At 42.6% G+C, this 288358-nt stretch overlaps 4 protein-coding genes, 1 non-coding gene and 1 pseudogene across 6 annotated transcripts; 5 read left to right on the top strand and 1 right to left on the bottom strand.

Annotated features, from left to right (window-relative positions):
* Window positions 1-813: 813 nt before the first annotated feature.
* On the top strand, window positions 814-21928 carry CLEC19A (C-type lectin domain containing 19A). The gene is made up of 5 exons (XM_025855541.1): window positions 814-905; window positions 9189-9353; window positions 15361-15453; window positions 18457-18590; window positions 21915-21928. Exons 1-5 carry the CDS (start codon window positions 814-816, stop codon window positions 21926-21928), a joined length of 498 nt encoding a protein of 165 aa, XP_025711326.1.
* LOC112811532 (U2 spliceosomal RNA) lies at window positions 17009-17208 on the top strand. The gene has a single exon (XR_003205086.1). It is a non-coding gene; the product is annotated as a U2 spliceosomal RNA (small nuclear RNA).
* A 5594-nt stretch (window positions 21929-27522) lies between the features above and the next one.
* Window positions 27523-30056, bottom strand: LOC112811461 (induced myeloid leukemia cell differentiation protein Mcl-1 homolog pseudogene; annotated as a pseudogene).
* Window positions 30057-122540: 92484 nt separating this feature from the next.
* Window positions 122541-227351, top strand: SMG1 (SMG1 nonsense mediated mRNA decay associated PI3K related kinase). Its single transcript, XM_025855600.2, is given in 64 exon segments — window positions 122541-123024; window positions 151630-151793; window positions 152320-152475; window positions 154697-154833; window positions 155820-155878; window positions 156901-157114; window positions 159846-159971; window positions 160376-160448; window positions 161808-161905; window positions 164110-164283; window positions 165963-166187; window positions 167850-167951; window positions 168637-168906; window positions 170652-170782; window positions 170958-171119; window positions 171773-171891; window positions 172551-172638; window positions 172727-172828; window positions 173515-173655; window positions 174204-174403; window positions 174813-175009; window positions 175167-175328; window positions 176322-176476; window positions 179006-179148; window positions 179289-179490; window positions 182764-182873; window positions 183549-183696; window positions 184070-184229; window positions 185259-185379; window positions 188996-189244; window positions 189540-189824; window positions 190918-191062; window positions 191195-191333; window positions 192284-192514; window positions 192617-192794; window positions 193321-193482; window positions 194030-194247; window positions 194559-194713; window positions 196332-196554; window positions 198809-199055; window positions 199450-199679; window positions 201036-201284; window positions 201784-201922; window positions 202009-202118; window positions 202233-202451; window positions 202894-203084; window positions 203803-203975; window positions 204124-204403; window positions 205262-205534; window positions 205768-206002; window positions 206266-206492; window positions 209230-209380; window positions 209483-209672; window positions 209846-210315; window positions 212084-212134; window positions 212136-212222; window positions 214936-215088; window positions 216167-216346; window positions 217662-217889; window positions 218568-218779; window positions 218948-219054; window positions 220061-220240; window positions 220322-220428; window positions 222877-227351. Coding segments are annotated over 64 exon segments (10983 nt in total). The 5' UTR covers window positions 122541-122932; the 3' UTR covers window positions 222955-227351.
* Window positions 227352-230100: 2749 nt separating this feature from the next.
* Window positions 230101-238378, top strand: ARL6IP1 (ARL6 interacting reticulophagy regulator 1). Of its 2 annotated transcripts, XM_073899454.1 has the most exons (7): window positions 230142-230257; window positions 231738-231799; window positions 232456-232589; window positions 233069-233188; window positions 235414-235531; window positions 236136-236220; window positions 236635-238378. In XM_073899454.1, the coding sequence occupies exons 3-7, from the start codon at window positions 232507-232509 to the stop codon at window positions 236751-236753; spliced, it is 525 nt and encodes a 174-aa protein (XP_073755555.1). In that variant the 5' UTR covers window positions 230142-230257; window positions 231738-231799; window positions 232456-232506; the 3' UTR covers window positions 236754-238378. The 2 variants fall into 2 exon arrangements, with proteins under 2 accessions (XP_025711372.1, XP_073755555.1); XM_025855587.2 differs by lacking the exon at window positions 231738-231799 and having other exon boundaries at window positions 230101-230257.
* Window positions 238379-244748: 6370 nt separating this feature from the next.
* On the top strand, window positions 244749-251767 carry RPS15A (ribosomal protein S15a). The gene is made up of 5 exons (XM_025855561.2): window positions 244749-244770; window positions 245824-245961; window positions 246598-246677; window positions 250325-250410; window positions 251634-251767. The coding sequence occupies exons 2-5, from the start codon at window positions 245829-245831 to the stop codon at window positions 251725-251727; spliced, it is 393 nt and encodes a 130-aa protein (XP_025711346.1). The 5' UTR covers window positions 244749-244770; window positions 245824-245828; the 3' UTR covers window positions 251728-251767.
* The last annotated feature ends 36591 nt before the right edge of the window (window positions 251768-288358 follow it).

Here is a 288358-nt window from a genome sequence, read left to right on the forward strand (position 1 = left end):
TCCTGGGCCAAGAACCTTCTACTGGCACCTCCTTTAACCCCTAAGAAACCTTGAAAGGTAGAGGGAAAGGGTGGAGGGTAACCCACCTAGGCCTTCCTTGCTGCTTCCTAGGCAAGAGGTGTTCTAGGGCCTTCAAGGCCAGGGTGGGGTGGGGACGAGCTAAGGCCAAGCACACAGGCCCCATACACTTCTTTATTTTTTAAAGATTTTATTTATTTATTTAACAGAGAGAGGCACAGCGAGAGAGGGAACACAAGCAGGGGGATGGGGGAAGGAGAAGCAGGCTTCCCCACAGAGGAGGGAGCCCGATGCGGGGCTCGATCCCAGGACGCTGGGATCATGACCTGAGCGTAAGGCAGACGCCCAACGACTGAGCCGCCCAGGCGCCCCCCCCCCCATCCACTTCTGCACCAGCCTCTGACTTCTATTTTTACCTTCTGGTATGTATTTCCTCTGAGGGGGCCCGAGGTGCTTTTATCTCCTGTGACAGGCCCAGATGCAAGCTCTGTTACTATCCCATCTCACAGAGGAGAAAATGGAGTCTCAGAGAAGCCTGCACATGCCCAAGGCCACACAGTGGCTCAGAAGCAGGGCGGTGGTTTCTCTTAGTTCCCTGAAGGGGGCTGACCGGGGTCAGCTTTCAGGCTGTCACTCAGAGCTGTCTCCGGTGCAGAGGGGACAGAGGAGGAGGAGACTGGAGGCTCTCCAGTGTGTCCTGAGCTCCCAGCAGCACTCGCCTGCCCCCAAGAGAGCTCCAGTGGAAGGGCCTCTCTCCTCCACTCAGGCCTGAAGGTGGCTTCCTCGGGCCTCGGGATGCAAAGGTGGGGGTGGTGGGCCACGGTGGCCTTCCCGACCCTCCTGTCTGCACAGGCCTTTCCACAGACGGACATCAGTATCAGCCCAGCTGAGCACCGGGGCCAGGGCCGGAGCAAGAGGAGAGGAGAACACCTCACAGACACTTGAGGTTCTGTCAGTGAGGCCTGGTTAGCCTGGGCTGCAGGCCCGCCCGACCCGAGGAGTGGTGGGAGCTGAGCTGAGCCTCCCGACAGCCCTCCTGGCTCCCCTTCCCGCACCCCAGCCAGGGGCATTGTCCCTGGCTCAGACCCAAAGAGTCCTGATTTTTAAATCCCAGCTTAGCATCTTAAAAACGGTGTGACCTCGCCCAAATTTCTTAACCTCTCTGAGCTCAGCTTCCTTCGGAAAATGGGGGTCAGAGTAGCACCCTCTGGGGTGACTCTGCAAGGGAAGTAAGGTAAAGTGGGGAAGTGCTTTGTTCTTGGTGTCTGGCACCACAGCAAGGTCTGAAAATGGGATTTCTGTTGGGATTTGGCGTCAGGGGTGCGGGGGCCACCCCCACTTTGACTGTGACGTCTGTTCCCAGGGACCTTTCAGACCTGCTGCTTGCCACCACAGGTTAGGCATGCAAGGGGACACAGTTGTCCGTCTCATGACCTCCCTGGAGGCCACTGCTCGGTGGCCCACTTCTCTGGGTTTTCTGTGTCCCCGGCAATTAGGACAGCAATTACCAGCCTCTGGCATGTGGCCTCCCCGTGTCCCACGTGAAAGTCTCAGGGCTTCAAAGGAGCTCCGTTTCTTCCTCTTTGCAATGGGGAGACCAGGGTGCTCACTGTGAGGGAACCCCGTCTGGGCGGGAAGATTCCTGAATCCTGCCGTCTGCTCTGGGCTGAGGATCTTGCCTGTCACCTCCACTGTGAGGGTTCTTTCCAAAGACTGTTTATAATATTTAAAATAATAATAATACCTACAACCAGTTAAGATTTACATAGCCCTCTCTATGTGCCAGGCATTGTTTTAAGCACTTTCTGTGTATGGATTTATTTAACCTCTGCAGTAAGCCTGTGACAGACATGCTATTTTGATCCCCGTTAAAGTACAACTCATAATGAAAGTGTAGAATTCCCATGAGACCCCATTTTGGGGCTGTTACGGTGCTGGGGTGAATTGAAACAGTGGGGTGATAGGGTTGCCAGATAAAATACCTGATGCCCAGGTACGTTTGAATTTCAGATAAACAGTCACCTTTTAGTATAAGCATGTCTCAAAGATTGAGTGGGACATAGACTTAAAGTGATTTGTTGTTTAGCTGAAATTCAGATGTACCTGGGCATCCCCCTTAAACCAAGGCGAGTGGTGGTCTTTGTTTATCTAGGCAAGCATTAGGGGCTCCGATCTATCATAAACTCTGTCTTTGTCGGCTCAGGCTGCAACAGGAAGTTATTGCTCACAGCTCCGGGGGCTGGGAAGTCGAGGTGCTGCCTGATTCCGTTCCCTGGTGAGGGCTCTCTTCCTGGTTTATAGATGGCCACCTTTCTTGTTGAGTCCTCATGTGGCAGAGAGAGAAAGAGTATGTGCACATGCTGGTTTCTCTTCCTCTTCTTGTAAGGACATTAATCCCATCATGGCCCCCCTCCCCCATGACCTCATCTAACTCTAATTACCTCCCTAAGACCCCACTTCCAAACACCATCACACTGGGGCTTAATGCTCCAACATATGAATGGGGGGGGGGCACAAAAATTCAGTCCATAACCGGGACTTTGCATCCTTGCTCTTAGGCCTCAGTCTTCTCATCCATGCAGTAGGCGAGCAGGAGAGAAGTTGGACAAAATATCCTTGAGGTCTCCCTTTGTATATCGCATGGTCCTGCCTTTCCGTCCCATGTGTGTGGGAAGGGCCCGAGGCTAAGTTTGCAAGTGGGAGCAACTGGGGAGTCTTCTCTCCCACTCACTTGTACCTGTGGCACCTCTTTGTGAGCATCAAGTTTCCTCCCCTGGAGAATGGGGATAATAATCGTGCCTACTAAATGTTTTGGGGATCTCCAATGAGATCGTGCAGATGAAGCGCTTAGCACATGTTAAGTGCTTAAAGAATGAGAGTTATTACTGTTAGTTCTTCTGCTACTGCAGTTGTTGGTGATATGATAGAAGTGGTCAGGAGACACAGCTTTCTGTTGTGACAAAGGCCTCCCTTGGAGAAAGGACTTTCCAGAGGTCTCTCCCCCAGCTCACCCTCATTCTGCCGGTAGGGGGAACTGAGATCACTTCAAAGCCAGCAGTCTTGGAGAGCTCAGAACTGGAGTTGGCAGGAAGGGTCGGGGAAATCCATTCAGCCCAACATGTTACAGTTGGGGAAACTGAGACCTACAGAGGCCAGTGACCCTGCCAACGGGTAGTTCTCTGGCTCTCCAGGTTCCCAGCCCAGCAGAAAGCCTAGTTCGAGCCTGAGCAGACAGATCTTCTAGAGGAAAGTGACTTCAACCCAGATGAGAATGTGTGTGTGTGTGTGTGTGTGTGTGTGTGTGTGAGCAAGAGTGTGAGCAAGAGTGTGCACGTTGATGCGTGACTAAGAAGGGCTCCTCTAGGGTCCTGGTGGGCCTTTGCAGGCCACGAAGGTGAGTGCACATCCAAGAGCCCTCTTTGTTGAGAATGCGCCCTGTCTGCCTTTCTCCTCTGGATCGCAGCCTTCCCGTGCAAAGCAGAACAGAGCATCTGTCATCTCTTCACTCACCCCAAGTCTCCTGACCTTCCATGAACATGCAAATATACGCACAGAGTGCACCTCAGCCACACCTCGAGATTTGCGCTGGGAAAAAAAAAAAACCCAAAAAACCCTTTAGACACGTCTGAGAGACTTGGGAGGGTTTAGCCAGACTAGAGCCTTTTCCCAAAACCTTTTCTGCGAACTTGGCTTTGATCACATTGTACAAGGGGATTAATGAGTGTAAAGTGCTTTAGAAGAGACCTGGCACCTAGTAAAAGCTGCATAAATATTTGCTGTTATGGTTCTTCAACCATTACCATCAAGTTTCCTTTCCTGGCTCCTGAGGCCAAGAACTCTCCACAGCACAGGCAATTCCAGCAAGGCGTTTGAAGCTGGGGGGTGGGGGTGGGGTGCTGCTTCTGCAGGGCTTCAGGGGTGGGCAGGGGAATCAGGCTGGCACCGCAATCCCAGCTCCAGGCGGGTTCCGGGGCCCAGGCTGTCTCTGCTGCAGTAATACCTAATGCTTACTAGAATGCCAAGTATGAGCCAGGCCATGGCTTCCTTGTGAAGTAGGCATTATCATCATGTCCATTTTATAGATGTGAAAATGGAGGCACGAAGAGCTGGGTGTCCAACAGGGGCCGTTGGACTCCAGAGTTCAAGCTGGAGCCTAGAGGTCTGAGCAACTGGATGTCCGCACTTCCTAGAATACCCCTTGGAGTCTGAATCATAGAGTCAGATCCCAGAGTGCCCCGTGAACACGCTGGCCCGATTCCCCACCCCACCTCTATGGGCACAGAGCACTCTGCATATTTCTGGACTGTATCTTAGTATATGATGACTCATTGTCCTGAGTGTGTTCCTCTCCCCAGACTGTGAGCAACTTGAGGGCACAGACCTCAAAGCCAAATAGGCACCCAGGAGACATGGACTTATTGGCTTGATTAACTTTTAGTCTTAACGCAGGCTGCTATAACCTATGGTAAAAAACAAAAAAACAAACAACAACAACAACAAAAAACATAGATTGGGAGGCTTAAACAATCGGAATTGATTTCTCACAGTTCTGGAGTGGTGGGAAGTCCGAAATCAAGATCCTGAGCAATTTGGTTCCTGGTGAGGACTCTTGCTGGGTCCAAGAGGCCACCTTGGCTGTGTCCTCACAGGTAGAGAGAAACGTGGCGGGGGGGGGGGGGCAGGAGCACTGGTCTCTCTTTCTCTTCTTATAAGGGCACTAATCCTATTATGGGCACCCCCCAATAACCCCATCTAACCCTACTCCACTCCCAAATGCCCCCCTTCCAAAGACATTGGGGATTAGGGCTTCCACATATGAATTTGAGGAGGGGGAGATGCAAACATTCAATCCATGACGTGGTTAAATTTGGTGTTTAATATATTTGTCTTACAAATGGGAAAACCAAGGGCAGAAAAAAGATGTTTTCCGGAGGTGCTTAGTGTTTAGGGAATTCTGAGTTCATCCCAATACCACCACTTGCTAGCTGTGGGAATAAGTGACTTAACCTCTTCGAGACTCAGTTTCCTCAGCTGTAAAATGGGGATGATACTGACACCCTCTGAGGCTGGTCTCAGCAGTTACATACTCACCACCGAATGAATGAATGGCCGCTGTTTGGGCAATAGAAGAAAGGTTGCAGTGCTTTTTTCCTCTGTATCATGTGGCCACAAGTGTGGCCCAGAGAAGGAAAAGCAGAGCTCAGACACGAGAGGCCCAGGACCACCAGCTCTGGAAACCAGAGCCAGGACTCACTGGTGAGGAAGATGGTCTGATGGTGGGACATGTGAACCAGGGAGACAGCGGGAAGGAAAGGCAGTGAGGGTGATGGAAGCCCTCCCAGTCGCCACCTTCCAGGACACTGAGAGACTCTTCCTCCTGTCTCCTGGGACATCTGGGGCCCAGTAGTGGGAGTGGGGTGGGGGTTGGGATGTGGACCCCGGAGCCTTCCTCACCTCCTCTCCTGGCTGGCTCTCAAGGCTGATCTGGGCAGGAGGCAGCGGGGTAGTGCATTTGTAGGCGGCTGGATTGGGGCCAGAGGAGCAGGCAGCCAGATTGAGTGGGAAGGTGACAATTTATTCTTTTAAAAAAGAGAGAGAGAGAAAAAAATGAGCCCTGAACTCCACTGGTGTGTTCTTTTTTCTTCACAAGCTCGGAGCTCCCAAAGACTTTGACTCCCACCCCAGCTGGGAAATCTTGGTGACCTTTAGTGCTGGTAATTGAGGTAAAAAGACCCTACCATTTGGCCTCCTGGTTTCCAGAGCAACAAGCTCCTTTGTGCATGCCTTCCTGTCTCTTCCCCCCCCCGCCCCCCCCCCCCCCCCCCCCCCCCCCCCCCCGTCACCTCTGGCCTCATCTCTTGCCTCCCCCTGCCCCACCCTCAGATTCCCAGCTTGGCTGAACCATTTGCAAATGTTCTCCAAATGTTCCATTCTCTCATACCTCAGGGCCTTTGCACCTGCTGTGTCCACACAGCACCTGAAACGTTTTCTCTGACTCTTACCTTTCAGGTGTCAGATGAGACATCATCCCGTCCAGGAAGCCTCCCAGATCTCCACATCCTTGTATGACATGTTTCGGTGCTCCTATGGCAACTCCCTGAAATTCCCCCATCTGGGAAGGGGACTCTGGTGCTCTGTCTTAATCACCCCCCAGGCTCCTTGAAGAGAGGGTTGGGGCGGCCACCAGTTCACCTAAGGAGACAGAGGGGGCAAACAAATAACCAGCTTCCAAAAATAATTTGGGGGCTGCTCCCTCAAGTTTTTGCCTGCATGACAAACATCCACAAATGGCACATTAATGACATTTTATATCTGTGCTTATTTTTCTTAATATCGGTCTCCATTAGACTGTAAGACCCAAGAGGTCAGAGGCCACCTCTGTGTAGTTGGCCACAGTATCTCCAGCATTTAGCCAACTAACTGCCTGAGCCCAGGTAGTGCTCACATAGGACTTGTTGAAGGAAAAGGAGTGAGTGAAGGACCAGGCCATCAAGACTGAGACAAAAGGAAATGGGCATTTAAGCAGCAGGAATCCCTAAATTAGGTCTGGAGCCATAGAGCCTGTCTTTAAAAACTACCTCTGCCGCTTAGGAGCTGTGTGATCTTGGGCAAGTTACTCAACCTCTCTGTCTTTTAGGTTTCTTCCTCTGTAAAGTGGCAGTGATTGTGGTACCTACCTACCTTGTAGGATGTGTGAATGCTAAATGAATTGTTATGTACAAAGAACTTGACACAATGCCTGGCTCAGATGAAAGCTCAGTAGTGTTGATATTGCCATCATTATCTGACTTGTAAAGCTATAAACCTAGAGAAATCCCTTCACAAGGGAGACACGGACTAGCGAAGGCTATTTCGGGGTTCAGGCGGATGAATGGCCCCTGAGATCCTTCAGTTCTCAGTTTCTCAAATCCCAGAGGCAAAGGGGGTGCGGGATACCAGGCAGGATGGAGTTCATTATCATCCCAGTGCAAACACGTGGCTTTTTGCCTCCCAGATCCTTACAATTAAAGGCCTCTGCCTGCCCAGGTGGAAAAGGGAGTAATTGAGCAGTGACCTGTCACAGCCCCATTTTCTGGTATGTTTCACTCCAGGCATGTTTGTTCAGTGGAGAAAATCAAAGGAACCAGCAGTGTGGAGGAGGGAGCTTGTTTTCCACAGGGAGACTTGATTTCAAATATCCACCATGCTTTAGGACCCAGGAGAAGCCTTTGGGCCTTGGGGAGAGGGGAGTGAGGACCCTTGCCCCCTCCTTTCCCCTTCCAGCCCCCTTCATTTAATTATTGCTTTCTCTCTCTACGTAAAATGTAGTGCCACAAAATCCCTACAAAGAGCTCAGCAACACCCAGAAGGGACAAGCCAGGACTGCCGAGCACAGCTGCCTGGGTGGGGGAAGGGCTGGTTCTGGTCAAACAAGAAAGACCAGTGGCTCTGGTCAGTGACGGGAGGCATGGAACCTGTCTGCTTAGCAGAGCTCTCGATTAAAACAACTGACTCTTCCTTTCCCCCAAATAAATGCACAGTTACACGCATGTGCACATGCACACATACACACTTTTGATTTTGCATTTAATTTGAGGGGATTCGCTAGATCCCCGAAGCCCCAACAGCCCTGGTTATGAACCCCTGAGCTAATCATAATAATCATACCATCACAGAGCAGTCCATACATGCCACGCATTCCGCGAATTGATCTGGCCCAATTAGTTGGCCTACCAACCTCATGAAGTAAGTGCTAAAAGACTATTAACCATTCTCAGCCCTGTTGATTTCCCTTGATGAAACATCCTGCGGACTTTAAGATCAAAGGCTATGGTGTCGGGAGGCTGAGTTCAAATCCCTATCTGCCACTGACTAGCAGGATGACGTTGGGCAAGTCTCTTGACCTAAGCCTCGGTTTCCCTGTTTGTGTTTGGCACATCACAAATGCTCCGTGAATGTTGTCCACTACTTAATTATTCAAGAGCTCAGCCAGCTATTACAGTGGCTGGAAAGGCAAAGATCCCACATCCTTGGGTGGCTGCAAAAGGGACCCCAAATATCAGCCAGTTTGACAGCTGAGAGGGAGGGAATGTGCCACTGCTGGTGGCTGGGACCCCGGCCTCCAGATCCCAGTCCAGCAGATCTCACCACTGCCCACTGCCACAGATGAGCCACCTAACATTGTTCAAAGAAGGTTCTCAGCATGCCTTCCTCCCCGCAGCCAGTCATCTTGAGTCGTTTCCAAAAAGAGTATCTCCTAAGAAGTCTTCAGGGGGGGCTGACGCTTGGGAGAACTTTATTGTCTCGATCATGGGTTTTTCATGTGTGCTTTTTTTTTTTTTCAGACTTAAGAGCACATCCTGAACCCCAGCAGTTCGATGGGCTTACAGATATAAATAGTTCGGTGGGCTATCGTTTGTCAGTAAACACGTGGAAAAATCTCCGCCCTCACCAGAGAGCTCAGAATTGCAAATTGAAACAAGATGCCCTTTTTTTGCTTATAAAATTTGCAAAGATTGCCATGAAAGTGATAACACTCAGCGGTGGCAAGGGCACTGTGAGATGGGCACTCTCAGGCATTACCGTGGGAGTATAAATTGCTTTCAGGAGGCAATTTAGCAAAATTGTATCAAAGCCTTAAAAATCTCTCCTCGGAAAATCACCAGAAATGCTGAAAAAGCTTGATGCACAAGGGCTGTTCATCTCAGCACTGGGTGTAATTGTTTTTAAAAAAGGGAATCAGTCTAATTATCCACAAATAGGGGAATGATTAAATCAACTCTAGGGGGGCCACTCAGTGGAGGATTCGAGAGCTATTTAAAACAATGTTTACAAAAATTTATAATGACGTGGGGGAAATATGTTCTCATTTTTGGAACTCGGAATACTGACAGGTATGTATAGTACAGTATAACAATTGAATTTCTACAAATCACTGCATTCGAGCGTGACATGAAGAAAAATACACCAGAGCAGTAACATTTTCCAAGTGTTCTATAATGAGCGTATATTACTCTTGTCATTTGGTAAATGTTAGGTATGCACGTGTTCTTTGGACCTCAAGCGTAGAATTTTACTAATCATAATGTAAAATGTTTTATGTTCACTCTTGAAAAGATGTCACAAGCTATAGGAACAATGTCTGCACACTGCCCACCCTCCTGCCATTCTGTTTTCTTTCTGCCCACGCGCATGCCGGAGCTGCCCCGGGCTTCCCTGTGCCCACTGTTCTGGATGGAGTTCAAAGGCCACTGCTATAGATTTTTCCTTCTCAATAAGACTTGGGCCGAGGCCGACTTCTACTGCTCTGAGTTGTGCATTGGCAGGAAATCCGCCAAACTGGCCTCCATCCACAGGTGAGTGGACATCCATCCCCCATGGCCCAACCAAGCACCCCCTTTGGAAAGGGGAGTGAAAAATGGCATTTCTCACTGGTGTTTCTCTTGGGTAATTCTAACTAGCTTTGATCGAGCCCGAATTCTCTTTGAAATTGGTCCAGCCCAATTTCTCATTGAAAAGGTAGAAGGCAAAACATTTATCCTGGGTGGCAAATAGCAAGCTTGAAGATTCGTCTTTACGTCTTTATAAGTGCTGATTTTGTGCAGAGGGCTTGACCCTGTGATAACAACTCACATAACATACATACAAAGACTATAATGTGAGGAATAATAACTGACATTTATTTGCTTGGCGTTTATATACATCATCATATTGAAGCTCCCTCAGACCATATTAGGTAGGTATCTTCATCGCACAGACACAGAACCTGATCCTCCAGAAAAGTAACTTGCTTAAAGTTAGCTAGCTAGAAAGTGGTGGAGCTGGGATTTGAACCTGAACAGTTGAATTCCATAGCCCACCCACCAAGGCCTCCTTCCACATTCCTCTGTGTCTCCCAAGCCCCAGCCACACGGACCGTCTCAAACTTCTCCAGTCTGGTCCAGCCCTTTTGCTCCCCCATACCTTTGCACATTCTGTTCCCTCTGCAGGGAATTCCTATCCCCCTCTTCTCCTCCAGATAAATACCTCCTTAACCTTCAGGCTCATCTCTTCACTGAAGTCACCCTGACTCCATGGCACCCTACTTGCACTCATCGACCACCTCTCCTAGAGCATTTTTTTCATCACCCTATTATGACTTGTTTTCACCTCAGACATCCTGGACGATGTGTGGGTTCCTTGGAGCCAACTATGCTATGTTCCATTGGCACCCAAACTACAACTTCACAATCCTGCTTCTGTTTTTCAAGAATCTCAAAGACTTGAAGCCGGAAAGACAGTTGGTTCTTTATGCTTTAGAGTGCCCGAATTTTGGTAAGAATGGAGAAGGGGTCCTCTATCTTAGTGTGTAAGCGAATCCTCCATGTTTTCCAACCAATATGGAGAGCCCCCACTGTATTCTCAGTGGTGCTGAGGAATATAGCGTGGCAGTCAGGTCTATGAGGAGAACACGAACCACTGCAAATATTCAAAACAGAGAATTTAATACACACGGGTGATGGAATCTAAGAACTTAAAGAGGCAGTAGTGAGGCAGTCCAGAGATTCACAACGGCAGGAAGCCAATCCCACCCCTAACGGGAGGGCAAACCAGCCTTAGAGGATCTGGAGCCACCGGGGTGAGGCAGCCCCTGCCAGCGACTCCCAAGGCAGAGAGGGAGACAAATACCCTGGCTTCTCCCTCCCTCCCACCCTCATCTGTGCCTCCCACCACAGGCAGGGCAGCTGACAAGAAAACCGGCGAGAAATGGTCTTCAGGGCAAATTCCCTGTGATAGAGAACAGAGCGCAGGATTGGCACTGACAAGGATGGATCAAAGAAGTTCTCAAAAACTGTGAGCCTATAGAGGAAAATGAGATCCATGTGATAAAGAGTATATTTTAAAAATGATTCCAGGGGTTGGGGCACCTGGGCGGCTCAGTCGGTTAAGCGTCTGCCTTCGGCTCAGGTCGTGATCCCAGGGTCCTGGGATCGAGCCCCGCATTGGGCTCCCCGCTCAGCAGGAGCCTGCTTCTCTCTCTCCTCCCTGCTCATGCTCTCTTCTCACTATCTCTGTCTGTCTCTGTCTCTCAAATAAATAAATAAAATCTTTAAAAAAAATAAAATGATTCCAGGGGTGCCTGGGTGGCTCAGTCGGTTAAGTGTCCGACTCTTGATTTCAGCTCAGGTCATGATCTCAGGGTCGTGAGATCAAGTCTCACACTCAGTGTGGAGCCTGCTTAAGATTCTATCTCTCCCCCCTCCGCCCCCCCCCAGCCCCCGCTCTCTCTCCTCTCCTTTTAAAAAAAAAAAATTCCAAATGAAGCTTTCCGTTTAGCCAGCCCACAGGAAGGGCAGCTCAGCCTGCTCATGGTGCTTGTAACCTCAACCTTGGTTAGCTGGGCATCAGAAAGGATTCCAGGCAAATTGGGGGACTTCCGGCAATCCCTGACCCAATTCCCGTTCTTTTCTGCCTCGACTTACCTTCTTCCTGTCTTCTCAACTCCTACTGCTCCTCCTTGCCTTTCTTACACTAACAGTCTCTCCCTTTCCTCTCCTTTACAGGTAGTTTTCCATGTTGGCATATAATACTTTCCTGAAAGCATGTAGGAAAGTTAAACCTGAACAATTCATTCATCAATTATACATGAAATTCAGTTTGCATAAAGCTGAACACCATTATAAAATCCTTAATTACATCTTGTCTTTGAGACACAGCCCGAGTCTGTATTTCTGGTGGTTTTTTTCATGCTTTTTCAATTTTTTTCTTTCATAATTACACACACAATCAGTTTATGTCTGCGGAGCATCTGATTGAAGCTTAAGATCCTCATACTTTCTGCTTACCTAATAATTTCCATCTTTGTTTCGAGCGATAGTTGAATTAAGTTCATCTGATCCATGCTTCTTATTACTTGCAGTAGCACCTTGGGCTTCTCTCTCTGTTCCTGTTATTTTTGACAGATATGGGGGAAATGCAATAAATTATTGAAATAGTTTCCCGAGCAGGTGTTGTTGAGCAAAGATGGCAAAATCGCTAAAAGTGACGGCAGCCACTCCACCAAAATGTATGTTCAGCAGTCAGTGTAGCCAAATTGTGCATGAGAGAGGCATCGGGGGATGCCAGTGCTTACCCAGCTGGGTAGGACCAAGGTCAGCGATCCACTGGGCTGAAGAACACTTTGTCCCCAGAAATTGGATCATTCCCATGTCAGACCACACACTCTTGGAACATCGATATTGAATAGAGCCTGCTGATGGCATGAGAGAAGATGTCAAACAGAAATAAGACTCGATATTGGTCTGCGTGGTCCTTGTGGCCCATTTGGGGAGACCAGACCTTGAGAAATAGAGAACTAAACCAACCAGCTTACCCCCAAGAGGTCAGAAATGGGTGTTCCAGGTGGTCCAGGAGTGGATAGGGGGTGTTCATGGAAGGCTTCCTGGAAAAACTGGTCCTGGGTCAGGACCTTGAAGAATTTAGGAAGCTTAAGGAGTGGGAACAGCAGATGTTCCAGATGGAGAAGCCCACGGGAGGAGATGTGATGTGCCTTAAGGGCACTAGAGTCATATAGTGTTGGACCAGTCCCAGCTCCATCACTTCCTCCGTGCACGATGTGACCAAGGAGACCAAGCACCTGAAGTTCTTCCACAGTTAGCTTGGCTGAGTCCTCAACAGTGGGAGCTGTTAACGGTTTCATTTATTATCACCCTAGGCATCTCAGGGGCTCAGTTCTTCCTTAGTGTTCTCATGTCAGCTCATCTTTCCCAGGGCATGCAAGCCCTGCCTCGCTCACCCTCTTTCCCGTCCATTTCTTCCGATGGTATCGGTGTTAGTCTCTTCAGGCTGCTATTGCAACAACACTACAGATGGGGGTGCTGATGAACCACAGAAATGTATTTCTCCCAGTTCTGGAGGCTGGAAGTCCAAGATCAGGGTGCCAGCCATGGTTGGGTTCTTGGTGAGAGCCTGCTCCCTGGTTCACAAATGGCCCATCTTTGTGCTGTGTCCTCACATGGCAGAAGGGGTGAGAGGGCTCTCCAGCATCTCTTTTATCAGGGCACCTCCCAAATGTCCCACCTCCTAATATGATCACATTGGGCGTTAGGATTTCAACATAGGAACTTTGGGGGGACACAAATATTCAAACCATAGCAGAAGGCATTGGTGTCTTCTGGGGGATTCTCACCTCCTATTTCAAAGAGCTTATAAAATAATTCACCTAACAAAAAAAATCAGTGAAGGACGCTGAAGGCTGTCTGCTGCTAAAAACAACAAAGAAATGGAGATGGATGGATAGATAGAGAGATAGACACATGGACATTTCCATTTGATCATTAACATGTTCCCTGAGCACTGTGTTGTGTGTTTGGCACCAATGAACTCATTGAATCCTCACATCAAAATGGCACTGGGGCAGACCCTTCTAGTAGCTTACTCCACAGCCACGACTAATCCCTTTGCCTGCTGCCTGTGTAAGAAGTTAAGAAAGCTAGATTTCACTTTCCAGCCCCCTTTGCAGCTCCCACTGGCCGTAAAACCCAGTTCGGCCAATTGGATATGAGGGGAAGTTTGTAAGGGGCATCTTGGAAATACTCTCCTCCCTGATAAATGGACACAGGCACATGGAGAAGGCCCAGTTTCCAACACTGCCTTTCCTTCTTGGGTTGTAGTCCTGTGGGGACATCGTCCTTGGAGCTGCGGGAAGACCCTGGAGGAAGGTAATGGCTTACCCAGTGCCCGGACATCGGCGAGCCTGGAAAATGCCATTGGCCAAGCTCAGAAGGGTGGGCAAGGGAGGTGAGAGCCAATGGAACAACAGGCACACTCCACTCAAGTAGTTCCCAAACCCTGAGGAACGGATTCCCTGGACAAGGGATTCCCATTTTTGGCTTCCACATGGCATTAAAAGGTAAACGTTAGTGGGTTGAAGAAGTTATGATAAAGTAATAATTACCAGCCTCGGGACTAATACCTAACGAATAACTCATTTCAAAACAGGACTATGTTGGCATGCATACCCTTTATGTTGCCATAAAGCATATCTGCTCTTGTTGGCTTTGTCTGAATGGCCGCTGTCCAAAGGCTGCTGCCTTGTCCAAAATGCCCACTCTTAAATTTCATTTGTCTTGAGCCATTGGTAGCAAATCAAAGCAGACATGTTTATTCTTCTTAATTTTGTGTTTGTGGAAAAAAATCCGTTCCAGAAGCACTCAGACTTCTGGCACTCTGACTCGTTCTTGACACGGTTCTCCAGGCAGTCTTATTCAGGGAGCTGCTTAATAGATACCATTTGAACTAAATCTTTGCGTCTTTCCCAAATTCATATGTTGAAACCTAACCCCCAATGTGATGGTATTGGGAGGTGGGGCCTTTGGGAGGTGATTAGTTCATGAGGGTGAAGCCCTCATGAATGGGATTAGTGCCCTTCTGCAAGAGGCCCCCCAGAGCTCCCTACCCCCTTCCCCCATATGAGGATACAGTGAGAAGTCTGTGACCCCAAAGCTGGCCCTCCCCTGACTATGCTGGCCCCCTGATCTTGGACTTCCAGCCTCCAGAACTGTGAAAAATAGATTTCTGTTGTTGGAAAGCCACCCGGTGTATGGTATTTAGTTAACAGCAGCCAGAAAAGACTAAGACACTTTCTAAAGGAGAGTGGACTGTTCACTGGAGGGCTTTGGTTTGCGGAATGGGCTCTGTAAGTTCAAACCCAGAGCTGAATTTTCCAGGAAAGCAAAAGATTTTGGAGATGGCATGCAAGAAAAAAAATTAGTAGGGTAAGTAAGGACTGGCAGCATAAGGAGGGCTTTCGAGAGAAAACAAAAATGTCTAGTGGAGATTTTCATTAAGTTGTTTCACGGGCACAATGCAGTATAAACCTCTTTCTTTTTTTTTTAAAGATTTTATTTATTTAGTTGGGAGAGAGAGAGAGGAAGCACAAGCAGGGGGAGTGGCAGGCAGAGGGAGAAGCAGGCTCCTCGCCGAGCAGGGAGCCCGATGTGGGACTCAATCCCAGGACCCTGAGATCATGACCTGAGCCGAAGGCAGACGCTTAACCGACTGAGCCACCCAGGCATCCCAACCTCTTTCTTTTTCTTCGTGATACTGTCAATCGAATCCACCTTGTTTGCTCATGTTTCTGAGGCAGATTTAAATCTTTAGGTTGAGATCTGCCTTGAACCGGCATGAATCCAATCCAGAGGTGCCTATGGTAGGGCAGTCACATATGGGTGATGTAACTAAAGAAGGAAAAAGCAGGGTTGCATCAAGACCCTCAATTTACTGTGGTCCAGGAAGGTTAACAAGGATTGCTTTCAGTTTGCAACTCTGTCCTATGAAAAGAGGCAAGGAGTAACCCGCTTACTGTGTTCCTTATGTTTGCAGCTGGGAAGAGAATGTCTTTGTATATGACCTTGTCAACAGCTGTGTGCCTGGGATCCCAGCTGACGTCTGGACAGGGCTTCATGATCACAGACAGGTAAGGAAGCCGTGACTACCAGGTCCTCCTGGAACTTCCCAGCCAAGACGCCATTTCGATTTAGCCAACCTTGTGCATGGAACCTATATGCCAGGTCACTGCTGCGTGCCCAGCAAACGGAGAGAAATCAGACACCGAGATGCCCCAGTTAGAATACAGTGGTGTGATGGGCGCCTGGGTGGCTCAGTTGGTTAAGCGACTGCCTTCGGCTCAGGTCATGATCCTGGAGTCCCGGGATCGAGTCCCACATCGGGCTCCCTGCTCAGCGGGGAGTCTGCTTCTCCCTCTGACCCTCTTCCCTCTCGTGCTCTCTGTCTCTCTGTCTCTCTCTCTCAAATAAATAAATAAAATCTTTAAAAAAAAAAAAAGAATACAGAATGAGCCTATGACGGGAACATAGTATGGTCAGGGAAGGCCTCTGTTTGGGTCAGAGTTCTCGAAAAAGCAGACACAAAAAATGTGATCAGATGTGCAAGAGATTAATGAGGGGGAAAAGCTGTGAAGAAAAAATGAGGAGGGGGCATAAGGAGGCAGGGAAGGTCTCCAGACAGCGAGGTGGGTCTGAGACCTGGGAGGGGTGCAGGGGGAAGGAAGACCAGGGAGGAGGAGCCTCTGATTATAGCAGAGTTCTGAGAAAGACTTGGCTAGGCCTGTGGGGAGTCTGCAGGCAAAGGAGGGCCAGGAGAGGAAGCCCGCATGGGGCAGGAATGGACCAGCACTAGCACCCCTGAGTTCTTGCTGAATCACTGATGGGGCACGGCCTGGAGGAAGCCCGGTCTCACTGTGAATGCTGGGACGCATCCCAAGGGGCAGGGGAGCTGAGGCGGTCAGCCAGCCATGTTCCCTGTAGCCGGTCCTCCTAAAGGAGCTCCAAGCAGTGTCCTTCCATGGCTGCCACTGCCTCCCTTAGGTTAGAGACATTTAAGCTACTATCTAATGGATAAATAGTCAGAGGAAGAAGCATTCCAGGGAGAGGAAAGGGCATGGGCAAAAGGTCTGAGGTGTGAGCGCTTCTGATCCATTCGAGGGCGTTAAAGACAAATGGGTCTGGGATGCAGAGTGGGGCAGGGGTCGATGGATTCATGGTGAAGGGTTAGGCCAAAAAGGAGAGCTGACGCCAGATCTTACACCTGGTGATATCACCGCAGACTCCACCTGGAAATTTTATCCCTAGACTTTCCCCGGGTGAGCTGAATACTGTCTCTGTTCTGAGAGGCGTATGCTACCAGCCCTGCCCCAGGGTACTGTGGGGGACCGGGCTCCGGTTCCAGCTCCCGTCCTGCGGCTGACTGGGTGGTAGGTGACTTCGGGCATTTTTTTTTTTAACCTCTCTGAGCTTCAGTTTCTTCATAGTGCCTTGTTGTAGAAAGTCAGTGAGCTTAGCCTGGTGCTTGGTGCACGATCACGGCTCGTTTAGGCCGGCCGGAGCTCCTATCACGGTGGCAGAGGTAACCATAGTGGCCAGGCTCGACAGAGATAACATCTTTTAAATCCATAGAGTTCAGCTGGCAAGAAACTATATAGAAGTTGTCATTAAAAAAAAACAAACAAACAATCGTTTCTCGGCCTTTTGGCTAAGATCAAGTGTAGTATTCGTTCTTACCAGTTTTAAAAAAAAAAACAACCCACATTTCTATTTGTAATAGTAACTTTAAAATGGGACCATGGTGAGGGGGGAGGGGCACCTGGGCGGCTCAGTCGGTTAAGCGTCTGACTCTTGGTTTTTCGCTCAGGTCATGATGTCAGGGTCGTGAGATCGAGCCCCAGGTCAGGCTCTGTGCTCATCGGGGAGTCTGCTTGAGGATTTTCTCTCTCCCTCCGCCCCTCCCCCCTCTTGTGCACATGGGCTTTCTCTCTCTCTCAAATAAATAAATAAATATTAAAATAAAATGGGGTTATAGGGGTGCCTGGCTGGCTCAGTCAGAAGAGCATGCAATTCTTGGTCTTGAGGTTGTGAGTTCAAGCCCCTCATTGGGCGTAGAAAGAACTTAAATAAATAAGTTTAAAACATATATATATATACATATACATATAAAATAAAATGGGATGATGAACACACGTAATTGGGGTTTAAGGAACTTGTATTACAAGATTTAAGAATAATAATAACAAACAGTACAGTCAAAGGGCTTGTTTTTTAAACTTTTCTTTTCAGGGCCGCACACTGTGAGCCCTTTGCACGCTTTACTTCGTCAGCCCTCACAGTAGCTTTCTGGGGGAGATATTAGCCCCATTGTAAAGGTGCAGAAACAGACCCGAGAGGTTAAGCCCCTCGTCCAGCCTGCAGGGAAGAAGTGGGTAGAGCTGGACCGGCAAGCTCCAGAACTCTCTCGTAGAGGCGGCATGGTATTTCCATTATCTGACGCCCCCTCCGTAATCATCAGTGCTTCGGGGGAGACTTTTCTACGAACTTGAATAAATGCAGAAATGGCTTGTGTTCCAGAACATTGCAAAGATGTAGTTCTCCCCACAGTTAATTTGCACATTTATTTTAACACCAATCACATTCCCAACAGGCGTTTTCTTGTAATGGGACAGAGCGGTCCCACCTCGGGCAAGAAAAATACACAATATGTTGGACAAAAGGAAAGAAATGAAGGGTGACCCCTGTCTGCTGGTAAATTAAAAAAAAAAAAAAAAGTGGAGTAGTAGGTATGGTCTTGGGTACTGCAGTCACAGACGTGGATTTGAATCCCAGCACGAAGGCTCTATGAGCAGTATGAATTTGGCTAGACCAGTCCGAGTCTCGGTTTCCTCATCTCTGAAAGGGAGATGCGGATGCCCACTCGGAGGACAGTGAGGCTAAAGCGTGGCGTGGCACCTTAAATAAGGCTTCACCAAACTGTTGTGAGGTGCTAATGACAGCGTCTCACATCCACGTGAGGACTTCTGTTCTGCTCCGCATGGAGATGTTACAATGTCTTCCCTGAGCTGGGGCTGGCGCTAATGCCAGATCTTTCTCTCGCCAGCTTGCCTCCTTGGATTCCAGATGGGGCTGCCTGGGAAGGGCAGTTTGAATGGACCGACGGCCCCTCCTATGACTACAGCTACTGGGACGGGAGCCAGGCAGATGATGGCGTACACGCGGACCCAGAAGAGGAGGATTGCGTGCAGATATGGTACTGGCCCACCAGCGGTGGGTGCCCCTGAGACCAGGGCTCTTGCAGAAGTGCCACGGATGGCAGGGAGACTGGCGAATTAGGTGGCTGGGGGCGTCCTTCTTCACAGCAGATAGTTTATTTTTTTTTAAGATTTTATTTATGTGTTTGACGGAGAGAGACACAGCGAGAGAGGGAACACAAGCAGGGGGAGTGGGAGAGGGAGAAGCAGGCTTCCCGTGGAGCAGGGTGCCCGATGTGGGGCTTGATCCCAGGACCCTGGAATCATGACCTGAGCCGAAGGCAGACGCCTAACGACTGAGCCACCCAGGCACCCTGTTGTGTTTTCAATATGGCTTCCATCAGCTCTTTTTTTGACAAAACACACTTCCAGTTCCTTTTGGAATGACGGGTGTCTTCAGCTCTTGATTGCATGGACCCTGATTGACTTAAGCAATCAATGTTTTATCCTCCTGGCCACGATGATGGTTCGAATTGGCCAAATAACCCAGATACAGCCAATGATATGAGAGGAGATGTTTGCCGGGGCTTCTGAGAAAGAGTAACCCCTCCTTCTCTTGAAGGATGGAAGATGTGGACTTATACTGGCCATTTTTGTTTTCTCAAGTGGAGAGACTGGAGCCTCAGGATCAAGCCAACACCATGGAGGCAGAACACGGAGATAACTATCTTTGGCAATATCATTTAAGCCTCTGGATCAAACTGAGCCTGAAGCTAGATATGTCTGGACTGTCCAGCTCAACGAGTAAATCAAAGTCTTTTTGTGTTTAAGGCAGTTTGGGTTGGGTTTTCTGTCACTAGCAATCAAAACAGTCGCAATGATGCACTTGCCTCTGAGGACTGCCAAGGGAGCAGAAGGAGTAGCCACCTGCTCATTGGGGGCTCAGTCTGAAGGCAGGGACCAATGTGTTGGCAAAAGGACAGGTGAAGAGGGGCTCTCATATACTGTAGGTCTGAGTATAAATTAGTATGGGCTTTTGGAGGGGTGTCTCGTTATACTGTAGGTGTTTACGTGTTAATCTGGGTCCTCTGAGAAGCAGGCACAGGGATGGATTATGTGTGCAAGGATTTTATTAGAGGAAATGCCTTTGTGAAAGAAAATGTGGAGGGAACCAGGGAAAGCTGGGAGAGGTGTCAGTCTGTGATGCAAGTCCGGCCCTCCAGTGAAGGACAGAAGGTGGAGGCTTCCTAGACTGGCCTGTAGTCTAAAGCAAGTTCAGCAAGGCCATCGGGGTGTCCCTGAGCCAAAGTCCACCACCAAGGGAATGCCGCCCCCCAGGAACAAGGCTGCCTCACTTAGTCATTGCTTGGGAGCAGCCTATGGGAAGTAAGGCCTCCAAGTAAACAAAATGATGGATTTCACCCACAAAAGCCAGGACCCTCAGTCAATTTTGTCCCTGGGAGTAGGAGGCCCTTGAGGTGCATTCTCACGGTGCTCACAGTACACATGCCCAGAAAACACTATTGAAAGGTCGATAGTGGCTAACTCTGGCTGGTGGGATTATGGGAGATACATACAGGACACTTTATATGTGTTTTTGCAATCCACATGCATATTTTTGTAATAGATAAGTAATCCTATTTTTAAAATGTGCTTACACTTTGAACTGATAATTCCACTTCTAGGAATATATCCCCAAGAAAATAATTGAATATATATATACAGATGATTATCACTGTGTTATCTGTAATCATGAAGAATTAGATGGCACCAAAAAGACTAACAATAGAAGGATTGTTAAATACATGTTGATAGGTCCACATGCTGAGATCGTATGCTTCATTTGTGATGATCGTATGGGTGATGTATATTTATTGTCATGAGTACCAGCTTCCCTGTCTGTATGTCCATCTATCATCCAGGTCTCTCTAAATATATCTCTTGATTGTTTTTACCCCTTCCTTCAACCATCTATGCATCCATCCGTCTATGCATCTGTCTATCTACCCATGCATGCATGCATGCATCCATCCATGCATGCATATATCCATCCATCCATCTATTCATCTATCCATGCATTATCTATCCAATCATCCATCCATCCATCTACCAATGCATGCATGCATCCATCCGTCTATCCATCCATCCATGCATCATCCATCCATCCATACATACATCCATGCATCATTCATCCATCCACACATCATCCATCCATCTAGATCCAACCATCCATGCATCATCCATCCATCCATCCACGCATCACCCATCCATCCATCCATGCATCATCCATCCATCCATCCATCCACGCATCATCTGTCCATCCATGACTCCATGCATCTATGCATCCATGCATCCATCCGTCATCGATCTATCTCCCCCGCTCTCCCCTACCCTCTCTCTCCCTCTCTCTTTCACGGATTATTCTCAGGCTTGGTTGCCTGGCTTCCCTGCCCACAGCATCTCAATAGCAACAGTCTAGAAAAGATGGGAGATTCTGTGGGCTGTCAGAGACTGGCACAGTGACACCCAGATATGATGACAGGCGACAAAAATACCTGAAGCAGATGAAGCGCACATGACCCTGAGTCATCGAGAAAAGACTAATCTTGTTGAATATCATCTGTTTAGGGAAGCAGGGAAATGTATACGTGGTTTAAAAAGATTGCCATCCAAAGTAGAAAAAATAGAGGTAGTTGTGATGCTTGGGGAATGAGTTTTCATTTTCAGGAAAAGTTCCCTATGCAGAGCTCCTTGTTCCCCAGAGCTGCCTGATAAATCAGTCAGAGCTGGAGGGGAATGCATCTCCATTTTACAAATGAGAAAACTGAAACTCAGAGAGAGGTTAAGCCACTTTGATGAGGTCACATGGTAAGCAGAAGTGGTGGGATTTGAACCTTTTTTTTTTTAAGATTTATTATTGGGGGCGGTTGGGAAGGGGCAGAGGGAGGGGAGAGAGAGAAATCTTAAGCAGGCTCCACGCTCATGCAGAGCCTGACTCGGGGCTCGATCCCACGACCCTGAGATCAGGACCTGAGCCGAAACCGAGTTGGCTGCTTAACCGACTGAGCCACCCAGGCAGCCCCAACCTATGTCTTTTTGATTCCAGCTGTAGTAACATGGAGATGCACCACCCAGATCCGCCTTCGAGCAAGAGGGCAGAGAGCTTTCAGCTGTCAGCTCCTTCAGTGTCGGCATCAGCTGCGGAGAAGTCACATCCTTTCTGGGGAAGCCTGCATCGCCGCCGACTGAGTCAAGTTCGGGTCTGAAGTCCTGGCCCTTTCCACCCCATGTGGTCCACTCTGGTGGCAATATTTATTTCTCCTGGATCTCCCTGCCAGGTTGGCTGATAATTTGCCGGGTCACACCCAGTTCCACTTTTTCCTCCGCTTTTCCTTCACAGGTATTGATCCCTAAGCGATCTCTGCGCCAAACTCTGTCTCAGCGACTGCTACGGGAACACCCAGTCTAGAACCACAGATACTGGGAGAGGTCTGAAGAAGCAGGCAACAAGGCAGGGCTGAGGAGCTGGATGGCTTCCCTCTAGGCAGGCAATCAGTTGTGGTGGGTGGAGCACCCTCAGTCCCTGGCACAAGGTGGTTCAAACTTTCATTGAGTGAGCTGGGAGGGTGTCCCAGGGGCAGGGAATGCACCAGCAGAAGCCATGTATCAGGTAATGATACAATCATTACCAATACAATCGGGAACAGAGGAAATAGCGTGATAAGCATAACTAGATTGGATGGCTGTTGCTACAAGGCTTTGATGCTCTACAGAAGGATACTTATCAGCCAAGGACGAGTCACGGGCCCTTGCTCTAGGAGTGAAAGCCAAAGAGGTTCTCTGGCTCCCTCCTCAGCAGGAAGCCTGCTTCTCCCTCTCCCACTCTCCCCCACTGGTGTTCCCTCTCTCACTGTGTCTCTCTCTGTCAAATAAATAAATAAAATCTTAAAAAAAGAAAAAAAGAAAACAAAACAATATATGTCTAGTACAAGAAGGCAGCGAGGAACCAGCTCTAAATTTCAAACTGGGAAGAAGGACGTTGAAAACACAAAAAGCTAACTGCAGCCTCAGGCAGTCTTCCAGAGAAGGGCAAGACCACATCTCACCCCCGTGAAGAGTCTTTTTGGAGGGAGTTTTTTTTTTTTTTCCCATGTTCTCAGCTCCTAAGAAGTAGGATATTCTCTGTAGAGCTGCAAAAGAGAATCAGGAGCTGTATCAGCTGTCAAAATAAACACATGGGGCATAGTTAAGTGATTTGCCCAATTCGAAGGATAATAATAATAATATTAAAAAAAAGAGAAAAAAGAGAAATCAGACCTCTGTTATTTTGAAGTGAATTTCGGATCCAACAGCCCGGCCTCCATCTTTTTAAGGAGGCTCTCACCAGCTGGGGAATTCTCCTGAGGAAGCCAGTCCTCACAAATATGCCATGTTAGAAGGATCCAGGGCTTTCTTTTCCATCCAGGTTTGGCTGCACAGCATACCTCCTAACATCTACCGACTGTCAGGGACCTTAGCCATGGAAGCCAATGCAGTCCTCTCCACGGTCCCACACCAGGGGCCCGGCTGAGCCTCCAGGTGAGGATTGTGGGCTTGGAGTCAAAATCATGGCTCAGACCCCAGCTGCAACGCTTGCAAGGTGTAACCCTGGGCAAGCTGCTTCACCTTGCCAGGCTCCCATTTGGAAATGCAAATGGGAATGCCAGTATTCCTCTGAGGCTGTGAGGACGGGGTGAGATACTGCCCGAGAAGGACTTAGGCAGTGGCTGGCACATAGCAGACCCTCAGTAAACATTCGCCATCGTTATGGTGATTGGGACCCCTGCTTTGTCAGCTAGGACAAGGACCGGACACCGCCCATTTGGTATTCAACCTGGGTGACCTTGCACCTCTTGTGAGTACTTGAGAATGTCTTTGTTGCCACAGATCCTTCCTTCTGTGACACTTCGTGATCCCTAGGGGATGTTCATTATGTAGCTACTTCTAAAATAGGATGAATTCAGCCCATTCTCTCTCATAACCCCTAAGGCTAGGTTTGACTTGGCCAAGGACCCAGGACCAACTGCAACGATCAAGGCAAAACACTGATATGTTTAACGTATTTATTGCCAAATGCCTTCAAGAAGGTACTACCAATTTCCACCCTAACCTAGGCAAAGATGACAAAAATAATAAGATTTCGTTGCCAGTACTGATTTTAAACAATAATTCTTTGATTTCCACTGAGGGTGCGCATTTGTTTATGGTGGTTGTGGCCATCTTGAATTGGGAGGAGAGGGGCCAGTTTTTCCAGTCCTCCTCAGCTGGGAAATGCCCCCCTCCCGCCCCCCAGGGACTATTTAATTAACACCTACCCCCCATGGAGCCAAATAACAACCAGGCATCCAGTGAGCTTCCGCTCGGCAGGAGCCTTGGCTTCTCCCCACGCCCACTGGAGTCGTTGCTGTTCGTCTTACAATAGAAAGTCTCCAGCAGTAACTTGGCCTGTTAGAGCCAAGTCTTCTCGGGAGCACTGGTCCCTGTTAATGATACCACAGGAATGAGTGCGCAGCTGTGCCGCAAGCATGGGTGCAGGGGGGAGATGGGGCGAAGCCGTGCAGGAGCCCTCAGAGGCTCCACGCACCCTGCTCTCCTCCACGTGGGCCCTGGTAACCCGTTGCCAAGCCCCGCTGTGCATTTGCCACTATCAGTGTCATTAATTCATTACCTTTCATCCATGCAGGCCAGCCCATTGCCAGCCCCAGCAGTTGGCCCCTTCAAGGAGGGTATTGTTGCACAAAGGGCCTCTTCGTAATAGTAGAGGGGTGGGGGAAATCATAGGCATCAGAATTTCTCTAAGGGACAGACCTGACTTTAATTAGGAAAACGTCTTGATAAAGCACTTGGTGGAGAGGGGAGGAGCCCAGGGAACAAAAGAGATAGCCAGACTATTCCACATTCAATTGGAAATACATGGTGAACATGTGTCAAAGATGTATTTAATTCATGAATGAAGGAACCGGCTAGATCGCAAAACTTCTTCAGAGGATAGAAGAAACTAATACATCCAAACTGCCACCACATACACACCCACATACGGTTCATAAGAAAAAAGAATGTCAGGTGTCTGGCTAGCTCAGCTGGTGGAGTGTGCAGACTCTTGATCCTGGGGTTGTGAGTTTGAGCCCCGCGTTGGGTGTAGAGATTACTTAAAAAAATAAAATCTTGGGTGCCTGGGTGGCTCAGCTGGTTAAGTGACTGCCTTCGGCTCAGGTCATGATCCTAGAGTCCCTGGATGGAGTCCTGCATCGGGCTCCCTGCTCGGCAGGGAGTCTGCTTCTCCCTCTGACCCTCCCCCCCCCCCATGTGCTTTCTCTCTCTCTCATTCTCTCTCTCTCTCAAATAAATAAATAAATTCTTTAAAAAAAATAAAAAATAAAAAATAAAAATCTTGGGGGCACCTGGGTGGCTCAGTCGGTTAAGCATCTGCCTCAGCTCAGCTCGGGTCATGATCCCGGGGTCCTGGGATCGAGCCCCACATGGGGCTCCCAGATCAGCAGGGAGTCTGCTTCTCTAAGAACTCTCCTTCTGCCCCTTCCCTCTGTTTGTGCTCTCTCTCTCAAATAAAGAAAAATAAAGAAAAATAAAAATCTTTAAAAAAAAAGATGTTGGAATAAATTTCCAAGTTAAATATGAAACTAGTTAATGACCTACAGGACAATAAAATCTTTAGGCCAAGAATTAGCAGATATGACCTGGTGATCAAACCCACCACCTATTTTTGTATATTTTTTTTTACATTTTTGCACAGCTGGAAAAAGAAAGAATATTCTATAAAATGAAAATAACATACAATTCAAATTTTAATGTCTGTAAATAAGGTTTTATTGGAACACAGCCATGCTCATTCACAGCAGTCCGTGGTGGCTTTCATACAACAACAGCTGAGTGGAATAGTTGCAACAGAGAATGTATGGCCCATAAAACCTGAAATATTTATCATCTGGCCCTTTATGGAAGAAGTTTGCTGACCCCTGCTCTAAGATAATGACATGTCAATAATCTTTGAGGTTACCTTCTCTACTAGGCAAAAATCAGCTGCATCTCCACAGGACAAAAATCGTTTGCAACTTATCAATTTTCTACAAGTTAACACCTATCTTTATAGAATTGGGGCCCAGTCAATAGCAAAGTCAAACAGTTATATCCCCTCGAAAATCAGATAACCTTTAAGCAGATAGTGTTCTAATTTAATTTTGAGAAGTTATACAGCTGTCTTTTTCCTTTTTTTCAAACTTCTGGATAATTGTTCTTAACACTTGGAACCAAAAGATCATTAAGCAATAGAGACTCAGTAATCTATAATGATCTACAATTCATGGTCTAGAAAGTCACTTCCTTCTCAGGAGTTCTCAGAATTGAAGATTGGAGAGCCCTTTCATTAAACTCAGGGAATGAAGCAGCCTCTCCCTCTGAGCAGAAAGAAGACAACCAGACCTAGGTGAAGATACGAGGAACTGGGGAAAAGCTGGCCTGCTGGTCTACCTTAAGAGTTGTTCTATGTCGGCGTAGGTGGAATGGGGTGGAGAGGGGCGAATCCCAAAGTGGCAGCCGAGATGGCTTGGGGGTATGTTGGGAATTGGGTATCATTTTGATCATTATTGGTATAAGGGACTTCCCAAGATTCAGTAGCCATTCTCCAATAAACTGGGGAGAGATTGCCCTCCCTACCATTTACTCCCGGCTGCTAACCCCATCCATTCAAGTGGCCCACACTGCACACCAGCGCTGCTATCACCACGGGAGGGTGCCAGAAATGTCTGGGTGGGTTTCTTTTTCAAAAAGCTTTGAGATATAATTCACACGCTGTCTTCATGCTGCTCTAACAGTAACATTAGAGCAGAGAGTAACGTTAGAGACTGGATAGTTTATAAACAAAAGAAGTTTCTTCCTCACACTGCTGGGGGTGAAATCTAAGATCAAGGCACCAGCAGATTTAGTGTCTCGTGAGAAACTGATTCCTCGTTCACAAACGACACCAACTTCCCACTATGTCTTTACCTGGTGGAAAGCCAAGAAAGGCGAAGGAACTCTCAGCGGTCTCTTTTATATATGTTCTAATTCCATTCATGAGGGTTCCACCTTATGACCTAATCACCTCCCAAAGACCCCACCTCTGATTACCATGACACTGGAGATAAATTTCAACCTATGAGTGGGGGTGGTAGGTGAGGGAACAAAACATTCAGTCTAGAGCACACACCATAAAATTCATTCCTTTAAAGTGTATCATTTTTTTTTAAAGATTTTATTTATTTCTTGGACAGAGAGAGACACAGCGAGAGAGGGAACACAAGCAGGGGGAGTGGGAGAGGGAGAAGCAGGCTTCCCGTGGAGCAGGGAGCCTGATGCGGGGCTTGATCCCAGGACCCTGGGACCATGACCCGAGCCAAAGGCAGACGCTTAACGACTGAGCCACCCAGGCGCCCCTAAAGTGTATCATTTCATGGCTTTTAGAACATTCACAGATGTGTTCACCCATCAGTCATCCCTTTTAGAATATTTTAATTACCCGCAGAAGGAGACACACACCCTCCTTAGCCATCAGCCCCAAGCCCCTACCCCAGGCCAAGTAGGGTGGGGTTTTTTTTGGTTTTCTTTTAACTATGGGTGAGTCAGGGACTTAAACATATTAATACATCACAGAGGTACTGCCCACCTATTTCACAATTTGCTCCCAGCAGGCAGGACCCAAAGTCTAAGTCCCAACATCAGCATTTCATTGCATTGAATATTCATGCAAGTCCACGATATTTCTCCCATTCCAGCATCCCCCTCATGCTCTTAGATACATTTCTAGGGTGAGGGGTAGGGGATGACACAACTATATGGTGCCATAACACTCCTCACTTTGTTTCCCTTTTTTTTCCCCCAAGCCATCATTTTACAATTTATTGACCAAACAAGGGATCGAGTATCTCTCATCCACTGATGGGATCTTTGTATATACACACTATAAGTCCCATTTGGAACAGCTGAAAATCTTTTAGCAAAAGTTTTGAAGATGACCTCATAAACTCAATTTAAATTTTACCAGTTAAATTAGGTCAAGTGTTAGGAACTCAAATGAGTAGCTACTCATCAATCAGAGCCCATTATTTTGTAAGGTATCAGCCCACATGCGCCCCCTGCCCAAAACTTAAGCTCCACCTTGACTCAATTATTGAAAACCCACATGTAAGGCGGTGAAAGGATGAATTCCCATCCCTCAGTTTCTCAATCCCAGGTTTAAAAAAATAAAAACAAAAACTAAGGAACACTTACCAACCAGATAGGAAAATTAAAGTCTGCATAGTTATGAATCAGAATTGTTCCATTACAACCAAGTTGTGTACAATTACACCAATTGGTTCTGTGTACAATCTAGAAGACCAGAACAATATTTAGAATACAAAAGCTGTAAGAAATAGGTTCCTAACTACTCAAGTTCAAATGGGTATGCAAAAACTGATGTCTATGGAGACTCTTCATACCTTTACATTTCAAAGAAATAGACTTTCTGTAAAAATATATACAATTTTTACAGACAAATACATTTACAAGATGTTTTTACCTTAAAAATTGAGGCTAGTCTCATATTTGCAACTCTAAGTATCGAGCCTTAAGTCGAGTATTCTTGGCCATCACCAGGCTATTAAAACTAAACCACTCAAACCAAGCCAGCCAAAGCAGAACAGGTAGAAAAGTCCTGAGCACTTGGACTTTCTATTCAGGAAGTATACCTGGGAAAGCTAATTACAGAGCAAAAGCTTCCCTTCACACTCTGTTGTACAGTACTCAGGCTTCTAGTCATAGTTCTATTAGCTGTAGCTTCAATCCATTTTATACAGATCAATGCCATTGCCACTGCTTCTCTTGTAACACTATGAGAAGTTAATGAATTCAGTGGACATATTTAATGGACTCTAGGACTAGCCTGGCTACTGGCCACTCTCCTGTTCTAGACGAGGAAATTAAGTCTCTTCAACCCCACCATCTTCACTAAATCGAAAAGTCCTCCTCCACGGCCTCCCAAAGTTTGCCTGTGGCTCAACTGACCTCTGCTTCTTTTAGACAGTGACTCTTCAAGGGGGACTACTTTTCCCATGTATTTATTCCTGTTAGCCATAATCCTCTTGCCACCTGCTGTTGTACGTTGCTAGCCTCGAACTCTTGGAGGTTACTGCCTGGACAGCTCAAAGTCCAGCTTCATAAATACCTTTGATTTCACAGGAGTCCTAGGTGGTTTTGGTGCGGGTTGGTTAAAAGTCAATCATTGCACTTAAAAGGCTATCTTATTAGATATGCCAAACCAGCTCCTACTCCAACAACACCTGCAAGAGCCAGCAACACATTTCTGATGCCACCTTCTAGGTCCTCTACGTGGAAGGACTCCACAAACCCATCCCAGGCTCTTTGTTTCACTAGCCAGTCTCGTTTTGTCCTCACGAGAACATCTGTGATGCTTTCTGCTAAGGGTTCGATGCAGCTTTCTTGGTTTATCCTCTTCAAGTGTTTGGCCACAAAGGCACCAAAAGAAATAAGAGTCACAATCCTGCCCCAGTTTGTTACTCCGTCACTGAAAACGTGGACCATCACTGGACACAAAGATCTGACATCGTCTTCGTTTTTGATGTCCAGTTTCCGAAGCATACCTCGGAAGGCCGTCTCGTGGTTGCGCTGTAGCCGGTCCCCGACCCGTCGGAGGGCCTCTAACGCCTTCGGGCCGGCCGCCCCAGACCCGGCCAGTGGTCTCGCGTCCTTGGCGCCTGTTGCCTGCTCCCGAAGGTACCGAGAGATAATGTCCAGCGACTGCCGGTACAACTCGTCTTCCTCCTCCTCTGCTGGGGGTGGCGTCGAGGGCAGTGAGCCGTCCCTGCAAGGGCCACTGCTGGCCTCCCCGACCGACTCCAGCAAGGGCAGGACAGCCGGCCGCTTCCCCAGAGGTTCCGGCTCGTACCCGTCCAGCTCCTCTTCGGGCGACACGATGGCGTCGGCGGCTGGGCCTTCCATCTCTCCAGGCGGCGGCGACGCGCGGCGAGTGGGCTCGAAGAACAGCAGCCTCGGGGCGCGGGGGGTGTCGCGGTGACGTCGGGGCCCTCGGCGCTAACGGGCGAGGGCCGCGCGACCCTCCGGGCGTCCGGCGCAAGAGTGGCCGGGGCACTGGCGCCGGCGCTTCCGCCAAGCCCCGCACCGGCCTCCCCTCCCCCTCCCTCCCGCCGGGCCGTGGCCTCCTTCCCCGAAGCCAAAAGCCGCCCTCCGGAAGAGGAGGCCCCGCCGCTGCCGGCCCCCAGCCCGGCCGCCCCGCAGTGGAGGTTGAGTCCAGTTACTGCTGCCGCCTGCTGTGGGGCAGGCCCTGATTCCTCCGTGTAAGGAAGCCTGTTTCCCTTTTTCCCCCCTGTACCTTATCAGTATCTTAAGGGTCTTGGAGACATTTGGGATTTATGAAACGGACCTGCAGGCGTTTGGCATTTGGGAAACACAATCCCTGGTCCCCAAAGAGGTAGGTGAGGGCTGTTATCATCTGGTCTTTTCGGGAACCCCAGACCAGCATTTAGGAGGTACACATTCCATGCATCCGGGAATCTGTGCTCTCTTAGGTCACATTTCCAAGCAGCAGAGCCTAAGACAAGGACATATGTGCAAGTGACTTATTGAGGAAGTGTTCACAGGAGGAATTCGTATGGGAAAATGCATAATTAATCCTTTCATCTGGTGATTCATACATTTCCAGTTTATTCTTTGTTGTTTATTTTCAAATTTGGGAAGTATATCCATATGCTTTGTTACAGTTTTCCATTCATTGAGCATACTTTCCAACAGATTCGATATAATCTGAATCTTTCCCCTGGCCTAGGGTGATCAGCTGCTGGGAAAGCAAAAGAAAGGACCCAAGCACACCACAAGAACAACAGCAGCAAAAACCTAGGCTAATCGCTATTGCATGGACAGCAACATGGCTGCCACTCCATTTCCCACTTCCAAATCTTGCACAGATATGTCTGCAGCTCCTGCTGACGGGGAACCCTAGAAGGAAGGGAGTTCTGAGAAAGGCATTTCCATTGTAGCTGAGGTGATATAATACAAATTCGACACAGTTTGTCAGCTCCAAATGACCAGCCCAGTGAAAGCTGGGGTTGGGGAGGAAACCCAAGTAACTTCTTTCCAACAGAACTAATTCAAACAGAAGCATATTAAAGCCATGAAACAGCTTGGTTAGGGACAGTTCTTTGTACGGTGGAGGTGATATCACCATCATGACGACGATACACAAGTGACTACTATTTTCCCCCATGTAGTTGTGGAAGCATTAAAAAAACAAAAACAAATCCAAAAAAAAAACCAAGAACAAAAATCCAGGACCTACTTCCTTTATTTCTTCTACTATGAATAATTGAGAGTATTACTGAGCCATTAAAAGAAACAAAGTACTGACGCTACAGTGCAGATGAACTTTGAAAATATTAGGCTTGCTCTACATCAGATGTCGTGAGGACGATGCAAATCAGAACAACAGTGAGACGGCACCACATACCTATTAGAATTGCCAAAATCCCGAAGACTGACGTTAATAAACGCCGACGAGGATGTGGAGCAACGGGAACGCGCCTTAATTGCTGGTGGGAATGAATGCAAAACGGTACAGATACTTTGGAAGCCAGTTCGGTAGTTTCTTATAGAACTAAGCATACTTATGCCATGTGCAGTGACATGGATAACGCTAGAGAGTGGAATGCTAAGTGAAGTAAGTCTGTGAAAGACAAATACCAAATGATTTCACTCACATGTGGAATTTAAGAAACAAATGGAACAAAGAGGGTAAAAAGAGAGACAGAGACAAACCAAGAAACAGACGCTTAACTACAGAGAACACAGGGATGAAGGAGCGCACTTGTCGTGATGAACACTGGGTGATGTATGGGAGTGTTCTATCAATATATAACCCTGTATGTGAACTATCTGGAATTTAAATAAAAACTTTAAGGGGCGCCCGGATGGCTCAGTCGGTTAAGTGTCCTACTCTTGATTTCAGCTCAGGTCTCAATCTCAGGGTCATGAGTTCAAACCCCGCATTGGGCTCCACATTGGGTATGGAGGAGCCTCCTTTAAAAATAAAGAGAGAGAATTCCATAAAAACTTTTTAAAAACCCACAAGACTACACATATTCTTACCATACAACCTAGCAATCATGCCTTTTGGTATTTACCCAAAGGGTTTGAAAACTTATGTCCACACAGAAACCTGCACATGAATGTTTCTAACAACTTGATTCACAGTTGGAAGCAACTGAGAGGTTAAGTAACTGGCCCAAGGTCACACAGTCGATAAATAGGAGATCTGGGATTTGGATCCCTCTTCGTCTGACTCCAGAACCTGCGCTCAGAATTGCTAAGTATGGCCTTGCATGACCAAGGTGGACTGTGACTTTCAGAAAGAAATACACTTGACAGAGGGACCCCAGACATACCCACACGCACACACATGCACACACGAGACAAAAACCAAAATCTCACAAAGTCAAAATTTACCCTTATTTTTTTTTTAAAGATTTTATTTATTTCTTGGACAGAGAGAGACACAGTGAAAGAGGGAACACAAGCAGGGGGAGTGGGAGAGGGAGAAGTAGGCTCCCCGCAGAGCAGGGAGCCCGATGTGGGGTTCCATCCCAGGACCCTGGGACCATGACCCAAGCTGAAGGCAGACGCTTAAGGATGAACCACCCAGGCACCTCAAAACTTACCCTTATTACATGGGATGCACTTTGATGTTTTCTAATCTCTTCTATTTTAATTTGTATTTATTTATTTATATGTTACATAATCTCCATGTCGAACCTGGGGCTTGAACTCACAACCCCAAAGAGTCACATGCTCTACTTACTGAGCCACCCAGGCGCCCCCTAATTATTTTTCTATATGGTTACACCCCACTAAGTTTATTTCCACACCTACTAATGGATTGCCGCCTGCAATTGGGCAGATCGCTATACTAAGCTATGCTAAGTCTTCAGCACTTAAACACTTACCGAGGATGACGAGGAGCCAGGTGGTAAACTTGACTAGAGATCTCAAGAGAAATGAGACATGGCCCCTAGCTTCAGAGATTTTGCATTCTAGGGCAGAAGGGTCAGAGAAAGAAATGACTCATGTTATTTGCACATCTGTAATGTACCAAGCTCTTTGCCAGGCACGTACATACCTGATGTCACTGACTTTCAGGACAAGTGTATGAATTAGGCCAGTGCTTCTCAAATTCGAAGGTGCATGTGAATCACCTGAGGGTCTTGTTACAGTGCACATCCTGTTTCAGGTCTGGAGCAGGGCCCCGAGATGCTGTATATCTCACAAGCTCCCAGCCAATGCCTTTGCTATTAATCCAGGGATCCTACTTTGAGTGGTAAGGAGTCATTTATTTTTTAAGCTGATAATTGAGTTCTTATATACCAGGCATCATGCTCAGCACTCAGGATGTGAATGCAGAGGTCTGTGGTTGCAAACTTTGTGCTCACAGCCAAGGAAGTGGGAGCACTTGTGCTCAAGATGCAGGGAATGGAAATAATAGTAGATGGGACCGGGGTGGGGGAAGGGAGCCAGAACAAGGCCAGGCTCCAGGGCCAGTTTCCAGGGCCAGAGGGCCAGGCTCAGGGACAAGTGGGTAATTTTATGGGCAATTTGGCTGTCATGAAGGGCATGATGTGGCGAGCTGGTGGTCAGGGTAGGCTCACGTTTGTCCCTCCAGATTCCTTGCAGCCAAGAAGCCTCTGACTCAGGGCAGGTCACATCCAACACATGCCCTGTGAGGCAGCGCTTCCTGCAATAGCCTTGGACTCTTCACTGGGTAGCTTCCAAATGAATCTTTGGGGACAGACTTGGCAAATAGCACAGTGGGTCTGGGCCCCAAAGGGCTCCACAGCCTGTGATCTGTCTATCCGGACACCTGCCCCTCAGCAAGACACTCAGCTTAACAATCAAAGCCACCATGGCTCTGAAATGCTCAGATATTTATTCCACTCACTCTCTGCAATTTGTTTTTGTATGATTTCTAGAGCTGGAGGGTTTCCAACCCCAGGGAACAGCTTAGTTAGACATTGCTGACTGCAAAAAGATTCAGTGCCCTTCAACAGACACAAATGAAAGCCAGCCTTGTCCCATACCCTGTGGTAGGCATTGGGAGCACAGAAATTTGAAAATATGAAAAAGAGGTCCCAATGTGGTCATCCAAGCTACGTGGCCCCTACTGCTGAAAGGTGTCTCATAGGAAACCACATGGCCAGTAACCATAGGAAATAACGCTCAGACTCCATAATGAAGTAAAGTCTAGGACCCAGATGGGTCCATCCTTCAGATAGGCAAAAAGCTAAAAAACAGAAAAGATTTGTTGTTGTAGATATTCTGGTGAAATGGACACCCTCATACACTGTTGGGTCGTTTAAGTTGTAACGCTTTTGTGGAGGTAATTTGGAGGTTTCTAGCGAGAGGTGGGAATGTGTTCCATGGCCTTTGACTCCGTCATTTCCTTCCAAGAGCCCATCACTGAAGAAAGAGGCAAACGGAGGAAGTGGCATAAAAGTCAAGAGGTCTGTGTTGTGAGCACATGTGCCTTGGGACTCCCATTGCAAGTCATGAAGGAATTGATAATCTGAACGTTCTGTAGGACAAGAGGGGACAGATCTAAAGAAATGTTGCTTGCTAACTGTTTTCTCACCCTACTCTTGTGCTAACTGTTTCTCACCCTACTCTTGTGCCTCTGAAAACCCTGGATTATATCCAGCCTCCACCCTTGAGGGGCTTATAACCTAGTATGGGAGACAAGTGCTTACATAAAAATAATGAACTCGCAGCTGAGTGGGATGCATTCTGTAATGGGGGGACAATACCAGGAGCCAGTGCTTATCAAGGTCCCGCTGTGTGCCAGGCATTCCATTTGCATGATCTCGACTGAGCCTTTCTAAGAACTCAGTGGGCTAAATGATAGTATTCCCATTTTACTGATATGAAAACAGAGCTATGAAGAACTTAAGTAGTTTGGCCAAAGTCTCACGACTAGTAATTGGCCGAACGAGTCAAGATCTGGCTCCAAGTTGGCTGATTCCAAAACCAGCACCCTCCCCATGATAATATCGCGGTCCTCCTGGGCTTTCTCACGGAGGTGCCCAAATTCAGATAACTTCCTGAGAGCCACCATGAGAAGCCACTGCCCTGGGGGCAGGGCTGTCTCTATTTTTTTTTCTTTAAATTTTTTATTGTTATGTTAATCACCATACATTACATCATTAGTTTTTGGTGTAGTGTTCCATGATTCATTGTTTGTGCATAACACCCAGTGCTCCACGCAGAACGTGAGGGCTGTCTCTATTTTATATGTTTAGCCAGGACCCTTAACTGGATTCCTGACTTAATTTGTATATCACTCAAAACGCAAAGGCACCTTAAGAGAGCAAATCTTGTGCGTACAGTGGGCACACGAGGAATCCCTACTTATTTATTCCTTCAGAATGATGGAAAGAGAGATGACATAGTGGTTAAGCATATAGGCTCTAGACCCAGACCACCAGGGTTTGAATCTCAGCTCCCATTTACTAGCTGGGTGACCTTGGGCATGTTACTTAATCTCTCTGTGCTTCAGTTACCAACAAACACCAAGTTTTGGTGAACTAAATGAGTTAATATCTGTGAAGCCCTTAGAACGGTGTCTGGCATCGAGGGGATGCTATTCGTTAATGCTTCAGTAGCTGGTGGGAAATTTCATCTTTATTTTCCTATATTTATATAGGAAATAGATTAATTTGGATAAAATTCAACTACATTTGTTTAGATAAAAATACATTGATGTTTTGGGATGAGACCACACTGTGCCCTTCCCTCAAAGGTCATGCTCAAACAACGAAACATGCCCCACTAAGATACCTTTCAAAGCGAGGGGTTTTATCTACCAAAGAGCCTCTGTTTTGTTTAGTATCATCATGGATGTTTGGATGTGGATTTGGACAGAGAAGGTGAATTGCTCCTCACACTAAAGGGATAAAGAGTTGAATAGGAATCCAAGCAAGGCCAGACACTCAGGTTGGGTGCTAGATATGAGATGCAGTCAGAGCGTGGGCTCTGTGGTGTCCCAGCTGAAGAACTTGGGAGAACAGAAACACCCAGACAGACAACCAGGGGGATGACACGACCAGCTTAATGTGCCCCCTCTGTCCTGTGACCCCACAACTCCTCAGTGAAGTCAATCATTTCTCCCACATTCTTGGTGTGATCAGATCTCTGCAGAAATTGGTGTAGGGCATGGGTTCCGACTTAGGGTCTGGGTGGCGGGAGCACAGAGAGGCTGGGGGAACTGACATCTGGGTCTTAGCCAGGTAAGGTGCTCACTGGTGGCTTGCCATGTGGGAAAGCTGCAGCTCCCCGTGGTGACTGCTATGAGAACATCACATGGTTGGTGCTCACCTGCTGGGGCTGATGAGGTAGCCTCTTGGCCACAGGGATGGGAGCCCCACTCTGTTCCTGATGTCGCAGTGGTAGCCCTTCACTAGAGGAACTCCTGGGCTGGGTAACTAATTTGCTTAAAGTAGGTGAGCAGACACCCAAAATGAGTGTTCCTTTTGCCTTGGGCTGAGTTGAGAATGGGTGCAGGCAGTGGGAAGGAAAACAGGATTGGGAGGAGGGAAAAAAGGAACATATACTCTGTATTCCTGTATAAGCTAAGTTGGGTAACAAAGAGATCCCAAAATATGGTCATTTCTGGTTTGTTTGTTTTTGTTATTTATATTTTATTATGTTTATTGATTTATTGTTGCTCGCTTTTGTAAGAGTTCAGAGGTGAGTAGTCTAGGCTGGTGGAGCAACTCTGATCCACACAGTCATTCAGGAAAGAAACTTCCTTCCATTTTGTTCTGTGTAATGGTGTTGCCACACCCATCCAACATTCACCCATGAGAAAAGGAAAGAGGAAAGGTACTTGGCAAGAAATCTCCTTTGAAGCAAGTAATGCAGAGGTCCCCATGGCAACTGCCCACCAGAGGGCCCCTGGTGCCCTCCAACCACCGCTGACTCAGACCAAAGCCATCCAACTTGCCACAGACTCCCCCATGCTTCCCAGACAATCTCCTATTACTGTCCACTCATAAAACCGGTGACCTATATCACAAATACCCCAGACAGGGCTCCAGCCTAATTCAGAAGCCTCGAAATTCTCCAGCAGGCATTCCAAGACTTCCAAGGTCAAAAAGCCCAAGGTAACTTCACAGAAGAGCCAGGACTCCTCCAGGAATCTGGCCAAGCAGCCCCTGGAAAAGCCCCACGCCCAGCACTTTTGAGCTTAGCACCTCCTGCCACTTTGACCTCTGCCCCCTCCCACCAAAGTGGCTACAGGATCCAGAGCTTCAGTACCCTTACCCATCCCCAAGGCCACAGCATCTCCATCCCTGAGAACTGCCCAGCTGAGCTCAAGTTGCTGGGTCAGTTATGTATACCCAGGAAGAGCCTGAACCTGACCAAGTTTCCTCCCATGCAGCTAGCCTCCCCAGTAGCCAAAGGCAAAAGGGCAAGACCCAGCATAGGAGTGGGAAGCCCGCTTCTGCATTGGCCTGTTTCTCCTCAACCCAGACCCAGCAGCTCCTGGGAGTGATACTTCCTTTTCAGAATTTGACTCAGCAATGATTTCTCTCTCCTTTTTCTCTCTTTCTCTCACTCCTTCCTACTCCACCCCCCCCCAACCCCATCATCCTCTCCTTTGGACACTCACAGATTCTTCCCACCTTGGAAGGTAAGGCAGAAACTTCTAGTTGCCTATACATCAATTCACCTTTTATTCCTTCCAAAAGAATTCATATGCCTGGCTAGAAAAACTGTATTTCCCAGATTCCCTTTCAGGGAGAATTCTGGCCAATGAGATATGGAAATAGAAGTTGTTGGATAAGGTTTCTGGGAAAGCTCTCTGAAAGGGGGCTGACTCAGATGATAGTCATGCTTTTGCTCCTATCCCTTCCTTCCTGCCACTTGGATGGGAGAGCAGTGGCTGCAGCAACCACTTGTGACCATGAGATGACCTTGACATTGAAAGGCACATGCTAACGATGGTGTGGGGCAGAAAGCCAGAGGAACCTGGATCTCTGCTGACAATGCCGAACTGTCTTTCCGACTCTGGACACCTGCCTCCGGATTTTTTTCATGTGAGAGACAATGCTTTATCTTATAAAGCACCAATCAAGCAGGGACAGTTTTGTCTCCGAGGGGACATTGGGCGATGTCTGGAGATACATTATTGTTGTCACAACGTGGAGGAGGAGTACTACCGGCATCTGGTGGGTAGAGGCCAGGGATATTGCTAATCACCCTATAACATACAGGATAGCCCTCCTTTCGCCCTCCCCCCCCAACACACAGAATTATCTGGCTCAAAATATCAATGGCGCCAAGGCTGGGAACAGAGCTCTATAGGTACAGAAGCCCAATTTTTAGCTGGGCACAGGGCTGCCTGGAATAATGACCACATGTGACCAAGATCTGGCCAATGCAAGATGAGTGACTTCTATATCATGCCCTTAAAGGAAGAAGTGTGCCAGGAGGACCCCACACCCACTATGATGTCACAGAATGAGTCTCCACACTAGCTGGGACTTTTGCCTGAGAGAGAAAGGCAAACTTTCATCTTGTTAGAGCTGACATTATTTTGAGTTTTGGTTACAGCTGTCAAACCCTTGTACCAACCAACACAAGGTAATATCTCCCTCACTCTTGCACATTCAGAGAACTTCTGGGCTCTGGCTGAAACTCTCTGGAGCGGCTGAGTATCTGCTTTGTTTTGGTAGCAGACCCTGAGGGATGGGAAAGCGCTTTTTAATGGCAATGGCGTCACCACCCCATGGCATTTGCTCTGTTAGTTTATGCCCACAAGTCATCTCTATTCGAGGATGTCAGTTCATCACATTCCCAGACTTTGACTCAGCTCCATTAAGTCTTTGCTTACAGGGCCTCAGGCGGTCTCTTTATGCACAAAAACAATCTCCAGAATACAGAACAGGTGCACATTTCTGGAATTTTAATCTGTCATCCTGGGGAGACTGAAATGAAGGAGTAGGTGCCCAGTCTCTGCTGATGGGTTTGCTGTCCCAGCTGAGCACATCTCGGTTCCCTTGTTCTCTCGTCAAGCTTTGACGGGAGGCTGTGGCTGATCACCTGGATGTCATTATGATCTCCACGGAGTCATGTCGTCCACCCTGTTTCTCGCAGTCCGGGGCCACGTGGCACGTGTCTGGGACACACTGAACACAGTCAGAGGGGCAGTGGAAAAAAAGACTGGCCTGCATATTAAGATTATGTTGTTTCTTACTCCCAAACCTGCCTTCAACTAGCTGCGTGATTCTTTCTGTTTGCAAGTGACAACACGTCAAAGGGCTTCAGGAGAAGAATAGGGAATTTAGTGGCTCCTGTGACTAAGTCTAAAATCAAGGTATGGCTGGATCCAGGGACAATATTCACTGTGTTTCTGTATCCTGGACACTTGTTTCTTTACCATCTGCACGGCATGCATATGCTTCACACACCTTGTTCGAGACAACCCGATAATATGCCTCAGCTCCGAGTCACCTTGCCTTGGCCTGCTGCTTCCTTTGTCACCCTCACTCCTCAGGAGAACTTCTCCAGATGCGCTTTTCAGGTACAAACTGCCCATCCAGAGTCTACACCCCTCATCCCCTCCCTTATTGGGCTCTCGCCCCCCGGGGCCACCATACACCTGCTCTAATCACCCCAGGACCAGGTAACAAACAATCAGGGACAGCCCCAATGCCCCAGAGTCTATTGAAATTATTCAAACCTGCCTCACCTGTTCCTTCCCACGGAAACCACAATAAAGACTCCTAACCGGGCACCTGGGTGGCTCCGTCGGTTAAGCGTCTGCCTTCTGCTCAGTTCTTAATCCCAGGGTCTTGGGATCGAGCCCCATGTCTGGCTCCCTGATCCGTCGGGAGGCTTCTTCTCCCTCTTTCTCTGCCTGCCACTCCTCCTGCTTGTGTTCACACGCTCTCTCTCTGTGTGTCAAATAAATAAAATCTTTTTTAACAAAATTAAGGCTCTTACCCACAGACCCTCCTCCCGGCCCTGCCTGGTGACTGCCCCTTGCATGCTGTCCCCCAGCATGTGACATGTACTCTCTCTCTCCATATCTGTGAGCATAACAAGTTATCTTTTTAATGGCAATTATCTCATCCGTTGACGTTGCCATACCTAAATAATAATAAAGCCTCTAAAACGGGGATGCAGACAGTGTCATCAGGAAGTCTCTCTCTCTCTCTCTCTCAGCACTGTCTTCCTTGGAGCTGGCTTCATTCGTAGATAAGCTTCCCCTAAGAGGTGACAGAGGTCAGCTGGCAGTCCCACTGCCCTTCATGGAGTTCAGTGGCCCCCACGGAAGGAGGGCTTTTTTTTTTTTTTTTAAGATTTTATTTATTTATTTGACAGAGAGACACAGCGAGAGAGGGAACACAAGCAGGGGGAGTGGGAGACGGAGAAGCAGGCCTCCCGCGGAGCAGGGAGCCTGATGCGGGGCTCGACCCCAGGACCCTGGGATCATGACCTGAGCCGAAGGCAGACGCTTAAGGACTGAGCCACCCAGGCGCCCCCCCAACCAGGAGTCTTATACTTGATTTCTATGAGCCTGACTTTGAGTGACACTCTAAGATTCGATCACCAACTACAGTTCTGGCCAATTCTGACACCGTCTACCTGGAGATAGCATAGACAGATCCTACAGGTGTAGGGCTCAGTCCTGCAAGACTGACCCCCACCCCCCACCTGGCTTCAGATGCCAATTGCAAGTCCAGGTTGTCACCTGTACTTCTGACCAATCAGCCATAAATTGCAGGTTTCCATGACCCCCTCCGTGGGTTTGATGAATTTGCTAGAGACAGTCACTGAATTCAGGAAAACATGTATTTACTAGATCGCTGGTTTATGATAAAAGGATATAATTCAGGAACAGCCAGATGAAAGAGATACCTAGGGCAAGGTATGTAGGAAGGGGCATGGAGCTTCCATGCTCTCTGAGTGGCCCCCCAGCCCCCCTCTCCCCAAATCTCCACATGTTCACCAACCTGGAAGCTCTCTGAAACCCATCCTTTTAGGTTTGTATGGAAGCTTTGTTACATAGGCAGGATTGATGAAGTCATTGGCCTTGGTCATTGAGCTCAGTCCCCAGACTGTCTCTCCCCTCCCCAGAGATGGGAGTGGGAGAGGTGTGGGACTGAAAGTTCCAACCCTCTCTCTATTCACAAGGTTAGCTCCACTGACAGCCTGCCCCCATCCTTAGATGATTAGCATAACAATTGATCCCATCACAGGAAAGTCTAAGGGTTTTAGGAGCTATGAGCCAGGAGCCTGTGGATGAAGAACAAATATTTATTTCTTGTTATAAATCACAATATCACATAGACCCATCCTTGAACCAATCCCTGTGGTCAGACAGATGGGGTACTCTGTATGATATAGCTCCCTTGGAGCTGGGGAGTGGGAGGGATCTATCCCACCCAAGCCATGGACTGAGAGTGGGAAGGCTGCTTCCCAGAACAAAAAGAAGGTATAGGACAAGAGAAACCCCTGAGTGGTCCCTACCTTAGTTTGGGTTCTCTAGAAGCAGATCCCAGAAACAAGAATTTGACATAAGTAGCTTATTTGTGAGATGACCCCAGAAAGCACCAGTAGGGCACGGGAAAGTGAGACAGGGAAGGGAAGGAAGCCAATACAGGGCGCATTCGTGAGTGGGTTACTGCTTAGGGCAGTTGGGACGCAATCCAGCTGGGGACCTCCGGGAGACTGTATAAAACTCATCTAAGGGATGAGGGAGTTGGGGCATTTATCCACCAGCTTCTATCTGTAACCGCTTGAAGCTACTTAGCTGGAGTGATTCGTGAGCAGACTCTTAGGGCCACCAAGTGGCCCACACAGAAAATCACAGGTGCATGGCAGTAAGAAGCTGTGGGTCTGTACGGAATGATGAGAGCCCGCGGCCCCACCAGCATCTGCTACAGTCAGAGGTAAGACATTTCCTCATGCAGCACCTCCTAAAGCATTCTCATTTGTGAAAGGAGATAATTAGACTAGAGGCTCTCTCATCTCCCTCTCCAAGGGGAATCCTAAAGCTTCCTCTCTGGGTTGAGGCACTGTAAGGTGGCGGCTGAGCGTTCAGGCTCTGAGATGGGATTACCTGGTGGCTCAGCCAGAAAAACATAGGGCACCTGCTACAGTGTTTATTTTAAAAGAATTTAACGAGGAGGTGGTACAACAGGCAGGACTAGCAGAAGCAGGGAGCTGGACCACCCCGGTCAGTACAGGAAGAGAGGATGTGTCCCCAGAGCCAGAGGAGAGCCAGAATGGGGGAGGAAGGGCCACTAGACAGAGCCTTGGCAGAGCAGAACTGCGGCCAGGAGGGGGGCGGGGGCAGGAAGGTGAGAAACAGTCAGCTCTCTTCCTGTCCTCCAAGCCTCCCCCTGGCTGACCCCAACTGGAAACCAGAGAACGAGGGAACCGGTCATGGAGGTCAGAGTGCTGGAGCACAGTGGGGCAGAGAAGGGCAGCCACTGGATCTAAGGGGACAAAAGGAGGAAAAATCTGCCCGCCTGGATTCAACACCCAGTTCCTCTATTGACTAGCTGTGCAACTTTGGGCCAGTTGCTTTGCCTGTCTGTGCCTCAGTTTCCTCACCTATAGATTGATATCAGTATTAGTATCTACCACCTGGGGTGTTGTGAAGATTAACACCTATTGGGGCGCCTGGGTGGCTCCGTTGGTTAAGGGTCCTACTCTTGGTTTCGGCTCAGGTCATGATCTCAGGGTCATAGGATCGAGCCCTGTGTCAGGCTCCGTGCTCAGTGGGGAGTCTGCTTGGTGATTCTCTCCCTCTGCCCCTCCCCCCACTCATGAGCACGCACGCTCTCTCCCTCTCAAATAAATCTTAAAAAAAAAAAAAGATTAACACCCATAAAAGCACTTAAAACAGTGCCAGGCATTTTGTAAATGATCAACAAACATTAGCCATTATTAATATTATCATATAATTATATCATTTATCATAAATATTATCCTGTCAGCTATTAGCATGTGATAGCCCTGTGCTAAGTGCTAAATTGCTGTGAAGTTAAAACGTGATAAGATATGAAGAGACTTGAAAATTTAAGTGTACTCCCAGACGCTAAAGAGTATTATTATTTAGCCTAAAAAGATTTAATGAAGAAAGAGACTGCAGGCAGAGACAAAAGAAAAAAGAAAGGCAACAGGGGTGGGGTGGGGAGAGCTCTTGATTTTCCTTTCTCTGAGACTTTCCTTCCACATCCTGGGAAAAACCATCTGTCTGGACTTCACCAAGAGCAGATGTTAAAGGAGCAAAATATCCTCTTCACTGTAGGTAAGTCAAGATAGATCTTTCCAGATGAATAGATAGTTATCTCTGGGAAGCGACTGAGAGGAGTCTGGCTCTCATGAAGTTCTACCGAAAGCTTTTCAGACCGTGGGATCCCTTCCGGGTTATTACGGAGAGCGAGGTGCATGACAAGCACACCAGACTGGGCGGGGGAGGGGGCTGTGGTTGGGGATCAGACCCCCTTCCCTGAATGCTTGCTAAGGGCCGGGCACTGTGCTGAGCACATACAAGCATTAACTCATTAATCCTTCCTGCAAGGTGTTACTAGATTCCCCCATTTTACGGATGAGAACACCGAGGCTCAGAGGGCTCTAGGAATTTTCCCAGATCACGAAGCTGGTGCGTGGCTGGAACTCCAAAGCTCATGCTCTTTCCGGGACGCCTGGATCTAATTCCAGCTCAACCATGAACTTACTCTGTAAATTTATTCCTCTGTAATCCCAGGGAAGGCACTCCCCTCTCCGTGCAAACAGTAGAGTGATGGAGCCGGTCTAGGTGGTAATCTCTCCTTCCAGCTCCAAGTTCAAGGGAGGGGCCACAGTGTAAGTTCCACTGAAGCTCTTACCCAGGTAGAACCAAACCATAGCATGAACACCGTGTGTCAGGATTTCTCACAGCCAGCCTGCTTTATATTGGCCCTGTTATTTGAAAAATAATAAAAAATAAAAATAAAAAAGTTTGCAAAGTAAAAGTATCAACTGGAATGGAAAACAATCCGAACATCTATTATCTGTAGAATGGGTAAATAGCTTAATACCATAATGGCTCTGGGTCTCACCTGGCTGAGTCAAGATGCCAGCTGGGGCGAGGTCTCCTCTGAGGCTGGGGTCCTCTTCCAGACTTCACTGGTTGTTGCCTGAGCTCAGTTCCTCCCCTCTGAGGGACTGAGGTTTCAGCTCCTGGAGGCTTCCCGCTCTTCCCTGCCACAGGGCCCTCTCCACACAGGGCTGTTTGCTTTTCCAAGGCCAACTGGAGAGCACCGAGGAGGCTTTGCATTTCTTCATTTCTTCTGTCTCTGACCTCTAGACCCAGATTCTAAGGGTTCGTGTGATTAAATCAGGCTCACTCAGGATAATCTCTCTTTTGGTAAACTGAACTACTAGGGACCTTAATTACATCTGCAACGTCCTTTGACTTCGCCGAATAATGTAACCTTATCAGCAGAGTGGTGCCTCACCATATTCCCACATCCCACCCACACTGCAGGGGAGGGGACTGTACAGGGAGTGGACACCGGGGCGCCATCTTGGACTCCTGCCTGTCACGACTGAGCAGTTACTATGTAGCAGGCTCTCTACTAATAGCTTTATATGGACTCATTTAATCTTCCCACCAGCCCTACAGAGCAGGGGCTGTTACTGTCCCTGTTGTACTGACCAGCAAGGTGAGGCCCCAAGAAGTTGAGTGACTGTGAAGACACAGCTAGTGAGTGGGTGGCAGAGCCAGGGTTTGGACCCCCCGCCCGCGTCTCTCTCTCTCTCTCTTTCTCTGTGTCTCTCTTGTCTTGCACGTACACACACACACACACGCACACACACAAAACACCTCCTCCGGTCCTTTCCTTCTCCACCCTTTTGGTGAATGTTTGCCTTCCGAGAGTCCTTCTGAAGGGTCCAAGGGGATGGGAATGTTTGAAGAAAGGAAGAGACAGGGAGCACCCTCAGGGATTGGTGTGATGACTGCGCACTTACTGTGTGCTATGCTGAGCCCTACTCTTCACACCCGAGACCTCACCCATCCTCCCAGCAACCCCAATTACTATTGTTATACCTGCTTGACTGACAAGGAGATGGGGGCTCAGAGAGGTTAAGCTACTTGCCAAAGTCACACAGTAAGCAACCAGGATGGAGGCCCGCTGACATGAGTCCAACCAACTGCTAGCTTTCCCCTGTACCCCAGGGCCTCTCCTCGGAGCCCTCTGGCTTCTCTACCATCTCATAGTGAGCTGACAAGGGAGCCCTGCTGCCCAAAACCTCAGCTCACCTAGAAGGGAGACCAAGAAGCAAACAGAAGGCCCTGGCTCTCCCTGTCTCCTAGCCTCCCAGCCTCCCGGCCTCCCAGCAACCTTGCCCTGCTTTGCATTCATGACAACATCAATCTTGTTCAAACCCCAGAGCCCATGAGCCCCACCACGCTGGCAGCCTCTGAGTCACCGCACCCCGGCAGACGGTGCTAAACTAATTTCCTCAGCATCTTTGGGAAGGATTTGGTTTCTGTCTCCCCAGCTAAGGGCCGTGCAGACAGTGGCAGGAGGCCAGCAGGACCCAGGGGGTCCCTTCCTTGTCTGGGAGAGCCCAGATTGAGATGTGATAAGATCCTGATTAGCAAAGTGGCTGGGGCTGGGAGAGGGTCCAGAGGGTCCAAGCTGAACTGAGGGATGGGACAGTAGGTGCCGAGTCACAGGGATGGTGCTACAACATCCCTGGAAATGCAACCACATAGAGAAAATTGTCATTGCCTTTTACAGTGACTTCCTGTGTATAAAGATGACTTTGTTACAACCCTACGAGGTAGGTACAATTTATTGTTGCCATTTTACAGATGAGGAAGCTGAGGCACAGAGCTCCAGTAACTTGCTCAAGGTCACAAACCTAGTAGGTGATAGAGCCAGATTTTTAACCGTGACCACCTGACTCAACAGGACACCACATCATTTGCCCATCCGGGTGCCCACGCGTCTGGGTCGGTCCAACCCAGAAGATAAAACAGTAAGTCGGTTAACTTCTTTCGCTCTCTGGAATTGGTTTTGAATTGGTTCCCAACTGGGTAGTAATGCTAGGCTTCAAACCAGGTCCACCCATCTTCTGGCTTCCCTTATAGGGCTCAAGGTGCTACTCCCCACTTGCTAATTCCATCACCAGAGGCAGCATAGAGTAACAGAAAAAGCCGGAGCAGAGGAGCCAAGTTCAAATTCTGGCTTTGCCACTGCCTACGATCTTGGGCACTTCTCTCTCTCTCTCTCTCTCCACACACACACACACCACACACCACACACCACACACACACACACACACACACACACACACACACACACACGTAAGTATAAAGGCACACACTGAGGGGCACCTGGGTGGCTCAGTCGGTTAAGCGTCTGCCTTTGGCTCAGGTCCTGATCCCAGGGATCGAGCCCTGCAATGGGCTCCTTGCTCGGCAGGGAGTCTGCTTCTCCCTCTCCCTCTACCCCTCTCCCCTGCTTGTGAGCATGCATGCTTTCTCTCTCTCTCTCTCTCTCAAATAAAGTGTTTTTTAAAAATAAAATAAAATTGTAGTAGCAGAGAGGCTGCATGTCTATTTCAACCTTGACCTTGGCTTTGGCAGATGGAAATTAAGATTCTGCCAGATGAACTACTTTTAACCAAATCTTATTACAACAAAGCAATTAGTAATACAGTGGATATTTTGAGTACAATTCAGTGGCATTTAGTATAAAATGGCAAATTCTATGCTGTGTGATTTGCTGCAATAGAAAAGTATTCATTTGTTCATCCTAACAGTGTCACAAAGTCTGGGCTATTTTGGACAGATGATACGTGATCTGGGAGTTTCATATTATTATTTTATTCAAAGGATATTGCTGTCCATACGGAGATATTTGGACAAGCAGAAGAGAGCAGTTTTCCCAGCCTGCAGTCTTGTGAACGTGCCCTACTGACTGACAGCGGAACTGTACGTAAATACAGCCAGCAGGCTCAGCTCTGCTCAGAACCAGGGCAAACCAAAAACGGTGACTGATTGTTCATAACCCCCACCCAAGCACCATCAACGACCTCTGTCAGAGCTGTGGGAGTGGCCCTGTAGAAGCAGCCTGAATACATTCTTGAAATGACTTCTCCATGGTTCATGATGCATCATAAATTTATAAAGTTAGACACGCCTCCTCCAAAATGTCAGGCTGGAAAGAATATGACAGGCACCAGCATTTTAAAACCCAGTTATCCCAAACGACCAAAAATAAAGGCTTTGGAAGAACGCCACTTATCCCATTTGCCTTCCCTCCAGGTCAAGAACTGCCGTATGGCTTTTGGAACTGAAAAACCTCAAAGCCTCTGGTATTAGAAAGGTGGCCACTGCAGGTGAAAGCCAAGCGCCCTCTGTTCATCTTACTTGACATCATGATATTTTGGCCAGGCTTCTGAGTGACTGCTCAGAAAGGCACTGGCAGTCCATGGGTCTGGGCATTCATGTGGTAGCAGGTGGGGATCAAACGTGCCTACTGGCGCCACCTGACATTCCCAAAGCCCTTGCTGGAGCACATGATATGTGCAGGTGCTTTGAACGTGATGTTGGGCTTCAGCATAAAAGCTGGAGTCAAAATCCGCACGGGAGAATCTTAACATTTGTTTAATTTTTTTTTTTTCAAGCTCATAGATAGCAAAGAACTGTGTCTGTGATCGCCTGAGATTTTGTTTAGTTTTCATTTTCAGAGCCAACCAAAGATTTTTATTCCTTCCACTTGGAGAAGGCCAAATCTCCGCTGAGCCCTGTTGATCCTTATCTGGCTTCTGGATCACATCCTCTTTGGATAATTGGCATCAGTGAACTCAACTTCCAGCCTTCCTTCTAGGAGACTGGGAGCCCATCACAGAAATATGGAGCCGTATTTGTACTTTCTTGACTCTGTAGGGAATGCAGGCAGGCTTCTGCATGAGACATAGATCTTGGCCTGATCGGGTCACCCCATCTCAAATCCAGTTCTCAACATCACTGGGAACAGCAGGGTTCCCCAGGAGCAAAGAAGCTATATTTTCAAATGGAACCCAACAGATTTGCAGTTAGAAGTAAATTGAGATGTATTATTTTAACCTTACCACTGGTAACTCCAACCTACATATAACCAAGTCTTCTGGGATCAATCTTTCCTTTAATAATAGTGTCAGCTACAATGCTTTCAGCTGGAAGCATTAAAGCTTGCAGAAAACCCAGTTTAACTGGCTTAAGCAATGATAAATGTATAATCTCATATAATAGGATGAAATAATAAATAAGGCAAGAATGCTTATTCTCATCACTTCTTTTCAACGTTGTACTGGCAGTTCTTGCCATTGCAATAAAGCAAGAAAAAGAAATAAAGGAATAAAGATCAGAAGGGAAGAAGTAAAACAGTCTCTATTTGTAGATGATATAATTTACATAGAAGAGCCTAAAGAATCCACACAACAACCACTAGAACAAATGAGTTTAACAAGGTTGCAGAATAGGATCAATATATAAAACAATCATATAGGAAGGTAACTGAGGGGCAGGGATGTCCCTAATTGTTCAACAATATCATCAGGTACCTAAGTTCTTTAGAGCTTTCCACATTGCCAAATATAATGTTGTTTCTTATGGGTGCACAATGACTGACATGGTCCAAAAATCACATCTCCATGAAGCAACATCCAAAGGTGAGAGCAAGAAAAGAGGACATACTTCCTCCTTGTGTCCATTTATAAGACATGGAAATTTTCACAGAGGCCCGCCCCCGCCAGGCTTTCCTTCATCGGCCAGAATGGTATCAAATGCCAATTTATGAACCAGTCACTGGCCAAGGAAGCAGAATTACTAAGATTGGCTTGAAATATTCAGGATTTACCAACCCCCCCCGCCATTCAGTGGGGCTGGGGAAGTAATTCTTTAAAGCTCATGACCACAGAATATCTGAACAAAACCAGAATATGGTTGATATGTAAGCAACTAACAGTATCTGTCATGATATCCTACACACAATTTGCCATGATATCCTACACACAGTTTCCACTAATCAAGCCATTGGGAGACCCCAAGCTGGTCATGAATAGGATCTTAGCTTCCGTCAACATCGATGTCTGCTGCCTCTGGGTAGCCTCCAGAACCCTGGCTTTCAATGCAACCAGCAAAATCCCTTCAGCTCCTTATTTATATATTCTTGAATGATTAAAAAAACAAACTTCTGTTGGGTGCCCGGATTAAAAAAACAAACTTCTGTTGGGTGCCCGGGGGGTTCAGTTGGTTAAGCTATTAAGCATCTGCCTTCTGCTCAGGTCATGATCCCAGGATCCTGGGATTGAGTGCTACATTGGATTCCCTGCTCAGCAGGGAGTCTGCTTCTCCCTCTGCCCCTTCCACGCCCCCTCCCTGCTTATGTTCTCTCTCTCTTGCATGCATGCACACAAAAATAAATAAATAAAATCTTTAAAAAACAAAAAACCCTTCTGTTAAAAAAACAAAACAAAACTGGGGCACCTGGGTGGCTCAGTCAGTTAAGTGTCTGCCTTCGGCTCAGGCCATGATCCCAGGGTCCTGGGATCGAGCCCCATGTCAAGCTCCCTGCTCAGCGGGGAGCCTGCTTCTCCCTCTCCCTCTGCTCCCCTCCTGCTTGTGCTTGTTCTCTCCCTCTCTAATAAATAAATAAAATCTAAAAAAAAATTCTGTTTATAAGTACATTTTTAACTTTTCAAGGTGATTTCCCATCCTTTATATCATTCTCTCCACAGAACCAACTTCAGAAGCCCCAAGAGATTGAATGATGTCCCTAAAGTCACCAGGAACAGAGAAACCATGGTGTGTTGATGGCCTCGTATGCCCCAGAATGTGTACTAGGCATTCTATATGCATTGTTTCATCTAATTCTTACTACAACCCAACAAGGTAGATTTTAGTACTATTCCCATTTTGTAAAGGAGTCCTGAGGCACAGAGAAGTTATGTAACTTGTCTATGGTCACACAGCTAGTGAACAGAAGACCCAGGATAGACCTCAGGTCTATCTGACCCCCAGTGCCATGCTCTTTAGCCTCTAAATTAGATTTTTAAATCATCTGGTCCCAAATACCTATGCTCAGCTTGACTTATTTAGAGGTTAACTCATCTAATATTTCCCTTAATGTTTCTATCCATGTCAGCACATGGATATCATAGTCTTGGAAGGCAGAAACAATGGAATGGGGGAAAGGGAGGCTATCTTTCATTTCTTTAATCTGGCAAATCTTTCTCTCACCAACTCTCCCTTCTCCCAGCCCCTCACCCCTACCCGGCCACCACCGCCACCCTGCCACCACCCCACAACCTGCAATTCACTCACAGCCCTCCCATATCCACACATCCTACACAGTCTTGGTCCTATACCAGTTGTCCTCCAACCTGTCTTCCATTCACAGGGAATAAATTCTAGGCCTCCCTACATTTTCTTTTTTCCAGCCACATGTCACACCTTTAACCCAGTTCTTGGTGCTCTTTTTCTGGTCCAGCACTCTGGGAACCTTGTTGCGTGTGGCCAAGGATCCTGCTCAGTCAGTCAGGTCTGCCAAACCCCTAAGATCCCAGTTCCAATAAGAATTCCTTCCCTGGGCGCCTGGGTGGCTCAGTTGGTTAAGCAACTGCCTTCGGCTCAGGTCATGATCCTGGAGTCCCAGGATCGAGTCCCGCATCGGGCTCCCCGCTCAGCGGGGAGTCTGCTTCTCCCCCTGACCCTCCCCCCTCTCATGTGCTCTCTCTGTCTCAAATAAATAAATAAAATCTTTAAAAAAAAAAAAAAAGAATTCCTTCCCTGTCAGAGTGGAAAAGCCAGCTGTATTATATCCCATCCTTTCGCATTCCCTGCTTAAACCTTTAGCCTGGGGCTCAGACCGTCCAGCACATCTATGAAAGAAGGCAGAAGGGGCTGCAGTTTTCAGGTAATGGAAGATTGCCCAGTCAAAATGTCTCTCCCTCTCCCCATGTGAAACCTTACTGCGTCCCTCCTCCTTTTTGAACTCCTCTCCCATCCCTGACTCTCCCTTAGCCAGTCACACATAACCATCCCCACTCCCCCAAGCACACCAGAGGCCAGGCCCTTGTAGCACCCACTTTTTACAGAACACTTCCTATCCTCAATTTCATTTAAAAAGACAATATAAAAATATCATTCCATGTGACCATCTCCTATCTCTCCAAGGACAATTTGAATTTAATTTTTCGAGGAGATGAGGAGGAACTCTTAATATCCCTCTTTTACTCTCTGATTTCATTATAAATTGTGAGAATTAAAGCAACATAATTATATCATTTAGGGAAGGTTTTCAGGAAATTGACATTACAAGGAAATTGAAGAAAAAGAAAAAACCTGATCTTTTTTTATCTCTTCAGTAAAAATTTGGAAAGAATAATACTGTACCTACACCTGCCTGTTCTCTCCAGTAGATGCTTTCCAACACCATTTTGAAAGTAGATGACATCAATATGAAAAGTGGAAATGTGTATCATGCAAACACTCTCACGATTCTAATCAAAAGAAATGTAGTTCAGCAAGAAGTTTAAAGCAGTAAAGGCAAATCGGTGGCTCTCAGGAGGGATTTGGTCCATAGATACTGTATGTGGTGGGACTTTTTCAAAAATAGTTGCCATAGATTTCTACCCCAACGGCTATTCCCAACTCCCTTCTTTCTTGCCATCCACTCTAGAGATTGAAAAAAGCCAGATACTTGTATTAATGTATCATCTCCTGAATTTGATTACTCTGCTGTGGTTATGTGTAAGAAGAAACTTGTACTTGGGAAATACACGCTGGAATGTGTAGAGATGAAGGGCATTCTGTTTGCAACTTATTTTTATTGTTTTTTTATTTTTATTTTTTTAAGTGAGCTCTAGGCTCAACATGGGGCTTGAGCTCATGACCTCGAGATCAAGAGTCACATGGTCTACCAACTGAGCCAGCCAGACACCCCTGTATCTTATTTTTAAATAATTCAGAAAAAGTTGATACGAAAGAAATACAGAATTATAAAGCAAACATGGCAAAAAAAAGTTAATTGGGCAATGTGGGTAAAAGATATTTGGAAGCTGTTTATATTATTCTTGCCACTTTGCTGTAGGTTTGAAATTATTTCAAAATAAATTTACCAAAATTAATGAAAATAAGGGAAAATTTTTTAAAAATAAAAGAAAAAAGTCAGATACCATGTTATTCTATCTTGAAGCTAAAGGTGGTCGTGTGACCAAACCCTGATAAAAGGCACAGCCTCGGGGCGCCTGGGTGGCTCAGTCATTAAGTGTCTGCCTTCGGCTCAGGTCATGATCCCAGGGTCCTGTGTTCGAGCCCCGCATCAGGCTCCCTGCTCAGCAGGAAGCCTGCCTTTCCCTCTCCCACTCCCCCTGCTTGTGTTCCCTTTCTCACTGTGTCTCTCTCTGTCAAATAAATAAAATCTTAAAAAAAAAAAGGCACAGCTTCATGAGGAGCACGTAGGGATGCCATCCCATCCTCTTATTCACAACTGGAATGGAGACGTGATGCTGGAGCCGTGGTGGCCATTTCATGGTCATGAGACAAGACGAAGGGCAAAAAAAGCCAGTATGGGAAGGATAACTGCAGAGAGAAAAAGCCTGGTCCTTGATGACACTGCAATTACTGGGTCAGCTCTGTGACTACAGGTCTTTGGTTTCTTGTGTCTTTATGTTTTAAGCTGTTCGCGGTAACTTGTAGCCTAAAGCATTCCTAATATGGTTGCTGTGCTCAGTTTTTTGTTTAACTTCCCAGCATTTAAAGTCTAAAAATAAGAATCCCCAGTAGGTCCTTCTCCCATTTCAAGGAAGTCAAAGGGGAAGATATTCCCTCTTTCTCAGTTCCTGGGACATGGGAGCCAGGTGTTGCCACTTGAAGGGCACACCTAGCATTATGAATGGAGGGGGCAGCTGGAAGGCAGTGGGGCTGATGGCCCGGGGGTGGGGGGCAGCATTGCCCAACGTCCCACGGCAGTGGTACCAACGTTATCTTTTTACCAGGTACCTCCCTTGGCACAATCTTGCTATGTTCCCAGCTGCTGGGCCTCTCGTGGTTCTTTTTTTTTTTTTTTTTAAGATTTTATTTATTTATTTGACAGAGAGAGACACAGCGAGAGCAGGAACACAAGCAGGGGGAGTGGGAGAGGGAGAAGCAGGCTTCCCGCGGAGCAGGGAGCCCGATGTGGGACTCCATCCCAGGACCCTGGGATCATGACCTGAGCCGAAGGCAGACGCTTAACTTAACGACTGAGCCACCCAGGCGCCCCCTCTCGTGGTTCTTGCCCATTTCCTGAGTCCAGCTCTATACCTTAAGGTCATTTTTTTGAGTTGTTATGCCTTTCTATTAACCCTTCTGCTTAAGCCAACCACAGAGAATTCTGTTAGCAGTGGATAACCCTGACTGGTATAATTGTACACATCTAAAAATCAGAAAATTCACATCAAATCCCAAATTTCTGACTTGTTTTGAAAAGTCAGAAGATGATTCAATAGTGGGGCTTACTTCCCAGGCAGGAACAATAGACTGGGGCTGATAGCAGCCACCAACCCCCTTTAAATGGTGCATTTTGGCTAGCTGCCAGGCATTTGGGCTTGTGTCTTCTAGTCATAGCTATCCATATTAAATGTGTTCTTTCCTTCCTTTAAATTTTATCAGAAATACTCAAAACTATAACATCCAGTTAACCCATCTTAACTCTCTGTCAAAATTTTTGGAGATAGTCAAGTTCAGTGACTGGATGTAGTAAGCACCAATAAAAGTGGGTGAGTAAATGAATGTAAAGAATGACTGTAGCGCCTGGAGGTATCCAGCCCGGACAAAAGGACACTAAGTCTGTAAATAACCAAAAAGATAAGAGGTGAAAGAAGACTATGTGTGTTTTGGATTGACCCAAAAGTCAGAGCTAGAATCATAGTGTGGAATTTATACAAAAGCGAATTTCCATTTAGACTAAGAAAAACCGCAAATAATTTGAGCTGCTCTTCATGGAAGTGTCTGGCTGCTAAGTACAGAGTCAGACCTGTGGCTGGAGGCATTCATGCAAAGACTGAATCGGGACAGGGAAAGGATGTAGGAATCTCTGAGCTCTGTGGAGGGCAAGGTAGGACTTCTCGAAGTTGAATGTGCAGAAAAACCACCTGGGAATCCTGTTAATGTGCAGCCTGTAATTCAATAGGTCTGGAATGCAGCCAGAGGATTTGCATTTTTTTTTTATTTGAAGAATAGTTGACACACAACTGCATTAGTTTGAAGTGTAAGAGGTTCTGCATTTTTTTTAAAGGAAGTTGAGGATTTTATTTTATTTTATTTTATTTATTTATTTGAGAGAGAGAGAATGAGAGAGAGAGAGAGCACATGAGAGGGGGAAGGGTCAGAAGGAGAAGCAGACTCCCTGCTGAGCAGGGAGCCTGATGTGGGACTGGATCCTGAGACTCCAGGATCATGACCTGAGCCAAAAGCAGTCGCTTAACCAACTGAGCCACCCAGGCGCCTGAGGTTCTGCATTTTTTAAAAATTTTATTTATTTATTTGAGAGAGAGAGAGAGAGCATGAGATGGGGGAGGGTCTGAGGGAGAAGCGGACTCACCGCTGAGCAGGGAGCCCGATGCGGGACTCGATCCCGGGACTCCAGGATCATGACCTGAGCCGAAGGCAGTTGCTTAACCAACTGAGCCACCCAGGCGCCCGGTTCTGCATTTTTTTAAAATGATTTATTTATTTATCTGAATGGGGAGGGGCAGAGGGAGCAGGAAAGAAAATCTGAAGCAGATTCCAGGCTCAGCATAGAGACCTCAACAACCCTGAGATCACCACCTGAGACGAAACCAAGAGCCAGACGTTAACCAACCGCGCCACCCTGGCGTCCCAGGAGGTTCTGCGTTTTTAACAAGTCCTCAGGGAATGCTGATGTTCCTGGTCCAAGACCACACTTGGAATAGCTGAGAGATTATCTCTGGGCCCCCTTAGCACTCTGATGTGCTATGAACCTACTTGAGGATGTCTGCAAGCTCCAAACGAATAGGGACCAAAGCTGTCCTGACTTCTGTTATAGCCCCAATACCTAGCACAGAGCATGACACATAGTAGGTGCTCAAAAAAAACCAACACAAAAACCTCACACATAACAATGTTATTGAGGAATACTACTCAGCAAAATAATGATGATGATGATGATGATGATGATGATGATGATTGACAGAAACCAGTCTCAAAATATTATCTAACATGTATGCTCACATCTATATGACATTCTTGAGAAAGTAAAGCTATCAGTGTTTGCCAGGAGTTAGGGATGGGGGGTAGAATGTAATTATAAAGGGAAAAAAACACAGCAGCGTTTTCTGGGGTGATGGAACTGTTCTGTATTCGGATTGTGGTGGCAGCTATAGACGTCTATACATACGTTAAAATCCATTGATCTGGGGTGCCTGGGTGGCTCAGTGGGTGAAGCGTCCACCTTCAGCTCAGGTCAGGATCCTGGGTCTTGGGATCAAGCCCCGCATCGGGCTCCTTGCTCAGCGGAGAGCCTGCTTCTCCCTCTCCCTCTGCTGCTCCCCCTGCTTGTGCTCTCTCTCTGTGTCAAATAAATAAATAAAATAAAATAAAAAAAATCCATTGATCTTCACACCAAACAAGGTCAGTTTTACTGTATGATAATTTTTTAAATTAAAGAGATATTTTTCAAAAATGATTTTTATTATTGAAAACGACATTTTCGGGGTGCCCTGGGTGGTTTAGTCTTTAGGCATCTGCCTTTGGCTCAGGTCATGATCCCAGGGTCCTGGGATAGAGCCCCGCATCGGGCTCCCCGCTTTGCGGGAAGCCTGCTTCTCCCTCTCCCACTTCCCCTGCTTGTGTTCCCCCTCTCACTGTGTCTCTCTCTGTCAAATAAATAAATAAATAATCTTATTTAAAAAAAAGGCGTCTGCCTTTGCCTCAGGTCATGATCCCAGGGTCCTGGGATAGAGCCCCGCATCGGGCTCCCCGCTCCGCGGGAAGCCTGCTTCTCCCTCTCCCACTCCCCCTGCTTGTGTTCCCTCTCTCGCTGTCTCTCTCTGTCAAATAAATCAAATAAATAAATAAATAAATAAATCTTTCCCAAAAAACGACATTTTCAGAATCATATTAATGGAATACCTACCCTGGGCCAACCCGGAGCCAGGGTAGGTATTGAGGATTCAAAGATGAAGAAAACAACCCCCCCCCAACCTAGTTCTTCATTGTTGCTAAAACTACTCCAGGAAAATAATGATCCAAGAGCCATAAGTGACAAGTGGAGATGGAGAAACCATTTAAGTTTCCATCAGTTTGTTATCATCATTGTTGACACTGGGAATGAAGATGAGTGCTAATGACATCCTGCACTTTTGATGGGCTTGGAAAAAATTCCAGGAATGCTGCTCAAATTGCCTTATTTATTAGCCTGTCCCCACTTAACAAGTCCACATGTTTGCCTCCAGACTTAACCTTGTAGATTGTCAAATCCATCCAAGGGGAAAGCCAATTTGCATAATCCAGCCTAGCTGCCAACTGACAGATGAAACAGATTCAGCCCAGAGCACAGGGAATCTTGACTCAGAACTTGTCAAAATTCAAATACAGAAATCTAAAATGTAGAGACAACTGCTGCTGAGAGTTTGGTATATATTCCTCCGGAGGTTTTTTTTTTTCCCCATGCACATACTAACATCGGTACATAAATTATTTGTTTTACAACATGGGATCATACTGAGCGCACTGTCCCACAACTTGCTTGTTTTCGCACTGACAACAATGTGGACAGTTTCCCATCTCAGTGATAGAGACAGACTTTTGTTTGTTTTGGCAAGAGCTGCACTAGTAAACTATTATTGAAATATACCATCATTTTAAAAAAAAGGAAACATACCATCCTTTATTAACTGAGTCCCCTGTTGACAGATATTCGCATTTCTTGCGGTTTTCACTGTTACAAACTCTGTCGGTCAGGATGCTGCTGTAATTAATGCTACTGAAGACAAGAAAAGTTTATTTCTTGCTCATGATGTATTTCCATTATTTCTGCCCTGTGTCATCTCTGCTCCAGGAGCCAGCCTGATGGAGCAGCCATTATCTGAAATTTGCAGGATGGTGTAGGGGAGAGAAAAGAGGCGACAAGACACACCCCGGCTTAAAGCTTCTGACGGGAAGTGACGCATGTGACCTGCTCACCTTGGGGGGGCAGGCGCAAAACCAAGTCACATGACCAAGTCTGGGTTCAAATGGCAAGGAAGTATAATCCTCCCGCAGGGAAGGGAGCCAGATAGTGGTGAAAATCAGTTTACCAGTGAGCATCCTCCTTCATGTATCTGTATATTCTTGGGTAGTTTTTCAGTTGACTTGTTGGTCAAAACAAAGGAAACACCAGAATATTGTTTACTTGAACAGTTAAGTAAATGGATAGCAATGGTGGAAACCAAGGCTCTCATTGTTGGAGTGGGAGATTATAAATAAGCAAGCAGAGGGATACTTGGGTGGCATGGTGGACGAGAGACCGACTCTTGGTTTCAGCTCAGGTCTGATCTCAGGGTCGTGAGATCGAGCCCTGCATCCGGCTCCGTGCTCAGCATGGAGTCTGCTTGTGTTTCTCTTCCCCTCTCCCTCTGCCCCTTCCCGTTCTTCCTCGTTCTAAAACAAATAAAATAAATATTAATAATTAAACAAGCAGAGAAGGCTAGAATGACCCATGTAGAACGGTTTACAGAAAGAGCAGTGTGAACTCATGTCAAGCTTAATATACATTCAGATGGTTCCATGTAGAAATATTTACAGTTCTCCCATCCAAGTACTAACCAGGCCCGACCCTGCTTAGCTTCCGAGATCAGACGAGGAAATATTTACAGTTCTAACAGTATACACACAGGTTAGTATACAGATACTTTGCTCTGCGCGGTCTTCTGAGAGGACCAAGCAGCAAGAACACCTCGGTAGCAACAAGCACATTTAGCTCTCAGATCTAGGTTTGTAAAACCATTCTCCAATAAAAGGAGGGATGGCTGATTCTAGGACGGGGCCACGAAATACACAAGCTGAACCTGGAGCATCTTGTAGTGCCAGGAAGTAAGGAAATGTTCAAACACAAAATCACCATGACGGGGTATGTCAAAGGGACACAGGAGCTAACTGGAAGAGTTCCAGTGGCCAAAGCTGGAATAACTTGAGATTCAAAATAAATAAAATAACATTGGAATAGAACCTAAAGTAAAAGAAGAAAAAAAGAAAAGGAAAGAAAGAACAGAAAAAAAAAAAAAGACTCACGAGTGCATACTGATACAAATAAATAATTTAATAAATAAATAAATGGGGAGATGGACAAGAGATTCTCCTGCACGAGAGAATTCTAAATAATTTAGATACTTTGCCTGAAAGGAGGCAGAACAGAATGTTGTACTCTTCCAGGATGAATTGCGCATACCGACTTCCTTCCAGAGAGCACAGCGTGAAAAGGGGAGCAGGCGCAGGAACAGCCATTCTGATGATCGTCTTTTACTAAATGAACCCCTTCTTGCACTCAGCTTCCTTGGGGGGAAGAAAGTGCAGATCAGACATTTACCCACTGTGTGACCCTGAGCAAATGCTTTATTTCTCTGAGCCTAAGCATGCATGTACAGTACCGGGCACGAAGTTCAGTAAGTGCTCCATTCGATTGTGGCTGAGTAGACACATCCCAGCGCATCGCAAGAGTGGGGATCTGCAGTTTACACAATCAGTGCCATTCTGGTCTGGAGACAAACTATAACCAAAGGGAAAAACAAAGACTGCAACTACTATGTAAGAATTGGTTGTGGGTCCTCCATCTGCAGATGAAAGACCAGCTTGCCAGTGGCTTAAAAGATAAGAGTTCTGGCAGCGGAGAGCATCCAGGGCCCATCAGTTCGGTGGCGCAACAAAATCATCCAGTCCTCCATCTTCCTGCTCCGCCAGCCCCGCGTCTCCTCCTCTGATTGACCCGTGTGGTCACAAGCCGGGTGCCTCGGTTCCAAGCATCATGTGTAGCAGGAACACGTCCAGGCGGAGGAACAGGAACCTTTTCTTCTTTGTGCAACTGTTTTGAAAAACAAAGACCCTCTTTCCCAGGAGCTCCCAGAAGACGCCCCTCGTGCACCACTGTCCAGACCATTAGGTTTAGACGGATCAGGATTGACTCCGAGGAAGGCTGGGCGCGGGGTGAAAACTAGCACTCAGGAGGCGGGACAGAGAATGTAGTCTTCTCTCCTGGAGCCTTCTGAATACAAGTGAGAATGACGAGAATGCTTCCTTCCTTCTGTCATTAGAAAACAAAGTTAAGGGGCGCCTGGGTGGATTAGTCAGTTAAGCACTGGCCTCTTGACCTCAGCTCAGGTCTTGATCTCAGGGTCCTGAGTTCAAGCCCAGGGTTAAGCCTACATTAAAAAAACAAAAACAGGGCACCTGCGTGGCTCAGATGGTTGAGCGTCTGCCTTCGGCTCAGGTCATGATCTCAGGGTCCTGGGATCGAGTCCCGCATCGGGTTCCCTGCTCCGTGGAAGACTGCTTCTCCCTCTGCCTCTCTCTCTCACTCTGTCTCTCATGAATAAATAAATAAAATCTTAAAAAAAATAAAAATAAAAAAACAAAAACCAAGTTAATAACCATGTTCCCGTGACCACCACATATACCCCCAAAGCTAGATTTTCTCTGTAAGTCAGGCTATATAAGGTCCTACCCAATGCAGAGAGATGAAAAGGATGATCATTTGAAGACCCTTCTAATCTAAAAAGACTAAGGTTCTAAAACCTCTGTCTCTGTGACCTTGGACAAATACCTGCCATCCCTCTGAACTCCAATGTCTTTGATTATAAGATAAACGTGGTGCTATGTCTAATTAATTCCCCACTTCTTGAACCCAGCGCTTACAGATATTCCTTTTCAATGTACAAGCATAATCTTCTAATTAATATTTTGTCATCGACATGATTACATGTATTAAACAGGCAGATAGCCAATTGATTAAGCATGCAGACTGTATGAATATAAATCCCAAATTTGCAGCAAATCCACTGTTAGTGGCAGCGTGATATTGAATAGGTTCTTCAGTCACTTTAAACTTCCATTTCCTCGGCTGTAAAATAATAACATTTACCTCCTAGAAGAATTATATGAGACGAGGCCTATGAGGTGCTTGAAATGTGTCTGGCACATAATAAACACTCGATAAATGTGAATCCTTCTATTCAGGGTAGAATCCATACTGGCGTCCATTCTCCCATTTGTACTTTCTCTTCTGCCATTGTGTGGACACAAATTAGAATGATCAGGTAAGGGCTGCAGGGGGCCCATGGTGGGCAGAATAATGGCCACCCCAAATATGCCCACGTCCTCATTCTCCAGAACACATGACTCTGTTACCGTACAGAAGGAAAGGGCCTTTGCAGAGTAGCCTGGATCATCCAGGTGGGCCTAATCTAATCCCACGAGCCCTTAAAGATGGCGGAGGAGGAAGAAGGAGAGTCAGTCAGAGGGATTAGACAGGAGAGACTCAACTCACCGACACTGGCTCTGAAGACAGAGGGAGGGAACCGAGGAAGTTGACAGCTTCTAGAAGCTGAGAGCAGCCCTCAGCTGACAATCCAGAAGAAAACAGGGGCTTTGGTCTTATAATCACAAGGAACTGAATTCTGCCAAGTCGAACGAGCAGGGCAGTGAATCTCCCTCAGAGCCATCACAGAGAACACAGCCCTGCTGTTGCCTTGATTTGAGCCCAGTGAGACCCATCTGGGGACTTCTGACCTACAGACCGGTAACATAATAAATTTGTGGGAGCTTTTTAAAATCACTATTGTGGTAAAACAAAACAAAACAAAATAACACAATTTATCATCTGAAATTTTTTTAATTTATTTTTTAAAAATTTTTTAATTAATTAATTCATTTATTTGAGAGAGAGAGAGAGCGCATACAAGCAGGGGCAGAGGCAGAGGGAGAGGCAGGCTCCCCGCTGAGCAGGGAGCCCAATGGGGGACTCAATCCCAGGACCCTGGTGTCATGACCTGAGCTGGAAGCAGACCCCTAACCGACTGAGCCACCCAGGCACCCCCATCTTAGCCATTTTTAAGTGTATAGTAGTGTTAGCTACGTATCCACTGTTGTGCAACAGATCTCTAGAACTTTTTTATTTCCTGAAACTGAAGCTCTACTCTTTGAACAACAACAACCGCCCCCCCCCCCAGCTTCTGGCAACAACCATTGCTACTTTCTGTAAAAAGGTGACTTTTTTAGGGGCGCCTGTCAAGAGCATGCAGCTCTTGATTTGGGGTTGTGAGTTCAAGCCCCATGTTGGGTGTAGAGATTAAAATCTTCAAAAGTAGGGGCACCTGGGTGGCTCAGTCGTTAAGCGCTGCCTTCGGCTCAGGTCATGATCCCGGGGTCCTGAGATCGAGCCCCGCATCGGGCTCCCTGCTCCATGGGAAGCCTGCTTCTCCCTCTCCCACTCCCCCTGCTTGTGTTCCCTCTCTCGCTGTGTCTCTCTCTGTCAAATAAATAAAAAAAAAAAAATCTAAAATCTTCAAAAGTAAAAAATAAGGGGCGCCTGGGTGGCTCAGTTGGTTAAGCCTCCGATTCTTGATTTCTGCTCGTGTCCTGTTCTCAGAGTCCTGGGATCAAGCCCGGTGTTGGGCTCCCTGCTCAGCAGGGAGTCTGCCTGAGGATTCTGTCTCTCCTTCTCTTTCTGCCCTTCCCCCTGCTCCCACCTTCTCTCTCTCCAATAGTTAAAAAAAATAAATAAATAAGTAAAATAAATAAATAAATAATAAATAAAAAGGTAACTACTTTAGATACCTCCTATTAAGTGGAATCACACAGTATTTGTCCTTTTGTAACTGATTTATTTCACTTAGCGTGAGGTCCCCAAGGTTCATGGCTGTTGCAGCATATGATGGGATCACTTTCCTTTTTAAGACTAAATAATCTTCCACTGCATGTCTACGCCACATTTTGATTAACCATTCATCAGTTGGTGGACATTTAGGTTGCTTCTGCCCTCTAGCTGTTGTGACTAATGCTGCAATGAACTTGGGTGTGCAGATACCTCTTCAAGATCCTGTTTTCAATTATTTTGAATACCTATCCACAATTGGTTGGTTGCTGGATCGTACGGTAATACTATTTATAATTTTTTAAGGCACCTACATACTGTTTTCCATAGCAACTATACCATAAATTTGCGTTATTTTAAGCCACTAAATTTGGATTATCTGTTATGGTGGTGATAGGAAACTAATACTGAGCCTTTTTTTTTTTTTTTTGATTTTTCCTTTGGTTTTTATTTTTTTAAAGATTTTTTTTTTTTTGACACAGAGAGCACAAGCAGAGGGAGAAAGAGGGAGAAGCAGGCTCCCTGCTGAGCAAGGAGCCTGATGTGGGACTCGATCCCAGGACCCTGAGATCATGACCCGGGTCGAAGGCAGCCGCTCAACCGACTGAGCCACCCAGGCGTCCCTTTCCTTTTGTTTTTAACCTCTCGATGTACAACATACACGCAGAAAAGTGCACCTACTGGAAACATACAGCTTTATAAGTGTTCACAATCTGAGCACACTTGTATAACCAGACCAGGAATGAGAATTTTTCAACCTTCTCCCCTCCACCCAGGACCTCTCTCATGCCTGGAAGGAGTCTGGAAATCATCTTTTCTGACTCCATTTTACAGAAGGAAAAACCAAAGGCCCAGGAAGGGTGCAGGGAGTACCACCATGTATTTATTTTTACACTTGATCTTGGCCAAAAGACCGAGAATTGATATTTTTTAAAATATGTGCGTTTCATGGAGCACCTGGCTGGCTTAGTCAGTAGAGCATATGACTCTTGATCTCGGGGTTATAAGTTCAAGCCCTAGGCTAGGTGTAGTGATTACTTAAAAATGAAGTCTTTGGGATGCCTGGGTGGCTCAGCTGGTTAGGTGTCTACCTTTGACTCAGGTCATGATCCCAGGGTCCTGGGATTGAGTCCTGCATCAGGCTTCTCACTCAGTGGAGAGCCTGCTTTTCTCTCTGCCTCTGCCTGCCACTACCCCTGCTTGTGCTCTCTCTCTCTCTCTCTGACAAATAAATAAATAAAATCTTAAGAAGAATAAACTGCCTAAAAAATTCTTTTTAAAAAATAAAAAATAAAAAAATAAAATAAAAAATAAAATCTTAAAAATAATAAAATAAAATTAAAATATGCACATTTCAAATACCAAATACTCTTCAAAAATATTTAATAGATGAGATTGGTGGGGGCACGTGGGTGGTTCAGTCGGTTAAGCATCCAACTCGGCTTCAGCTCAGGTCGTGATCTCAGGGTCATGAGATCAAGCCCCACTACAGGCTCTGCACTCAGCATGGAGTCCGCTTAAGATTCTCTCTCACTCTCCCTCGGCCCCTCCCTCTCTCTCTTTCTCAAATAAATAAATAAACCGTTAAAAGAAAATAGATGGGGGCGCCTGGGTGGCTCAGTTGGTTGGGCGGCTGCCTTCGGCTCAGGTCATGATCCTGGAGTCCCTGGATCGAGTCCCGCATCGGGCTCCCTGCTCGGTGGGGAGTCTGCTTCTCCCTCTGACCCTTCCCCCCCTCATGTGCTTTCTCTCTCTCTCATTCTCTCTCTCTCAAATAAATAAATAAAATCTTTAAAAAAAAAAAAGAAAAAAGAAAATAGATGGGATTGTTGGAGGAAAGAGAATCTTTCCTTTTCCAGGGAAATTCATTTTTAAATGAGTTTTAAAAGATCCCCTAGAGGATTTTTAATGTGTCACAAACAGAAATTGTTCCATAAATTTGTGGAATTGTTTGTATAAACCATTTTTATTTAAAAAAAAAGTTTTTTTAAAGATTTTATTTATTTATTTATTTGACAGAGAGAGACAGCGAGAACACAAACGGGGAGTGGGAGAGAGAGAGCAGGTTTTCTCCTAAGCAGGGAGCCCGATGCGGGGCTCGATCCCAGGAGTCTGGGATCATGACCTGAGCTGAAGGCAGATGCTTAACGACTGAGCCACCCAGGCGCCCGTCTGTAAACCATAAATGCAGACCCACCCATGATCTAAATGAATGAGAACAGAAGGGTTTTTTTTGTTGTTGTTTTTTGTTTTTTTTTTTTTACTTTTCAACTATGGCCTAGCCTCTTGCGCCACCTGCTGGTTTATTGTGGGAACCTCGTCACCGCATCCTGTTGTAGGCAGTGGTTCGTTTTTTCAATGTATTGAACACACAAGTATCTTGCAGAGGAGACATTCATACACATATAATCAATGCAAAATTACGAGTTTAGTAAATTCAATGATGGCAAGTGATTCTCTAACCTAGCTGTTCATCAGATTCCCTGTAAAAATGCTGTTAGAATAACCTTCAGCAAAAAACCCACACCCAGAGGTTTGTGCCCATTGGCCTGGAGTAGAGTCCAGGAAGTCGGTATTTTCTACTGACACCCAGTAAGACTTTTGATGCACAGACAAGAGTGGACAGAGTAGCTTGGTTTTGGAAGGGTTAGGCATAAAAGGAACTTTGAGAGTTGAATTTGATTATAAATACACTAAGTAAAACTCTGAGTACAGGGGCGCCTGGGTGGCTCAGCCGGTTGGGCATCTGCCTTCCGCACAGGTCACGGTCCCAGGGTCCTGGAATGGAGTCCTGCATGGGGCTCCTTGCTCAGCGGGGAGCCTGCTTCTCCCTCTCCCTCTGCCTGCTGTGATCCTTGCTTGTGCACGTGTTCTCTCTGACAAAATCTTTTTTAAAAAGCTGAGTAAAACAAAGATGTTAGTAGTGGAAATCATCAGGGTAGAAGGGCAGTTATAATTGGAGAAAGCTGTAGAGTGTTTTGAGGGAGACAGAGCCAGAGAAGTAGACAGAGAGAATACAGAGAATAGAGTTTTATGTGGGGAAGAGGAGGAAGAGAAAAAGCAAGGGGGGAAGATCAGGTCTTCCCAAACAGTCCCTCGCTACCAGAAAGCCACAGCAGGCTACCCAACCCCTACCACTGTACATCACTGCATCACATTTAAGGGCTCAAAAGGATGGAGACAGTAGCCATGCATCCCTGGGACATAGGGTCATGATAGGACCTGAGCTCCTGTCATGCGGCACAATATACCAAATACCGGCAAGTTCCCCAAGAGCGCTGTAAACCCCACCAGGGCAAGGACCCACCTGCCATTTTCACCACTGCCTGCTCCCTGTAGGTACTTACAGAAAAGACCCATTGAGGGGCTGTAGACCATACAGCACCGAGCTCTGAGGTCAGGTTGTACTGCCTCCCCACTCTCCCCGCTTGGCAGGGACAGGCACCTGAGCCCGCTGGAGCCAAACCGCTCTACTTCTACTTTCTGACACACTGATTGGTCCAAGGTGGGGTCATGTGACCCAAAATGAGCCAATCAGCATCCGTCCTTAGCCTTTTGGAACCTCAAGCTGGGAGACGTTTATTGAGTGCCTCCTAAGAGGAACTTACCCTTGAAGATTTACTTCCAGCTTCGGTCATCTGTGAAACTATAAAAACAAGTCCGTTTTGAATTTCCCCATTTGAGAACAATTATTTGTTAAGCACTTAAAAAAAAGATTTATTTATTTATTTGAGAGAGAGAGAGAGAGAGAGATTGAGAGAGAGCCTCAGCAGGGGGAGGGGCAGAGGAAGAGAGAGAGTCCCAATCAGACTCCCCACTGAGTGTGGAGCCTGACACAGAGCTTGATTCCAGGACTCTGAGATCATGACCTTAGCTGAAGTCAAGAGTGGACCACCTAACCCAGCAAGCCACCCACATGCCCCTGTTAAGCGCTTTTTTTATACCAAGGAATATGCTGTATGTAGTATCATGCCTCAAAAATCTTACAAGAGAGGTAATTTCTCATCTCCACTTTTCAAATGAAAAAAAACTGAGATTTACCAGAAATGAAGCAATTTGCCCAAAGTCAAACAGCCAGGAAGTGCCCAAGTTTCGAATCAAGCTGAGATTTGGCTCCAGAGTTCAAGCTCTTAATTAATGGCTAAACTGATCTCATCTACATGATTCTGCTCTAAACATATCCCTAGTTCATTATGATTTCTTTGAAAACACCATTTCTAATGACTAGATCATTTTCACCTGAGGGATGTAGTATAGTTTGATTCCCAATTGTTGAATATTTCAGATCTTCTCAATATATGCCATTATAAGTGACATTTTGTTCTAAATGTAAATCAGCAAACTATAGCTTTGTGAGCCAAATCTGGTCCACCATCTATTTTTTTTAAGATTTTATTTATTTATTTAAGAGAGAGAAAGAGCCCAAGCAGAGCAGAGGGAGAGGGAGAAGTGGGCCATGGGGCTCAATCCCAGGACCCCAGGATCATGACCTGAGTCGAAGGCAGCCACTTACCAGGCGCCCCCCCACACCATCTATTTTTGTAAATAAAGTTTTATTGGAACACAGCCACATGCATTTATTTACATATTGCCTATGGCTACTCTGTGCAGGTTGAGCAGTTGTGACAGAGACTCTATGTCCTACAAAGCCTCAACTCTGTACGATCTGGCTCCTTACAGAAAAGGTTTGCTGGCCCATATTCTAAATATGTGGGGTCACTGATTATATTTTTAGGATAAACATATAGAATAAGAGTCAAGCTAAATTGCTTTCCAGAAAATTGGTCCTTGAACCACATTGCCACTAGCAGTTTATCTGAAGGGTCCATTGCCCATACCTTCCACCTTTACCAGCACTGGCCATTAGGCAAGTAGATGTAAGGTCGTCCACTGTTCTGGGTAGCGGCAAGACAGCAGTGACCAGAATATGCGAGTCGTTGCCCTCAGGGAGCTTGCAATCTACTAAAGGGGTGAGGACATAAAAAAACAAAAAAACAAAAAAACAAAAAAAACCCACCTGCCAAGTAAACCTTTTATTTGTCAGGTGGTAGGAAGGTGCTGTGATAAAGACAAAAGAGGCAAAGGGAATAGTGACTATGAGCAGAGTGGAGTGGAAAGGCTCAAAGGGTGACCACCACTTGTCACTGGGAAGATGATATTGGCGCAGAGACCTGAAGGTAGAGCATCCCCAGGAGAGGAAAAGGCAAATATAATGAACATGGTGTTTGCAGAATTCAGAGTGGTTATTTTTAACTCCACAGTAGCATTGTGCTGCGGCATACCTTCTTGGAGCCTGTAAGTGAGAAGTCGTTTCTATTCGACTCCTGAAGTCCCTCGTTCTCCTGCAATGGCAGCAGCAGCCGATTTGCTTCGAGATTAGGTTGTGCTAAAGCTAACACCAAAATTAGTTTTCATTTCCTAAGTCAACAGTGGCTGGCAGGACATTTGGGGGTGGAAAGCAGCCCAAATGAGCTGGGTAGAGGAGAAGAATCATCAGGGATTTCGTATTTTCTGGGGGAAGGAGAGGCATGCATCAGTGGCTGAGGGGAAATACTTGTACAAAAGGTGTTTTCGTAAAGCATTAGCAAGTAAAATCTCACTGTCATCTAAGATCCATCCCTTTTTCTCATCCCCCTCATTCATTCAGTTGCCAAATCCTGTTCTGTCTCCCTCAAACGAGAACAGTTGATTTAGGAGTCTCATCTCACTGACCCTGACCTTTGTGGCTGCTGAACAGAGAGGGCTAGTTGTCCCTGATAACTAATCTCGCCTTCCTTCTTCCTTCCTGAGCACACGGCCATCCAAAATAAAGACTACATTTCCCAGGCTCCTCTGCTGCCAGTGAGGTCATGTGACTATGTCCTGACCTATCATATGTGATCAGAAACGATTGTGTGCAGTTTCCAGGTTGCGCCCTGAAAGGTGGGGAGCATGCTCTGCACCATCACCGTTCCCTCAGTCCTTTGGCTGGAATGCAGACATGCTGGCAGGAGCTGGAGCAGGCGTTTGGATCATGAGGTGGCAGCTGTGTGTTCCACAATTCAGGCCCTAGACCTCCAAAATGGACTGTTTTGTTGAGAGAAACGAACATCTTATATTAGCACGATCTTCAATGGCCACTTTAGCTTTGTCATTTCCATAGCAATGTGCCCAGATGGATGCCTGCAGATATGCAAAGATACAAGGATATTTGCTGCCACATTATTGTAATTAAAAAGAAGCAGCCGGGGCACCCATCTGGCTCAGTCGGGAGAGCATGCAACTCCTGATCTCCAGATCGTTAGTTCAGGCCCCACGTTGAGCATAGGAAAGTGGAAAATTCTGGAATTTTATCAAATACTCAAGTGATCCCAATTGGGATGTGCACATGGGGGAAACTGACTTTTAAGATTAAGATAGTCAAAACTACTTGAAATTATAACCATAATCATAATTAATTTATAATTACAATGTTTAACATCAGTTGACCTAAACAGCCCTTCCGGCACCCCAAGTGGCGCATGCTTGAGACAGACTTTCTAGTTTAAGTGTGAATTAATTTGCGGATCCACCCCTGTGCGCTGAAAGTGAAAATTCTTGCTTGTGATAGGGAACGGAGGGCAATTGCCGAACCTTCCACACATGGCCACGAGAGGGCGCGCCAAAGTAGCCAAACCCGCCAAGGAACCGGGAGGTCCCCAGGGAACCATTCCCTATCAAAAGGCCATCTTAGTTTCAAAGGGTTGATAGGGGTCCCCACAGGGTGTCCACACTCGGTCTTCTCATAAGTAAACGGACGTAATTGCAATTTAATTTCTTCCAAATTGCATCAACAATTAAAGAGAAATTACTCCCTTCGCCCTTTCTATTTTTTTGCAATAGGCTCCTGGTAATTTCAGCAATTTAATGAAGTCCTTTGTGGGGAAGCAATTGGATTTCAATGACTTTCTCCCTGGAGCTCGACCCCTGGGTAGGATCTGCCTTCTCCGCCTATTTTTGACTTACTGTGAATCTCCCAACATCTTAATGCATCATTTTGCCTTTGTTGTCTGATAATAAATAATCTCCTTCCTCAGAACTAGGCATATAAATGTCTCTCTGTGGCCATCATGATTCATTTTTTCAAGTTCAAAAGGTAGAAAATAGAAAGCTTTTCTCTGGTTGGGCTCCTCCCTTCCTCCCTCACAGTGCCTTCTACCATAATTGCTTCTCTGGTCATTCATTCTTTTGCTCTCAGATCTACAAGCCTCTTAGCAATGCCTATTATGTACCAAGAAGGGTAGAAATTAATAGTACCTGGCCCACCTTTCATTCCTCAATTCTAGGCCCTGGAAAAAAGGAGTGGACCAAAAAAAACAAAAACAAACCTACCCTATTTCACAATCACCAAAAGGTAGAAACACCCAAATGTCCATAAACAAATGGACAAATGAAATGCGGCTTATCCATACAATGGAATATTATTCAGCCATAAAAAGAAATGAAGTACTGATATATACAACATAGTGGATAAATCAAGGGGCACCTGGGTGGCTCAGGCAGGTAAGCAGCTGCCTTTGGTTCAGGTCATGGTCCCGGGGTCCTGGGATCGAGCCGCACGTCGGGCTCCCTGCTCATTGGGGAGTCTGCTTCTCCCTCTCGCTCTGCCCCTTCCCACCGCTTGTGCTCTCTCTCAAATAAATAAATAAATAAAATCTTAAAAAAGAAAAACAACATACAACCATAGTGGATAAATCGCGGAAACATGTTAAGGGCGAGACATGTATTGCATGACTTCATTTATATGAAATGTCCGGAATAGGCAAACCCACTGAGACAGAAAGTAGATTAGTGTTTGCCAGGTGCAGGCTAGAGAGGATAATGGGGAAGGACTGCTTCATGGGCACAGGGTTCTCCTTCTGATGATGAAAATATCGGGGCACCTGGGTGGCTCAGTCGTTAAGAGTCTGCCTTCAGCTCAGGTCATGGTCCCGTTGTCCTGGGATTGAGCCCCGCATCGGGCTCCCTGCTCAGCGGGAAGCCTGCTTCTCCCTCTCCCACTCCCCCTGCTTGTGTTCCCTCTCTCACTGTGTCTCTCTGTCAAATAAATAAATAAAATCTTAAAAAAAAAAAAAAAGAAAATATCTTAGAACTAGAGAGAGGTGTGCTTGGAAAACGTGCATGCACTTGATGCCACTGATCTGTACACTTTACAGTGGTTCACTTACGTGAATTTCACATCAGTTAGAAAGAAAAAAGCCCTGCCCTTATAAGAGTTTGCCTTCTATTGGGAGCACACTGAATGTGAAGTAGATAATGTGTCACATGAGATACATTGAATCCACAATGATGCCCGATGCCTCTGAGTCACTCTCTTCTTTCTGCCAGTGTCCATCTTTTCCGTCCGTTTTCAAAGTCTTAAAGGTGCTGCTTGAACCAGTCCCGATTTGACAACTGTGTTGAGTGAAGTTCCTTTGGGGCTTGGAGTGCCCTGGGATTTCCAAGAAGTAGTAGGGCCTTTTTATTTGTAGGATGTAGAGAGCAGAAAATAGGAGGGGATTTACCTGAGATTCTCACCTTCCTGATTTCTGCTGCTTTATGGGACTTGGTTTCAGTGCTGACCAGGAATCTCGAGCCACAGTGGAGGCTCAGAAGCCGATGAAGAATCTAGGTCGGGATCCACTGGAATGCAATCTCCCAGTCTTTAGTGATTCTGATGATGTGCAAGGCTGTCCTCTACCCACCAGTGGTGTTCTTTCCTGGTTTAGTCCAAGGGATCAGGGTGACACAATCCCAGTGGCTGCTTCCATGGAAATTTTGTGGCTACTGGGGACACAGGGGTAGTTTATATTTATATGCAAATAATATAAATATATATAAACATATGTTATATATAAATTTATTTAGGGCCTGCCCTAATGATTTCGCTTGACTTAATTACCTCCTTAAAGGCCCTATCTCCAAATCCTGTCACATTCTAAGGCACTAGGGTTAGGATTTTAACATATGAATTTTGAGGGGATGCAGTTCAGCCCATAGCACTCTCTAACATATATAAGCACCTGGTATTATAGAGTCCTCCACCAACTCAAAAAGATTTCTGATTCTTCCTCCTCCCCTCTTCCTGGTCCAACCACCTTAGTCAGACAGTCTGGTCTCTGAATCCAGCTGTCCTCAGAAAGTGACCATCTTCTCCTGGCCACTTCCTGAGTAATGATCAGAATGAAAGGGGTAGTGGAGTGACTTGTTTTCAAAATTCACAATTCCATCTTGACCATTTCTGGGCTATTAGCAATGCAGGCTATCCCTTCCTGGAATGTATTAGTCTGGATTCTCCAGAGAGACATAAACAATAGGAAACAGAAATCATATATGTATAATCATGGAGGCTAAGAAGTCCCAGATCTGTGGTAGGCAAGCTGGAGACCTAGAAGAGCTGATGGTATAAGTTCCATTTCAGGTCCCAATCCAAAGGGACTAGAAGGCTGGTGTCCCAGCTTGAAGACAGTCAAGCAGAGAGAAGAAATTCTTACTTGCTCAGTCATTTATTCTATTAGGATCTTCAGTGGGTTGGATAAGGCCCACTTATCCTGGGGAGGGCGATCAGCTTCACTCATTCTACTGCTTCAGATGTTCATATCATTTGTACACACCCAAGATATACAAGGAATAATGTTTGACCAAGTGTCTGGGCACCTCGTGCCCCAGTCAGTTTGACACATAAAATTAACCATTGTAGGGTAGAAACATAGCCAAAGAGGCCAAGGAGAATCCAACTTAATTCTGCGTCAGCCACCTGGACTCTTTTTGGATTAACATGGTCCTAGATCACAAGGATAATGAACATCTCACTGAATCCCCCTAAAATAGCACCCTAAAGTGGGGGCCATGGTGGTTCTCTGTAAGTTTTATAAAAATGCCCTTGTCCTTGAGCCAGCCTTTCAGACAAGAGGGCTTTGTGTGAGCAGGAGATGATTGGAAAAGGTGAGGTCATGGAATGGACACACTGATTTTTGTGGCCGTTGAGGAAGGAACACCTTGGAACTCCCAGAAGTATGGAGAAGGAAAGGACACCATCAATCCTTTGTCTTTCAGAGCTACTTCTAGAGCTTTCCTCAACTAGGGAAATGCCCTCATTCCTAAGCTGCTGCAAATGCCTTAAATCTGTCTACTGGTTTGGCCACCACTCCCCTGCCTCCCCCTCCATGAGAAGGCTTTGATAATGATTTGATGATCACTGTTCTCCTTCACCTTACTGAGAAGTCTGCTGGGAACAGCCAGACTTGGCCCCAGCTCCCGTACCTCCCACACAAAACACCTGTCAACCTCTTTCCACTTCTATTCCCACAGTCATTGCTCAGTCAGTTGGGGGGTGGGGGGCGGGGGTAGGGGGCGGAGAAATGCCCCAGCTGGTGGCATGAACAAACAGAACAGGTTAAACCAACTGCCCCCAGGTTGTTCCTCAACTATTCAAACTGTATGGGTGCCTTTAGGTCTACTAACTGGCCAGGAGAAGACATTTGAGACTGTGTCATCCCATACCCTCTGACTGGAATAAGTTCCACGTGGGATAATTGTGGGAGGCCCCAACATTTGTAAGCAACGCTCTCTTTCCACGAGGGCCGTGTGCATTCTTATGTGGAAGCCAGATGTGAGCTTGTCTCTCTCCTGCAAACACCATGACTTACACCATAGGGTGGATGTGAGAGATCTTCAAGTGTTAAGGAAATGTCACAAGTAGATCCTGTAGCCTCCACAGATCAGCAGAGATCTCTCCAAAATGAGGCACCCTAATATACCCAGGGCCATAGCCGGCTCATTATTTTTCACACCCTGTGGGCAGCTATCCCTGCAGTGGAAGTCATCCAATTAGAACAGGTGGTTTGCAACTTGTCCCTGACCTTAGCTGGTGATTAAATGATACCACCTCATCCTTGGAAGACTTTCAGGTCCATATCAATTCACTGGCCAGAGTTGTGATGGATGATGTAAGGGCTCCAGGCTTCCTTTTTGCAGGCCACAGGGGAGTCTGCACAATTGTTAGTACACTCTGCTGTATCTGGACCAGTGCCTTGGGCCAAGAGGAAAGGTCAGAACAAAAATTTAAGGAGAAAGCCACCTGGCTTTCTAAGGTGGATCCAGATGGTTTATGGTATTTATTCAGCTGGCTGGGTCCAAGACTATGGGTGGGAGAATTGCCAAGGCCAATACTATGGCTTGGAGTCCCGTGGACAGTAACCTTAATTAAATGCTGTTAAGGCAAAGTAAATGGATTCGGTTCTAGCTTCTGTGGGTCCGATTCATCGAAATGGCCAATGGAATGGTATACTCACAGGAGAATTTGCCAAAAGCCAAGACAGCGCTGTAGAAGTAATGGATAGACATTGTTAGGAGACAATTCTCTATGGGTCTCCTGTGTTTCTGTCTGTTTTATGAACAGAGCTTTTCCAGATTGTGTTTGTAAGGGTGTACAGCAAACAACCTTGGAAGATAGAGATAGGATCTCCTTCCAGAACAAAAGACAAATTTGTTTACTGTCTAATGTAGAATAGTAATGTCTCCCTCTGGGCAAAAGTCAGGCAGATTTATTGCCTGTTATGAAAGATTTGGGGCCTAAGCCTAAGCTTCTTTTTCTGTAATGCATCCCATTGTGTATGCAGGAATCCCTTGTCCCTTTTGCACTGCCCTTTGGGAATGGGGGTTGGGAAACTGGCACAAATACTGGTCCATCAGTCATTGTTCCTGCAGTGAGCAATAGTCTTTTGTCTCTGACCTAGGAGTCTTGTGCCATCTCCTAGCATCCATGAAGATGTGGCAGGTCATCTTATTCTTTTTTTATTTTTTTAAATATTTTATTTATTTATTTATTTATTTTTAAAAGATTTTACTTATTTATTTGAGAGAGAGAGAGAATGAGAGATAGAGAGCACGAGAGGGAAGAGGGTCAGAGGGAGAAGCAGACTCCCTGCCAAGCGGGGATCCCGATGCGGGACTTGATCCCGGGACTCCAGGATCATGACCTGAGCCGAAGGCAGTCGCCTAACCAACTGAGCCACCCAGGCGCCCTATTTATTTATTTTAGAAAGAGAGAGAGTGCAGGTGGAAGAGCAGACAAGGAGGGGAAGGGAGGGGGAAAGAATCTCAAGCCGACTCCACATTGGGAACAGAGCCCGACTGGGGGCTCAATCTCACAACCCTGACATCATGATCTGAATTAAAACCAAGACTTAACCAAACTTAAACTAAACTTAACCAACTGAGCCACCCAGGCACCTCCTCCCCTTTTGTTTAAAGATTTATTCACCTATCTGAGAGAGAGCGAGAAAGAGAGAGAGAGCACACGAATAGGTGGTGGGTCAGAGGGAAAGAATCTCCACTGATTGCAGAGCCTGATGCAGGGCTCGATCTCCATCTCACGACCCTGAAATCATGACCTGAGCGGAAATCAAGAGTTGGTTGGTTAACCAACTGAGCCACCCAGGTGCCCCTGGCAGGCCATCTTATTAACTGGCAAGTAGAATAGGGTCTCAGACCCTCGAAAGTTCTTGACAAATCCATCTAGCATGTTTTTAATTAAGAATCTATCTTCTAAGTACTTCTGTAAATGTTGTGTCCACAGAAATGAACAAAGCAAAGTCTCTGTCTTCATGAAGCTTATATTCCAATGGGACAGAATATGGCAGGGTAAATTGAGGCATCCTTTATACAGAGCAATTTGGCAGAACATATTTAAAACCTTAAAAAAAGGGGTACCTGGGTGGCTCAGTCGTTAAGCGTCTGCCTTCGGCTCAGGTCATGATGCCAGGGTCCTGGGATCAAGCCCCACATTGGGTTCCCTGCTCAGCAGGAAGCCTGCTTCTCCCTCTCCCACTCCCCCTGCTTGTGTCCCCTCTCTCGCTGTGTCTCTCTCTGTCAAATAAATAAATAAAATCTTTTAAAAAAAGAATATAAAAGTAATTTATTAAAAATAAAATAAAATAAATTGGGGGCGCCTGGGTGGCTCAGTTGGTTAAGCAGCTGCCTTCGACTCAGGTCATGATCCTGGAGTCCCGGGGGAACCTGCTTCTCCCTCTGACCCTCCCCCCTCTCATGTACTCTCTCTCTCTCTCTCTCTCATTCTCACTCTCTCAAATAAATAATCTTTAAAAAATAAATAAAAATAAAATAAAATAAATAAAACCTTAAAAAATATGCCTACCTCTTAAGCAATTATAAAGAATTCATCCCAAGGGGTGCCTGGCTGGCTTAGCCCGTGGGGCACATGACTCTTGATCTCAGGGTTGTGAGTTCAAGCCCCACATTGGGTGTAGAGATTACTTAAAAATAAAATCTTTTTTTTTAAAGATTTTATTTGTTTATTTGAGAGAGAGAATGAGAGAGAGAGAGCACATGAGAAGGGGGAGAGTCAGAGGGAGAAGCAGACTCCCTGCTGAGCAGGGAGCCTGATGCGGGACTCGATCCTGGGACTCCAGGATCATGACCTGAGCCGAAGGCAGTCACTTAACCAACTGAGCCACCCAGGTGCCCAAAAATAAAATCTTAAAAAACATTAGACAAGTAGTCAAAAACATGTGCTCAATGGAAGTGTTTTCTAAACTTTTGTCATTCAGGCACCAAGTTCATAGTCTGTGTTCTGTCCACATGCCACCATACTATTTTGTTAGTCTTTTTAACTGCTCAAGATATTTAGTTAAATAAATTTTATTTTTTTTTAAGATTTTATTTATTTATTTGAAAGAAACAGAGAGGGGCGCCTGGGTGACTCAGTTGGTTAAGCGACAGCTTTTGGCTCAGGTCATGATCCCAGGGTCCTGGAATCGAGCCCCGCATCGGGCTCCCTGCTCTGCGGGAAGCCTGTTTCTCCCTCTCCCACTCCCCCTGCTTGTGTTCCCTCTCTCACTGTCTCTCTCTCTCTCTCTCTCTATTAAATAAATAAAATCTTAAAAAAAATACAAAAATAAAAAAAAAAAGAAAGAGACAGAGATAGCGAGAGCAGGAACACAAGCAGGGGGAGTGGGAGAGGGAGAAGCAGGCTTCCCCCTGAGCAGGGAGCCCGATGCGGGGCTCGATCCCAGGACCCTGGGATCATGAAGGTAGACGCTTAACGACTGAGCCACTCAGGTGCCCCTAAATAAATTTTATTTTAAAATTAAACATCATGTGACCATCAAAAATGCCAGTTACATTGTTTCTGATAATATATAATACATAAGCAAATACACATAATATGTATTTAAATAAATATATAATTACTTAAATATTTTAAAATGTATCAATGTACTGGGGCGCCTGGGTGGCTCAGTTGGTTAAGCGACTGCCTTCGGCTCGGGTCATGATCCTGGAGTCCCGGGATCGAGTCCCACATCAGGCTTCCTGCTCAGCAGGGAGTCTGCTTCTCCCTCTGACCCTCTTCCCTCTCGTGCTTTCTATCTCTCATTCTCTCTCTCTCTCTGAAATAAATAAATAAAATCTTTAAAAAAAATGTATCAATGTACTATTCAGAATCATTCTGTATCATTCCAGTTACACAGATCCCATTATGAGAAGTTACAGCTCTTTAACATCAAAAAATTGGAAACATTGTCTACGGTTAAACAAGTTGCAGTATATTGGGTTTTGGGGATTTTTAAAGATTTTATTTATTTATTTGAGAGAGAGAGAGAGAGAACGAGCAGTGGGGAGGGGCAGAGGGAGAAGCAGACTCCCTGCTGAGCAGGAAGTCCAATGCAGGGTCTGATGCCAGGATCCCAAGATCATGACCTGAGCTGAAGAGAGATGCTTAACCACCTGAGTCACCCAGGCGCCTCCGTAGTATATTTGTATAAGTTAAAGGAATGTTAGCAGGCATTCCAAGCGATGATATAATGTATATTTATTGTCATAGATAAAATATAAATAGAAAATAAAGCAAGTTCATAATAATGTTATTCCATTTAAATATATAGTTATACATATTACCTATGTTACATACATATAACATATATGAATGTATGTTATACATATTACATATATTTATTTATATACAAGTATAGGAAATATTCTAGAAGGATTAATTGTCTTTGATTAGAACCATGCTTAAAATTTTTTTTTTGGTTTTGCTAAAAAGAAGTTTAGTTTTTTGCTGTTATTTTTAAGGCCAGAGAAAAGTAATTCACTACATTTATATGCTCTGGGGGGAAATATGATGATTTATATGCCCTGGGGGAATATATGCTCTGGGCGAAAATATGCTCTGTATTGATCTAAACATTCACACTTGAAAAAACCTCATAAAGTTATTTGACTCTCACCTGGACATTGGAAAGATGGAGACATTGTGACCCACTCAGATTGGCTGACATGTCTAAAGTCACACATTGCATTTACATTAGTGATGGAAAGAAATAGGGCATGGGTGATTTGTTGTGAAATGAACATGATGGACATGGTCTTTTTTTTTTTTGAGATTTTATTTCTTAAGTAATCTCTATACCCAATGTGGGGCTCAAACTCACAACCCCGAGATCAAGAGCTGCACGCTCTATCAACTGAGCCAGCCAGGCGCCCCCATGATGGATATGGTCTTATGTTCAAATTCAATCCTATTACATCCTTATATCCTGGCTGAGGCAACTTGGTTGAGTTAACTTTTCTGAGCCAACATTTCCTCATCTTTGAAATGGGAATAATGTTTCCCTCAGGGAATCTTTGTGAAATTTTTAACAGCATGGTTGCCTACCCTTTGTCGGTTACCACTTCCACCTGGGGCAGCAATGGGCCTTTATCAGCATGCCCATTTCCATGATGCCCAAGTGACACGGTCTCTGTCAAAGACTAACAAGCTGAGGAAAGCTTCTGGGAAAGCTTTTGCCTTGTGGAATCAGATCCTGTCCCTTTCTGCTTCCTGTTTGTTCCTGCTGGTCTTGTCATAGATAAAATATAAATAGAAAACAAAGCAAGCTACGGGCGCCTGGGTGGCTCAGTTGGTTAAGCGACTGCCTTCAGCTCAGGTCACGATCTCAGGGTCCTGGGATCGAGCCCTGCATCAGGCTCCCTGCTCGGCGGGAAGCCTGCTTCTCCCTCTGACCCTCCCCCTGCTTGTGTTCCCTCTCTCGCTGTCTCTCTCTCTCTGTCAATTAAATAAATGAATAAAATCTTTTAAAAAAAAAAAGAAAACAAAGCAAGCTCATAATAGTGTTATCCATTTGAATATATAATAATGCTATCCCATTTGAATAGTATACATATTACCTATGTTACATACATATAACATATATTACATGAATATATGTTATACATATTACATATATTTATTTATATACAAGTATAGGAAATATTCTAGAAGGATTGGCAATACTGAGAGGGATGCAAGTGGAGCAGCTGTGACACAGTCATGGAAATTTATGCATGAAGGCAGAATCCAGCATGCTGAAGATAGCAGAAAGGAAAGAGAAAGGGCCTGGGATGCCATTGTTTTTTTCAAATTACCATATAATGTATTACTGGTCTCAGAGGTACAGGTCTGTGATTCATCAGTCTTATATAACACCCAGTGCCCATTACATCACATGCCCTCCTGAACGTCCATCACTCAGTTACCCCATCCCTCCATCCCTCTGCCCTCCAGCAATGCTCAATGTGTTTCCTATGATGAAGAGTCTCTTATGGTTTTTCTCCTTCTCTGGCTTCATCTTGTTTTTTTTTTTTCCTCTCTTCCCCTATGGTCCTCTGTTTTGTTTCTTAAATTCCACACACCAGTGAGATCATATCATAATTGTCTTTCTCTGACTGACTTTTTTCGCTTAGCGTAATACCCTCTGGCTCCATCCATGTTGTTGCAAATGGCAAGATTTCGATTTTTGATGGCTGCGTAATATTCCATTGTGTATATATACCACTTCTTCTTTATCCATTCCTCTGTCGATGGATATCTGAGCTCTTTCTATAGTTTGGCTATTGTGGACATTGCTGGTATAAACACTGGGGTGCAGGTGCCCCTTCAGATCCCTACATTTGTATCTTTGGGGTAAATACCCAGTAGTGCACTTGTGGGTCGTAGGGTAGCTCTATTTTCACTTTTTGAGGAACCTCCACACTGTTTTCCAGAGTGGGTGCACCAGCTTGCATTCCCACCAACAGTGTGGGAGTGTTCCCCTTTCTCTAAGATGGCATTATTATTGAACACTGCCCCAGTGGGCTGCCTGCTTTCAGACTCCCTGTTGGAGAAAAACAGAAATGCCTATTTGGCTAAGCCAAAAAGGTATATTGGAAGATCTGTCCCAATGATTTCCTGCTCTGTAGTAGAATTCTCCATCTATACTAGCCTCATGGAGGGTGTCCTTTCCCATGTCTTGACTTCGGTCTTCATCATGTGATTTGCATTGTCTAATGGCATATTGGCTGATGAATTGGAAGCAAGGCCTTAAAATAAATATGTTTATGCAGCTGCATTTGCCATCTTGCATCCCCGCCATTTCCATGAAAAGAACATGCCTTGAGAAACCTGCTGGTTTCAGAAGAGATGTGGGAAGCAGGGCTTAAACTCAGGGTCTGGCACTAACCCCAACCCACAACGGTCACCTTCAGCCAATCCACAGATGTATGAGCCAGAAAAAAATGTTGGCCCTCATAGGCCACTGAGATTTGGGGATTGTTCATTATCTAGCAATAGCTAATGAATATATCTATGATAGTCACATGTTGTTACTTTTCCTTAAAAAAAGCATTCTTGGGGCGCCTAGGTGGCTCAGTTGTTAAGCATCTGCCTTTGGCTTAGGTCATGATTCCAGGCTCCTGGGATCGAGCCCCACATCGGGCTCCCTGCTCAGTGGGAAGCCTGCTTCTCTCTCTCCCACTCCCCCTGCCTGTGTTCCCTCTCTCACTGTCTCTCTCTGTCAAATAAATAAATAAAATCTGAAAAAAAAAAAAGCATTCTTAAATATAAACAAGTAACACGTAAAGGGTGCCCGGTACCTATGAGATATTCAGTAAATATCACTGTCTTTTTACTCTGCCACACAATATCATTTCTGGAAAAGGAAGACATTTCTTTGAGTGTTAGTTGGCCTTTGGTTTTGGTCTGTGGCTCCTTCAGTGGATTTTCACCTGGGATTCAATCACTCCCATTGGGTCTATCTTTCCACTATAATGTTATTCCAGACTTCAAAAAAGAAATTAAAACCAGTCCTCAGCAGCATGGGCTATGGATGTCAGATTCAAAGAACTGAGGTTTCTGGCATGGGATTAATAATTACAACCAAAAGATTTATGGAAAAGTATCAAAATACTGACTTTGGGCTCCGTCGTAAGAAACAGTAACTTAAATCAGTCCGTGAACTGTCCCTTTTTTATTTTAGTCGTACCTTTTCTGTGTGTGCTGAGGCTGTAATAGAAGGCGACTGCTAATGGTCTCTTGCTGCTAAATGCTCAGGCCAAGCCACAGAGACTGTTTGCATAGCAGGAGACATTGATCTCATGATACTGTCCAGTTATAGTGACTGTGGGTATTATACTGAGCCACTGAGAGGCTGAAGTGCCCTTGACTTCAGAGTTCTGTTCTTGGGCAGCTGACCTTCCAGGAGCTCAGGGGATAGAGCTGTTGGTTGTGTAAGCCGAACTGCTAAATCAAGAGCAGACTTCCGCCTAGACTTGCCACTTGGTATGCTCCAAGACCAGCAGTGTTGGCACCACCCAGGGACAGGTTAGAAATACAGATTCTCAGGCCCAGCCCCAGATCTACTGACTCAGAATCTGCACTGTAGCAAGATCTCCAGATGAGTCTTTCTTTTTTCAGGTTTAAAAAATTGAGATATAATTTGCATACCAGAAGTTCACCTTTTTATTTTTTTACTTTTTTAAGATTTTATTTATTTGTTTGACACGGAGAGAGAGAGAGAGAGAGAGAGAGAGCACAAGCAGGGGGAATGGCAGGCAGAGGGAGAGGGAGAAGCAGGCCTCCCGCAGAGCAAGGAGCCCGATGCGGGGCTCGATCCTGGGACCCTGGGATCATGACCTGAGCAGAAGGCAGATGCCCAACCGACTGAGCCACCCAGGTGCCCCACGTTCACCTTTTTATTTATTTTTTATTTTTTTAAAAGAGTTTATTTATTTGACAGAGAGAGACACAGCGAGAGAGGGAACACAAGCAGGGGGAGCGGGAGGGGGAGAAGCAGGCTTCCCGCGGAGCAGGGAGCCCGATGCGGGGCTCGATCTGGAATCACGACTTGAGCCGAAGGCAGACGCTTAACGACTGAGCCACCCAGGCGCCCCCAAGTTCACCTTTTTAAAATGGACCATTCTCTGGGTTTTAGTATAGTCCCAAAGATGTGCATCCATCACCACTGTCTAAGCCCAGGACATTTTCATGAGCTCAAAACAAAAATCATTCTCAATAGGAATCATTCCCCATGGTCCCCTCCCCCAGGCCCGGGCAACGACTAGTCTACTTCCTGTCTCGATAGACTTGCCTGTTCTGGACATGTCACATATGTGGAATCAAGCTGTCTATGGCCTTTTGTATCTGGCTTCTATCGCTTGGTGTAATGTTCTCAAGTTTCATCCCTACTAGAGCATGCATCAATACTTCATTCTGTTTTTTGGATGAATATTATTTCTTTGTGTGGATACATCACATTTCATTGAGCCGTTCATCCGCTGATAAACACTGGAGTTGTTTCCACATTTTGTCTATTATCAATAATGCTGCAATGAACATGTAAGTACAAGTTTTTATGGGGACATATGTTTCCATTTCTCTTGGGTATTTACACGTAGGAGTTTGCTGGGTCAAATGGTAACTCCCTGTTAACCCTTTAGAGGAACTGCCAGACTCTTTCTAAACTGGTGACACCATTTTGCAATTCCACCCGCAGTGTTTGAGGGTTTCAGTTTCTCCACATCCTCATCAACACGTGTTATTGTCCTGTTTTGTTGTTGTTAATTGTAGTAAAATATATATTAACATAGACTTGACCATTTGAGCCATTTTTCAGTGAACAGTTCAGTGGTATTAAGTACATTCATATTATTGTGCAACCCTCCCTACCATCCATCTCTAGATGTCTTAATCTTAGAAAACTGTAACTCTATAGCCCTTAAACAATAACTCCCCATTTCCCTCCTCCCAACAACGCCTGGCAACCACCATTCTAGTTGTGATTTTGACTACGCTAGGTACCTCATATTAGAGGTATCATATAGTAGTTGTTCTGTGTGTGTGTCTAATTTATTTCATTTAGCATATTGAATTCAAGTTTCATCCATGTTATAGCATGTGTCAGAATTTTCTTCCTTAATAAGGCTGAATAACCTTCCACTCTGCATGTAGCACATCGTGTTCATCCATTCATCTGTGGATGGGCACCTGGGCTCCATCCAGGTTCCAGCTATTGTGAGTTCTACTGCTATGAACATGAGTGTACACATATCTCTTAGAGATCTTGCTTTTAATTCTTTGAAACATTGTAAAAATTCAAATTTCAGAAATGGAATTTCTGGGTCATATGATAATGCTATGTTTAATTTTTTTTTTGAGGACCCACCCTACCGTGTTCCATAGTGACAGAACCAATTTCTGTTCCCAACATCAATACACAGTGTAATAATTTCCCTACATCCTTGCCAACACCTGTCATTCTCTGTTTTCTTTGATAATATCTATTCTGATGTGTAGGAGGTGGTATGTCATTGGGGTTTTAATTTGCATTTCCCTAATGATGAGTGATGTCGAGCATCTTTTTGTTGGTGCTTATTAGCTGTTTGTATATCTTCTTTGAAGAAATGTCTATTCAAGTCCTTTGTCCATTTTTAAATTGGGTTGTTTTGCTGCTGTTGAGTTACAGTTCTCTATGTATTCTAGATACTAATCCCTTGTCAGATATGTGGTTTGCAAATATTTTCTCCTGCTCTGTGAATTGCCTTCTCACTCTGTTGATGGTGCCTTTTGATACACAAAACTTTTTAATTTTCATGAAAACAACTGGTTTATGTTTTCTTTTGTTGCCAGAGCCTTTGGTGTCTTATCCAAGAAAACACTGCCAGATCCAAGGTTGTGAAGCTTTTGCCCTGTGTTTTCTTCTAAGAGCTTTATAGTGTTAGCTCTTACATTCAGATCTTTAATTCACTTTATGTTAATTTTGCATACGGTGTTCCCTCTGAAGACACAACTTGATTCTTTTGCATGTGAATATTCAGTTTTCAGAGCCAGTGTAAAGTACTGTCTTATCCTAACCCCTACCCCTCACCCTTCAGTGCTTTTCCTCCATGCACCCCACTCTTTTTATATCTTGTTCATGCTTTTTTTTTTTTAAGTAAGCTCAAGCCCAATGTAAGGCTTTAACTCAAGACCCCAAGATCAAGAGTCACATGCTCTACCGACGGAACTGCCAGGCGCCCCTCTTTTTCATATTCTTAAAAAACAGAAGTCAACCTAGAAACTTCGTTCAGTGATTCACGCAACAGGCAAAATCTCAAACAAACAGAAAGAAGTGCCAGTGAGCTGGACAAAATAGAAGGCTTTTATAGGCAGAAGAGGGCAGGAAAGGAACTAATAGAGAGTGGATTGTTGCAGGCAAGGTCACCTTCTTTAGGGGGAAGGGGGTTTCTATCATGTAAATTACCTCCCTAGAATTGACCAGGTAATTTCATGTTGATTGGTTGAAGGTTACATTCCTGGGTGAGGCTGAAGCTGCAATTTACTTAGATATCAAGTCTTGGTTTGCTGACATGGGACTTAACACAAGTCACTCTATTTTGGGCCTCTTGTCTCTCTCTCTCTCTCTCTCTCTCTTTTTTTTTTTTTCTCTTTAACAGTACCACTGATTAAACTGAATTGTAATTGCCTATTTACTTATCTGTCTCCTCCACTAAACTCCAAGCTCAGTGAAGGCAGGAACCATGCTTTTCCTACCCTGCCCCCCACTATATCTCCAGCACTTGGCATAGAGTAGATAATCAGAAAATATGTACCTGTGTGAAATAATAAGAATTCTATTTGATCTTGGTCCCTGGCTCCTGGTACAGAGCTCCAAACACTCTTGGAGTCTCCAGAGTGATAGGATTATCCTTTGTTATTCCTAACAAGCCCCTTTAGTCAACTCTGAGTTTATGCTAATCAGGTGATTATGGATGGGACTGTTCAATAGCCTCAGGATGGGGCCAGGGCGGGTTGCCACAAAGACCAAGCTTGTGATTAGAGGGTGGGAACTCTCAGCCCCACCTGCCGACCTCTGGGGTGGGGGGGTGGGGGGGAGTGAGCGGAGAGCTGGAGATGGAGCCGTAGAAAGACTTTGGAACATGAAGTAGTGAGATTGGTGAATTTTGAGTTGATGAACATATCAAGGTGCTAGGAGGATAGCACGCCTGAGGAGGGTAAGGATGCTTCATGCACCTCTCTCTCCACACCTTGTCTATGCATCTCTTCCATTGGCTGCTTCCTGACTTTTAGCCTTTGTCATAAATTGATAAAAATAAGTGAAATATATTCCTGAATTCTGTGAAACATTGTAGCAAATTAGAACCCCCAAATTTGTTGGTCAGAAGTTTGTGGGTGGCCTGAGACTTGTGCCTGGCATCTAAAGTGGGGTCGAGGGGCACCTGGGTGACTCAGTCAGTTAAGCGTCTACCTTCAGCTCAGGTCATGATCCCAGGGTCCCGGGATGGAGCCCCACATCGGGCTCCCTGCTCCGTGGGAAGCCTGCTTCTCCCTCTGTCCCTTTTCCCCCTGCTTCTGCTCGCTCTGTTTCAAATAAAAAATATTTTTAAAAAATCTTAAATAAATAAAGTGGGGGTGGGACACCTGGGTGCCACAGTGAGCTAAGCATCCGATTCCTGATTTTGGCTCAAGTCATGATCTCAGGGTCCTGAGATGGAGCCCTGAGTCAGGCTCCATGCTCAGTGGGGAGTCTGCTTTTCTCCCTCTCCCTCTGTGCGCCCCCCTCACACTTAACTTATTTGACAGAGAGAGAGAGAGTTCAAGCAGGGGGAGTGGCAGGCACAGGGAGAAGCAGGCTCCTGCTGAGCAGAGAGCCGGACATGGGGCTGGATCCCAGGTCCCTGGGATCATGACCCGAGCCAAAGGCAGATGCTTAACGGACTGAGCCACCCAGGCGCCCCTAAATAAATCTTAATAAATAAATAAATAAATTAATTAATTAATTTAAAAAATAGAGGCAGTCCTGGGGCACCTGGCTGGCTTAGTCAGTGGAGTGTGTGACTCTTGATCTCAGGGTTATGGGCTCAAGTCCCATGTGGGCTATAGAGATTATTTTAAAATAACATTTTTAAAAAATATTTTGTTTATTTATTTGACAGAGAGAGACACAACGAGAGAGGGAACACAAGCAGGGGGAGTGGGAGAGGGAGAAGCAGGCTTCCTGTGGAGCAGGGAGCCTGATGCAGGGTTTGATCCCAGGACCCTGGGATCATGACCTGAGCTTAAAGCAGATGCTTAGCCGACTGAGCCACCCAGGCGCCCCTAAAAATAACATCTTTAAAAAAAGTGGGGGCAGTCGTGTGGGACACAACTCTTTAACTTGTGGGATCTGACACTACGGGTAGCATTAGAACTGAATTGTTGGACAGCCAGTTGGTGTTGGAGAATCAGAGAACGGGTGTTGGAAAAAAAACCCCATGCAGGTGTCCAGTAAATAGTAGTTATTTTTATAATCGTTATTACCAGCACCCTACTCCAGCCTTTACAAACTCACGCAGAGATATGTGAGTATTTTCCATTTGTGTTTCCTTCTGCACAGAATTTAAGCTCATTTAGACATCTATATTTCTGATTAATGAGCTAGAGATAATGATTAAACCTGGGACTAGAGCTTAAGATGGCTCTTTGAACTTTTCTGAAATTGTCTACTTTAACACCTTTGGAAGGAAAATGCATCCAGGATGATAACTTCAAAGTAAAGAACTTCGTATCCATTTAGCAATCAAAAAAAGTAAAGGATAAAAACACATCTTGAGATTAAAGGGGGGGAGGGGGGGGGGGGGGGGGGGTGTAGGGGGACATTTTCAGCTAATTGAATTGAGTATTTCCTTTTCATCCTTGGCTGCTAAGATTAATGTTGGTTTTGAAGGCAGGATACAGTGGCTGGGAGAAAATTTGGCATGAAGTTTGCTGGAAACAATTATAGAAAACTGTAGAGATAACAACTTGGAGACTCTTGGTGTGGTACTAGGACAGAGATTTCATTCAACTCAAGGCTGGATTAAGTCCTTCAGGAGCCTTAGACCCCGGAAAATATTGCAGCATATAATGCAGTGTGTCTTCCTAATGGAATGCACTCTAAGGGACAAATCACCTGTGAAATGTTCTTGCCCCAAAATAGTTAGCCTGAATCCAATCACGCCTCTAGAAGTAACTTCCAGTATGCCAGAAAGACAGGGAGGAGAGTTAGCACCAGGAGGAAGCCTATCAGATGCATTTGGAAGGTGGGCCATCTTTTGTGACAACTGACCTGATTCTTTTAAAAGTTAATGTCGCTCATTTCAGAAAGTTCATTGTTATTGTAAAGAGACACTACTGATTTTTGTCTTTTGGTTCTAATCTGTGTGTGTGTGTGTGTGTGTGTGTGTGTGTGGAGTGTTTAAGGTTTTCTTCCTATTAGAATCATGTCATCTGAAAACAGATAATTTTACTTCTTCCTTTCCATTTAGATGCCTTTTCTTTCTTTATCATGTCTAACTGCTCTGGCTAGGACTTGCAGTTCCGTGTGGAATAGGAGTGGTGAGAGTGGGCATCCTTGTCTTCTTCCCAATCTTAGAAGAAAAGCTTTTAGTTTTTTACCACTGAGTATGAGGTTACCTGTGGGCTTTTCACATTTGGTCTTTATTGCGTTGAGGTAAGTTTCTTAAATAGCTAATTTGTTCAGATGTGTTTTATCATGAAAGGGTATATTGGATTTTTATCAGATGCTTTTTCTGCGTCAATTGAGATAATCATGTGATTTTTATCCTTCATTCTGCTAATTTGGTGTATCTCATTGATTGATTTGGGTATGTTAAACTATCCTGGTATCCTAGGGATAAGTCTGTCTTGTCATGGTGTATGATTCTTATAATGTGTTGTTGAATTCAGTTTGTTAATACCATGATGAAGATTTTTACGTCTATATTCATCAGGGATATTGGCCTGTAGTCTTCTTGTAATGTCTTTGTCCAGCTTTGTTATCAGAGTGATGCTGGCCTCATAAAATGAGTTTGGGAGTGTTCCCTCTTCTATTTTTTTTTTTTTTGGAAGGGTTTAAAAAGGTTAGGAATCAATTCTATAACATAGATGAACTTGGAGGACTAAGTAAAAGAAACCAGACACAGAAGAAAAAATACCATACATTTCCATTCATACTAGGAATCGAAAACACTCAAACTAGGAAGCAGAAAGTAGCATGGTGGTTTCCAGGGGCTGGAAGGAAGGGGAATCCAGGAGGTTGTTGGTCTAAGGGAACAGAGTTTCAGGGACCCAAGATAGAAAAGTCCTAGAAATCTACCGTACAGCATGTAGTGCCTACTACATATAGTTAATGATACAAGCAGGGGGCGCCCCTACAACACTTTTTATGGTGATGGTGTCACAGGTGTAAACTTACCCTCAGACTCATCAAGATATATACATTGAATATGTACAGTCTGTATCAAAAAAAAAAAAAAAGTCCATGTCACTGAGAAAGTAGACCGGGGTTTGCCAGGGGCTGGGGGGAGGAAAACAGGAAGTTAATGTGTAACAGGTGCAGCGTTTCAGTTCTGCAAGCTGAAAATGTTCTGGGGACGGATGGTGGTGATGGCTGCACAATGGTGTGAATGAACTTCACGCCATTGAACTGTACACTTAAAAATGGTTAGGATGGGGGTGCCTGGATGGCTCAGTCATTAAGCGTCTGCCTTCGGCTCCCGTCATGATCCCGGGGTCCTGGGATGGAGCACCGCATCGGGCTCCCTGCTCAGTGGGAAGCCCGCTTCTCCCTCTCCCACTCCCCCTGCTTGTGTTCCCTCTCTCGCTGTGTCTCTCTGTCAAATAAATAAATTTTTTAAAAAATCAAATAAAAATGGTTAGGATGGCAAATCTTATGTGTGCTTGATACGATTTTTTTTCACGTCAGTGAGAAAAAGGAAAAGATGGAAAGACATGAGAGGGGTGTTCTGTATGAAAAGAGATTAAAGAGACAACTATAGCTGGCACACGTGAATTTTAACAGCATCCTGGTTTGAGAAAACAAAGCAGTCTTAGAGGCATTCTGAAGACAACCGGGGCGTGGACTGGATAAGAGACACAGTTCATAATTATCGTTAATTCCCTTAGGCCGGATGATGCCTGGAGATCTCGCAGGAGAATGTCTTTATTCCTACAGCGCAGGCACTGAAGTATTTAGGGATCAAGTGTCCATGATGTCTGCAACTTCCTTTCAACTGGTTCTGAAAAATTAAAAAAAAATAAAGTCCAATAAAAACAAAAATAAATAAATAACAGAGAGTGCAAATGACAAAATGTTAACACTTGTTGAATCCAGGCAGAAGGCGCGCTGGCCCTCATGGTATCCTCTTTCTGAACTTGAGGGGTGTCTGAAAGTTTTCATAAGAAGATGATGATAGGATAAAATGATGATGATTACTCTTCGTCCTTTTTCTTAGGCGGTTCAAGATAGAAACAAAACCAACAGCAAGGTGGTGGGAGGAGGGATGAATAGCTGAAGCACAGGGGATTTTTTCAGGCAGTGAAACTTTTCTGTGTGATACCGAAAGGGTGTATACATGATGTTTTGCATTTGTTGAAACCCATAGAACTGCACACCACAAGGAGTAAACCCTAACGTTAATTTATGAGCTTTAGTTAACAATACCATACAGTATTGGCTCATCAATTGTAACAAAACTGCCACATTGATGCAAATTATTAATAATAGAGGACATTTAAGGGAAGAGAGGATGTAAGGGCACTGTCTGTACTTTCTGCTCAATTTTTCTGTAAACCTGCTCTTTGTGTAAAGCTGCTGTGAAAAATAAGAGTCTAGGGGCGCCTGGCTGGCTCAGTCAGAAGAGCATGTGAATCTTGATCTCGGGCTTGTGGGTTTGAGCCCCACACTGTGTTAAACAAATACACTTAACAACTTAAACAAATACACTTTAGGGGCACCTGGGTAGCTCAGTCATTAAGCGTCTGCCTTCAGCTCAGCTCATGATCCTGGGGTCCTGGGATCGAGCCCCACATTGGGCTCCTTACTCCGTGGGAAGACTGCTTCTCCCTCTCCCACTCCCCCTGTTTGTGTTCCCTCTCTCGCTGTGTCTCTCTCTGTCAGATAAATAAAATCTAAAAAACAAAACAAAACAAAACAAAAAAATAAATACATTTTAAAAAATAAATAAAAAATAAAGTCTGTTAACAACCATAATATAGTTAATCTTAAAAAATAAAGGTAGAGAAATCAAGGGGAAAATTAAGGTGTAATAATGATCTGAGAAAGTACTAGTCAGAAATTCATGCACTGGGGTACTATGTAATTATAAAATATGGGCCACAAATGTGGCTCTGAGCTTCACAGAAGCTAGACAAAGAGGGAAACACATGATAAAAAAACATATTTACTGGGACACCTGGGTAGCTCAGTCAGTTAAGCATCTGCCTTTGGCTCAGGTTACAATCCTGGACTGCCGGATCGAGCCCTGCCTAGCCTCAGCATCCAGGCTCCCTACTCAGTGGGGAGTCTGCTTCTCCCTCTCCCTCTGCCCCTCCCCAAACTCGTGCTCTTTCTCTCTCTCTCTCTCGCTCACTCTGTCTTTCAAATTAAAACAAAAAAAATCTTAAAAAGTTAAAAAGATTTTAAAAATTAATTAAAATTAAAATCTTAAGAAAAATAAAAATTTATTTAATAGAGGGTAAGATTTTTATTTTAAGATTTTATTTATTTATGTGACAGAAAGAGAGAGAGCACAAGCAGGGGGAAGCGGCAAGCCGTGGGGGAGGGAGAAGCAGGCTTCCTGCTGAGCAGAGAGCCCCATGCAGGGCTTGAACCCATGACCTGAGCAGAAGGCAGACTCTTAACCAACTGAGCCACCCGGGTGCCCCGAGGGTAAGATGTTTTCTGGAAGGATGGGAAGAAAATAAGAAAGAAGTCTCTTCCATGGGTCCTAAAAAAAAAAAAACCTAATATGTTTTGTAATTGTTCATCCTTGATATTCCTAAAATGTATTCAAAAGCAAGTTTCCTGGCCTCCCCAGGAGGTCATGGCCACTCCTGGCTCCTGCTGCCTGAGTCTTTTTTCTTTCTTATTTTCTTGATAAACCTTTTGCAGTGGAAAAAAAAAAAAAGCAAGTTTCATGCGTCAGTTATTACAAATAAAATTGGGACCATAGTAATAGAGGGGGAAAACCTCTAGGCAGCAAAAGAAATGTAACGAAGTACACAAAGTTCTCCTTTCTTCTGTTTTCGCAGAATGACAAGTTCATTGCTTTTATCCAACTATCAAATATCAAATTCTTTGCGGGGGTGGGGGTTCCCCTCTTTGGCTATTGGTACTAATCCCAGTTGGGTAATCCAGCCCCAATACAGCTCTTTGCTTTAGCAAATATTTGCTCAACAAATATTGACATTTTGATATCTGTCAAGTGCCAGGCATTAGGTTTGGTTCTGAGACCACAAAGGTAAAAAACAAAAATTCCTGCCTTCAAGGAACTGAGACACTGAGGGGAAGGAAGGGGACTAACCAGCAAATCTCATCCTCGTGCCATGAGCCCAAAATGATCTGGTGTCAGAATGATAGTGGCAGCAGCAAGGCAGCTTCACCACTGAGGCTGTGAGTCACTGAAACTTGAAAAAAGAGAAGCCACCTGCCAACGCACGGGGAGGAAGAGGCAGAGGCAACCGCGGGGTCTGGCGGGGAGGGCAGCGCGTGCTATCGAGTGTACACTGTTAGAATACAGGTTGTACCAGGTTTAAAGCTGGAAAGGTGGGCAGGGACCAGGTCTGGGGGCTCCAGAAAGCCTCTTTCTGGAGTTTAGAACATGATGGTGACCAGGAGGCTGCTATGCAGAGCAGTCTCCAAGGCAGAAATAGGTTGTTTGGGAAAATGTCCCCTGGCTGTTTTGGAGGAGCCCACACTGAAGGCAGCTAGACCAGTTCTGAGCTCTTGCTGCAATGAAGGAATGACCCAGGAATGGAGCCAGGGGAAGGGGATGGATTCACTGGGCATTCTGGAGTAGAACCAACAGGACTTTTTTTTTTTTTTTTTTTTAATAACTAAGGGGTGGGTGGGGCGGCGGGGCCCTGTGGAACTTTGTACTTTTTTTTTTTTTTTTAAGATTTAATTTATTTATTTGACAGAGAGAGACACAGCGAGAGAGGGAACACAAGCAGGGGGAGTGGGAGAGGGAGAAACAGGCTCCCAGCCAAGCAGGGAGCCCGATGTGGGGCTGGGGAGAACAAGTGGGAGGAGGTAGGCTGACTCCTACATTCCAGGCAGGGCTCTGGGGTGATCCTGGGTGTGGAAACTAGGTGAAGAGCTGCGAGAGGAACAGAGGAGGTCACCCGTAAGTCTGGGACAGGTTTAATCCCAGGGGACCTGTGCATGTCCTGGTAGAGATGGTGAGCTGGCCACTCCATGGGCAGGTGTAGAGGTCTAGAGAGAGAGTGTGGCTGGGCTAGGACCAGAGAGTGTGCTGTGGGCCTGAGTGTCCCAGCGGGGGACTGTAGAAGGACCACACTGGCCCCTCCTCAGCAGTGTGTGCTCACACCATCAATGGCCCCGCCCAGGGGATGGAGGTTGTGGAAATAGACAAAGACTATCCAAAGGAGAACAAATAGATGCTATATACTCAGAGCTGGCTATATACCAAGGGAGTCGGCCCCCATTATATGCGTTTTGGCAGAGAGTCAAAGGCAGACAGAGGAGTGGGAAAGCTTTATTGTTAAAAAAAAAAAAAAGTTGGCGGGGGGAGCACCTGGTTGGCTCAGTCGGTGGAGCATGCGACTCTTGATCTCAGGGTTGTGAGTTCAAGGCCCACGTTGGGTGTGGAGCTTACTTAAAAAATAAAAATGAAAAAAATTGTAAAAACTTTATTAAGAAACATAAAGAGGGAAGGATCCAGGTGTGCCCCCATCGGAGGCTATTGGCATGAAGAAGTCAGAAGTGGGCTAACTAGAAGCAGGGCATCCTATGTGATTGGTGAGGCTTTCTCTACCTTTGGCTTTCTCTAGTTGGTCCTAAGATAGAAGCAGGGACACCACTTAGGGAAGCTGTCAGTGACTAATCAAATCCTGGCCTTTTGGGGCCAGTTGTTACTAGGGCTGTTGTGTGGCTCCCAGGCTGGTTACTGTAGACACTGGGCTGCAGACTGAGGGTCCGAGTTCTATTTTTTTTCCTAAAGATTTTTTAAAATTTATTCATTTGAGACAGAGAAAGAGGGCATGAGAAGGGTAGAGGCAGAGGGAGAGGGAGAAGCAGACTCCCTGCTGAGCGAGGAGCCTGACTCGGGGCTCGATCCCAGGACCCAGGACCCGGAGATCATGACCTGAACCAAAGGCAGACGCTTAACCATCTGAGCCACCCAGGCGCCCCAGAGTTCTGCTTTTATATAAGGTCTGGCCATTGTTCATCATCTATTCTGTCTATCAAGATGTGGCAATGAACCTACCAGCTATAGTCCTGGCCCTCAAGGAGCTGAGACAGGCACTAAGCAAGCAAACAAATCCACTATCAAGACCCTTACATCCAAGTCCTCAGTCCTTTTACTGTCCTTTTCAACTGGTTCATATTTTTCAGGGACCTCAGCCATGTCTCAAAGCATCTTGATTTTAGAACTCTGATAGGTTTTCAAACAAAAACGTGTACATAAATGTTTATCACAGAGCTATTTACAACAGACCCAAAGTGGGAACAACTCAGCTGTCTTATCAATAGATGAATGAACAAAATATGGGATATCCATACAATGAAATATTATTCAGCCCCAACAAGGAATGGGGTGCTGATCAACAAGACGACATGGATGAACCTTGAAAACATTATGCTTAGTGGAAGAAGCCAGATGTAAAAAACCACATACTCCACTTAAATGAAATGTCCAGAATAGGCAAATTCATAGACAGAGAAAGCAGATTAGCTGTTGCCAGGGGCTGGGGTGAGGGGAAACATGGGAAGTGACTGCTTAATGGGTACCAGGTTTCTTTTGGGGATGGTGAAAAAGTTCTGGAACTAGGTAGTGGTTATGGCTGCACAACATTGTGAATGTTCTTTATGCCACACAATTGTACACTTTAAAATGGTTAAAATGGCAAATGCTAGGGGCACCTGGGTGGCTCAGTTGGTTAAGCGTCTGCCTTCGGCTTAGGTCATGATCTCAGGGTCCCAGGATTGAGCTCCTGTCACATCAGGCTCCCTGCTCAGTGGGGAGTCTGCTTCTCCCTCTCCCACTCCCCCTGCTTGTGTTCCCTCTCTTGCTGTGTCTCTCTCTGTCAAATAAATAAATAAAATCTTTATAAAAAAAAAGGAAAGAAAATTCATTTTTTAATGAAAATATCAGTTCCTGGATAATTAATAAGTTTCAAATATAAAATACACAGTGATATCATAGAAAAGACAGCTTTCACTCAGTTTGGTAGGTTCACTGTCTCAACAAACTCAATTATTATTTACGTGAAATGGGTTATCCTTTCAAAGGCTTGTATATGATAACAAAGCCAGTAGTTAAATAATGACAAGTAAAAAGGTGATTTTGTATTTGATAAATGTCACAGTGTTCACATTTAAAAGATATCTAATGTAGAACAATAACTCAGTTTGAATGATTGCAAAGTGACTTTAATGCCATAATGTAACCGTGTTAAAGCAATAGCAATGAACTTTTTTTTTTGAGTCAAATGACTGCTTCTTTTTCTTTTTCTTTTTCTTTTCTTTTCTTTTCTTTTTTTTGAGAGAGAGAGAGCAAGTGCGTGCAAGCAGGGGATGGGGGGTTAGGGGCAGAGGAAGAGGGAGAGAGAGAATCTTTAGCAGACTTGGTGCTGAGCATGGAGCCTGATGGGGAGGCTTGATCTCCTGACCCTGAGATCATGACCTGAGCTGAAACCAAGAGTTGGATGCTTAACTGGCTGAGTCACCTAGGCGCCCCTGGTTCTTTTTCTGTTATTCATTGGAAAACTATCAATCTCACAAGGTGATTCCCAGTCTCACTCTCCTATTGAGTACAATTTATTCTCTCCTTTCTAGAGAGCCACCCAGGCGCCCCAATAAGTGAATAAATCTTAAAAAAAAAAAAAAAAACTCCTTAGATTCCAGAAAGAAAAGACTGTCTATCAAAAATAATATCCATGATATTCCAAGCATATCCTGGATCAGATATGGCCCACAGGTCCCCTTGTTTGCAACCTCTTCACTCTGGTTGCATGGGTTCTCAGCTCTGGCTATTCTTGGGAATCACTTTGGACTAAAAAAGGCCTCAGAGAAATCACTTTGGACTAAACAACAACAACAACAACAACAACAAAAATCCTACCCCCAGAGATCGGATTTACATGGTCTGCCGTGGAGCATCTGTATATTTTTAAAGCGCGCCAGTTGATTATGAAGTGTAGGCGCTGTTCCCTCCTTCAGCCAATTACACGTACTAATCCCTGGAGCCCCATCCAATACACACTGGAGGAGGGCAGATTTCCAACTGCTCTGGGTCCAAAAGTCAATTCATTTAACCTGTTCCTGTTCCTCTTCCTGCCCCAAAGCTGTTGCCTATAAACACTGCCATAAAGGACGGGAGTCTTTCTCTTGCTCATTAATCCTTCTACCTGTTAGAGAAAAACACCTCTTCTTGCCTGGAGTGAGGAGCAAAATCATTAATGACCATTGCCAACGAAGTCAGAACGCAGAGGCAACTAGCCAGGGGGCAGATGTGGGAAAGAGTCGGCTTGTAGCTTTTTCTGCCAAGTGCCCTGGTCTGTTTAAAATCCTGGGGTACTTGGGACGCCTGGGTGGCTCAGTTGGTTAACCAACTGCCTTTGGCTTGGGTCACGATCCCGGGGTCCTGGGATTGAGCCCCACATTGGGCTCCCTGCTTCTCCCTCTCCATCTGCCTCTGCCTGCCGTTCCCCCTGCTTGTGCTCTCTCACTCTCTCTGTCAAATAAATAAATACACAAAATCTTAAAAAAAGAATCCTGGGGTACTTGAATCTTGGCTGTAGTCAAAGGAGCCCCCCCCCCCCCACAGCTGGAGGCCAGCTGCCTGGCTCAGGGGCCCTTAATAACCTCTCTTGCTCTTTACCTTGGCTTCCATGGTCTGGTCCGCTTTATCAGTCAGGATTCAACACAGAAACACTATAGGTTATGGGATAAGAGATTTCTTCTAGGATTTAGACCTTACAGAGGTGAAACAGGAGCTAGGAAAGGGACGATCCAGGAGGGAAGCTAGAGGGTCAAAGGAAGCACTTAACCAGTCCGTCTAAGCAGCCAAGCGTGTTTGGCCACCATAATGGAACAGCCAAGGGAAGGCTCTCTGGCAGGCGGTGCCTCTATGTAGCTACTGCCACCAAGCATCTGGTGGTGAGACAGGGACAGCTGTTGGTCAGCAGGGTCAGCAGGCAGGAAAAGAGCTGGATGCAGAGCCGAGGAGAGCAGACACGTGGAACCTGCGGGCATCCCTGCATCTTCTCGTCTATCACTGTGTCTGACCACAGTGACTTCCAGGCATGGATGCTGATGCACCTGCTCTTGCCTCTTCTGGCCAAACTGAACAGGGAAGAGGATCCTAGGAAACATATTTCCAACTTAATCGAGTTGACCCGATACAAACCACACATCCCTGCATTCCTCTCTTGCCTCTTCTGGCCATCGCCTTCTGTGATGGTGAATTTATGTGGTATCTTGAGCTGGGCCCTGAGATGTCCAGACAGACACCTGGTTGAACATCGCTCTGGGTGAACCCGGGAAGTTGTTTTGGAAGGAGATTAGCATTTGGATCAGTAGACTGAGTGAAGCAGATTGCCCTCCCCGATGTGGGTGGGCCTCAGCCAATCTGTTGAAGACCTGAATAGAACAAAAAGCCTGAGGAAGAGGGAATTCTCCATCCCTGCCTGAGTATAGATGCTGGCACACCTGTCTTCCCGTGCCTCTGGATGGGCACCTGCACCACCAGCACTCCTGGGTCATGAGCCTTCAGACTCAGAACTTACAACCACTGGTTCCATTGGTTCTCAGACCTTCAAGTTTGGACTGGAACTACACCACTGGCCTTCCTGGGCTTCCAGCAGATTGTGGGATTTAGCCTTCATAATCACATGAGCCAATTCCCTTTCTCTCTCTCTCTTTCTCTCTCCTGTGGGTTTTCTTTCCCTGGAGAATCCTGACTAAGACCCTGTCTGTCCTACATACTCTTCTTTAAGTTCCCAGAAGTTCCCAAGTTCTTTCCCACCTCAAGGACATTTCACGTCAAGCTGAAATGTTCTCCCCCCTCCCCCCAACTCCTCACCTGGCTCTTTTTTTCTCATCCTCTAAGGCCCAGCTAAAGTCACTGTCCCTGGACTTCCAGTATAAGTTATCTTCCTGTTATTCTTCTCTCATGTGTATGACTTGGGGTTGTATATATACAACAAAGAGAGGGGCACCTGGGTGACTCAGTTGAATGTCTGGCTCTTGGTTTTGGCTCAGGCCATGATGTCAAGGTCCTGGGATAAAGCTCTTTGAGGGCAGGGATTATGTCTATTTTGTTTACCATTGTAAACCCAGTGCCTGGCATACAGTAGGTTCAAAACATACCTACTAAATGGACAAACATAGTCTTTTTTTTTTTTTTTAAGTAATCTCTATACCCAGTGTGGGGCTCAAACTCACCACCCTGAGATCAAGGGTCACATGCTCCACCGATTGAGCCAGTCAGGTACTCCCAAACATAGTTATTTTCAAGGCCACTATTTAATACAGTATTTTGGAGGAAAAAAAAAAGATGGTCCCTTGCCTAATATATGACTTTATTTTGCTATATAATTTATGGTGTACATATGTCAAAACAAACCAAAACAAAAATACTTAAAGTCTCTGCCAGCAGGCAAAAATTAACCTTATTACCCACTAACCCTGCCGGGATCCCCCATTGGTCTGGTAAAACCATTAAAAGCAATAGCTAAAACTTTGCAGTGTAATTAAATCACTAGCTCTCAGCAGGAGTTTTAATAGCCACCACGCAAGGTCTAGAAAGTTTCTATGGCTTAATGGCCCACATACATTCAGAGCTCTACAGGCTGCTTTAGTGTCTATATATTTTCTCTGTGAGAATGCTTTATCCGAATAGACTATTTTGCTTAACAATTTTTTTTCCAAAAAAATTCCAGACAGTTATAATCCCAGTGCAGAGTTTTCTACCACAATACATGAGCTAATGAACGCGAAGAAGTTTGTGGACTCCCTGAGACCTAGAAGGTGCTTAATAAATGTCAAATTTCCCACATCTCCAGGGTTATTTTTCTGTAAGGATTAAACAAACTTGCAACAGGTAATAAATAAGTCCTAGAGATCTAATGCATAGTAATTGTATAGTGAATATAGACCACAGTACTGCATCCTGATCATCAAAATTGCCAAGAGACTAGATCCTTTTTTTTAAGATTTTATTATTATTTTTAAAGATTTTATTTTTATTTTTTAAAGACTTTATTTATTTATTCATGAGAGACAGAGGGGGAGAGAGAGAGAGAGAGAGAGAGAAGAAGAGGGAGAAGCAGACTCCCAAGGAGCAGGGAGCCTGATGCAGGACTCGATCCCAGGACCCTGGGATCATGACCTGAGCCGAAGGCAGATGCTTAACCATCTGAGCCACCCAGGAGCCCTAAGATTTTATTTTTAAGTAATCTCCACACCCAACGTGGGGCTTGATTAGGAGTTCGAGAGTCACTTCCTCCACTGACTGAGCCAGCCAGAGGCCCCAGCGAAGAGACTAGATCTTAATTATTCCAACCACTAAAAGGAAATAATTATGTGATATAATAGAGGTGCTAATTATCAGTACAGTGGCAATCAAATGACAATACATAAATGTATCAAATCAACATGTTGTACACCTGAAATTTACATGATGTTATATATCAAAATTTTTTCAGTTTAAAAAATGCTACTTAACTCAAACTACTGATTATGAAAATGTCCCTGAAAAGGCGCCTGGGTGGCTCAGTTGGTTAAGCGACTGCCTTCAGCTCAAGTCATGATCCCAGAGTCCTGGGATCGAGTCCCACATGGGGCTCCTGGCTCAGCGGGGAGGCTGCTTCTCCCTCTGACCCTCTCCCCTCTGGTGCTGTTTCTCTCTCGCTCGCTCTCTAATAAATAAATAAATAAAATCTTTAAAAAAAAAAGAAGAAGAAAATGTCCCTGAAAGAAAATAAATAGGTAAGTAAAGGAATTTTCTTTGGGGAAGATAAAAGTGAATATTTAAAAAGAGCTGCTAGGCCTTACCTCTGCTTTGTCTTAATGCTTGCTTAGCTGTAGCATGCGTTCGTTTCTTTCTTTCTTTCTTTCTTTCTTTCTTTCTTTCTTTCTTTCTTTCTTTCTTTCTTTCTTTCTTTCTTCCTTTCTTTTAAGATTTTATTTATTTATTTGTCAGAGAGAGAGGGAGAGAGAGAGAACAAGCAGGGAGACTGGCAGGCAGAGGGAAAAGCAGGCTCCCCGCCGAGCAAGGAGCCCTATATGGGACTGGATCCCACGACCCTGGGATCGTGACCTGAGCTGCAGGCAGACACTTAACTGACTGAGCCACCCAGGTGTCCTGCATCTTTCTTTTTTTAATGTAAAAAAAAAAAAAGAATTAAAAGCTGGCAGAAACTTTATATGGATTTGGAAAATAACTCTTTGGAGTAAGGAGCTCAGTATTTTCGGGAACGGCCCTGGATGTTGAACATTCTTCCATCTGGTTCCCATAAGAATTCTTACTCCTTCTACCACTTCTCAATGTCCCTGTGGTTACAGCTGAGCTCTTCCCCCCTTTGCCTAAGAAGCAGAGCCGCAAAAGCACCTCTGGAATGGAATCATGGACTTTAACCAAAGCGAGTTTGGATGTTCTACCACCATCCAGACTTGGTGGGAAATCTCCAGCTTGCCCAGGGCCAGGCATTCACTCTCACCATCAGCACCACCTCTCTGGGGACAGACAAGGAGGCCACCAGCTTCTATTCTAGAGGGGCAACAACTGGCCCGAACCATCACAAAGGGGTTGTCCACACGACGTGGACAGGTTGGAGTGCTGACATAAAGCAGGTTCATGCAGTGGCTGTAAATGGTGTACATTCCTTTCCAGGTGACAAGATGAACACAGCCAACATAGCTTCCAAGCTCTGGTAATTTATGCTGACTTAAGTGCTTAAGTGAAGATCAGTGCCTCCCCAGGACTCGTCTCTGTGTTCTCTCTTTCCTGGCCCACGGGCAGTGGTCCTCCAAGTGTGATTCCCCAGACCAGCGGAATCAGCAGCACTTGGTTAGAAGTGGGAATTCTCAGGCCTCACCCAGACCAACTAAAATCCCGCAGGGTGGGGCCTAGCAATGTGTGTGTCTTTACAAACCCTTCTGGTGACCCTGAGGTATGCTAAAGTTGGCAAACCACACTGCTGTAGCCTGGGGCATTGCTTCTCAAACTGAGCATTGTACTAGAAGCTCCTGGGAAGCGATGGAAAATCCTAATGCCCAGGCTTCACCCACACAAATTAAATCAGGATCTGGTGGGGGAGACCCAGACATCAGTACTTCTTCCAGATCCCCCGGGTGACTCAGGTGGGCAAGTCTGAGGACCAGTGGTCTTACTCTAGGGCCTTGAGGCCCAAGAACGTGCTCCCTGGACCTGCAGCTTCAGCATGGCCTGGGAGCTGGTTAGAAATGTAGAGTCTCAGGCCCCAGCCCAGACTTGCTGAAGCCTTCTGCACTTTCACAGGATCCCCAGTGACTGGAAAGCACATTAAAATGTGACAAGCACTGGGGGGTCTGAGGGGCTCAGTCGGTTAAGCATCTGCCTTTGGCTCAGGTCATGATCTCAGGGTCCTGGGATCTGACTCCCTGCTTGGTGGGGAGTCTGCTTCTCCTTTTCTCTCTCTCTCTCTCTCTCTCTCTCTCTCTCTCTCTCTCTCGGCTCCTTCCCCTTGCTTATGTTCACTCGCATGTGCTCTCTCTCTCTCTCAAAAATAAATAAATAAATAAAATCTTTTAAAAAAAATGTGACCAGTACTGACCTTTGGGTGCAAAAAACACATCTGAAGTATTTCTGACTTACAGATCAATGATTTACTGAATTGGGTCCAGAGGTTCTTGCTTTTGTCTTTCCGGTTCTCTGTGGCACTCCCTCGCCCCCCTCCCCCATCAGTGGATGCCCTGGCTGGGGGAAGGGAGAACAGCAGGGGGAGAGGAATTAAATTCAATGAGCACCTTAAGGGTGCCCTACAGAATGAGGTAGGCAGGAAGAAACATTTTAATTAACATTTGGACATGGTTCTGGAGGTGTGCTGTTCACCAGATTATTAAGCACCACTTTATGTAATATACTCCCTGGAGGCCCCCTCGTAAACCAACTGGTTCTTACTCTCCCACCCTCCAATGTCTAATTTTATTCTTTCCTCACCATCTCACCAGATCACTACTGAGTGATTTAGAAAGTGAAACCAAGGCTGGCTCCAAATTGGAATAAATATTAACCGGGATTTATTATTTCCTTAACGAATACGAAGAAGAGTTCCAGATTTGAATAGGCCAACTTTGGGGTGACTGGCTGGCTCAGTCGGGAGAGAATGTCACTTTTGATCTCTGGGTCATGAGTTTGAGCCCCATCTTGGGTTGTAGAGATTACTTAAAAAACATTAAAAAAAAAAGGCCGACTTTGTGACCAAGGGCAATAGAAGTTTTGTGATTTTTTAACTGACAAGAGTTTTATTTTTTTATTTTTTTTTTAAAGATTTTATTTATTTATTTGAGAGAGAGAGAACGAGAGATAGAGAGCATGAGAGGGAAGAGGGTCAGAGGGAGAAGCAGACTCCCCGCCGAGCAGGGAGCCCGATGCGGGACTTGATCCCGGGACTCCAGGATCATGACCTGAGCTGAAGGCAGTCGCTTAACCAACTGAGCCACCCAGGCGCCCCCTGACAAGAGTTTTAAAAATAAACCCAATCTACATTTTTAGTCGTTCTCCTCATCTTGAAAATATACTCTCACCTTTGTAGCTGTGTGTTTATGCACAGTCATGACAAACACGGATCTTTTTTTTAATTTTTTTTATTTTTTAAAGATTTTATTTATTTATTTGAGAGAGAGAGAATGAGAGATAGAGAGCACGAGAGGGAAGAGGGTTAGAGGGAGAAGCAGACTCTCCGCGCGGGGAGCCTGATGCGGGACTCGATCCGGGACTCCAGGATCATGACCTGAGCCGAAGGCAGCCGCCCAACCAACTGAGCCACCCAGGCGCCCCAACAAACACGGATCTTTTACAATGCTGCATATCCTGGGCAGCAGGGTGTGGGAAAAGGCTGGGATCCCTTATAGCAAGTCACTATGCTACACAGGGCCTCAGTTTTCTTGCTTCTATAACAAGGGAGTTTGACAGTTGAGGTTCAAATTTAAATGCCTTCACGAGCCTAGATGGAAATCTAAGTGGAAATCTAAATGCGCTTAAGAGCAGCCCCTACTCAGCCCCTCTCTCCTTGTTAACCTGTAGGAATGTGGGTCCAGTGTTGTCAGATTTCAAGAGAAGAAAAAAATCTGAATTTTTGTTTGCAATTTCCCAATGTTTGGAATGTTGAGAACTAATATAACTTGGTGGTTTTTGTAGTTTTTTTAAGATTTGATTTATTTATTCGACACCGAGAGAGAGAGAGAGAGAGAGAGAGAGAGAGCAAGCACAAGCAGGGGGAACAGGAGAGGGAGAAGCAGGCTCCCCGCTAAGCAGGAAGCCTGAGGCAGGGCTCCATCCCAGGACCCTGGGATTATGACCTGAGCCAAAGGCAGATGCTTAACCGACTGAGTCACCCAGGCACTCTTTTGTGTTTTTTTGTTTTGTTTTGTCTTTTAAAAAGACACATTTATTCAACGTCATGATCAGACTATTACATTTAGCAATCAACAGCATGGGTGCAAAAAAAAAAAAATCTACATTAAAACCCTTTGTTGGAATGCTTTACACTTTCCACAGAACAGAAACAAAATAACCTGTTATACAGTTAGTCACAAATACAGTCCTTGAATTTTTTGCCCATACACATGAGGATTGTCTAAAACATTTCTTCTTTGTAGCAGCTCGGGCCTGCCACCACTGTGCTTGGCTGAGTTCACAAATCTGCTGTAACCTGTAGCTTCCCTGTCCCTCCTCTGGCTCTCCTCTCCTGCTAAGCTTTGTTTCCTGGCAGTAATTAAAACCTTCTGCCACCGCCATAGCTACTGCTGCTGCTGGAACCACCATAGCCACCTTGGTTTCGTGGTTTGGCAAAGTATTGGCCTCCTGGACCACCATAGGGGCCAGAGCTTCTGCCTCCAAAATTTCCTCCTTTCACGGGTCCAAAGTTTGAGGATTGATTGTTGTAACTGCCAAAATCATTATAGCTTGCACCACCTCCAAAGTTGCTTTCATCATTACCAAATCCATTATAGCCATCCCCACTGCCACCTTATCCACCACCGCCTCGACTGCCACCAAAGCCACCTCGACCACTGAAGTTCCCTCCACGACCAAAGTCGTCATTCCCACCAAAACCACCTCCACGACCACCACCAAAGTTTCCAGAACCACTTCGACCTCTTTGGCTGGATGAAGCACTAGCCATCTCTTGCTTAGATAGGGCTTTCCTTACTTCACAGTTGTGGCCATTCACAGTATGGTATTTTTGAATGACAATCTTGTCTACAGAGTCATGGGCATCAAATGTTACGAAAGCAAAACCTCTCTTTTTGCCACTGCCTCGGTCAGTCATGATCTCGATCATTTCAATTTTCCCATACTGTTCAAAATAATCTCTTAGAAGGTCTTCTTCAGTGCCTTCTTTAAGGCCACCAACAAAAATCTTTCTCACAGTTAAGTGGGCACCAGGTCTTTGAGAACCTTCTCTTGAGACAGCCCTCTTTGGTTCCACAACGCTCCCATCCACCTTGCGTGGCCTTGCGCTCATGCCCGCATCCACCTCCTCCACAGCAGCATACGTGACAAACCCAAAGCCTCTGGAGCGCTTGGTGTTTGGATCTCTCATTACCACACAATCCGTAAGCGGTCCCCGTTGCTCAAAATGGCTCCTCAGACTCTCATCGGTTGTTTCAAAGCTCAAACCTTCGATGAAGAGTTTCTGCAGCTGTTCAGGCTCTTTGGGAGACTCTGACTTAGACATGAGGGCGGTGGGAGGGGAGACTAACGATGCTTACTTGGCGGTGTCCACGGGCAGAAAGGAGTAATCTAATGAATTATCTCTGTTTTGTTTTGTTTTTATTGCAGAATCTGAAAGCCACTCACTCACAACACTCCTGAGGCCATCCATCACCTGGGGCCTGCAAGGTAATGACCTCTAGACTAAGTGATATTCCAGGACTCTTAGAATTCCATGCTACCCCTTTAATGAATCTGTTGTTTTTTGGGTAGTCATATCTGTGTCTCTAGTTTATTCTTTCAGTAAATATTTGAGTACCCATTATAAGCCGGAAACCATGGTCAATTAAAAAAAAAAAAGAAAAAGAAAGAAAGAAAGAAAAGAAAAAAAGAATGACAGGGTTTCTACTTTTAGGCGAGCAAATGCGAGAGCTAAGTGAAATGCACCTATATAGAATAAGGCTTCCTGAATAATTAGGCTTGTTGAAAAAGTCTAAGGAAAGGCAGACCTGCTTCTTTAGCCAGATGCACAATCTTTCTGAGGCTTGATATTTTCATCTGTAAAATGGGGAGAATAATACCTGTCCATCAAGACTGTGTGAAGGTTAGAATTCTGTCTATAAAGTGCCTGGCATGTGGTAGATGCTTAGAAAATAATGCTAACTAGCACGACTACTGTTATTATTACATTATAAACTTCTTGCAGTTAGGGGTTGGGGCTGGTTAAAAGCATGCAGTGGCATTTCTTAACTTGTAAGCAGCAGGTTGCTTTCCCAAAGAGTATACTTTGTTTCCCCACGGAGACAGCATCAACTGGTTACTTCCCCAAGGCAAATCTGGAAAAGCCCCTCTAAACTGTAGGGTGGTCTCAATATTGCACAATGGTAATTTTTCTAAAAACCAGAAAGCAGCACTGATGTGATGCAAATACATCAGAGAGGTCTTTTTCACCAATGATGATACAAGGCTTTTTGCTTGTTGTGAGTGGTGCTTGAGATTCTAAGGCAGGTTTAATTAGAATACCAAGAGCAAGAGTTGCATACTTGGTGATTTTGAAGGGGGCTTCTAGGGATGTGTAAAGGCCTTTAAGATGGATGATTCATGGGTTTTTTAAGTTTGTCTAATTGCAGTTGAAAATACATAACTTTCCTTTTTCTTGAGATACTTATTTCTAACACTGATTTCACACTTACCCTTCAGGCACCATCTTTAAGCTGATGACTCTTGAATTTGCAGCTTCAGGCCACATTCTTATATATCCAGCTCCCAGCTTGCATCTCTCCTTGGAGATCTCAAACACATCTTGGATTTAACATGGTCAGAACAGAACTTTTCACCCAAATTTGCCTCCTCCCAAGTCTTTCCTTTACCAATAAATGGTATCATCATACACTGGTTGCTCAGGTCAAACGTTGAGAAATATCTTAATTTTTTTACATCACACCCCACATCCTATCCCTCATGTAAGCCTGTGTGCTTTAGCTCCAATATCCCATAACATTATATTAAAGTGTGATCACTTCCCACCATGTGTACTTGATAGGTCAGTTCAAGCTACTGTTGTCTCTACTCCAACAGCCTACTAACCAATGTCTCTACCTCTCCCACTTCTACCCATAAATGGCAGCCTGAGTGATCTGAAAGCATACATGACGTTTCTCCCTTTCTCACAATCCTCCAAAGACTTTGCATTGCAGGTGGAATAAAACCCAGACCTGTTATGATGCCCCACAAAGCTCTGGTTGATATTGCCTTTGCCCACCCCCCACCCCCGAGTTAGACAGCTCAGCCAACCTCCACTTGGGGCTTTCTCTCTCTCTGTCAAATAAATAAATAAAATCTTTAAAGATTTTTTTAAATTTTTTATTTATTCATGAGAGACAGAGAGAGAGAGATAGGCAGAGGGAGAAGCAGGCTCCCAAGGAGCCGGGAGCCCGATGCGGGACTCCATCCCAGGACCTTGGGATCATCACCTGAGCCAAAGGCAGACACTTAACCATCTGAGCCACCCAGGCGCCCCAATAAATAAAATCTTTAAAAAAAATTACATTGATATGATTGGGGAATTAAGATTTAATGCATTTATATGTCAAAATGAGTGGTTAAGATAATTCTATGGGGTCAGAAAAGGGAGATTTCCTTCAGGTCTTAGAGTAAAGATAAATTGTATGTAAGAGTTGATTTCCCCAGGGGGTTGGGAGGGGAGGGTGCTGCCTGGGTGGCTCAGTCAGTTAAGTGTCAGACTCTTTTTTTTTTTTTCTTCTTAGAGAGAGCGTGCACAAGCAGGGGATAGGGGCAGAGGGAGAGGGAGAACCAGACTCCTCGCTGAGCAGAGAGCCCCATGTGGGACTCGATCCCAGGACCCCAAGATCACGACCCGAGCTGAAGGCAGACGCTTAACCAACTGAACCACCCAGGTGCCCTGTGTCAGACTCTTGATTTCAGCTCAGGTCGTAATCTGAGGGTCATGAGTTGGAGCCCTGAGTCGGGCTCCACACTGGGCATGGAGCCTGCTTAAGATTCTCTCTCCCTCTCCCTCTGCCCCTCACCCCGATCGTGCGAAGCTCTATCTCTCTCTCAAAAAAAAAAAAAAAAAAAAAAAAAAGAATTGATTTGGGCCTCAAAAGGTAGAAATTTTAGGTCTTGTGAGGAGGCCCGGGGAGAGAATTATTAGCAGAGACTATGATGAACTAAACAATGCCCGTGGGAAAGCTTGTATCTTTAGAGCTGCCCAGATACAGTGTCAGCATCCTTTAGACAGTGCTCAATCAAGGATACATACTTATCCTTTATCTAGCACAGCACTGTCCAATAGAAACATAATTTGAGCTATATATATAATTTTAAACTTTCTACTAGCCACCTTTAAAAAAAGGAAAGAGAAACAAGTCAAACTAATTTTAATAGTATATTTGCCATAACCCAATGTAGGTAAAATATCACTTCATATAATCAATATAAAAATTATTAATGAGATATTTTACACTCTGTTTTTAGGTAATAAGTCTTTGAAAGCTGGTGCATATTTTACTTAGAGCATATCTCAGTGAAAACCAGCCACATTCCAAAGTACTCAATAGACACAAGTGGCCAGTGGCTACCATATTAGATAACATCAATCTAAACTACCACTCTTTTTTGGGTGCCTGGGTGGCTCAGTTGGTTAAGCGACTGCCTTCGGCTCAGGTCATGATCCTGGAGTCCCGGGATCGAGTCCCGCATCGGGCTCCCTGCTCGGCAGGGAGTCTGCTTCTCCCTCTGACCCTCTTCCCTCTCGTGCTCTCTATCTCTCATTCTCTCTCTCTCAAATAAATAAATAAAATCTTTAAAAAAAAAAATAAACTACCACTCTTTTTTTTTTAAAAGTACATTCTAGGCCCAGTGCGGTGCCTGAACTCATGACCTAGAGATTAAGCATTGCGTACTTTTTTTTTTTAAGATTTTATTTATTTATTTGACAGAGAGGGACACAGCGAGAGAGGGGATGCAAGCAGGGGGAGCGAGAGAGGGAGAAGCAGGCTTCCCGCAGAGTAGGAAGCCGGATGTGGGGCTCGATCCCAGGACCCTGGGATCATGACCTGAGCCAAAGGCAGATGCTCAACGACTGAGCCACCCAGGCGCCCAGCATTGTGTACTCTTAAGGACTGAGCCATCCAGGTGCCTCTAAAGTACCACTCTTATTCACATGTTCTTTCTTCCAAAAAGTTTGAATACAGTTAATTAGGTTTCAATCGTTTTCCCAAACTCTATTCTGATGGACATGACTGATGCTAGCAATATTTTTAATCTAAAAACTATTTCTGTAAATAACACATGAGAAAATCTATTGGGGCACCTGGCTGGCTCACTCTCGATCCTGGGGTAATGAGTTTGAGCCCCACATTGGGTATAGAGCTTACTTAACTGTAAAATATGAAAAATTATTAACTCATTACTTTTAAAATTAAATTACTAATTAATTTTAAAAAATAGAGAGGACGTGGAGAAAAAAGAACCCTTGTGCAGTCCTGGTGGGAATGCAAACTGTTGCAGCCACTGTGGAAAACAGTATGGAGTTTCCTCAAAAATTTAAAAATAGAATTACCGTATGATCCTGTAATTCCACGGCTGGATATTTACCCAAAGAATATGAAAACACTAATTCGAAAAGATATATGCACCCCTATGTTTATTGCAGCATTGTTTACGATAGCCGAGTTATGGAAGCAGCCCAAACGCCCACCAATAGATGAATGGAAAAGAAGATGTGGTATATATAGAGTATATAGTAATATACACAATGGAATATTACTTAGCCATAAAAAAGAATGAAATCTTGCCATTTACAACAACACAGGTGGATCTCAAGAGTATAATGCTAAGCAAAATAAGTCAGAGGAAGGCAAATACCATATGATTTCACTCATATGTGGAATTTAAGAAACAAAACAAACAAACAAATAAACAGACAAATCAAAAACCAAAACCAAAACCAGACTCTGAACTATAGAGAACATACTAATGCTCACCAGAGGGGAGGTGCCTAGGGGACGGGTGAAATAGATAAAGGGGTTAAAGAATACATTTAACATGATCAGCACTGAGTAATGTATTGTTGAATTGTTGAATCAATATATTGTACACCTGAACTAATATAACACTGCATGTTAACTATGCAGGAATTAAAGTAAAATACAATAAAAAAAAGTTTCCATTATGCAAGATGAAAAAAATAAAAAGTAAGAAAATTAAAAGTAAAAGTTAGAGATGGCTGAGGCACCTTGCTGGCTCAGTCAGTTGAATATCCAACTCTTGATTTCGGCTTGGGTTTGTGGGATCAAGCCCTGCATCCGGCTCCATGCTCGGCCGGGAGTCTGTTTGTCCCTCGCCCTCTGCTCCTCCCTCTTTTCTCTCTCTCTCTCTCAAATAAACAAATAAAAAATCTTTTAAAAAATGTTAAACATTGTTATTTTCATTTGCTGTTAATCTTAGGAAGGCAGAGTTATTAAATAGAGAACACTACTCGTTCATATGACTTGTTCTTTCTTTCTCTCTCTTTTTACCATTTTAAAAATTGTGGTAAAATATACATAACATAAAATTTATCATTTATGTGTGCAGTCCTATGACATTGAGTACATTCATATTGTCATGCTACCATCACCACCATCCACCTCCAGAAACTTTTCATCCTCCCATTAAATAATCCACCCACTAAATATTAACTCCCTGACTCTCCCTCCCTATCCACCCTTGACAACCACCATTCTACTTTCTATCTCTATGAATTTGAGTATTCTAGGTACCTCATATAAGTGGAGTCACACAGTATCCATCCTTTTGCATATGGCTTATTTCACTTGGATGATATCTTCAAGTTTCACCTAGGGGCGCCTGGCTGGCTCAATTGGTGGATCAAGCAACTCTGGATCTCAGGGTTTGTAAGTTTGAGCCCCATGTTGGGTGTAGAGGTGACTGAAAAATAAAATCTTAAAAAAAAAGTTTCATCTATATTGTAGCATATGTCAGAATTTCCTTCCTTGGCCTCATTTTTCTTTCCTTCCTTTTTAAGTCTGATTAATACTCCACTGTATGTATATACTACCTTTAGCTTATCCATTTGTCCATCAAAGGACACTTGGGTTGCTTCCACCTTTTGGCTAGTGTGAATAATGCTGCCCTGCACGTGGGTGTAAAAATAATCTGTGTGAGTCCCTGCTTTCCATTCCTTTGGGTATATACCCAGTAGAATTGCTGAATCATATACTTCTATTTCTTAATTTGTTGAGGAACTTCCGTACTGTTTTACATAGTGGCTGTACCATTTTCTACACTCACCAGCAATGTGCAAGGGTTCTGATTTCTCCATATCCTCACCAACACTTGTTATTTTGAGTTTGTTTGTTATTTACTTATAATTGCCATCCTACTGGGTACAAAGTGCTATCTTACTGTGTGGGTTTTTTGTTGGTTGGTTGGTTGGTTGGTTGGTTGGTTGGTTTTAAATAGGTTCTACACCCAACATGGGGCTGGAATTCATGACCCTGAGATCAAGAGTCACATGCTCTACTGACTGAGCCAGCCAGGTGTTCCTGTGGCTTTCTTTTGAACTTCTCTAAGGATTAGTGATGATGAACATCTTTGCATGTGCTTATGAGCCATTTCTATATCTTCTTTGGAGAAATGTCTATTCGAGTCCTTTGCCCGTTTTTTCAATTGAGTTGTTTGTTCTTTTGTCATTGTTGAGATGTAGGAGTTCTTCATATATTCTGGATATGGACCCTTTTTCAGATATATGATTTGCAAATATTTTCTCCCATTCTATGGGTTTCCCTTTCCCTCTCTTGATAGTGTCCTTTGATGTGCAAAAGTTCTTAATTAAGCCATAGTCCAACTTAATCTACTTTTCTTTTGATTGCCTCTACTTTTGTTATCAGATAAAGAGATCAATGTCTTCCTAGTCAATGAACTCTGCCAACATAGTCTAAAAGTTAAACAGAGGCACCCTTAATATTTTAATCTACTGACAAACAAAAGTGTTTGTTTGTTTGTTTGTTTTCTGGAAAACACTGTGAAATTTTTCGAATGCATGTTCTCAAGAGTCCTTCCGCATAGCCTTTCAGAAGTTTGCTTACTTATGAGTACAACCTCTCCTTCCTGTGCTAAGCCTGGGCCTCTGAGCCCTTCCCCACTCCTCACCTGCCCTGTGCTGTAGCACAGACACTGATCCCCAAAGCCTGCATTTTCCAGGCTCTCCTGTGAGCTGACTCCCAGCTGGGTTGAACCAGTAACAGTCACTGGCCTGAGATTGGAGGGCAGGAGGAAGGCAGAAGCCAGAGCATTTATCTTCTCTTTCTCTGCCTCTGAATCACCTTCATGGCTCCAGTGCCCAGGGGAAAGACCTGGCCCAGATTTTCTCTCAGGTGTGACCAGGGCCCCGTGGGCTCTGGCAGCACCCCCTTTTGTCTTTTCAGCTCCAGGAGTGGTGGTGGCTCGTGCTGATGTGAGTTGTTGGATTGCCTCACTGTTCAGCCAGGGGCTTTCAGGAGACAGCTGGTAAAACTGACCAAGGAAATAATAAGAAAATTTAGTAAAGGAACTGTTGATAGAGGGGTGGGCAGAGTTCCTTGTTAAGATTTTTTTTATTTATTTGTCAGAGAGAGAGAGAGGGAGCACAAGCAGGAGGAGTGGGAGAGGGAGAAGCAGGCTTCCCGCTGAGCAGGGAGCCCCATGCGGGGCTCGATCCCAGGACTCTGGGATCATGACCTGAGCCGAAGGCAGATGCCTAACCGACTAATCCACCCAGGCGTCCCTGGCAGAGTTCTGATAAACTAACAAAGGAGACACGGTAACCCCGGGCTAGTAACAGCAAGGAGCTTCTATCACCCTTAGGCCATGGCAAAGGTAGCTGGATGAAGACAGCTGTAGGGCAGGGACTGTGGTCTTCAGTTGAGGGATGCAGCCTCCAGGTGAACTGCAGGGATGAAGCTGGAGGAATAAACATCCCGACATCACTGTGCTTCGACTCTCCCATCTGGTGGTGCCTCCTATTGGCAGAACTCAACCCAGAAGACAGGGACAAGGACCCCGTGAATGCAGTCCATACAGGTCAACCTCTGGGGCCCAGAGCAGGGAGGAGAAGGTTGGAGAGCAGATTTGCAAGGACAAATGGAAAGTAGCAGGTACATCCACTCACGCATTGTCCGGTTTGGCTTTTCAGCGGCCAAGGCACACATTCCCATGGTCTGTGTACGGAAAATGGACTGTGTTATGACTCTTACTCTTACTACTTTGCAATAATATGCCTTTAAGAAAGATCGTGCTCTACCAGGGATGGGCAAGCCAAAGCCTGTAGACCAAATATAGCCAGCTGCCTGTTTTTGTAATTAGATTTTTTGCTAAGGCACCGCCCACTCATTCGTTGACATCAGCTCGGGCTGCTTTTCTACAACTGTGGCAGAGTTGAGTCGTTTCAACAGAGATCACATGGCCTGCACGGTCTAACTTATTTATTCTCTGGCCTTTTACAGGAAAAGTTTGCTGACCCCTGTGCTCTACCCATTATACCAGGCAGAACCGGTTACATAACTTGTAGGTCCTTCTGAAAAATGAAAACGCACAGCCCCTTCTTCAAAATCCATTAAGTATTTCAAGATGGCAGCAGCAGAGCATTAAGGAGAACTTAGGGCTTTTCTAAGTGAGGAGGTCACGTCATGTGAAACTGCACAGATCCCGCTCCTACGTCTATGAACACATACAGAATGTTTTCTAGCCGAATACCATGGCTGCATGGTAATCCAATTATTTCACTATTCCTGGCGGTTTCAGGAGCAGGATATATGGAATTTGATTTAATGGCAGTGTTCTAGGGGTGTGGAGATCTACCAGAACAGGAGGATTATTTGAGGGAGAATTTTCACAATGTGACAATTTTTCCATTAGAGAAAACTTAGAAACAGAGAACAGAACAGAGAGACCAATAGACACAGTATGTTAACATATACCTGCTACTATCCTTCTGAGGTACCTCCCACCAGTTTTTCTCGATGAACATATATGGAGAAAAAAAATTAAACCTGGTTCTCCAAAACATATCTCACTGGTGAAAATGACTAGGTGTTTAGAATTCTATGCATCATTTTGGTATATTATAACATGGTCAGAAAAATGGTCCTCCTTATAGGCCCCTCTGGTGGTTTTCAGGTAAGGGGGTGTCTCTGGCATTAGGTAGCCCAGTTTCTGCCACTTATCAAGCTCTGTGGCCTGGGGCAGGTAACTCACTGCATTTTTCCAAGTGCAGTTTCTTCCTATGGGGGAAAAAAAAAGATTTGATAATATTTACCTTCTAGAGTTTGAGAAATAGTGGTGGTTAGAAATAAATATAATTAAGATGAGTGATCATTATTATGTTAACAAAATGGTAGAAAAGGTGGGTTCTGCTCTTGAATTGGGGAGCACAGGGCCAGGCTTCATCATTTATTAGCTCTCTGCTATCCCTGGGGTTCGCTGAGAATAAACATTTCCCAAACACTCACTGATGATTTGGAGATTAGGCTATTATTTTTCTACATCCTATTATTTTCGTATTTGTTTCCTTTACCCGAGGTGATGTAATACTCGGCCATCTGCTTCCCCTTCATCCAAAAGCCACCTGAAATCATGCTTTTTCTGAGAAGCTTCTTCCAGGGCCCAGCAGGGAGGGTCCCCTAAGAGGTGGCATGCTTGGGGGACAGTCCAAACACCGTGCCAAGCAGTGTGACCTTCAAATAATTTTAGCACAAAAGACCTTCCAGAATAAGCCTTCATTTGCTCCTTTGGCATAGGACGAAGTGATTGTTTCAGTTATGACACATAGCGCAGTCCACTAAAGAGGCCAAAAGACTCTATGTCAGCAAGAAGCTCTGGAGGGAAATATTTACCCCTGTCTTACCTGATAGGCAATTTCACTCTTTTACGGAATTAAGCCTGGGCCACCTGGCTGGCTTAGTAGGTAGAGCAGGCAACTCTTGATCTCGGGGTTGTAAATTACAGCCTCACGTTGGGTGTAGAGATTACCTGAAAAAACAAAATCATTAAAAAATTTTCAACTCCTATTTCCTAGCAATGTTACCTTGGGCAAGTCATGTGCTTTATAACCTCTGCTTCATCATCTATAAAATGAGAAGAAGAAGAGCAACCAACTTTATGTGCTAGGGTTGAGGATTCAGTGAGCAATGAGCTAGTTATATAAAGCCCTTAGCACCGTGACTGGCAAGTAACAAGTGCCCAGTATATATTAGTTAGTGTTACTATGAATTGTGTGTCATCACCATCATCATCGGATTTGGGTGACTTCCAAGCAGTGACAACAAAAACTAAAGGCACCACTCTCCTTTACCCTGACTTTAACTTCCATCTGTATACTTCCTCTTCCTGTCCCCATCACACATTAATATCCCTTCTCTTCAACTCAACCTCTGGGGCCGTGGCTTTAGGCAAGATGCTAATAAGAAGGCTATTGCTGGTGAGGAACTAAGGGAAAGACTCTAGAAGTGAGGGATTAACACAAGAGGAAGAAACCTAAGGCTAGACTGCTAGGAGCTCCCTCTGAAAGTCAGAGAGAAAGGAAGGTGTGGTATCTCTCTGTTATCTCTGGCTTGCTGATTAATATTCAAAGCAAAAAGTTTTGCTCTCATGCAATCCACTTCTTCAGAAAGACATTGACCAGGTAAAGGAAAGAGATATACACAAGATATCTTTTTTAAAATGTTAAATGATAACTGTACCAACAAGACATGGCAATGATTTACTGCTGGAGATTTTATTTACGAAATCTGCATTTTATTTACATATGTCCCACATACTGCTTTAATCTTCAGAAGCAAAGGAGCTGGTTATTTTAGTAGCAACCAGGCAAATCCTTGGGTGCTTCCAGGGCCAAGCTTGGGAGAATCTCACTCTGTGTTTTCTCCACTTCATAAGTCACAAATAGCTTTGGCCGGGCATCATCGTCCTCCCATTTTATTGTTTGGAGAATGCATGAGCCACTGGGCAGCACGTCTTGTGCCCTGATTCATAGAAGCTTGGCCCTTGCCTCAAGCTGAGGCAGCGTGAGTGGAGATTTCAAATGTGTCATGAGTTTCCCGGCCAAATTCCTTCAAGCACCAACTCGAAAACTCAAAAATAGCCCTTACTGAGGGAGCTTGACCTGTGACAAAGATTTCCTAGCTGGGAGCATGTATAAGAGGGCTGCTGTTTTTCTTTTTTAAAAATCTGCTTTAATGTCTCTATGATGTGAATTTGCTTTTAAGATTGTATTTGAAAAAAATCACTCTTGTACTTGAGTCTCCTGTTTGAGAATAGGGTTCCTTAATTCTTAGAGCCGAATTGGGGTTAGTCTTGTGCCAGATCTAAGGATTAAAGGAAACAAGAGAGAGCCTTCCTTAGCTTTTGTTTACTTGGGGTATCAATTTAAGTCTCTATCTAGGAAATTTGGAAGATCTATCTAGAAAAATCCTGGTGGTTAAGGACCCCGTGGTTGGCCTATGTTCAAATTCTGATGCCAGGGTCTTTCAGAAGATAAAGGCTCAGGTCAACTCAGAGATTTTGAGGTTCTGATATAAAAAATATAAGAATGTATAAGAAATAGCCAACAGGGCACAGAATATGTGGTATATTTTAGGAGTTCTCTTTTTACAACTGAGCACTTTTAACACGAAGGGGAAAAACCCCAATAATGCAATATAATTACTTATTCACCAGGTAATGATTATCATTTATTAGGAAGTATTCATGCATAACCCCTATAGGGGTGTGGACTGGTAAGTGTGCACTATTTTATTTTATTTATTTATTTATTATTTTTTTTAAAAGATTTTATTTATTTGAGAGAGGGAGAGAAAACACATGGAGGGGGGAGGGTCAGAGGGAGAAGCAGACTCCCCGCTGAGCAGGGAGCCCGATGCAGGACTTGATCCTTGGACTCCGGGATCATGACCTGAGCCAAAGGCAGTCGTTTTACCAACTGAGCCACCCAGGCGCCCCTATTTTATTTATTTTTTTAAAGGTGCACAATTTTAAATTCCTGACTTCTTTCCCATCAGTGTGTCTCTGGGACTCTGGGTATAATAACTCATTAGGCAATAAAGTCCAAGGTCTAAATCTGGGGCCTTTGATGAATGTGAGGTGAGGACCATATGACTGTTCTGTCCCTGCCTGTGAGAGTCCTTGTCTGTCACCAGCTGTGTGACTTTAGGCAGGCTGCTCAGTTCCTGTTGGCATCAGAGATACCGATGTCCTAGCGTGGTTTTGGAAATTTCCATGAAGTAACTCACACAGAGCATTTGGCTCCGTAGCTGGCATTAGTAAATGCTCAGTAAACATTAGCTGGTGTTGGTCTCTATCATTAGAGCTAAGACTCTATAGGTTGGCCAAATTTATTTATTTATTTATTTGAGAAAGAGAGAGAGCCCAAGCAAGGGGAACTGCAGGCAGAGGGAGAAGCAGGCTTCCCACAGAGCAAGGAGCCCAATGCAGGGCTTGAATCCAGGACCCTGAGATCATGACCTGAGCCGAAGGCAGACGCTTAACCGACTGAGCCACCCAGGCGCCCCGGTCAAAGTTTATTTAATTGGTCTCTGTCGGTCACTGCCACACCCTGAGGGTATCCATTCTTTGTCTATTCATTCAACACATAATTATTGAATGCTTACTTTTAGTTTTTAAACAAATTTTGTTTTACAACTACCATGTTTGTATTCTAATTAGGAAGCCAGCAATAAGCAAGAAAAAAAAATTACCCATGATCCCATGGATCACAGGACATTAATATTAGGCACATTTAATGCATTTTCCTTTTTTCTCCTTCCTGTTTTCTCCTCCTTTTTTATTTTTCATTTATTTTTATTTTATTTTTTTAAAAAAGATTTATTTATTTTATTTATTTGAGGGGCACCTCAGTGGCTCAGTTGGTTGGGTGTCTGCCTTCGGCTCAGGTCATGATCCCAGGGTCCTGGGATCGAGCCCCACATTGGGCTCCCTGCTCAGTGGGGAGTCTGCTTCTCCCTATCCCTCTGCCTGCCACTCTCCCTGCTTGGGCTCTCTCTCTCAAATAAATAAATAAAAGATTTATTTAAAAAAATTTATTTATGGGCACCTGGGTGGCTCAGATGGTTAAGCGTCTGCCTTCGGCTCAGGTCATGATCCCGGGGTCGTGGGATGGAGTCCCGCATCCGGCTCCCTGCTCAGCGGGAAGCCTGTTTCTCCCTCTGCCTCTCTCTCTCTCTCTCTGCCTCTCATGAATAAATAAATAAAAAAAAAATCTTTAAAAAAAATTTATTTATTTGAGAGAAAGAGAGAGACCGTGGGGGAGGGGCAGAGAGAGAGGGAGAGAGAAAATCTTCAAGTGGACTCCGAACAGGGGGCTTGATCTCACAACCGTGAGATCATATCTGAGCTGAAATCAAGAGCCAGCCGCTTAACCGAGGGAGCCACCCAGGCACATCACTCCTCCTTTTTTTTTTTTTAACTGAGTGGAGGAAACAGTACATACTTACTTCTGAATCTCATGATTTTTTTTAACACATTAACATAATATTTTCCTGATTCCATTAAGAATTCTCCATAAATATAAGTTTTTAAGAGAGAGACAGAGAACAAACAGGGAGAGCAGCAGAGGGAGAGGGAGAAGCAGACTCCCCACCGAGCAGGGAGCCTCATTCGGGGCTTGATCCCAGGACCCTGTGATCATGACTTGAGATGAAGGCAGATGCTTAACCAACTGAGCCACCAGGTGCCCCTATAAATATAATTTTTAATGGCTGCAGAAAATTCCAACTATGAATATACTGTCCCCTAATCAGTTTCCTATTGGTGAGCATTGAGATAATGTTCCTTTTTTCCCCCCTTTGGGCTATTAATAAGTAAACATGAGAATAATACTTTTGTATCGATGTTGGTTCATATTTTAGATAATTTCCATTTCATTCTTCCATTAACAACTATTTTTTGAGTGTTTACTCTGGGTCAGGTGCTGTGCTGTGTGCTGAGGATCCGGGGGGTAGAGATGGACAGGTGTGGACTTGGCTTTCACAGATAGAGCTCCTATTCTAAGAGTGAGACAGATAATAAATGTGCAAAGAAACCCAATACTTGCAGATAGTGATGGGTGCTGCCAAGAAAAGAAATAGGGTGTGTGACAGATCGTCCCTAACAAGGGCATTGGGCAGGGAGGTCAGGGAAAACCTCTCAGAATAATTGAGATGGGTCATGGAAAACAGTGCAAGGACTAAGGTGAGGCAGATGAGGTGCCTAGACCGCCAAATATTAGGGAGGCACTCACTGGCAGGTCTGTCTGCACCTGTGTGGGGTTGGCATTTGCATGACCTTGAGAGGGAGTGCCTCCTTCAATTTGGCACCCTAGGCGCTTCACTCACCTCACCCAAGTCCCAAACCTGATGGCAACAAATATAGGAAAGGCATTCCAGGCAGAGGGAAGAACCGCAAATCAGTCCCTGTGACGGGAACGGAGGGATAGAAGTGCTAAGGGAGGGGAGAAGTGCTAAGGGAGCCGTGAAGCAGAACCACCAAAAGAAACAAGATATCATTTTTTTGAAAGTTTTGAGAGTTGATCACATTTGATGTATTTTTTTTAAGAATCCGTGTAGTTGCCACGGGAAAAACTGGGCTTTCACTTCTTTTTCTGCCCCCCAGTGGTTTAGAACTGTTTTTAAAACTCACATATATTGGGAGGCAAGGTTGGGGTAGGGGGACACCAATAAACTTTTTCAGGGCTTAAGGGCTTGAAGGTGGTATTTCTCAGAGATGGTTGCACTTTATATTTTTTTATTTGTTTAAAAGATTTCACTTATTTATTTGACACAGAGAGAGCACAAGCAGGGGTTGTGGCAGGCAGAGGGAGAGGGAGAACCAGGCTCCCCACAGAGCAGGGGGAGCTCGATGTGGGACTGGATCCCAGGACCTCGGGATCAAGCCCTGAGCTGAAGGCAGTCACTTAACCAACTGAGCCACCCAGGTGCCCTTGGTTGCACTTTAGAATCCCCTGTGGAAGCCTTAAAAATACACTGATGCCTGGGAGTCCTTGGTTGGCTCAGGTCTGCAGAGCATGCAACTCTTGATCTGAGGGTCGTGAATTTGAGTCCCACTTTGGGCTTAGAGATTACTTAAAAAAAAAAAAAAAAGACTGGGCGCCTGAGTGGCTCAGTTGGTTAAGCCACTGCCTTCGGCTCAGGTCATGATCCTGGAGTCCCGGGATTGAGTCCCGCATCGGGGCTCCCTGCTCAGCAGGGAGTCTGCTTCTCCCTCTGACCCTCCCCCCCACTCATGTGCTTTCTCTCTCTCATTCTTTCTCTCAAATAAATAAATAAAATCTTTTAAAAAAAAAAAAGACTGATGACTGAAATTCAGATTTAATTGGTCTGGGGTGCAGCCTAGGTGTGTGGATTTTACTATGAAGACAAAATTGATAACCACCACTAGGATCTTGTTCTGGGTATGCGCTGTTTGGGTAAGATGTTTACAATGTAGAAGAAACTAGCTTTTATAGACTCCTGTAGGCTCTTAGTTTTATCTTAAGAAGAATGGGAAGCCATTAATGGGTTTTAAGTAAGATGGTGACATGATCTGATTTTTATTTGTAAAGAAAATCACTGACGCGCCTGGCTGAGCATTTGATTCTTTTGATATTGGAGTTGTAAGTTCGAGGCCCACGTTGCATGTAGAGATTACTAAAAAAAAAAGTGAAATCTTTAGGGCTCCTGGGTGGCTCAGTCAGTTAAGTGTCTGCCTTCGGCTCAGGTCATGATCCTAGGGTCCTGGGATGGAGTCACACGTGAGCTCCCTGCTCAGGGGGGAGTCTGCTTCTCCCTCTGCCCCTTCCCTGCTCCCCCCCCACAAAAATAAATAAATAAAATCTTTTTTTTAAGTGAAATCTTTAAAAAAAAGTTAAAGAAAATCACTTTGGCTGCAGTGTGACAAATTTCCATAGGATAGATTCCCGGAAGCGGAATTACTGGGGGAACGATATTAACAATTTTGAGTCTTTGGATACACACTCTTTTTTTTTTTCTTTAAATTTTTTATTGTTGGGCGCCTGGGTGGCTCAGTTGGTTAAGCGACTGCCTTCGGCTCAGGTCATGATCCTGGAGTCCCGGGATCGAGTCCCACATCGGGTTCCCTGCTCAGCGGGGAGTCTGACCCTCCCTCCTCTCATGCTCTCTCTCTATCTCATTCTCTCTCTCAAATAAATAAATAAATAAAATCTTAAAAAAAATAAATTTTTTATTGTTATGTTAATCACCATACATTACATCATTACTTTTTGATGTAGTGTTCCATGATTGTTTGTGAATAACACCCAGTGCTCCACGCGGAACATGCACTCTTTAATACCCATCACCAGGCTAACCCATCCCCCACCCCCTCCCCTCTAGAACCCTCAGTTTGTTTTTCAGAGTCCATCATCTCTCATGGTTTGTCTCCCCCTCTGATTTATCCCCCTTCATTCTTCCCCTCCTGCTATCTTCTTCTTCTTCTTTTTTTCTTAACATATATTGCATTATTTGTTTCAGAAGTACAGATCTGTGATTCAACACTCTTGCACAATTCACAGCGCTCACCATAGCACATACCCTCCCCAATGTCCATCACCCAGCCACGCCATCCCTCCCACACCCCACCACTCCAGCAACCCTCAGTTTGTTTCCTGAGATTAAGATGGATACACACTCTTAAATTGCTTTCCAGTAAGTTGCTGCCAAATGACATTCACCTACCTTCTGTGTCCTCATACTGCTTCTTTGCCAACACTGAGTGCTTTTGAGGGTTAATTATTTCTGTGGGACAAGTACAAGAAAAGAAGCAGTTGTTGGAGCAACTGGACACAACCCCGGCCAGCTACTTTTTTTCCTTCTTCGTTGGTCAAATATTACCCAAATAGCCATGTACTTCAGAGAAGTTGTAGATCTGATTTCTAGCTAACATTCATTGTTTACTGTGTGGCAGGCACTGTGCAAAGTGCTTTACGTGCAAGATCTGTGTTAATTCTCTCAACATTCTTTTTTTTTAAAGATTTTATTTATTTATTTGACACAGAGAGAGAGAGAGAGAGATCACAAGCAAGGGGGAAGGGGTCAGAGGGAGAGGGAGAAGCAGGCTCCTGGCTAAGCAGGGAGCCCGATGCGGGGCTTGATCCCAGGACCCTGGGATCATGACCTGAGCCGAAGGCAGACGCTTAACAACTGAGCCACCCGGGTGCCCCTGACATTTTTCTTCAGGGTCTAAGGTTCTGGTTATTGTGCTGCAAATCATTTTGGAATCTGACATAATTTGGTCCCTGCACCACTGTTAGGAAGTCAGAATGATTAATTGGCCACATAAGCCATTTGCTCATGGGTCTGAAGGGAGGAGAGGAGTGTTAACTCACCTGGAAGATAAAAACTACAAGATCTGAGGAAAGCAGGTCCAAGGAAGCTCAGAACTTACAATTAAGGAAAGGTTTTGGGAGTGGGGCCTTTCTAGTCACATTGCAAGACAGGCTTGCATGGTGTTGGAAAGAAGGGAAATTGAGGAAAAATAAATATTTTAGTCATTTATAATAATAGATGTATCTTTCTGACTCCTACTCCCAGAGTTCCTTGAGGACAGAGATGGATGGAGTCTTGATTACTGTCCTGTCCCCAAATGCTTGGTTAGTGGATGCTGAATAAATTTGGCTGAGTGTTGAATGAAAGAATAAATCAGGATTAGGCTGTACATTCAAAATTTATGGGAGGTGAATGTATTCATTATTGTTTATATAAGTAAACATTAATTAAAAACAAATAGAACCCAAATATCTTGTGGCAGGAATAATAGTCTCCCAGAGAGGACTGAGTGAGGGAACCCTAATCCTGGGATTCTATTCAAGAAGGGCTTTTTCTTTTCATAGAAGAGTAGGAAAGATGGACGCCTGGGTGGCTCAGTTGGTTGAGTGACTGCCTTCGGCTCAGGTCATGATCCTGGAGTCCCGGGATCGAGTCCCTCATCGGGCTCCCTGCTCGGCGGGGAGTCTCCTCCCTCTGACCCTCCCCCGTCTCATGCTCTCTCTATCTCATTCTCTCTCTCAAATAAATAAATAAAATTAAAAAAAAAAAAAGAAGAGTAGGAAAGAGGCAATGATTAACAGGGAAGAAAGGACACCTCTCCTTGGGACTCTTACTACAAACTGGGAGGCCCCTTCCTCATATCCTCTCCTCAGCAAGAGGGAGATAGGCAAGTGTGGGGGTACCTAGGGCAAATTTTTGGATGGAGTGTGTACATGAGATATATCCCTCTTAATGTACGTCTTTTTTTTTTTAAGATTTTCTTTCTTTTTTTTTTTAAAGATTTTATTTATTTATCTGAGAGAGAGAGAGAATGAGAGATAGAAAGCACGAGAGGGAAGAGGGTCAGAGGGTCAGAGGGAGAAGCACACTCCCCGCTGAGCAGGGAGCCCGACGTGGGACTCGATCCCAGGACTCCAGGATCATGACCTGAGCCGAAGGCAGTCGCTTAACCAACTGAGCCACCCAGGCGCCCAAGATTTTCTTTCTTTATATGACAGAGTGTGATTGAGAATTGGGGGAGGGGTAAAGGAGAGGGGGAGAAAGAATCTCAAGGAGATTCCACATTGAGCCTGGGGTCTGATGTGAGGCTCAATCTCACCACCCTGAGATCATGACCGGAGCTGAAATCAAGAGTCATACTTTTTTTTTTTTTTTAAGATTTTATTTATTTATATGAGAGACAGAGACAGAGAGAGCAGGAGGGGGGAGGAAGCAGAGGTAGAGGGAGAAGCAGACTCCCTACTGAGCAGGGAGCCTGACATGGGACACCGGGCTGAATCCCAGGACCCGGATATCATGACCTGAGTGGAAGGCAGACGCTTAACCGACTGAGCCACACAGGTGACCCTTAATGTAGGTCTTATTTAAACTTTTTTTTTTTGAACATATGTGGATGGCTATACTTGGGTCTGACCTAGTGGGGATTTCTTTATTGAGTCAAATATCAGCCCCAGTTCAGAGGTTTCTTTTTACCTGAATGGGGGGAAGCAAGGTGAGGGGAGAAAAGTTCTTTTTCAAAATCTTAACTTTCCATCTTTTAAATCTGGCAGGATGATACCTGAGTGAGGGATTCGTGGGCATAAGCAAGGAGCCCAAGGCTGAAACGGTACGCCTGTGGAAATATCAAAGTCTTATGATCTTCAAGTACTGTAAGTAACAATTTTTTTTAAAGATTTTATTTATTTATTTGAGAGAGAGAATGAGAGATAGAGAGCACGAGAGGGAAGAGGGTCAGAGGGAGAAGCAGACTCCCTGCCGAGCAGGGATCCCGGGACTCTAGGATCATGACCTGAGCCGAAGGCAGTCGCTCAACCACCTGAGCCACCCAGGCGCCCTAAGTAACAATTTTTAATTACACAAAAAAATAGACTGTCTTCTTGCAACGTAAAATGGGTTAAGACCCTCTGTGTTGACATGAAGACACTGTTGACCGTCCTCCCCAAAGGTAGCTCCCCTGTTTGATGTGCATCTTGGTCAGCTTTCCTCTGTGGATCTGCATCCACATTATGTATCAGATGCTTTAGTGAAATCTTTCCAGGGCACCGTGGGGGTAGGGGGGGAAGTGCTCAGGTGTGCAACCCTGCCCCTACCAGCCAGATTCTTTCCGGTGGGGAAGGTGGGCAAGTGTTAAGGTGGGAGGATCTCTAAGCACATTTCACATTGCAGGGGACAGGGATTGCGGGGCACAGGGGATTGCCTTTTCTCCCACTATTTAGTTTTTTACAATGTGAAGAGACGGTGAAGGTGTAAGGACTCCATGGGCACATTTCAGGTGGGGGCTGGGTAGGTGGATATCCACCCTCTCTTTTTTATTTTTACTTTTTACCGTATAGGGTGGGGAAAATGGGCACACGTGAGCCCTAAAGAGATGCCTGCGTGTGCGCGCGCGTCTGTGTGAGCGCGCGCGCAAAGGGCACCCCAGGTCCTTTATTGGATGTCTGTTTACACCTGACTGTCCAGCCCTCCGGGGTCTGGTGCTTTCTGGAGAGCATTTGGGAGGGTGTGCGCGTGGGGGTGGTGGCCGAGATCCCCTCTCCCATGATACCCCGCGGCGGGGCGGAGACCTTAGCGCGGTCCGCGGGGAGTGGAGGCGAGCTCGGGGCGCGGGAGGGCGACCCGCTCGCCGCGCCCTCCCGGCCCCGCCCCCCGCAGCCGGCCCCGCCCCCGCAGCCGGCCCCGCCCCTCTCTCCTGGCCCGGCGGGCGCCGGCACCGCCCCTCGCTCCCAGCATGCCGTGCGGCAGCGGCGGCGCGGCGGGCGGAGCCGGGAGGCGGGGAAGCAGTGGCTGTGTGAGCGTGAGGAGTCGCCGCCACCGCCTCCTCCTCGCCGTCCTCTTCCTCTTGGGTCCCGGCGTCGCGGGCCGCCCTCGGCCCTGGAAGAGACGTCGCCTCCCCTTCCTCCGCCTCCCCCTCGCGGCGCCACTCCCGCCTCCTCGTCCTGCGCTGCGGGCTCAGGCGGAACCCGGAACGGCCGTCAGCCTCCCCCGCCCTCCGCCGCCGCCTCCTCCTCCTCCTTCTCCTCCTCCTTCTTCTTTTCGGCTTCCTCCTCAGCCCCGGGCGGGACCAGAGTGTCGGCGGCGGTCGGTTCGGGCGGCGACTCGCGCTTCTTTGGGCGGCGGCGTTTGGCCATGTCGTGTCGGGGAAGGTAATGAGCCGCAGAGCCCCGGGGTCTCGGCTGAGCAGCGGCGGCGGCGGCGGCGGCACCAAGTACCCGCGGAGCTGGAATGACTGGCAACCCAGGTGGGTGAGCCGGCACCCAGTCCGCCGCCCCGACCCCTGGGCCCCGCCTCGGGCGGGCCGAGGCCTAGGGCCATCCGACTGGGAGGCGCGGCCTAGGCCCTCCACCCCGCCCCGGGAACCGAGCGCGGCTTCCTGGGTCCCCTCCCGCCCCGGCTGGGGGAGGAAGGCCGTGGGAGGCGAGGCCTAAATGTCTCCCCTCTCTGCCTTTCAGTTTTGGGGCTGGAGCTGAGACCCAGGGCGGCGGGCGAAGGCACTGGCCTAGGAGTTGGGTCAAGAATGGTGAAGAAAAGGGCCTGGTGGTGGGGGCCTTTCTGGTTACCACCCACCAAGTTGGAATTTGAGTTGGGGGATCCTGGGAGTCCAGGACCCTCTCTGTTACCCATTCACTTCTTGGTCCTTCACCTCTCAAGCCCCCACGTAAAAGAGCTCCTTAACTATGATCTCTTCTGTGAGGCCCCCCCCCCCCACGTGTTAATATTTCAAAAAACAAAACCCCCAACACTCGAAGGGTTTACTCTGACTTTAGGCTGGGCAGTTGTGGGGCATGAAATGAGGTTGATGAGGACGACCACTCTCGTCCTGGGAAATGAAATTTTCCTCAAGTGCAAGGAGCAGTTCCCCTGGTGGAGGGCAATTCATACTTGGTGTTTTTGAGCACACCCTAAGAGGAGTAGTGAATTTCCTCTTGCATGGAGGGCATTTGGTCTCAGACCTCTTTGGAGCCTCCTTGGAATTGAATATATTTGGAGCATCAACTTTTTTTATATACACTTTCTGTTTGTTTCTGATTAATCATGGGGCACACTTGTGCCTAATTTAGGACTGAGTGTCTAGAAAAACTTCCTAAATGTATATAATGTTTTAGGGTTAGTTGATTCGTGGAGTTTTCATACTTTGAAGCACACTTGACTGTAACTGGTCAAGTAAGTGTTAAGACAGGTTGTTGGGATGACTTTGGCTTCCTGATGGTTACATGTAACTTCAGCAGTGCTGGAAATAATTTAAGATGTTAGAATGTAACATTTTAAGACTTGATAGAAAAGTCTTTTGGGTAAATGGGCGGTAACACACCTTAGTCTGTTTAATATGCCTTCCCAAATCCTATGTCTCTTGAGAACTATTTATATATAACTAGGTGACTTTAAAAGTTAATGCCTGACTCTAGAATTGAGAAGTTAAGTAGTTTAAAAAAAATTGAAAAGCATACCTTTACTTGTCCTTTACCACTTAGGGTTTGTGAATGCTTTAAATACAATCAGTTGACTAGTTTTAAGTAAGTGTTATCTGTAATTGATATTCTTAGTTGTTTTATACTTTCATTGACATGTCTGAAATAGCTTTTTTTCTTGCATCTAATGAAATTAGATGATTAACGAGCTTGAATTTGACAGCTCTTTGACGGTTGGATTTTCCATTATTTTGCAGTATTGTGATCAGCGTATATGAAAAAATTTAGTATCCCTTTACAAGACTAACGTGCTCCTCACAAATAATCCTAGAGCTTTTGGAAAAGAATGAATTGTAGCTTGTAATTCTAAATAAATGGAGTAGTGAAGTTGCAGCCACCTGCTGGGGTCACTTGACTTCATTTGACAGATATGAAACAATGGCTTATATATTTATGGAATATATACATGGATTATAAATATTATCCATGTTTTCTTCTTTCACGTGTTCTATTTCTTGGCTGTGTGTGGTGCGTTTGTTGGGGAGAGGATGTAAGCTTTCTTTAGAGCTATTCTCTGTAACAAAGTCTCAGAACTTACTGCCTAGGTAGAGGGATACTGTGAGATATAGTTCGTCATGGAGTTTAACATAACAGTTAGGATGTCGGAAATATTTGACTTTTTTGTAGAAGAGGGAACGGAGAAGTAAGGACAGTATCCCATAGCAGAACTTGATTGTGGGGTTGCCATAGTTGTTTTGTTAAACGTCAGTAAAGAACCTTGTTTGCCAAGTCATAATTTTCACAAGTTAAATTTGAGGTTGTTCTGTCCGCTCTTCAGAAAGGTGACAGACTCCAGTTAACTGACAGAGTAGAGGTTTGGTTTAAATAGATACTTATTTTTCTAAACATCTTCAAAAGCAGGCAGATTGCTGCATGTGAATCATTTTGGTTTTTAGAAAAATTATTTGCCTTTCTGTACCATTACTTCTCAGATTTTATTTTTATTATTTTCTTAGGTCTAGACTTTTGAACAAGTGGGGTATAAAAAAGCAATTCTTGTCGGTTTCTCTTAGTGTTAATTTGTCAGTTAGTTTGGAAACAGACTGTTTAGTCAGTCATGGGCACACGTGATCTTCACACATATTGACAGGAAGTGCTCCAGGTGGCTGAATACACTAGTGTCAAATGGCAAAAGAGCAAGCCCATCTTTGCTAGAAGCCTACCTTTAGCAGAAAGCATTTATAAAGCGCTGGTTGATAGTCTTCCTTTTCATTCACATTAAGATTTAAGAATGATTAGGCAAATGAATGGTTTTATCATTGCCACTAGCCAAAGTATGTTTTTTTCTTGACTTTGTTTTGGAATATAATCTTCTAGTTGTACCAATCAAGATAGAGATTGGAATGACTTTTTAAAAGTAAATATATAATTATTACACATTTTATTATTCCAAAATGACATGACTAATTTGACATTGGAGTCAAATATAGTTTAGTTTGGAAGCATTCAGGTCAACAGAAAACAAGATTTTACTTCCACACTTTGGAGTCTTAGACTTTAACAGATTTATATTGGGTGTTTTACAGTGCCCAAACTTAAGATCTTTCTACAGTTCTATAATGATAAAACTGTATATTAAAAATAGCTTCCATTTTTGGTAGAATGTAGACAGATTAAAGTTATCAAAAGTACAAGTATCTTTATTCTCCATTGTCACAGACCAAAAAACAGGAAGAGTGTTGTGAAGGTAAAGCCAGAAACTAGTATGTCTGGCATTGTGAGAAACTGGATTTTTGAAATCAGAGTTGTCTCTTTAGCCTTTTATGAATCTGTATACTATTTGAAGTCCACAGATAAATAATACAGTGAAATACATTAAAGAAAAATGAAGTGGAGTTACATATTTTATAACCATAAATGGAGCTTTAGTAGAATTTAATGGTTACCAATTCTGTACCACAGATTTTCAAGTACACTATGGGGGTTTATCAGATAACTGTGTATGGGTGTTTGTGGGGAAAGTTTGTTTTTTCCATTATAAAATAAAACATATGCTTCATGAAACATTTGGCAATTACATCTTTAAATTGAACCTTTTTTCCCCTTCTGTTTTGATTCCTTTTTAAATTGGGACCATAACTGGATGGTATTTTAATAACAGGAGATTATGTAACATTCTAATGCAATGAAAATATTTGGCTTTAGGAAATATTGATCCTTGAGGCATTTTTATGACTAATAGAGCCACTATGTTTAAGGAGGTTATAGGTTAATATGGGATAAAGGACTTGGGAAAGGTGAAGTATTATATGGATATTAATTGTGATATAATTTTTGATATTTTTATATGTAATAGAGTTTACAACTTGGAGAGCCAGAGGATGAAAAACTGTGCAATTGAGAAGGGAGCAGCAGGACCATGAAATTTGATCCATTTTGACAGTAAATTTTGGGGGGTCTCAACGCCCCCCCAAAGTAAGTAAGGAAGTGGCAAATGCAGGTTGTCCTTGGTAAAAAATTTCCAGTTTGGTTAGAAGGATGGGGTAGTTTTGAGGAGTGATACAGATAAGAGAGAGAGGTCCAGAGCTATATTGGAGCTGTATTGTAGGCCTTGAATCATAGCTTAAAGAGACTGCTAAATACCTGAATATTCTGTTTGTAATTCATGATTTAAATTCAGACAAAAGTATTCAGCCCAGTATGTGGGAATTTCCATAAGCAAAAGCCCCTCATGAGTTACCTGGTGTTGATTGAGGATGGTCGTTATAGTGGTAATTTTTGTCTGCTCACAATTCAGTTTAGGTTAGGATTCTTTTTTTTAATTTTTTTTTAAGATTTTATTTATTTACTTGAGAGAGAATGAGAGAGAGAGCACATGAGAGGGGGGAGGATCAGAGGGAGAAACAGACTCCCTGCTGAGCAGGGAGCCCGATGCGGGACTCGATCCCGGGACTCCAGGATCATGACCTGAGCTGAAGGCAGTCGCTTAACCAACTGAGCCACCCAAGCGCCCTAGGTTAGGATTCTTTTTTTTTTTTTAAAGATTTTATTTATTTGACAGAGAGAGACACAGTGAGAGAGGGAACACAAGCGGGGGGAGTGGGAGAGGGAGAAGCAGGCCTCCCGCTAAGCAAGGAGCCCGATGTGGGGCTCGATCCCAGGACCCTGAGATCATGACCTGAGCCGAAGGCAGACGCTTAACGACTGAGCCACCCAGGCGCCCCTAGGTTAGGATTCTTAAATGGAATGATCATACACAGAAAATACAGTGTGGTCCATGGTGTCTTTTTTTTTTTTTTTCTTTTTTTTAATTTGACAGAGACACAGCGAGAGAGGCAACACAAGTAGGGGGAGTGGGAGAGGGAGAAACAGGCTTCCCGCTCAGCAGGGAGCCCGATGTGGGGCTCGATCCCACAACTCCGGGATCATGACCTGAGCCGAAGACTGACGCTTAGCGGCGCTTAACGACTGAGCCACCCAGGCGCCCCCCATGGTGTCTTTTGTGAACAGTGAATTCTCACTTTTTTTTTTCCTCCCCTATATTCCTTATGCTATACCTTTTATTCCTCTGAGTTACTCCAGAACTGGAAGCCTGTATCTCTCACTCCACTTCACCCATTTTCCCATTCCCCTACCCTGCTCCCCTCTGGCAGCCATCAGTTTGTTCTCTGTCTTTATGGGTCTGTTTTTACTTTTTGTTGGTTTATTTGAATTCTCACTACTTTTAAATTTAAGATTTCCTGCCTTCACTGCCTTGCATATAGTAGATATCTGCTTACTTGCCTTTCTAATTTTTTCTAATCACCTAAAATAAATCCCTGGGGTTCTTTTCAGTGGACCTCCCTTTATGGATTCACACAAGCAGTTGTTTGGTGTCTCTTCGTGTTGTTACTATTTTGGTTACCTGTCTTTGGCTATCTTAAAGTTTTCTCAGAACTCATTTTTTTGGGGGGACTACAGAATAAAACTTATCACCTTTTGTATGAGGCCTAACAGTAAAGATTGCAGGTATTTTGTGGTTTAGTTTCTATTGGAAATATTCAAGTTTATTACACTTTAATTTTTTAAAAAATGTGGAGTGTAACCTGTTAAGTTCCTGTTTTGACATTTGTGTTTTTATAGTGTTAGTTTTTCTCCATTTGTATTAGTTGATTGTGTATTTCCTTTCCTGAATTCTTTTTTGTACTCCACTGTTACTTTTTTTTTAGATTATATGGACATATGTATAGATCTTAAGTGAATTTTGACAAATGTATGACCCCACTCAAGATACAGATACACATTGATTTTCAGTTGGATTACACTCCCTTTCCACCCCTGCTCCCCAACCCCCCAACTGTGTACAGGTAGATTTTGCCTTAAAATTTACTGTAGAAAGGAAATCTTAGAATATTCTTATGATTTCTTACCAACTTAATGTTTCTGTGGATTGATAATCTTGTTGTCTTCAACATATTTCTTTCTTTCTTTCTTTCTTTTTGCTATAAACATACTTTCTTGGGATATCTAAACATCATTTGAAAACAGTTTCAGATGGTGGCTCGCTCCTTAACTTCTTCAGATATTTTAGTCCTGGGATACACAAGATCGCCTCTTCTTGGCCAAGTTTATTCCTGTCAGCTGCAGGTTCATGTACCTTTCTTTACCCTCTGGATACCTACTGCTGCTTATTTGTTTTCCATGCTCTGCCCACTTTAAACCTTGTACTTACCTTAAAATTCCTACCCTGCTACTTCTGCCCTCTGAGATCCCTCTTCTCTTGCAACAGTTCTGCAGTGAAAGTTAATTTGTGGTTATCACCTCAGTGATTGATCTCTTAAGTCCCTGAGGGCTGAGCCTGTCCTTTTCTCCTTTGCTTCTGTGTCTTACTTGCCCTAAAGCACTCCCGAAGTTCATTTCTGCCTTAGGGCCTTTGCATTCACTGTTCGTGCTGTGTAGCTACTGTCTGGATTGCTCTTCTCAGAGTACAATGACCTGGATGCCCTCATGCTGTCTCAGCGTAAATGTCACCCCTCACTGAGAAGAGGCATCCTTCTCTAACATTTCACCCTGGGTTTTCTTCATTGCACATAACACTGTCTGAAATTTTCCTGTGTGTCAGCCCCAATAAAACACAACCTTCACATGTGCATGCATCTTAATGGTTTTACCCTGCATCCCTTCTTACATGCTAGTGCATCAGTTACTGGGGATGCCTGGCTGGCTCAGTTGGTAGAGCATGTGACTCTTGATCTTGGGGTCATGAGCTTACTTAAAAAATAGTATACCCGATATTTGAGGGTCCTTCCTCAAGTAAATACATGAAAATGGAATTCTGCAAGTTTGTATTTAGAGTTAACTCTAGTTTATAATACTGTTAACTGTGGGAGGCATTTTGAGGGGAGCTGTTCCTTGTATAGCAGCCTGGTTAGCCTGAGGCAGCAATTTAAATAAGCTGATTGAACAGGTTTAAAGAGACATTGTTCTAGTGTCGTCAGATCTTTTACAGAAGAAAAAATATTTTCATAGGTTTTATCCATCTTGAAAAAAATACCTTGCTCACATATTTAAAGATCTTTTACGCATTGACATCTTACCCCTTATCTATTGTACGTATTTGTACATTGTTTAAACAATCTAATCACTAAAAAGTTAAGCACTGGGTTGTCCCTTCTGGCATTCCACTAGAATGCCTGAGTCCTTGTTGTATGCCTGCTGATGGGGAATTAATGAAATAAAAATTTTCCAGAACCAGGGGCACCTGGCTGGCTGGGTCAGTAGAGAGCATGTGACTCTTGATCTCCGGGTCCTGAGTTGAAATCAACTTGCGTGTTGGGAGTAGAGCTTCCAAAGAAAAAAGTAAAAAAAAAAAAAGTTTCCAGAATCAACAGATATCTCAACATGGTGAATTCCTTTTTTCATATTAATCTTCATACCTTTTCAAAAAAGGAAATTGTATTCTTTTTTTTTTAAAGATTATTTATTTATTTATTTGATAGGGAACAGAAGCCGGGGGGGGGGTGGGGAGTGGGAGAGGGAGAAGCAGGCTTCCCGCAGAGTGGGGAGCCCGATGCAGGGCTTGATCCCAGGACCCTGGGATCATGACTTGAGCCGAAGGCAGATGCTTAACGACAGCTATGCAGGTGCCCCAAGGGAATTGTATTCTTGTTGGAAATTATTTTTTTTTGGAGCTTAATGTTGCTGTTCATATTAACATAGTATGTCTAGGATTTCATGTTTATTATTTTAAAAACTTATTTATCAATATTTTATTTTTGAGAGAGAGAGAGAAAAAGGGGGAGAGGGAGAGAGAGGATCGTAAGCAGGCTCCACACCCAATGCAGAGCCCAATGTGGGGCTCAGTCTCTCAACCCCTGAGATCATGACCTGAGCTGAAATGGAGTCAGATGTTTCACTGACTGAGCTACCCAAGCGCCCCTATTTAAAAACCTTTTAAAGGCTTCCCGTGTTTGTTTATTTATTTATTTAAAGATTTATTTATTAGAGAGCAGGCAGGGGGAGGAGCAGAGGGAGAGAGAATCCTGAAGCAGGCTCCCCTCAGAGTGCGGAGCCCAACGCAGACCCGATCCCAGGACCCCGAGATCATGACCTGAGCCAAAAGTTCAACTGACTGAGCCACCCAGGTGCCCCTAAAGGCTTTTTTGCGTTTATTTTAAAAATCTTTTTTTAGAGAGGTTTCTGGTATCAGAATAAATTTTGTTTTGTTTTGTTTTTTGGTATGGAACTTCCTAAGTTATGTTCTTTCTTTTTTTTTTTTTAAGTTTATTTGAGAGAGAATGAGAGCGAGTGAGAGCACAAGAGGGGGAGTAAAAGAGGGAGAAGTAGACTCCCTGCCTAGCAGGGAGCTGGACGCTGGACTCGATACCAGGACTCGAGGATCATGACCTGAGCTGAAGGCAGTCACTCAACCAACTGAGCCACCCAGGCGCCCTGTTTCTTTGTTTATAAGAAGAGACACTACTTTTCCTTTTCTTTCTTTTTAGCATCTTTTTTTTATTTTTTTATTTTTTTTAAGATTTTATTTATTTATTTGAGAGAGAGAGAGAATGAGAGATACAGAGCACGAGAAGGAAGAGGGTCAGAGGGAGAAGCAGACTCCCCGCTGAGTGGGGAGCCCGATGCGGGACTCGATTCCGGGACTCCAGGATCATGACCTGAGCCGAAGGCAGTTGCTTAACCAACTGAGCCACCCAGGCGCCCTAGCATCTTTTTTTTAAAAAAGATTTTATTTATTTAGAAAGCACAGGCAGGCAGGAAGGAGGGGCAAAGGAAGAAGGAGAGAGAGAATCTTAAGTGGACTCAGCACTGAGCGCAGAGCCCAATGCAGGACTTGATCTTACGACCCAGAGGTCATGACCTGAGCTGAAATCAAGAGTCCAGTGCTTAACTGACTGAGCCACCCAGGTGCTTCTCTTTTAAGCATCTTAAAGAACCTCAACAGTGCTCTTAGAGTTCACAAAAAAATTACTAATGGCTCTACAATGGTCTAAGATAATTGTATATTCATGTGTGTTTGCATATTTTAAAAAATCCAAAATACTTAATACCTTTTCTATTGAATGGGAAGAAGGTTCCACTAATAAGTATGGCTTGGACTATATACTGACAAGATACTCATTTTTCCTCCATATATGACAGCATTGGCAACATTGTCTTTTTTACTGAAGCTCTTTGAATTTAATTTTTTCCCTTTTATTTAAATTTGTTCCTTGAAAATTTGTTTTTCTGATCCTTAGCATTTTAATCTTCTCATTTTATTTTTTGTTATTTTTAATTAAGTAGGCCCCTTTTTGTTATTTTTAATTAAGGAGGCCTCATGCGCAACATGGGGCTTGAACTCATGACCCTGAGATCAAGAGTTTAATGCTTTACTGACTGAGCCAGCCAGGTGCTCCAATCTGATTATATTTATTTATTTATTTATTTTTAAAAGATTTTATTTATGTATTTGAGAAAAGAGAGTACGAGCAGGGAGAGAGGAAAAGGGAGAGGGAGAAGCAGTCTCCCTACTGAGCAGGGAGCCCAACACCTGGCTGGATCCCAGTACCCCGAGATCACAACCTGAGGCAAAGGCAGACGCCGCCTCCCATCTGATTTTAAAAGAGGGATGTGTTTGTGTGTGTGTGTTTAAAATTTTAACTTTCATCTTGGAATATTTAGTTCTTTGAAGCAACCCATGAACAACTCTTTGGTGTTCATCTTCTTTTGAGGGTCTCCCTGTTTTATATTCCTGATAATATGAATCCTGGAATTCCTTGTCTGAAGTGCAACACTTTATTTCCAGACTCTTTGTTTTGATTCTAACATTGGACATTCAGATTCATTGCCCTAATGCCAGATTCTATGTTGGCTTCCTGAGATTTGCCAGAATTCAGACAGAAAAACCTATTAATTGAGGGAAAGGTGTCAAATTTTTGTCCTCTATAGAATGGGGCTCTGATTATGTTAGATTCTGATAAAAAAAATTCCAATGATCACCAGTATCACATAGTATGGTGCAGTTGAATTTTTCTTGCCTATCTTTATATACTTCAGGTAAATGTGAAGAAAAATGAAAGTGTAGCAGGTTTCCCAACAGCAGTACTATGAAACTTGAGATTCAGTGTTTATTCTTTAGTTGGGTTTAAAGGAATCTACCTTGGGTCATCTGACTAGCTCAGTTGTAGAGCATGTGACTCTTGATCTCAGGGTTGAGTTTAAGCCACATGTTGAGAGTAGAGTTTACTTAAAAAAAAAAAAAAAGAAATCCACCTTAAGACACTGTTGTTTTTGAAGGACTTGAGTTAGAATTCTGACCATGAAAAAATGATTAATTCTGTCATAATTTGAAATATTGATAGCATTTATTTTTATTTTTTTATTGATAGCATTTTAGTGTGTGATATCTTATTCCTTTTTTTGAAAATACTGAAATGAAGGGACACCTGGGTGGCTCAGTTGATTCAGTGTCCAACTCTTACTTTGGCTCAGGTCATGATTTCAGAGTTGTGAGATCCAGCCCCAAGTCATGCTCTGTGCTTGGCACGGAGTCTGCTTGGGATTCTCTCTCTGTCTCCCTCTGCCCCTCATCCTGGACGTGTTTTCTCTCTCTCTCTCAAATAAATAAAATCTTAAAAAAATACTGAAATTAAAATTGAAGTTATGTTTAATGAAGGTTGTATGTGTGGGGAGTAACCAAATGGCTGACTGTAAAACAAAGTTTTATAAAAGAAGCCTTTATTTAGGTGGCCTATCTTGTATAGTTACTGGAATGCTAGTATTCCCTATGTTTTTACTGTTATTAGGATATAAAAATTACACCAGTAGTGCTGTTCTTCCCACACTTAGTTCATTTAAAAATCCACTTGCTGTCTTAGTATAATTGCATTGGAGAAGTTAGAAATAGAACCGGTGTGTTTTATGTTTTTTTCTCAGATGTATTTATTTTTAAGAATATGTGCATTTTTAGTATTGATCCTTCACAAATATTTATCTTAGGAAAGGCTGGTGTCATGAAAATAACAGTGGAGTAAAAATGGGAAGACAAAGGTCCTTTGTAATGGCACTACCCAGTTGTTCCTCTCAGGAGGTAATTCTTGCCTTCCCTAAGATGTAGGGTTATGGGTGTTCAGGTTTGGAAAATTACTTTCAAAATTATTTAAGTGCTACACAAATGCTATTTATATGTTGCCATGTCTGAATCAAATTTGGAATTTCAAAGATCTTCCCTCTTTTATCTCTTCTTCAGAAAGTTTTAGAATTTATTACACGCATGCGCACACTCACACTCTAGTTAACATTTCATTTTTCTTTTTTTACTTACTGTATACTTTTTTAAAGATTTTATTGGGGTGCCCAGGTGGCTCAGTCAGTTAAGCATCTGCCTTCGGCTCAGGTCATGATCCCAGGGTCCTGGGATTGAGTCCTTTATAAGGCTCCTTGCTCATTGGGGAGCCTGTTTCTCCCTCTGCCACTGCTCCTCCTGCTTGTGCACTCGCTTTCTCTGACAAGTAAATAAAAAATATATATATATTTTTAAAGATTTTATTTGACAGAGAGAGACACAGTGAGAGAGGGAACACAAGCAGGGGAGTGGGAGAGGGAGAAGCAGGCTTCCCGCTGAGGAGGGAGCCCGATGCGGAACTTGATCCCAGGACCCTGGGATCATGACCTGAGCCAAAGGCAGATGCTTAACTGACTGGGCCACCCAGGCGCCCCAATAAATAAAATCTTTAAAGAAAAAAATAAAATTTTATTTATTTACATTCAATTAATTAACATACAGTTATTACTAGTTTCAAAGGTAGAGTTCAGTGATTCATCAGTTCATTTTTTTTCTTCTAGTACTCGTGTGTGTGCGCACACGTGTGTAGTAATTCTAAAGATTTCATAAAGAGTGAATAATTCAGGGTATATGAATCGAAGCACATATAATTGTTAAATTTCTATTAGGTGTGGCATATGTCATTTTTAATATTATATGAAATACTGTGATAAATGATATTTATTTAAAAAATGTGTGGATATGCAATTAGTTGCTCTCCAGGATAATAGAGGTTCTCTTTCTATATTTTTTTGTGTGCTACCATTATGTAAGCCTGCTTCAAGTTGGCTAATGAGGAATTTGACTGTAAATCTGCATCATTCTGTATTTTTTCTCTTTATCTTACTAATCACACTTAAAGAACTTGATGCCACTTGAAATTGTGAGCCAGAAAAAAAGAATCTAATCTTTGTGACTACTTGCATACATTGGAGGGCAGGTGCCAGTGGAATAAATAGAGAAGGTGTGGATTAAAAGGTAGTTTGTACCTTGGTTAACTTTTGTTATACAGTTGGAATTTAAAGACCTAATTCTTTAAGAATTCCAGTTGAATGCTGCATTGCTCCCCCTCTTCTCCACCATCTGGTATTGTTTTAAAGGGAGTGTGGGGGGGGCGCCTAGGTGGCTTAGTTGGTTAAGCATCTGGCTTCTGCTCAGGTCATGTTCTCAGGGTCCTGGGATTGAGCCCCACATCGGGGTCCCTGTTCAGTGGGGAGTCTGCTTCTCCCTCTCCCTTTTCCCCCTTCATGCTCTCTCTCTCTCAAATAAATAAAATCTTAAAAAAAAGAATCAGCGTTCTTTAAAAAATAAAAAACGGAGTAGGGAGGATAGATCATGAAATCATAGAAAGGCTATACTCTGCCACTGTAATAGTTTGAAGTACTTAAAAAAGAAAACCACATATATTTTCTGAACAAAGATAGGAATTAATGAAATTTTATGTCATTTTTATGAGAAGGTATACAGTGTTAAGCTATCATGAGATTTTGGTACTATTTTAAATTATGTCACTACAAATTGACTCAATCAGTAAATGCTGTCTCCTAAGAAACTTTGTATCTGGAAACATTGATTTTTCTCTTTTGTTGTAAAAGGGAATTATGAAAATTTCTATTTTTAAACCTGTTTAGTATAAAATCTGACAATAAAAAGATGTGGTTTGTATAGACCTTGTGGGTTTAAAGTGGCTGAAGCGATGATTTTGTATTGTTTCATAGCTTTCTTAAACTTAAGACTTAATACTTTTTTTTATTTTAGTCCCCCCCCTTTTTTTTAAGTAATCTCTACACCCAGTGTGGGGCTAGAACCCACAACCCTGAGATCAGGAGTTGCACGCTCCACCAATGGAGCCAGCCAGGTGCCCCAAGGCTAAATACTTTTAAATACCTCAATATATTTCATGCTGTGGCTGAGCACAGTGGGAGCGCTGTTTCCCAGCACTTGATTGCCACTTGCTAGTATGTTTCAGTAACTACCAAAACTGTCTTCCTTTAATGAATTTTCTAATAGAAGAATAGTGTGATTATTTTGAAAAGTATCTTCCTTTCCCAGCTAATTGATTTAGGAGGCCATATCTTTTGAGATTTATTTATGAGACCTTTCTATTTATTTATATTTAAATAGTAGGAAGTAGTTATTTCAAGATCACCCCTAAAACAGAGGTCCCAGTGCTTAAGTAGGAGAGTTTACCGTATGTATTTACCTCTGATTAGAGAGGTAGTATGTTTCTTTACCATCGTACACCAGGAGACCTACGGAGCTAGGTCTTATAGGTGTTATAGGGGATGTTGAAAGGAATCCGTCTGTTTAACAGTCCACCTGTAGTCTCAGTATAGAACCAAGGTTTTTTTAGATTCTTCTCTAAGGTATATTTATTTATTAAGAGGGTTGGGGCAGGGGTAATGTGTATAATTTGAGAGTGCCCTGAAGATATTTCTGTTAGTTTCTTACTCTTTTTAAGAATTACTAGTGTGGAGGGGTGCGTGGGTGGCTCAATTGGTTAAGTGTCTGCCTTCTGTTCAGGTCATGATCCTGGGATCTGCTCTTTGCTCAGTGGGGAGCCTGCTTCTCCCTCTTCCTCTTTCTGCCACTCCCCCTGCTTGTGCACGCGCACTCTCTGTCAAATGAATAAGTAAAATCTTTAAAAAAAAAAAAAAGGAATTACTAGTGTGGAATATGAAATTCAGTAAGTGTTTTTTCCGTAATTGCCATCATATTTAAGATATGTTACATGTCAAGGGCTTCATGATAGAATATTGCTCTGTTGATACCCTAAAACCTTGACTATGCCCAAGATTTGTAGGGTGTATCGTACCATGTGGCAGTAGTGCCTAACTTGATAATAGTTTTCTTTAAAAGTACGCATGTCTAAATTGCATAATTGGTTTTTCTTAACGTGTTACAAGTGATTTTTGGCAATCACATCATTTTTCTTGACCAGTGTCACCAACAAAAAAAAGTTGTAATGATGTTTAACTTTTACACAGTACCTTTATTTTATTTTAATTTTTTAAAAGATTTTATTTATTTGACAGAGAGAGACACAGCAAGAGAGGGAACACAAGCGGGGGAGCAGGAGAGGGAGAAGCAGGCTCCCCACCGAGCAGAGAGCCCGATGCGGGGCTTGATTCCAGGATCCCGGGATCATGACCTGAGCCGAAGGCAGATGCTTAATGCCTGAGCCACCCAGGCGCCCCTGTACCTTTATTTTTGAAAGAGACTACAGTGCCTTTTAGGATTATTTTTAAAGGGAAGATTTAAAATATGTAATTGTTGGAGAATCTCACAAGCATATCAGTCCCTTGGGGATACGTTTGAGTCTATTAGAGGAACTTTATCTGAATAACTCTACAGTCAGTATTTGCCTATTTTCAGGACTTCTTAAAGGTGGTTGCACACATTTTTTTTTTTTTAAGATTTTATTTATTTATTTGACAGCACAAGCAGGGGGAGCGGCAGGAAGAGGGATAGGGAGAAGGAGAAGCAGACTCCCCGCCGAGCAAGGAGCCCGATGTGGGGCTCGATCTAGGACCCTGGGATCATGACCCGAGCCGAAGGCAGATGCTTAACAGACTGAGCCACCCAGGCGCCCCAGTTGCACACATTTTTATGCTGATAAAACCCTCTGCCTTTTCCTTGCTTATAGAATCCCAGTCTGGTTTCAAGACTCTTCCTTTTGGGATTTCTGTAGTATTTACCTGTTAGTGATTTCTTCTCTAACCTTCTCTGTTTTAATGGGCTATGTTTGGCATTTAACTGGAGAACCTCAGGGGGGTGTGGGTGAAGGGGGTGGACAGGTTTCTTTGTAGACTTTTTGTCTTTTTGTCCTTCCTCTGCTAGGGAGGTCATGGAGTAAGAGATTTCCTTTCAATCTTGGCAATTTCCCAGGCTGAATGGTATGTTTCTAAAGTACTTCCAGGACTTGCTGACAAAAGAGGAAGATAAGCGATACAAATGGGAGCTGAAGCAGGGTTTCTTTTTAAGGCAGTCAGCTAGCTTGGGTTAAAAATAAAGGCCAGGAGAAAGTGAGTCAAATTAACATGGTGCCTTAGATTGACGAACCTTTAGGTGAACTATTATTTAGCATAGACAGAATTATTTCTGTTAAATACAGAACCCTGAATTCACATTTGTATTGGAGATTGAAAGCATACCAGATTTTGTAACTGCAAATATTCTTAATGCCTGGTAAGATATGAATTTATGCTAGATGAGGTACAGAGCCTTGGTATACTTAAATTAGCAGTGGATTTCTCCTGTCTCTGTCTCAGCCAGTGATTTTCTGATTTTGCCAGGCTTAGTGGTTTGACTCTTTCTGAAACAATATTTTTGTGCTGTCTCAGTGGTCAATAAGAATTTAGCCACAGTTTTGAAAACTATCAACATGGGTAGGTGATAAAATATTAATAATTTATAGTGCGTTTCTTTTTGTGCATTTCTTTCTTATGAAAATAAACTGCTACAGGGACTATATTAGGTATTTCTCAGGCATGGATAGAGTGAAATTGCTATTTTGCTAGAAATTTAGAATTTTTTACTGTTAATGTCAGTAACGGTTATCTTTTACTGATATAAGGACTGTTTTGTTTCTTTCTGTACCTTGGCTAGGCTAATCCTTTCTGAGCTTTAAGTTCCAGTTCTTAGGCCTGATTAATTAATTCAGACACTAACAGGCTTTGGTTTCATTGGAAAGCACAGTGACTTAAAGCTGGTGCCATGTTTTGCTTTTCCCCTTAGAATGGTTAAATATGGTAGGCAATGTAAGACCTGAAATACTGAAGTATTAAAAATAAATCAACAGTCTTTCCCTTATCTTTTTATACCTTTATTGTAAAGATCTGTTTCCTTTAAAGTCAGATTTATTGGGGTGCTTGGGTGGCTCAGTCGGTTAAGCGTCTGCCTTCTCAGGTCATGATACCATGGTCCTCTGTGGAGCCTGCTCTTCTCTCTCCCTTTTACCCTCCCCCTCACTCTTGTGCTCTCCCTCTGTCTCTCTTTCTCAAAATAAATAAAGTCTTTTTTTTTTAAAGATTTTATTTATTTGTGAGAGAGAGAGAAATAGCACGAGAGGGGAGAGGGTCAGAGGGAGAAGCAGGCTCCCCGCTGAGCAGGGATCCTGATGTGGGACTCGATCCTGGGACTCCAGGATCATGACCTGAGCCGAAGGCAGTCGCTTAACCAACTGAGCCACCCAGGCGCCCAATAAATAAAATCTTTAAAAAATTTTTTAAAAAGTCAGATTTATTGAGGTATAATTTACATGCTGTATAGTTCTTTGAGTTTTGACCAATGTATGTAATGTTGTAAACATGACCACTGCAGTCAAGCTATAGAATAGTTCCATCATCCCAAACCATTTCCTTGTGCCCCTTTGTAGTCAGTATCTACTCTCAGCCCTTGATAACCTCTGGTCTTTTTTTTTTTCCCCTATAATTTGATCTTTTCAAGAAAGCCATAAATTTTTTTTTTTTTTTAAGGAATTTTTTTTTGGGGGTGATGCCTGGGTGGCTTGGTCAGTTAAGTGTCTGCCCTTGGCTCCGGTCATGGTCCCAGGGTCCTGGGATCAAGTCCCACCTCAGGCTCCCTACTTAGCAGGGAGTCTGCTTTTCCCTTGGCCTACTGTTCCCCCTGCTTGTGCTCTCTCTCTCTCTCAAATAAATAAAATCTTAAAAAAAAAAAAAGATTTAAAAAAAATTTTTTTTAAAGCTTTTATTTATTTATTTGACAGAGAGAGATACAGTGAGAGAAGAAACACAAGCAGGGGGAGTGGGAGAGGGAGAAGCAGGCCTCCCGCCGAGCAGGGAGCCCGATGTGGGGCTCGATCCCAGAACCCTGGGACCATGACCTGAGCCGAAGGCAGACGCTTAACGCCTGAGCCACCCAGATGCCCCCCTGTTTTTAATTCTCGAGTAATCTCTACACCCAGTTTGTGGCTCAAACTCACGACCCCAAGATCAAGAGTTGCATGCTCGGGCGCCTGGGTGGCTCAATTGGTTAAGGAACTGCCTTTGGCTCAGGTCATGATCCTGGAGTCCTGGGATGGAGTCCCGGGATGGAGTCCCGCATCGGGCTCCCTGCTCAGCGGGGAGTCTGCTTCTCCCTCTGATCCTCTTCCCTCTCGTGCTCTCTATCTCTCATTCTCTTTCTCTCAAATAAATAATAAAATAAAATCTTAAAAAAAAAAAAAGAGTTGCATGCTCCACCAAGTGAGCCACCCAGGTGCTCCAAGAATGTCCTAAATCTTTAAAAAATTGTGGTAAAATGCACATAAATTTTATTATTTTACAAATCAGTCTACCAAGTACAGTTGACCCTTAAACAGTGTGGGGGTTGGGGTGCTGACACCTCCCCCTGCCCCCCAGTTGAAAATCTGTATATAACTTTTGACTTCTCTGAAACTTAACTACTAATAGCCAGCTGTTGACTGGAAGCCTTACAATAATATAAGGAGTCAGCTAACACATATCTTGTGTGTTGTATGTATTATTTACTGTGTTCTTATAATAGAGAAAAGAAAATGTTAAAATCATAAGAGAAAGTACATTTACAGTACTGTGCTGTATGTATTGTAAAAAAAAAAAATCTGCATGTAAGTGGACTGGTCCAGTTCAAATCTGTGTTGTTCAAGGGTCAGCTGTACTTCATGATGTGCAACCATCACCACTGTCTAGTTCCAGAATTTTTCATCATCCCAAACAGAAACCCAGTTTTTTAAGTAGTCACTTCCTATTCTCCCCTTCTCTCAGCCCCTGGCAACCACAAATCTGCTTTCTCTTTGGATTTGCCTATTCTGGATATTTACCATAAATGGAATCATATACTATGTAGTCTTTTGTTTCTAGCCTCTTTCACTTGGCATAATGTTTTCAGGGTTCATCCATATTGTGGCAGGTATCATTACTTCGTTCCTTTTTATGGAATCTTACATGGAATTTACAGTCTTTTTTATCCATTCATCCTTTGATGGACTTTGGGGTTTCCACCTTTAGTTTATTGTGAATAGTGTTGTGGTGAATATTCACATACAAATTTCTGTGAGAAGACCTGTTGTCAGCTCTTTTGGGCATATACCTAGGAGTGGATTTGCTGGGTCAAATGGTAATTTTTTGCTTAACTTGAGGAATTGCCAAGTTTTTCTAAAGTGGTTGTACCATTTTACATTCCCTTCAGTTATGTATGAGGATTTCATTTTCTCAGTATATTTGCAACACTGGTAGTTTTTTGTGTTTTTTTTTTAAACTATGGCTATCCCAGTGCGTGTGAATTCTCACTGTGGTTTTGATTTACATTTTCCTAATCACTAATGATGTTGAGTAGTTTTTCATGTGCTTATTGGCTGTTTGTGTATCTTTGGAGAAATATAGCTGTTCAAATCTTTAGCCCATTTAAAAATTGGATTGTCTTTGTGTTGAGTTTGTAAGAGTTCATTATGTATTTTGGATACTAGACTCTTAGAAGATACATGATTTGCAAATATTTTTGCTGATTTTGTGAGTTGTCTTTTCACTCTTGATATAGTGCCCTTTGATGCGACAAAAATAAGGCTTTAAAAATGCATATTTTTATAAAATAAAAATTCAGAATTCATTTAAATATATTGCTGAAGCCAGCCCTTTCTAATTTTGGTGGCTTTTCTGTGTTCATAAAAGTCACTCTTTTTTTTTTTTTTAAGATTTTATTTATTTAATTTGAGAGAGAGACAAAAAGAGCACGCATGCGACCACAGGTTGGGGGAGGGGAGAGGGAGAGAGAGCCGTAGACTCCCTGCTGAGTAGGAAGCTGGACACGGGGCTCCATCCCAGGACCCCAAGATCATGACTTGAGCTGAAGGCGGATGCTTAACCGACTGAGCCACACAGGCACCTCTTGAAAGTTACTTTTTTTTTTTAAGATTTTTATTTATTTATTTGATAGAGACAGCGAGAGAGGGAACACAAGCAGGGGGAGTGGGAGAGGGAGAAGCAGGTTCCCCGAGCGGGGAGCCCAATGCAGGGCTCCATCCCAGGACCCTGGGATCATGACGTGAGGCACTGAGCTACCCAGGTGCCCCAAGAAAGTTACTCTTAAGATCATATGCATAGATCACATTTTAGTTATGGAAGTTTAACTTAGAAGACTAATTTTTACTTAATTTAAATAATTGTAATAGAGTTTGAACCAAGATCATCTTCTAGTCTGTCCGTACCCCTCCCTTCTCTATGCTGCAACCACTATGCTGTTCTCTTTTCCCTATGAAAGTTTGTGTGGTGTAATATAGTACCCTCTGCTAACATCTCAAACAAGTGAGCAAATTGAAGCTAGTATATAAATATAACTACTAAGTGCAAACTAGTGTGGTACATACTTTGAGAGTTTGAGGAAGGGGCTGGATAATGGGATTTTTTTTTTTCCTGAAATCACAGAGCATTTTATACTCCTAATTGGAACTTCAACTGACTTTACAGTTCTTTCCTTTCTAGATTATAAATTCTTAACAGGGTTGGAACCATCTTAGTTCACCTTTTGGGGTCATAAGCTCTTAGTCAATGCTCTTGTAGTAAATGATCAAGAAAATACTGATTTTGATAGAACGCTTTGTAGAGGAAGTGTGGGTTGAAGAAAAGTTAGTGTTTGTTTAGGTTAGGGAACTGTATTCCACAGTTGAAAGGCCTCAGTTATGAGAATGGGTGATCATTTAGTCAACAAGTAATTTATATTCCATCTAGTCAGTGGGGGTGTGTGGTAGGCAACACTGAGAGTCCCCTGCCCTTCTGGTATTTACAGTCTCCTGGCAGAACACGTTTAAATGAGCTTCTTAATGGGGCGCCTGGGTGGCTCAGTCATTAAGCATCTGCCTTCGGCTCAGGTCATGATCCCAGGGTCCTGGGATCGAGCCCTGTGTTGGGCTCCCTGCTCAGGGGGAGCCTGCTTCTCCCTCTTCCACTCCCTCTGCTTGTTTTCTCTCTCACTGTCTCTGTCAAATTGAAAAAAAAAAAACAAAAACTTTAAATAAGCTTCTCAAATCATCTAAGAGCTAAAGGAACTATTAGGTTCTCTGGTAGCACATATATAGCGGGACTACTAGCCAGACTCGGGAATCAGAAACTTTTCAAAGGAAAGCTGATGCTTGGAGGATAAAGAGAAATAAGCTAGGGTCAGCAAAGAGTGAGGACAAAGCCATTCCAGGCTGACTGGCTGAGCAAGGTGATTCTTTCTGTGGCAATGAAAGATTAGAATGGATGGGGCATAGAGTGTAAAAGGGGTGGTTGGTAGAGATTTAGCTAAAAAGGGAAGTAAGGTACATAGGATGATAAGGGCAGTGAGAGGATATCAGATTTCTGTTTTATGATACTAATATTGGAATGTGGAGGAGAGATGGGATAGAGAGGAGAATTGGAAGTGGGAAACATACTGTCTGACTGATCAAATAGTGCCATTTATTAGAAAGTAGTGGTTAGATGATGGCACCATTTATTAAAATGGGGATTCCAGGAAGAAAGGAGCCAGTTGTTATGTTTGAGGCATTAGAACATTGAGATTGTTTTATTTATTTAAAATATTTTATTTATTTGACAGATACAGCGAGAGAGGGGACATAAGCAGGGGGAGTGGGAGAGGGAGAAGCAGGCTCCCCGCTGAGCAGGAAGCCCCATGCGGGGCTCCATCCCAGGACCCTGGGATCATGACCTGAGCCAATCCCCTTAACTTCCCTTAATATTTTCCTCACACCAATCTGTTAAAATTCCAACCCTGGATAAACCCTAGTATCAATTATCCATCCAGCTGAGCCACCCAGGCACCCCGAGATTGGTTTTTAAAAAGTTGGGTACATAGGTCTGGACCTCAGAGTGGACGTCAATGATGGAGGCCTAGATCAAGGAGTCGATGTCATACAGGTGGTAAATATTGCCATTGGCATGGATTGAGAAAGTCAAAGTGAGATGAATAGAGGCCTAGGGTCAGGCTTTGAGATACCTCAAGATTTTGGGGTTTGGTAGAGGAGGTTGAACAAGCCCTCAGAAGTTCCTGAGGAAGTAGAACCAGGTAGGAAGAAATACAGAGTACTTCATCCCATAAGCCAAAGGAAGGGAAGAATCTGGTTACTTTGAATTCTCAGGATCTCAGCACAGAGGGTTATTGTAAGAATTTTAAAAAGAGGTTTTCATTCAGCCCACCTCATTCCTCTGCAAGGCACCTTTGTGCAGGCCACAACCTGCTTAACTCTACTTAGCAGCCCTGTGCAAGCTGCTGAGAGGATGAGTAAGATAAAGCCTGAAGTAGGTGTTTAGCAACCTGGGCTCATAGTTGGTTTTGCTGAAAGTAATGGGGCAGAAGTTGGATCAGCGTGGATTGAGGAGCCAGTAGAGGTGAAAAAACAGGGTGGGGAGTAGGGACAACTCTTAGTTTGCAGAGAGTGAAGGCAGATTGTTTGGTGGAGGTCATGTGGGATTGATGGAGTTTTTGTTTTCTAATATTTTTTAAATATGTTTTTGTATCTTTAAATGGGAAACATTAAAATTTTACATGTGTAAAGAGAAGATTCAGTTCAATGGGAAAGAAGAAAAGGGTATTTGCAAAGTTAAGAGAAGGTAGAAGTAGATGGAATCCCAATCAAGGCTTAGAATTGGGTGCAGATGTGTGATGGTATCTTCTTTTTTCTTGGTGAACCAGAGAGACAGAGAAGTTTGTGTGTGTGTGTGTGTGTGTGTGTGTGTGTGTGTGTGTGTGTGTGTAGGGGGGTTAGGAGAGTATTTTGGAATCTGAAGAGAATGGGGCAGGTCTGGATAATGCATGTAGAGAATGGGAGATGAACGTTGGGAGGACCTGGGGATGTGGTGCTTACTTACGGATGATGGATAATTGATACTAGGGTTTATCCAGGGTTGGAATTTTAACAGATTGGTGTGAGGAAAATATTAAGGGAGGTTAAGGGGATTGGCAAGAGTGTTATTGAAATGATAGACCATAAACTCAAAGCTGAAAGGAGGTGAAAAAGGAAGAAAGTACTTGGACTGGGAAAAAGTAGAGAGTCACTGGAATTAAAGTTACTTGGAAAACAACAACAACAATTAGAGTGGTATTGAGAGAGAGTGTGAATAGACAGTTGTCAAAAGTAAGTCATCAGGGGACATTGAGCAAGATGAACTAAAAAGGGGTTATGGTATTTTAGAGACAAGTAGGCCACAAGTGGCAGCTCCTCCTTTTGCAGGAACAGTTTCACTGGAGTGCTGATGGTGGAACCCAGGTTACAGTGAATTGAAAAGTGAGCGAAGATGAGGAAGGTAAATTTTTCCCAAGAGTTTTGGCTGTGAAGAGTCTAGACAATGAGAATTAGAAGGAAAAAGGGCGTTAAGAGTTTGTCCCCCCCTTTTTAAAGTAGGCTCCATGCCCCAATGTGGGGCTTGAACTTGTGACCCCAAGATCTAGAGTCTTATGCTCTACCGACAGAGCCAGCCAGGATCCCCAAGATTCTGATTTTTGTTGTTGAAAGGAAAACTCGAGGGTGCTCATGTGTTGATGAATGATGAGCAGTAGCAAAGTGGGAGATCCACAGCATGCCTCAGAAAATAGGGGCAATGTATGGATTCAGAGCATTGCTGTAGATAGGACATTCACTTGTTCCATGATGTGTGGGTGATGGGAGGAAAGGCTTTGTGTCAACATGTGGGTGAATTTGTGGGTTTGCTGGAAGGAAGTTGGCAGGCACTGGTGGAGTGCTGAAAACTTAAACAGAACTTAATTTGAGTTCTTGCTCTGCCTTTTACCAGATGTGCAGCTTTCGGTCAGTTATGGAACCTTACGTAGATGGCAATTTATTATCTTTAGTGATCAGAATAGGATTATGTTAAAGATGAAATGAAGTACTAAATATATGTAAACTGCTTGGCTCAGTTGCTTACCAGATGTGGTAGGAGCTCAAAACTGTTAGTCCTTACTATTGAGAGTGCTGTAGAAGAATGGCTTGCATTTCTCGTGAAGCAGGAATGTGGAAGGTCATGTACTGGAAGAGCTGGGGAAAGGAGGAAGGTGCAAAAAGTCTGAAAACTGTCTTGGAAAGGAGAGAACCCTGGCTAGGGAAACACGGGAAGTATTGAAGACCCAGTTGTAGACTGAGAATTACCTGGGGGTGGTATGTTGACCAGCCTTTACACTGAGGACAATTCTGTGCATGTAGAGCAAAGGTTAAAATCTAATGTAGTACCCTCCTAGAGTTGCTTTGTTTGTTCCTTCTGGTTAATTTGGCTAGAGGTCAATCAGTAGAGGGTGTTTGAGAGTCCTTGGAAGGGAAATTATACTGAAGTCAAATCTTTACTATGTTTGCTAAAGATGTTATTAATAAACAAAATTTACAATCTTTAAAATTTTGGGTTAGGGCATGTTCAGTGATTTTAAATATCGATGCAGAGTTAGAGGGAACATGGTCCATAAAACCAGCCTTACTTCTGATACCAGGTCCAAGTTCAGGGGTCCCTAAGACTACTCTTAGGTTGCATAAGTCACCAGAAGGACTTAATGAACTCATTGAAAGCTGTTCTACTCATGGTTACAGTTTATTACAGCTAAAAGATTCAGATTAAAATCAGCTACTGGTGAAGGCCCATACAGCAGAGTCCAGAAAGGTTTTGAATGCAGAGCTTCCAATTGTCCTTTCCTTGTGAAGTCATGAACACAATATTACTCTTCTGGTGTTGATGTGTGACACACAATACGCATGGAGTATTACCCACCATGGAAGCTCACCCAGGTATTGTCTAGAGTTTTTTTTATTGGGACTCCATGATCAACTGCCTACATACGTAAACTTAGTTTCCAGCCCTTCTGGAGGTTGAGCTAGTCCTTGGGACTCAAAGCCCCTTTACCCTCATAAATCACAGTGTTATACTTTCTGGTGTGGCCCAAAGCCTCCAGGTGAACAAGGGCACTTTTATTAGGCATGACATTCTAAGACTTCAGAGATTACCTTCCAGAAGCCAAGGGTAAAGGCCAGATGGACCTCCTTTGGTCTTGGTGAGATTATTTACAGTTTTACAAAAATAGTTAAAATAATATTTTCATATTTTGAGTCTACATTGCTATTTAGTTGAGTTTGATTAATGATGGAAAATTGGTAAGAGAACCCATAAATAGATAATTAAGATTTGGTATTACATACATTTAATACTTAAGTAGGGAAGTTTCATCAAGAAATTATATTAACTTAATATTACAGTGCTGCAAAACCGATGTAAACTCATAATTTTGGCAAGATGGTTCAGTTCTGTTTTACTAAATTTGAACTCACTATTTTCTCTTGTGGGAAGAGTTTCAAATAGTGAAGTCCATGAGCCTCCCAAATGAATTTTTTAGCCATAGATTCATATTTCATAGTATAGTTTCACCTTTTCATCTATTCCTCATGAAACATGTCTGAATCCAGGTGAGTAACAGGCATCATAGGGATAACCTTGAATTTATTTCTAAAAGATAAATCATTTTCAAGTGGTATTAACTGTTAGTAAGGAAAAACTCACAGCATATTCTACAACTACTTTATGACAGTGACACTATTTTTGCCCATCATTGGTTTTGAGAATAAATGCATTCCCACCTCATTGGCTTAAGTGCAAATCTCATTTCCTGGTTGATATCCTTTACAAATTAGATCTCACCGTGAGAGCAAAAACCCTTAATAAGCCTAGTTAAAAACAACTTGAAGCAGTATGATGCTTATTCCAGTGGCACTACTAGGTGTGGTGTTTGCATCAAGTCATTTTGGGGTGCTTTATGGAAATGCTTCCTGATAGGGAATTCCCTGAATTCATACTTCCAGAGTGGTGCTTTTTGTTGTTGTTGTTGCATTTTAGTGCTTACAAGAACTGGACGAGACCACATGTAGCCAGGAGATACTATATCCCCTTGCACATGGTGGATTGTTGATGTGAGGTCTGAGGATTTGGGTCATTCAAAATAAATGACCTCTCAGATTTATTACATTTTCTGTATACTGAGAATAGGTAACTAAATGAGCGGTAACTATATTTGCATGTGGTTTGTATGTTAAGTTAACATTTAAATTCTCTTATGTGCTAAAAAGTTTTTTTGGTTTGCCACCTTAAGCCTCTCTCCCTTCAAAGGCACAGAGTGGCTTTCCATCTCCATTTTTGCTTCAGCATATGAACCCTAGAGGGCCATAGTACAACTAAAAGCACCTAACCCATGAATGATATTTGCTTCATGTTTGAACAACAAATGTTTTAACCCACTGTCTTCACTAATATTGTAACTACTGTCTTACAGATTGACTTGATGCAAAACATCACAAAGGCTCCATATTATACAGTATGCGATTTTTGAGGTATGAGCTTTAGAAACTTACCTCTCATGTGGCATGTACATCAGGCTTTAACTTCACTTTAATCATTTGGGGGAAATTTATGCATTTCTCTTTTTTCTCTCTCTCTCCATAATATTTTTAGAGTATTAAAGGGGCTGTGGAGGTATTTTTGATCCTTGCTAGTATGATTCTTAGTTTTAACAGATAGATTTTTTCTTATCACTAAACAGACACTACTTTCTGGCAGATGATAGCTTTTTCAGCCCTTATAACTGGCTTAACATTTATACCTGCCTCTTTGAATTCAAGTCTGTATTTTGTGCCTTTGATTGCCTCATTTTAAGTGCTCATTTCCGCTCATTAACAGTTTTCTATTTATTGGACTTGGTGGTGGTGTTGGTGCTAACAGCCTGGTACTGACTTTTTTTGAGACCTAAGCAGTCTTGATATTAAAAAAATCAAGATTTCATATAAATGCTGAGCCATTTTGTGCTTTTGGATTCAGACTACCTATAACTTGAATTCTGGTTGGAAATGTTTTGATCAGTTTGTTTTAAAAGAATGTGGCAACCAGTGAGTTTTTAGACAGTTCTGAGACAGTAGTTCTAACCCTAGTGATTTTTTTTGTTGTTGTTATATTTCTGAAAACCCAAACTTGGGGGGCGGGGGAGGTAGAACTTGGTGTTCATAACTCATGGGATTTTAAAACCTATATTTCTAATAAATTGGGAATTTGTTCCCCATTCTTTTTTTCCAGTTTAGTTTGAAATCAAATGCTTTGTAGGTAGAAATGAATTTGTTGGTAGGAGATTGCTTAATTTCTTCATTGAAGAACTTAAAATCAACTGCTATGTATTGGGTATGAAAACTTGTTTTGGTTGTATTCCTGTGCTGTTGAACTGCCTATATATTATTTGTCTGTTAGACTGGAAATCTTGAGTTTAGTATTATGGTCTTAATAACTTTTTTTTTAAGATTTGTTTATTAGAGAGAGAGTGAACACGGGGAGGAGGGGCAGAGGGAGAGGGAATCTTAAGACTCTGCTGAGTGTAGAGCCCTATGTGGAGCTTTGTCTCACAACTCTTGAGATCATGACCTGAGCTGAAACCAAGAGGGAAGCTTAACCGACTGCACCACCCGGGTGCCCTGGGGTCTTACTAACTTTGAGCATACCCTGTAAGTTAAGTATTAGTATCTCGTTTAAGCCTCACAACAACTTTACAGGTGAGATAGGTATTATCCCCATTTTATGCAAGAAACAACTGAGGCTTGGAGATTAAATACCTTGTGGAAAGTCCCACTTACTTTCCGTGTTGGAGTTGGGATTTGAGCCCAAATCATTTTTTAACCCACATTTTCTGCTGCCTTATGTTTACTGCTATGTCCCCAGAAGAATGATACAAATACTTAACTCTTTGTAGTAAAGGTAGTATATGTGATACATAAACATAATTTAAACAGAAAATTCAGACATTTTAAATATTGGTAGATTTTTGTTATCTTGTATCTGTTCATTTGCTAGCAGCTTACTTATCCAGGTTGTGTTAGGTGTCATACATATAGCCAAGTTCAAAATCTGTCAGAAAAGCTCTTAAGCTCTCTTTTATTTTTGATTTCCCGTCCAGAAATTTATGTTACTTTATGGTTTATTGTAGGTGCACCTTTAATGTGCTATTTTTAAAAACATGGGAGATGCCATTACATTTGTTTTAAAAAGCTCTCATGCACCATTTAGTGTTAATGGTACTTAAATGCTTACAGATTAATATGCTTAGAAAAAGTTCTTTTTTTTCTTGAAATTTCATAAATTATATTTTTTCATCTATGGGAAATACTGAGCTTTGTTGATAAGTGAACCCTGGATGTTTGAAGAAGATACTCCATTATGGAGCCTTAGTCATTTTCATATGCTAGGGTCAGAATTTTATCAAGTTTCCAATTGAGAGTCTTTAGGAATAATTTAGATTTGTGCCATTTACCCAAGTTTAATTGGACCTATTGTTTGCATTCCATATTAACAGTGGTTTCAGTAAGTATAGATCAGGTTGTCTGACTGAACTTATGCTAAGTTCCATGTTTAGTATTTTTGTGGGTGGGGTAAAGAAAAAATGATAAATTGAAATATATAAACAAACACTGAATTCATTTTTATATAAGAGGGAGGAGCTGCAAGGGTTGAGGAATAGGCTAGTTTCTGCTTTTTCCAGTGTCCTCAAGTTTCCCAAATAATTGTGGGTTCAGAAGGTGTTTTTAGTACATACCATAAAAGTGATTTTTTTCAGAAAGTTGTTCCTTAGAAGTAGTGTCAATAGGACAGGAGCTTTTTTCTTGGTATTTTTCATACGGTGTTGTAGTGTTGTCTTATTTCTTGATGCTTTATGTTTGTTTGATGGTTGGAAGAATGAGGCTCATAAGAAATTATGAGACTCAGCTCCTGGTTGTATTGATGAGGACATTGAGGCCTAGAACTGATCCTTAGATAAGGATAAGGACTAATGTTACCTTGGGGCTGCACCACTTGTTTATTAATGGCCAAGTATCAGGGATTATTCTACACAGTACTTGACTTTTAAATAGATGATGGACTGCAACCTTCAATTTCAGCTTTATTGGAGTTCTGATATCTTATTTTTATTTTTCTCAATTTTTGTAATTTTAATAAGTGTCTATAGCTAAGGCATCTTCAGTGAAGTCTCCAATACATTAAAATAATCTTACTTTCCAGCTAATGTGTTTTTATATCCTGTCAAGCTTGCTTTCAAATATCATTCTGTAATTTACTTTCCCACCAAATAATCCACCAAAACTTAGGAATTCAGGTGAGAGAGAGAGAGACTATGCCACATTGCCCCTGCCTTATATGTTGCCAGTGCTTTTTATTTTTATGACTGGGAAAACTGTAACTTTTCCACTGATTAACCTCTCCTGGGAGGAGAGCTGAGGAAGAATGATTCCTTTTATCAAATCATGTGAAGAGAATCCTGGACAAGGGTGACCAACTGTCTTATTTTGCCTTGCACTGAAGGGGGGCGGTTCATGGACATGGGATTTCCATTGCTAAAATTGTTAACCCTTGACCACAGCAGGGATGACTTGGTCACTCTGATCCTGGTAATTATCCATATTTCTGAATGGGTCTGTAGAAGAGAAGGGGCTGAACAGCTAGCTTTGCATTCATTGACAATCTCTTCCCTATTGAAAGACTTATTAGTAATTGGAGTGCTTATTTATAATAATGATTTAAAAATTAGAGTGGCAGGAGAGGCTTGAATAAAAGATTTATGAGTTGCGCTGTGAAAATATTTGTTTAAAGTTTAATCTTATACTTTTCTCTCTTTACAGAACTGATAGTGCATCAGCCGACCCAGATACTTTAAAATATTCTTCATCCAGAGATCGGGGTGGGTCTTCTTCTTATGGACTGCAACCTTCAAATTCAGCTGTGGTGTCTCGGCAAAGGCACGATGATACCAGAGTCCACACTGACATACAGAATGACGAAAAGGGTATATATGCTTCTTTTATTGTTAGAGGCATGTTTTTTTGTTTGTTTTTTAACCTACCAGCCTTTCCCTAGCTTTCTCTTTCCCTCTGTTCTCCCTTACTTCTCTCTTTTTTTTAATATGCTTAAGATATAAATATTAAATAAGTGCTGTTGTTGAAACTTCATAATAAGTTTACCCCTTCGTTAAAAATTTTTTTAAATTTTCGTACATTATAATACACATAGGCAGTTTCCTTGCCACCCAAAATATCACAAAGGCTGAAAGTCTCCTGACTACTATCTCTCCTCTAGACTTTTAAAAGTTTTTAAAGGGCAAAATCTGACTTAATTTAGTTTATATTTCTCTTATCTTCTGTGGATGGACAAAATGAAATCAGGATGATTTCAAAGCCGGGGCAGCGCAAGGGAAGAGTAGGAGAAGCAAAGTCTGGTTGAGCTGTAGATGGGTAGTAAGATCCTGAACTGTCAGGAATTGATTGAGTAAAGCAAAGAACCCTATTAAAATATGTAAATGTCGTTGTTTTTAGGTGGCTACAGCGTCAATGGAGGATCTGGGGAAAATACTTATGGTCGGAAGTCGTTGGGGCAAGAGCTGAGGGTTAACAATGTGACCAGCCCTGAGTTCACCAGTATTCAGCATGGCAGTCGTGCGTTAGCCATCAAAGACATGAGGAAATCACAGGGTAAGATTGGACAAACTGGGGGCCAGTGACAAATGCCTCCACAAACACCTGTATCCTTTCTTTCCCCTGGATGCGGTATTCTTCTTCTTCTTTTTTTTTTAAAGATTATTTATTTATTTATCTGTTTGTTTATTTATTTATTTATATTTGACAGAGAGATAGAGCACAAGTAGGCAGAGAGGCAGGCAGAAGGAGAAGGAGAAGCAGGCTTCCCGAGCAGGGAGCCTGATGGGGGGCTCGGTCCCAGGACCCTGGGATCATGACCTGAGCCGAAAGCAGCTGCTTAACCAACTGAGCCACCCGGGCGCCCCAAGATTTTTTATTTTTTATTAGAGCACATGCAGGGGGAGCGGCAGGCAGAGGGAGAAGGCAGCTCCCCGCCGAGTAGGGAGCCCGATATGGGACTCGATCCTATGACCCCGGGATCATGACCTGAGCTGAAGGCAGTCGCTTAACCATCTGAGCCACCCAGGCACCCTGGATGCCGTATTTCTTACTAATGCTTTGCACACGAGTTGGTTCGTTTACTTCGAGTTGAAAAACGTGTACAGATGATAATTGTTTGCATTCTTTCTCCTGTAAACTGTTTCTTAGATTAAATCCTCACAGGAAAGGCTTTAATATTTTTTTAGAGTACACTTTCTAGAGAATTCTCCTAAAGATTTGAAGTCTAGATGAGATTTAAAGAAATTATTTTTATGGTCATAGTGGATAATGAATGTCTGGTGTGTGGTGGACTCTCCCTGCAGCAAGTCTTTGAACTCTTAAGGGTCTGTAGGGACTATGGGTATAAATGGAATGGGTGCTTTTCTAAAGTTAAGTATGCTGATAGCACCTTCTGCCTTATAACACAGCCTCACTGTTTAGGTAAAGTACCTTGAATGTGAGGTGATCATTAGTTTTCTAAAAGAGAATTTATTCTGTTGGTAAAGCTAAGTATGAAATCAGGATTTCTGATTTATATACTTTTTTGGATGTAGTCACTCTTTGGACATTTAGTTTATGACCATTTGCTCCCACGGGGTTGTGTATATGTACGTGTTGTGCGTATGTGTACGTGTTGTGTGTATGTGTGCATGTTGTGTGTATCTTGGTGCGTATCTTTGTGCATCAGGCTGCTTTTTTTTTTTTTTTTTTTGCATATGGCTTTTAAAAAATGAATTCTTTTGGATAAATTTTCAGAAGTGGACCCACTAGTCAGAGGCTATGCTGTTTCTTAAGAGTGTTTGAAGCCCTTGACTTTGGTATGATAGAAGCTAGAAAGTGAGTCCAAAGATAATTGAGTCTAGTTCTTTCTCCTGTGAGGCTCAGAGTTAAGTAGTTTGCTTGTGGCAGAATTGTAAATAGAGCCTAGATTTCCTGGCTTGTAACCTGATGACATTTTCAGTGTCCATCTTTACTGAAATACTCAATGGGCTAGGGATTAAAAAGAATCATTTTCCTTCCCTCAGATGTTGTAATTTCTTTTAGTAATTTTTTTCCATGCCTTAGAAATGGAACTATTAGACCCTTTAATGTGGTTTGTATTTACTGTAAGTTGGTTAATCATGAAATAGCACACCTGAAAATATAAAAATTTAGTACTTAAATGTATTTTTATTGGGCAATTGTTTGAGCATTCTTGCTTGTTCTTGTCATTAAAAAACAAAGGGCAGAACAGTTCTGGTTTGCCACTTCCCTAGTGGCATCATGCCTTGTACATGGTTGGTGGTAATTAGACATTTGTTGAACTGAATGTTTGATTGCAGTTTACAAAAACTTTGTCTTAGGAAAATAATGATAATGTGAACAAGAGACTTCCCTCCACTGGCTACCACGTGCCCTCACTGGATACCACGGGAGAATTAGAAGCATCTAGCCTCTTTTCAGCCTGGTTGAGACTTTATCCCTAACCTGTAGACGTTTCTTACCTGCACTCATGCTCTTTACCTGGATGTCGAAAAGATTATGGAACAAATCTGAAGAAAGTAATTTCTAAGCCGCTTTTTTTCTCTCAACTGGTCCTCTGGAATGAGGTCTTTGCTTAGGTCTGTCTTTTTTGAGGGTCTGCTTTGTGCCTAGCAGTCTGCTGGAATTTGGCTTCTAGTGACAAGTGTGATGGGACCTGCATTCGGTTGAAGTTCTACTGTTTAGTGGACTGTGATTTTTGATGTACTTTAAAATATTTGGGTTGTAAAGTTTCTGTGTTGATACTCAATGCATAACATGTTTATTTTCACAGAGCGATCGATGTCTTACTCTGATGAGTCTCGACTGTCGAATCTTCTTCGGAGGATCACCCGGGAAGACGACAGAGACCGAAGACTGGCTACTGTAAAGCAGTTGAAAGAATTTATTCAGCAACCAGAAAATAAGCTGGTGAGTACAATATGGAAGTGTTGATAACTTTTGTGTTTCCATAATGAAGTAGATAATGCTATCTGGAGTGGTTTAAGAAGGAAAAAATTTTGCTTCTTAGGAAAAATAACAGGGATTCCTTATTCTAGGTTAATTTGGCCTATATTATAATGATTGAGAACTTGATGACCCTGATGTGTAATTTACCTGCCATTGGTGGATTCACACTGGTGTCTTCTACAATAAAGTGCTTTTAACCTCTAATACATTTATTCTGTTGTCCTCAGAATTTTATTTTCTGTATGCCAGGACAGACTATGTCTTTGTTTTTCATATGTGAAATTGGGATTGGGGTGTGTGTATTTTGTTGATAGGTAGGTGTGGTCTGGTTGTCAGGGCTAACTAAATGGAAAAATCCTTTAAAGAAAAAAGTTGAGGAGCAGTTATAAATTTCTCTCCGGTCTGAGTAATTCTCCTAATGTGAAATTAAGAACTTGATATAGAGCAGGAAAAAATTAATGAGAATGGTATGGTGAGTCAAATAATACTTGGTTCAAAGCAAGTTTTCTGCCTCCCCCCATTTTATTATGAAAAAATTAAAATATATAGCAAATGAAATTTTTGAAAACATTTCAAATATATATAGATACTGAATATCATATGTCTGCCATCTAAATTCTGTTAACATTTTATCATGTTGCTTTGTCACCTATCTCTTCACCTCATCAGTCCATCTCTTAATGCATTTCAGAATAAATAGCTAAGCTTTTTGAGTTTATGTTTTTCATTGATGATCATGGCAGTACCTAGGAATGGATAAATTTCTTTCAGAATCTGAAAGGAAACTTGTAATACTCCTGATACATACTAATTGCAGACTGGGAATAATAAGAAAAGGAAGGTGTGCTGTTTGATTAGAATTTGGAGAGGAACGCAAGTAAAAAGTACACAATGTTATTGAAAGTATAGGAATTTGAAGTTTTTATACATGTGGTTTTTTTTTTAAGGTACTAGTTAAACAATTGGATAATATCTTGGCTGCTGTACATGATGTGCTTAATGAAAGGTAAGTAACCAGTGGGTAATTTTAAGACTATATTTTTAGGAATTATTAAAAAATGTACAAGAAGGTAAACCCATTGGTAGTTTCATTTATGAATATCTACTTAATGTTTTACTGGGTTCTCCTGCCATCTTTATCTATGTTAAAGTATTTATATGTTAATTACCATTGAATACAATTGGAATCCACTTGAAAGGAAATGCCTTTTTTTCTTTCTTTTTTTTTTCTAATTTGTCAACATGACTGAGTAATTGAGCATTGACTTGTGGAATGCCATAAACTCTTAATGCAGGCATGAATGAATGCGATTAACTTTTGTAAACTAGAGAATTTTGACACTGCTTAGAGAATAGAGGTGAAAGGGAGCTTCCTTCTTTGGGCAACAGTGGATTCAGACTACCTGCTCTACGAGGCTACTGGGGTTCTCCACAAAGGTGTGCAGTCTGTTCTTCGTATGGGGATTCCCAAAGAATTGCAGTGTTGGAAAGCACCAAAAACTCATCTCAGCAGGTCACGAACCTTACTGCTTTTTGATGGTTTCATTTTATATAGTTAGTTATTAATATACTTAAATCAGTGCTGTTATCCTGTTAAGTTTGTTGTGCTTTAACTAGTACCATTTCCTGTTTTATAGTCCTTACCTACTGAACACTACATCATATGTAGTTATTTGTAGTGTGTTTTATCTGATCCTTGTTGCTGCCCTTTTCTGTGGATTATTTAATGTAGCTTGAGATGGAATTTGAAGCCTGATTTTTTAGTATTTCTGGGCCTTTCCTTACTGTTTGTGAGTAATTGATTCTGTAAAAGAAAAGCTAATGTGTCTAACAAAGGTACTTTTGGGCACTGTGGGATAGAGAGAGTAAAGAGCATATTTAAAGATAAAGTTTCAATCTTTTATGTAGTTTGAATAGAAAATTAAAAAAAATCGTTGAAGACATTCTTTTGTAAAATGTCATTCTTGTCATCTTTGAAAGCTTAAACCTTTCATGTGTTTTATTTTGTTTGCATTGAAATAAACACAGTAGCAAATTGCTTCAGGAGTTGAGACAGGAGGGAGCTTGCTGTCTTGGCCTTCTTTGTGCTTCTCTGAGCTATGAGGCTGAGAAGATCTTCAAATGGATTTTTAGCAAATTTAGCTCATCTGCAAAAGATGAAGTTAAACTCCTCTACTTATGTGCCACCTACAAAGCATTAGAGACTGTAGGAGAAAAGAAAGCCTTTTCATCTGTAATGCAGGTAAGAATGAGGGGGGGGGAATTGATGGATTTGGGAAGAAAATTATCCTTAACAATTTTCTAGTAATGTTTTTGGAGAGGAACTTGGAGAAAGGAAACTTGGTATAGGGGTTATCTATTGATAGTAAATATGATATAAATAACATTTCTCTTTCTGAGTTTGAGTTAAAGGATACAAATTAAAGGTAGATTTAAAATAAGTTAGATTTTTCTTTTGTCTTTTCGCTTTTTTGAAGCTTTCCTTTGAATTTTGCTTAGTACTAGCATCATTTGCACATTTGAAAATAGGGACTCAGTGAGGACAGCTGGATAGGAGGGGACTTGACTTTTCAGAGGGAGACAAAAACTGAACGACACAACTCATTCTAGGCCTTTTTAGGTTTAATAATATGTCAAAAATTCTTATTCCAAGTGATATAAAATAATTTTGTATAAATGAAAACCAGCCTTACTTAGCTTTATTTCACTTTTGTGTGAGTATATTAAAAGATCATTCTCAGTTTAAGTTTGAGCAAAGTTACAGGCAGTTAAATTTTTGTTAAGTAGGTGTGAGAGAGCAGAGAGCAGGGTGAGGGGCAGAGGTAGAAGCAGACGTAGAAGCAGACTTCCTGCTAAGCAGGGAGCCTGATGCGGGACTTGATTCCAGGACTCCAAGCTGAAGGCAGACGTCTAACCTACTGAGCCACCCAGGTGCCCCAGATATCTTTTATTTATATGTGTTCTTTACAATTGATGATACGCTTTATTTTGCTTAAGTCACTTTAAATGATAGAGTCTGTTTTTTAAAAATCCATTTTTCTTTATAGCGGTTATGTGAAAAATTTTGGGAAAGATTGAGAAAATTATAACTAAATATCATAACACCAAATTAGGCTTATTCTGCATATAGTTTTAATATTTTGAACATTTCTCCAAATATTTTTTTTGAAAATTTTCAAATCCACAGGAAAACATGTGGACCAGTATAATAAATATCCATATATCCTTTATCTAGGTTTGTCACTTACTAGCATTTTGCTACACTTGTTTTATTTCTACACACATAGTTCAGCTTTTTTGTTGAACTATTTGAAATTACACACGTCATGGCAATTCACCCTATAATGCCTCAGCATACATCCCCTAAAAATAAGGCTGTTCTCTTATATTAACAAAATTATTATCATACCTAAGAAAATTAATTTTATTACATAATGTAATCCCTATTCAAACTTCTGCCCTTAAGATATCTTTTACAGCTTTTGTGTTACCTGACCCAGGATTCCGCCAAGACTTGTGTATAGTTTGGTGCTGTGCCTCTTTAATCGCTATTAATTAGAACAGTTCACACCTTTTTTGTCCCTCCTTTTTGTGGAATGTTCTACTTCCTGGGTTTGTCTGATTGCTGTTTCCTGATTTTAAACCTTTTGGTCATGAATACTTCCGGGGTTCATTCTTACTGTTGCATCACACCGGCAGGCACATAGCTTCAGTTTGTCTTCCTGTCAGGGATGAAGAGTTTGATCAGACTTGGTTGAGGTGATGACCACCAGAATTTTTCTGTTGTGGACGCTTATTTTTCTCCTTTTGTAATTAGTAATCTGGGCATGATACCTTGAGACCTTCTGAATATCCTGTTTTTTAGTTCTAGTCCACTCAGTGGTTTCAGCCCCCATTCATATTCTGTACCTGTGTACATTATAGCATTGGCTGTGCAAGATGTTAGGTACTTTTACAGTTCTAGCATTTTTTCTGTAGTTATAACCTCATTCTTTTGTAAAGAAGAGCTTTACGTTTTAGGAAAAAATGGTTTCTAACAGCTGCAAAATATTCTGTCAGTGGCATGCCATATATTTGTTTAAAAAATAGATCTATAGGGACGCCTGGGTGGCTTATTCGTTGAGCGTCTGCCTTCGGCTCAGGTCGTGATCCCAGGGTCCTGGGATCGAGCCCCACATTGGACTCCCTGCTCAGTGGGAAGCCTGCTTCTTCCTCTCCCACTCCTCCTGTGTTCCCTCTCTCGCTGTGTCTCTCTCTGTCCAATAAATAAATAAAATCTTAAAAAAATAAAAAAAATAAAAAATCTATATATAGTGGTAACATGAACCTGCATGTCTGTTATTCATGTGTTGGGGCCATGCTAATCTTCTCTAAATCATTCAAATTTGAAGCAAGTACTAATAACCTAAAGCATAAATTTTATAAAATTTGCTATAAATTTTGAATTGGAAAGTAATTGAGGTACTTTAAAGAAAAGTTTTCCAAGCACATCTTAATTTTTGTTCTTGAAATTTAATCAAGTCCATGGTATTAAAGAGAGCACTTAGGAATAATGTGAACAGACACTACTTAGGAATAATATTAAGAGACATTAAAGAAGGGGAAACTATTTATTTTCAGCCTGTTCATGGTGGAATGAAATGTTTTCAACTTATTTTTTAGCTAAAACTGCAGACTTTGTTTTCTTTAGTATCATAATCAATTTTAGATAAAATCACTTTTTTTAAAAAAAGATTTTGTTTATTATTTGAGAGAGAGAGAGAGCGAGAGCACACGCTCGCACGAGAGGGGTGAAGGGCAGAGGAAGAAGCAGACTCCCTGCTGAGCAGGGAGCCCTACTCCAAGGCTCAATCCCAGGACCCTGGGGTCATGACCTGAGCCAAAGATAAAGTCATTTTTAAATAATGAGCCCAACATGCTCGTTTTCTTCCTGTTTTGTTGAATATTCATGGTTTATAACTTTTATTTTTTAGCTTGTAATGACCAGCCTACAGTCCATTCTTGAAAATGTGGATACACCAGAATTACTTTGCAAATGTGTTAAGTGCATTCTTTTGGTGGCTCGATGTTACCCTCATATTTTCAGCACTAATTTTAGGGTGAGTTCCCTGACTCCCTCTGTTCATATGATGGGGAGAAGGATTGGTTGTGTGTCTAAGGACTTTGGGAATCAGAGAGAAAACAAAACTTCTGCTTCTTGGAGTATAATCAGTGATGCTTGAGGGTCCAGGATAGAATGGTGCAGTAATACAGTTTTTATAAATACCATCTGTACTTTCTGACATTAATACCTCAAAATATTTAAAGAAAAAACATTTCCTTAAGGTCATAAACAAAGTTCCATTATTCTCTTGCCCTGCCCTCTCCCTTTCTAAGTTTGTATAATGTCAAATAGATAGAGTGCAGATGCTTTTTCTAGGATTTCTTAATCTGAAATGGTCCACAGGAGAAGTAGCAGTTAGACCTTAAAATGATTAGCCTTTTTCTCTTTGTCTCCACTCAGGATACAGTTGATATATTAGTTGGATGGCATATAGATCATACTCAGAAACCTTCGCTCACACAGCAGGTGTCTGGTAAGTTATTCAGCATGTATCAGTCATTTAATTGTTATGGAAAGGAGCTCTGGTTTCTCAGAGTCAAGCATACTATTTCTTTCATAATGCAAGAAAAATAATTGCTTCACAGGAATAATTTGGTTATTACATATTTTTTCTTTTTTTAAAGATTTTATTTATTTGTCCGAGAGAGAGCACAGCAGGGGGAGCAGCAGGCAGAGGGAGAAGCAGACTCCCTCCTTAGCAAGGAGCTCGATATGGGACTCTCTCCCAGGACCCCGGATCATGACCTGAGCTGAAGGCAGACGTTTAACTGACTGAGCCACCCAGGCACCCCAATAATTTGGTTGTTATAAATGAACATTACTTGTTAGCAGAATTTATCCTTTCAGAGGAAGACTGTGTACTTCGTAGTAGGTAGGGGAGAGTAAGTACAGATTGTAATGTTGCCCCTGTGAGAAATTGACTTTTCACGAGTCATTTGTAGTGTGTGCTGGTGGCAGGAGACATTACAGTGGCAATACTTGAGTGTAGATTGAAAGATCCTGGATATTTGTGACTTGTTTTCCTGGTTACTAAAAGAAAAAAAAAAAAACAGGGTACCTGGGTGGCTCAGATGCTTAAGTGTCTGCCTTCGGCTCAGGTCATGATCCCAGGGTACTGGGATCGAGTCCCACATTAGGCTCCCTGCTCCTTGGGTAGCCAGCTTCTCCCTCTGCCCCCCTCCCCCATCTCTCTCTGTCTCTCATAAATAAAGAAATAAAATCTTAAAAAAAAGTTTATGTATATCATATCTACGTATTTAAAAAAAATTAAAAAAACCAAATGGATGAATTTGGGGAATTGTTTAAATGATAAATTTATTTTATTTTTTTTTATTTAAGTGAATGACTAGCACGACTCATTTGGACATTTCAGCTTGTTTCAGGTGCTGTAGTTTCTCTTAGCTTAATTGGTGCAGTGGACTTTGAAATTGGATGTACCACTGAGAGTGGTTCTGACCCATTTCCACTGGAGAGATTAGTGGACATCTTTGGTGGTTGGTTGGGGTTCTGGAGTAGAAAGCCAGGCTGGTGGCAGATTGTGGCATTTTAGTCTAAGCCTTGTGTATGTTGACAATATGGATATTAAATCTGCTAAAAAATAAGGACTAAGAATCACATTTTAATTTCTGGAGACTTCATTTTTGCAGCATTAAAAGAGACTTTGGTTCATCATGATCAGCATGTTTAATAGTTAATAGTTCTAATTTCATGAAATAGAGCATTGTTTAAGGGTGTGCAACTTGAAAACCAGGTAACTTTAAAACAAGGCTTTTAGATATATTTTTAATTTGGATTTTTTGTTTTTTCCACTCTTGAATTTTTTGATTCCTAGGGTGGTTGCAGAGTTTGGAGCCGTTTTGGGTAGCTGATCTTGCATTTTCTACCACTCTTCTTGGTCAGTTTCTAGAGGACATGGAGGCATATGCTGAGGTGAGTATGTAGAAAGTTATTTCCTAAAATTTCAGTTAAGAACAAAACAAAAATCTTAAACAGTGCTACATTTATTTTATTTTTTTTTTAAATTTTTTTTAAAGATTTTATTTATTTGAGAGAGAGGGTGTGCACACAGGGGTGGGGAGGGCAAAGGGAGAGCGCGAAGCAGGCTCCCTACTGAGCAGGAACCTCTTGTAGGGCTCGATCCCAGGACCCTGGGATCATGACCTGAGCCAAAGGCAGACGCTTAACCGACTGAGACACCCAGGTGCCCCTAACAGTGCTAGATATATTTTAAAATAATTCAGACCACTTGACATTTAAATAGAAATTACAAGACCGTTGCAATATTAAAAAAATTTTTTTAGATGCTTTTTTTTTTTTTTTTAAAGATTTTGTTTATTTATTTGACACAGAGAGCAAGACAGTGAGAGAGGGAACACAAGCAGGGGGAGTGGGAGAGGGAGAAGCAGTCTTTCAGCTGAGCGGGGAGCCAGATACGGGGCTCGATCCCAGGACCCTGGGATCATGACCTGAGCCAAAGGCAGATGCTTAATGACTGACTGAGCCACTCAGGTGCCCCTAGATGCTGTTTTTAAGTTACCAGCTGAATTACCAGAAAGACTGAAAGAAAAATAGCAGGCCTCATTGTGCAAAGGTTGAAATATTCCTGGTAGCTAGTAGTTTTCAGACATTTCCTACAGTTCATTTTTATTTTTTGATACCAAAAGTATATTAAAAGTAACGTGAATTGATGTTGTATAAAAGCCCCTAAAGACTTTTCTTTTACATATATTGGGGATCTTGGATCATGCTTTGCAGGAAAAGACTTGGCTCTAGCAAATTTTTGCGACTATACCAGTATAGTATGGCAACTTTAAGCGTGCTACTGAAGTCTCTGGTATTGGGTCTTGGCTTTCTTAGCTCACTGGTCATGACTTAAATTGGCCATGTCCTCTGAGAACTTCTTTGTGGTTCTTCCTTACTCAGGCCTGCCATGATTCTTGCTTGGTATTTAAGGCTCCTATAATGATTTAGCTTCAGCTATGCTATTTCGAGCCTTTCAGAGAAGAGTGGAAGGAAAATTTTGCTTCTACATGTTTCTTTGCCTCCACACCTAGAATATCTCTTTTCCTACCTTTAATGCTGATCTACCTCACTGAAGCTGCCCATTCTGGTTGTAGAGACTCTCCCCCTTGGTATCCATAAGATGAAATTCTCTTCTATTATTTTGTGTGCTTAATTATATGTAGGTATATGTTGGTTCTAGTATCCCATTTTTTGCTAATCTTTTCTTTTGAGTATATCTTATTTCCTTAACTAGATTTGTAAACCAGATTTTCTAATTTAACACTTCTCCTCCCCCATTTGCCCTTTGTGTGCATAATGTTGGTGTGGGGGATTATTGAGTTGAGTGGCTCAAAGAATACCTGGAATAAGATTTTAGCAGAAACCAATTCAGGAATGGCAAAAGTTTCTGGCTCCATTTGTACCTATATATAACAGAGCATATGTACTATTTATTTTTCCCCCACTACCTTTCTGAGTTGGTATGAGAAATTTTTTATTTTGTTGTTTTAAGATTTTATTTATTTGACTGAGAGAGACACAGCAAGAGAGGGAACACAAGCAGGGGGAGTGGGAGAGGGAGAAGCAGGTTTCCCGCTGAGCAGGGAGCCCGATGTGGGACTTGATCCCAGGACCCTGGGACCATGACCTGAGCTGAAGGCAGACGCGTAACTGACTGAGTCACCCAGGCGTCCCTGAGAAGTTATTTTCTTAATCTGCTGAGGTTACTTTTGGCTTATTTAAGTATAGATTTGTTAATTAGTGAAGTATAATTTACTTTTACATTTAGATTCATGTTCCTTTCTCTAACAGATTACTTTTTAATTTAATTTAATTTTAATTTTTGGTGATGGGGCCAGAGGTAGAGGGAGAGAGAATCTTAGGCAGGCTCCATGCCCAGCGTGGAGCCTGATGCAGGGCTCGATCTCACAACCCTGAGATCATGACCTTGAGCCAAAATTGAGAGTCAGATGCTTAACCAGTTGAGCCACCCAGGCGCCCCCATGTTTATTTTTCTGATAGGCTAAAATTCCTTTATTTGTAAGAACAAAGCTAATTGACTTAAAAATTGGGAGTTTGTTTGTTTTGAACAGTGTGCTCCTTAAATAAGAGTGCTGTGATTACATATCTAGGACCTTAGCCATGTGGCCTCTGGGGAGTCAGTGGATGAAGATGTTCCTCCTCCATCGGTGTCGCTACCCAAGCTGGCCGCGCTTCTCCGGGTGTTCAGTACTGTAGTGAGGAGCATTGGGGAACGCTTCAGCCCAATTCGGGGTCCTCCAATCACTGAGGCATATGTAACAGATGTAAGTGTCTTTAGGAGTTTTAAGTATCATTCAAAAACAAAATTGTTGTGTATTGTAAGTGCTTCTTTTTCTTTACCTAGTGAACTATGTTACTAACTCTTCATTTGTTTTGTATGTATGTACACATGTGGCTACTTTAAATTGCCAGAAAAGTAGGGAATCCTATTAATATCCCATCTCCTTTCTGTCCCCTCCCCTATATGAGAAAAAGGCTATACTGCATTTTAAAATGTGCATGAACTTTTTTCTCATGAGATCCTTCATAGGTTGATTATTCTTTTTTTATATCCTTTTAAAATCTTTCTTTAAAAGTAATATTTTAATTTTTGCTTTATAATTATTGAGTTTAGTTTTTCAACATAATGAGAATAATGCATTGTAGAGAAAGCCTCAAAAAGTAATTTTTTCTGAGCATGACAGGATGAAACAACTTGATAGTCTGACATCCAAGATTATAAAGATACAAGAACTTAAATGTTTAGTAGTCTGAGATCAGTTATAAAGGCAGCATGATTACCACACTTGAGCAGCCCCAAACATTAGCTGTACTCTGCTACAGTTCACTGAGTGGCTCAGTGTAATAGATGCCAGAAATGAATCTGCCCCTGTACTGTTCTTGAATAAGAAGGGAGAAACATGCATGATATAGTCATAAAATATTAAATGATTAAAATTTTACTGTTAGGATACAAGTCTAACTTTTATTTATTTCTGTTGAACACATTGCCAAATAAAATAGGATATTAATTTTATATGACTTTTTGCTAGGTTAATTGTGTGAACAGAAATGTCAGATCCTGAAGATAATTAAAGCCAGAATTTTGATATTTTAAACCTGAACAAGATGATTTAATGTCTTCATTTTATTTATTCCTTTCTAAAAGTTGGTGGTTTGATAACTGTGTCAATGTTGAAATAAAGGCAATAAATTCAGATGTAAAACAAAAGGAAAGAAAATAATCATTTCCCAGGATAGTTACATATTTAATGTATTCTTGTATGAATGTCTTTTAGGCCTTCTTAACCTATAGGTTTAAAGCCTATATGTAGTGATTGTTGAAAATTACAGAAAGATATACTGTATCACTTTGTTTCTTAACTTATTTTTATTAGAAATTTAGTATATTAATATTGACTTGTTTAGTGGGGTTTTTGGTTAGAAATTACATGTTATGAATGAGAGACTTAACCTTTCCAAAGAGATCATCAGTACATGAACGTTCATAAGCTAAGGTGACTTGGGTATTTAGTTTTAAAAGATTGATTACCAAAAGCCCAAGTGCTTTATTGCAGGAAGATGATTCTCATGGCAGGTTATTCCTGTGTTTAATGCTACTGTTGAAGTACTGGTGTATTTCATGAATATAAAAATTCTGAGCTCCAGCCACTTTGGTTACTTTGGCTGGGGGAGAGAGGGTGATAGAAATTGGGTATAAGGGAAATAGAGGATGCATTTTCTGTCACAACAGTACTTTAGACTATTTTAGGCAAGATCATTTTTGCATATTTTACTAAAGATATCCTTTATTATTCAGCCACTGAGAGCGAGAATATTAAGAGACTACTGCCAAGGCAGGCAGTTAATTTTCAGTTCAAACTGCATTAAATAGAAACTATTTTCTTACTTTGTGGAAGCATGTGAATTTTTTTAAAAAGCTGCTTATTCTCCCCATTTGCAGGTTCTATACAGAGTAATGAGATGTGTGACGGCTGCAAACCAAGTGTTTTTTTCTGAGGCTGTGTTGACAGCTGCTAATGAGTGTGTTGGTGTTTTGCTCGGCAGCTTGGATCCTAGCATGACTATACATTGTGACATGGTCATTACATATGGATTAGATCAGCTGGAGAACTGCCAGACTTGCGGTACAGATTATAGCATCTCAGTCTTGAATTTACTCACATTGGTATGTGAATTCTTTTTTCCTTGCTTTTTCATACGGAATTTATTCGGGCCCTTAAATTTAAATTAGTGTGGAAGAAATGAGGGCCTTGGTTTTTTATGTTTGTTTTTTTAAAGAGTGCATTAGTCTTATTTATATAATCTAGCTTGCTTTTGCTCTGTTATCTGTTTACTTTTAGTGTTTGATCTCAGGGTAGTTTTTATTCCTTTTCTTCTTTTTTTTCTTTGATGAAATGTCTTTCATGTAAGACTACCTAGTATTCCTGATAAGTATCATATAGGTACTTGATAACTATTTAGGAAGACCTTGTTATGTTTTGTTTCCCATATGAAACTTGTTTTATAATTTTTATTCTTAACCATAAATATTCTTCCTTCTCTCCCCCATTTATTATGGACATTTTGAAGTATATTAAAAAAAACAGAATAGCATAATGAATCTCTGTATACTTAATACTCTTTCTTATAAATAGAAACACATGGTCTATCTGGTTTCATCTAGGCCTCTCTGACTCCCTGCCTCTTCCTTGCTGTGTCTCCATCCCCAACTGGATTGTTTTATTTATTTATTTATTTATTATTTTTTAAAGATTTATTTGAGAGAGAGAGAGAGAGAGAGAGATCACAGTGGGGGGGCGGGCAGAGGGAGAAGCAGGCTCCCAGCCGAGCAGGGAGCCCGATGTGGGGCTTGATCCCAGGACCCTAGGATCATGACCTGTGCCGAAGGCAGACGCTTAACTGACTGAGCCACCCAGGTGCCCCTCCAGCTGGATTGTTTTAAAGCAAATTCTAGGTGATACTCTGCTGAACATTTCTGTCAAAAGTTATACCTCTCTTTGCCAATGTAAAAAAAAAGTAGCCCATGTTTAATTAAGTATAGATACATATATCCTATATAGGTATCTAGACGTTTTACTGTCATAATGTTAAGGCCTTAAAATATAGTTTAGATATATTACTTCTTTAATTAATAGATATTTTTCAGAGCAGTTTTTAGGTTTACAGAAAAATTGAGCCTTAGGTGTGGAGTTCCCATACGCTCTCCCACAGTAGTTTCCCTCATTATTATTATTTTTTTAAGATTTTGTTTATGTGTCAGAGCGTGCGCACACAAGCAGGGGGAGTGGTAGGCAGACAGAGAAGCAGACTCCCTGCTGAGCAAGGAGCCCCATGGGGGACTCGATCCCAGGACCCTGGGATCATGACCTGAGCCGAAGGCAGACAGTTAACTGACTGAGCCACCCAGGTGTCCAAGTTTCCCTCATTATTAACGTCTTGCTTTCGTGTGGAACATTTATTACAGTTGATGAACCAAATTGACACGTTATTTACTGAGGTCTGTAGTTTACCTTAGGGTTCACTCTCTGGATTGTACATTTTGTGGGTTTTGACAAGTGAATAATGCCACATATTCATTATTGTAGTATCATATGGAATAGTGAAACCTAAAAATGTCTTGTGCTCCACCTGTTCATCCCTCCTGAATCCCTGGTAACTATGGATACTACTGTCTCCATAGTTTTGCCTTTTCCAGAATGGCATATCGTTGGAATCATAGTGTGTAGCCATGTCAGATGGGCTTCTTTCAGTTAACTTGATGCATGTAAAGTTTCCCCGTGTCCTGTTGTGTCTTGGTAGCTCACTTCTTTTTATTTTATTCTTTTAGATTGTTGAACAGATAAATACAAAACTGCCATCATCATTTGTAGAAAAACTATTCATACCATCATCTAAACTACTATTTTTGCGTTATCATAAAGAAAAGGAGGTAAGTGTTGCATTGACAAGGACTTTAGTAACTTCAGTCATTGAAGAGTTGATTCAAGTTACTTACTAGGCTATATAAATGAAATGGAGTGAAATGATAAATGTTTTAAAATATGGAGTGAAATGATAAATGTTTTAAAATATAGTGATTAAATGATTTATATAACTTAGTATTTGTTGATTGTCGTACTGTGCCACATATTCTTATCAGATTTCCATAATTTCTTTTTATTAAGTTTGTTTTATTAAAATTTCATAAAACAAGCAGCTGTATTAAGTCATAAATTCAGAGATACTGTGGTATGTCATAAATTTCATTATTAGCTTCTCAGCTGACTCCCAGTCAAAACCACTACAGGCTTTCCAAGTAGATAGAGGAAAAGTAATTGTAATAAATAGCTCTTTTTATGTGTGTTTTGATCCCAGCCACTTTTTAAAAATGGCCTTTTAAGAACTTTTTATTTAGAGGACTCTGGAATAAAGTTTTGAAGATTTTTATAAACTTACTGACATAAATTTACTGACACATGTAGCTTCCCTAAGGTTGGGTTTTTAAAAAAATTTAGGTCTTTGGTGTTTTGGACAGTGAATTTATTGGTCTTAAAATTAATTTGTACCATCACATTATGCAGTTAGTAATTTTCTTTTCCGTTTAATTATCACTTTCCTGAATTCTCTCTTTAAAGGTTGTTGCTGTAGCCCATGCTGTTTATCAAGCAGTGCTCAGCCTGAAGAATATTCCTGTTTTGGAGACTGCCTATAAATTAATTTTGGGGGAAATGACTTGTGCCCTAAACAACCTGCTACATAGTCTACAACTTCCTGATGCCTGCTCTGAAATAAAACATGAGGCTTTTAAAAATCACATATTCAATGTAGACAATGCAAAATTTGTAGTTATATTTGACCTCAGTGCCCTGACTACAATTGGAAATGCCAAAAACTCACTAATTGGGGTGAGTTTTTACTTGCAGTGCTTTGTTTTATTCTCACTTAAGCCTCTCTTCATTGCATGTTTACCTATCTTATTTACTACTATTACCATGTCAGTATCTCCAGAGTCACTGTAGAACCCACTGCCATATGTAGGACATGCCTGGATCATTAAAATTGACAGGAATGTTTTCTTGCCATTGTATTTCGCTTTCCTCTTCCTTTCTTTGACAACGCTTCAAAGACTTTTTGTATTTTATCTTTTAAAAAATGTCTTTTATGCATTTGTATGTATTCTAGCATGCCTATAAAACATTTGTCAACATTTTCCACAGCTCAGATTTGTATAGTTCTTTTAATTTGCAACTCCTTCCCTGCTTTTCTCCTCTTCACTAATGTTAGTGCTTACATATGGTCTTCCTTTTTGAGTGCCTACTTTTCTCTAGGAATATTCATATATTCTTTTGGGAATAGAATAAAGATTTCCTCTTTTTAAGAAATTTGACATGACCTTGCTTTTGATTAATAATTATTATTGCTTTATTTTTTTCCCTTCTGTTAGACCTTGCAGGATTGGAAGACATTACTTCTAATAAAAAAAAAAAGGATATAATTAAGGGATAAAGTTTTCTAAAAGAGAAGGGAGGGGAAAGTCAAATTTGATGTTTAGATTTGCATGCTTTCCTGATTAGATTGTTGCCTTGTGTCACTTGATGAGTAGCAGTTCCTTCCCCCACTGCTAGTCATGGCTGATGGTGTACAGTAAACTCTACTCAGACCCTAAAATTTCATTGTTGAGGAATTCACATTGTATATAGATTTGAGGAGGTTTTTTGTCTTGCATTCTGGAAACAGAGTGGGTCAGGAAGGAGCAGTCAGGTGTAATGGAGTGTATTAGCAGCAGAAGGAAAAGGGAAGGATGGGTAAAGCTTAGGAGTGGCAGGATGTTCCTTTTTTCTCATTGGATAGGGCACCTTGCCATGTGTAGTGTATCGAAGATTGAGAGGCAGTTTGCTACATTGGGGGGTACAGAGGATTTTGTTTAAATCAGGACTCAGTAGACTACAGCCTGTGGGCCAAATACAGCTCAGTATCTTTTTCTCTTTCTTTTTTTAAAAAAAAATTACTTTATTTGAGAGACAGAGCGAGCATGAGCATAAGCAGGGAGAGGGGCAGGAGGAGAGGGAGAAGCAGGCTCCCCAATGGGCAAAGAGCCTACCACGGGGCTCGATCCCAGGACCCTGAGATCATGACCTGGGCCGAAGGCAGACGCTTAACCGACTGAGCCACCCAGGCGCCTGTTTTTTTCTCTTTTTTAAAAAAAATATCTTTATTGCTATAAATCAAACATCGTACAATTCCCACTTAAAGTGTACAGCTCAGGAACACCTGGGTGACTCAGTCGGTGAAGCATCCAACTCTTGATTTCGGCTCAGGTCATGAGCCACCCAGGCGCCCCTGTCATTTTAACTTTTAAAAATGTATACACATGGGTGCCTGGGTGGCTCAGTTGGTTAAGCGACTGCCTTCGGCTCAGGTCATGATCCTGGAGTCCCAGGATCGAGTCCCGCATTGGGCTCCCTGCTCAGCAGGCAGTCTGCTTCTCCCTCTGACCCTCTTCCCTCTCGTGCTCTCTCTCTCTATCTCATTCTCTCTCTCAAATAAATAAATAAAATCTTTAAAAAAAAATGTATACACATATTTTGAGGAATAAGCTCATGTGTGTCTTGGAGGAGCCAAACATTTGTTTTCTTTTGTACATCATCAGATGTGGGCGCTATCTCCAACTGTCTTTGCCCTGCTGAGTAAGAATCTGATGATTGTGCATGGTGACCTGGCTGTTCACTTCCCCGCCATTCAGTATGCTGTGCTCTACACGTTGTATTCTCATTGTACCAGGTACTGTACTATACAGATACTTCTTGTAAACAGGGTTTTGTTTTGTTTTTTTCATTTTTATAGGGGAGGATGGGCTCTTGAAAGTACAGATTTTTAAAAATACATGTTGACTTTGGAGTTATTTTTTTTTTTTTTAAATTAGAGCTGAAAAGATGATTTTTCCTTTGTCTTCCAGGCACGATCACTTTATATCTAGTAGTCTTAGTTCTTCATCCCCATCTTTGTTTGATGGAGCTGTGATAAGTACTGTAACTACAGCTACAAAAAAACATTTCTCAATTATACTGAATCTCCTGGGAATATTGCTTAAGAAAGATAATCTTAACCAGGATACAAGGTAACTAAATAATATTTCCTAATATTAAGTATTCTTAACTTTATTAACTTAGCTATGTAATTTGACGATAGGAAATCCAGATTATTGAGATAGTAGGGTGGAGCAGCTTCATTATGAAACACTTCAAAATACGGCTTTATTATTTAGGATTTCTTGTTTTTTCCCAAAAGAATTAAATGAAACCTCCCTGCCCTGCAATGTTTTGTAGAAGAATGTATCTGTAGAGGTTTTTTTATATTCTTTGCACCAACTTAATGCTAGTTTGGGGAAATTTTTCTTTTTCTTTCTTTCTTTTTTCTTTAAGATTTTATTTGAGAGAGTGTGCGAGCATGAGCAGGGGGAAAGGGGAAGGGGAGAGGGAAAAGCAGCCTCCCCGCTGAGCAGGGGGCCCCACATGGGGCTCCATCCCAGGATCCTGAGATCATGACCTGAGCTGAAGGCAGACCTTAACTGATTGAGCCACCCAGGCACCCCGGGGAAATTTTTTAAAAGGCATACAACTTTTTGACAAAGGAATTTCTATAGTTTCAGTTTTTGTTTCCTGTTGCTTGAGATATTTAAAGAAACCAAAAGCAAAGTAATGTAAGAAGAATACATTTTTATATTTTTCTTTCTCTTTTAATGTAAAGTCAACTGGCTATTTTGTATTTCAGGAAACTGTTAATGACCTGGGCTTTGGAAGTGGCTGTTTTAATGAAGAAGTCTGAAACATATGCACCTTTATTTTCTCTTCCATCTTTCCATAAATTTTGCAAAGGCCTTTTAGCCAACAGTAAGATTCTGTGATTTTTAAAAATTCTGTTACCTGCTCTTAAAAGGGATCTTTGGTCATGAGAGAAAGATAGTCACTTGAACATTCTCATAACATGAAATGTATAATTCCTATCTCAGTGGCAGATGCATAATCTGTCTTAACTTATTTTTCTTTTTTAAAGATTTTATTTATTTGGCAGAGAGAGACAGCGAGAGAGGGAATACAAGCAGGGGGAGTGGGAGAGGGAGAAGCAGGCTTCTCGCTGAGCAGGGAGCCCAGTGCTGGGCTCGATCCAGGACACTGGGATCATGACCTGAGCCGAAGGCAGATGCTTAACGACTGAGCCACCCAGGCGCCCCTGTCTTAACTTATTCTTAATATGTAAATTATTTTTAAGTGATTGTCACATTTTTAAGCTTATGTGAATGTTTTTACATTCTGTATACTTTTAAATCTCCTTCAGAAAATGGTTGAGGTGAAGGCTCGTGACTTTGAGTGGGTTTTGTTGAATGTGTGATTTTCCCAGATGTTACTGCCATCAAGGGTTCTAGGCAGGAGCAGGGCCTAGTCCATGGGAGGCACTTAACTGTTTGTGGAATGAGTGAGTGGGTTCAGGAAGTTAGGACATGCTGGCATGTAATTTTGGCAAGCTGAAAGTGTCTTTTAATTTCTAATAGCTCTTGTTGAAGATGTGAGTATCTGTCTGCAAGCATGCAGCAGTCTACATGCTTTGTCGTCTTCTTTGCCAGATGATCTTCTACAGAGGTATGGACTAAAGACCCTATCATCTCACCTGATCCTAATAACTTAAAGCTGCTGCCACACTCACGTTATCTGTTTCATCTTTCTGTAGGTGTGTTGATGTTTGCCGTGTTCAACTTGTCCATAGTGGGACTCGTATTCGACAAGCATTTGGAAAACTGTTGAAGTCAATTCCTTTAGATGTTGTTTTGAGGTATAACAGTTGTGTTGGAACAAAAGCATCCCACTGTTTAGACTGCCTAGTAGTCCTTTAGGAAGAGACAAATTGCCTAATAGTGAATTAATGTCACATCTCGTATGGCACCTCTCAGTGATTGAAGAGATGTCAGAGGATCAAATTGTACAGGTCTAGAAGAAAGTAACGAAGTTTAATATTTTTTTATAAACTTAGAAGCTCATGATAAGTACTGAATAACTTATATAATATATGATAATTTTTTTAAAAAAACATTTTATTTATTTATTTGACAGAGACAACAAGAGAGGGAACAGAAGCAGGGGGAGTGGGAGAGGGAGAAGCAGGCTTCCCGCTGAGCAGAGAGCCCAATGCGGGGCTGGATCCCAGGACCCTGGGATCATGACTTAAGCCGAAGGCAGATGCCCAATTACTGAGCCACCCAGGCGCCCCTATCTATAATAATTTATATAATATATAACACATGCCAAAATGTGTTTCTTAGTACAGTTACTTGAAAAATTCAAGTGTAATCTTTATTGTTTTTAAGTTAATTTTCAAGTTGTAACATCTCTTATTTTGAAGTCTCAGTTTTATTTTTTCATTTCTACATTTAGTTAGCAAGGAAATAGCCCATTTACAGTATGAAGTAACCTTTTAACTAAAACATTTTGTGTAACAGTGACTTTATTTTCTTTCTCCAGCAATAACAATCACACAGAAATTCAAGAAATTTCTTTAGCATTAAGAAGTCACATGTGCAAAGCACCAAGTAACACATTCCATCCACAAGATTTCTCTGATGTTATTAGTTTTGTTTTGTATGGGAATTCTCACAGAACAGGGTAAGATTTTCCCTGACTCCTTCATGTGCGAAAATAACTTAAATATTCTTGAATATCTTGACCCTATTCCCATTTTGAGGAGAAAATATGTCCGGAGTGGCAGAATAGAAAGTGATACCTTCTCAAATGGGTTACTTTTGTTTTCGGCAGTAAGAATTGCTTTGAAGATAGTATCTGAAGAAACAAAAATGGGTTTTGAGATTGAAATATTTTGACAGTTAACTGCTCTGACCTAGTCATGAATGCTTTGGGGAGAGGCCTAGGGACATAGACATTCTGCAGATGCTTAGTTGCAATGAATGTTTTATCCTGATAGCTGAAGTGTCATAAGCCATTTATCCCTAACAAGCCATCCACACCATACCCCATCCTGTTTTACTGTAAAAGACCTCACAATGAAAGGTAGGGATATAATGCTGCTCAGTGTTAAAGGTTTTGCCTTTTTGAGGTAGGAAAAATTGTAATCCCCTACTCCTATTCCCCTGGCAATTTTTTTTTTTGTTAATGAATTTGTCATTGTCTGTTAAATATGAAACTGCTTTTCCCAGGAAGGACAATTGGTTAGAAAGATTGTTCTATAGCTGCCAGAGACTGGATAAGCGTGACCAATCAACAATTCCCCGAAATCTTCTAAAGACAGATGCTATCCTTTGGCAGTGGGCTATTTGGGAGGCAGCACAGTTCACTGTCCTCTCTAAGTTGAGAACCCCATTGGGCAGAGCTCAGGATACCTTCCAGACCATTGAAGGTAATCAGCTCTTTGTGCTTTTTCAAACTTTGTGATATAAATACTTTCAAACCCTTCTTACAGTAAGAAATAATGGACTTCTTATCTTTGTTAGAACAAGAATTTGAGAGTATACACTTTGTTTTTCTTTAATACTCTGACAATCTTTCAGGTACTATTTGTTAGAATAAACTTTAATCAAGTAATTGTGTTGACAACATGGTTATCTACTTTTGTTCAAAAACTAGGGGATTTGTGTAGAGAAAACATTTTTTTCCCCTAAAATAAGAGATCTTTCATGTTGGGAGTTTTGTTTTTAAATGATGGATGTACAGAGGATGCTTGATAAATGTGGTTTTGTGAAATTATCTCCAACTTCTAGAATCTTTAAAGATTTCTTTTAAATTTGGAATGTTGTCTTTGCTTTAAGGTATCATTAGAAGTCTTGCAGCTCACACATTAAATCCCGATCAAGATGTTAGTCAGTGGACAACTGCAGACAATGATGAAGGCCACAGTAGCAACCAGCTTAGACTTGTTCTTCTTCTGCAGTATCTGGAAAATTTGGAGAAGTTAATGTATAATGCATATGAAGGGTGCGCTAATGCATTAACATCACCTCCCAAGGTTGGTTTCAGTGGGCTGAGTGTTGCTTTGTAGCATTTTCATGGGCAAGCCTGGCAGTGCGTGTAGAGCTGAAATCACCATACTCTTGTGTATTTGAGACATCTGTACCTAGAATCTTGAAACCAGTCCTGAGTTCTTCTTTTTCTTTATTCTAAAGGTCATTAGGACTTTTTTTTATACTAATCGCCAAACTTGCCAAGACTGGCTGACGCGGATCCGACTCTCCATTATGAGGGTTGGGTTGTTGGCAGGCCAGCCTGCTGTGACCGTGAGACACGGCTTTGACTTGCTTACAGAAATGAAGACAAATCTATCTCAGGTAAAGTGTATTTGGAGTTAGTTTTAAATCTGTTAATTAGAAAAATTTGAGTTTAATTCCTTTATTGTGATTTAATCTATGGATGAAATAAATTAAAATTTCTTTTCATTCAAAACCTACATTTTAGAGGTTTTTGATTCAATATTTTGTATAAGCAGTAACTTCCAAAGTCACCTATTCATATTTTGTGCTTATAACATATCAAAATATGTATTACTTAATGTTTAAGATTGGAACTTTAAAGGTAATTCTTAGAAATTTTTAGAAGAAAATTCTCATCATAATTTTAAAGAATTGTATAATGTATATATAATTCATAATGTATGCAAAGGTACATATAATGTTATATGGGGAAAGTGCTGGCTTATAGATGGGTCCAGTAAGTGGAATCCAAAAATAACAAATGTTTATTTATTTTTAAAGATTTTATTTATTTGACAGAGAGAGACAGTGAGAGAGGGAAAACAAGCAGGGGGAGTGGGAGAGGGAGAGGCAGGCTTCTTGCTGAGCAGGGAGCCTCTTGGGGGCTTGATCCCAGGGCCCTGGGATCATGATGTGAGCTGAAGGCAGATGCTTAATGACTGAGCCACCCAGGCACCCTGCAAATGCTTATTAATTAGATATAATATCAGTAAGCAATATTCAGACATAAAATTAATAATCTTTTAATTCATGTTTATTTATATTTGATTTTTGCTGTATAATTACTTGACATGTTACTCGTATAGATACCACAGTTTCAATGTTTGGGTAACTTAGTTTGTAAAGATTGACACCCATGTGTTGTTAAGGTTGTTAGATTTTGTAGATACATTATGCGTAAATTTTCAAGAATTCTAATCTAATAATACAATACCATTGTTGTAAAAATAACTTTTAAATACATTGGCCTTTAAATGGGCTTAGATTGTGATCAGTAGTTGTAAATTTAGTAGATACTTAAATTTTAGTGGTATTGAGATCTATGATTAATTTTTCTGAATGAACTCTCAGGGGAATGAATTGGAAGTAACCATCATGATGGTGGTAGAAGCGCTGTGTGAGCTTCATTGTCCTGAAGCTATACAGGGACTTGCTGTCTGGTCATCTTCCATTGTTGGAAAGAATCTTCTCTGGATTAATTCAGTGGCCCAGCAGGCTGAAGGGAGGTAAGTTGGAAGGAAGGAAATAGGTGATAGGATGTCTTTACATTTATTTTATTTTATTTTTTTAAAGATTTTGTTTATTTGAGAGAGAATGAGAGAGAGAGAGCATGAGAGGGCAGAGGGTCAGAGGGAGAAGCAGACTGCCCGCCGAGCAGGGAGCCCGATGTGGGACTCGATCCCGGGACTCCAGGATCATGACCCGAGCTGAAGGCAGTCGCCCAACCAACTGAGCCACCCAGGCGCCCCAGTCTTTACATTTAAATCCTCTATTCCTGGGGCGCCTGGGTGCCTCAGTCATTAAGCGTCTGCCTTCAGCTCTCCCTCTCCCAATCCCCCTGCTTATGTTCCCTCTCTTGCTGTGTCTCTCTCTGTCAAATAAATAAAAATCTTAAAAAAAAAAAATCCTCTGTATTCCTGGCTAACATTGTAGTTAAATGTTAAAACAGCTTTGTTCAGTTTCAGCAATTGAAACTTGCTGTAAGTAATTTTACTAGCAGTCATCTTTAGTCTGTTCTTTAAGTAGAGCAAAACTTAGATGCCTTTCTTATTTATGGATTAGTAAGCAATCTTCCTTAAAGTAAGATCTGCCCGTTGTTTTGTAAATTAATTTCTTTCTTTCTCTCTCCTTCCTTCTCTCTTTCTCTCTCTCCTTCTCTTTCTTCCCCTATTTCTTTCCATGTTTCTGTCTCTCTTTCTTGATAGGGAGCAGGGAAAAGGGACAGAGGGAGAGGGAGAGAGGGAATTTCAAGGGAGCTCCATGCCTGGCACAGAGCTTGATGTGGGGATTGATCTCTCATGATCCTGAGATGACTTAAGCCTAAATCAGGAGTCAGACGCTTAACCAACTGAGCTACCCAGGCGCCCCATACTTGTTCTATATATTTTTGAACTTGATCTGTAATTGATAACCTTTCATTTCAGAGTCTGGTACAAACTAGAGTACTTGCTCATTAGCCCTGTGTACTCAGCATTTAAACTTTCATGATTTCGCTAGGTAAATGAACATGAACCATTATAGTCTGTGTATATTTTTGTCAGTTTTACCAAATCTTGAAAATGTAGGAAATAAAGAACTGCTCATAATTCCATCTGCCAGTGAAAACTGTTTTGGTGTATATGCCATTTTAGTTCTTTTTTTCTTTCATATACAGTCTTTTCCCAGAAATCACTGTTTTTGCTGATTACCTCATTTTGCTTTTGCCACTCAGCAATATTTTAAAAAATATTTTTCTATGTTAAATATTCTACAGTGTTAATTTTATTGGAAGGTAAGGTTATTTTTGATGTTTTTTACTAATCTTAATGTACCATGGCACTTAATTTTTTAAACTGTAGCTTATAGTTGTGTTTATTTTCTTTGAATTCATTCCTTCAAGTTGATTTATTAGAAGAAAGGCTATAAACCATAAGGGTTATGGTACATTCTTTTGCTAAGTTACTGTACAGAAAACTGTTTTCCAGTTTAATCCTTAACAAAAGAATAATAACCCCTTCCCCTCACCTTTGTTGAGTACTGAGGGTCACTGAAAAACAGCCCTGCCATCATCATCAGTGAAGATAGTTTTAATTTACATTTGTTTATTAATGATTAATAGGACTTTCCCCATATGTTCTGTTGATCATTTGTGATTTTTTAAAATGTAAATTATGTCTTCATGGGCTCTCATTTTTTCCTGTATTGATCTGTGAGATTTTATTATGCAGTAAGATTGTTGATGCTAATTCTTGATTTGTAATTTGTTTTTAATATTTATGGTATTTTTGGTACTTAAAAGTTTCAAATTATGTCATTAGTATCTGTTACTTTGAGTTCTTTTTAAAAATTCTTCTTTTTAGCCTTTGTGTACATTGAAATCAGATACTTACCAGTATTTTCTGTTATATATATTTTTTAAAGTAAAGGATACCTTTGTGGTTTTTCCCTAAGATTTTATTTATTTATTTGAGAGAAAGAGAGAACAAGTGGTGGGAAGGGGCAGAGGGAGAGAGAGAGAAGCAGACTCCCTGCTGAGCAGGGAGCCTGCTGTGGGGCTTGATCCTGGGACCCTGAGATGATGACCCGAGGCCAAGGCACGTAACCACTTAACTGACAACCACCCAGGCGCCCCTTCTGTTACTGTATTATGCCTTTTTTTTTCTTTTAAGATTCTATTTATTTATTTGAGAGAGTTGTGCACAGTAGGGAAGGACAGAGGGAGAGGGTGAAAGTCTGAGGAGACTCCACACTGAGTGAGACGCCTGGTGTGGGGCTTGAGATCATGGCCTGAGCCGAAACCAGGAGTCCAGATGCCCAACCAACTGCGCCACGCAGGCGCCCCTCCCTTTTTTTTTTAATTTTTGAATTTATTTTCATTTGTTGTGAGGAAAAACATAATTTTGTTCACTTCAACCCCACACAAAATAATTAACTCATTGTCTCCACTCGGTTTATTTATTTCCTCGCTCAATTTGTTGAGTGATTAATTTTTTTTTTTTTTGGAAGTGAAGTCTGTGGGTAATTAAAAATAAAGACTGTTTGAATTTGCATTAAAGGTTTGAAAAGGCCTCTGTAGAGTACCAGGAGCACTTGTGCGCCATGACAGGTATTGATTGCTGCATCTCCAGCTTTGAGAAATCTGTTCTCACGTTGGCCAACGCTGGGCGTAACAGTGCCAGCCCCAAACATTCTCTGAACGGTGAGCATCTGGAATTTAAATAAAAAGCTGTAGTCAGATAGTTTGTACTGATGATCTTACTGTGTATTTTTAGATTTCTGTGCTCTTTAAAATATTTATAACTGCCCTGGATCTCTGTTTTATGAAATACATTCACTCAGGTGAATCCAGAAAAACTGTGTTGTCCAAGCCAACTGACTCTTCCCCTGAGGTTATAAATTATTTGGGAAATAAAGCGTGTGAGTGCTACATTTCCATTGCTGATTGGCCTGCCGTACAGGAGTGGCAGAATGCTATCCACGACTTGAAGAAGAGTACCGGCAGCACTTCTCTCAACCTGAAAGCTGATTTCAACTACATAAAGTAAGGACTTTTTTTCATTTAAATAAATTTTCAGTAGCTTTAAAGTCTTCCTCTATGGCAGAAAAATATTAAAATTGGTCATATCTACTATTGCAAGATATTTGAAGTTCTAATAATATTGCTGTTTGAAAATGACTACAATGAGAAACCAACATTAGAGGTGAGGAAGGTATTCATGCAGTGGGAAAACAGTCTTCTCACTGTTGAAACAGTCATTCGATATTGATTCTTAGAGCTTACAAAATAAACATAAAGAGAAATTTGTTACTGCTTTAGAAAGGGTCACATTTGATGACTGTTTCTAAAGTAGGTTTGAATTGATTGAAAATATTCTAAGGAGTGCAGAGTTTATGAATATTTGTAAATTAAATTCCCTTTTTTCTTCTTCTTGTTCCTCTGTGTATTAATCCCTTAATTTTATTTTTTAAATTTTTATTGTTATGTTAATCACCATATATTACATCATTAGTTTTTGATGTAGTGTTCCATGATTCATTGTTTGTTCATTAATCCCTTAATTTTAAATGTAGGTACTGGGGGGCACCTGGCTGTCTCAGTCGGTGGAGCGTGCGACTCTCAATCTTGGGGTCATGAGTTCGAGTCCCACATTGGGTGTTGAGATTACTTAAATAAATAAATATTTAAATTGAAAAACCCCACAAAGTATATGTAGTGAATTAATCCTTTAATTCAAAATCTGCATACCCATAAGTGGCTTGGACACGGGTCATTAGCTGTCCTTCCCATTGAGAAGCCCAGCTTCTAAAAAGTAAATGTTAATGGGTAATTTCTCCATTGACCATGTACTATATGCCAGTCAGTGGGGTGCAACATTTCATGAAACATGAATTCTGACCCTTGAGGAGCTCCTTTCTAGAGGAGACACAGACACACAGACAAGGTTGGGAATGCCATCAGCATGACATTTGAGCAAAGACTTGAGGAAACAGATCTGATGGAAGAATGATGTGCTTTGAATGTTCTGGAAATACCCTGGAGGCCACTCTTGATGAAGCAGAGTGAATAATAAGAGATAAGGGTAGAGAGTAGGAGGGAACTGTGAGGAGGACTTCGACTCCTAATAAGAGAGAAAATCTTAGGTGAGATTTGAACAGGAGAGGCATGTCCTGATCTGACTTAGTGGTTCACTCTGCTGTGTTGTGAAGAGACTGTAGGTGGATTGATGGCAAGGGTGGCGGCATGTAGACCACTAATCTGTGGGTCAAAGGTAGAGGGAGAAACAGACACTATTAATTGAAGTAGGAGCACACAGAACAATGAGGTGTGTTTAAGGTGCAAATGAAACATGCAGAGGAGATTGTTTAATAAGCAATTAAGAATTGGATTTGGAGCAAAGGAGAAAAGTCTAAGATAGAGAATGATTTGGGGATCATTTGCATGTAGGTGACAGTAAAAAACCTTCTTTTAAACTCTATACTCCAGAGCCTTTGTAATCTACCCAGTTACAGATAAAGCTCTGGGGATGGGTGAGTGAAAAGTAAAGAGGGCCAAGGACAGAATCGTTACGAGCATCTTTTTTAAAGGAGGGGAGGTGAAACCATTGATAAAAAACACAAAGACACTGAGGAAGGAAGAGTTCCGAGATGTAGGAGAACCAACTGGGATAGTCTGCCTTGTTAGGAGCTCCAGAGACTGCACGCAAGAAGAGCTTTGGAGAGAGAGAGAGAGAGAGGAGAAGCAGCCAGGCTGAATACTATTGAGTAGTGAAGAAACTTGGAAATCAAAAGCTCTCTAAAGATTACTTGGGTAGTGAGTTTTTCATGAAGTCAAGGAGAGGAAGCTGTGGCTGGAGGAGAATGTTGTGTATTGAAGTATTGGAGAGATTAAGTGTTCTTTTAAGCTCAGGGGAAGGAGTGACTAGAAAGCAGAGGTTGAAGAAACAGGATAAAGAACATTGATTGAAGGATTAACTGGAAAAAAGGACCCACCTTTTTTGCACCCAAGGAAAGTAGTTGGATATGGACAGAGTTTTGGGAGCGGGTAGATGGTGGATTAAGAGTAGAGGAAATGAAAGCCTGTGGGGCTGTGTGCGTGTGCGCGCGCGTGTGTGTGTGTGTGGAGGAGTCCGTCATTAGCTGAGAGTGTGAGGGCATTGTAGAGCCTAGTGGGGAAGCAGGGAACCTACCACTGGAGAGGAGTCAGACCCTGTAGCGGCAGGAATGATAAGGGTGTTGTTACCAAACCTTGACAGTTCATCAGTTGCGGCTCACATGAGAAGCGTGTGGTTGCCTTGGCCCAGGCTTGGAGCTTTTAAGGGGGAGGCAGATGCAGTCATTGATGTTACATTTCTAGTGCTGGAGTCAGGCTGCGTTATAAGGGAGGGGACAAGAAAAGAGTAGATTAATGGAAAAGAGATTAAGAAACGGAGTCGTTGTCTTGGTTGGAAAGCAGCTATAGTAGGAATGGGAACAGTGTTCTGAAAGTAGCAGCCAGTAGGTAGGGAGCTAGCAGGCCTCTCGTCCTAGCATTGACACTACATGACTAAAGGAGTTTCAGAGGCATGAGGAGATGGAAAGGAAGAATTCTTTTAAAGAAGAGAAACAGCGGGGTGCCTGGGTGGCTCAGTTGTTAAGCATTTGCCTTTGCTCAGGTCATGATCCCAGGGTCCTGGGATCGAGCCCTATGTTGGGCTCCCTGCTCAGCAGGAAGCCTGCTTCTCCCTCTCCTACTCCCCCTGCTTGCGTTCCCTCTCTCACTCTCTGTCAAATAAATAAATAAAATCTTAAAAAAAAAAAAAAAGAAACAGCTTCTGTGAAACACGTTGAACAAGGGAGAGAGGGAGGGAGGCCAGTAGTGAAAGGTGGGATGAGATGGAAGGCTAAGATAATAGAATAGGAGCCCTCCAGGGGCCTGGGCTTTAGGTGGGGAATGGGGCCATGTAGCGAATTTAGAGGTAGTTTGGGGAGAATCACATGTTGGCAATGCCCTGCAAGATCTGTCAGTTTGTTGGATGGTCTCCCAAAGATAACAGGCTACAAAAAGAGTAAGGAAACATGGAGGGGTGAGTATGCTAAACTGTGAATGACTATGATAGCTGTAGCTTTCTGGTTTGCCACTCCGATTTTAGTGCTAATTAAATTGGTAGTCACATCTTCAAAATAGAAATAAAAAATGATGGCCTATATAGAAGGAACCTCATCAAGAGAATGCTGTGTAACTGTGTTGTGTTTTTCCAGAATTTGTTCTACTTTTTTTGAATGATCCCACAGGCTGGATAAGTGTAATACAAGCTAACTGGTATTTTAATTACAGATCACTAAGCAGTTTTGAATCTGGAGAATTTGTTGAATGTACTGAGCAATTAGAATTGTTACCAGGAGAAAATATCAGTCTACTTGCTGGAGGATCAAAAGAGAAAATAGGTATTTGAAATAATAATCTTAGAATTAAGTATTTTATAGACAAGTTGCTCAAGATGTTTGGCTTAGTATTTTACTGGAAAATCTGGAAGTTTTTGTACATGTATTTTGGAGCAGAATCATACGTGAAGGAACATCTTTAGGTCTGTTTTACTTATGATTTGGCAAATAAAAATAGTTTGAGTAAAATTAAACTAAAGACTATCGTAAGACTTTGAAATTTATCTAGCCACGTTTGAAAAAGGTTAAGTAGTCTTTAAGCTAAGTATTTTTCTTGACCTTTTACTGTGGTTCATTAACTTTCTTACCACAACTGGAACATTGTGTAAAATATTACACTAAAGTTAGTATGGTGAGTGGTTTGTGTGTTACCAGTGAGTTGCTAGATTCAGTAAGGTTTGCAGAGTAGGGCTAGATTTGCCCCTTTAAATGTAGTAGGTTGATTTACTGATTTTTGGAACTTTGGAAATCAGCTGTTTTGAGGCAGATCTGAGATATAATTTGAATGTGGACTATATTTTTTATATAGCTATCAGAAATGCTTAGTCATAGTGTTCAGCTGGCTGAATTTAAATATGAAAATGTTTTCATTGGTGATAACTTTTCAGTATTGTCAAAATATCACTCTTAACACATTAAAAGCAAATTAACTTCATGGAATTTATTTAACTTCTGTAGATATGAAAAAACTGCTTCCTAATATGTTAAGTCCTGATCCAAGGGAACTTCAGAAATCCATTGAAGTTCAGTTGTTGAGAAGTTCTGTTTGTCTGGCAACTGCTTTAAACCATATGGAACAAGATCAGAAGTGGCAGTCCATAACTGAGTAAGTTTAATCCTAAAGAGATTGGTGTGCACTATGTATACCGTATGGTAAATGTATGTGCTTTGGGGAGGAGTCGATTACGTGATCACTACAATGTTAGTCATGACAGCTTCATTTTTGTTGTAGAAGTCGTATGATACAAGAATGCCACTTGGCAACATATATAGAGGTTGAAACTAACTAAATTGTAGAAATCCCCAGAAGCATGTCTTGACTTGCTTATGTAATTTTACTAAAGGGCAGGCAGCTCCTCTTCCTTCCTCCTCTTTGGATGCCACTGTAGTAGCATCTTACCAAACCACCTTATCCCTTCAGTGATTACACAGGTTGGAAAAATCTCATTTATTAATTGACAGTGAATATTGTGTTTCAGAAATGTGGTAAAGTACTTGAAGCAAACCTCCCGCATAGCTATTGGACCACTGAGACTTTCTACTTTAACAGTTTCACAGTCTCTGCCAGTTCTAAGTACCTTACAGCTGTATTGCTCTTCTGCTTTGGAGAACACAGTTTCTAGCAGACTTTCAACAGAGGTGTGTATATATGTGTCCTTATCAGGATGTTCTTCTGAACATTAATAGGCATTCGTGTGGGAAAATTTTTTTTTTTTTTTTTTTTTTTTTAGATTTATTTATGTGAGAGACCATGGAGAAGGGGCAGAGGGAGAGAATCTCAAGCAGACTCCCCGCTGAGCCTGGAGCCCAGCTTAGGGCTCAATCCCACACCTTTGAGATCATGACCTGAGCCAAAACCAAGAGTCAGATACCCAACTGACTGAGCCACCCAGGCGCCCCAAGATTTTTTTGAATTTTTAAAGTAGCATTTGTTGGACAAGCTAGTAAACCCAGAAATCTCAAATGTCATTTTCAGGCACATTTTCATTTGAGAAGTGTGTGAGGCAGATGGAGGAACCTAAGATACATCATTTCAAGGATGGCTAATTACTTAATTTTTCCTTTTTTTTTTTTTTTGGAAGAAGAGTTGGTGTATATAAATATGTTTTCCATTGATAGGTGTTATAAATTGTAGATTTGATTAAAACAAAGACTCTCTTGGGCACCTGGCTGGCTCAGTTGGTAGAGTATGTAGCTCCTGATCTCAGGGTTGTGAGTTCAAGCCCCACATTGGGCGAAGAGCTTACTTTAAAAAAAAAAAAAGTTAATAATAATAATGATGACACCTCATCCTCTTCCAGATAGGGTAAAGTTTAAACCAAAGATGGGCCCTTCCCAAGGGAATTATAGTCTTTGAGAATCTGCTTATAAAGCCAATAGTTTTATGTTTCTCTGTAATTCAACTTCTTTATAGTAAATATGCTGTGTTTATTTTTTATAAAATGTGCTTTATTCAGTATATTGATAAATTGGAATTTTTTTCCCCCCCAAAATAAAGATTTTGCTCTTACAATGTCTTTCCTCTTGTGATCAGAAGATAGTGAAGAAAGTGGAGAGTTTAATTAGATGAGCCTGGAGTAGTTGGCTTATGGGGGTTACAGCTTACCTCAACCTACGAACATATAAGGAGGCTGTTTATATTAAGTGGTTTTGGTTTTTCTCTGGCAGGATTGTCTTATTCCACTCTTCAGTGAAGCTCTGCGTTCATGTAAACAGCATGATGTGAGGCCATGGATGCAGGCATTAAGATACACCATGTACCAGAGTCAATTGTTGGAGAAAATAAAAGGTAATTAGGTTGGTTTTTTAATAGCTTTGATTGAGATACAGTTTTTTAATAGCTTTGATTGAGATATAACTTACACATTTTAAGTGTACAATTCCATGAGTTTTGACACATCTTCACCAGTGTAACCACCAGTATAATCAGGATACAAAACATTGATCTTACCCCATAAAGTTTCCTTATGCCTCTTCCCAGTCACCTCTCCCATCTGTCCTGTCCTGGACAACCGCTGATTTGTCTTCTATCACTGTAGATTAGACATGTCTTTTTTTTTTTTTTTTTAAGATTTTACTTATTTATTTGACAGAGAGAGACATAGCGAGAGAGGGAACACAAGCAGGGGGAGTGGAGAGGGAGAAACAGGCTTCCCGCGGAGCAGGGAGCCCGATGCAGGGCTCGATCCCAGGACCCTGGGATCATGACCTGAGCTGAAGGCAGACGCTTAACGACTGAGCCACCCAGGTGCCCGAGATTAGAAATGTCTTTACTAAAGTTTCATATAAATGGCGTCCTACAGCTCTCTTGTGTCTGGCTTCTCTCATTCAGCATTTTATTTTTAAGGTTCCCCTATGTTTTGTGCAGTAGTACTGTGATCCTTCCTGTTGTTGAGTACTGCCCGTTCTATGGGTATACCATAATTTATCTCTGGGTCTTTTGGTAGATATTGGAGTTGTTTATTTTAAAATTTGGATTGTTATGTATAAAACTGCTATGAAATTCACGTACAGGTCTCTGGGTGGACATATATTTGTGTTTCTCTTGAGTAAATGCCTATGAGTCAAATTGTTGGGTCATATAGTTTAATGTTAAAAATAGTTTGACATTTTTTAAAAAGTGTTTTGTACATTTCTTCTGGCATCTTCATCCTTGGTAGTGCTGGTCTTTAATTTTAGTCACTGGCACCAGTGTATAATAGTACCTCATTGTTTTTTTTTTTTGCATTTTCCTGGTGATTAATGAGATTGAGCATCTTTTCATTTGCATAGTGGCCATTGTATATCTTACTTTGTTAAGTGTTCAAATCCTGCCCATTTTTAATCAAGTCATAGACTTGTTTATTTGTTCTGGATACAAATTCTTTGTCAGATACAATGTACTGCGAATGTTAAGTTTTAAACACTCCAAATGAATAGAGAAGTAGTACTTGTATATATAGGGGTACCTGGGTGGCTCAGTCGTTAAGCGTCTGCCTTCAGCTCGAGTCATGATCCCAGGGTCCGGGGATCGAGCCCTGCATCAGGCTCTTCGCTCTTCGGGAAGCCTGCTTCTCCCTCTCCCACTCCCCCTGCTTGTGTTCCCTCTCTCGCTGTGTCTCTCTGTCAAATAAATAAATAAAATCTTAAAAAAAAAAAATACTTGTATATATATTAGTAGGTCTCTCTTTTTTTAAGTAGGTCTCATTTTTAAACTTTTTTAAATTTTTAATTTTTTAGTAGGTCTCATTTTTAAGAAAGAACTGTCTATCATGTTAAAGGGATGCTAGCAATTTACTTTATTGATTAAAAATTGAAAAGTTGCCAGAATTCTGTAGAAGCTTAGTTGAAAATGTAGCTAAGGTTACTGAATACATTTGTGTATTAAATTTCAAGTAAGGTTTTGGTGGGGTATGGACTTGGATTGCAGACTGATTGCTGGGAACTGTGACTCACGTGGACCTTCCTTGCCATATACACTTGGGTTGGATCCTTAGCCCAACATTTGCAAGTGGAAGGACCTTAGGGCAAGCCCATTAAACTTCTGAGTCACTTTCCTCTTCAGTTATGGGTATTTACTTGCTCAGGAGATTCTTATAAGGATTACAGGAAATAGCACAGAGCATGGCATATACTAGGACTACAAATATCCTCTTTCTCATCCTTCCCTTATTGAACAAGTTTTAAAACTGGGAATAAAAAGTCAGTAACCCAGCGGTTATAGTTGGAGACAGAACTCCACTCCTCCTCACTTTTTTTCCTTCTTCAGGAGGTGCTTATGAAGTGTGTACTTTGTGCCACATATTGTGCTCCAAGTTGGGATGTAACGGTGAACAGGACAAGCCTGTTTTCTGCATTCCAGGGACCACAGTGATTCTAGTCAGTAGGGAAATCGTCAGACAAGGATGAGCAGTATGGTGTGCTGAGTGGAAGTGCTTGTACATGGTGCTAAGGAACATGCAACAAGGGCACAGATTGAATCCTAGGGATCAGTTAGAACAGGATTTGGGGAGGAAGTAACATTTAAGCTGATACATAAGGGAGGTAGGGATGAGATGGAAGGCAGTAGAGTGGTTGGAAAAAAATATGTGAAGGCCAGTGGCATTAATGAAAGATTCTTAGGTGACAGTTTGCCTAAGAGAGAGTGGGAAGAGAGGAAGCTGAAGGAGATTGAGATTGGAATGAAATGCAAGATATCAGCGCCTTTCAAGGCAAATTCAGGAGTTGGGGTTTTGTCAGGGGCGGTGGGAAGCCATCAAAGGGAAGTTTAAAGTTCATATTTACCTTTGTGTAAGATATTTCATTTGCAGGTTGGAGAATGGACTAGAAGAGGATAAGACTGGGGGCAGAGGGACCAGGTAGGCTGCCACTACCAGTTAGGTAGTGGCAGTAGGGATAGAAAAAAATGGATACGATATATGGGCTGCAAGTAGAGTCTTAGGATGACTGGCAGGCACCTGCTCAGGTAGCCAGGTTGATCATATGCCTTCCTTGAGAAAGGAGTAATAGGAGAAGGAAGTAGAAGGTTTGGAGGGTGGTAGAAAATGGATTCCACTTGACACAGGTTAAAAGTGCCCTTTAGGGCGCCTGGGTGGCTCAGTTGGTTAAACGACTGCCTTCGGCTCAGGTCATGGTCCTGGAGTCCCGGGATCGAGTCCCACATTGGGCTCCCTGCTCGGCGGGGAGTCTGCTTCTCCCTTTGACCCTCTTCCCTCTTGTGCTCTCTATCTCTCATTCTCTCTCTCTCAAATAAATAAATAAAATCTTTTAAAAAATAAATAAAAAAAATAAAAGTGCCCTTTAAATACCTGAGTATAGGTGACTGGTAAGCAGGTGGGACTCAGATCTGGCTAGAGATAAAGAGTGAAGAGTCATCAGCATTTATATGGTAATTGAAGCTACAGGAGCAGATGATACTGTCCAGGGAGAATATACAGAGTAAGAAGAGTAGAGAGCCTAGCACCGACCCTGAGGAACACCAGTTTTAGTGGATAGGTAGTGGATGAGAAGGAGACTGAGGATTCTTCAGAAAGGTAGGAGTGAACCAAGAGAGAATGGCATGATAGAACGGCAGAGGGTACTTAACACAACAAGAGAGAGATGGTCTGGCCTTACTCTCTTTTCCCACCCTTTGGCCTAGGCCCTTTACTAAAAAGATCTAGAAACTGAGAAGCTAATTTCTTATAGTGAATGATTTTTACTTTGCTTCATCGTTTGCTTATTTATATTTTAACAAACATGTACCGTTTATTGTATGCCAAGCACTGTGTTAGCTGCTAGGAATTTAAAGATAATGAAAAATGAGTTACCTTTATTTAGGGAGTTGATAGGGAAGGGAAAATGGCTGGGGAAGAATTTTTGGCCGTGTGTCTGTGCAGTCTGGGCTAGACTAATCAAGGACTAATGAAACGTTTTCTTTTCTCCAGAACAAACAGTTCCAATTAGAAGCCATCTCATGGAATTAGGTCTAACAGCAGCAAAATTTGCTAGAAAACGAGGGAATGTTTCACTTGCAACAAGACTCCTGGCACAGTGTAGTGAGGTTCAGCTGGGAAAGACTACTACTGCACAGGATTTAGTCCAGCATTTTAAAAAACTATCAACTCAAGGTCAAGTGGATGAAAAATGGGGGCCTGAACTTGACATTGAAAAAACCAAATTGCTATATACAGCAGGTTAGTAAAATGAACTGTGGTTAATGTCTGACTAAAATGAAAATCATGTGTATGAAAATGTGTATGCTGTAAGACAATATTAGAAAAGCTGATTTTTGTTTCAACTGTGGCAGAATATTTGTACCTTGAATAATAAATTACCTGTAATTGACTTACCTTTGTAATTTGGTGCTTTTAGAACGGTATGATCTAGAGATCATTGATTACCACCGAATTTACATTGTTACTTCACCCTGAAATACTGTTAATCATTTGCATATAAGGCTTCTAAGGACTGGTTTTTGGTTTTCTATAGGCCAGTCAACACATGCAATGGAAATGTTAAGTTCTTGTGCCATATCTTTCTGCAAGTCTGCCAAAGCTGAATATGCAGTTGCCAAGTCAATTCTGACACTGGCTAAATGGATCCAGGCAGAATGGAAAGAAATTTCAGGGCAGCTGAAACAGGTTTATAGAGCTCAGCAACAGCAGAACTTCACAGGTCTTTCTACTCTGTCTAAAAACATACTTGCTTTAATAGAACTGCCATCTGTTAATACAATGGAAGAAGAGTATCCTCGGATTGAGAGCGAATCTACAGGTAGGCTTTCTTTATTTTACTAGCTTTAAAATACCAATTTTAGAAGTTATTTCTCCACTGTTTTAAAATTTACAATGTTAAGCTGGCTGTAACTTGCCGCAAAAATTGTTTGCATGGAAATTTAGTGTACTATACCGTTTGGAAGTAACTAAAACACATTTCTTTAGTATTTAATGCCACTGTGGAAGTCACCTAACTCTGCTGACTTCTGGCCTTCCCAGGCCACAGTGCTTTTATGGACTTGGATGTTTTTGCCGGCAAGAAGGTCCTACTCCAGATACCTAAATCCTACCTCACGCTGGAAGGAGCAAGAAAGATACACGGTAGTTGCCTGTGGTCTCCTTGGCTCCTAGAGCACAGAAGCTCTAGAAGATGAAAGTTTCACATTCTGACAGTAGTGCTAGTAATAGAAAGGTACTTGACAAATAGGGTAGTTCATTCAGTGTTGGGAGTGTCTGTTCTGTCCAGGTTTTACAGAGTGGGAGATAGTTAACCTCTTTGCTGATGAGAATATACTTTCATTTTTGTTGTAATGAAGCCTAGGATTTTAATTACTTAGGTTGGTCTTATAAAATAATTATAATCTATGTAATTTACAGTCTTGATATTCATAAGGGATGTGTCCTGTGATTATTATAAATCTTGGCAAATGGCATTATAGCAGGTGTGAATAAAGATATTTACCTCATGAATTTTTTGACTGAATGAGATTGTATACTGATCACCTATATATTATTTTTTGCCAGAACGTTCAAGCTTAGCCTAATCACGAGGAAAGAGCCATTCATGTCTAGAATTCAAGACATTGTACAACACGTGTGATACCTGTGTTGTCATGAGAGATATTTATGCAGTTTACAGGGTGATAATTTAAACTGACTTGTGAAGCTGAGTGATTTCCGTATATTAGACTTTTAGAAAAGCATAGTAAAAATGTGTTTTTTGATCAAATTTTACTGTAATATTCTGGAAATTAGTGATAGCTTACGGAAAATAAATCCCGGAAAATGCCATTTGAAATTTATGAAGGTAACATTGCTGAGTCCTCTCTTTCTTTCTTTCTTTCTTTTTTTTTTTTTGTCCATTATGGCAGTGCATATTGGAGTTGGAGAACCTGACTTCATTTTGGGACAGTTGTATCACCTGTCTTCAGTACAGGCGCCTGAAGTAGCCAAATCTTGGGCAGCATTGGCTAGTTGGGCTTATAGGTGGGGCAGAAAGGTGGTTGATAATGCCAGGTATGTATGTTGAAATGTGTAATTTATTTACTGCATTACAGGATAGAGATTTGAAATGTCTGCTGACATGTTTTGGTAGCTTGACATGACAAGTTTTGGTAGCTGGAACCAGTGACTTGTTTATTTTTATAGTCAGGGAGAAGGTGTTCGTCTGCTGCCTAGAGAAAAATCTGAAGTTCAGAATCTGCTTCCAGACACTATAACTGAAGAAGAAAAAGAGAGAATATATGGTATTCTTGGACAGGCTGTGTGTCGCCCAGCTGGGATTCAGGCAAGGGAAACATCATACGGTCTTTGGGGAGAAATGGTGTCAAGATCACTGTTTTAATTCATTGATTTTGAAGAGGTTGATCACATATACTTGATTAAATGTTGAATGGGGTTTAGGCAGTTACTGTTACAAATGAAAACTTTTGAGTTTTAAGATGAAAGTGTGTTATGATACTTCTCTAAGGAGAATGTAATACCTTGAGAAATCATTTCCTTAAGGTCCTGTTACAATAGGTGGTTTGTTTTATGTGAATTAAATTTCTCTTTTAATCGATGATCAGAAATTAGGTTCTTAACACTAGCTTGGGACCTTTCAAAGTACACCAGTGCCTGAATACCACCCCAGATACTCTGAGTGGGAAGTGGGTGTATGCATTTAAGCTTACTCGGTGATTCTAATTCATAGCTGGAGTTGAAAACCAGTAGACTAAATGAGCTGTAGGATTTATTCTCTCTCAGCTCAGAGTCCTATTAATTCTAGAATGTTAGAGCTATTGAGTTTTTAGATAGACTTTAAAAGTGTGGATTTTATTTCATAGGCTAAACTGTACTGACTCATCTTGCTCTAGACCAGCATGTGTCATGTGTGCCAGAGCTGGCATTATGTATGTGCCCATTATTATAAAGAGAGGAAAGTCTGTTGTGAGTGAATTCTGTTTACATTCAAGCCTCAAACTTAAACAGATTACATTTAATGTTCTGCAAGCAGAGTATTTACTGTAACTTAGAAGCATTTAAAGTACCAAAAAAAAGGTCTTATATCCTTCATTAGCTGCATCAGTAAGTACATCGTAGAGTGCCTCAATGATACTGCTGTAGCATGTATGAAACTAGATGTGAAGTAATGTTTCATAGATGAGAAAAATGCTTTCATAGGATAGGAAAATCATGTACCTCCCCCCCCACTTTTGTGTTTAAAAAAACAGCATTTTATGCCCCAATTTTCTTCAGGATGAAGATATAACGCTTCAGATAACAGAAAGTGAAGATAATGAGGAAGATGACATGGTTGATGTTATCTGGCGTCAGTTAATCTCAAGTTGCCCGTGGCTTTCAGAACTTGATGAAAGTGCGACAGAAGGAGTTATTAAAGTGTGGAGAAAGGTTGTAGATAGGATCTTCAGCCTGTACAAGCTGTCTTGCAGCGCATATTTTACTTTCCTTAAACTCAATGCTGGTCAGGTAGGTAGCATGGTGTTCGGTTCTAAGAAAATGTACTTGACGTTTCTTTCCTAGCAGACGAAAACAGTGTTCTTATTTCTGCCTTTCACCTTCCCCCCTTAGATTCCTTTAGATGAAGACGACCCTAGGCTACATTTGAGTCACAGAGCAGAGCAGAGTACTGATGATGTGATTGTGATGGCCACACTGCGCTTGCTCAGGCTGCTCGTCAAACATGCCGGCGAGCTGAGGCAGTATCTGGAACATGGCTTGGAAACAACGCCTACTGCCCCATGGAGAGGTAGTGGTCTAAGTGAAATGTTTGAGGAAAAGTTATTTCTGGGTAGGATACATAAGACAATAAACAAGCATCATAGTTTCTTTATGTTTATTATTTTAGTGTGTTACAGAATACCTACATCAGTTGATAGGACACCATGAACTGCATGTGACATACTCTTCTCTCTCGCCTTTCATAGAACTAGAAGGGTGACAGGCAGGAGCTTTATGGATACAAAGTGAATTTTGGAGACAGTGGTGAAAATAAGTTTCAAAAATTTTTGTATGCCTTTTGTTAAAAATTATCTCTGTCTTTTACAGGCATTTGTAGAAAATACATTTTGCCAGAACATTGTTGAATTGCTTTGCATTTTGATTATAGCTCTAACGAAACTTGCAAAACAAGAACTATTGTTAGGTTCTTTGTTAACACAGGGAGAAATTTGAGGCCCTTAAACTGATTCTGACACACATGAGGTTTTATGCTTTTGTATCTACCATGTTGACAGTTTTTAATAACTTTATCCTTCTTTCTTCTTATCCTGAAGGAATTATCCCACAGCTTTTCTCACGCTTAAACCATCCTGAAGTATATGTGCGTCAAAGTATTTGTAACCTCCTCTGCCGAGTGGCTCAAGATTCCCCACATCTCATACTGTACCCTGCAATAGTGGGTACCATATCACTTAGTACTGAATCGCAGGCTTCAGGTATGGAATATTAAAATACTGCTACTTTAAGTAGAAATTATTTTGCAGATAATGTGTGTTAGGTAAATTTTTTTCAGCTTTCTGTTAAATAGTTGATGGAGTTTGTGGGTTTTTTTTCAGTAATAATAATTATTGTTTATTGAGGTGGTAACTGCTATGTCCAGCACTAGGGGATGTACTTTACACATGCGCCTCAATCTCACAGTAACCCATTTAGGCTTAGAGAACTTGAGTCCGTGCTCTCAGGTTCACCGATGAGCTGAGTAAATGGTAGATAAGGATGAAACCAAGCTCTAGACTCTGGCTGTGAGAAAACTGTTGAGACTCATTTTTTCATTTATCTTCCATTTGCTTATAATATTAATAAATATAAAAGCTTACTTTGTGAAAAGGCAGAATGTCCATGATGTTTGGTTAATTTAATGCATGGAAGGCAAATGCATTAAGTGAGTGCTGGAGTCGAATAGATTACCAATGTTTTCCTTAACTCAACATGCGCGCATAGGAGAAAATCGAAAGTGTACCTAATTTTTCTATTTTCTTATAGGAAATAAGTTTTCCTCTGCAATTCCAACTTTGCTTGGCAATATTCAAGGAGAAGAGTTGCTGGTTTCTGAATGTGAGGGAGGAAGCCCTCCTGCTTCTCAGGATAGCAATAAGGATGAGCCTAAAAGTGGATTAAATGAAGACCAAGCCATGATGCAGGATTGCTACAGCAAAATTGTAGATAAGCTGTCCTCTGCAAACCCAACTATGGTATTACAGGTACAAAACACAATTTGCATGTTTTTAAACAATTTTTATTATATTCCCCTCTCCTCCAAAGAACAACCTAAAAACAAAACCCATAAAAGCTGTCATGGAAATATTTGAAGAACAAAAAGGCTTTTGGAATAATCGAAATTGGCTTTACAATTCAGTATTGGTTTTTAAGTCTGTGTTTATAGAATTAGTAATCAACGTTCTCTGATCGAATAATGAACAAAAAATGCACACACGGAACTTGTAGTTTCTAGTGTTTGCAAAACTGTGTGTGAACTTGTAGAAGAGCATATTTGCATGTACTGTGCGTGCAGGTTCAGATGCTTGTGGCTGAGCTGCGCAGGGTTACTGTTCTCTGGGATGAGCTCTGGCTGGGAGTTCTGCTTCAGCAACACATGTATGTCCTGAGACGGATCCAGCAGCTGGAAGATGAGGTGAAGAGAGTCCAGAACAACAATACCTTACGCAAGTATGTTTTCATACACTTTTACTCTGAAAATGAAGCTACCTCCCACTCCCCCTTTTTAATGTAAAATATACAAAACATAAAACTTGTTATTTTAACCAATTTTAAGTGTATAATTGAGTCACGTTAAGTTTACAGTGTTGTGCAACCATCACTACTGTTGATTTCAGGAACTTATTCATCCCAAACATAAGCTCTGTACCCACTAAACACTAGCTCTCCATTGCCCCTTAACCCTAGTGCCTCTTTATCACTATTCTACTTTTTGTCTCTGTGAATTTGACTACTCTGAGTACCTCACAAAGTGGAATCAAAGGTATTTTTCCCTTTGTGTCTAGCTAATTTCACTTAGCATGTTTTGAAGGTTCATCCAAGTTGTAACATGTATTAGAATTTCCTTCCTTTAGCACTGAGTAATACTCCATTGTATGGATATACCACATTCTGTTTTGCAGTCATCTGTCAATGGACATTTGGGTTGCCACCTTTTGGTTATTGAGAACAAGGTTTCTATGAACAATAGTGTACAAGTATCTGTTTGACCCCCTGTTTTTTTATTATTTTTGTATGTGATCCAATGGATTTGCCTGGGTCATAGTGTTACTCTATGTTTAACTTATGGGGGGATCACTAGCCTGTTTTCCTGCACCGCTTTATATTCCCACTAAAAGTGCACGAGTGTTCCAGTATCTCCATATCTTCGTCAGTATTTGTTATTTCTTGTTTTTTAATATGGTAGACATCCTAATGCATATGAAGTGGTATCTCATTGTGGTTTGGACTTGAATTTCTCTAACAACTCATGATGTTTAACATCTTTTTGTGTGCCTTTTGATCATTTGAATATCTTCTTACTTGAAATGTCTATTCAAGTCTTTTTCCCATTTTTGAATTGGGTTGTTTGGGGAGGTTTTGTTATTGATTTAGGAGTTCGCTCTGTATTCTGGATATTAACCCCTTTCAGATACATGATTTGCAAATATTTTTTCCCATTTTGTGCATTCTTTTCACTCTCTTAATAGTGTCTTTTGTTGCTGGTAACCCCGTTTTTCTGTTTTTGTTGCCTATGCCTTGTGCCATACCCAAGAAATGATTGGCAAATCCAGTGTCCAGAAGCCTTTCCCCTACATTCTTTCTTTCTTTTTTTTTTTTTTTAAAAGATTTTATTTATTTATTTGACAGAGAGATAGTGAGAGAGGGAACACAAGCAGGGCGAGTGGTAGAGGGAGAAGCAGGCTTCCTGCTGAGCAGGGAGCCCGAAGTGGGGCTTGATCCCAGGACCCTCATCATGACCTGAGCCACACAGATGCCCCTCCCCTACATTCTTTCCTAAGAGTCTTAGGTCTAAAGGTCTTTGATCCAATTTGAGTTATTTTTTTACATGATTGTATAAGGAAGGTAAGGGTCCGACTTCATTCTTTGCGAGTAGATACCTAGTTTTCTCAGCACCAGGTGTTGAAAAACTGCCTCTTTCATGTGCTGGATATTTTTACAATGCTGCGTTTTAAGTTATTGTGCAAATATTTTATTTATTTTAGCTTATTCTTTGATACTGTTTACTTACATTAGATGCATTTAAACTCTTGTATGTTTGTAAACCTCTCGATGTCTTCCTGGTCAGGGAAGAGAAAATTGCAATCATGCGGGAAAAGCACACAGCTTTGATGAAGCCCATTGTGTTTGCTTTGGAGCATGTAAGGAGTATCACTGCAGCCCCTGCAGAAACACCTCATGAAAAGTGGTTTCAGGATAACTATGGTGAAGCAATTGAAAATGCTCTTGAAAAGCTGAAGACGCCGTCAAATCCTGCAAAGCCTGGAAGCAGCTGGATTCCATTTAAAGAGGTACAGAAAAATCTCAAGAATGCTACTAAAATGGGAAATTCCGTATGAGATACAAAATTTGAATATGGGAACTCTCCTTACTTGGAATGTGAAAGATTTTGTAGGCCCGTGGAAGGCAGCCTATGACCAGTTGCTTATAAGGAATGTGGAGAGAGGTATTTTCTTCATTTTGAGAATTTGGGAGCTAATGGGCCTAGGGCAGCAAACTTTTATCTATAGAGGGTTCATACTAGGAAGAATATACTGTAAGAAATTAGTTAAGGAAGGGGTCTGGCCTTGAACTAAACACTGATGGCTGGCTTTTTGTCTTCATAAGAGATTACAAAATTTAATCTTCTATCTATATTGCCTTTCTTAGGGGTGAGTATTAAGTATTTCTAACAGACAAAATATTCACATATAGCAACATCAATATTTATAAATAACTGAAAATCAATTCTGCATAGGCTATTTGGAGATGATTAGCATATTTAAGTATTTGAGAATCCTTATCTTTTTTTTTTTTCTTAAAGATTTTATTTATTTATTTGAGAGAGTGAGAATGGACAGAGAGCACATGAGAGGAGGAAGGGTCAGAGGGAGAAGCAGACTCCCTGCCGAGCAGGGAGCCCGATGCGGGACTCGATCCCGGGACTCCTGGATCATGACCTGAGCCGAAGGCAGTTGCTTAACCAACTGAGCCACCCAGGCGCCCAAGAATCCTTATCTTTTTTTTTTTTAAGATTTTATTTATTAGCACGAGAGCGAGCCAGCAGGAGTAGGGGGCAGAGGGAGAGGGAGAAGCAGGCTCCCAATGGAGCAGGCAGAACAATGTGGGACTCGATCCCAGGACCCCAGGATCGTGACCTGAGCTGAAGGCAGACACTTAACCAACTGAGCCACCCAGGCACCTGAGAATCCTTATCTTTTATGTTGTGGTCTCCTTAATCTGTATTTACTTTGGTTTTTATCTGGTATAGCAACAGCACCATTATTTGGGGAGCCTATTTATTACCTTGTAGCTTTCTCTTTTTTTATCCTTTCTTTCTTGATCCCTTACCTTTATTGCTCCTGATTTCCTTACTTTAGCAATGAGAAAACCATTAAAAGGTGTGGTGTAGAAACAAAGAGTACACCTGACTTTAGTAAATACTATCCAGAGGAAACGAACAAATGCTGAATTCATAGTAAATAGCTAGAAGCGGAAGACTAGAACACTAACATGAAGGATGAAGTTTATTGTGTGTGGCCTAGCTAAAACTTGTTTCCTTGCATTCCAGCAGCAGTTTCTTGCTTCTTTGTCTCCTTTTCAATAAATCAACTAAGAAAACCAGAGGAAGAGATAAGAGGAATACTTAAAAAAAAATTATTTGTTGATACATTTCTAAAGGATGTATTTAGTTTCTGCCTGTTTCTAAACTTCATATAAATGAGACCTTACATATATACATGTGTGTGTGTGTGTGTGTGTGTATCTGTGTTTATTCCATAACTGATGGGTCAACATTAGGATTTTATGATTCATCCATATTTTGTATACAGCTGAGCATTGATATATTATGGGAAAATGCTACAGTTTATCCATTTTGTCCTGTCTCTGGCTACTTGGGGTGTTTCCAGTTGTCTTTTTCCTTTTATGGAACAAAGCTCACTGAAGATTGATAAAACATTTTTCACATGAAAGCAGAGCACAGAATTAATTCAGGAGCACATTATTAAGTTAGCTAAGTAGGGATACAACTGTACATGCGATCCACTCCCAATGAGTTATTAGAAGGGGTTATGGTGTTAATTCTGCATACTTCAAGTGGTCAGAGCTCTAAATTGTTACCAACTTTTCAAGTGGCTTCTAAGGGTGTGTCTACTCTACACCCAGCAGCTGTCAGTTTTATCTTTTGCTCTATTGTAAGGACTTAATTGAATTGATTTGGCATTGGTAAAACGTAGCTTAACACGGGGAATTAGCTTGCTACAGCACTGAATTTTGTGATCACAGCAGTGCTTTCCTTCCATCTACTGTGATTGCATTGATTGGTTGGACGGAGAGGAAGAGACAGGTCTGAACAAAGTAGAAATCACCTAGGTCATATCAGCACACCAGTATTTCCTCTTTCAGATTGGCCCAAGTATGTAACATGAAATTAAATTTGGGAACTACAATACGAAATTTCTGTATTGGTGTTTTAAGTTTACTTTTATGCCAAATTGAATGTGGAAGAAAGTTAAGTGTTGCAGTGATAACGTAAACCTGTTTTTCCCCATCTTATAAATATAGATAATGCTGAGTTTGCAACAGAGAGCACAGAAACGTGCAAGTTATATCTTGCGTCTTGAAGAAATCAGCCCATGGCTGGCTGCCATGACTAACACCGAAATTGCTCTTCCTGGAGAAGTGTCAGCTAGAGACACTGTCACAATCCACAGTGTGGGCGGAACGATCACCATCTTACCTACCAAAACCAAGCCAAAGAAACTTCTCTTTCTAGGGTCAGATGGCAAGAGCTATCCTTATCTTTTCAAAGGTGGGATTTAAAAGAAGAGCCTTAATTTGATTATGGATGCTTTGGGTATGAATGTGCTGGGAGAGGACTGTTCCAGGTGAATAGCCTGGATTGTCTTGTATCTTCTGTGATTTTGAATGGAAGTGGTTGGAGCCTGTGTAGTAAGATTTTCCATTCCCTGTCGTCTCTTTGCTTAAGAACTTATGCAAGCAGAACTGAGGTACAGCTAATAATGCTAGTATCTAATACCTTGTGACTGAATGGAATGTTCTCTAATGCTCCCATTGTGCTCTCTTGGCTCTCAGTTCTTGACTGCTACTGTTGATTGAGAGGAAACACAAAAGTGATACATTTGTAACCCCATCCCCACCCCATTTGGTCACCGCTCTAGCTACTTTAAATTTTGTTTCCATAGGATTAGAAGATTTACATTTGGATGAGAGAATAATGCAGTTCCTGTCTATTGTGAATACCATGTTTGCTACAATCAATCGCCAGGAAACACCCCGTTTCCATGCCCGACACTATTCCGTAACGCCACTAGGAACACGCTCAGGACTTATCCAGTGGGTGGATGGAGCCACACCCTTATTTGGTCTTTACAAACGATGGCAACAACGGGAAGCTGCCTTACAAGCACAGAAGGTTGATAAATTCAGATATACATGTACTTTTATTTGAATTTCCATAAAAATATATATTAGTCTCTTTCTTGTTCTGTGTGACTCATAGGCTTACTGTACTTGAGCATTTTGGTAAGTTTATAAATGTTACAGAACAGACTTTTGAAATATTTAGGAAAGTGTTTCTGAGGCACATTTAAATAAAGTTTTAAGAGGTGGAAATGGTGACATTTGGTTAATCTTATTCTAGACAAATACAGGGGGAGCAGGTAGGGTGGTAGTGTGGTTGTTAATCAGTGTAAGTTGATATTTCACATTTTAATGATTTTTTTTTTATTGGGCTTACTAGGGGTCTTTTTTTTAATATTTTAAAGACTTTATTTGAGAGAGAGAGCGTGTGCGAGAGAGAATGAGACGGGGGGAGGCAGAGGGAGAAGGAGAGGCAGACTCCCTGCTGAGCAGGAGCCCATGCGGGGCTCCATCACGGGATCCCAGGATCACAGACAGGGTCCCAGGATCACGAGCCAAGAAGGTGGACACAACCGACTGAGCCACCCAGGCACCCCCTAGGGTCTTTTAAATTAAATTTACAAAGAAGAGAGCTTTGAAAACCAGTTTCTTTTAAATTAATTACGTAAAAAAGAAACAACTTTATATTATATTTAGAGTTAATTACTGTGATGTCATATTTTGTGCCTCTGAAATTTATGATTTTGATTTAGACTAGGGATTTAATTTAGAATTCATTTAGCTAAGCATCTGAGTGCTTAGTATATATGCCAGGAACAGTACTAAGTGCTACAGAAATAAAAATAAATTTTATACAGTCTCAACCTCAAGAGTCCATATCTAGCCAAAATAATTATTCTAATTATGGTGGGTATGGGAAGGAGCAAAAGTTTGAAAGGGGTCAAGTTTAAAAAATAAGCATAGGAGACTGCAGAACAATTACTGAGGGTTAAACGAGAGATGGGAATTAGAGAGGGGATGTCAGTTTTTGTCTGAATACTGTTAATTTTATATTGACGGTTGAGTTCTATCAGTGAAGAATGAAATTTGTGCATAAATGAATGATAAATTTTCAGTAGAATTATAGATTACAAAGAAGAATGTAAATGTTGAGTTTGAATTGGAGAGCGAGAAAATAGAACAGTAGACCAAGTTTTCAATGAAGTGGTAGAACTTAATTAAGAGAAAGATAGGTAGGTTGTAAGAAAGATACATAGTCCAGAAGAATTATTTATTTGGTATGTGCAGTTTGGCTGGGAAGGTGGAGAACGCCGCTCAAAAACCAGTTTTTAAAATACTATATTCAAAGTAATCTTTATCTTTATTTAAATAAAGTTGATTATTTTTTCTTAAAAAAATTTTTTTTAAGGCCCAAGATTCCTACCAAACTCCTCAGAATCCTGGAATTGTACCTCGTCCTAGTGAACTTTATTATAGTAAAATTGGCCCTGCTTTAAAAGCAGTTGGGCTTAGTCTGGATGTGTCCCGAAGGGATTGGCCTCTTCATGTAATGAAGGCGGTATTAGAAGAGTTAATGGAGGCCACCCCCCCAAATCTCCTTGCTAAAGAGCTTTGGTCATCTTGCACCACACCTGATGAATGGTGGAGAGTCACACAGGTATGTGTTTTGTTTTGGGGTGTAATCAATATTACTGTTTCTTTTGCCTGCTTCCTGTCTAGTCTGTGTTGTTCACCCTCCTCCTCTTCCCCCTTTGTCTCACTCCAGACGTGGTAGTTTGAGACCTGTATTCGAGTGCCTTGCACTTATTTTCATAAGGCATGGCCATGATTGTGTGAGGGCAGAACAGAGGGGATTATGGATGAAATGAAAAGAATAAAAGCTTGAGAAAGGGAAAAACTAGGGAGGCTGAAAATAGTTGTTTTGTTTTAAATCTAGCATTCGAATACTAAGTAGGACCAACAGGGACCATAGTGTCGTCTGCTGCTCAGTGCAGAGCCTCTGGGACCACTTGCAGCATCCCTGAGGAGTGCTATTTAGAAACGAGGGAGTGGGATTATGGAATTGTGTAAATTTTGGAGCATCAAACCATGTTGGAAGGAAAGTTGCTGATGGTGTTACATCTTGCTCTCCCCACCCACTCTCCCCTCTTGTTTAGTCTTATGCCAGATCTACTGCAGTTATGTCTATGGTCGGATACATAATTGGCCTTGGAGATAGACATCTGGATAATGTTCTTATAGATATGACGACAGGAGAGGTGGTTCACATAGATTACAATGTTTGCTTTGAAAAAGGTAAAAATAAGTGGGACTTTTACATTTATATGAGGGTCAAATGTTTTTGATAAAAGGACAAAAATAGAACAATTTGTCTTTTCAAGGTAAAAGCCTTAGAGTTCCTGAGAAAGTACCTTTTCGAATGACACAGAATATTGAAACAGCACTGGGTGTAACTGGAGTAGAAGGTGTTTTTAGGCTTTCATGTGAGCAGGTATGCTATTTCTCTCATACCTTTTAATGTATCTGTTAAATCCTGTGGAATGAAAAACTGCATTTGAATGAGGAGACTTGTGGCAAAACCTGATTAAAACACCTCTGAAAACAGGTTCTACACATCATGCGGCGTGGCAGAGAGACTCTGCTGACATTGCTGGAGGCCTTTGTGTATGACCCCCTGGTGGACTGGACGGCTGGGGGCGAGGCGGGGTTTGCTGGCGCTGTCTATGGTGGAGGTGGCCAGCAGGCTGAGAGCAAGCAGAGCAAGAGAGAGATGGAGCGAGAGATCACCCGCAGCCTCTTTTCTTCCAGAGTAGCTGAAATTAAGGTGAAGGCAACGATAAGTCATCACCATTGTTTTACTAGTGTTAACATGTCCATCAAAAAGCTGGGTAAAACTATCCTTTAAAAAAATATTTTTGAAAGACTGTCCTGTATAATATTGTGTCAGTGAAATAGGGCGATTTGATGTCTTTTTAGTAGGAAATGCTCCCATAGAAAGACATAAAATATATTGTGTGGCGTGGTGGTAACTACATGGTGTTGTTGAGATTTGAGTCTCAGTTTATGGCTATGTGAACTTGAATGCAGTGGTTATCATTATCTGTAAAATACACGTGGTTCCATCATCCCCTCAGGGGTTTAAATAAGAGATTTAAATAGAGTAATATATCCAGGATGTCCATCTAACATGATCCTTGTAGCAGATGTCATCATATCTCACAGTTGACCCTGTAAGAATTTCCCTAATCATAATTACCTTTTTACAGGTGAACTGGTTTAAGAATAGGGATGAGATGCTGGTTGTGCTTCCCAAGCTGGACAGCAGCTTAGACGAATACCTAAGCTTACAAGAGCAACTGACAGATGTGGAAAAACTGCAAGGCAAATTGCTGGAAGAAATAGAGTTTCTAGAAGGAGCTGAAGGAGTGGACCATCCTTCTCATACTCTGCAGCACAGGTTTAAAAGTGTTGAACACTTGTTTCTACATATATGCCATTAAGGAGAATTTTCATATTTGTGTAAACATTGTCAACTTGAATTAGAATTATTAAGCAGTTTACGTAAATGATAGAAGCTCTCCCATGGAATGCAATTGTGAATTAATACATAGGAATTCACTTAAATTTTCTGCTTTATTATATTAAATTGAAATGTTTGCATAATTATGGGAGATAAGTGGATATAGTGGTTAGAATATGAACTTGGATTCAGAAAACCTGAGGTTTGGGTTTCTCTCTACAGTTCGTGTCTGGATCCTTATTCATTAGTACAGTGGTAAGTATTTTATCCACTTTGCTGAATTAAGCATTAAGCTAAATAGAATGAGCTAAGTGAATGAACCTTGTACAGTGCAGGTGCTTGGTAAAGGGTAAGTATGCAAGTGCCACACACTGCATGAGTCTCTGAGGTGAAAAGATCTGTGAAGTATCCATCGTTTACACTAAAGATAACTCAACACCTGGCAGGTGTGGTGGGTTTTGAAAATGTTTTACTTAAAATGTTGTTGAGTATAGTTGAGAGAAATATGGGGAAAACCAGAGAAGTAAGGGACATTTGAGCAGTGCCTTTAAGATTGAAAAGGAGCTTACCAGGTAGTCCCAGGTATGAGCAAAATCAAGGTTATGAAAGTACATAGAAGGAAGAAGCAATTTAAAAGTTTTTTCCCTCCTATTAGGTATTCTGAACATACTCAACTACAGACTCAGCAAAGGGCTGTTCAGGAAGCAATCCAGGTGAAGCTGAATGAATTTGAACAGTGGATAACACATTATCAGGCTGCGTTCAATAATTTAGAAGCAACACAGCTTGCAAGTTTGCTTCAGGAGATAAGCTCACAAATGGACCTTGGTATGGGTTGATTTATCTTAGATACACATGTTGAGCATGTGAGTTTTGTATTTCTGTGTTTATGTGTGGGGTTCTGGTTTGTGCTCCTTTCAACGACTGCTGGTTTGGAGTAGTTTCACCGTGATTAATAATTGTCTTTTACCAAAAGGTCCTCCAAGCTATGTGCCAGCGACAGCCTTTCTGCAGAATGCTGGCCAGGCGCACTTGATTAGCCAGTGTGAGCAGCTGGAGGGGGAAGTGGGCGCTCTTCTCCAGCAGAGGCGCTCCGTGCTCCGAGGCTGTCTGGAACAGCTGCATCACTATGCCACCGTAGCTCTGCAGTATCCAAAGGCCATATTTCAGAAACATCGAATTGAGCAGTGGAAGACCTGGATGGAGGAACTCATCTGTAACACCACAGTAGAGCGCTGTCAAGAACTCTACAGGAAGTATGTTGATCACACTTTTCTTGACTTCTCATGGGATTAAATGCAAAGTTGTTTTCAAATTATCATTATCATGTGTGCATAATATTTCATTTTCCGGAAAGAAATGGTTGTTGGATGGAAGCTGAATGGGGTCCTTTTTTTCTTGGTTTTAAGAAGATTTGAGGTCATGTTTTCTCTTTTAAGATGGTGTGTTTTTCCTAATTAATTAAAATGTATCCCAGTGTCAGAGTTATGGAATCAGGGTAAAGAGAGCTAAACTCATTTGAGCTATTGCTGACTCACAAGTCGTCTGGGAAAATTACTTGAGCTCTTGAGACTTTTTCTTATCTGTAAAAATGGAAATCATGGTTTCTACTATTTAAGATTTGGGGATCGATCAGAGGCAATATTCTCCAGTGTAAATGGGAACTTTTGGGGTGCCTGGGTGGCTCATTCAGTTGGGTGTCTGCCTTTGGCTCAGGTCATGATCCCGGGGTCCTGGATTGAGACTTGCATCAGTCTCCCTGCTGTGCGAGGAGCCTGCTTCTTCCTCTGCCTCTCTCTCTGTCTCTCATGAATAAATAAATAAAATCTTTTAAAAAAAATAAATAAATCGGGCTCCTGGGTGGCTCAGTCATTAAGTGTCTGCCTTCGGCTCAGGTCATGATCCCAGGGTCCTCGGATCGAGCCCCGTATCGGGATCCCTGCTCGGCGGGAAGCCTGCTTCTCCCTCTCCACTCCCTCTGCTTGTGTTCCCTTTCTCGCTGTGTCTCTCTCTGTCAAATAAAATCTTTAAAAAATAAATAAATAAAACGGGAACTTTCTTTACAAGCAGGAGGTGGTTACATTGTAAACGAGCATCTCTCTCTCTTTGTGTAGATACGAAATGCAGTATGCTCCCCAGCCTCCCCCAACAGTGTGTCAGTTCATCAGTGCCACGGAAATGACTCTGCAGCGGTACGCAGCTGACATCAACAGCCGGCTTATCAGACAAGTGGAACGCTTGAAACAGGAAGCCGTCACTGTACCTGTTTGTGAGGATCAGTTGAAGGAAATTGAACGTTGCATTAAAGTTTTCCTTCACGAGAACGGAGAAGAAGGATCTTTGAGTCTAGCAAGTGTTATTATTTCTGCCCTTTGTACTCTTACAAGGTGAGTTAGCCAACTTTGTACTAAGACCATTTTGTTGTCTCGAAAACATTCATACTTAATGAGATTTCCTGTCCCTTTTGTTTAATACCAAACTTAAGGTATGCTTTGACTTTCATTTCATTAGTCTAGCCCACCGTTAGGCTGCTTTACTTCCTTTCCAAGTTTGAGGTATCCGCTTTTGTGTGTGAGTATAGCTGAGTAGGTTTCACTCTACAAACCCTTGTTGCATTTAGGCGTAACCTGATGATGGAAGGTGCTGCTTCTAGTGCTGGCGAGCAGCTCGTGGATCTGACCTCTCGGGATGGAGCCTGGTTCTTGGAAGAGCTCTGCAGTATGAGTGGGAACGTCACTTGCCTGGTGCAGTTACTGAAGCAGTGCCACCTGGTGCCACAAGACTTAGACATTCCGAACCCAGTGGAAGCTTCTGAGGCAGTTCACTTAGCTAACGGAGTGTACACCTCACTTCAGGTGAGCGCTTTTAAATTAACTTAAAATTGATAAGTTTGTTTTAGATATTAAACATTGTTCTTTTTATTGCTGGTTCAGAAAAGCAATTTGACTTACCCCTTTTAATGTTGCTTAATCGATCATTTAAAGATCAGTGTGACGTTTGTAGCCAGAAGTTGGTTACAGTTGCATAAGTTTGTTCTTAACACATGGCATTAAATCTCTAAATGTATAACTTATCTAAATTCAGTAAACATTAAAATATATTTTTCACATATTTATAGGAATTAAATTCAAATTTCCGGCAAATCATATTTCCAGAAGCACTGAGATGTTTAATGAAAGGAGAATACACATTAGAAAGTATGCTTCATGAGCTGGACAGTCTTATTGAGCAGACAACTGACGGCGTTCCCCTGCAGACTCTAGTTGAATCACTTCAGGCCTATTTAAGAAATGCGGCTATGGGACTGGAGGAGGAAACTCATGCTCATTACATCGATGTTGCCAGGCAAGTGGATGGTAGCTATGACAGAGCTGGGGAAGCCGGATGACAGGTTCTGGGCTCTGTGCTGCAAGTTTAGTTTTAATTTTACAGCAGATAGAATTACTTAAAAATGCTTCTATACACATCTTAAAATTTTTTGTTATTTTACTTATTTATTTTTAAGGATTTTATTTATTTATTCATGAGAGAGAGAGAGAGAGGTAGAGGCAGAGGGAGAAGCAGGCTCGTTGCAGGACTCAATTCCAGGACCCCAGGATCATGACCTGAGCCGAAGGCAGACGCTCAACCAAGTGAGCCACCCAAGCGCCCTATACAGATCTTTTTACAAAGTTTATTTATTTGGGGGGCACCTTGGTGACTCGGTTAAGCTTGTGCCTTCGGCTCAGGTCATGATTCTGGGGCCCTGGGATCGAGCCCTGCATCGGGCTCCCTGCTCAGCGGGGAGTCTCCTTCTCCCTCTGCCCTCTGCCCCTTCCCACCGGTTGTTCTTTCTCTATTAAATCTTAAAAAAAATAGTTTATTTATTTGGAAATAATTACAGATTGACAGGAAGTTGTACAACACATGTGTGCAGGGACGTCTTCTGCAGGCTCCATCCTTCCCGTGGTGTTAGCATCTTGCAGACTCTACTTCTGTGGCACCACCACGAAGTGGATGTCAGTACAGTTGACAGAGCTTACTGAGATTTCCCCAGTGACACATGCACTGGGTGTGTAGCTCCATGCAGTTTTATCACATACACACTATACTTTGAGTGTTGTGGTTTCACCATATGTGTGCTGCACACACGCAAAGTGGAGTGTGTTATTTTTTAATCCAGCCCTTGGAACACCATGGAAGCATCTGAGCCAGTTTAGTTAATAGAGTATACACCTCAATTCAGGTGAATGCTTCTAAGTTTGCTTAAACTTTATAAGTTTGTTTTAGATACTGAACATGGTGTTTTTCATCTCTGAAATCCAGAAAAAACAGTTTGACTTTGGAACCTGCAAAGGTTGGGTGGTTCCTCCAGCCATGCACTATGTCCCTAGCTAAGCTGTAAGCCCCTTTATCTCTGGTGACTTAAGACCTCTTTCTTCGGCATTCTGGTGTTGAGTTTACCCTAGAAAGTATAATTGAGAGAGAAGAAATGGATTGACCTACCACTTCCTCCCGTGAGAAAATTCAAAGAAAAGAAAGTAGAATAGTATAATGAACCTTCATTTTTCCACCTTTGGTAATTATCTGCACCTGCTTAAATTGTTTAAATTATTTATGTTGTTTAAATTGTACCGCCTCGATTATTTTGAAGTAGGTATTTTTTCATTTTTAAATACTACAGGAAGTACATATATCTAAAATACAAACTTATGTTTCTTAATCATGGTGCCGTTACTTCACCCCAAAAGTTAATAATTCTTCAATGTTTTCTGTTATCTGCATTCAAAATTTTCCTATTTATGTTTCTTTATAGTTGTGTCACCATACAGTATAAAAAATTAGTAGTTATAGCATAAACTAAATGTCAGCTAGATGATGATTTAGGTTATTTGCACAACAGCTTTATCATTTAAATTTCTAACATTTAAAAAGACGCTAAGTCGATACACCTTTCTTTCTCACTAAATTTCAGCTCTCATTTATCTCCCTTTAATATCTAATTCAGATTTCTCTTGCCGTCAAATAGATGATTATTTACTTTTCATGTATGATTTGGGTGACAAACTTCATGCCTGGGGTTCTCTTACAGCTTGTTTGTACCTTGTTTTGGAGAAACTTTGATTATCTCAAGAAAAAAATTGTATACCATTTTGTAGCTCTTTTTTCTATTAGAAATTGCTCTGGTTAGCCTTTTTAAATTCTCTTAATAGTTTTATAGTTATTTCTGTGTGTGTGTGTGATAAAGTTGAAAATCTAGTTAACATTAGTAACATGAACTGATACTAGTTGTAGGTACCAGGAATGCTGTTTTTGATTTTTTATATAATATGTTCAGAATAGTGTCCGGATACAGAAGCCATGGTGCAAGTCTTAAGTTAATGATAACGTACAGGGTGAATTTCTGAGGACTTATACTCATCTATGCAGTATTCAAAACCAGGTGTGCCACAAATGGCAGGCCTTTGAGTTTATGGTCTGTAGTTGACTCTATCATATATGTGACAGTGTAAACATAGTTGACAATTTTTGCTAAGTCCTCCAGCTTTAGAATTACATGATTTTTGACATTTATTGAGGGTTTGTATTATTTTACATTCTTTCTGTAAAGTGAGACTGTAATATCTTACATAGTTCTTTTTAAAATTGTCATAATTCAAGTTTGCATAAAATTTAATCATGTGAGCATTTACTAATACTGAATTGGAACCATTAACTTCACATTGTGTTGGCACTACATGTCATTTTATCCTAACACTCTGTCCTGCATACAAAAAGATTTCTAGGGGTGCCTGGGTGGATCAGTTGGTTAAGCATCTGACTCTTGATTCCAGCTCAGGTCGTGATCTAGCGGTCCTGGGATTGAGCCCCGTGTGGGGCTCTGCGCTCAGCTAGGAGTCTGACTGAGAATTCTCTCCCTCGCCCTCTGCCCCTCCTCCTGCTTGTGGTCTTTCTCTCTCTCTTTCAAATAAATAAACCTTTAATGAAAAAGGATTTATTTTCTAGATTGCATGCTAGCTGTGACTCTTGCTGACCTTTTGTGTTCTCCCCCAAATGTATTATTCTTCAGTTAGGATTTTAATTCCCTTTTCTTTTTCTCCAGAATACTTCATGCTCAGTATGGTGAATTAATCCAACCAAGAAATGGTTCCGTTGATGAAACACCAAAAATGTCAGCTGGCCAGATGCTTTTGGTAGCATTTGATGGCATGTTTGCCCAAGTCGAAACTGCTTTTGGCTTATTAGTTGAAAAGGTAAATACTGATTTTAAGAATAAATAATGCACGTGTTGTAAAGTAGTTGTTCACTGTGTGGAGAGTGGAGAAATGAACTTTCTTTCTTTCTTTTTTACATAGTTAAACAAGATGGAAATTCCCATAGCTTGGCGAAAGATTGACATTATAAGGGAAGCCAGGAGTACCCAAGTCAATTTTTTTGATGACGATAATCACCGGCAGGTGCTAGAAGAGATTTTCTTTCTGAAAAGACTACAGACAATTAAGGAGTTCTTTAGGCTCTGTGGTACCTTTTCTAAAACTTTATCAGGTAATCTTTCACATTTAAACATGCTGGATTTACTTGTGTAGAACTTTGGAAGGGGGCAGGATGGAGTAGGCTTAATTTAATCGTATGTTCATAAGGTCTTATTTTTAAATAAGCATCATTATTACCTTATTTAACTTTGCATGAAATAGTTTAAGAAAATATTCCTTTTTTAGGATCGAGTTCACTTGAAGATCAGAATACTGTAAATGGACCTGTACAGATTGTCAATGTGAAAACCCTTTTTAGAAACTCTTGTTTCAGTGAAGACCAGATGGCCAAACCTATAAAGGCATTCACAGCTGACTTTGTGAGGCAGCTCTTGATTGGACTACCGAACCAAGCCCTAGGACTCACCCTCTGCAGTTTTATCAGTGCTCTAGGGGTAGACATTATTGCTCAAGTGGAGGCAAAGGATTTTGGAGCTGAAAGCAAAGTTTCTGTCGATGATCTTTGTAAGAAAGCGGTGGAGCACAACATTCAGATTGGGAAGTTCTCTCAGTTGGTCATGAACAGGGCAACTGTGTTAGCAAGTTCCTATGATACTGCCTGGAAGAAGCATGACTTGGTGCGCAGGCTGGAAACCAGTATTTCTTCTTGTAAGACAAGCCTGCAGCGTGTTCAGCTGCATATTGCCATGTTTCAAGTAAGTATTTCTCTAATGTGTTTTCCTCCACTATAGGAATTTGAAAACCAGGGGGAATTAATATAAAACAATATAAAGAAAAAAATATTTAAATGTCCTGAATTGTGCCAGCCCACAGCAAAGCCAGCTTTTTGAAAAGCATTTTGATATTTCCAGTTTTTTCCTTGTTTCTGTTCCCTATAGTTGAGAATATTTTGTGTTTACACTTTGTGACCTTTAACTTTGTTTCCATCAATATCATCGTATGGTTGGTATTATCTGTGTCATTAAGTATTACTTGTAAATATAATTTCTAATGGTTGAATTTATTTGTTATGTGGATATGCCTCCTATATTACTTAACATATAATTAAGATTTTCTAAAGTGACTTCTGTTTCTGTGTTGCTCTAATGATGTGGTGACAGCTTTGTGCATGAATCCGTCATCATGTGGAATTTGTTTTTAGGGGCCTGTTTTTGTCCTTGATTATTTAGGAGACAGTATGACAACATAGACTTTAAGGGTGAGATGGATTTGGATTCAGGTATATGAATTTGAGTTTAATTCTCCCTGAAGTGAGGACCATACCTCTCACCAAGGTTGAAGACTATGAGGGTTAAAAATGATGTTTTATATAAGACACTAAGCACAGTTATGTAAGACACTAAGCACAGTATAAATTGTAGCCCTTCTTCTTTCTTCTTTTCTTCTTCTTTCTTTTTTTTCCCTTCCAAATATAGGCTTCAGTATTGTCTGTAGCTTCAAACAGGTTGTGTAATTCATGGAGTAAATTTGGGGGCTGCATTTTCCTAGGATCTGTTTTGGCACAAACAGTGGTTACTTTGTATTATTTTATGGGAAAGCTGCTTCCCCATGGTGGAGTTGGTGACTTCAGCTCAGTGCATGGGATCAGTGTATTTCCTTCTCTGTGCTTTTATCATGAGCTGATGTTTTTAGTTTATAAATTAAGAAAAGTAATTTATTCACATTTTGAAATTGTATTTATTATATATTAACGGTCTTTCTAGCACATTGGAATCTTTTTGTATTTTTTCTTCTAAAAAATGTAAGTTTTATTATACATTCTAGTTTCTTCCCTTAAAAAATGGACAACTGTATGGAAAATGTTGTAAAAATACTTACAAAATTAAAAAAAAAAAATACTTACAATTTTGTTGATCTGAACAAATGTTCATCATTTTAAGCCCTAAGTGCAATGTATTACTTTTAAATTGTAGCCCAAAAGTCTCATGGGCTTTCTGGGGCCTCCCTTAAAACATACAAGATGGCTTGATCCTCTGTGAGCAGTTGCCTGCCCCTTTCTGCAACTTCTAGGTTCTCTGTAGAATTCTTTGTTCTGTGACTGCTGCCATCATTTCTTTCAGTTACTTGCTTAGCCTCAGCTGGACAGTCTTCACCTCTCCACCCACTATCCCCCCATGCCTTTTCCAACCTCTTAAGTGGAGATACCTTTTGGGGGGATTGTATACTAGACTTTTACATAGCCTTGGAAACATCTTCAGAATTACTACTTAGATGTTACATATCACTGATCCAAGACGTCTTATTTAATATCAGCCATTCTCTGCATTAGGAAATATTTCACCTGGTGATTCTTTTGTAATGTTTCTGCTATTACAACTTCTCTACCTCCCTCACTTTGCTGCAGCTGGGTTTTTTTTTTTTTTCTCTTCCCCCAGTCCTAATTCACACCTCTCCTCCCTTTATCTCAAGTTGTTGTTTTTTTTTTTCCTGCTGATTTGATTACATTGCCTTTTCTTTGAACAGTGGCAGCATGAAGACCTCCTTATCAATAGACCACAAGCCATGTCAGTCACACCCCCCCCCTCGGTCTGCCATCCTAACCAGCATGAAAAAGAAACTCCATACTCTGAGCCAGATTGAAACTTCAATTGCAACAGTTCAGGTGTGTTTTGTCAGACCTTAACTTGAAGCACATTCACTTTGAGAAATAACCTACACTGTGATAAGGTGTTCAGTCTATCTACATGTCTGTCCTTGGCTGCTAAGCCACAGGGGCATACTCCTTTTGCACTTTTCTTTTTAATTTTTATCTTTTTTTCTTACCCTCCAAGTAACCAAATCTTATGGTACCAGTGTATTTTTTTTTTTTTTTAAAGATTTTATTTATTTATTCATGAGAGACAGAGAGAGAGCGAGAGAGAGGCAGAGGGAGAAGCAGGCTCCCAAGGAGCAGGGAGCCCGATGCGGGACTCGATCCCAGGACTCTGGGATCATGACCTGAGCCGAAGGCAGACGCTTAACCATCTGAGCCACCCAGGTGCCCGGTACCAGTGTATTTTTAACCAGGAATAGAGACATACTAAATATTTCAGGTTTTTAATGGATTTGATGATTGCTCTGCCTTTATATGTTAAGGGAACCTTGGTGATTAGAAAAACTTGAGCATTTAATTTGTTTTTTGAAAGGCACATAAGCAGTTATATCTGGCTTACTATTCATATCTAAAGGGCGCCTGGGTGGCTCAGTTGGTTAAGCAACTGCCTTCAGCTCAGGTCATGATCCTGGAGTCCCGGGATCGAGTCCCGCATCAGGCTCCCTGCTCTGCGGGGAGTCTGCTTCTCCCTCTGACCCTCTTCCCTCTCGTGCTCTCTATCTCTCATTCTCTCTCTCTCAAATAAATAATAAAATAAAATCTTTAAAATAAAAAAAAAACTATTCATATCTAAAAAGCTTAGGCATTTTTTTTTCATTTCGAGGAGAGTGCACATGCGCGTGTGTCCCCATGAGTCAGGAGGGTCAAAGGGAGAGGGAGAGAGAATCTTAAGCAGGCTTCACAGCTCAGCACAGACCCTGACGCAGGGCTCGATCTCACAACTCTGAGATAATGAACTGATCCGAAATCAAGAGTTGGATGCTTAACTAACTCATGCACCCTGCTTAGGCATTTCTTATGTGTAGTTAATGATATTTTATGCTGTCAAAGGCAATAGAACATTTTCCTGACTACTATTATTTAGTGTATTTCTTTCTTTTTCTTTTTTTTTTAAAGATTTTTATTTATTTATTTGACAGACACAGCGAGAGAGGGAACACAAGCGCGGGGGAGTGGGAGAGGGAGAAGCAGGCTTCCCACTGAGCAGGGAGCCTGATGTGGGGCTTGATCTCAGGACCCTGGTGTCATGACCTGAGCCAAAGGCAGATGCTTAACGACTGAGCCACCCAGGTGCCCCACTGAGTGTATTTCTTTATCATTTCTGCCTCATAATTTAATCTCACCTTCCTTTTTAAAATAAACAGGTCTTGATGATGGTTATCTATGTTTTCATATTGTGTCTCCTTACTCTGACTTACATGACTGAGTACTCATGTACTCAGTAGTAACTGACATTTTTCTGTTCATTTTACAAATGAATTTTGTATGAAATCAAGTATAATCACTTCTGTAATTTTTACATTTTTAATGAAGTGTTTCTGGAGCTCACTTCTTTGAAGATTTTGAAATATCTTTTCTCTACAGTATATTAGGCCTAGTTTTCAATTTTGGAGAATGAATATACCTGCTCTTTGCGATTTTAGAGGTGTGTTTCTGTGAGAGAAAGAGGGAGAGAAGCACAGAAAAGACAGAGGATGTGAATTCCTCCACCTGAAGTATTGAATAAATAATGGGATAACTTTGTTATATAAAACCTTCCTTATGATAATATGGATAGATTTTTTTTTACTGTTATTTATGAACTTTTGAATTTGGGAGAGTTTTATTTTCATCTTTCATAATCAAAAATATAAATGGATTTTTTAAATTAAGTTTTTTATTTTAATTCTAGTTAAGATACAGGGTTATATTAGTGTACAGTATAGTGAGTCAGTAGTGCTATACATGACTCCGTGCTCATTGTGATAAGTGTACTCTTTAAACCCCATTGTCTCTTTTACCCCTCCCCGCATTCACCTCCCCTCTGGTAACTACCAGTTTGTTCTCTATTGTTAAGAGTCCGTTTCTTGGTTTGTCTCTCTTTTTTTCCCCTTTGTTCATTTGTTTGTTTCTCAAATTACATATATGAGTGAAATCATATATTTGTCTTTTTCTGAATGACTTATTTCGCTTAGTATTATACTCTCTAGCTCCATCTATGTTGTTGTAAATGGTAAATGGATTTTTTTATAGATAGCACATAAGGGCATTAGGAATTTGATGTAGAAGGTGTTTCATTTTAAAGACTACTTTATTTAAAAATGAAAATCTTGGGGTGCTTGGGTGGCTCAGTCGGTTGAGCATCCAACTCTTGGTTTGGCTCAGGTCATGATCTCGTGAGTCATGGGGTTGAGCCCTACATCAGGCTCTGTGCTCAGGGGGGAGTCTGCTTGAAAGATTCTCTCCCTCTGCCCCTCCCTCCACTTGCTCACTCTTTTTCTGAAGTAAGTAGAAGCAAATTTTAAGACAAACTGAAAGCCAGTTCTTAACCTCCCCAGACATGTTTAGCCTTAAATATTCAAAGTGAAATAAAGATTAATTCCAGTAGATGTTATGTTAAAATGTTTTCTAAATTACGTATGTCCCATCCTGCTTCTTTTGAATCTCTCTTATATTTGTATAAAATGCTCACCAGGAATTGGAGAGTGTCAAATATTCACTGAGGTTCTGCTGGCTTTTGTAGGAAAAACTAGCAGCCCTTGAAGCAAGTATTGAACAGCGACTCAAGTGGGCAGGTGGTGCCAACCCCGCACTGGCCCCCGTACTACAGGATTTTGAAGCGACGATAGCTGAAAGAAGAAATCTTGTCCTTAAAGAGAGCCAACGAGCAAGCCAGGTATCGTGACCCACGTGCGCCGCCTTTGTTTCCACTTACGGGGTTCGACGACTGATTGGAAGTTACGCGTGGGATAGCCAGGGGTAGCTTGAGTCCACCCTCTAGTTCACAGTGCTGGGAAGAGGGGCTGATAGGCCTTGGTGGGAATGGCTCCCTTAGGCTGAGCTCGCAGCCAATTATTTCCCTAGACCTTTACTGCCTCCTAGCTAAATATAAAGTGGATTCAGCCTCTGTTGGAAAATAATGAGTTTAATTCCATATTTGTCTAAGGTTCTCTTTATGCAACTGTGGTGACTCTGTGGCAATAAAATGTCTTTATGACCTTGTGTTCCGCCAGAGTTTGTGGATTAACTTCGTTATGATTGGGGGAAGGGGACAAAAGCAAAAAAAAAAGTAATTTTCAATCAGGTATAAAATTAGGCTAATACAATGATTCTCATATCCTCGTAACCAATTAAAATTTAGTGATTATCAACTTAAGTCCCACTTTATTTCCTCTATACTTCCTATTCCTCCTTCCCATCCCATTTTTAATGAAATCCCAAATATTCTATCATTTTTATCTGTACATATTTCAGTATGTATTTAAAAAGGTGAGAACTATTTACATAATCACAATAGTACTATCATACCTTAAAAGATGTGCATTATATTGTCAAATGTCCAGTTAGTATTTTGTGATCTTTATTGTGAGGTTAGGCAAGAGTTGAAGCAGAAGGGCAACATTCCAAATTGGAAATTTGGACATAGCACAAATAAACTGCAGCTGAACACTATAATGGTTTTATTATGAAGTAAATTTTCTGGGTGAACGCAAACATGTAGAAGATACTTTTACATATTGTCCTTAGGTGCTTTTAACCATCTTACACCTAAAGACATCAACCAAAACAGGGTGCATTTATTCATAGCCTTTATCAGGATTAGATCTATTTCCCAAAAGAGTCGTTCATACATTTTTCAGGACCAATTGTGGTTCTGAATTCTGGAAATGAATAGGCAGTATTTTTTCATGTCAAATTAAAATTACATTTCCTCCCTTATTGTGATGGTTCCATTCCTCTTTGCCTCTTCACAGGTCACTTTCCTCTGCAGCAATATCATTCATTTTGAAAGTTTACGAACTAGAACTGCAGAAGCCTTAAACCTGGATGCTGCATTATTTGAACTAATCAAACGATGTCAGCAAATGTGTTCATTTGCATCACAGTTTAACAGTTCGGTCTCTGAGTTAGAGCTTCGTCTATTACAGAGAGTGGTGAGTCTTGAATCTTAGTGTGGGAGTAAAGAGATTAGTTGTTGAAAATCATAAGGCCAGGATTATGCCCTCGAAGTCCATGTAATATATTCACTCAGTTTACATTTATGCAGTGTGTGTCCTGTATATAAAATATTATGGGATCTAATGATTAAATCTAGGGGTACCTGGCTGGCTTGTTTGGTGGAGGTTGTGATTCTTGATCTCTGGGTTGAGTTTGAGCCCCACATTGGATGTAGAGATTACATAAAAATAAAATCTTTTTTTTTTTTTTTTTAAGATTTTATTTGAGAGAGAGAGAGAATGAGAGATAGAGAGCACGAGAGGGAAGAGGGTCAGAGGGAGAAGCAGACTCCCTAATGAGCAGGGAGCCCGGTGTGGGACTTGATCCCGGGACTCCAGGATCATGACCTGAGCTGAAGGCAGTCGCTTAACCAACTGAGCCACCCAGGCGCCCTTAAAGATAAAATCTTAAAAAAAAAAAAAAAATGATGATTAAATCTTGCTCTTAGCCCCCCAAGGAACCTATTAATAATAAATAATACAATGAATTAAAAAGTTAAAAGAATTCTCAGAGCCATAATTGGAAGTACTGTGGCGGTTCAGAGGGGAGGAGAAATTCAATGTATAGCAAATGACTTAGATGCACTGAAAATAGGGTAGCAGACAGAGGGCTAGGGGAAGGTGAATGCTGGACAGGAGAGTTGAGTCCAGAAATAACAAGTTGATAAATTAGGTGTTTATATTTTGTGGGAAGGTTTTAGGCTGTGTATTAATTAAGAACCTCCTGTGTCTTTTTTTTCTTAAAGATTTTATTTATTTATTTGACAGAGAGAGAAAACGAGAGAGGGAACACAAGCAGGGGGAGTGGGAGAGGGAGAAGCAGGCTTCCTGCTGGGCAGAGAGCCTGATGTGGGGCTCGATCCCAGGACCCTGGGATCAGGACCTGAGCCAAAGGCAGACGCTTAACGACTGAGCCACCCAGGCACCCTCCCCCGCCCCGGTGTCTTTTTAACGAGTGATTTACACTGGGGTCCTAGATACAGATCATCTTTGAAATTCTAGATATATATTTTATGTCTAAATTTTAAGCATTTATTCCCTGTGTGATTATGCAGAAAAGTTAAAAATTTTAATCTGTATTTCATAGATTATTTAAATTATTAAGTACTGTTATTTACATAATTAGTTCATGACTTAGCAAATGAGGTTCTTTGTGTCAGCTTGAGTTACTAATACCTTTTGATGGTGGTGATAAAGGAAAGAATCTTATATTATTCCATCTGATACTTAAACAAATGTTCGTTCTGTTTAGGACACCAGTCTTGAACATCCTATTGGCAGTTCTGAATGGCTTTTGTCAGCACACAAACAATTGACCCAGGATATGTCTACTCAGAGGGCAATTCAGACAGAGAAGGAGCAGCAGATAGAAACAGTCTGTGAAACAATTCAGAATCTGGTTGATAATATAAAGACTGTGCTCACTGGTCATAACCGGCAACTTGGAGATGTCAAACATCTCCTGAAAGCGATGGCTAAGGTAAGACTAATACCACTGACACACAGTTAACTCCCTCCTTTTGTAAAATTACAGTACATAAAAATACATAGTTGATTTGGTAAAATAATGACATAAACAAAAACACCTTCTCTCAGGTCACATCTTCCCATTTGTTTGTAATTGAGTTATTTGTGTTTTTATCAACTTTTTTTTCCCTTTTTTAAAGCAGGTTGTAGTATTCTGATTTTGTACTCAGAGAAACTCAGGGTTAAAGAGATTGATTCACCCAAAGTCTATAACTTAACAATAGAGCTGAAACTTGAATGTAGCCTCAGAGTGTTTCGATCTCCCCAAAATCTTTTCCTCCTCCCAACCCTTATTCCTAGGCTCATAGGAGTTTGTCTCCAAAATGATTTCTTCTCTTTTCCCTCCAGTAGCCTATGTAATTTACATAGTAAGGAAACTGAGCCCCCAGAAAAGGCTAAATAACTTCATCATTGCAAAACAGCAGATCATTTAACTTGGGGATTTGTTTTTACTTGGAGTTTTTATTTTTACTGGAAATAAGATTTCTGTAGAAAAGGAGTTCCAGTGTAATAAACAGATTAAACACATATTTGAAAAACACTTATTACTTGTTATCCAAAAGGTGACTGTCTTATGAGTAACTATTGAACCAAATTCCATTTCTCTTAATTCTTACCATACTGAGTCCAGGATGAGGAAGCTGCTCTGGCCGACGGAGAAGATGTTCCCTATGAGAACAGTGTGCGACAATTCTTAGCCGAATATAAATCATGGCAGGACAACATTCAGACAGCGCTCTTTACCTTAGTCCAGGCTATGGGTCAGGTGCGAAGTCAGGAACATGTTGAAATGCTCCAGGAAATAACTCCCACCTTGAAAGAACTGAAAACACAAAGTCAGAGGTAAGAATGCCTTCTGGCCTAAATTGAAAATGTAGTCAGAACATAAGCAAAACATCTGGTATTGTAAGTTTTGCTTAATTCAGCTACGTTTTTTCAGTTTTGTTCATATTTATAAGCAGTTACCTGGTGAAGCATTTCATAAATAAGCTATTTTATTTTGTATTTCAGTATCTATAATAATTTAGTGGGTTTTGCATCACCCTTAGTCACCGATGCAACAAATGAATGTTCAAGTCCAACGTCATCTGCTACTTATCAGCCATCCTTTGCTGCAGGTATGACTTCTCTACTTCAAAAAAGACCTGAATCTTGATCTGTTAATAAGTACACATAGATGCTAAGGTGTTTAATTATACTTTTAAGTGTCTAATATGTTCGTAGTCATCACCTTTTTAAAGGGCTTTTCTGTCACAACTCAAACTGAACACAGTTTGGTTTAATTTTAAAAGTACTTGTGTGAGAAACGGGGCACCTAGGTGGCTCAGTTGATAGGCGTCTGCCTTCGGCTTGGGTCATAATCCCAGGATCCTCGGATGGAGCCCCACATGGGCTCCCTGCTCCGCGGGAAGCCTGCTTCTCCCTCTCCCACTCCCCCTGCTTGTGTTCCCTCTCTTGCTGTGTCTCTCTTTGTCAAACAAATAAAATCTTAAAAAAAAAAAAAAAAAAAGGTACTTGTGTGAGAAAGTAGAAATATCTTGTGTTTAAATCCTCTTTAAATGATTTATGAATATAAAATACATGCTTGTTGGAAAATTTTTAAAAAATAGGAAAATTTGTAGTTTCATTCCAGTTGGAGGTAAAACCATTACATATTTCTTGTTGGACTTGTGTATATATGTGTGCATACACATGCACAAATTGGGATCATTCTGTGAATGCAGTTCTTGTTGCCTTTTCCCACTTAATATTAAATTGGGAATTTCCTTGCCATCAGATAATCTTTTAGAAAATGACTTAATGCCCCAATTTAATATATCATTCTATGTCTTTACCGTATCAATCCCACATCGTTGGACAGTTAATATATTTACAGTTTTTTGATGCCACAACAGCAGTGAGCATCATTGCACAATTTGTTTTTGAATGTCTAGCTCTTTAGGCTGTATTTTTAGGAGGACAGTATTTCAAGGGATAAGGACTTGAAGGTTGTAAAATCGTATTTCTGTTCATGGCTCTACATTTGTAGTTGATGTTTGAGAGAGCACTGCCCTGCTCTCTCCTCTTTGTCTCCCTCCATCTCTTCTGTTTATGTGTGAATTGAGCCACCCACTCTCTCTATAGCAGTCCGGAGCAACACTGGCCAGAAGACTCAGCCTGATGTCATGTCACAGAATGCTAGAAAGCTGATTCAGAAAAATCTTGCCACATCAGCAGATACTCCACCAAGCACCATTCCAGGAACTGGCAAGAGTGTTGCTTGTAGTCCTAAAAAGGCCGTCAGAGACCCTAAAACAGGGAAAGGTAATTAGTTAGAATAAGGATGCATTAAATATTTATACAAAGTGGTGGTTTGACTTAATGTATGTTTCCGTTGCTTCGTAGCTGTGCAAGAGAGAAACTCCTATGCAGTGAGTGTGTGGAAGAGGGTGAAAGCCAAGCTAGAGGGCCGTGATGTTGATCCGAATAGGAGGATGTCAGTTGCTGAACAGGTGACCATTTTTTAAACTTGATGTATCCATTTTAATGCTGCTGAAACAGTACAGGTTTAAGGATACCCCACCCATGTCCTTGGTGGTTCATCAAGAAATAAGGAACTGAAATTTATTTTCAGAATTCAGAAGATTTTGAGTAATGGTAGTTCTGGAGTTGTCAAATAATAGTCACTGTTTTATTCTGATTCTACCCTTTTAGCACATTTCCTTTCTCCCCAGCCCTCTTCTAACAGAAATTTAAGGTGTGACTTGACCCCCTCTCTCTCCTCCTCCAGAGAGCAGTTAAGTTGCATTTTAAAGAGGATTATCTGAAGGTTTCCAGTGAAACCAGGGTGAAGTTTGGGGTGCAGGAATAGTATCTATAAAGTGTTTGGGGGTGTCAGTTTGTCTGAACTCATTACTCTGAAATTTTCTCATTAGTGTTATTAAAATTGTATATATAAATTTGAGAACGAATACCCACCCCCTGCCCCGGCTTTTTATTTTGAAATTTTTAAACCTACAGAAATGTTGTAGGAATGCCCATGTACTCTTTACCTAGATTTAGTAAACCAGTTGTGTTCCTACAGTTGCTTCATCTTTCTGCGTATGTGTGCATACACTGTTTTTCAGAGCCATGTGAGAGTTATACAACACTTCATGCCTAAATATTTCAATATATATCTCCTAAACAAAACATTATTATTAACTCAGGAAACTCACTATTGATGTTGACATTGACTGTTAACTCACATGCAGTCCATATTCAGATTTCTTCAGTTATCCCAAAATGGCCTTTATTGCCTAGCCCCCGGAGATCTAGTCAAGGCTCATCTTGAATTTCATATATACTTGTTCTACTTTAGTTGCCTTTAATATCTAGAGCAGCTCCTGCGGATTTTGTTTTTTTTTTCTTTTATGACATTGACCTTTCTGATGTGTTCAGACCATTTTGTAGAACGTGCCTCACTGTGTATTTGTCCGATATTTTCCTCATAATTAGGAATCAACATTTTTGGCAGGGATACTATGTCAGTGATGTGTCTTTGTGTGTGCCATCTTTTGTGTTATTTAGTTAGGTCATTTGGTCAAGGATAGTGTTCTCCTGAATTCTCCTTTACAGATGTACCTTCTCTTCCGTGGGGTAAAAATTTGAGACTGTGAATATCCTATTTTCTAATGTTTTGACATCCACAATTCAGTTTTAACATTAGCAAGGAAAGGTCTTTTATATATTTTAAATGCTGTTACATAGCTGTGTAGGACCTGAAATTAAACTCTTCTTGGTCAAGAATTATTTCCTTAGAAATTGTCAGGTTTGGGGGGAAAAACCCACAAAACAAAACACATGGATAATGAGTTAGGGGTATCTTTGCTTCAGAAGCTTTCTGGTAGGTTAATGGCTTGTGTACTTTCAGGATGGTCTATTTTTTTTTTTTTTTAAAGATTTGTTTGAGAGAGCGAGAAAGAGAGAGAGTACATGAGAGGGGGGAGGGTCAGAGGGAGAAGCAGGCTCCTCGCTGAGCAGGGAGCCTGATGTGGGACTCGATCCTGGGACTCCGGGATCATGACCTGAGCCGAAGGCAGTGGCTTAACCTACTGAGCCACCCAGGTGCCCTATTTTTTTTTTTTTTTTTTAAGATTTTATTTATTTGAGAGAGAGAGAGCATGCACATGAGCCAGGGGAGGGCAAAGGCTGAGGGAGAAGCAGAATCCCTGCTGAGCAGGACTCTGGGCTCCATCCCAGACAGTGGATCCTGGTCATCCCAGGATCATGACCCTGAGCCAAAGGCAGACCCTTAATGGAGCTTTGGTGCTCCATGACTGTCTATCTTTAGCTGTCTGTTCATTTGTTTGAAGGATGGTTGGCTATGGTGCTTTTTATTGTGTTACTAAATTTCATATGAAAGAGAGTTAATGGGCTCACAGGAGTGGGGTAAGTATAGAGATCTTGATGCACGACTTTTGGTATAAATCATCATTCAGCAGCCATATATTGAGCATTTAACATACAATTGGGCCCTCTGGATTCTGTGGATATAGAGATGATTGTATCTCTTACTATAAAGGAAAATTTAGCTGAGTCAGAATCAGTAGACATTTGTTGAGCACCCAACTGTATTTCAGAATCTGCTATGCACTTTTTTTTTTTTACACTGCTTAGGCATTTACTTAGTGACTTCATGTGTGTACCCCAAGAGCACCTGTGGGGTCAGTGGGGGTTCTGTCTTCATCTAAGGATTTACAAGGCTCAAAGGGATTGTAACTTTCCCAAGACACACGTTTTGTAGGCTGTAGAATTATGAGAGAAGCTCAGGTTACTTAACCATTCCCCCATAGCACCTACACATCTTTTGGGTAATTAATCTGGGTGATTAGAAACTTATTCTTGAACAACTCCTAGAACTCATATATGTCCTTTAAAGGTCTAAATTGTTTAAAATATTCTCCTGCCTACTTTTACAGGTTGACTATGTCATTAAGGAAGCAACTAATCTAGATAACTTGGCTCAGCTGTATGAAGGTTGGACAGCCTGGGTATGAATGGTGAGACAGTAGATGAGTCTGGTTAAGCGAGGTCAGACATCCACCAGAATCAACTCAGCCTCAGGCATCCAAAGCCACACCACAGTCGGTGGTGATGCAACTGGGGGCTTACTCTGAGGAACCCTAGGAAATCTCGGTGCGCTAGGAAGTGAATCCTGCAGGACAGCTGCACTCAGGGATACGCCCAACACCATGGCCTGCAACCCCAGGGTCAAGGGTGAAAGAAAGAAAGCTCACCGCCTGAACATGGAGATTGTCTTTCTGCCACAGAACAGCTGCAAACGTGTCAGGAGGTTAGCTGCAGAAAGAAATCGGGATGCCGCGGAGCACAGAGTGATTTGGAACTCCATTCCACCTGACCCTGTGTGTACAATCCAGGAAAAAACAAACCCCGCTCAGAAACAGAGAAAACTGGGGCCGCGAAGAAATCACAGCCAAGGAAGTTTTGATGCATTCAGATTCTCGTGTAACACTTGTTGCTTGGCAACAGTACTGGTTGGGTTGACCAGTAGGTACAAAAAGACTATGCGATAAGAATTTCAGAAATGGACTGGAAATGGAGAGCTATGTAACAGATACACTACATTGGAAGAACTTACTTCTGAAATGAAGGGAAAAAAAAACTACCCGTTGTCCTCCTCCCTAATCCCACACCATCTATCCACTCCCCCCCTTTACCTGATCTAATAGATTAGCCATCTTTCTAATTTACTTTTATTTCAATCCTTGTATTTCATATGCTTCCATCTCGATGTTGTTAACAATTTATATTTGGAGTGATAAACAGAAATTTCTCCAAAACGACTGATAACATGGAAAATTCAAGGATTATTTAAAGGTCTGATGATCACATACAAAATATAATTCTGGTTATTTAAGTCATTTCTGTGATTCTATCATGTACAGTTTCCAGAATTGTCACTGTGCATTCAAAAGTAATGAATCTAACAGACATTTGATTTAATGTACACTCCCCTTTGCTTATAGTGTGCATTTTTGGGAGGTCATTCAAATTTTCCCTCTTCTGCGATTGCTGTAGTTTCTTTCATAGAAAGTAGCTAATCCAATGTAATCTTTTACCTTTTTAAAAACCAGGATAGAATAGCTATTAGAGTTTTACATAGTTGATGACAGATTAACAATAAAGTGATGTTCTGGTGGAGGTAGAGTGAGATGTTTTTTAATTCAGTTTTCTCATTTGATACTTTTAATTTCCACTTCGTAAATTATAATTGCTTTAGTTTACCTGGCATTTTAGGACATGTACGTGAAACATCAGCAAAGATGAGAACCACCACCATCTTTTCTTATGTTATTAGTCTGTGAAGTACTTTACTTTTTGCACAATTTTAATAGTTTGCTGTGAATTCATAATCAAGGTTTCTTTAAATTTAGTATTGCACTTCAGTATTGTAAACTGAATTGTTGATCCAAAATAAAAATCGAGACTAGAATAGGATTCGTAAAATCACGTATCAACACAAAGTAGAACACAAAATCTTGATTGTTTGAGTACATTTTTCCTGCATTTGAGAGGTTAGGACTGTGATCATTTCTTGTTGCCAGTCTTCACAGACAAACTTGAAGGGTATTAAGGAAAAATTCTACATAGCTCTGGCCTTTTCTGTATTCTGATTGCCACATTAATCTATCTTCACATACCCATGAGAGAATGCATCTCAGTGCTTTTCTAATGCTTAGGCAAGCATTGCAAGAAAGGTGGTATTTTCAAATACCCTTGTGTCTGATAGCAAGTTAAGGAACCTAGTATGTCAAATTTTATTTTCTTCATTCATTTGAACCTTATTTTCACAATCAAAACAACCTATCTGGAACAATAATGCCACACTGTGTTAAGCACGTTGCTTTATTTCATAGAGGCTGTGTGGGAGTTCCTGCATTCATCACTTGATTACCTCTGCTCTCTCAAAAGTCTTTTCATCAACATTCTTTATTGTCGTGAGGAAAAAACTTTTATCACAATGATAAAACAAATTCACTAGTTTGTCCCTACAGGTAGTATTCAGAAATTGCTTTTTCTTTGGTAAAGAAGAATTCATTTTATTGCCTGTGAATTTCAGGCTTCAGAGGTACCTGGCACCTTACCCAAGCAAAAACAAAACAGCTTTATATCAGAAACCTGTGCCTCTGGTAAATTATCCATCACTTTTATTTCAGAATGGTCCCTTAGAGAACAGTGTGGCATATACATGTTTGGTTGTGGGGCAGATGTGAATAACTGAGGACTTATGACTGCACTCTGGACAGTAAGACCCCAGTCCGTGCAGTTTGGCTTCCTCTGGGAAGTCATTCTGCCGAGTAGCCTTGGTATTTTGAACTGTTAACAAGCAAATTCTGCAGATTTAATCACTGATGAAAGGTCCTGGTGATAGAGCAGATTGAGAAGACAGGGCTGTATTTGGGGGATTATCTTGTAAAATAAAGTTCAGAGTGCTTTTGTTATGAAGTCATTTTTGATGATACAGAATACCTGTGGAAAACCAGGGATCTGCTCCTCTCTTTTCCTTTCTCTCTTAGATTCAGGGGGTATAGAATAACCTACAACCTCTTCAATTCAGAGTACCCTTGGAAATGGAAGTTTATCTTGTGTTTTGTTGTCTTTGATTTTCTAAAATTGAATTTTAGTTGGTTATCTCTACAAAGCTGTGGAGGCTTATTTGGTTTATGGAGCTGTGTGTATTTCTCTTTTAGTTTTTCTTTTGTGTCTTGCAGGATCTCATTCTTTCTGGTCATGACTTAACATAGTTTGCTAGATTATTAACATTGTGTCTGGCACTTGTGGTGAGTTGTTTTTGAGCTATGTGAGATTTCTGTGTGTGAACTGATAATCAAGCTCTTGATTGCTTCCCTAAATTGTTTTTTAGAGCCCAAACCCCAGGTTCAGGGTGAGGGTTTGTAATACAAAGAAAAACTTCCATCAGTTCTGCCCTTAACACTTGCCACTATTACCTAAGCTTAGTATGTAGTTTTCTTAATATTGTCTATGTTTGGTGTTATCGGCATTGTTTTTAATTGTAGTTGTTCTGATGTGTGAAATTTAAGGAAAGAGCCATTAAAATATGCCGAGCAGGGCAATGCAAGTACAGCCAAATATTAGAGTTGATGTGCAATCTTAGGTCCTTTTAAATCTGGGGTATTATAGGCAGTACTTTAAATTGAAAAGTCTTCCTGGCCTATTTTCCTCCACATATTTGTAATTACTCTGGGGGCATACTTGTTTTGGCAGTACTAAAATCAAAGGAGCTGGTTCTTCTTTTCTCCTAATTCTTTTCATATTAAAGGAAGCACCTACAATTAGCCTGTTAGTCCTATTCATATACATCAAAAATCAGTGAATGCTTTACTGTTAGCACACGTACCTTTGTTTTAGACGAAATTAGATGAATGTGAAAACCAGTGACCTTCCTTTCTCTATCTTGGGCTTGTAAAATGTCAGTAAGTTAGAGCTAGGACTGCCCTGCCCCGCCTTTAAATCAAGGAGGTAGACTATAGTGATGTAAGGGTCACTTAAAGAAGGTACATTTTATTTTCAATACATGGGTTGTATTAGGAACATTCCTCCGATGGGGAAAACTAGCTTAGTGTTACAAATTTTTCCAAACGTTGCAGAAGGGGAAATCCACTGTATTCTGAACCCCTAAGGGTTTGTTGCACTTTTCCTGCTTTTTAAAAGCCTGGGTAACAGTGTCACCATCCCTTATTTACAAAAGGGCAAATGGACTCTGACTGAGAAGCTCTCCGGGTTCAAGGGTTAGTTGTACAATAGGAACCCCTTGGAGTCCCTTGCTTTTCTATGGGAATTTGGGCTTACTAGGGAAAAGCTGTTTGTTGTGCTACTGTAAAACTGTCATACAAGGAGTTTGATTTTTGAAGATGGTAAACTCAAGGAATTGCATGTTGTTCTGAAATGCAGGCTTGTAGAATGTTTTTCTTTCAAAACAGGCTGATTTTTTTCTTTTCCTGGCAGTCCAAGTTTCAGCTCCTGTTTCAAGTTCTTGTGTCAGTTATTTTTCTGGTTTAAATTTCTCTTATATTTCCACCTGTAATGTCAGTGGCAGCAGCATACTTCACTTGTTAATTTACCCTTACCATCAGAGCAAGTTGAGTTGAACTGAATCTTCCTTGTCCTAGTAACATTGTATAAATAAAGTGGCTTCTCTGTACAAAAGGTTGTAATGCCTCCTGATGGATATAATTTTGTGATTGTATTTAAGATTAAAAGTTGAATAAATCACACCAGCTTCCTGAAAAATGTTTGTAATGCATCTTTTGGAAAACAAAAATACATGCCTACTTTCTGCATATTTGCATTAACACAGCAAAGATTGTATGAAAAACGTTTTTCAGAAAATAAAGTCTTAAAAGATGTAGCATTTAAGCTCTGGATTTATTGGTTGAAGTAGGTTCCAGAAAACTTACTTTTGGAATATGGGTAGAGGTTTGGTTTTTTTTAAAGTATTAATACCTCCAAAAATGTTTTTAAAGCTCAGTTCTCAATGTATTTTTTTTTTTTAAGAATTTTTTTATCTCCACACCCAATGTGGGACTTAAACCACAACCCTGAGATCAAGAGTCACATGCTCTACTGACTTAAGCCAGCCAGGCACCACTCAATTTTTTTTCCTTAAGATTTTAGTTTGACAGAGAGCGTGCGCACGAGAGAGAACACAAGCAGGGAGAGTGGGAGAGGGAGAAGAAGGCTTCCCGCGGAGCAGGGAGCCCGATGCCGCCTGATCCCATAACCCTGGGATCAAGACCTGAGCCAAAGGCAGACGCTTTACAGTCGACTGAGCCACCCAGGCGCCCCTGTAATTTTTTTTTTTTTTAATCCTCGAAGTACTATAGTATTTTTGAGCAGCAGTGAAAATTTTAATTCTATGGGTAAGTTCTAGTATTGTGTAATTTGTTAAGCTTAACTTTGTCAGTATTGAGAAACAAAACCACAGGACATTATTGATATGTGTATTCCCCTGGGGTGTGAAAGCTCTGAAGGAAAATACAATTAAAATGTCTGGCTTATTTTAAATATCTGGAAATCAGATTGCATTTTGTTGCTAAATCATTATAAGAAGATTTATGTTAACTGTGTTGTCATGGGGCACCTTTCAAAAGATCATATCCTCTTTTTATAGTACAAAAACAAAGCTCAAAAGAAAGCACTAAGGCTCAGGTCATGATCCTGGAGTCCCTGGATCGAGTCCCGCTTCGGGCTCCCCGCTCTGGGAGTCTGCTGCTCCCTGTGACCCTCCCCCCTCTCATGTGCTCGCTCTCTGATTCTCTCTGTCTCTCGAGTGGATGAATAAAATCTTTAAAAAAAAAAAAACACTAAGGGTAGGTGTTTTTAAATAATTAAACCAATTGCAAGTTTACAGAAAGAACTTGTACCAGTGCTCCTGGACTGTGAAGTTGCAAATAGGTGTGGGAGCAAATTCTTTGAGTAACAAAAATACTGGGGAGAGGGGAGCCTGTGCTGCTTGAGTTGCTTCAGTTTTTTTCACCTACCTCAATTTCATAAGCTGGTGTTGAAGTCTTAAGCTGTAGGTAGGGAACTTGGGTGAACCAGAAGCATTTTGTAGCAGAGACTGATTTCCCAAAGTAGAAATGTCATTTTTAAAGCATAAAAATTCTGTGGCTTCCTTGGAAGGAGATACTTCTGTGTCTCTACCAAGATTTTGCACTCAGTGCTTAGTATATTCACTATGTGGCTGCGGATTGGGACCTTTTAATTTTCTTTTGAAGAGGGAGGCCAGGGCCTGCTCCTCAAACTTCATAGCTTTAAAATCTCCCCAAATGGGATCTCTGTATCAACTGTTGCATCTTACCTACAAAACCGTATTTTCCCCCCAAAGTGGCCCTTTATTGAAGAGTCCCCTTCCTTTGCAAAGGCACAGACACTCCTCCCACCCCCAAGATCCACAGTAAATTTCACACCCTTCCATGAAACTCATACTGCTCCTGTCCCCACTGGCTTTCTTAGGGGCAGCATGTGTTTTCTTAAGAATCTGGGTAGTTATTTAAGGAATTCTTTTAAAATAAATTTGTGGCATAATATAGGTGATTATAAAAATGATAAAAGGCTGAAAGGTAAAAGCTATGGTAAGGTTTCCTGAAACATCTCTGACCAGGTCAACATTTGGCATGACTGAAAAAGCACTTAATGCATTTTGAAATCTTGCAGAGAAAAGACGTGGAAGTAATTCATCTTAGTATTACCTAGTAGTTACTCTAGTTCCTAAATTACTGATGAATCCCACTGCTTAGCAGAGGGTTTACAGATTTCCTTATCAAGACCTCCAGTGTAAGCAAGGTTCTGTCAAAAACCAGACCCTTCATGGAGAAGGAGCTCGTCGTTTCATAAGTAACCGAAACGCCCCGTCCCACAAAGGTTTTCCCTGAAGACCCACATGAATAAGCCACCTTTGTAAATCGGTGCTTTTTTCCCCAAGTTGGAGAACTATGCCCAGATTCCCTCCTCCTTTCTCCATCTAGCTAAGGCCTTACTCTTAATGGTTAGATGGGATAAACTGCCGACAATTTACAGAAACAGCTCTTTCCACTCGTCCTCAAAACCTCATGGGGTGGGCACAAGTGTCCGCGTCTCAAGACTGGACTAAACAGTTGCCCAGGGGCCGGGCCAGGGCGGCGAGAGCGGCCGCAGGGGGGGGCGCAGCGAGAGCGATGGGCACCGGGCCTCTGATCACAGCGAGGTCAGCGTCACACGCCCATCTCTGCCCTCCGCCTGATAATGCGTGTCCTGTTTCTTCAAGGACTCAATTCCCGCAAATCTCTTTAGCTGCTTTGAACTCCAGCAGAAGAGGGTCCGAGAGCTACCATGGCCGCCACCCCTGATTCTACCGCGGACAGACCAAGGCGCGGTGGGGGGGTGGGGGGGAGGAAAGGCAGCGGCCGTTCAACCGCTTCCGAAAGACCTGGGCGGGGCGTCACACTGCTCCTGGGCACTGGTTGGTTGTTCCTTGTCCCCGCCCCCTCGCCCTGAGCGGCCTCCGTCTCCTTTGACCTCAATTTCAAGCCATGCGCTGGACAGCGGTTGGTCGGGCTCCCCCGAAACTTGAGTTCAATCCACCCAATGAGGAGCGGGCTTCGCGGAGACTGTCGGGAAAGGTGGCTGGCCTATATAAGCGGCCTGCGGGGCGTGCCCTAGCGTTAGGGTTGCTGTGTGGGTCTCTGTGGAAACCTTGTTTGGGGGGCGGTGTGCGCCCGCTAAGGCAGCGCCTCAGGGACGATGGCGGAGGGAGATAATCGCAGCACAAACCTGCTGGTGAGTCGTGAGGGAACCAAGCAGGGCCTCCGGACTTGGGTGGGCTTCTCCTGGCGGCGCTTGCGGCCTCGTTCCTATCACCCGTGGTGGGCCCGGCCCTTCCCTCCCGGTTCCCAGGCGCAGGCGACGACGTCCGCCCCTTGGGCCTCTTGGGTAGGTGCAGTGTGGCGGTCACTAGACGTGTCGACCCCTAACATCCCCTGGGGAAGGTACAAGACGGGGTGAGGAGGGCGCGTGATCTGGCACCGCGAATGGGGAATGAAGAGGAAGTGGGAGAAGGGGGGCGCCTGCGATAAGCCTGGGGTGAAGCCTGGGGCAGAGGGCCGCGAGGGGCCTGTCGAGCGCTTTTGAGCCCCGGGCCCCCAGTCATACCCGAGTCTCCCCCTCTTTGATTTCAACCAGGCTGACCTTTCGTTCTTTTTCCCCCACACTTGGACAGGGGTGGAGGGTCAAAGGGCCGCTGCCGAAATTTGTTAGAGCTGGCACAGCTTAAACCGCAGGGGAGGCTGTGAGCTCAACGCAGGGAACTGGGACCAGGGTCCAGCAGGAAGGACAGTGGGAGGACCTTGCGTTTGTCTGGAGTTTGTAAAGGAGGGGTGTGTGTGTGTCACGGGATGACTTTAGAATAAGCAGGGGTCTGAAGAAACTGCAGTGACGTATCACAGGCGGACAAATTTAACCTCACTACGAGTTTCACGGCTCGATCTAGGCAAAAACGAGAGAGAGCCTTGCCTTTTGTCCGTTGCCACAATGAATAGAGGACCCAAAGAATTTAATCTTTGAAGTTTGACATTCCAAGAGCCCAGGTGCTAATGAATTAAGTGACTTTGCAGGGAAGTTTTGATTGTGCGAGAGATTTTCATTTTGCATTGGTTTCTAGAAATGCATGACCTGTTCGTTTAAACACACACAAACACACTTCTCTTTAGTTAGCATAGTTAGCCCCAGCCAGGTTCCAGTTAAAGAGGATTGCTTGAAGCACAAGGAATTGCCCAAATTCACACAGTTTATTGAAAAGACAGATCCTGGCCTGGAGTTCGGCTGCTCTTTCCAGCAGAGCAGTGTAACTTTAAGGAAAACAAAGCCTTTGGCTTTGGATTTCCTGGGTTCAGATCTTTTAACCTCTCTTGTATCTGTTACTTCATCTGTAAAATGAGGTTTGTAACAATACCACCCTTTTAGCATATTGGGAGGATTAATTAAAGTATAAGCATATAAAATACATAAAGAGTTTCTGGCACATAGTAATCTCATATTTAACTATATCAAGCATGATATATAAAGTCAGAAATGTTGGAGTCACCTAAGTGATGAGTGTGGCACAGATAGATAGCAACTTTATTAAGATTGGGCTGCACTGTCCTCTCTCTTCTGTATATTTCTCAGTGATAACATTTATAAGGGCACATGGGTTTCTGTCAGTTCTTTTTCCTGTACCAAAATCAGTTTAGGGGCTTTTTGCCACATTGACTCATTCCAGAAGTCTACTTTCAGCAGATTGTCAGATTTGCAGAGAAATTTGAAGTCTAACCAAATGTCCTGGTAAGTGTAAGAAGCACTCATTGTATTGAGATATATTGAGCTTAAGATGCCTCATGTAATTTGGTGAAAGTAGTTTTACTTAATTGTGCAACTGATGCCAGCATCTAAATGATTCCATTACACAAAGCTATTTTAAAAATTGAATGCTGTTCAGGGAGAGGCTTTCCTAATGGATTTAGAAGTAGGGGTATAAATCAATGAAATGACAAAACAACAGATCAATTCTCACCACCTGAAAAATGAGCAAACGTAAGGCGATCTAATTTTATATTTTGGGTGCTGCCATTTAGTAATGCATGACTTTGAGAAAGCTAGTTACCCATTCTGAGGTCACTTTCTTTGTTAAATGGGTCTCATTATCCCATACACTATGAGGGGCTCTATAAGGATTGTTACATGATGTATGAAGAGTAGCCCACTGCTTGGACTTGGACGGTGAGTGGTAAATGATAGGTTGGCCTCCTCCCCGCCCCCCGGCCCCACGCATTTGATTTCTGTCTTTGGTACCAAATTTGCAGAATTTTTTAGGAACTAATTTAAGATAGTGACTTGGTTGAGAGCTGTTTTACACTCTTGGTGTCTTAAAAAAATTTAACTCTCTAGGAAGAAATGTTGGGAGTAGTAAAATGATTGCTTTACATGTTGGTCTTATGTAGGCTGCAGAGACTGCAAGTCTGGAAGAGCAGCTGCAGGGATGGGGAGAAGTGATGCTGATGGCTGATAAAGTCCTCAGATGGGAAAGAGCCTGGTTTCCACCTGCCATCATGGGTGTGGTTTCTTTGGTGTTTCTGTAAGTGAGCTATTAAATTACTGTGGATTGTGCTTGTTATTAAAAAGGGCTCAGGTAATACACAGCCTCCATTTTTGAAAGTGCCTTAAGTCTTTTGTAATGTGTAATCTGTAAAGAATGCCTTTTCTTGGAGCAATTCTCCTAGTTTTCAGAATTTGTAGTACTTAGTAAACTTGGTAACTTAAAGCAGTTGAATAAATCAGTGGCTCTCACACTTTTTGGCCTTAGGACCCTTTACACTCCTAAAAAGTATTGAGGACCCCAAGGAGCTTTTGTCTCTTGATATTTACATTAACCATTGCAACTATGATGTCATCACATTCTGAAGCTTCCTGGAAAACCACTTGTGAGAAACTGAGAATGAAAAAGGCAGATAAAACATCTTTGAGACCCAAAAGACTTAAGTGAATAAACAGCTTCAGCTAGTAATAGTAATGACTATGTTTTTCTAACCTTCATTTTTTTTTTTTCTAAAACAGGACTATCTACTATCTAGATCCATCTGTTCTGTCCGGTGTTTCCTGTTTTGTTATGTTTTTGTGCTTGGCTGACTACCTTGTTCCCATTCTAGCTCCTAGAATTTTTGGCTCCAATAAATGGTAGGTGGTATAATGATTTTGCTAATTTCTGTGAAGTTACTGAACCTGGCGGCTGTGATTAGTGTGCTGTAATTAAGCACATAGAATTGTCCCAACTATTGGATACCTAGGGGTTAGGATTGTTGCTTTTGTATGAAGAGTTTCTTAGCCGATTCAGTTATAAATCATGAATTTCCAGTACTTATATCTCCATAGTTCTTTTTATAGTTTAGCATTTATTTATTTATTTTTAAGATTTTAGTTTTGCAAGCGCGAGCAGGAGCCTGGGGGGCGCGGGGTGTAGAGGGAGAAGCAGACTCCCAGCTGAGCCGGATCCTGGGATCATGACCTGAGCCGAAGGCAGGCTTAACCCACTGAGCCACCCAGGGATCTTAGCATTTATTTCACCTTTTTTTCCTTTTTAGACCTTTTATTGAAGTGAGGTTTTTTGAGGTAATGTTTTATCAAGTATTGCAGAACTCGTACTGAGCTTTTCATAGAAATAGTATGTTTATATTTTACATTTATTTTCTTTTTTATTTAAGATACTATGGTTTGCAGGCTATTTTTGAATGAATATAAAAACAGTAACGTAAATTTTTGTCCATTTATTGAGCAGCTATTTATTGAATGTCTACTTTTTTGTTAGGCACTGTTCTGAGTGCTGTGAAATATTTTGACTCTTAAGATGCATCTTGTGTTTAAGGTTGATGTTGACACAGTGTAGTGGTAGTTAGCTAAATGCATAGCAGGTGCTTCAGAACAGATGCATTAAAGTATTTTAACTTCCCTCTGGAATGTTGCATTTCTTACTTTTGATCCAAATAATCAACAAAACTAGATGCTGGAGTAGATTTTTTTTTTTTGGTCCCAGTTGCTTTTCTCCCTTGGTTGTTTAATTTGATCAGTAGTCTACATGTGCCTTTAGTTTTTTTTTGTTCCCTGATAATAGCAAATTATAAAATAATTCTGTAAAATAAATAATTTTAAATACATGCCTTATGGATCTTTAAGAACAAATTTGGACATTTTAGGAAATTTGCTTAAGTTATGGGATAATTAAGCATTTTATTTAAAAATGTTTCCCCTCTAGCAGAAAGGGTTAGTGTTAGGAAATGCCCTTTGAATTGTTTTTCACATGTAGTAATGAGTTAGGCTGCTGTTTTTTGGGCAAGTTTGTAATCATGTAATGTAGCAACTTAATAAAGGAAATCTACTTCTGACCTTGACCTTATTAGTCAGATGACATTCTAATCTGCTAATTCATAACTCCTGGAGAAAAGTTTTCAGAAATAAACACTGGTAGTTTCATGGTAATCAGTATGTGGCTCAGTCCAGAGCAGTTTTATTTTTTGATGTTTTTTAAAATTTTTTGATCTTAATGAGGAAGGAAGAACACTGTTGCATAGCCACAATTCAGCCTTGACCATGGGTGGCGTTTAACATCTAGTTGTTTACAAGAAGTTCCAGGGCTTATCAGGAACCCTTCTGCTGTATCTATCACTGCAGTTTTACAGGGACTGGAACTAGAGGAGCGAAAGGAATCTACCCCCCCCCCCCAGTGTAGGTTCTATGCCAATATATCTGTATAGCAAAGACAGTATAAGGGTGAACTTTTTTTTTTAATCAGAATCCAAAAAACATTAAAAAAGGCTTTCTTGGATTATCTTTTTATATTTTTACTGCTGTTTTGTTTGTATTTTCCCTCACTGGAACTAAATTTATAAAGAATTTGGATTTGAGCTGTTCGTTGCTGCCTTCGCATCAAGTGTATGAAGCCCAGTTGAGGGTATTATGCTTGGAATGGAGTAGTTATTATCTTAGTGAAGAGTGCGCAGACAGAGCTGCAGGGTAGAAACTCATCGTCTTCCTCAAAATAGTGAGACACTGATGGGCTACAACCCAGAATTCTTTTGGATTTGAAAAACAATGTAGGAGGAGAGAAATTAATTTATACTGATTTCTGCATGGCCCATAGTAGCCTTGAGTCTTTTGTTACTATAATTAACCAAACGTGGTTTTAGAAGCACAGATTACCATTGCTTTGTACATACACATGTCTTTACGTAAAAACTTATTCCTGAGTTTTCTTAATGGTACAGAAACTTTTTCATGATTATAAGATAACGTGAATTGTTTTTTATTTAAATTTTATTTAGGGGATAGCTTTTTAAATTTAAGAGGATGATGTATTTCTGTTTACTATAAAGACTTGCTTATAGTGAAGGGGAAAATTTTTTTTGTAGGACCACTGAGCAACAGCAAAGATTCCATGAAATTTGTAGCAATCTGGTAAAAACTCGACGCAGAGCTGTGGGCTGGTGGAAACGCCTCTTTACACTAAAGGAAGAAAAGCCTAAAATGGTACTTTTTTAGTTTTGACTTATTTCAGTAAAGCAAAATTTTAAGATTGGGTCTATTTTTACTTCATTGTAGTCTAATGATAGCCTTTTTAATAGTTTGATATTTATATTCAGTAGTTTGATATTTATCATTATCCATTGGTTTAACTCCTCTTGAGTACATTCATAAATGTTTGTATGAATTAGACTGAATTACTGGAAGTTAAATTCCATTTCCATTTAATTTTGTACTCTAGTGGAGCAAAATTTTTGTTTTTACTTATTGAAATAAAAAGACAAATACTTAAAAAGCATTTGTTCTCTTATCTCTTAGCTTCACATAAGGTCACAATGTGAATTATTAATTGTAAAAGTATAATTTATTGTAAATTAATTTATACAGAGAATTATAGTAATTCTAGGAGGGAATGTGTGTAAATTCCATGAAGTAGATCTAGTGGAGTTTTCTATGGATTTTATATAATATATAAATACCAAGTCTCTTTAAAGAAAAGTGGATAAAGACTGGATTATTTTATTTTCCAACCTTTGAAACAACATCCTACAGTTAAGCTTCCTAGTCTTCTTCTAGGAGCTGATAAATTTTTGTTGTTTTCATTATTCAGTACTTCATGACCATGATCGTTTCTCTTGCTGCGGTTGCTTGGGTGGGACAGCAAGTCCACAACCTGCTGCTCACCTACCTGATAGGTAAGTCTTTGAGGAAGAACTATAGGCATATTCTGGCCACTGAAGTCTGTTTGGAACTTAGTCAACAAATATGTGTGTGTTTATCAAGATTAAGGCACAGATGGAGGATTGGGAATAAAGAGAGATGACTAAAACCCATGTCCTTGTTTTCTGGGAGTTTGTGGTCATACAGTAAATTGAAACATAATAACCAAGGTAGAAAGTGACATGCGAGAGGTAAAAGTAAGCAGTGTGTGTTATTTGAGGTTGAGGGGTGTGATAGCAGAAGTTTCTGGGGATAAATACAATGAAAGTAATGGATTTTTTATTGGTTCCTCCCATTAGAGTGCCTAATAGTCTGGGAAACTACTTCTATAAAATGTAATAATCTAGAGGAAATTAATTGCTGTCTCCTTCATTTTGTTTATTTTTAAGTGACTTTCTTACTGTTGCTTCCTGGATTAAACCAGCATGGAATCATTTTGAAGTACATTGGAATGGCCAAAAGGGAGATAAATAAGCTTCTCAAACAAAAAGAAAAGAAAAATGAATAATGCATCTGCTTTATTCAGTGTAATGAATGGCATATACATTGTCCTTGGGAACAGTTTCTGTTATGCTGTCTGGATACTAAAATGTTACAGAAGTAGCTCTTTGCTCTCCCTCTTTTGCCTTTAGTGCGTAGAAATTCAGACTTGCCGAGTAAGGCTTTATGCATAGTGTCTTCATGTGAAGTGTAGCTGGATGCATTCTCATCAGTTGGCCTTATATGGACAACTCATTTGTGAGTACGACTTGTTTTGATTTTTCTCCACCCAGGTTAATTGCATTCTTACTTTTAGGCAACTTCCTTTAAAATAATATAGTGGTGAACTTCACCTTTTAGTACAGTTAACTGTGACTTTGGATAATTAATTGTTCCAGTTGATCTTTGCTTTAGCTAGATACAAGTTAGTGGTCTGTGGCTACAGGAAGCTGGTTCTACTGTCTGCTTCCACAGTCTGCTTAAACTGCCTGGCTTCATGAATACAGAGACCAAGTTGACCACTTCCAATGAAGAGACCAATTAAGATTCATTCCTCATGCTGTTTCTATACAATGGGAGAAGAATCCTCTGGAATAAAATGAAACCAATTCCATGCCCTAGTATGTGCCGGTTTCTGCCTTTGAAAAACTTAGTAATTTGTAAGAAACATTGATCTTTCCTCCCAAATGGGGAATATGACAGGCTTTGAGCTCGTCTCTCGTTGCTCTTAGACTTCAAGTTAGTAGATCCTTAGAGGCTTTTTAACAGCAGGCTTCCAGAAGTTTGTGTTTAGGATTTTTAGCATATTTTTAATTTCAGGTTTTCAGCCGACTGAAACTAAAGTACATAATAGGTTAAGACTCAGGTCTATGACCTTCACTCCAACACCAGCCAATAAAGGACAGAAGTCTTCCTATACTTAGTCAAGAGTCATTTCAGTAGAAAATAATTTTAGCCTACTAATTTTTCGAGACCAGACTAAGCCTTTGGAGGTAAGCCTCAAGATTCTTATTTGAAGGTAATTGCTGGCTGCTTTGGCCCCCAGAGATTTGGCACAGGAGGTGGTGTTTATGCTGGCATCTGACTTTTTTCCTAGATCTCTCTCTCTGAAGAGTGCAGGGGCTGCTGGGGAGAGCAGACTTTTGGCGACGATAGGTGGCCTCTGGTCTACAGAGATTTTGTAACTGCTTGGAAAGTGTCTTAGAATCATTCTCCCTTTCAGTAGCTAGAAATTTAGAATAGCTGAAATCTGTAGGCATGAACCTCTGAGGGCCGAAAATGTGACATTTGGGAACAGTTCTTAAACTCTGATTAACTAGCTGTAATATAGTTTTGTGAATTTACTGCACTGATGCTGGACCTTGTGGTATATCTGTCCCTAATAAGTGTTTTCTCCCCTTCAATATTACTGTAAACAGTGGCACCCATTGTAGCATATGTTTGATTTTTTTTTTTTTTAATGTTTCCTATGAAAACTACAAACTACCTTAATTTTTACATGTGTTTCCTCATTGTAGATAAGCCTATCTTGCTATCTGGATTTTTTTGTGTATATGTGTTCTACCAATTAACTACTTTGCAGTTTTAATCTTGTATTATTTCTTCTACTTTGTTTTGTGTAAAAGGGGGAAAATAAAAAAGCTGGAATCCCTCCTTGTGTGTCTTCCTTTCTTTTTTATACCTTAGCTGTTAAGGTGTTTACATTGTTTACATGATTGGATTTGTGCATCCGGTTAATGAACAAACCTAGGTGATCATTATGTGCCTACACGGTTCTCTTTAAGAACAGAATGAAAGAAAAGGTATAAATTCATTCCTCCAGCAAACATTCAGGCACCATGCTAGATGGAAAAGGAGACAGTAAGTGATGGCCAAAGATGAGCGTGAGAGGACCACACTGGACGAACAGGCAGGGAACGATGGAGGCCCGCGAGACGTCCTGTCATTATCTCTGCTTCAGGGCCCAGCTCAGAGTTCAGTGCTTGCTTATTGGTGTTTGACTTCTGTCTGCACTTTGAACTCTTAATTATGAAAAATTTTAAATTGGGGGGCACCCTGCTCATGCAGTCGGTAGAGCATGTGACTCTTGATCTCTGGGTTGTGAGTTGGAGCCCCACAATGGGCATAGAGTTTACTTAAAAAAATGATGTTTTTATCAATGGGCCTCATTATTTATACTTCGTGGGTCTTGGGAACAGATTCAAATGACAAGCCCTCTGACCCTTGCCCCTCCCACCAAAAGTTTGGCTTCTTAGAATCTCCTGGGGTTTTGGTGATATCCAGAAAAGGGAAATTTTAACCCGGTCACTGTAGATCTCTCCATGGTCACCTGATATTTGAAGTGCTGGTCTTCTACCATGCATCTGTGATTCATTCTCAGGCTAGTCTCATTTGGCTGGCTTCCCAGGCCAGCTGTGGCCACAGCAAAAGTCCCTTTTTGACATTTGCCTTGGCACCACCTCCAGTGGAGGTCCCATCATCCAAGAGTTTACAGGATACTGAGAGGAGGTCATTTGCAGTTAGTTGTGTGAAGAGTGAATGGGGGCGCTTGGCTGGCTCAATTGGTAGAGCATGTGACTCTTGACCTCAAGGTTGTGAGTTCAAGCCCTACATTACGCATAGAACCTACTTTAAAAAAAAAACAACACTCTTAGTGCCCTGTCTACAGAAAAAAAAAAAAGTGAAGGGATTTTTGAGTTTTTACCAGTTGGTTTTTACCAGCAGTTTATCTTCCACATGTTAACATTTTAACAAGTCAGATCACAGTCCTATTTGAAGATCTCTGAGCAAGCAGGTTCCAGTTTGCCTGCAGCATAAATCACAAACTTGTGAGGCGATTTACAACTGGCCCTCTGTTCTGCCATTCCTTCACCCTGTTTTCCAATTTCAGCCTAGCTATTCTGAGATTTCTATTTGTCTTTATAGGATTCCATTCCCTCCTAGTTCTTGGAGCCGTCTACTGCCTCACACACCCTTCCTATTTTGGGATCAGGTAGTCCTAGATTCAAACCCCATTAAGTAATTTACCTAGTAGCTTAGACAAGAAACCACTTTTTTGCTTTGACTTTTCTTTTTAAGATTATTCATTTGAGAGAGTGAGCAAAAGTGAGAGTGGGGGGAGGGGCAGGAAGAGAGGGAGAGAGAAACTCCCTCCAGCAGACTCCCTGCTGAGCACAGAGCCCAACGTGTGGCTTGACCTCAAGACTTTGAGACCGTGACCCAAGCTGAAATCAAGAGTTGGATGCCCAAACAACTGAGCCCCTGCCTTTTTTTTTTTTTTAGGATTTTATTTACACATTTGACAGAACACAAGCAGGCGGAGCAGCAGGCAGAAGGAGAGACAGAAGCAAGCTCCTCACGGAGCAGAGAGCCGGACATGGGGCTTGATCCCAGGAACGTGGGTTCATGACCTGAGCCAAAGGCAGACATTTAATCTGACTGAGCCACCCAGTGCCCCTGACTTTTTGAATTGAGAGCAAATTGTCAGTTTCAAATTGAATTTAGTTACCTCATTTGTGAAATGAGGGTAAAAGTACAGATCTCATAGAGGGGCATTATACATTTGTTTTGAGGATTCTATGAGTTCATAGAAAGGAAGCACATAGCAGCAGTTTGGTAGCCTTAGCACAATTCAGGACACAGATCAAATGGCACTTCTGTGAAATCTTTAGCAACTTTCCAGGCCAACTCTGCATCCCCACAGCATTTCATATCGGCATCCCATATAGCAAACTGTCTGGTATTGTATTCTTAGAGGTCTGTTTTCCCTGTTGGGATCTGAACCTCTTAAGGTCAGAAACATTGGGGCGCCTGGGTGGCTCAGTTGTTAAAGCTTCTGCCTTCAGCTCAGGTCATGGTCCCAGGGTCATGGGATCGAGCCCCACATCGGGCTCCCTGCTTGGCGGGAAGCCTGCTTCTCCCTCTCCCACTCCCCCTGCTTGTGTTCCCTCTCTCGCTGTCTCTCTCTCTCTCTCTCTCTGTCAAATAAATAAATAAAATCTTTAAAAAAAAAGAAAGGTCAGAAACATCTTTGTCCCCGCAGGGTCTGGTACAACACGGGGCACATGGAAGACACTCAGATGTTGAATGAATGAATGAAGTGTATAAAGAGATAGTGGATGGTGCTATTTTTCTATTTATGTACAGGAAGGCTATTGAAGGAAAGTGGGTTTCTTAACTCCCCACTGTTGCTAATGCCCTCAGTTAAGGTGAACTCCACATTTTTAGTAAACAAAACATTAAGTGTACAGATAATCAGTTAATCAAAATAATTTTCATTAAAAAAGCAAATGGGAGGGGCACCTGGGTGGGTGGCTCAGTCAGTGAAGGATCTGCCTTCGGCTCAGGTCATGATCCCAGGGGTCTGGGATTGAGTCCTGCGTCGAGCTCCTTCCTTAGCGGCGAGCCTGCTTCTCCCTCTCCCTCTGCTGCTCCCCCTGCTTGTGCTCTCTCTCTCTCTTGCTTGCTATCTCTGTCTCTCTCTCTGTCAAATAAATAAGATCTTAAAGAAAAAAATAGGAAAAAAGAAACAGGGCACCTGGGTGGCTCAGTGTGTTAAAGCATCCAACTCCTGATTTCGGCTCAAGTCATGACCTCATGGTTGCAAGATCCAGCCCCAAGTCAGGCTCCAGGCTGGGCATGGAGCCTGCTTAAGATTCTCTCTCTCCCGGCGCTGGGATCGAGGCCCGCATCGGGCTTCCTGCTCAGCGGAGAGCCTGCTTCTCCCTCTCCCACTCCTCCTGCTTGTGTTCCCTCTCTCACTCTCTCTCTCTCTCTGTCAAATAAATAAAATCTTTAAAAAAAATAAAAAATCCATCACCTAACAGCCATCTTTAAAAAAAAAAAAACAAAACTCTCTCTCCTTGGGGTAACTGGCTGATGGACATTAAGGAGGGCACGTGATGTAATGAGCACTGGGTGTTACATGCAACTGATGAATCATTGTACCCTACCTCTGAAACTAGTAATATACTCTGTTAATTAACTGAATTTAAATAAAAAACTGATAAAAAAGAATTCTCTCCCTCCATCCCCTCTCTAAAAAATAAATGAAGGGGCGCCTGGGTGGCTCAGTTGGTTAAGCGACTGCCTTCAGCTCAGGTCATGATCCCAGGGTCCTGGGATCAAGCCCCTCATCGGCTCCCTGCTCAGTGGGAAGCCTGCTTCTCCCTCTGCCACTCCCCCTGCTTGTGTTCCCTCTCTCGCTGTCTCTCTGTCAAATAAATAATAAAAAAATCTTAAAAAATAAAAAATGAAAAAGCAAATGGTCCTTTTGTAATGTAAATTATAAGAGAATTCTATATCCTGGAGATGTACAGAGTTTTGCTTTCCTCAAGGTTCATTTAGGTTATCTCTACAGTGAGCGTGGGGCTTGAACTCACAACCCCCCAGATCAAGTCACATGCTCTACCAGCTGAGCCAGGCAGGCACCCATCAGGGTTCATTTAGGATTTGAGAAGTGGTAGGGGTGTGGTGGGGTGAGAGACTATACCAATAACTAATGTTGATTTAGCCCTCACTCTGCCAGACTTTGTGTTTATTTTTTTCTTACTGAAGTATAGTTGATGAACAATGTTATATTAGAGGTGTACAACATAGTGAATCGACAATTCTGTATATTACAGTGTTCACCACTGTAAGTGTAGTTACCATCTGTCACCATATGACATTATTATAATGTGTTAATCTCTTTTTTTTTTTTTAAAGATTTTATTTATTTATTTGAGACAGAGACAATGAGAGATAGAGAGCATGAGAGGGAGGAGGGTCAGAGGGAGAGGCAGACTCCCTGCCGAGCAGGGAGCCCGATGCGGGACTCGATCCCGGGACTCCAGGATCATGACCTGAGCCGAAGGCAGTCGCTTAACCAACTGAGCCACCCAGGCGCCCAATGTGTTAATCTCTTTTATATGGATTATTTCACCTATCCTCACAGCAACTTCAAGTGATTGTGAGCATCATTCCCATTTTACAGATGGGGAAACTGATTTGCCCATTCATTTATTCATCAAATATGTATGAAGGGCCTATTGTATACCAGATTAATTTTTCTAGAAGCTGTGAATACAACCATGAACAATACTGACCAAATATGTCCTTGCTTGGAACTTAATGGAGACAGGTAAATACACTTCCAATATTTCAGGTGGAAAGTGCTATGGAGAAAACTTAAGCAGGGCAATGGACTTATGGGGAACGGGGAGAAGGCTCTATGAGTGAGTGTGTGTGACTGAATAAAGAGCTGAGGAAAGCTGGGAAACAAGCTTCCTGGCAAATTGAAGAAATGTTCAAGTTAGAGGGGAAAGCAAATGCAAAGGCCCTGAGGTGGAGTATACTTGGGGTGTTCAAAGAAAAGCAAGCTAGGGGAGAATGGTGGGGAATGGTCTTGGTGTGCTGGTGCTTGGAGGCAGGTGTGCACATCACGGAGGACCTTGTAAGCTTTCATAAGGAAATCTGGATTTTGCTGAGGGTGATGCAAGCCCTTGGAGACTGTATGATCTGACTTAGGCTTTAAAAAGGTTATTCTGGCTACCATGTGGGAAAAACGGGTGGTAGAGGGAAGTCAAGGGTGAAACAGCAAGGTAAGTAGGCTATTGCAAATATTTCAGATGTTAGGTAACTAGCCTCAGGTCACTCAGCTGCAGAGAGGGCTGAGCCAGAATTTACTCCCTTCCAGGGTATCAGACCCTGGATTCAAGCAACAGCTAAAACTCCCTGTTGTTTCCATTGTCAAAATACATTGAGTATTTACTACATGTCAGACATCTGGCAAGCCCTTTGCCCCATTATCTCATCTGATCCTCACAATCATTTTCTTTTAAGTGGGCTCCAGGCCCAGCGAGGAGCCCAAGGCAGGCCTTGAACTCACCACCCTGAGATCATGACCTGAGCTGAGATCAAAAGTCCCCCCTCAACCGAGCCACCCAGATGCCCCCCAATAACTTTTAAGAGGGAAGTAGTATTATCAACCCCCAGAGAAAGTAAGAGACTTAACAAAGTTAGTTCTTAATCAACCCTGAGTTATTTATTTATTTATTTATTTATTTATTTAAGATTTTATTTATTTGACAGAGAGAGACACAGGGAGAGAGGGAACACAAGCAGAGGGAGTGGGAGAGGGAGAAGCGGACTTCGCGCCCAGCAGGGAGCCTGACGTGGGGCCTGGTCCCAAGACCCTGGGATCATGACCCCAGTCGAAGGCAGACGCTTAACCACTGAGCCAGCCAGGTGCCCCTGAGTGTTTATTTTGAAACGTTTGCGGCTTCTTCCAAACTGTGTATCCCAGAAGGAGAAAGAATCATTTTGGAGCCCCCGTAAACAAGTTATAAGAGTTAGGGTGAGTCTGGGCACCTGGGTGTCTCAGTCGGTTGGGCGTCTGCCTTCCACTCAGGTCATGATCCTAGAGTCCTGGGATCGAGGCCGCTGATCCGGCTCCTTGGTTGGTGGGGAACCTGCTTCTCCCTCTGCCCCTCACCCCCGCTCCTGTGCACGCTCTCTCTCTCTCAAATAAATAGATAAATAATCTTAAAAAAAAAAGGGAGAGTCATAAAGGTAGCGCCGACTTAAAAAATATTTTTGACTTCTTTTAAAAAATAATCTATACGTAGATTTGAAAAAACAAAGTTGTGTAAGGAGAAAAGCAAGTCTTTCCAGTTCCTAAGGCCCCCTTCAGGGGCAGTTATCGATTTGTTCGGGTCCTTTGAGACCCGCAATTATAAATACCCAAATATAAAAATTTATTCTAAATGGTGAACTCTTATTACAACAGAAATTAGCAAATATCTAGGCCCTTTTCAGTTTTTCATTTTTACAGATTAAATGCCAGAAGGAAGTTACCTCTATCTTTTCTCTTGGTCTCCCCTGGAGCGGTCGATTCTATCGACTCTCTACGTCTCACCCCTTAAGAGGCTCCGCCCCTTCATCCGCCTTCCACCAGGCGCTGTATTTTTTTGGCTCGCCTTTGAAAGTCTCGCGATAGGCCACCCGCTTCCCATAACTCCGTGCGCTCACTGCTCCCGTCCTTTTTCCGCCATCTTTCCGTGCGGGTGAGTATCTCTGTCTGAGCCGCTCAACATCATCCGTTGGCTATCCGGGCCATCCTGCAGTCTGAGCCTCGACTTCGGTGCTGTGTGATGATGCCACGGCCCTCCTGGGCTGAGGATGCTGCCCTTGCGGGGGCTTGGGCAGGCGTAGGGGAGAGTCATGCTGTCCGCCTCACGCTCTGCATTTTGGGGAGGCCGGCCTATGAAGCTCAGGCCGCAGCACTGGCGGGAACCGCAGCTGTCGACCGTTCGGAGAGGCGGTAGCCCCAGCGTGGTCGGCGGCTCCAGGACCTCCCCTCAGTTGGGGCAGCGCCTTGGCTCCGGGCGGCGGGAAGCATCGGGGACGGTGGCCGACGTGGGCTGTGCAGCTTCCCATTACTGCCGCCGCGCTGTAAGCTTAGGAGGCTGAGGCCACTGAGCAGGGAAGACTGCATTCTGCCTGGGATGGCAGTTTGCAGGGCACTAACCTGGGTCTTCTGGGCTCCAGGATTTTCCTTGAGACTTGATCGGGCTTGAGGCAGGTTGGATCCTTAGAGTCGGGGCTTGAAGCATGCTTTGGCCTCCATCCTTAGCTTTCCCAGCGTTACTAGAATGTCTTGCAGTTCGTGCCCATTAGGATGGAGTCGAGTCTGGTGCACGTAAAAAGTTCGTGCTTGCCACTGTGGTACGGTTGTTGTCAGGACACTGTGGTGGCTGGCGCAAGAACGGACGTTCTATTAGTTATGAGTGTTAGTGAAAGTGTTATCTTTTGGATGTTAGGACAAGACTGACGTTGAGTGAGTTGATTTAAAGGACAGTGTTAATAGTACAGGTGCTGCCGGATTTGAAAAGTTTGGAAGACATACCGGTGATGCTCAGGGCCCCGTTCTGAATAACGGACCGACTGTAGGCGATATTGTTTTGGTAGCTGACATTGCGCTGGGGAACCTTTCTGCTTGGAGATAGGACAACTTAATGGTAGAGGCAGAAAGAAAAGGAGGTGTTCCTACTGGAATGATAGGGTGCCTTTTGAATTTGAGAATGCTGGTAAAACCTCTGTTTTTCTCCTCTGAACAGCCATAATGGTGCGCATGAATGTCCTGGCAGATGCTCTCAAGAGCATTAACAATGCTGAGAAGAGAGGCAAACGCCAGGTTCTTATTAGGCCGTGCTCCAAAGTCATCGTCCGGTTTCTCACTGTGATGATGAAGCATGGTAAGTGTGTTGTTGTGTCTTACGTTTTCATGTGAGAATATTAAAGGAATCAGTTGTGTAGAAATGAAGGGTGCAGGAGAGGACTGGGAAGATGGGGGAGCAAGGTGGCAGTCATACTGGGGAGCTAAGATAGTTGAGTAGGGCTGTGGACAGGATAGCTTGGACAGAAGCTATTTTGAGAAAGTTAGGACTGTTGAAAGGAGGAAGTTTGTGACTCTTGCTCTGCTAGTAGTTCGGGAGCTAACCTGGCCTTTCTTTGTGTAGTACCGCAGCTGCAGCATGCCATCCAGCATGCCACTGAACAGGTCCCGAGCTCTTCTAAGGGCTTTGGGATGGAAAGGAGAATTGTTACATGTCTTGGGGCACAAATTAGCCTTTGGGATGGGCAAGGGGAAAATAATCCCCCTGTTAGAATTGTAGAGTGGGTTGTTTTGGGGTGTTGGCCCCTAAGTTTAAAATATTAGGCTCTAAAAGTTTTGATTCAGAGCAACTGTCTTTGCCAAAGCTGATTAGAGAAACAGTCACTAAGATGATGTGAAAGAACCCAGTAGGCCAACCGTGGGAGTACTAGAGCATAAATATTTAGGTCTCTCAAACTCATATCTGCCCTTTAATACAGCCAGTTATTTTCTGTAGGTTACATTGGCGAATTTGAAATCATTGATGATCACAGAGCGGGGAAGATTGTTGTGAACCTCACGGGCAGGTTAAACAAGGTAAGAATTGACTATTTTCCACAACGAAGATTCTTAAGAATTATCAAACATGGTGTTAAACATGTTGTAATTTCCCTTGTAAGACCAAATTTGTGGTGTGCTTGCTCTATCTAGGTGAAAAAGGGGAGTTGATTAAAATCATTAATTTTTGTATCACATTTTGATTGATTTTTTTTCTCCAGGATTGTATTTGATCTAGAATTGTTAGTTGACCTAATGTTTGTGGGGTATGGGCCATCTGAAGGGAGATGCTGGAGGGTGGGGGTGAAAGGAGCACCTGATGGTACTGGTGTTTGAATATTGGATGGTCTGCTGCCTGCCCACTGGCTTGAACTTAATGCCGTCCAAGGGGGGGCTTTAATCCTAGATGTAAATAACTTTGTTCCTTCTCTCTTTTGCTGATTTATGTTGTGTTTTTTGAACTGAATGTGGTTCTCTAACAATATTAATATTTATATTTTTGCTGGTATGGGCTGTATGGGTGTCTGAATTTTGTACTCCCTTTCAGTTTGACTTGTCAGCATAACCTAGGGGATCTATTTGATCTTCTGACTTTGTGGCTTAATTTCCTGCATGTATTTTGGGGATAGGTGTCTGTAACAAGTTAGGGTCCCTGAATTGCTACCCTGCTTTTTGTGTTCAGGTTTCTAGCTTTCAGATTTACAAGGAGCCTGACATCCTGTGGTCCAACACAGATGAGGGGAAAACAGGCCCAGAAATGAGTCGTGGTTAGTGGCAGGGGCCAGATTGATTGGTAAGGTTATTCCCTGGTCCAACAATTTGTTGTACAAAGTTGCTTCCCTATATAGTGAACTTGCTTCATGTGTGGGTGGATACCTAATGTTAGATCAAAACTACTGGGTGTGAAGTTTTTACGAGGGGTTAGAAGAGTTTTCAAGTTAATTTTGAGACTGTATTTTGTTATTGTTAGCCCTTAGACTCCAACGCCAAAGTAGAATTTGGATTCACTATTGTTTCTCACTTTGACCCTTACAGCGTGTTCTTGAAGTAGAAAAGGGTGTGTTTTTTTTTTCCTAATTTTAGGAGTTGGGATCCTGAGATAGGAGTTACGCTCAAAGTCTCCCAACAAGTTGGTAGCCATTGGAGGAGCTGGTTCCAGTACTTAGTTTATAGCGCATCTTAAAACTGTCCTCCATGAGATTGACTTGATGTTAAAAAAACAACAAAAACCCCAAAAAATCTTAGTTGGTTAAGGACTGTGCACCGAATTCCTCTTGAATATTCACTATATATAAAACTTGAGAAATAAACATGAGAAATAAGTTTGAGCCGAGAATTTCCCAAGTGGAACTCATTTATGGCATCCTTATTCTGTGGTAATGTAATTTGAAACATTCTGGCTAAGAGGTAGTTGAAATCCAGACCCTGCTCCTTAGCTGTCTGACCTTTTTTTTTTTTTTTCCAGATCTTATTTATTTGAGAGAAGAGAGAGAACAAGGAGGGCGGGTAGAGGCAGAGGCAGAGGGAGAAGCAGGCTCTCCGCTGAGCAGGGCCCTGAGATAGTGACCTGAGTCAAAGGCAGATGCTTAACCGACTGAGCCACCTAGGCACCCCTAGCTATTTGACTTTGGTTGGGTAAAACAAATTCCAGTTTTCAGTTTCTCTGAAGTTGAGTTTTCCTCCTTTGTAGGACAGTGTTTCCGCAGTTACCTTCATGCAAGAGATGGATATACCCCATACTGTGGAAGTTTAATGGGGCTGAAAAGTAAGGTAGTGTTAGAAATTATATGAGAATTCTGGTTTGGTCTCATCCTAAGATCTGTCTGGTTTGGGAGAGGTTCAGTTCTATTAGCTGAGTGAGGAATTTTGCTGCTGGAATAAATAAAATCCCTGGTGTGGTGGAGTGGAGGCCTCAGAAGAGTCTATTTGGAAAAGGGACTGTATTTCCCTATTCCTATGTCCATATTGTGGGATTGCCCTTGACAGTTGACACTGTAGCTGTTAAGATCAAGATCATGTCATGAAAAGGAGAACCTGAGTGAACCTCTGACTTAGGGGATTTGGGCCATTTTCAGTTGTTTGGGTTCAGATCCGCTTGTGGAAGTGTAACTGTGTTAAAAGATTGAGTAAGTTCTAACCTCATAGTCTCCTTTAGTTTCCTCTTAGGTATTTTGGAACTTGTGTAGATGTGGGCACACAAGTGTCTAACTGCTGTCTTAGTTCTCTGGAGTTTACACTTTAATGGTACTAATCCTAAGTGTTCTCACATGATCCATTTCTGGTGTATAAATAGGAACCTTTCTGCGTTGATACTTACAAGTGTATGAGTGATTTGTAGAGTAGGGATGTGAGCAGGGATGGGGTCATGTTTAGCTCTAATGAAGGAGTCTTTTGATTCCCTCAGCTTTTACTTTGTAAACCCAATTGATCTAGCTAGCAAATAGCCTGCTAGTAGATGTTTGAACGTTTATTGTGTTTTAAGATTTTTATATAACTGAATTAGAGTTGAGTAGAATAGGCTCGGGTAGAGTTCTCACATTGGAAGATAGTTGTTGCTTTGTCACAGTAGCAAACAGGTGGGATAACTAAGAACTCTGCTCTTCCTGCCTTCCACCCATTCTGCCAGATTAGTTTGGAAAATCTTGGCTGGGGTTGTAAATGTATCCTGGTAGTTTGCTGATGTGGAATACCAGTTCTTAGATTTTAGTTTTGTGTCTGGAATTTGTTTTTTAAAAATTCTAATATTTTGCACTTTTAGTTTATAGGTGAAGGACTTGAGACCCTCCACATTCATTTCAGCCTCACTATGTAAAAATATTTTGACTATAATTTTGTCTTAAGGCTTGGTCTCTTAACCTCTTTAAAATCTGGCCATTTGTTCTGGGACAGCTCCCTAGCCCGTAGAGATGTACGCTTTGAACCTGACCTTCCCCTGTATTGCCTTGGGTTCTCCCTCTTCTGTTGACTTTATTTATATTTTTAAATTTAAAGATTTTATTTGACAGAGAAAGAGCATAAGCAGGGGTTTCAGCAGGCAGAGGGAAAAGCGGACTCCTACTGACATGGGGTTTGATCCCAGCACCCTGGATCAGGACCTGAGGTGAAGGCAGATGCTTATCCTGCTGACTGAGCCACCCAGGCACCCCTTCTGTTGACTTTTTTTCTTCTTGCATATTTTTAAAAAAAATTTATTCAAATTCAATTAGCCAAGTATAGTGTATCATTGGTTTTTGATACAGTGTTCAGTGATTCATCAGTTCAGTATAACATGCAGTGCTCACCACATCATGTGTTGACTTTTTAAATAGTTTTTCTCTCCCTAGGCAGGCAATAGTCCTAACTCCAAATGACTTTTTTTTTTAAGGATTTTATTTATTTATTTGACACAGAGACAGCGAGAGCAGGAACACAAGCAGGAGGAGTGGGAGAGGGAGAAGCAGGCTTCCCGCCAAGCAGGGAGCCCGATGCAGGGCTTGATCCCAGGACCCTGGGATCATGGCCTGAGCTGAAGGCAGACGCTTAACGGCTGAGCCACCCAGGCACCCCTCAAGTGACATTTATATCAAGATGGCACAGAATAGTTACCCATGAAATGTTGATTTGGCTGGTTTCTGAATGCTGTTTGTGTACTAAGTTTCTCTGTTATTGGTAAGATGTGAACAATGTTTTCTTTTATGCTTTTACAGTGTGGAGTGATCAGCCCCAGATTCGATGTGCAACTGAAAGATCTAGAAAAATGGCAGAATAACCTGCTCCCTTCCCGCCAGTTTGGGTGAGTCAATTTTCCTCATTTAAAAGAAAATAGCAATGCTAAAGATTGCTGTGGTGCAGTTTGACTTGAGCTGAGTTTTTTGTTTGTTTGGCTTTTGTTATTATTATAGTAGTATTTGTCTCCATCCCCAACCATCTTGACTCAAGGATTAATTGTTACGTGTTGCCACATTTCATGTGCTAGGCTTCAGGTTCTGAGAGACCTGTGAGAGTCCAGGCTAACTGAGAGACAGCAGATTTGTGTCCCCTTAAATGTCTGCTCTTTTGGCTCAGTGCATATAGTTGATACTGTATGTTCATTGTGATCCGGTTTTATGGCTGGAATCACTCCTGAACCCTAGGCTTCTGGAGAAACTCAATTTCTTCATTCTTGGTAAGAGATGGAGTTCAAATCCTTGCTTTCCTAGTTTAAAGCTGTGAGGCCTTGGGTAGCTCATGGCCTTGGTTTCTTCATCTGTAAAAATGGTAATTATTCTCTTAAATTATTTTATCATCTGATTTAATTCTGGTAAAGAACTTCAGTATCTGACACAACACAGTAAGTGCTTATCTGTTTGTGGTTAAGAACTTAAGCCCCCACCCTCTCCCCAATCATATATTTGGTGATGTGGCTGAATTTACTCCCACTTCATGGTTACTGTGTTACAGGTACAGTGCTATGAGTGAGTCATTTCTGATTGCAATTATGATACTGATGTTAATGCCTCAGAGTTGGCATACCACTTTATGTGTCTTACCTCGATCCCCGTAGTAACCCGTGAGGTAGCCAGGCCAAGTGGGATTTCCACTGTCCACCTGACTGTCTCTTTACAGTAGCTTGTCTGTGATCATGTAAGTGGCAGAAACAATTCAGTCAAGTTTATAGCAGCACTTTATTGCTTTAAACTCTGTCTCCTTACCTGAGAACAGAAAGTGGCATTTTGAAATTAAAGGAGTTCAGTCTTCATTTTCAATTAAGCTTAACAGCATTGTTTCTTGGTGTTAGCTGAGGGCAAGGCTGTGTGAGTGTGTTGTGTAGCTGAGGTCTTTGGATTTGGGTGTTTGGGTCCCAGGAGCTATGTCTGCACTGCTGGCCAAGTAGGCAGTATTAGTTTCTGCGTCTTGTTATGGGAAAGCGTCTTAAGCACTTAGGAATGTTGGTCTTTTTCTGTACCAGAAAGCCGCTCTGTGTTGAACTATTTTTAGGAAAAACTCACCAGCATTTTCTTTTTTAACTCTCCATAGTTTCATTGTACTGACAACCTCAGCTGGCATCATGGACCATGAAGAAGCAAGACGAAAACACACAGGAGGGAAAATCCTGGGATTCTTTTTCTAGGGATGTAATACATACTTGCAAATAAAATGCCTCAATGGACTCTGGTGCTTCACTCGGTCGTTTTGAACTTTACAGCAGAGTTAGCAGGAGCATCTGCAGCAGTGTACAGTCTTTGTGTTAACTGGGGAGTGCTGTTTCCCTGAAGTGAACAAGGAAGTCTTGACTTGTGCTAACCCCACCATCCATGTCATGGCTCCCCAGAGGAGGTTGTATCTAGCCCTGGATGGCTGAATCTGGGTTGGGGTCCAGGTAGTGATGCTTTCTCTTCTGGAGTCTTATATTAATCCTGGAAGGAGTGGTGCCTTTCCTGTTTTTAGCTTGACAATACACATTTCATGCACAGTTGTTTACTGTGCTAACGATATGACCTGGCTACAGTTAACTGTAAGTGCTCATAAGGAAGCAGGCAGGAAGCAGACAGCCCACAATCACTAAGATGCATCTCAAAGTAAATTTGGATGGCATGTTAATAACAACATTTTAGCAGTATGTGTTTGTAAGACGTCATTTAGGAAAATGAAACCTCGTTTTAAAAACTAGTTTTTCTGTAAACCTGTCACAAATGTATTCCTGGACTAGAGAAGAATTAGTTTGCTGGGCCACTTCACCTGGGGGAATGCTTGTAAAGACCACCACCACCAGCAGGTGGGGCGGCTTCTGTGAAGTACAGCAGGGCTCCACTGCCCCTTTGTAAGCAGTGCTGTCCAGTAATGGAACAAGAACCACTTTTAGTGGCGATGTAAAACTATTAAACAGTTTGGATTGGTTTTTTAATAACATTTGTGTTCAAAACGATACACTTCTAACATGTTGATAATGGAATTTTACTCCTTGTAATAAGTCTCTGAAATTATGTATACTGTACATTTATTTACACTTAAGGCATGTTTTAATTGTGGCTAGCCACTTTACGTAGCCACATGTGGCTGGTGTTCATGTTGGACAGCACAGGCTAGACTTGATTCTTGGAAGGGCTAGGTCTGGCCAAAGAGAAAGAAAGCTTGGAGGAGAGCCCAGATAGGTCATTGTGCACCTGGCCATGCTATATTTGTCAGGCAGGGGAGTGGGATGAATGGGGGCAGCTCACAGCATTTAGTCATGAAAAGCAAAGTAAAAAAAAAAAAAAGGCCACATTGCAGCCCTGATTCCAAGAAGTCTAACCTCAAATAGGATGTGAAGTGTTAAGAGCTGTTGGATGTATAGGTTTGATTTTTTTTTTTTTTCCCTTTTCAGAAGAGGATACTTTAGGGCGCCTGGGTGGCTCAGTTGGTTAAACGACTGCCTTCGGCTCAGGTCATGATCCTGGACTCCTGGGAACGAGTCCTGCATCGGGCTCCCTGCTCAGCAGGGAGTCTGCTTCTCCCTCTAACCCTCTTCCCTCTCGTGCTCTCATTCTCTCTCTCTCTCAAATAAAATCTTAAAAAAAAAAAAAGGATACTTTAAACTGTTTAGATTGTTTTGGTAACTCATCTAGAAGACGACTTTCTGGTAGGTCAGGCAGTTTTCAACACTCTGGTATCTCAGTCTGGGTAGAGATGTTGAATTTATCACTGCCCTGGTTGTAAAGTGATCTCTGGCAAGTGACAACTTCTGTGGGTCTCCTTGTGTTCGGTAAAAAGAGAAAAATGACTCCGTGGGGATGCTAAGTGAGAGCACACTTGAAACAGCCCAGGGCTGGGTCATGGCAAGCATTCAGTAATAGTAACTGAAAGGGATTACTGTAAGATGTGGGAACTAGCAAGGAATGCCAAGACTGGCCCTAGAGATGTGTTAAGCAACGGCCCCGGTTAGTAGGCCTCACTTGGTAAAATGTTAGAAGAAAGCCAGTTGGCATGTGTATCTGGGTTTAGGGCCTCTCATGTTTGGAAGACCATGCATAATAAACATGGGCTTTAGGGGTTTAACAGACCAGAAATAAAGTTTGCTTTTCTGCTAAGTAGCTTTGATTTCCTCATCTGCATAATGGGAATAAGGGAAAACCTACTTCAAAGTTGTTAGGGGAAAGATGAGATTATGTAAAGTACAGTTAATTAGTACTTGATAGTCATATATACAGTTGAATTTGTCAGACATAGGTGGAGTGAGTCCAGAAGAATCTTCAAAGAGCCGATTGTTGATCGTTTCTGTTAATGTCAAGATTGTAAGCTCTTGGAAGACAGGTCAGGTTTTGTTTACTATTGTATCTCACCCCTAACCTTACTGCTTGTCACAGTGGATGCTTCAGTAAGTACATCTTGATTGAATGAATCTTCATCTTCCTGGGCACTGATACCAGATACTAAAATAGGACAAGAAAATGGCCCCATTTGTCCCCACCATTTAGTGGGGGATCCAATGTCCTTTGAAGTGGTCAAGGGTAGAAAAAAGTAGGTGCTGAGGTAGGGAAAATTGGGTGGCCAGTTGATGGATTTAATAGCACAGGTCCCTTGTGTTTATGGGGAAGCAGATGGCTTTAGCCCATATTTCTGAGACCCAGTAAATAGACCCAGTAAACATGAGCTGTGGGCTGGTTGGCCCAGGTTAGACTCCCAAGGTTTGAGGGTCTGGAGACAGTTTAGGTTCCTCCTGGCAGGAAAACTTGCCTCAGGTATGCTGTGAACCCAGTGTTCCAGCCTGCCACTGCCACAGGCCGGCGGAGGTTAGGGGAATTAGGGTGGTGAGGAGTGACAGCTGCTTGGACCTACCAGATGCACTTTGAGGCAGTGTTAAAAGGGGCCTTAGCACCTATCCAGACCCTGGGTTCTTAACCTAAAATCTATTGACATGTCAGAGACGAACTTTCTGAAAAGAACATGCAAAATTGGTGACAGCCACGCATTTTTCTGGAGAGATTCCATACAGCATAGAGCCTTTGATCAGAAACTGAAAGAAATAGGTCAGAAGAACCACCACACAGACGTCCATGATCAGTGCATCCTGTGTTCTCATTTAGAGGTGGTTTTGCCTTAACCTCTGGGTAATGTGGGTTAACTCTGGTAATGTTGCTAGATAGAAGAGCACGGAGTTCTCTGGGCAAGGGAGAGGGGTCTTGGTCTGGTCAACATCTGAGGTGATTTTTTCACTGAAGGCTAGGGAGTTTCCACTCCTGACCCCAAACAAAGCAAAGCTCTGGGAGATCCCAAATCTGATTCTCACTTGGCTTTCCAGTCTAATCCACTATTCTTCCAAACACCCACCAATCGTAATTCTAAATTGAACCCTTATGTGCCCCACTTCTGAGCCTTTGCTTAAGGCTCCCCCTGCCATCCCTTTTTCCTGTTCCCTGGAGATGTTCCTAAAAAGCCAGCTTAAAAAGTCACTTCTGCCATCAATCTTCCCTCCAAAAGAACATGTACTGTTAATCTTTTCTTCTAAAAATACGAATGCCTTAGTAAGACTAATAGTTTTTAGTGCTTATTGAATTTTACTGTATGCCAGGTGTGGAACTAAGCTTACATACACCACCTCATTTAATCTTGACAATTCTACATCATGGCTACTATTAACTGGCTCTAGTTTTTCAAGTGAATAAAGTGAAGCACAAGAGTTGTGAAACCATTGGTTCAAGATAACTACAAAGTGCCAAAGTCGGTTTCAATGCAGACTGTTTCCTGGTCCTTAAGTTCTGTCTTGCCTTCTGGTCTTTAATGAGTGTAAGATGTTTACCACGTGTAGGCATTTGGGCTACAAGGGTGTACAAACATCTACTCCCTGCCCTCATTGGAGCTTATTAACCTATATAAACTGAGCTCTACACAGGAGAACCTGTGCACGACCATCCCTGTGTGACCAGCGTGTAGTCTCTATAAAAAGTCCTCTCTCCCTCATGGCCCTTGGAGCGTATGCCTTTTTTTTTTTTTTTTTTTTTTTTTTTTGAGAACATGCTTTTAAAAGTGGAATCCTATCTAGCATCTGTGCTATACTATGTTGAGTCCACAGAATTCCTGGACCCAAGAATCAGGAATAGAGTGGGATATAGCATTTTACAAGGTCATTGTCATGGCACCCAGGTCCCCCCTTTTTATGTTTGAATGATCTAATGAGCAATGAAATTGCTGAAGACCACACAAGATAAGCCAAGGGAAGCAGTAAAAAAAAATGAATGCTTATGAGAATGGACTTATCAAATGCTGGCCTCAGTCATTAGCTGTGTGACCTTGGTGAGTTGCCTTGCCTGTGTGTCTGTTTCCTCATCTTTAATATGGGGATAATAGTAATAATAACTGTGATGGTTGTGAAGATCACATACAATGCTTGTAAAGTGCTGGAGTGGTAAATTAGAGCTGTTTGCGAAATACTCTGGTTCTCCCCTTGCTGGGCACATGTACTTTGCAATGTGACCAATTTTGGCCAATGAATTTGCTGTGAATGAACAGCAAGTGATGTCTTACAAGCTGGAGCCTAAGTGGCTAGTGGGAGACTTCTGTGCCTGTTTTCTTTCTGTACCAAGGAGTAGCTGCTCTATTACTCCAGGCCTCAGAGTGGCAATGCAGAGATGGAGCAGTGAGCGTAGGAAGAGCAAGAAGTCCCCTGATGACTTGGATTTGTTACTAACGTACTGATACAAGCAATCTCTGAGATTTAGTAAGGGTTTGCTGAATTACAAAAAAGAATAGGATGGGACCCAGAATAACAAATGGGATTCTTTGGCTGGATATGATGTAGCATTTGTTGTTCCGAATGTGGTTTTTTCCCCATTAACCACCTCTGTCCACCTTCCACGTGTCCACAGGGTCTTAACTATCCCCAGCCCCCAGCCGTTTGACAGATAGTCCCTGAATGGGGCACCTACCTCAAACCAGGTTGAAGATGCCTTAGGATATTTTGAACTTGGAAGATGTGAAGTTTTTCTCTCTAAAATGGTGGAAATTGTAAGGTAAAAATACTGAGTGCTCTTGATTGTCATAATTTCTGCCATGTGGAAAAAGTTACGTGGGATTGTCTATGAGCAGCACAGATAAGCTAGATCAGGTCTTCATGTGTTGGAGTCTGGGCTCTTCGTGAGATGCTGTTCTACCTCTTCCCATGTTGTATTTTGTGAGCAAGAAATAACATTCTCCTCTTTTACTTAAAAAGGGCGCCTGGATGGCTCACTTGGTTAAGCGACTGCCTTCGGCTCAGGTCATGATCCTGGAGTCCCGGGATTGAGTCCCGCATCGGGCCCCCTGCTCAGCGGGGAGTCTGCTTCTCTCTCTGACCCTCTTCCTTCTCGTGCTCTCTCTCATTCTCTCTCTCAAATAAATAAAATCTTAAAAAAAAACAAGAAATCTTAAAAAATAAGAAGTACTTGGTTGAGCTAAAAGTTACTGGTTTGAGCTAAATTCTAGGCATTCGTTTGTAAACTAATACAACTCTAGTTCCAACTCTTTCACTACTGTGCTCTGGGACTTAGTGGGGTTCAATCTTGTCATTTCTCACATGAGGGCTGGGATAGTGGTCCTACCCACTTTAGCAGTCAGTGCAACAAAACAGAAACCCCTCAAGCTAATTTAATTTATTAAAGGATTTAAGGTAACTCACGGAATTTCTGGAAGGGCCAGAGAATTGGTTGGAGGCTTTGCGGCTAGGCATGACGTTTTTGTCCCACCTCTGGCCCATTGTTTGGAGGACTGCTGTAGCTTTGTCTAGACACCACCGCTTCCTCTGTGATCCCATGTCCCTGACATGCTCCTGAGTTCTTTGCCCCTGCCATTTCCAGAAGCTTGAGGTTTCTCTGTCACCCTTACTAGAATAACCTTGGTACTATGGACATTTTGGGTTGGGTAATTCTTTGTTGGGGCAGGAGTGGAGGGGAACCTGTCTTGTGCCTTGTAGGATGTTTAGTAACATTCGTGGCCTCTCCGCTCTAGATGCCACTTGAGACAACCAAAAATGTCTCCAGGCATGGTCACATCCCCCTGCCAGACTCAGTCACCCCAGGCTGAGGAGCAGTGGTCTGTGGATCAGAAGTTCACACCCCCAACTGCAGGCAGGCAGTGCCAGGGCAAAACAAAAATAGGCCTATGTGCCATAGATCTGTATATTTAAAAGTTATAGTTAAAGCTAACAAGCTGTTTAGTAAAATAATGTTCTATTCTCCTACCTTGACAGCTTCATAACAACAAAACCCCAAACAAATCTTTTTATGTGATGAAGTTGGCAGAATATCAAAGAAAACAATTTAATAGTTGCATGTATTTGAGTAAATTGATGGGACAGCAGTATTTGCAAGAGAAATAAGATGTTCATGCATTATAAACTATTATATATTTATTCCTTAAAATTTCTCTTGCCTTCATTTTCATAAAGTCAATAAATATGTTGTTATCATAAAAGTTTTTGTGTAATTTATGTTCTGCTGGCAGTAACGACCTAAAGGACAAAAAAGAAAAGGTAGTTTTCAGGATTTACAATTTCAGAATGTAAAAAATTTTGATTATATTTTTATAGAAAAATGTAAGTGAAAGTTAATGTAAAAATTTTAATGTTCAGAAAACTCGGTGAAGTTGTTTTCTAAAATATTCAAAAGTATTAAAATTACAGGGCAAAATACAAAGTATAAGTGATATCAAAGTTTTAAATCAAAATTGTTTAAAGTTGAAAATCTTAAATATATTTTGAAAACTTTATTAATCTTACGTAATATTTTTATTACATAACTTTTTGCATTTCTAGTATTCATTGTCAATCTAGTTGCTAATGTAAAGAATTGGTGTCACCTCATATGTCTTGTGTCTGGGTCTCCTCCATATAAATTAGTGGTATAAATTGTTTAAATTGTAGAATGTTCCTCTGCTATAATAAGCTGAGAACATGAGGAGAAGCTGAAAAATGGATGCTCAGCTTTGCTGTTAATCTAGAATCCGTTGCATGCATGCCACTTGAAAAGAAGTTGTTAATTTGTCATTTCTCTTAAGTGTTTTCAACACTTCCTTATACTCCGAAACCGTGTCTGTCTACAACATTGGCAGAGGCTGCAACCCATAAACCTGAGACCTTCAGATACAGTTGCCTTTTGTTGAGAGATTTTAGGGCAAGAAGTGAGGAGAACATTCCTTGGGGCCTGAACAGTGTTAGTTATGAAATGGTATGTTTAGGATTACAGATCATGCTGAGCCAGTGCTGAGCATGTGATCCTGAGTGACAAGAGCACCCCGTGCTCCTTAATACATTTATTTTTTGATGTATTCTGAGTTGCAGGGCCAGTCTTGTGAGGATCTAAGTGCACTACTGGCTGGAGGGAGACTGCGGAGGCCTCCACCTTGGGGATCTTCAGACTCACAGCATAAGGATTTCCTCCAAACACAGAGTGCGCAAAAAGTGCTGGGCAACCAAAAATGGTAGAATAGAAAAATCTAGGGCTCTGTCCCTCTCCCAGTACAACTAATGAACTGGCCAAATCTGTCAGAATCAGCTTTTGAAGAACTCCGGAATCTAGTGAAAAACTTAAAACAGGGAAAACTTGGTGAAGAGAGAAACTGCAGCTTTCCGGTGAGAGAGTGCCATGGCGTTTTAAATGCCATGAGGGTGGGCACCCACATGTCTCGTGCTGGTTGCTGGTGCTGGAGGAAGCGATATAGAACTTACTCTCAAGGAATGTGACTGTGGGTGTCCTCCTGTCTGGTGCCTCCCTCAAGGACAGGTGGAAAGACTTCCTGTATCTTCACTCAGGGTGTTCCCAGGGGCGATGGCTTTTGCTGAAAACATTTAAAGGCACAGGTACTGGCTTCAGCAGCCGGGAACAACACTTGGGACAAGTAATAGACAAGAAACCTGGGAAAGAAGAGGTTGGGACAGAGATATGTGTGGGAATAGGGCTTTTCAAAGCTTCCGCATATGCCCGGGAATTGAGAAGAGCCACGTGCAAACAAAGAGTGAGAACCAAACTCAGCAAAGGCCTGAGAAGACTCTAAGCTTTGATCTCTTGCTGGCCTTCAGGCTCTGTGTGAGAAGAAAGTGAAACTATGGCAGAGTTCTAAGCAGCCAGGCTAAGTGTTCAAGGACTTAGCTCTGACACGGTTCCATTTTGCAAAGATGTAGGAGAGTAATTTTTCTTTCCTTAAAAAAAAAAAAAAGTTTCTTTTGTTGGCTCCAGACATTTAAGGTAACCATCAAGATACCAGCTATCCGATAAGCTAAAGGAACACCGACTTCAGTGGCAAAGAGCACAGACCTCACGCAAATAGTTGAGGAAAGTCTATAAGCAAGCAAGCACCCGTAACCCATAATAGGCAGCAGTAAACCCTGAGAGGAAGGGAAATCTGACTTTCAGAGTTGCCACGTATTCAAAATAGCCCGTATTCAACAACAACAAAAATCATAAGCTGTTCAAAGAAACAGGAAATTATGGCCTTACACAGAGAAAAAAGAAAGAAAAATATAGAAACTGTCCATGAGGCAGCCCAGGTTATTGGACTTACTAGACAGAAACTTTAAACTAATGGTCTTAAATATGCTCAAAGAGCTAAGGGAAACCAGGAGAACAATGTCTCAGCATATACAGAGTATCAGTAAAGAGAGAGGAATATAGAAAAGGCACCAAATAGAAATTTTGGAGCTGAAGAGTATAATAACTGAAGTGAAAAATGTATTCACTAGAGGGGCTCAGCAGATTTGTGCAGGCAGGAGAAGGAACCCCTGAACTTAAAGACAGGTCAATTGAGATTATTCAGTCTGCAGAGCAGAAGGAGAGAAGAATGAAGAAAGTGGTCAGAGCCTGAGACCCGTGGTACACCATCAAGAATGTAACGTGCATAAATGGGAGTCCCAGAAGGAATAAAGACAAACCTAGATCAATAGAATAGAATGAGAGTCTAGAAACACACAAATACCATACATCTATGGTCAAATTTTGATAAGGGTACTAAAATTATTTAATGGAGAAAGAATAGTCTTCTCAACACGTGCCAAGATAAGTCGGTATTCACGTGCAAAAGAAAGTTGGACCTTGGGGCGCCTGGGTGGCTCAGTCGTAAAGCGTCTGCCTTCGGCTCAGGTCATGATCCCAGGGTCCTGGGATCGAGCCCCATGTCGGGCTCCCTGCTCCGCGGGAAGCCTGCTTCTCCCTCTCCCACTCGCCCTGCTTGTGTTCCTTCTCTCACTGTGTCTCTGTCAAATAAATAAATAAAATCTTTAAAAAAAGAAAGAAAAAGTTGAACTCACATCATATACAAAAATTAATATTCAGAATGGATCAAAGACCTAAATGTAACAGCTAAAACTAAATAAACTCTTGGAAGAAAATATGATATGTTTTCATGACTGTGAATTTGACAGTGGATTCTTAGATATGACACCAAAAGTGCAACAACAATAAAATAGATACACTTGACTATATCACAGTTGAAAACCTTCATACATCAAAGGATACTATCGAGAAAGTGAAGAGACAACTTACAGAATGGGGAAAGATAGTGCAAATCATGTATCTGATGAGTGCCTCGTATCCAGAATGTATAATGGGCTGTCATAACTCAACAACAAAAAGGCAAGGTAATTAAAAAATGGGCAGAGGATTTGAATAGACATTTCTCCAAAGGAGACGTAGTACAAATGGCCAATAAGCACACGAAAAGATGCTCACTATCATTAATTGTGAGGGAAATGTCAGTCAAAACCACAGCAATACCACTTCACAATAGGATGGCTATCATAAAAAAATGGAAAGAAAACAAGTATTGGTGAGAATGTGGGGGAATTGGAACCCTCAGACGTTGCTGCTGGGAATGTGACATGGTGCAGCCACGGTGGAAAACAGTGTGGTTAAACATGGAATTACTGTATGACCCAACAATCTACTCTGAGGTACATAGTCTGAGGTACGTTCTTTGTATCTATACAGAGTTGAAAACGTATTCAAACAAATACTTGTATACAAATGTTCATAGCACTATTCACAATAGAGCCAACATGTGGGACTGACTGAAACGTATGTCACATGTTGAATGAATAATCCGAATGTGGTCTGTCCATACAGTGGAGTATCACTTCAGCCCTAAAAAGGGAAGAAGCACTGATGCATGCTCTAATGTGGATGAACCTCAAAAACATGCCAAGTGAAAGAAGCCAGACTCAAAAGGTCACACATTGTATTATTCCATTTATATGAGCCATCCAGAATGGGTAGATCTATAGAGACAGCAGACTCGTGGTTATGGTGGGTTGGGAAGAGGGAGGAATGGGGATGCCTGCTTAATGGGTATGGGCTTCCCTTTGGGATACGAATATGTTTTGGAATATAGAAATGATGATTTTACAACATTGTGAATGTGCTAGGGGGCGCCTGGATGGCTCAGTCGTTAAGCATCTGCCTTCAGCTTGGGTCATGATCCCGGAGTCCTGGGATCGAGTCCCGTATCGGGCTCCCTGCTTGGTGAGCCTGCTTCTCCCTCTCCCTCTGCTGTTCCCCCTGCTTGTACTCTCTCTCTCTCTCTCTGTCAAATAAATAAATAAAATCTTTAAAACAAAACAAAACAACATTGTGAATGTGCTAAATGCCACTGAATTGTACACTTTAAAATGGTTAATTTTATGTTATGTGAATTTTACCTCAATAAAAAAAAAAGTGCTGCACAGCCTGAAAATGTGGATGTCTCCCACCCTGCCGCAAAGAGGGGTGAGGTCTGGTGATGTTCTTGGAAGTGAAGTTTTTTACAGGTATATTTGGGGTCTCTTCCGAGTGGGATTTAAATGTGTCTTGATATGTCGGACAAATGGCAGGGAGGCGGGACCATGAAGAGGCCTAAGAAAGAACCAGACAGCCCCGTTAATCTAAGAAAAGGGGCATTCCTGAGTTTGGCCTTGTCCTTTGGTGCAGCCCTTTTTGGAGACATTCCCAGATCTGTTTCTGGACAGAGGGTTTGGATGTAAACTTTGAAAGTCTGTTTCTCTAAAGTTTGTAAGTCCCATTAGGGATCCCTCTGACAGAGTGTAAGACACACAAGAGGAGAGAGAATCATCCTCTTCTGCTCTCCTAGATTGCTGTGGGACCTGATACCAGAAGGTCCTCAGGGCACCCGAGGCAGCCCCTCCTGGAGCAGTTGCTTCCTGATGGAGCAGGGCTCCTTTGTGACCATAGGTGAGGCACCACTTGGGGCCTCCCAGAAATACTAGAGCACTTTGCGGAAAGTGTAGACCCCTGGGAGCCAGTAGGGCAGTGGGCTGGTGAGATGAGTCACTATTAATGTTAATTCAAATTACATGAGCAGCAAATCCTCATATAACAAGAAATGTTCTAAGTATTATAAGGACTCTTTTAAACCGGGCAGACATCGCTCCCGTCAGCAGGAGTCCCGAACTTGGGACAGCGTCTGGCACATCAAAGGTCCTCAAAAAATATATATTTTTTAAATAAATGAATACTATTATGTTGTGTAAGTTCTTTTTAACAGCCAACATTTCTTTTTTTCTTCTCTGTGAAGGGGAAAAAGAGAAATGGCGTCGAGGAAAAGTGAACCCAAATCATCTTGAATTACCAACTCTCTTTCTCTTGCTTCCTTTCTGCACTAAAGATAAAGGCGTCTTTTGGGGCTGTGAGGATGGGACTGTGTTCAGAATAAGTGGATGCACATGGGGTAACACTGAGGCATAGTGCCTGAAATGTTCTGTCTTGCCGTTAAAGTACCAACACGGGCTGGTTTGAATGGGGTTGCACGTCTGTAGCCTCTTAGCCAAGGGTGCAGCGTGGCACGGGAAAGCTGCCGAGAGCCCCCTGGGAGCACGCAACTTCGGCTGAGGAGGTGCGGGTGTGGGTGGGTGGGGAGGTGCCCGGGGAGAGGGGGTCCACGGCCAGCTGTGCTTCCAGCACGATTGCTCCCAGAGCGGAGAGAAGGTGCCGTGTCCCCACCTCCTGAGGCATCCGAAGGACAGGCTTGTAGAAGGTAACAGCAGCTGTGGGAGTGGGAGTGTGGAGGAGGGCAGGGCTTGACAGCTTGATAGTAGGCCTGTAGCCTTCTTCCCTTGGAGCTTCCCTTGTTTTGTCTGTGGAAAGGGATGGCAATGATGATAGTCACACTCGTACTCTGCACACTCTGGTCCAGCCACTGCTCGTACAATAACTCAACGAACGTTCCTATCGGCATTATGAGGTAGGTACTGTGATTATACACATTTTCCAGATGTGGAAGTGGAGTAGGGTTGACCCTACTCTCTGTCCCTCAGTCCCTGTGTTTCGCCCCCACTGGGGCACGCACCACATATTTAAGTGCCTGATCAAGAGCCAGTTTGTCCTGTTGGCCCTCAAAGGATCAGAGAGGTTCACAGGAGAACACACACACAGGATACGGCTGGTCCCCTGAGCGTGATTCTGGGGGCCTCTCCGGTAGAGGCTGGGAAATGTGGGCAGCCCCCTCCCCAATCCATTCTAGCAGTCTGCTTGTTAGAGCAAAATCCAGTTGTCAGAGATGTCGATTTTCTTTGTTTCTTTCCCCTGAAATAGAATGTAGGTCTGGTGTGGGGAGCGGGGGGAAGAATCTGGTGATTCATATTTTCTGCTTATTTGGCTCCTGGCTGAATGGGAATTTGCATTACTTAGTGTCTGCCTTTTTCCCTGGGAATCAAAATAAGTTTCCCGTTCAATTACTAAGCAAATTTCACAGCCAAATAATCCTCTTATTTTTACAAGTGGGATTTCCCTTGGTGGAGGGTGTCTGGATTCTCTCAGTAGTTGATCCTTCTCAAGTCTTCTGTTCCTGCCGTCCTAGTCTGTGCAGGAAGTTAAGCTTTCATTCATGGATTAAGAGCTTCTAAAACAGCTTTTGGGAGACTTTGACCTTGCAAGCCAGGGGTGAATTCTTGAGTTCTGTTCACCAGCTGGGGGGTAAGAGTTTGTGCCCCCTACCTGTTCTTCCATTTATCAGCTTTGGATGTGGTCACACAAGCGACATCTTTTGCAGAGCTGGGGCCTGGGGTCAGTGGACACAGAATAGGAAGAGAAGAGAGCAGTGTGTATGGTCCAGTATGCTCAGTCCAGGCTAATCAGGAAGAACAACACAAACCAAAAAACTCCTCTGCGGCCCTTGAGATGGAGTTTAAACCAGACTTGCTGAAGGGCCATGTCTGGGAAGCCCACAGAGAGGCTCAGTTTTCTTTCCATTCAGTCCCATTTTACCATCAGATTGTCGGCTTTTTGGGGTCAACTCAGCCAGCTTTCTTCCTTCTCCTTCCTCTTAGGCCATCATGTATGCAGAATGATGATTTGATATACACTCCTGGGGCCCTGACAATTACTGTTCTACTCTGTGTTTCTGAGTTTGATTTTTTCTTTTTTTTTGGTTTCACATATAAGCGATACCATACAGAAGTTATCTTTGGCTTATTCACTTACCATAATGCTCTCCAGGCTCCCGCCTGTTGTTGCAAATGGCAAGATTTTCTTCTTTCTAATGGCTGAATAATATTCCATTATATATATGTATACAACGCATTTCTTTTGTCCATTCACCCATCGGTGGACACTTAGGTTGTTTCCATATTTTGGCCATTGTGAATAATGCTGCAACGAACTTGGGAGTATAGATATCTTTTCCAGATTATGATTTCCTTTCCTTTGGCTATATACCCAGAATTGGGATTGCCGGATCATATGGTGGTTCTACTTTTAATTTTTTGAGGAGCCTCCCTACCGTTTTCTGTAACGGCTGTACCAGTTTACATTCTCATTAATAGTGGACAAGGGTTCTCTTTACATCCTCACCAACATTTGTTCTCTCTTCTCTTTTTGATAACAGCCATTCTGACCGGTGTGAGGTGATATCTCAGTGTGGTTTTGACTTGCATTTCCCTGAGGATGAGTGATGTTGAGCACATTTTCATGTACTTGTTGGCCATCTATATGTCTTCTTTGAAAAATGTCTATGTAGATCCTTTGCCCATTTTAAATCAGATTTTTTTTTTGCTATTGAGTTTATGAACTCCTTATATTAGATATTAACCCCTTATCAGATAGATAGTTGGCAAATATTTTCTCCCATTCTTTAGGTTGCCTTTTCATTTTGTTGATTGTTTCCTTTGCTGTACAGAAGCTGTTTAGTTTGATGTAGTCCCACTTCTTTTTGCTTTTGTTGCCTGTGCCTTTGGGGGTGTCCTATCCAAAAAAAAATCACTGCCAAGACTAATGTCAAGGAGCTTTTTTCTATGTTTTCGTGGAGGAGTTTTACAGTTTTAGGTACATTTAAGTCTTTAATCCATTTCACATTAATTTTCGTGAGTGGTTAAGAGTCCAATTTCATTCTTCTGCATGTAGCTCTCCAGTTTTCCCAAAACCTTTCCCCATTGTGTGTTCTTGGCACCATTGTCAAAAATAAGTTGACTGTATATGTGGACTCTCTATTCCGTTCCGTTGGTCTTGTGTTTGTTTTAATGCCAGTACCATACTATTTTTGATTACTCTAGCTTTGTAATAAGAGTTTGAAATTGGGAAGTGTGATGCCTCCAGCTTTGTTCTTTCTCAAGATTGCTTTGGCTATTCAGGATCTTTTGTGGTTCCATACAAATTTTAGGATTCTTTCTTTTATTTCTGTGAAAAATGTCTTTGGAATTTTGATAGAGATTGCATCAAACCTATAGATTGCTTTGGGTAGTATAGACATTTGAGAATATTAATTCTTCCAATCCATGAGCATGAGATACCTCTCCATTTATTTGTGTCTTCTTCAGTTTCTTTCATCAGTGTCTTATAATTTGCAGTGTACTGGTTCTTTACCTCCTTGATTAAATACATATATTCCTAAAACAATATTTTATTGTTTTGATGCAATTGTAAATGGGAAGGATTTTTTTTAAAAGATTTATTTATTTATTTACTTTAGAGAGGGAGAGAGTGTGCAAGTGGGGGGAGGGGCAGAGGGAGAGGGAGAGAAATCCCCAAGCAGATTCCCTGCTGAGGGTGGAGCTTGATGCAGGGCTCCATGCAGGGCTTGATCTGAGGACCTTGAGATCATGACCTGAGCTGAAATCAAGAGCTAAACCGACTGAGCCACCCGGTGCCCCTGGGATTGCTTTCTGAATTTCTCTTTTATATAGTTAGTTTTTTTGATAGTGTATAGAATGCAATTGATTTTTATATATTGACTTTGTATCCTGTAATTTTACTGGATTGATTTATTCTAACAGTTTTTTGGTGGGGTCTTTAGGGTTTTCTATATATAATATCATGTTATCTGTAGACAGAGACAACTTAATTTTCCTTCTGATTTGGATGCCTTTTATTTTTTCTTGCCTAATTGCTCTTGTCTAATTCCAGTACTATATTGAATGGAAGTGGTGACAGTGGGCATCCTTACTTTATTCCTAATCTTAGAGGAAAAATTTTAGCTTTTCATCATTGAGTATGATGTTAGCTGTAGACTTGTCCTGTATGGCCATTATTATGTTGACTTATATTTCTTCTATACCCAGTCTGTTGAGAGCTTTTATCATGAAAGAATGCTGAATGTTGTTGAATGATTTTAATGCATCTATTGAGATGATCATATGATTTTTATCCTTCATTCTTTAATGTGGTGTGTCTCATTGATTGGCCTGTGTATGTTGAATCATCCTTACAGACTAGGGATACATCCTACTTGATCATGCTGTATGATCCTTATAATGTTCTGTTGAATTTGGTTTGCTTGTATTTCACTGAAGCTTTTTGAATCTATGCTCACCAGGGATACTGGAGTGTAACTTTCTTTTCTTGTAGTGTCTTTGTCTGGTTACGGTATCAAGATAATGCTGGCCTTAAATGTAAGTTTGGATGTGTTTCCTTCTCTTCAATTTGTTTGGAAGAGTTTGAGGAGAATTGGGGTTTTAATTCTTTAAGTTCTTGGTAGAATTTGCTATTGAAGCCATCTGGTCCTGGGTTTTTCTTTGTTGAGAGTTTTTTTTTTTTTTTTAAAGATTTTATTTATTTATTTGAGAGAGAGAGAACACAAGTGGTGGGGAGGGGCAGAGGGAGATGGAGAAGCGGACTCCCCACTGAGTGGGGAGCCTGATGTGGGGCTCTATCCCAGAACCCTGGGATCATGACCTGAGCTGAAGGCAGATGCTTAACTGATTGAGTCACCCAGGCTCCCCTCTTGAGTGATTTGCGATTACTGATCAGTCTCCTTACTACTTAGAGATCTGCAGATTTTCTATTTCTTCATGGTTCAGTTGTGATAGGTTGTATGTTTCTAGGAATTTATCTGTTTCTTCTAGTTAACCCAGTTTGTTGGCATATAAATGTTCACAGTAGTCTCTTTGAGCCTTTCTGTTTCTGCAATGTAATATCTTCTCTTTCATTTATGATTTTATTTGAGTCCTCTCTCGCTTTTTCTTACTCTTCTTTTTCTAGTTCTTTGAGTTGTAAAGTTATTTGAGATTGTTCTTTTTTTCTTAATGTAGCCATTTAATTGGAACTGCTTTTGTTGAATCCTGTAAGTTTTGGTATGTTGCATTTCCATTTTTGTTTGTTTCAAGAAGGTTTTTTTTTTTTTTTAAGTTTACTTATTTATTTAAGTAATCTCTATACCCAGTGTGGGCTCAAACTCATGACCGGGAGATCAAGAGTCATATGCTGTACTGACTGAGCCAGCCAGGCATCCCTGTTTCAAGATATTTCTTGATTTTCCTTTTAGTTTCTTCGATCCTTTGGTTGTTTAGGAGTATTGTTTAATTTCCACATATTTGTCAATTTTCCAACTTTCCCACTTTTACTGATTTCTAGTTTCATACTCTTATGGTTGGAAGAGATACTTGATTTGACTTCAGTCTTCTTAAATTTTGTGAAGACTTGATCTGTAACCTAATATTTGACCTATCCAGGAGAATGTTTCATCTGCACTTGAGAAGAGTGTGTGTTCTATTGCTATTGGATGGAGTATTCTGTAGATGTCTGTTAGGTCCATCTGGTCTAAAGTGTAGTTCAAGTCCAGTATTCCATTTTGATTTTCTATCTGGATGATCCATTCATGGTTGAAACGGAGGATTGACACCCCCTGCTATTGTTGCATTGCTGTCTATTTCTGCCTTCAGATATGTTACTATTTGCTTAATATATTTAGGTTCTGTGATGTTGAATGCATATATATTTACAGTCATTATATCTTCTTTTTTTTTTAAGATTTTATTTATTTATTTGACAGAGAGAGACACAGCAAGAGAGGGAACACAAGCAGGGGAAATGGGAGAGGGAGAAGCAGGCTTCCTGCTGAGCGGGGAACCTGATGCAGGGGCTTGATCCCAGGACCCTGGGATCATGACCTGAGTCAAAGGCAGATGCTTAACGACTGAGCCACCCAGGCGCCCCTTATTATATCTTCTTGATGAATGACCCCTTTATCATTATACAATGGCCTTCTTTTTACTTAAAAGTCTGTTTTGTCTGATGTAAGTATAACTACCTCTGCTCTCTTTTAGTTTCCATTTGCATGGACTATCTTTTTCCATCTTTTCACTTGCGGCTTATATGTGTCCTTAAGGCCGAAGTGAGTGAGTAGACAGCATCTATTGGGTCTTTTTTTTTTTTAATCCATTTTTTAAAATCCATTTAGTCACTCTCTTGCTTTTGATTGGATAATCTAATCCATGTACATTTGAAGTAATTATTGATAGGTAAGGACTTATTATTGCCATCTTGTTTTCTTTTTCTTTCTCTCTCTCTCTCTCTTTTTTTTTTTTTGTAGTTCTATTGTACCTTTTTTTTGTAGTTCTATTGTACCTTTCTTCCTCTCTTGCTGCTTTCCTTTGTGAATGGATGGTTTTAGTATAGTGGTATGCTTTGATTCCTTTCTTTTTCTTTTTTGTATCTACTATAGTTTTTTTCTTTGTGATTACCATAAGGTTTCTATGATATACTTGTAACCATCTTATACTTATAACTGCCTCTTTTAAGCTAATAACAACTTAAACTTTGATTGCATACAAAAACTGCCCTTTTTATTTTTTGCTGTCACAATTTACCTCTTTCTGTTTGTGTATCTGTTAACAAATTATTGTAACCATTGTTATTTTTAACTGGGTACCAAGGCATCTAGGCCACCCAGAAAGTCAGGCCACCCAGAAAGTCACTCTTGGTGCTTCATGGGGAAATTGGTGCACATGAAGCAGAGCCTGACTGTTTTCATAGGCAAATCACCCTGGGATCTCTCTTACTTGTTAGATAACCAGCATTCTGTAACAGAAGTTTCCCCATTATCAACCACCTCAGGTGCCTCTGTTGCTCATGTTGAGCTTGCAGAACTGACTGAGTTATTGTTGGGTTCCTGGAATTGGGACTCTTTGGCAGTCCCCAGACTGACAGAAACTGCCTCAGTACTTGGCTATCCCCTTGCCAAGCTGGGAACCCCCTAGCTTTGATGGGGGCGGGTTAAGGTCCGAGTTAACTTAAGGCAGCTCTGCTGTGGTAGAACATTTCCAGTGTCTGTGTATTTCAACATTCGTCAGAACAAGGGTGAAAGATCGGGGTCTGTGCCCTTCAAGAGAAATATAATGTCAGCCATATGTGTAGTTTAAACATTTTCTGATCACTGTATTGAGAAAAGTGGCAAGACCAAGAGAGACGAAAACATGGGTCTCCACAAAGTCTTGCGCATGACTGTTAGCAGCATTACTCAAAATGGCCAAAATATGGAAAAGACTCACATGTTTACCAAATGATGAACGGATAAACAAAATGTGATCTATCCAGACAAGGGGATATTATTTGGCAATAAAAAGAAATGAAGTAGTGACATCTGCTATACCATGGATGAACTGTGAAAACATGATGAGTGAAAGGATCCAGACACAAAAGACCCTGTATTGTATGATTTCACTTCTATGAAATGTCCAGAACAGGCAAATCCACAGGGACAGGAAGTAGAATAGTTGTGGCCAAGGGCTGAGGGAAAAAGGAAATGGGGAGGGACTGCTAATGAGTACCTGGTTTCTTTTTGAAGTTATGAAAATGTTCTAAAATTGATTGTGGTAATGGTTGTACACCTTTGTGAATATACTAAAAATGAGTGAGTCACACACTTTTTTAAAAGTTTTTAAAAAAATTATTTGAGAGACAGAGAGAGCAAGAGCGGGAGTGGGGGGAAGAACAGAAGGAGAGGGAGAAGCAGACTCCCCGCTGAGCAGGGAACCCCATGAAGGGCTCAATCTCAGGACCCCGGGATCATGACCTGAATCTAACTAAGTCAGATGCTTAACTGACTGAGCCACCCTGGCGCTCCTCAGTTATTTAAGTAAGCTCTACCCCCAATGTGGGGATCGAACTCATGACTCCAAGATCAAGAGTCAGATGTTCCTCTAAAGCCAGTCAGGTGCCCCAAGTTACCCACTTTAAATGGGTGAATTGTATGGTATGTGAATTATAGATCAACAAAAACAGTTTGAAAAGAGAAAAAAGAGGGGTACCTGGCTGACTCAGGTGGAGGAGTGTGTGACTCTTGATCTCAGGGCCAGGAGTTTGAGCCCCACGTGGGGTTTTGAGATTACTTAAATAAAAAAAAGAAACTTAAAAAAACAAAAAATAAAAAGGGAAAAAAGAAACAGGTAAAGTTAATTTTACTAATATATTTAACTCAGAATGTCCAAAATAGTATTTAAAAAGACATAATCAATGTAAAGATTTTACATTTTTTTTTTTTGGGTAACAAATCTTTGAAATCTGGTGTGTGTTTTATAGTTATGGCCCACCACTTTGGACTGGCCACATAACAAGGGCTCAGTAGCCACATTCAGTCAGTGGCTTCCATATTGGAAGGTGCAAATCTTGGTAGTTCTTAGCTTCCTACCAGCAAAAGTCTCTCGGTCTTCCTGCCCCTCTTCCTTTACAAATCCAAACAGGCCTGGGTTCAAATCACTTTTTGCCATTCACTAGGAGTACAACTTTGAGCCTGTTACTTAATCTTTCTAAATGAGTTTTCCTTTCTGTGAAATGGGCGCAGTTAAAGAGGGATTGCGGTCGGGGTTAATTGAGATAATCAGCATGAAGTTATAGAATGATGCTTGGCTCACAGGATTCAATCAACGTTAGTTGTTATTTTTTTTCCTGACCTCGCAAGGCAGGACAGCCTGTGTACTCAGGTGAGAAAGACTTGGGACCGGAGAACTTGGGCTCAAACCCTGGTCCTGTCGCATACAAGCTGGCTTGTGGAGGAGCCTGTTACATCTGCAGACCGGCCACACCCACAGCCCCCTCGGAGAGTTCTTTACTCTCAGTTACCCCACTTTGCACCTTAGGACCCAGGATGCAGCTGATTGGACAGGAGTGGACACCCACCTTAAGGGTAGACAACATCTAGGCTGGTCAGAGGACTGTGAGGCAGCCCCATGTGAGACATCCAACCCACGGGGAGACTGGGGACCAGTTGAACAGTTCTGATCCTTTCTTTTGATGAATTTGTTTTTTGTTGTTGTTGTTCTATTTTTTTTAATTTACATTTTGTTAGTTAACATTTTGTTAGTGCAATATTGGTTTCTGTAGTAGACTTCAGTGATTCATCACTTCCTTACAACACTCAGTGCTCATCACACGTGCCCTCCTCAGTACCCATCGCCCATCTAGCCCATCCCCCACCCACCTCCCTCCATCAACCCTCAGTTTGTTTTATTGTTAAGAGTCACTTATGGTTTGTTTCCCCCCCTCTCCTTTTCCTCTTCTCCCCCTTCCGTATGTTCATCTGTTTTCTTTCTTAAATTCCACATATGAGTGAAATCATATGGTATTTGTCTTTCTCTGACTGACTTATTTCACTTAGCATAATACACTCTAGTTCCATCCGTGTCATTGCAAACGGCAAGATTTCATTCTTTTTGATGGCCAAGTAATATTCCATTGTATATATATACACCACACCTTTTTCAAAAAAAATGATTTATTTTAGAGAGAGAGAGTAGGGGGAGAGGCAGAGAGAGAGGGAGAGAGAGAATCCTCAAGCAGACTCCCCACTGAGTACAGAGCCTGATGCGGGGCTCGTTCTCAGGACCCTGAGATCATGACCTGAGCCAAAATCAAGAGTTGGACTCCAACTGAGCCACCCAGGTGCCCCTATACCTCATCTTCTTTATTCATTCATCAGTTGATGGACATTTGGACTCTCTTCATAGTTTGGTTCTTGTTGATAATGCTGATGTAAACATTGGGGTGCATGTATCCCTTTGAATCCGAAATTTTGTATCCTTTGGGTAAATACCTAGTAGGGCAATTGCTGGATCGTAGGGTAATTCTATTTTTTAACTTTTTAAGGAATTTCCATACTGTTGTCCAGTGTGGCCACACCAGTTTGCATTCCCACCAACAGTTCTTTTGCTGAATTTGAATATGAGACGTAGAGGAAAGATTAGAGTCGATATTGGGGATAGAAGCCTCGAGACATGGAGAAAGAAAGTTCTAAGAAGCCTTAAGTCAACATAAGCTATGGATGAGCCATGAATTAGCAGGAACTCTGAGTCAGCAGAAATTGAGACAGAGAACAGAGTGAGGACAGCAGAGGAATAGGCCAAGACCCAGAGGTGCTGAGTCAGCAGGATAGTGGAGCCCCAGCATACAGGCCTGGGATGCCCCGATGAGGGGTATCCAAGAGTGTTGACGCTGAGTTACAGAGCTGCATGCATCCGCTGACTAGAGCTACTGCTGTTACAGCCTCTAGGAGGTTGGGTGGCTAAGACTGGTCTTCCCGGTCTCCTAATGAAACCTGAGAATGTTTCTCTTCCTTGCAACCTACAAGAACCTGACTGACGACACCAGCCACCTCAAAACTCCTCTGAGACTGTTGGGGAATAGGGACGGCTGTGGCCTTTGGGTTCAGCATCCTTCCTTGGGGGCAGTGACTTTTATCTGACACTTTGCAGTTCTGGGCCTGCCAGTCATGGGACTCTACCTTCCAGCTGGCCACATTATCCAGGCTGGCCTGGACAGTCTCCACTGCAGGGATGTGTTTCTCATGTAGAGACACCTCCAGGGAATCTTGAGAGAGCCCCTGGGTGCCGCTGGCTTGGATCTTCCTGTTTTCCAAGGCCTGTTTATTTTGCTCTTATGTTCTGGGACTTTCCAAATGGCCTTTACAAATCCCCTTTCCTTTTTAAGGTAATAATGCTAACTGGACACACACCTTGCAGGGTTGTTTTCAAGTGAAACAAGTGACTCCCGGACAGATTCGCCTTCCTGCCCCTGCTCACTCCCTCTGCAGCCCTTTCCTGTTCCACCCGACCTGTCTGCACTCCCTACCTAACATACCTGAAATAGCCCAGTGTTTTTTTCTCTTCGAAGGAGGATTCTTTTTTTTTTTTTTTAAGATTTTATTTATTTATTTGACAGAGAGAGGGACAGCGAGAGAGAAACACAAACAGGGGGAGTGGGAGAGGGAGAAGCAGGCTTCCCGCCTAGCAGGGAGCCCGATTCGGGGCTTGATCCCAGGATCCTGGGATCATGACCTGAGCCGAAGGCAGATGCTTAACCGACTGAGCCACCCAGGCGCCCCTGAAGGAGGATTCTAAGCCTAAACCAGCTCCCAGTTTACCATAGGCTTTGCCAAGTCCTTGCCCAGCGCCTTTTCAGGCTTCCGTTTCTCTTCATAATGTAAGCATATGTGAGGACTCTCGGATCTAAATCAGACGGGGCTCCTCTCTGCAGTACCACAGTACTCCCTGTAGGTGGCAGCATGTCACCGCAAATGTCCCGGAATGTTGGCTCAGGTGCTCAAGAGCAACCAAGAGAGGGCGTGGGAGATGCTGGGGTAGAGCACTGGCTAGCCACGGAGGAGAGGAGGTAGGAGGTAGGAGGTAGGAAAGTGGACTCTCACTGGCCTTGAGACAAAAGAGAGTTGAGGTCTGGAGGGCAGGAGTAGTTGGTGTACCCAATCCATCCACCCATCTGTCCATCCATCCATCCAGCAAATATTTTTGAGCACCTGTGCCAGGCTCTGGAGATGGTGCAATGAACAAGACAGACACCCGCAGTCCCTCTCCTCACTAAGCTGGCACTCCACTGCAGATATCCCCCCCCAGCCTCCAACAGCCCTCATGTCGCACACCTGTGCCTTCTGGGCTTGTTTCCTCATCTGTAAAATGGGATAGTAAACCATGTACCTCTCAGGTCCGTGGTGAGGCTTAGGTGCTGGCTCCCAGTCTGTGTTTCTACCCTGGCCCTCAGTCCCACCTCTCCCTTCACAGGAACCGAAAACTGCTAAACGCTGCATCCGGGCGAGGGCTCAGTGGCCTCTCTGTATCCAAGGGAAGCACCGGCCAGTCCACCCTTCTGCAAAGTCTAGTTAAGCCTTGAGGTTGAAGGAAACCCCAGGCCTGTGAGAAACCCCAGAAACATCAGAGGTTTGAATTTGATGGTTTGTATCTATTTTAGGTTTCGGTGAAGAAACATTTCTAAGGAAAGAAGTTGGAGACATAATTCTACTGATATATATCATCCTTGGTGATATACATATACATGTATACACACCCGTATATATGCACACTGAGATATATACACACACGTGCTGATATTTATCATACTTGCTGATACGTATATACGTGTATACACACACAATGTTGTATATCACATGCTGAGGTACATGTATGTGTGTACATACACACTGATATGCTGATATTCATATACAGACATACATATGTGTATACACAAATACACATTGGTATATATCATGCAGACTGACAATGTGTCATATACATATCACATGCTGACATGTATCATATACATGTATATGCATGTACACACATACATACTGATATATATCATATATACTGACAGGCATGCACACACATATTCACACTGATGTACATCATACATATACACACACATACATATGAGAATAATTGATAGGACCTTTTACTAAGTGTCAAGGTTGCTTTTATCCTTCTAGATGATTGTAAAGACTTTGGGCCTATCTGTTGTGCAATTCTGGCATTTCTAATATTATTATCCTATTTCTATTGTTATCATAGCCTGCCCCTTTACTTTTTAATGTAAACCAGATGTCATCGGGGGACCTTTTTGTGCCTTGTAATCTCAAAAAGTTTTCCCTGAAGGTCCCTTGTCCTGCCCCCACTTCTATTCCATTTCTGAGAAGGTCTCCGGGACCTCTCTAGGATTTCTGCTAACTCCTGCCTTTTTGTCCCCCTGGGGCTCTGTTTCCTCTGACTTGCAGCAAATCACATTCTTTTTTTTCATGTTATGTTAATGACCATACATTACAGCAAATCACATTCTTTTTTTTTTTTTTAAAGATTTTATTTATTTGACAGAGAGAGACACAGCGAGAGAGGGAACACAAGCTCGGAGAGGGAGAGAGGGAGAAGCAGGCTTCCTGCCGAGCAGGGAGCCCGATATGGGGCTCGAACCCAGGACCCTGGGATCATGACCCGAGCTGAAGGCAGACGCTTAATGACTGAGCCACCCAGGCACCCCAGCAAATCACATTCTTAAAAAAAAATTTTTTTTAAAGATTTTGTTTATTTATTTGCCAGAGAGAGAGAGAGAGAGGGAGAGTACAAGCAGGGGGAGTGGCAGGCAGAGGGAGAAGCAGGCTCCCCGTTAAGCAAGGAGCCCGATGCGGGACTTGATCCCAGGACCCTGAGATCATGACCTGAGCCGAAGGCAGCTGCTTAACCATCTGAGCCACCCAGGCACCCCCCCCCCAAATTTTTTTTTAACAGCAACAGCAACTACAAAAACTTTATTCACACAATTCAAACTAGGCTTCTGTGAGTCTAATGGACTCTAAGGAGGCTTGTGGGAGGTGTCCTGGGAGGGATCACATGTCAGATCACCTGACGCCCTCATACTCCCCATTGCTCATAGCTTTGCCCACCATCTCTCACCTCCCATTTGCTGATTTGCCCCAGGCACACTGCGTCCTTCTCCATCCGTTCTGCCAGTCTTATCCCTGGAGGACTGGGGATTCTTTGAAGCTGGGGTGTCAGCTGGCAGTGAGCCCCCTGGAAACTCACGTGGGGTGATTAAATGCACATGCTCTGTAGTCAGATGTTTGACCCAAGAAAGAAGGAAAATGTAGGAGAAAGAACATCAAGAGTTGGCTTTGATCACTACCTCCACAGGCCTAGGTCTGGCAATTAGGGGAGAGGACAGGGCATGTGGCAGGTCCAGATTCAGGAGTCCGTCATCGTGATTAGCAGGTACCTGCAGCCTTGAGAAAAGATTCGTCTCTTAGAAAGCTAGTGCCCTCTGACCTCCAGGCCCCCCTAGCACATGGCTTATCTGCAAGCTCCTTCCTCTCATTGCTTGGCCAGCCCCAAGCCTCCTGTGGAAGGCATTCAGCATCCACCTGGGCTGGATTAGGTGTCTTTGTTGACTCACAAGAGGTCCAAGACCTCAGACAAATGTACTTTCTTTTCTTAGCCACCTCTGAGGCCGGGCTGGTTGAAGACCAAGCATCTCAATGACAGTATCACTTTGCTTCTCTTCTTCTCAGTTAATTGACTTAGATCTTGTGCTAAGGGATGCTGCCTGTGGGTCCTGGAGCCTGCTAGGAACAAGGCAGAGTGGGGCAGGTAAAGACTCTTTCTCTTCGCCTGACATGTAAAATCAGGAAATCTAGGAATTATGTGGTCTGACTTGGGGCCTGTTGGAGTATAAAGACCCAGCTGTGAATGCAGAGTAGTGGTTTGAAAGGGCAGGCGCAGAGAGGTGAAGTGACTTGCCTGAGGCCACACAGCTTACTGGGTCAGAGCTGAGATTTGAACCCCGGGCGTGGCTGACTTGGCACTGGGTTTTCTTTTCAGTATAGGATTCATCCAGCCTCACATACCTATTCTAGAAGAAGGGAATTGGTGAGGTAGGTGTGTGCTATGGGAGAGGAGCTTATTGGCTAGGACTGCAAGCTGGTGCTGGATCCCATGGGACCTTGGGGTGAGGAACTGGCAGGGGACACCCTGAAATTGAGATGCAGACCCAAGATTCCAGGAGAGAGGAGCTGACAATGAGAAGGCCCTGGTCAGGGGCACTGTATAAAGGGGCGCAGGGGGTAGGTGGGAGAAGGGAAGTGGCACTCAGTCGGGACCACAGGAAGTTCCAGATTTTGGGTTGGAGTTGGAAAGTACCAGCATTTCCTATTTCAACTGAAAACCAGAAGGAGATAAAGTTTTTTCTTTATAAAAGGGAGATGAACGCAAAATTTGCACAGGAAACAGTGATCTACAGAGTGGGGCCAGAAGTCACCAAATAAATGTGGTAATCTCGAGGAGAACATCTTAAAATTCATTTGAGGTAGATCAGAGCCCGAAGCTCTTTAAAATGGGGACCTCCCAGAGGAGCCACCAGGGTACAAGAGGAAGACTTAGATGCTGGGCAAAACATAAAAAAAAAAAAAAAGAAAAAAGAAAAGAAAAGAAAAGAAGGGGCACCTGGGTGGCTCAGTCGGTTAACTGTCCAACTCTTGGTTTTGGCTCAGGTCATGATCTCATGGGCTGTGAGCTCAAGCCCTGCTTCAGACTCTGCACTCAGTGGGGAGTCTGCTTGAAGAGTCTCTCCCTCTGCCCCTCCCCCCACCTACAGTCTCTCTCTCTCTCTCTCTCTCTCTCAAATAAATAAATAAATCTTAAAAAAAAACAACAACCCAAACTCCAATATGAAAACAAGAAAGCCCATCACAACCATCATTATCAACAGCAGCAGCGGCCACTTGCTAGAGTGATATTCTGAGCATCCGATGACTTCCCATCTCCTTCAGGCTCAACGCCATATCTTCTCACTGGCCTAAAAGGCCCCATGCCCTCTAGCTCGGCATTGCTTCTCTGACCCTCTCATTACTTATTACTCTCCTCTCCCTCCTTCTTCCTGGCTGCACTGGCCCTTGGGGTGGCTCCAACACACCAGGCTCCCTCCTGCCTCAAGACATTTGCCTGTGCTCTCTCTCCTCTGCCTGGAATGCTCTTCCCAGACAACCTTATGATATCCTCCCTCACTTCCTGCAGGCTTTCTAGAAGGTCCCCTTCTCAACAACACTGTCCCTGATGACATGTCTAAATTTGCAGAGCTCCTTCTCCCTCTTCCACTCCTGAATATCCTTATCCGCTTCTGCATCCAAAAGTTTCCCCACAGAGGATGCCTGGGTGGCTCAGTTGGTTACGCGTCTGCCTTCAGCTCAGGTCATGATCCCAGGGTGCTGGGATTGAGTTCCACGTTGGGCTCCCTGCTCAGTGCCTGCTGCTCCCCCTGCTTGTGCTCTCTCTGTCTGGCAAATAAATAAACAAAATCTTGTAAAAAAAATAAAATAAAAGTTTCCCCACCGGACTTATTGCCATATTCATACCATATATTTCTGTTTCTTGTGTATCTTTGTCCACAGGAATGAAAGCTCTGTGAGGGCATGGGATTCTGGAACAGGCCTGGCACAGAGTAGGCGCTCAGTGTTTGTTCTTGAATGAGGGAGTCATGGATGAGGGTTCATGCTTCAGAGCTGTGGGCTGAAGCAACACATCCAATATGGCTGATGTTTGGGAGTTCTGTTCTGAGAGGGTCTGGCTTTGAGGGTCCCCAGGACCCAGGGTGTGACACTCCACCCCTTGGGCAATATCTGGGACCAATACCTGATGGACGGGGGGTGGGGGATTTGGGGGACTCAGTCTCATCCTAATAATCCCACCCCCGTGGAAATCACCGCTAACTCACTGCTAACGAGGTGAGCAGAACTGCTTCTTTAATCACTAATGAGAATATTCTAGTCCCTGTAAACAAACAGCTCACAGTTTATTCATTGGGAAGAAAGAAAGATGTGCAGAAAGAAGGGGGCACCGTCCTGGAGGGAGGAATGTCAAGGTGTTGAAGTTGAGTTCCTCAGAGTAATTGGTTTACGATGCTCCCGGTCAAGGAAATTACTTCCAATCAGGAGCTGTCTACACAATTTCCCACTAATTGCCACCAGGTGCCGTGGTAGGGTAATGAGTTTTGGGGCACAGGGGACTTGGATGTGGTGAGCCAACAGGGTCATTTTGGGTTTTGATCTGAGGTAGGCTGAACTTCAGCATCCTTCTTTTTTGTTAAAGGAAGGCTTCTTCTTTGGCCAGAGTTGTATTGCTCCAGAGGGTGTAGACCAGGGAAAATGTGGAAAGACGCAGACCTAGGATTGGGCCCCCAAGCCCGGACCCCAGGGGGCTAGAAGCTGCCTAGTTGAGAGACATATTCTTGGACTCCTTACTCCTCACATAGAATCTGTCACCAAATCCATCAGTTTTGCCTCCAGAGCATCTCTCGGCTCTGTCCAGTTCTCTCCGCCTCCACTGCCACCATCTCCTCTCGCCTGGTAACCAGAGTGGCTGCCTCATTGGCCTCTCTCCTCCTTCACCCCATAACCCTGAGAGGCTACCCTGTGAAGGTGAAAGTCCCCTGCCCTGCACACGTTAGGGGGCTCCTGATATCTTGAGGATAAAAGACCAAAATCCTCCAAAATCCGCACTGCCTGGCCCCCACCCACTTCTCAGCTTGGTCTTTCACCATTTCCTCCAGCCCAACTCAGCAACCGAGCTTCCATGCTGCTCATGACCTCATTTTTTTACTTTAGGACTTTGACCGTATTTCCTTTGCACAGAATGACCGTTCTTGTCCTTTGCCAGGCTGGCTCCTTGTCCTTTAGGTCGCAGCTCAGGTGTCTCATTTCCAGGAAGCCCTGTCTGATGCCACCCACCTTTCTGCCCCAAGGAGAGGTTAGCGTGGCAGGTTGCATTTTCCAAAGATGGCGGCAACACTCTCTCTCGTCCCACAGGCTCTTCTTACAAAGTGACCTTGACATTCCTCCCACTGAGGGGCGGGGTGGGACTTATGTCCTGTCTCCTTGAATTTAGGCATACCTTTGTGACGGCTTCCATCCAGAGAGTACAGCAGAAGTGATGCTTTGTGACCCCTGAGGCTGGAGCGTAATATTGCCGTACACTTCTGTCTTCTCTTGGGGCCCAATCCCAGGGTGTGAGGAAGCCCATATTAACCCACACGGAGAGACTTCCTGGAGAGGTTCCTGTAGGTGTTCTGGAAAATAGGCCACTGGAGGTCTTAGCCAACAACCTGCATTAACCAGCAGATGTGCCTGAGGATGCTTCCAGATGATTCCATAACATTGCCTAGTACACCCAACCCTAGAATCAATTGTAATTTCTTGTTTAAAAGATACATTCTTGGGGCGCCTGGGTGGCTCAGTTGGTTAAGCTGCTGCCTTTGGCTCAGGTCATGGTCTCAGGGTCCTGGGATCGAGCCTCGAGTCGGGCTCCCTGCTCAGCGGGGTTCTGCTTCTCTCTCTCTCCCTCTGCCTTTCCCCTCCTGCTCGTGCTCTCTCTTTCTCTCACAAATAAATAATAAAATCTTTAAAAAGATAAAATATACATTCTCCTCCTCTAAGAAGAATACAAAACTAAAGTCCCTTTAGCCACCATCCCTACTTCCCACCCTTGCGATTATGAATGTGGTTTGTATCCTTAAGGGCCTTAAAATACTTGTACATACATCTGTACGCCCTTTAGTTTTGTTTTAAAAGCCAATGGTACACCACGTTGTAATGCGTATTTCATAACTTGATTTTCTTCACTCGGCAATGTGTTTCTGAGACTAGTCCTTGCTGATACATATAGATCTTGTTAATTTCTCAGAGCTTCTGTATAGCATTTTATTATTTCTTATCTTTTCCCAAGCTATTCCTGTGCTGATGGATGCTTCGGTTGCATCTCCTTCCTTGCTTCTGCAAATAGCACTTCAGTGAGCCTACTGCATGGGCCTCCTCGCGCCTACCTGCGTGGCGGGATTCTGAAGGCCATCACTTCTCAACGTGGCCGCAGATAAAACCACCTGGAAGCTTTATGATCACACCAGTGCTCACCCTCAAAGATTCTTAATTAATTTCCTAAGATTTTAAGATTTTCTGAAATCTTGAAAGATTTCAACTGGACTGATCAGGAGGTAAACACCAGTGGTTCCAGAAGCTTCCAAGTGCTTTGAATGTGTGTCCAGGGTTGCGACCCACTGCTCCAGGGTGTACCGCGGGGGTGAAGGTGGTCGAATTGTTCTGTCAAGTGGGATGCACAAGCCATCATTAGTAGGCACCGTCCCATGGCTTTTCCAGGCGGCTGGCCTGATCTGCGTCATCACCGGTGGTGTGTGAGCCAACAGTGATTGTTCTCATCCGAACAGATGAATACAAGTCACTGCAGCACAGGGAGCCAGAGCCCACCACCACTGTACAAACAGCCTCTGAGTGGCCCATGCCTTGCCTATAGCCCATACACTCTGGGCTGCAGCAAGGCATGCAATGCTTCGTGTCCTTAGGTGGCAGTGTGGGACAGCTGCAAAGCCGCTGGGCTGGGGATGAAAGCCTGGATTCTAGTTCAGACCCGGACTCTCACCGCCGCCCGCCCCCCACCCCAGCCCCCACCGCCCTGTGTGTGGTTACCCCGCACGTCCCCCTGCTAAGCCCCAGCGTTCTCACCCTCGAAGGAAGGAAAGCTTTGACTGCCCTGTGCGAGGTTGCCCTCACTCTGCCGGGTGGGCTGGGTGGAGAGCTGTATCCAGCCAGGCGGCCAGAGCAAGGGCTCCAGGGCCTGGTTCTCGGTCTTCCCTGTACCTAGGCCCCTTCTCAGAGTCATGCTTTTTTTTTTTTTAAAGATTTTATTTATTTATTTGAGAGCGAGAGAATGAGAGACAGCATGAGAGGGGGGAGAGTCAGAGGGAGAAGCAGACTCCCTGCTGAGCAGGGAGCCCGACGTGGGACTCGATCCCGGGACTCCAGGATCATGACCTGAGCCGAAGGCAGTCGCTTAACCAACTGAGCCACCCAGGCGCCCAGAGAGTCATGCTTTTCATATAGAATCCCAGAGGATTACACAGGCAATCAGATGTGTGTGTGTGTGTGTGTGTGTGTGAATACACAAATACATTTTTAAGGTTTATTGAGGTTTAATTGACAAAAATTAACTGACAAAAGGTTTATTGCAGCTTAATTGATACTTAAAGTATACAATGTGATGATGTGATATTTGTATACACTACGAAAGGATTTCCACCATCCAGTTAGTTAAGACATCCATCACCTCACATATTTACCGCCCCTTGTTTTGTGAGAACATTTAAATCCTACTCTCTAAGCAAATGTCAGTGATAAAATACCACGTCTAATGTTATACATTAGCTCCTCAGAACTTACTCGTCTCATGACTGGAAGTCGGTACCCCCTCCCCCTTCCCTCCACCCTCCAGCCCCTGGCAACCCCTTTTCTACTCTCTGTTTCTATGATTTTGACTGTTTTTGTTTTTTGTTTTTTTTTTTTTTAGGTTCCACACGTAAGTGGATGATCCAGTATTTGCTTTCTCCGTCTGGCTTATTTCAGGCAACCAATTATGGTGAAATACACTTACCAAAATATTACAAAGCCACACTCTGATATAGCAGTAGGCATGCTTTATTAACAGACCACAGAATAAGACCTGGTGGTGGGCCGGCCACGTTATTATGATTGTAATTGCAAGGCAGTGATGAGTTTAAATGATAGTCCAAGATACCCGCAGCAAATGTAACGGGATATGAAACTATGTTTGGTTCCAATTGGTGACAAAGTCGTGGGGGCTGGGACCACAGCTGCAGTTTGATGCCGACCTTCCTAATGGAAGGAAATGCAACTTTTCATTTAGATGTTAAGAAAATTAAGTGGCACTACCTTTCTTCATCCCAGTTCACCGACCCCAGGTGAAGAGCCCTGTTGGACTTGGGTAGACTAGGGCGCCAGCCCCTGCCCTACGGCTTCCTATGTGGGATGTTCGTGGGAATTGTTCTTCCTCCCTGTGCCTCGAGTTTCTTGTCTATAAAATGGGTGTGAGACTAGTGAGCTCACAGAGCTGCTGGGAAGAGTACACACGATCAGCCAAATTCAGCACACATTTAACTATTTAAAATTTTATTTTATTTTATTTTTAATTTTTTTATTGTTATGTTAATCACCATATATTACATCATTAGTTTTTGGTGCAGTGTTCCATGATTCATTGTTTGTTCATAACACCCAGTGCTCCATGCAGAACGTGCCCTCCTCAATACCCATCACCAGGCTAACCCATCCTCCTCCCCCCCTCCCCTCTAGAACCCTCAGTTTGTTTTTCAGAGTCCATCATCTCTCATGGTTCGTCTCCCCCTCTGACATACTCCCCTTTTCTTCCTCTCCTGTTATCTTCTTCTTTTTCTTTTTTCTTAAAATATGTTGCGTTATTTGTTTCAGAAGTACAGATCTGTGATTCAACAGTCTTGCACAATTCACAGCGCTCACCGTAGCACATACCCTCCCCAATGTCTATCACCCAGCCACCCCATCCCTCCCACCCGCAACCACTCCAGTAACACTCAATTTCTTTCCTGAGATTAAGAATTCCTCCTATCAGTGAGGTCATGTGATACATGTCTTTCTCTGATTGACTTATTTCACTCAGCATAACACCCTCCAGTTCCATCCATGTCGTTGTAAATGGCAAGATATCATTCCTTTTGATGGCTGCATAATATTCCATTGTGTATATATACCACATCTTCTTTATCCATTCATCTGTCGATGGGCGTCTTGGCTCTTTCCACAGTTTGGCTATGGTGGACTTAAAATTTTATTTTAATGGGTAAGGACATTCACATGACATCTGCCCTCTTGACAAACAAGATGAAAGATTTTTTTTTTTTAAGAGTTTATTTATTTGACAGAGAGAGAGATAGCGAGAGCAGGAACACAGGCAGGGGGAGTGGGAGTGGGAGAGGGAGAAGCAGGCTCTCCACTGAGCAGGGAACCCGACACGGGGCTCGATCCCAGGACACTGGGATCAAGACTCGAGCTGAAGGCAGACACTTAACTGACTGAGCCACCCAGGTGTCCCAAAGATGACAGATCTTGACAAGGACGTGGGGAGATTGGAGCCCTTGCACAAGGTCGGTGAGCGTGCAAAATGGTGCACCTCCTATGGGCAACAATTTGGCCTTCCTTGAACAATGAAGAACAACTACAGTATGATCCAGTGATCCCATTTTGGGGTATTTATCCAAAAGAATCAAAACTGGGACCTCAAGGAGATACCAGCACCCCCATGTTCACTGCAGCACCATCTACACTAGCCCAAGATACGGAAACAACGCAAGTGTCTGTTGACAGATGAGAGGATCACGAAAACGTGGTGAATATATACAATGCAACAGCACTCCGCATTAAAAAAGAAGGAAATTTGGCACGCTGTGATGACAGGGATGAGCATGCTGAGCATTTATTGAGCACTGCTCTGTGCTTGGGCTGTCTTTTGGGGCTGGGACTCTGTACTGTACGAGAGAGGCAAAATCCCTGCCCTCATGGGATTTATATTCTAGGAGCAGAGACAGGGAACCAGCAGGCAAATTTATACGGTGTCAGGTAATCATGAGGGCTGTGATGAAAACGGACCAGGTGTTATAACAGAGAACAAACACCCGGTGCAGGTGACATTAGATCAGGGAATCCGGGGATCCTAACACACAAGAATGATATTAATGCATCAGAGGAGAGACTGTATTTGAAGCCCTTGGCGCAACGCCCGGCACGCAGTGTAGGCTCGATGTGTGTTGGCCATAGCGATGCTGTGGCTGCCGGACCGCAGTGCTTCCCCCCCCGCCCCACCCACTGGCTGGCAGTTCCCCGGGGGTGCAGACCCCCCGGCTCACCGTGGCTGGGGCTGGCACTGCCCACTGTACTTGGGGCTGGCGGAGCGTGGGGTGACGCAGGCAAGGAGAAACCGCGTCCCTGTCAGAACGGGATCTGAGGGAAGCAGTTCTGATTAAAGGAAGATAAAGTCTTCTCTCTGCTGTGTCTTGCGGGGAGAGCGAAGCAATCAATAGGTCTCGCAGATCAGTGGAGGGTGCTTGGAATCTGGCAGCACAGGGCTTTTTAATTAAAGCTGTAACTGTGAGAAAAGGTAGCTGCCTAATTTCTGCAGCTTGTGTTTCGGTCTGCCTGCCAGACATTGGACAAGTCAATGCACTTCCAGAGGCTCCAAGGATCTTGATGAGGTGGCCTCCGGTTTTGGGGGAGGGCCAGACCCTGCCAGGACGAACATCTGGATGGCCAGAATGACAGGTGCCAATTCTGCGGGCAAAGGTGTGGCAGTTAGACACCCACAGCAGCTGTGATCAATCAGTTGCACTTTCTGAGAAGGCAATGGCCCTTCCCAGACAGCAAAGATTTGTCTTCCAAAACACTGGCTCTGTCCAAAGATGTCAACATTACTTTAAACAAGATATTTCCTTTTATTATGAAATAGAGCCTCACCACTTAAGTTGTGGTCCACGGGCCAGCAGCATCGGCACCGGCTGCTGGGACAATGTCAAAAGTGGAGAGTCTCGGGGCGCCTAGGTGGCTCAGTCTTTAAGCATCTGCCTTCGGCTCAGGTCACGATCCCAGGGGCCTGGGATCCAGCCCCGCATCGGGCTCCCTGCTCAGCAGGAAGCCTGCTTCTCCCTCTCCTACTACCCCTGCTTGTGTTCCCTCTCTCTCTCTATGTCAAATAAATAAAATTAAAAAAAAAAAAAAAAAGCAGAGAGTCTCAAGGCCCTGCCCAAAACCTCCTCTGTCAGAATCGGCATTTTAACAAGATCCTTAGGAAATTCATGGGCACAGTCAAGTGTGAGAAGTGCTGAGATTAGGAGACCTGAAGGCAAATCAGTCCGTTGCCAAGGTGTAAACCTTATTTAAAATCCTGAAAAGAAAGTAAAAAAAAAAAAAAAAGGATTACATTCATGAGACAATTTGAACACTTATTAGATATTTGAGGACAATAAGGATTAACTTGGCAGCTGTGATAATGGTTGTGTGGTTGTATTAAAAAACAGCCCTTATCTTTTAGAGTTACACTTGGAAATACTTAAAGATGAAGTGATTTTTTTTTTGGGGGGGGGTCTGGCGTTTGTTGCAAAACGCTGGTGGAGGCAGAGCTTGGGGTACAGATGAGGTAGGACTGCCCATGGGTTGATGGTTCAGAGCCCTGGGTCTGGCATATGAAGATGCATTATACCAGTTTGTTTACTTCGCATATGTTTAAAACGCTCCATAAGAAAAAAGACGATGAAATATAACATTCTGGTCCAAAGCACATAAAACATGAAGGTATTATGAAGGAATAATGATGCAGGTGAACATTTGTGCATCTACTACTGGGTCATTTTCAGCCATGCCCCTCTCCCCAGAACCCCTTCCCTCCCACTTTCTTGGTGGGTGTCACCCCCCTGCCCATGGAGTTACCTGGGGAGACTTTACAAAATAACAGTGCTGAGACCCTCCAGACCAGTGAAAACCGAATCCCTGGGGCGGGGAGGTCGGGGGGGGGGGATGGGTGGGTGGAGCACAGGTGATTCTAAGACGTACCCCAGTTGAGAATTAATGAGTTTGTCGAACTTTTCATGTAAATCACAAGATCTTTGTGTTTGAGTTTTTCAATGAACTTACATTTCTGTTGTGCCAAACAGGCCATTTCACGGACAGTTTCTCATGGAGCACCGAGGTGCCGGATAGTTTTGTAAACATAGGTTGCCTGGGGCAGTGGACATTGCACCCCGTTTTTGAAAATCATGACAGGAGTTACCACTTACTGAGCACTTTCTACATGCCTGGCCCTGTGTTAGATACTTTATATATTTATTACATTTAATGTGGAGTCAGCATCACTGTCCCCATTTACTGATGGACAAACTGAGGCTTAGGGAAACTGTGTGGTTTGCTCACGGTCACCCAAGTTGGAAAGCGCAGAGTGTCTGACTCACTGCTCTTCACCATCCTGTCGTGCTGCTTGTGATGGATCTTGAGGGAGGAGTTTAGGGTCATTCCATAACCCACGAAGAACTGGGATTGAACACAGTATGACCTTTACTACTTAAGTTATGTGCCTTTGGGGCACCTGGGTGACTCAGTCGGTTAGGCGTCCGACTCTTGATTTCGGCTCAGGCCATGATCTCTGATCTCAGGGTCATGGGGTTGACCCATTGTTGGGCTCCATGCTCAGTGGAGAATCTTCTTGGGACTCTCTCTCTCTCTGCCTCCCCCCACCCCCCATGCTCTCTCTCTCTCTCTCAAATAAATAAGTCTTAAAAAAGAAGTTATGTGCCTTTGGGAAAAATCACTTTGAGCTGAGTTGTGTGTGTCAAACGGGGACATTGCTGCTTTGTGTTCTCCAGCTGACAACCTCTTACTCATCTGTCAAAGGTGCATCAATTGTCACAGGGCAGGGAGGCAGGAAATGCCTCTACATTTCAAGTGACCTCCTGACTAAACCCGAGTGAGTCACGCCCTCCTCCAGCCTCACGGAGCCCTTGTCCACGCCTCTAAGAGTAGTCGGCAGGAGCCCTGCCCTCAGGGTGCAAGGCACCCGCCTCGTAAGGACAGGCACTGTTTTGTAGTCATCTTGGTGTCTGAAGAACCCAGCCCAGGGGCAGTGCATGTCTGTGACTGGAATGACAGGATGAGGGTTCTGTTCAACCACCAAAGCTTTGGCCAGAGCATATGATCTCATGATCTAATATCCCGTGTGCTGAGCTGCGTCAGAGAGGCACAGGACAGTGGTTAGGAGCTGGGGCTCTTAATTCACACCACCTGGGTTCAAATCCCAGCACTGCTACTTCTGAGCAGAAGGACCTGGGGCAGGTTAGTTTACTTCCTTAGGCCTCCTTTCCCTCCTCTGAAAATCGAGTAACAACAGTATTACCTCTCAGGGTTATTGTCCGGATGGGATA

Source organism: Callorhinus ursinus, unplaced genomic scaffold (genome assembly GCF_003265705.2).
Source record: "Callorhinus ursinus isolate GAN/ISIS: 27379988/994484 unplaced genomic scaffold, GSC_fseal_2.0 scaffold13, whole genome shotgun sequence".
Lineage (NCBI taxonomy): Eukaryota > Metazoa > Chordata > Mammalia > Carnivora > Otariidae > Callorhinus > Callorhinus ursinus.

Coding starts and splice junctions, on each gene's coding strand:
- RPS15A (XM_025855561.2), top strand. CDS start 245,829: ATGGTGCGCATGAATGTCCTGGCAGATGCTCTCAAGAGCATTAACAAT. Junction 246,678..250,324: donor TCACGGGCAGGTTAAACAAG/GTAAGAATTGAC, acceptor ATGCTTTTACAG/TGTGGAGTGATCAGCCCCAG. Junction 250,411..251,633: donor CTCCCTTCCCGCCAGTTTGG/GTGAGTCAATTT, acceptor AACTCTCCATAG/TTTCATTGTACTGACAACCT.
- ARL6IP1 (XM_025855587.2), top strand. CDS start 230,222: ATGGCGGAGGGAGATAATCGCAGCACAAACCTGCTG. Junction 232,590..233,068: donor GTGGTTTCTTTGGTGTTTCT/GTAAGTGAGCTA, acceptor TTTCTAAAACAG/GACTATCTACTATCTAGATC. Junction 235,532..236,135: donor AGGAAGAAAAGCCTAAAATG/GTACTTTTTTAG, acceptor TTCATTATTCAG/TACTTCATGACCATGATCGT.
- CLEC19A (XM_025855541.1), top strand. CDS start 814: ATGCAAAGGTGGGGGTGGTGGGCCACGGTGGCCTTCCCGACCCTCCTG. Junction 9,354..15,360: donor AAACTGGCCTCCATCCACAG/GTGAGTGGACAT, acceptor TTATGTTTGCAG/CTGGGAAGAGAATGTCTTTG. Junction 15,454..18,456: donor GGGCTTCATGATCACAGACA/GGTAAGGAAGCC, acceptor TGGGGCTGCCTG/GGAAGGGCAGTTTGAATGGA.